Source organism: Perca fluviatilis, chromosome 9 (genome assembly GCF_010015445.1).
Source record: "Perca fluviatilis chromosome 9, GENO_Pfluv_1.0, whole genome shotgun sequence".
In the NCBI taxonomy this organism is placed as follows: domain Eukaryota; kingdom Metazoa; phylum Chordata; class Actinopteri; order Perciformes; family Percidae; genus Perca; species Perca fluviatilis.
In genome coordinates this window covers 21342308-21579807 of record NC_053120.1, presented here as the reverse complement: position 1 = coordinate 21579807, position 237500 = coordinate 21342308, and the positions used below count along the sequence as shown (strand labels likewise).

General features: G+C 41.8%; 12 protein-coding genes across 21 annotated transcripts in view; 5 read left to right on the top strand and 7 right to left on the bottom strand.

Moving 5' to 3' along the window:
• Positions 1–2414, bottom strand: part of enc3 (ectodermal-neural cortex 3) — a 14757-nt gene extending 12343 nt beyond the window's left edge. The window contains exons 1-2 of one of the 2 annotated variants that reach the window (XM_039811756.1): positions 2083–2414; positions 1–835 (exon numbers count right to left, since the gene is read on the bottom strand). The exon at positions 1–835 is cut by the window's left edge and continues 200 nt beyond it. In XM_039811756.1, the coding sequence (XP_039667690.1) occupies positions 1–823 (823 nt within the window). In that variant the 5' untranslated portion in view covers positions 824–835; positions 2083–2414. Of the gene's footprint in view, positions 836–2082 lie in introns of those variants that run through there. The other variant, XM_039811757.1, reaches the window with a different exon arrangement.
• A 4138-nt stretch (positions 2415–6552) lies between these two features.
• Positions 6553–8339, top strand: timm13 (translocase of inner mitochondrial membrane 13 homolog (yeast)). Its single transcript, XM_039810657.1, has 3 exons — positions 6553–6807; positions 7180–7248; positions 7678–8339. The coding sequence occupies exons 1-3, from the start codon at positions 6688–6690 to the stop codon at positions 7774–7776; spliced, it is 288 nt and encodes a 95-aa protein (XP_039666591.1). The 5' UTR covers positions 6553–6687; the 3' UTR covers positions 7777–8339.
• tmprss9 (transmembrane serine protease 9) lies at positions 8009–20605 on the bottom strand. The gene is made up of 16 exons (XM_039810656.1): positions 20206–20605; positions 16005–16234; positions 15715–15842; positions 15567–15634; positions 15259–15434; positions 15063–15107; positions 14224–14337; positions 13866–14031; positions 13432–13706; positions 13024–13166; positions 12011–12296; positions 11749–11862; positions 11506–11674; positions 11145–11410; positions 10409–10545; positions 8009–9775 (listed from the first exon to the last, which is right to left on the bottom strand). Exons 2-16 carry the CDS (start codon positions 16147–16149, stop codon positions 9614–9616), a joined length of 2394 nt encoding a protein of 797 aa, XP_039666590.1. The 5' UTR covers positions 16150–16234; positions 20206–20605; the 3' UTR covers positions 8009–9613.
• A 1476-nt stretch (positions 20606–22081) lies between these two features.
• On the bottom strand, positions 22082–24914 carry lsm7 (LSM7 homolog, U6 small nuclear RNA and mRNA degradation associated). Its single transcript, XM_039810655.1, has 4 exons — positions 24826–24914; positions 24477–24567; positions 24258–24329; positions 22082–22247 (listed from the first exon to the last, which is right to left on the bottom strand). The coding sequence occupies exons 1-4, from the start codon at positions 24829–24831 to the stop codon at positions 22105–22107; spliced, it is 312 nt and encodes a 103-aa protein (XP_039666589.1). The 5' UTR covers positions 24832–24914; the 3' UTR covers positions 22082–22104.
• Positions 24915–25048: 134 nt separating this feature from the next.
• Positions 25049–27538, top strand: LOC120565174 (kelch-like protein 23). Its single transcript, XM_039810650.1, has 3 exons — positions 25049–26173; positions 26387–26798; positions 27023–27538. Exons 1-3 carry the CDS (start codon positions 25195–25197, stop codon positions 27324–27326), a joined length of 1695 nt encoding a protein of 564 aa, XP_039666584.1. The 5' UTR covers positions 25049–25194; the 3' UTR covers positions 27327–27538.
• A 15-nt stretch (positions 27539–27553) lies between these two features.
• Positions 27554–40581, bottom strand: LOC120565175 (ceramide synthase 2-like). 3 transcript variants are annotated; one of them, XM_039810654.1, is made up of 11 exons: positions 40498–40581; positions 38967–39143; positions 36538–36655; positions 34929–35047; positions 34673–34730; positions 34392–34442; positions 31928–32020; positions 31345–31473; positions 30186–30292; positions 29680–29836; positions 27554–29584 (listed from the first exon to the last, which is right to left on the bottom strand). In XM_039810654.1, the coding sequence occupies exons 2-11, from the start codon at positions 39140–39142 to the stop codon at positions 29384–29386; spliced, it is 1209 nt and encodes a 402-aa protein (XP_039666588.1). In that variant the 5' UTR covers position 39143; positions 40498–40581; the 3' UTR covers positions 27554–29383. The 3 variants fall into 3 exon arrangements, with proteins under 3 accessions (XP_039666588.1, XP_039666587.1, XP_039666586.1); XM_039810653.1 differs by lacking the exon at positions 40498–40581 and adding an exon at positions 40338–40477; XM_039810652.1 differs by lacking the exon at positions 40498–40581 and having other exon boundaries at positions 38967–39609.
• A 27223-nt stretch (positions 40582–67804) lies between these two features.
• fbn2b (fibrillin 2b) lies at positions 67805–138173 on the top strand. The gene is made up of 65 exons (XM_039810910.1): positions 67805–67945; positions 71130–71455; positions 79194–79276; positions 79425–79526; positions 88530–88625; positions 89247–89342; positions 100994–101191; positions 104205–104330; positions 108647–108772; positions 111788–111940; positions 112983–113216; positions 113361–113504; positions 113788–113907; positions 114101–114226; positions 114317–114439; positions 115282–115557; positions 115651–115704; positions 115802–115927; positions 117021–117146; positions 117391–117510; positions 118547–118684; positions 120054–120104; positions 120294–120419; positions 120564–120791; positions 120988–121113; positions 121216–121344; positions 121586–121711; positions 121940–122065; positions 122201–122323; positions 122539–122664; positions 122817–122942; positions 123305–123427; positions 123563–123685; positions 123798–123923; positions 124013–124135; positions 124535–124657; positions 124961–125122; positions 125268–125336; positions 125519–125644; positions 125801–125926; positions 126071–126220; positions 126331–126402; positions 126509–126634; positions 127345–127470; positions 127916–128041; positions 128186–128302; positions 129087–129215; positions 129336–129455; positions 129640–129765; positions 129912–130064; positions 130178–130243; positions 130352–130477; positions 130828–130947; positions 131048–131170; positions 131438–131569; positions 131700–131825; positions 131969–132175; positions 132366–132491; positions 132637–132759; positions 133048–133164; positions 133292–133420; positions 133617–133736; positions 134413–134644; positions 134859–135021; positions 135198–138173. Exons 2-65 carry the CDS (start codon positions 71277–71279, stop codon positions 135573–135575), a joined length of 8667 nt encoding a protein of 2888 aa, XP_039666844.1. The 5' UTR covers positions 67805–67945; positions 71130–71276; the 3' UTR covers positions 135576–138173.
• A 76-nt stretch (positions 138174–138249) lies between these two features.
• Positions 138250–168472, bottom strand: LOC120565275 (cortexin-1-like). 2 transcript variants are annotated; one of them, XM_039810912.1, is made up of 3 exons: positions 168356–168472; positions 144111–144171; positions 138250–140861 (listed from the first exon to the last, which is right to left on the bottom strand). In XM_039810912.1, exon 3 carries the CDS (start codon positions 139778–139780, stop codon positions 139400–139402), a length of 381 nt encoding a protein of 126 aa, XP_039666846.1. In that variant the 5' UTR covers positions 139781–140861; positions 144111–144171; positions 168356–168472; the 3' UTR covers positions 138250–139399. The 2 variants fall into 2 exon arrangements, with proteins under 2 accessions (XP_039666846.1, XP_039666845.1); XM_039810911.1 differs by lacking the exon at positions 144111–144171.
• Positions 168473–187293: 18821 nt separating this feature from the next.
• On the bottom strand, positions 187294–195286 carry timm44 (translocase of inner mitochondrial membrane 44 homolog (yeast)). 2 transcript variants are annotated; one of them, XM_039810556.1, is made up of 13 exons: positions 195166–195286; positions 194582–194686; positions 193840–194043; positions 193664–193744; positions 193397–193546; positions 193049–193185; positions 192473–192558; positions 190960–191052; positions 189517–189641; positions 189199–189249; positions 188906–188995; positions 188185–188295; positions 187294–187477 (listed from the first exon to the last, which is right to left on the bottom strand). In XM_039810556.1, exons 1-13 carry the CDS (start codon positions 195193–195195, stop codon positions 187358–187360), a joined length of 1383 nt encoding a protein of 460 aa, XP_039666490.1. In that variant the 5' UTR covers positions 195196–195286; the 3' UTR covers positions 187294–187357. The 2 variants fall into 2 exon arrangements, with proteins under 2 accessions (XP_039666490.1, XP_039666489.1); XM_039810555.1 differs by having other exon boundaries at positions 193840–194019; positions 195166–195269.
• Positions 195287–195603: 317 nt separating this feature from the next.
• hnrnpm (heterogeneous nuclear ribonucleoprotein M) lies at positions 195604–203376 on the bottom strand. Of its 3 annotated transcripts, XM_039810552.1 has the most exons (16): positions 203131–203374; positions 202216–202397; positions 200577–200629; positions 199859–199866; positions 199593–199686; positions 199242–199505; positions 198782–198935; positions 198616–198665; positions 198459–198528; positions 197757–197873; positions 197615–197671; positions 197197–197265; positions 197000–197101; positions 196306–196889; positions 196163–196214; positions 195604–196067 (listed from the first exon to the last, which is right to left on the bottom strand). In XM_039810552.1, exons 1-16 carry the CDS (start codon positions 203193–203195, stop codon positions 195904–195906), a joined length of 2085 nt encoding a protein of 694 aa, XP_039666486.1. In that variant the 5' UTR covers positions 203196–203374; the 3' UTR covers positions 195604–195903. The 3 variants fall into 3 exon arrangements, with proteins under 3 accessions (XP_039666486.1, XP_039666487.1, XP_039666488.1); XM_039810553.1 differs by lacking the exon at positions 197000–197101 and having other exon boundaries at positions 203131–203376; XM_039810554.1 differs by lacking the exons at positions 200577–200629; positions 203131–203374 and having other exon boundaries at positions 202216–202342.
• Positions 203377–204202: 826 nt separating this feature from the next.
• Positions 204203–211563, top strand: dmap1 (DNA methyltransferase 1 associated protein 1). Its single transcript, XM_039810551.1, has 10 exons — positions 204203–204632; positions 204831–204922; positions 205497–205692; positions 205937–206095; positions 206220–206387; positions 206586–206771; positions 207181–207252; positions 207852–207924; positions 208945–209297; positions 210832–211563. The coding sequence occupies exons 1-10, from the start codon at positions 204537–204539 to the stop codon at positions 210889–210891; spliced, it is 1455 nt and encodes a 484-aa protein (XP_039666485.1). The 5' UTR covers positions 204203–204536; the 3' UTR covers positions 210892–211563.
• Positions 211564–231064: 19501 nt separating this feature from the next.
• Positions 231065–237500, top strand: part of rnf220b (ring finger protein 220b) — a 33387-nt gene continuing 26951 nt past the window's right edge. For 2 of the 3 annotated variants that reach the window (XM_039810263.1, XM_039810261.1), the window contains exons 1-2: positions 231065–231381; positions 232665–233276. In XM_039810263.1, coding sequence (XP_039666197.1) covers positions 232685–233276 — 592 coding nt within the window. In that variant the 5' untranslated portion in view covers positions 231065–231381; positions 232665–232684. The remainder of the gene's footprint in view (positions 231382–232664; positions 233277–237500) is intronic. The other variant, XM_039810260.1, reaches the window with a different exon arrangement.

Here is a 237500-nt window from a genome sequence, read left to right as displayed (position 1 = left end):
TCATTTTGCACCGTACGGCATCTTCGACGATCTCTCGGCCCACCTTATGGCACATCACCAGCTCCTCTGAAGCAACGTTCTTCAGCAGGTACGTTTCAGGGAGCAGCGCCAGGCGGACACAACGCAGCAGCTCCGGCAGCTCGCTGTGCCTGTGCTCCATGTCGGCCTTGACCCAGTCGATAACAGCCTCGTACACCAGGCTCTCATCCTCCACCTCCAGTTCCTCGCTGAGGATCAGTTCCTGGAATTTGTCTCTGGGTAGGCTGAGGAAGTCCTCAGTCCTGAAGAGAGTAGCAAAGTTCGCCAGGCACATCCTCCACGACAACTCGTACAGTCTCTGGCACTGGTGGGCGTCTGACAGCAGCATCATCCCCAGACAGTTTGAGTGGTGGAGGTTCTTTTCTAGAAACTCTGCTGCTGCGTCCCTGATGTCGTGAAACTGAAGCATGTCGCCGGCTTCCAGGAGCGACTCCGCATTTTCCTCGTTAATGAGGATTCGGGCTGAATAGGCGTAGTCGAGCAAGAGCTCCAGCACCTCTGGATGGAGAGAGTCTTTGAAGTTGACTTCGGCGTCACGACTCTCCCTGAGCCCGCCACTAAACATGGCTTCAAAGTATCGGCTACAGGAGGCCAGGACGGCCCGGTGGCAGGGGAAGGATCTATTTCCGGCCTTCAGGATGACATCTGTGAAGATTTTTCGTTTGCGTAACAGGTTGAGCTGAGTCAACAGGCTGTCTGCATGGGACGTCTTATGGAAGAGTTGGATATTCATTGAGCCAGAACTAGAGCGAGACTTTCTGTTTTCGTGGTTACTGACAGACATCTTGACTTGGACCTGGAGGAGGAAATAGAGCATACAAAAATATAAGCACAAGTAAAAAGAGCCACTCCTTTACATTTGTTTAGTTCAACCATTTATAACACTTGGACAGGAAGAAGAGATTCTATCAGGTCATGCACCCGCCTTTTGATGTGAACGCTACCATAAACACTCCTCCCATTTTATGATTAAACAAAACTCACTATGCCAACAGCTGCTGAACGGGTTGTTCGGAAATAAAATACTGCTATCAGTACGCTGGGTTACAATGGATATAAACTTCAGCCTTCAGTGATGAAAGGAGATCAGATAAGGAGCACTCCCACACAAAACTGCAGTGTGTGTACACAGAGATTTACACCATGAAACAGACATCAGTGTCAAGACTTAATTCCCAAAACCTGTGAAAACAAATGAGCTACATTAACTGGCCTTTAAATCAACCTTCCTTCTGTAATTAAAGAGAAAACAACACCTGGGTGTGTTGCACTATATCACATCTTTCCACCCCTATAAACATTTCAGGGCTGTGAGTCACCTCCAACCACAGGGAGAGCCAATCAATTCCTTTCAGCTTGTTCCTCTGCTGGTTCACATACAAGATGGTGCCAAAGCTTTCAAGCCCACAAGATGTAACACTTCAGTCCAGCTCCTTCAGGATGAAATTATATAACCACAGTGCAACAGATGAAAACCTTTGAAAATCTCTCTTTTGATCATCTGCAGTGGATTTAGACAGGCATGCAGCCACTGCATTAAGTGGGAGAATGTTTATGCTTAATTTAAAAGAAGATTAACTTCAGAAATTTCTAATTTTTCTAATAAATATAATAATGTAAAATAACCAGTTAGTAATGACCATGGCATGGCACCGTAGGTTAATAAAGACTGTCCACAACTTGAAAACGACCAAATTTATATCTTCCGCTTTAAAAGCCTCTATTGTTTCATAGCAGATAAATTTAAGTCGGCTATTCAATCTCACTGAAAGGGGGCTGTGGACTTCCGTGGAGGCACTCAGCGTGAAATCCAATTCGTTGTGTGCAGTAAATGTGAAACTACGGTCAGCACTTCAGCATGCGCTCAACTTTCCTCCCAAGTTAGCCTGCAAACATCCAGGCAGCTACAATCAGCCAACATCAAAGGATCCGCCGTTACTCCATGCGACTAAACTCCTCACGTTTCGGAAGTTGGAGAAATGTCAAACAGGCACGTATCTCTGGGATCGATAATGTAAGAGGATTAGCCGTCTAAATGCTTACCTTGATAGGCGCAAAGCAGATCCGGATTCCTTTATCTCGGTTCCAACTTGTTCCGTCGTGGATTTGTTTGAAGTTGTGACACAATTTAGACAAATCCGCTTTCCGAGTTTAAAACTGTACCACAACCTAAAGTGTTGGGAAACGGTTGAGCCATTTGTCTGCGTCGCGAGCTTCGAGTTTAATAAACGCGTAAAAAAGCCCAAACAATGTTAAAAAGTTAGTAGCTCGGTGTGTTCTCGGGAAGCCACGCAGCCTGCAGCAGAGAGAGCGACGAGCTGAGCGGAGAGAAAGAGCAGAGGCAGCCGTGGCGTTCCCACTGGCTCCTCCTACTCCTCCTGGCATTGTCCAATGGGCTGAAACACTGCAGCAAAGGCTTTCTTTATTCTCTGGCCAATTTAAGGGTCAATGCACAGTATTATTGTAGAATAGCATTGCCATAAAGAATACAGAAACACCTGTCTCTGTGTGTTTCTTACTTTTACTCAGAAGTAGGCCTACTACTCTAGTTTGCCTCTAGTATTAAAAGCAAAGCAAGTTTATTTGTACAGCACCACCTTTCAACAACATTAAGACATTATATAAATATGCTAGGTAATACAACAAGACATATAGGATTTTAAAAGAATGAAATACCACATAAGTACAGTATGGTGAGAGATAATTAAGTAGTGGCCAAAATAAATATTTTTTCTTATATATTTGTGAATTTTGTTCCAAATATGCGGTTTTGGCCAGAAACCAGGAAAGGATTTACATTAATTTTATTTATTCAGTTGACAGTTTAATAATGCTTTCTGTGAAATGCTATTGCCAGACATAAAGGTCTAAATATCACCTCCACACTGCCAGGAATTACATTTTGGGGGAGAATATACTGAAGCCTTAATTTATTTATCATTTTCTTGGCCTAAAATTCTTTAAATTTAAATATGTTAAGTCTAAAAAGGCTGGAAACTGCTTACAAACTATCCACCAGCACCATAAGGGTCCAAGTTTTTAATTAATGAAACGTTGGTTGCTAAAAAGTAAGAATATGAGATAACCCTCTTTAACATGGCCTAATGCCCTCATTTGTAGCTACCTCTTAAACTGAGCAAGCAAAAAAGAGATATTAAGATAGTAATACTATCATCAGGGATATTGATCAGCATCTCTGATCAATAGCACCAGGCACAGCACATTCCCTGCTCTGTTTGCCAGCTCCACATAACCAACAGTCTTAATGATCATATGATGGCAGGTTAAAGTCCTTCTGAGGACCATGAGATCGTTTATCCAGCTAAATTCCTGGCATTTTCTGAAGGATTTAAGGACTTGTGAGCTATAGTAAAGAATCAGCCTAGTCAGCCTGCACATACAAGGAAATTTCATGGGCTGCTTAAGAAACATGGTATACAACACAGAAGCTATGAAACGTGGTGTGTCTCGCTCTCTCTCTCTTTGTGCATTTTATATGCATGTATGTCATAGAAACAAGTGAGAAGTATCCAAGAATTGTAGAATTTTTAAAGAAATACAGAACAGATTCAAGAATGAAGTGTCTTTTCTGTGCAAGACTCTTTGTTGGGATATGTCCCGGCATGTCTGCAGGTGTAATTAATGGCATTAATAATGGCTTCATTCCATTTAGGTGTGCCAGATCCAGAGCCCTGCCATTGTGCATGCTGGCTCTTTGCCTGGGACACTTAAATGGAACAGAGTTATTAGCTGCACCTGTGTGTTTCATGCTTTAACAAACCATTATGTCTGCTGGGAAAAAGGCCACAGGGAAGTCAGCAAAGAAGGAACATTGAATACCACAAACATACTTGAAACAGTTAATGGATCAGTGGTAGTTCTAATATTTGAGTTCTCATTTTTATTCAAACAATAAAGGTGATAGTTACTTCCTTTTCAAATTGAATGACCGACCGGGCTGACTGATCTCCAGCACCATGGCCAGAGTCATTGCCACACTGCTCAGGTTTCCCCTCCCTCTCTATCTGTCTCTCACTCCCTCTGACTGTCACTCAGCAGCTGCTTTTAAAGATTAAAAGCTGCTGCTTTTTCTCAACAGCCTGAGTTTGTGTGTATGTGAGCATGTGTGTGTGTGTTTTTCAGTCAGCTTTCCTTCCATCCACTATTTACCATTGTTTCCTCACAAGGGATTCAAACTTGACTGCTATTCATATCTCAAGTCACTAACATCTTTTTTTACACTTGAAAGCCTAGCCACCTAGAGTCTTGTGTAACCTTAAGTTTGACACCATAAACACGCTCGAGGGTAATTCACATTCTCGTAACAATTGTTGCCGGTGCTCATTGAAGCCTCCCAACTGGGCCAAATGCTTTCGTACACACAAGTGTGCCTAAAGGAGATTAAGAATTTAAGAAGATTAGATTAATGAACTCATGATTGTAATCTAGGGTTAATTCATTTTGCTGCACTTTAACCCAACCCTCCCTTCCCCGCGTTCAGCCCAGTGGCTTGAAGCCAAACTGGTCTGAGGACTTATGTGTATGTGTGTGTTTGCATGTGCTTGGGTGCTAGCATTGTGTAACTGGTCATTAATTAATCTTAGGCAGGCACGCCACTAATCAGACCCCTCGCAATTATTCCTTAATGCCCCAAGCATTGCAACAAGCCACTCACACAGTGTCTGTTGACAGTGACAGTAACCGTCGCTCCATTGTTGCCTGCAGACTCATTGTGCCACATATTTGTTCACTCAAGGCAGGTGGTCTTCTTAGTGAGGTCATCTCGTCTGAAACATAAGGAGAGGGGTCCTCAGAGGGGTCATCCTCACGCCCAGGTCTCAACACCAAAGAATGCAGAGGTTTTTATGATGTTCTATTTATGTTGTTGGTTCCTGCTTTCCACATAGTTAGTTTGAAGTAAACGCTTTATTGATTTACCAAGGCAAGTTGTCACATAAATCTTACAATAACTTTCTTGGAATGACAGACTGAGCATGAATGCAATCCAATTATGCAATGGATAAAGGGATTATGGAATATTCTGATTGAAATTACACACTGTGGATGCATATTATTCATCTTTTTAATTGATTTTTCTCCCAACACAGCCTGCTGTGGAGGATCAGGAGGATGAGATAAATGGTTGTTGCTCCTTCAGCAGCAGACTGCTGCACGCTCAGTGCAAGAAGGAGCGCTACCGCAGGTCCTTCATTCCAGCAGCAGTCAGACTCTTTAATGCAACATCATAATGTAGCACTGCTAGCTGTTTCTGCAATATGAGCCATCACTGGACAATATTCTTCATTATGCATATTTATTTATTTATCACTCTTTGTTACCTCCAACTGTGCAATATGTCATTCCTATTCATCCACACCTTACTCATCTCTATACCTGTGTTTATATACTGTCTGTTTATATAAGGGTGTTTATTGTGTAAATGTTTGTTTTATTACTATTATTATAACTAATTATATTTTTTTCTATTTCTTATACTTTATGCATATTGTTTCTCCTATGTCTACTTAATGTGTATTTGTGGTATTCTGATGTGTGTACATTTTTTTTCTTTTGAGCTGCTGAAGCACAGGAATTTCCCCAGTGTGGGATTAATAAAGTCTATCTTATCTTATCTTATCTTATCTTATCTTATGTAATACATGAACATTTCCCCTTTCCTTTTTTTTACTTCTGCACTATTTTACGTCTTGGATTCTAATTTTTACTCACATGCATTTCTTTTTATACATTTTGTAGTAGCATTGTTGGTGGGAGCCTGAGATCTAATTGCATTGCCAACGACTTCTTCTCTATTTTTTTGTGCATATGACAATAAATAACTTGAAAACAAAACAAAACCGTATCATATCTTGTCATTATATATTTTTCTCTAAATAAGTATACGTTAATGTATTTTTTGATTAAGTTAAAGCAGGCATAACAGTCCTAAACTGGCCCCCATTACCTGTACAACCAACTCTTGATCTACAACAATGCAATGACTGCATGTGCTAGGCTATATAAGCCTTGTGGCAATCAAGAATCTATCTATCGATCTATTGTCTGTCTGTCGACTTTGATTTTGTAGTGCTATTAAATCTCAAAACTCAAAATCCAACAATGTGTGCATTAAACTATTTAATTATATGTTAAAAAAAACTAATAACACCATTATATCATATTATTAACTATTATCAATAGTTATTGGTATAGGTATCTGTTGGTACAAAAGAGTCTAATTCACTTCATTTAAATGTGTGATTCAGTGGAGTAGCCTAGGCTATATCGCCACCGTGCGGCAAACATGCGTGATTGCGTGCACGTGTGTTAGGAGGGTTGGGGTGCTGGTGTATATGTGCTGACAAGACGTCTGTGTCTCCTAACTATTATAAACATGCGTTTAAATATATGAAGGATGTTTTTGGCAGCGGTTTATTTATTGCACTGTAACTCGATCGTGTCCGCTCACCAAAAACTACATTTCCCATGTTGGAATACCTTCTACGGAAGTGACGTACGCAGTGTTCCGCCGCTGTCAAGGGCACTGAAAACTAACGTTAGCCAAACCTAGCAGTAGCTATCTGTCCGCACGTGCATTTAAATAAGATCAATAAAGATACAGTTGTTGGTAACGACTCAGATAAAAAAATGGACGGGTTCAGTTCAGACTTCTCAGCAGGTGGATCCGGTGGTAAAGTGGACACCGGAACGATCATGGAGCAGGTCAAGGTCCAGATCGCGGTGGCCAACGCTCAGGAGCTTCTGCAGGTAAATCAATGGACACAGCTGCTTAGCTAGCTAGCTAGCTAGTAAGACTAACCTAAAACTTAACTTAGTACGTGTAGTTAGCTTAGACTAAATTAAATATAGTAAAGATTATTGGGGATAGTGTGAGCACCATTACGAATCCTGTCACAACGTTACATAGCTAAAGATATTGTCGTTAATATTCAATAACGTTAATGAAATAAGACTTATAGAAACAACAGTAGCTAGCTAGCTAGTCATTGAAATGCTGTTGACATAGCTAGCTAATGTAACGTTAGCGTCCTCTTCAACCAAATGTACCTTTTTAACCACCTTAATTCTAGACGTCTCGGGAGTGTTTTCACCTACAAAACAGAAGTCTTTGTGTTTCAGAGAATGACAGACAAATGCTTCAAGAAGTGCATAGGTAAACCTGGGAGCACGCTGGACAACTCTGAGCAGGTATGCGCTGGGCAGTATTAAGCAGTTTGCTTTAAAATCATTAATCAATTGACAGAAAATCAATAGTACATTTGGTCATCTGTGGTATTCTCGTGAAGATTTGCTACCTATTTTCCCAAAATGAGCAGTTTGCTTTCTGATGTAAAAAGATTAGAGCTGAAACGACTAGTCTAGTCAGATCTGTAATAACTAACCATTAATAATGTGTATTATTTCAAATAAAAATCCACTGCTTCTAGCCTCTCTTTGAAACCTTTGATTTGAATGATAGTATAGGTATTGTCTGTTGGACAAAACAAGCTATTTGAATATGTCAATTGAAGTCTCTGTTAAATTGACATGGTCATTTTTCACAATTTATGTTAAATTGTTACACAATTTCAGTGTTCTTTCTTAAGTGTGTTAATGTCACTGATTTTGTCCTCACAGAAATGTATTGCCATGTGTATGGACCGGTATATGGATGCCTGGAACACTGTGTCCAGAACATACAACTCCAGATTACAGAGGGAAAGAGCTCGCATGTGAACATCCTGCTCTTCACCCTTCCCTATCCTCGGGCTGCTGCTCACAGTGAAGAAGAGCAGTGTTTCCACTGAAGGCAGGAGCTGGGCAAAGTTGTGTCGTGGTAGCAGCACACCATCATCATCACAATACCTCACAGACAGGCAAGCTGAGCCTGTGGACTCTAGCCATAACAATGTCTCTTTGGACATTTTTATTTTGCTCCGAGGAACAGTTCAGTAACAAAGTTTGATTATTTGTGTTTCTCAGAATTGACTTTATTGTAATTGTACATACAACGAAATTAATTATGAATAATTAAGCTTCTGGTTAACAAGTAAACATGCATTTTAAAAAGCTGCAGTTTACACCTGCATGTAGGTGAGGAGAATCGGAAACTCTAAATTGCCCGTTGGAGGGAACATAAGTGTGAATGTGTCTGTAAGTTCGTGCTAGCCCTGTGATTGACTGGCAACCTGTCTAAGGCGTACCCCATGTGCAGTGTGCGTGCTGGAATATGTTTCAACCCAGTGTGACTAGGATAATCAGTTAGAAAATTAAAATGTATGTTTGCAATGTGTCTTTAATTCAGTCAACTGCAACAATATGGCTTTTGTTTGGAGTCATTTTAACAGAATGTGTTTACTACAGCGTGGCTTCCAATAGAAACACTGACACCTTCCTGCCATCAAATTAAGGTTGAATGTTTCTTGTGTTTAAGAGCTGGTATAATTGGGACATGATACCTGTAATAACTGTAAACACGACTTAAGTCTCTCACTCACAACAACTGCTCCATAAAACACTGTCAGCATGTATGTTGCAAATTCTTTTCATTGTTTATGCTCTGAGAGAGACTAAACATTTGTGCCAAAAAAAACAAAAAGCAGCAAAACTGGAGCCCTTTGGGGACAACACAGGCTTTCCTTAACATGATTTTACTCTAAAAGACCTACTTAAAATCAAAAGGAAGACTTGAGGAGCAACTTGGTGTTTTCACAACCGTGAACCTGACATTCACAAGCCTCTAAACAGTTCGATATCAAAGTACGCCTGGAGAACAAAACTGTTTTGTCTGATCTGTTTTCTAGTTGTCACCCTATCTGCCGCCCTCCACAGTAGTGGTCTTGTTTCAGCAGGGTCTGCCTTGCTGTACATGGGGTACTGAACCTTTCTCAGCTTTATGAGCATAGCTTGTCTAGGAACCACAATCCTCCCCCCCCCCCCCATCCGGCTGAGTTCACGTAGGGACAAATTATTTGCAGTGAGATTGAGAGCAAATGGAATGATTTTCATGTCTTCTCTTGTCTCTCTCATCACAAAGAGTGTATATCTATCAATGAAACCTCACCATGAGTTTAAGCTTAAGTCAAAATTCCTTTAAAGCTGATTCCACTTTTTCATATAGAACTATATTTTTTTCCCAGAAAACCCACCTTTCAGTAACAATTTATACTTTGTCTTTTTTAAGATTAGATACAAAAAAGACAAGGAAATGTACCCATAAATGAATCGCATATATTCTGAACCCTATACAAAATGGAAAAAAAACACCAGGTACAGTAAGTTAACCAGTAATGTAAATAAATAATGTAAATAAATACTTTCAATCATGCATGTGCTAGCAGAATGTCCATAGGCCACAGTTCAGTATTCTCCTTATTTCTTCAGTACGTTATGAAAGAGGATGCTCCCAGTTTAGATGATTGCACAGTATTATGAAACAGCACCAGTAGGTCACACAGGTAAATACTGTGGAAACTACAGTATGTGTGGCTTTTAGCATGACTTTGGTCCTTGTACAGTACAGTTTTTTGAAGATGTATCAGGAAAATCCACTGTGTGTAGTTTGTCATCTTCTTCAGAAAGGCAGGTATGTAGATATCCATTTCCTGACAGACGTAACACGAGTGTAAACCCCTGGAAAACCAATTCGCCCACATCCATGTCCCCAGCTGGTCACTCCAGCAATAAACCACTGGCCAGAGAGCTCGCGACAAGTCAGCGGCCCTCCAGAGTCTCCCTGGATGATGGGAGGAGAGAGGGCAGAAATAACCAAAATTAAAATAACCTAAATACACTTAGGTCTCCAGCATGTACAGGAGAATAAAACAATTGCTTAAGGATGAGTGAGGAAGCAGAAGAGTAAGGTACAAAGAGAATGTCACTTGGATCGCTGCTGAGATGCCAGGTGCTTTGACCGAGACAGGAATGCATGTGGGTTTTCTTACATAAGAAGATTACAGAGAGGAAGTGGGTGAAAAGGGGGGCTCTGTATTTTTAGGAAAGTAAAGTCTACTCCCTCCCATCAGATAAGCGTCTCTCACATAAGTGCTACAATGTTCCTTAACAAGCAACACTTGGTATTTCCAAATCATTAATTTATTTATATGCTTTTACTTTTTCCAAAGACAAGTCTTAGAAACTTTTAAAGAACAAAGGCCAAGATTTACTTTGCTCTGACCTAGTTAACCATCCACTGTAAAAAAAGATTTATCGGAGCCATGGCCCTATTTCTTCTGAGCCTCTGAGCACTTAGTCCACAATCTTAATGCTCAGATGCTGCCAAGACTGTACCACCCAGATGTCTGGCCCATTTCCAGGCTGTGGAAAAGGTATTTGTGTCACATACATAGCAGAATGTCTTGCATCTTACCAAACAGGTGTCCCTGCCTCCCTCCATGAAACCGGCACACATCATGTTGGGAGTCAGCACGTTTCCATACGACTGCTGGCAGTCTGCCTGGTCAATGATGCTCACTGCAGCTTTCTGCAGCAGGTTGGTCAACGAACCTGTGCCAAAAAATTATAATTTTTTTATAGTGGGAATTTTAGTGCATTTTCACCAAAACTAAGTCTTATTACAACATTGTTTCTGGAAAGGCAAGTCACTGTTGCATTTTAAATGTCATTTTTTCTAGCTGTGAGCAAAACCAAATTCCATTCACCTCCATTGTTCTGGTTTAGCAGCAGGAGTTTCAGTGGTAGATGAGTCAGAACATAAGCAGATAAAAGTGAAACTATCTGCATGGCTACACACCAAAAGGGTAAGTGAGAAATATTGTGGGAACAGACCATCTGATAGTGTTTCATATCATATCATATTGTAAGGTTCATGGGATAATTGAGCTGTAAGGGCTTACCTCAGTCCAAAAACCCTTATGATTATTGAAAAAAAGAGTTTAGACTCAAGTCTGTTTTCTTGAGTCTTTAGGATCATAATAATGTGGAAGCTTCTGCTCCTCCAATGTTTCCTTGCTTTCAACAAATTATCTGTGGACAGTAACGTCCAATTGTCCAGTTTGTTGTAACAGCATGTAACATCATTATGAAATTGTTTGATACTTTTTGGAGAACTGCGCCTAATGTCAGTGGGATTTTAAATCTCTCACCTCCTTCCCTCATGGATCCCCAGCCTGTGATGTAGCACTCTGCATTCTTGAGGAAGCGGTGCACCGGTGAGGGGAGACAGACAGACTGGATGGTGTAAGACATGGGGGCCGGTACTGCCAGCTCCAACAGAGCCACGTCATAGTCCATGTTGGTGCTGTTGAAGGCCGGGTGGATGACGACCCTCTGGATGGGGATGACCAGGGCTCCTACCCCCGAGCGCAGCACAGATCCCAGGCTCACAGCCCAGTTAGTCGGGCCAGGGTCACTGGGCGTTAGAAATGAAGACTGGCTCAGTACACTTCTGAACGTAATGGGAATATAAACAAATATTAATGTGGTAAAGTTTATGTTCAGCAGTACCTTTTCAAGCAGTGTGCCGCTGTGAGTAACCATTTGCTGTGAATGAGTGTGGCGCCACAGCGGTGAAGTCTCTGGTACTGGAGACTACCAATCCAAGGCCACTCCCCCCTTCGAGCTGTTACTCCACCCACAATCCTGTGGGAGCCCAATGCAGGACGTACGCCACAGTCTGAAACAAAAACACCCATCAGAAGCATGTCCTTTAAGTCCTGTATGTGCACTTATTCACACATATAAACTTACCACAGTTTCTTTCGTCGTCCTGGTTGGGGCAGTCTGGGACGCCGTCACACTCTGGGTTGGCCTTGCTGATGCAAGAGGTAGAGCTACACTGGAAGTTTCCACTGCAGTTGAAGACTGGAAGACATGTTGGACAGATCATGTAGCATGAGACTATACACACTATACTATACACACTACACTACATGACTGACTTAATTGTGTTTCTCTTGGTAAGTGATGAACGAGTGACCAATAAATCAAGCTGCTTTCAGTATGACATTACCAGGTAGTGTTGGTGCAGATAACACATCTGTAGCTATGGGCCTGGATACTGGCTGGTTTTTAGAGCTTCCTCCTGTCACGGTAACTGGCACAGTGGGAACATGCTGGGAGTAATCATGGACCAAGCTGGGATCTGCATAGCTTAGAATCCAGTTGCGGAGCCTGGTGACGCGGGAATAAACCCCAGGCCGGTTGATCTGGGCACAGCCCACACCCCAACTCACCACCCCAGCCAGGAAGAACCTCCCTGGGGCACCCTCACACACCAGAGGCCCTCCAGAGTCTCCCTGCAGGGAAAACACAAGGCCTCTAATTAAATCTAACTGCTGTTGCCCTGTGAAAAACGTGTTAGTGATTTTGGTGACTTTCCTGTTTCAGGTTACTGTCAGGTAATCAATGTTGGTTATAATTAGGATGGGAGCACAGTAACTTCCATGGTTTTATGGATGAATAAATTGAACCTTGTTTAGAGATTCAAATGACCCTATGAAGGACAGAGTTTCAAGTCTTCATGTAAGTGCATATGGCATTTTTATAAGCAGGGTACCAAATCAATACCAGCTTTGGGAGTTGCTGAACAAGGAAAATGGAAATTTCTGTATTTAGACAAATTAATTGTCAGAATGCATTCTTTCAATTCTGTATACTTTGACTTGTTTTCGCCATATAATGTGTTGAATAAATTAGTGTAATCTGAATTGTGTCCAGGTGATTTAAAACAATTGAGCTGTAATGGGAGCTGGACTGAGCCTTGACTGGGGGCTGTATTCCTCTGTAATATTAACAGCACATATCATGTTAAGCGGAGATGAAAATAACAGCAACAGCCCACAGGCCTCTATTTTTAGGGTGGAACCACTGTTAACATACAGTTTTGACCCTGCTTATAGTTTCAAGATCATCAGTGTGTATACAAACTTTGCCCCGAGACAAGAAAGTATTGTAAGAAAATGTAAGCTGATAACTCATGCTAATTGTAGCCGCATCATGTGCACCAAGTGAAACAGCGCTGACCTGACATGAGTCCACCTTGCCCTCCAGGAATCCGGCACACATCATGTTGTCAGAAACAGCTCCTCTGTACACAGATGAATGATTGCACACTTCGGAGTCGATGATTTTCACCACCGCCTTCTGCAGTTTGGTTGGCAAGTCAACTGAATGACAGAAGAGCACAAGATAACTGAATTACTCATTCCTCAATTGCCCGGTTTAGTTATCGTATCCACATTATAAATGATTTGTTTTCTTTATAATCTTATAGGACAATATCACCTGAGAGCTAAACACAGTCATTCCCAAAATTTTAAAAAACTATTGGCATCATAGTATACAGTATTGGGTAGCAAAAAAGGAGCTCCTTTTCACTTTAAATCTTTCATCTGTTGATGTTTTGAGGTGAACTCCTGCAGGCTGACTCACTCCTTAACTGGTCTAGTGCGCCCCACCCTGACACCATGCAGCTCTGTCCGGGGGCAAACACATGAGACAGGGAGGGCAGGCAGACAGGCTGGATGTAAGAGCTGAAGGTGAGAGGGGTCTCCAGCTCCAGCACTGTAACATCGCTGTCAGTAGTCGTAGGATTGTAGTCTGGAGACACAACCAGCGACTTGATCTTAATCGTTGTGGACTCGGACTCTTCACCGCTCATAAGTCTGGCCCCTACGAGGGCCGTCCACTCTCTGGGGTCGTTGTTCCTAGAAACAGAAATCAAAGAAATGACAAAATACTTAATTTAGCAATTTTCGCAAATTGTTTTTTTCTTGATTTTAAAAAGCTGTTGTGGCAAGTGCAGGCAATGTCCCTGCTTGGCAGATTTATAAATAACTCCTCAGTGACTTGGAAATAATGCCTACCTCTCAAAGCAATGTGCCGCACTGACCAGCCACCGTTCGTTGATGATAGAGGCTCCACATGAGTGTTGTCCATTGAGCCTCAGGCTGACCTGCCATGGCAGCTCCCCTTGCCGAGCATCCGCGCCACCCACCACGCGATTCCCCATAGCGGGGCGTGTACCACAGGCTGAGAGGAAAAGTTGGATGATGCGGTCAAGATGGAGATGAAGCAGTGATGTTTTTTTCTTACACGTCAGTAACGTCATATTTACAATATGACCTGTCAGTGCAAAGTATATTCTTATTTACCAACAACAACAACTGAAAAACAAAATCGCAAGGCTTAAAAGGATTAAAGTAGTAGTTTTAAGTCATTCACCACAATGAGCTTCATCAGATCCATCTGCACAGTTGGGGATGAAGTCACACTCTGGATTCAATTTGGTGACACATTCTCCATTGTCACAAGTGAAGGTGTTGTCAGGACACCTGGCTGGAGAGAACAGATGAGAGAAAAAGGTCAGGATGAGAGTTACAGAAAAAGGTACAATTTGAAAATGTCTTTATAGTGTAATTGGTTTTCACATATTTAGGTGCAAGAAGGAAGTCAGTGCTATTGTGCAATTCAATGAATATTACAGAGCTCTTCCCTTATTTATTTTTTTACACGTGTAAACAACAATACTCACATGCCCATATGTACATTGCAAGAGTTATTGGTCACTGTTATTATTCCTCCTTTTCATACTGCATAAAGAAATCCATTCCTAATGTGATTCTAACGTGAGAGATGGGGAATAAAATTCACAGTGCTCCCTAATATATACAAAAATATACTTTAAATTTCAGCCAAAGCTCCTAAGAGGCTTTTTGAGTTTAGTTAGCTTAATATTAGCTTCACATCAACTTTAGAATGCATTTTTGCACAGAACAAGGACTGTGGATTTTGTTCACCCTCTCATACCTTGGAATTGAGTAATGAAGAGATCTCTTCACGGCCAGTATGGGCAGCATGTGAGTGTTTTTTAAGGTCTGAATAAATTATCAAAGTCACAGAAAAGAGCGAAACCAGCTCTTTAAACTATAAACTTAAAAAAAAAGAAAAAGAATCCCAGACAAGCACATTTGTCTGTGATTAACAAGTTCAAAGATGCTGTAAACATATTCTGGAGGGTCATTTCCAGGCCCACTTTAACATGGGTCTACATATTTACTCACCTGTCAACTCATCTCCAATAGCATAAAATGACTTCCCACTGGCTCCTAGGAATGATACAAACATTAGATACTGTGAGGACTGTGGAAGCCCTGACACAATGCATCACACAGCTGTGGCCTGTTTGTGTCACTCCCACTACACACATCCACTTGTAGGGCCACAGACAGTCAACTGATGACAGTGTAGTTTTACTACCCAGTAAGATGATAGCGTTGATCTCTCCAAATTCTGGCACCTTCAGTGGTTTCCCATGCATTACTGAGCTGAGTCCTGCTCTCAGCAGGTCCTGAACAGAGTTGTCTGAATACTGCTGGATCCTGGACACACTGAAGACCAGTGTGAATGTTGCCATCACATCACCACTAACGTTACTGGGAAGAAACAGACAATGTTGTTTGTTGGATGCTGTTTACCTAATCAATCTATCTATCTATCTATCTATCTATCTATCTATCTATCTATCTATCTATCTATCTATCTATCTATGTTCAGCTTTCACTCACCCATAGGCAACAAAATTCCAATCAACGTAGTGATGTGATATTGACGAGGCAGTTAAGACATTTTTAATCTGTAAGAAAGGGAAAATGTACAATTTAACACTTATAAAAAAAATATTGGACTCTCAACATGGCGACAGTCTGCTCTTACCTTGGACTTTAAAACTGAGGTCAGTACTATGAAGAAACCAGAGTTCTCATTCTGCAGAACTGGATCATACTTCAGACCTTTCAGCTCCACCGTCTCCATAAAATAATGCTGCTCCTGCACCAGGTAGGCTGGCACCGACAGAGTAGAAATGGTTCATTCTTACAGATGGCTTCACAAAATAATAAAGTTTAGAAATTGTGCTTGACAGAGTAGTCTAAATAGCTCATGAAGTGTTACAGCTGTATAATATATGTTTAAGAATGAAATTGTGTGGTGAATGTGACACTCACCAATAACCAGGCCTACAAAGATCCCGATAACGAGGAAAAGGAGGAGGAAGGCTGTGAGGGTGCTCCTGTAGCAGACACGGTTGGAGGGAGCAGAGGAGGCTCCTGGAGACGACCATGGCCCTCCTCCATCCTTCTTCACCTCCATGTTGGATTCACAGCAACAACAACCTCACAACTCACATGCCAATGTACCCAGTATCATAATGCCCGACAGACAAAATGATCCAGTCCTGGTAAAAAATACAGTGACAATATTTGAGACTCTGTAAAATAACAGTAGACTGAGTTGTTATAGAAGCATTACAGACTAATGTACGGTGGCGCTGAGAGGCCACTGCACTGCAATTTAAGAAAAATAGATCACGACAACATTAATAAAACGCACGCAAATAAACCACAACATGCAACATTAAGAAAACACACACATATAAACCACAACATGCAACAATAAGAAAATGCACGCATATAAACCACAACATGCAACATTAAGAAAATGCACGCATATAAACCACAACACTCAACATTAATAAAATGCACGCAAATAAACCACAACAATAAGAAAAACACACGCAAAAAGATCACAACATGCAACAATAAGAAAACGCAAGCAAATGGACCAGAACACACAACAATAAGAAAATGCACGCAAATAGACCACAACCACCTCTGTGTATTTATAACCTTAAATATTTTTTACGTGCAATAAAGTCATTTATTTATTTGTTGCTCTAGGTCAGCTGATTTCTCTTTTGGTACATATGTTTAAAGTCATTATGTACAATAATCAAATCATAGGAATACTATAATGGTATTTTTGTTTGTCAGAATGTAAATTATTCAAGAAAAGGCCATACTCAATGTCATCTTATACTTCTTGCATGCAAAATAACTTCTACACAAATTTAGAACATGTCCCTCAACATTAACGACCGAGGATTAGAAGAGAGATGACTTGTGACAAATGTACGTATCAAATGTGCTAAACCACAAAACAATTCACTGCAGTGTTGTATTTTACAAGGCATGTGGCAAATCTACAAAATCAGGAGTAGTCAGTTGACAAAAACATTTCCAATGGCTCATATTTATTGCATTCTTTAAATATAATTATTTCGCAGCTAATAATACAACTTTTTAAACTCAGCTTTAATATACCAACAAGATATTGTCATTTAAGAGTAAAGATTTAGATGATGTATATTGCAGGAGATTTGCTCTCAGATAAACATCCAGCTAGCAGTTCCAGATGTTTTCTAATCTAGATCCTGTTAATCTAAAACTTTTCACTTGTGTAAGCTAGTGCACTGGGTTTGTTTCATCCTTGAACTCAAGCCTGTAAGTTCTTTAAACTGTATTCTTAAAAATATGCAATGACTATCTTGCATCAGTTATAACAATAGAAGACCCCATACAGAAAAGAAGTTGAACCTATAACTATGTAAGAGTGATCCTTCAGTGATCCATATATACTGCTAATGAAAAATGGGTCTGTCTACATCAGAAAAGCTGAACTGTATTTTGATGGTAGTATCATCTTCTTAAGTCTTTTGAGAACAGAGGATGATGTCCATGTTGTCTTCCTTCTCCACACCCAGAAAGATGGCAACAAACATGCTGCAATCTTCAGGTTTTCCTTATGCGGTCATTCAGTTTTCAATGTGTGGATAGCTTTCCTGTTAAAGCGAGACAATTTAATGAAGACTTGAAAGATGGCAATGCATCACATAAATACCAGCTTGTCAGACCAGGTGTATGGAGGTTTGCTTCAGTGCAGGACCATTGTGTATTCACTTATTATATACACATTATAATACACAGACATTTCCTCTGAACATTGTGGCTGAGTGTATGACACAGTTCTCACATTTTACTTTTATTATGAAATAATTAATTACACTAAATAAAAAGCATTTCTTAATAGTGATTCTTATCCGTTTTATGAATTGAAAGAAAAGTAAGTCTCTCTTCTTATTGAATCTTATTGATCTGATTTATGTTACCTGTGATGAGCTGATCTTCAAAGTGCTGGCTGCAGAATGAAATGAGAGGAGAAAGTGACAGATGTAGTCCACTTCGGTCTTTTCTATGTTCAACAACATCCACTGATTCAGCCTGTTTTTTTCACCTAAATCACAGATCTTCAACAGGGGGTCGAGGACCCCTAGGGGGTCCTCAGAGTTACTGGAGGGGGGCCACCAAATTATTGTTAAATTATTGTATATTTTTAAAAAGTAAAAAAAAAAAATCAAAATGGCTTAACATAAGCCCAACATATTATTATTAATATAAATCATCCTATTTGTGAAAAAAAACAAAAAAACATTGATGATAGGCCAAATACAGTTAAAGCACTTTCAGCTGCAGCTGTAGTTCCAATGAGACAAGCTGTAGGGGGACCGAAGCGGTGGGTAGCGCGAGCTGTAGTTCCAATGAGACGACCTGTATGGGGGCCGAAGTGGGAAAAGTTACATAGTGTTGCTTTAAGGATTCACTCTGCCACAGGTTTAATATTAAAACATGTTTTTTCAAATCTTGCCAACAATAATTATTTAATAGCTTAGTATTATGCACTAAAAAGGTATGTATAAAGGCTTTAGGCCACCCACGTTATTGTAGGCCCAGTTTAGCTTAATTTTATACAATATATGTAGTAGGGGGTCCCTGCTCCGTCTCACTTTCAGTTAAGGGGTCCTCGGCTTAAAAAACATTGAAGACCCCTGACCTAAAGAACATGTATTGTTTTATTTATTGTAATAAGTCTTTAGACTCTAGTGTGTTGTAGCTAATCATTTCAAGAAACAAATCAGCACATCTTCTAGGTGTAAAAAAAAAAGTATCCTGACTGATATAGCAGCCCCTGAGTGACTGAACTTACAACGTTGAAATGGGTATTTTAAATGTTACTGTGATTGGGACATTTAAAAGAAAAAAAAAATTATATTTCAAATTCACTCTCTCATTCCCATTAAAATATGAATATTAAATAAAGGTTTTAATGTGTAATGACTTAATATTTGAATTGAATCAGCAGACAAAGCACAAGCTTAAGAAATTATCTTAATCAATTTGACAACATCAAAACGTTAGTTAGCAAAAGGCTAATTACAATAAGCACAAGGCTATCGCTAGTTTAACAGCAGATATCTGCAATAGTTAATATCAGAATCATACAATGTCAATGAAATGAGAAAGCCAAAAAAAACAACTTACATTTTAGCTTATTTCCCAACACCACTGACGGATAGCCGAGTTAAGACGTCAAACTGCAGCAAGCAAGCCAGATGTGTGCATCACTTACAAGTGTTCCCTGGAAACACTTCTGCTGTGTTGTGGCCTATTTGCGAGCGTTTTCTTAATGTTGCGTGTTGTGGTTTATTTGTGTCCATTTTGTTATTGTTGCATGTTGTGAGTTTTTTGCGTGCGTTCTCATTGTTTCGTGTTGTGATCTATTTGCGTGCGTTCTTATTGTTGCGTGCTGTGATCTTTTTGCATGTGTTCTCTAAATGTTGCGTGTTGTGATCTGTTTGCATGCATTTTCTTAAGTTGCAGTGCAGTGGCCTCTCAGGGCCACCATACTAATGCAATGGGTAGGGCTGTACAACAGGATGGATATCAATATTAACATATTTATAATTTTGACCTTATATCACAATATGAATATGTAGGTGTTCCACAGCTTTGCATTATAACAGATAAAACAAAAAAAAATCTAAATAAAGTTTATTCATATCCTCTGATAGTTAATAAATACTAAATATTTATTGCAATTCACACAAACCAAACCAAATTCTACAATGATGAAAAGGGTGTTCCAAAAACATTAAGGAATAAGGTCCCACTAATGAAATTACCAAAACAATGGAAACGTATGAAACACAAATAGTTTAATTTAAAACCCAGATACCCAAGAAAATGTCGATTATAAGATACACAGAAACATCAAGCAGTGATTCTGTTCCGGAGAGCTGGCTGAGATGTACAGTCTCTACGTAAAAGAGACCAGGGAGGCCATGTTGCCTGGCGATCACAGATCAGATGTGGGAAAAGGCCACACTAAAAAAACAAGTCAACTTCTCTGAAATTCTGCAGACAACAGGATTTCAATGAACAAATGGACTCGGTGAGAATATTTACTGCACCAGCAAATTACGCACGGAGACTCCAGGTGCACCAGAGCGTGAAGCATTGTAAACTCACTCACCTCTTTCTTCTCTCTTCCCTCTCAACACTGACATTCACGACGTCCCGCAGTTCTCAGTGCATGACTTGGCGCAAACAAGAATAGACTCATGGATGGAGGAAGACAAGGGAGAGGTCCGCTATTTGTTCCACCTGCCAAGGGGCGTGGCGCGTCCGTCCCGTAGGTAGCTCACCTTTTCACTTTACTTTACAAAGTCGGCTCGGCTTTAGAAATCCCCGGCCGACCCTCCTCCCATCGGTCTTGATCCCTTTGGTTACACCCCGATGTGCAGAGGCATTTTACTGTCACCTCCAATAATCTCCGGGTAAATAATAAACACCGGCTACTCCTTTACGCACATTAGGCCTACAATAAGTTGGAGGAAAGAAATGCAAAAAGGGCATTACAAATGTCCTCAGTAGAGCTCATTACTCGCTCTAGTTGCTGGCTGCCCGTGCTCCGTGAGCAGCAGAGGAGGGGCGAAGTCTCCTGGAATTCTGGCTGCATGCCCCGGGGCTCACAACACCTGGCAAACCATTATACCGTTTCTAGCTTTAATGTATTAACCTACTGCACTTAGTTTGACAGTGAGAGAGGAAGTGAAGTTAGTTTAATTTGCAATTCCATGATGATTTAAACACATTTTACTCAAAAATCTAAATAAAAATGTGAAATTCGGAGCGCCAATTCAGAATGTAGCCCAGTTCTGTTCACAAGAAAATGCTTTAGATTAGAAATGGCACAATTCAATTGTAATTATGTCTTTTAATAACTCATTTAAAATGACTTGGATCCTTTTCTAACAAAACACATTTGCTATTTTTCTGACGCAACAATGAACATATAATCCCTCCTGTCATCCCCTCCCAAAGGATCAATCCTAACAAAGGTAGCCTTAATCCCTTCACTTACAATATTTCCCCCACCCTGCTTAAAGCACTTCAGTGAGAGCAGTTATGACAAGTGTCTCTTTGTCAGTGGATGGACACACACACACACACACACACACACACACACACACACACACACACTTCTGTTACTGCGTGAAAAGAGAACAGAGTTGTAGTCAATCCAGCAGTTTGTCCACAGACTACCATTTAATGGTTAAGAAGTCTCTCAACTGGTCTGAAGTAGTAAGCCAGTGTTATGAAATGTATAGGACAACCTCTTAGCATGTGTGCTTATTAAAGATCTGCAGGTGTAAATTAGCAGCAGCTAACTTATGATTTTTTATCCATAGCAAGTGCACAAGTTTATGCATGAAAAGTATAAAACATTGTACCTTCAAAACGTATGCTACTAGTGATGTAGGAGTCATATCTTACTGGAAACAAATCTAAAATGTCAAAAGAAATATTTCAAACGACATAACAGAGTGAGGTTCAGAAGGAAGAACACAGACGTCCGTATCAGTCCTTCATCTTGTCCTCCCTGCTGAGGGGATTTAATTGGAAGCTCCTATAACGTAGGCTATTTGTTAAGTACGATCCAGAAACGTCTGACTTTGGTATTAGGAGCCAAGCATGCAGGCTTTTGTATGTTGCAGTAAAACTAAACGATTTACCAAAAAAAAAAAAAAAAAAAAAAAAAAATTTTTTTTTTTTATAAAAAAAAAAAAAAAAAAAAAAAATTTTTTTTTTTTAAAAAAAAAAAAAAAAAATTTTCCCCTCAACCAAATAAACTTTTTTCAAAAAAAAAAAAAAAAAAAAAACAAAAAAAAAAAAAAAAAAAAAAAAAATTTTTTTTTTTTTTTTTTTTTTTTTTTTTAAAAAAAATTTTTTTTTTGGGGTTTTTATTTTTTTTTAAAAAAAAAAAAAATTTTGAAAGGAAAAATATAAAAGCAATAACTTTATCAATATTGTCATGGTTGTATTTTGGTGATTATTGTGACATTGTTCTCAGCGAGTGACAGGCTGTGTGTTAGCCATCCTGTTGCTGTATGAACGGGTTTGGTATAGCCTCCATGCCGTCCTGGGGACAGATTAGCACTACGGAGGTTCCTCTACAGACCACCAGCCCCAGCTGCCTGGTGTCTTCTGTCAGCTTCAGCTGGTCATCTGGATCTGGATAGACAAAGGTTACAGACAAGAATTCAACTTTACATGTCACATAAGTGAAGATTAATGTGAATGAACGTGTTCTTATTTATTAAAAAAAATAAAAATAGTAACCTGGGGGAGTTTTTGACTACTAGTAGCTCTACTGGGGCCCGGGTGAAACGCTAGGGAGCAAGGCTTAGACGTATGGGTTTCAGTTCAGTCTCATGCACATGTGCAGATGGATGACACAATGCAGTCTTGCCAAGGTTTTCACACTATTCCACTTATCTACAGGTGGCAGTAACGTGCCAACAAACACAGCAATGCATCAGAAAAGGTATTGCAGAAGACTGCTAGCACTTAAATAATGTCAACAATGCTGGTTTCAAAATATCATCTTTGCAAACGTTTTATGAGGAAGATTCCCAGATGAATCAGACTTATATACTGACCACAAACTATAAAGTTATAAAATATCAGGTTTACTTGTTCAAATTGCTACTGCTTGTCATAAATTAAATTAAAATGTAGGCATAAACCCACTGTAAAGGATGAATCAGCAAGGTGTTAGTAGTGCTTCGGTTCCTCCAGTCTTGAGGGCTGCCTGCTAAAAGATCTGTGAACCACCAGAACAGGGAGCCTCCATAACGCTTCAACCGTCCATAACTAATAAATACACTTTGAAATGAAACCCTGTAAATAGGGCAGTGGATGATAACAGTTAAAAGGTTTCATGGTCCATAACCAGGCGTCATGTTGAGTTGAAAGTGACATACTGCTAAATCGACAGGGAAAAACACATCATGTAACCACTTCTTCTACTTTTGTTTGGTAGACTGGACACTAGGGCTGCACAGTCTTTTTTTTTTTTAAATCGTCATCCCAATATCAACTGTTACAAGATACATATTGTGAAATAAACTCAGGTTTTTAGTTGAAAGAAAATCAGTAGAAAACTGCACTTTAAAATGTAACTGTCACTCTTTTTTTGGTGCCTTTTATATTGAAATTAATGTTTGATAAAAGAATGTTGGAAACTTTCACTTTAATATCTGTTGATTTATCGCAAGTAATATCGTTATCGTGATATTCAACGTAATCGCATATTTTCCTCATATCGTGCAGCCCTACTGGACACAGCAATGACATATTGCCACTCTCGATAATCCATACTACTATTCCAGAGTTTAGATATTACAGTTGGTGTCATCTGTCCGTTTACCCTTTCAAATAGTGTTTTCTGTCAGGCAGCCCTCATTGGATGAGATTAGTGCATCATGTAGGTCAATGACCGGGCACTGATGACTAGTTTGGTTTCAGGTTGAGGGAAATTGAAACATAAATCAAAGGGGACACAAGGTGCTTCTCATGTCTCTTAAATTGCCTCCTCCACTTGCCTCCCTTCCTCACCTCTTCGTCCCTCACACAGAGGAGGCACGGGAGAGGCGCGAAGAAATCATGGGAGGAGAGAGGCAACGAGTAAATGTGTTTTTAGAGGGATGAGACGTCCTTTCGTCTGAAGCGTCACATAGATTTGTCATCTGTATTGGCAGAGTTAGCAACTCCTTCAGCTAAACGGCTTCCAGGAAGGCAGCTCTTGTGTATCCTCGCCTGTAGCTCCTAGATGATCCCTCCTTGATGCTCGCACCTCGGTCCTCAGGGTAGAAATAAGAACTTTGAGACAGCCTTTACTGAGGAGGGGCAGAACAACTTCTGGGTCAGCTGAGGACCAAGGAGTCGAAGAGCTATCAAATAAGAGCCATGAGACGCAGCCACAGACTTTGGCAAAACACCAGGTTATACAGTCTAGTACTATGTATGAATATTGTTTTTTTTCCCAGTCCGACACATCTGTCCATACAGTTTCCTTTTGCAGTATATTTTGCCCGTTGGAGAAGAACAAATCTACAGTGTCATGTTGCACATAATGACACTTCCCATGACAATGATTCTTTGTCCCATTCAGCTCACTCATGAGCCCAAACTGACCCAGTTTGACACTTGTTTTGATTTCCTGCCGAGTTTGTGACTTACCACGCATGTACTCGATTGTGCCATCCAGCACCAGGTTCAACAGAGGATCAAAACCCTTCAGGACACCGCTGGCTGAGAGGGAAATACACCGAGTAAAGTTTGCATTAGGCCGTATCAATTCAATGACTTCGAGGGAAAGATGCACAAATATGTAGCTACCAACAGGCTAAATATGCTAGCCTTAAGTTAGCTTATTATCTTCAGGATTAAGCCACCTACCTTCTCGTCCTCCTTGAAACTTCACACGAATCGGCTTGTCGATGTATTTTGACAAGTCGAAGATGCTCTCCTTTTTCTTCTTTTCTTTATCCTACACAGAACAAAGGCATTTGTTTGTAAGTCACATGTAAACTAGCCTCACACAAACACTGACTTAGCCTGAGGTTAGCTTTGGTGGCTAGCCAAGTTAGCAAATGTAAGAAAAACTCCACGGTACTTTCGAATAGCTCTTCTACGTCTCAGGTCGTGTTGGGAATAAACAATTAGTGGCTAAAGATGCCCATGAGAATGTTAGTGGGCACAAAGGTAAAAAGATGTTTGAATGAAAGCGCAAACCAAACGAACTCACCGCCATGTTTTAGCTGTGTGACACGGAAGTTAAACTGTGATCTCAGAAGGGATCTCAACCAATCAAATCGTTGAGCGCCTGTAGCTGACGTCATTGGTTTATTGTTTATTGGTTTGTTGTCTCTATTATTAATTTAATAACAGGAGAAAATGATCAGAGTTTAATAATCAAACAACTAGTGTTTAATTATAAGTCACTAACCTATCTGTTGCATAAATAGCATCTGTTTTTCAAACTGACCTCCTTTTCCTTGTTGTGTTTAGCCAGCAGTCAGTCAGGGGAGAAAGTCTATTAATAACACCAGTTGGTGTGTTGTAAACTAGAACGAGGACGAGGCACTGTGCAGAAGACGGTTGGTGTGGCTGTGACATGGCCGGCAGAGCCGACACTGAGCTAAAACCTCAGAGCTTTAAATTCACAGTTCTCTCTGAACAGATAAACAAACTAGAGGAGGAAGAATCTGCTTTACATGTCTCTGCGCCTGATGTAATCTCTGATGCTATTCTTTGTGTAGAAGGAGAGAGTTTTTATGTCAACCGTAAACGACTGGCCGTCCAGAGTCCCTACTTCAGGGCTCTGTTTTTTGGCTGTGGCCTAGAGAGCACCAAAAGGAAAGTTGAGCTCAAAGGTGTGAGTCTTAAGGATTTCAGGGTTTTGATGGAATACAGCAAGACATCCAACCTAACTCTGGACAGAACAAACGTTCTGGGGATCCTTGAGACCGCAGACTTTTTACAACTGGAGCGAGCCAGGCTGCTGTGCTGCAAGTTCTTGGAGCGTGAGCTACACCTCAGTAACTGTCTGGGAATGATGGCCTACGCCTGGCGGCTGGGCTGCACTCATCTCTACACCACAGCACGACAGGTGGTGCTCACACACTTCTCTGCTGTTGTCGCTGAAGAGGACTTCCTGTCCCTGTCTAAGGAGACCGTAGCAGACCTTCTTGCCTGTGATGACCTGGCCATCCATAAAGATGATGTGGCCCTGGACGCCACCCTGCGCTGGGTGTCATTTGACCCTAAACGAGAGGAACATTTTCTGGAGCTCATTCAGCTGGTGAGGCCTGAGTCGCTCTCTTTACCATTTATCACTGATCTTTTAACCAAAATGAAAAGCTGTGACCCTAGAGCCAAGCTCATCTGCATGCTGAATGAACATTTCCCGGCATCTTGGTCAATGGGGAGGTCAATGACAAGGACCAGGGCCAGAGACACCCTCTTTGTCCTAGGTGGACCTCACGATCAGGAGCAGCAGTCACTTTACCAGTTTCACCCACTCAGTGGTAGATGGCAGCGCTGTCCACCTTTGCAGAGGAAGAACCTCACACAGTACTCGGTAGCTGCAGTAGGTAATGGTTTGATGTGAATGACAGTGATTAAGATGAGGGTAGTAATGAAACTGGTAAGTTAGGGACTGAATGTGCATTATTCCTCATGTGGAGTGTGTAAATGCATCTCAATCTATCTTTGTTCTTACATTAAATGCCAAATAACACAACATATGTATGTTGAATACCTTAGAATTACATTTTATTTTATTTTATGATTGACTCGTTATGCAGGAGACAATGTGGTTGTGACCGGCGGCTACTTCCGGGATGTGCTGTGGTTTAGTGTGGACTGGGTCAGGATATACGAATGTGGGAACCAGCGCTGGGTGGATGGGCCGGCCCTGCAGAAGTCCAGGCACAGCCACTGCTCCATAGGGCTGGACTCTGTACTGTATGTCCTAGGGGGCAGCATGGATGAAGGGCTTGTGGACGATGTGGAAAGGCTGGTCCTGGGGTCGGAGGAGGGTTGGGAGGGGGTCAGCCCAATGGTTAGGGCTGTGGAGAGGGCAGCCATTGCTGCTCTGGGGTCGTGTATCTACGTGGCGTGTGGCCTGGATGAAAACGGGGAAGTGTACGGTGGAATTCAGAGGTACACAGTGAAGGAGGATCAGTGGGATGTGGTCTCCTATTCTCCATTTCCACGGTGAGTGACTTTTCAATAGTGCACCAACTCTTCATCTTTGCTTTCTCAACACCAACTGATATTTCTTTATTAAGATATTGTTTTTTAAAATAGTTACCGGTAATCCTTTTTGTTTATTTTGTTTTATTTATTTTATTTTTAAATAGCTTCTCTTTTCCACCTTAGTTAGCAGGGTTATTACCTGAAAATGAACCTCTTTTTTTTTTTCTCCAACCCTTTCACAGATATGACCTGGTTGCCACGGAGCTCAACGGCGCCCTCTACCTGTTTGGAGGTCAAGCTTTGCGTTTTGACGTAGAGACAGACGAGTGGACTGTGCTGGAGGAGGAATGTCTGGACAGGAAGTTCTTCTGTGGCTGCACAACAGTGAACGGCCAAATTTATTTGGTCAGCGAGAGGAAGAGTAACAAAGCATTCCCAAACATGGTGCTGATGGATCCTTACATAGACACTTACATTGAGGTTGATGATGCCATACCCTGCCCTGTGCCCCTCAGAGGGTGTGTCACCATGAGAATGGTCGTGTGATGTGACTGAATGAAAATGCATTAATCTATTCCACATATAACACTATTTGTGGTTATGTGTATGCGTGTAGTGTCTTGCACTTTACAAGTAGATTTCTATGTAAGAGGTCATGATTTGGGTGAAGAAAAAATAAATAAAATAAAAAGCTGTTTCATTAAAAGAAAATCCGAAAAATTGATTGAATTAACACATACTCACATACTTCAACTTAAAATAAGACAGCATTGTTAATTTATTCAATAGAAGTAATTTATTAAAACTTTCCAACTGGCCACTCAATCAATAATGCATCCGTGTGCAGTCATAAGAGAACAGTCAAGTGTTACTTTTGTGGAAACGTGACATTGCTCCTGGTTTTATATCTATTTTCTTTTATTTATAAAACAATATTCTAGTGGAGGTCATGGCGCGTTATATAGTGGATCAGCACTTTTAGTGCTCTATAACTTGATCATGTGTGGGCCCCAGTGCTGTTAAGTCCCCGTTCAGAGACAGACACATTTCTACTCTAACCACTTATCTTGAAGAGTTGCTCTCACTAACCTAACACCAGTTTTGGGTAGTGAATACTGTGTATGAGTGTACTGTAGTTTGATGGTTTCTGAACAAGATCTCTGTGCTGTACTGTTGACAATAATGATGCACTATCTAGAGCCTAGCCTGGAAACACTTTACAGACACTGAGCCACATCTTTCGCTGTGTTAAAATACATGTTAAAATCCAAGTGACCTCTTGTTCCTAGCAGTCTGGTCTAGTGATATCAAAATATGCCATCTTTTATAAAAATCATCAAATCCTTACATTTCATCTGCTTACATTTCATCTGAGCTATAAAGCATTTGACCTTTGTAGATTGTTCTGCTATCTAAAATATCTCACATTTCTCTAATGCCCATCTGTGTGCACTAGGTACTATGTACCAGCCGCTGCCTCACCAACATTTCAAGCTAAACATTAAAATTCGTCACAGTAAAACCTGTCCAGTGATGGCAATCCTACTTACACACAGAGCTTAATATTAAGTGTTTATCACAGAATAGTGTAAAAACATCAGCCAAAGCACAAAAATAAAGTCCAGTTCAGCAAACCTTAACCAAAAGACCTCATTGAGAAATCATGCTGCCTACATGGTAACATGTTATTCAAAGTAGAAAAACAAACACAACACACACTCACATAAATGTGGTTTAGGTCCTTATTTTTAGGAGCAGTCATTTTTTTTTGTAAAGGCATCATTTTTATCAGACACGGAGAGTGCTTTCTCTACAACGATACATTCTTATTTTTGCACCAGGGGGCACCATATCTCTGCTAAGACGTGAGCTTAGACCTAAATCAAATCCTATCACAGAAAAATACAACTTTATGGGACTTCTGCAGTAGCCATTTAGATTCTGTCACAAGTTGCAACAACATAAAATTGACCTGTTAGATATATGAAGTGGTTTATCAACAGATTTACTACGATCAATATTCTTTGATAGTCTATGTTCAATCAACCATACTGTATTGTGTATGTGGATGCAAAGCTGGGAGAGTGAATTACTATTAGATTCTAGCTTCGCTCTGTTTAAAACATATTATTTTAGATAGAACAGTTTGATTTTGTGTAAAACACATTTAGTTTTCCTTGTTGACCAAAGAAAGGATAAATGCATTATAGCACAGGTCAGGAAATTGTATCCTTATGTATTTACAAACTAGTTATTATAATACAATGAAAAGAAACAGCATTAATACAAAATATGCAAAAACATATGATTTGTTGTTCAGGAAATTTCACTCCTTGTTTTGCCATATATATTTTATCAGTATGCAGTGGTATGGGTGACAGTAATGATGGCGTTTCTTCATCTGTGCTTCTTCACCTTCTTTTTTTGAAGATAAGCAGGATGCAGACCAACCCTTGTCTGAAATCATCAGTGGACTCCGTGGGATGTACACAAGCCATGTGGATGTATCATATGTCAGAAATGAGTTAATCACCAATAGGCGGAAAGGGTAAATAATACAATCTTCTGGAAAGGCTCGGTCGACGCATAACGAGGTTGCTCCACTATCTGGCTTTGGGCAGTCTGCTGTTTATATTCCTCTGGTTGGTCAGGTTGTTCAGGACACAGTTGTTAGCCAGCGATGCCAGTTTGGAGTTGATTGCAACCTTTCTTTGCTCCCAGCTGCACTCATCCTCTTCTTCCTCAGGCTCCTCCTCTTCATCATCCACCTCACTTTCCTCATCGCTGCGTTCATCACGCTCCACCTATGAAGAAAACAATATATTAAAAAACAAACAATATTTGGTCCAAAATTGACTGTACTCATTTGCCGTTCCCTTTTCATTCGCACTCTTCTCACCTTGCCCAGGAACACAAATTTGTAGACCATGCGCAGGATGAGATTAGCCCAGAAGATGTGCAATGCTTGCAGCACTAACAGAAGGGCGTTGAAGAAATAATAACCAAAGAAGGGCTGGAAGAATTCTACAGACACCACCAAGGTTGTGTGGACCACTCTGCAAAACAAACACAGTTTTAGTATCGCAAATCTTGAAAGGTTCAGAGCATTTTGACCACTCAGGTTTCTCAACTCTTTGCCTGGGACTGTAGACCTGCTGCTCCTAGGTAAGAAACCAGTGATGTCAGGTTGATGGGAGAGAGAGAACAGGGCAAAGATGCATAAGGAAAAACAAGATAACATGGAGTTGCTTGCTGCTGAACAGAGCAGATCCTTAACAGGTTAACATTAGTACACACATACAGGAACTACAAAAACAAGTGCAGTGTATGATGCAGTATATACATATCATATATATTATATATAACATGTGTTAAAGTTGGGAGAAAACAGGAAACCTGTTTTACCTGCAAGGAAACACCACCAGCCTCGTCACCAGGAAGACCAGAGAGAAGATGACAAACAGTGAGTCGCACGTCTTCGTCCAGCCAGCATAGTGAAGCATCTTGGCAGACTTTCAGATGAAAAAGTCCCTCTTAGTTATCCAAACCAAACACTCTTACAGCTTACATCTATGATTAATTTCTACATACAATCCAAGGCTTTTTTCTGATATTGTATCCAGAGCAACTTACAGTGAGCAGCCAACAAGACTGAAGACTTTTAGCTGCAGGATATTCTCCCTAACCACGTACTGTACCTTGCCTGAGCTTATTTTATCAACTATGGTTTGCTTTATCAGAAAATATCCCTACCATTCTCTCAAATGAAATATTCCAATGACAAAAATTATGACAAAAGAAGATTTTTTAAAATGTAAAACAAAAATAAATACTCCAAAATGAGATCTCCAGCAGTGGCAGGACAGAGATGAATTAATTCAGGCAATACAGTTCACAATAGACTTTCACAGGCCAAAAATATAATTGATTCATAATCTGTAATTATGAATTGTAATAGTTGTCAATTCCTATTATATACTACTCAGAAACATGTTTGGCTGTGCAAGAGTTAGTGGCTGAATATAATTATATGTCGCCCGTCTGACTTTTATCAGAGGCCAGACGCCTGAGGTCACATATAGCTCCACATATTTACTCAGCTCTGAGTTGACAGTGGCAATTGTTATTTTCAGATACAATCAGTGAAATGTTACACCCAGGAAAATCAGCCTCATAAAGCCACAATGGAACAATGGAGCTATTGTTTTGCTGAGGGACTTGCAGGTAAGACTTTTACAGCCAGAAAGGGTATTTTTTACCATAGACCATTGACCATAATGTTTTTTTATGTGCAGATCAGGTCATACTGGACGTAGGTTTATAATGTGCCAGGGTGTAAAGAAAACTTCCGCAATAAATACACACAATGGGTGTATTCAAGGCAAGTTCTCTGTGACCTTTGTACAATGTTTTTTGGCATTTCAAAGCATGTGAGTTAACAGAGTTGTTTCAACTTTCAGAACATTTTAGTGATGCATTTCCTCATTCCCTCTTCTCCAACTTAAAGTACACCATTGAATGAACAAATAACTTCAAGCAGATTGAAATTCATGTGAGGTTTTACCTCGAGAAGGAAGTCAGAAGAATCGTGCACCAGCATCACCAGAGTGCCAACCCTCACATAGTTGGCACAGTAGGAGAAACCGATGAGGAATATGGTGGCGATGTGATGAATGACCTGCTCCTTGAAGTCCTGGAACGCACACATGAACACACAGAGACCACACAGTAGGAAGATGTATAGTAGCATAACTAAGTCTTCAGCAGCTCTCCATCTGCAGTCTTGTTCATCAGTGTCCAAGTATTGGAAAGGCAGATTTTCATGTTGTCTGGAGTGATTTGTGGTTGTGTTTGAAGCTCAGATATCTTTGATCAGCAGTTTGGAGCTGTTGGTATAACCATCTTAGTTTTTTTCCTACACTGAATTTAGGAAGTTTCCTAACAAGGCTGCAGGAGCAACAGCAGCAGCAGCAGCAGCAGCAGCAAGCATCTGAAACTGTTTCCTTAAAACACAGAAGCATGAAAAATAGAAGAATTACATTAATTATTTAGTGTAATTTCTGTATGTAGATCAACTCAGCAATACAGAAAGTCTTACTGAGTAGTTCAGAGCACAAGATCCCTGAAAATCAATCAATCGAACTCACTTTTCGCTTGATGTCCACAGAGACGCACAGAAGCAGCGACAAATAGAAGCCCATTTCCAAGATGTAATACCAGTAATGAGCCTCGGCCACGGGCTGAGGAATGAGAGGAAGAGAGAAACAATAAGTCCAAATTAACATTTAGTGGTATGTGGCAGAACAGAACCATCATCCATCATCCTGCTTATCTGTGAAGCCTCATGAAAACATAATGTAGATAGCTGTATGTTGAAGCGTGTTCAGGCAGCAAAACAATCTAAACACATTTTGTGAAACTCTTGCCAGTTTTGCAAAAACTTATGTTGTTCAAGTAGATGTTTAAAAAGCTAAAAGAGGAGAATGAACTGATATTGCGAAGTGACTTGGCCCCTCGAGCATGTGTGTGCTGAGAAAGATCTGAAGATAATTTTTTAGGGAGTTGGAGGTAATCGGACCCCCAAAGGCACCCTTTGTCCTAAAACTACCCAGGATTCCACAGGGCTGAGCATTAACAGCTTCCCCCTGTGTAGTTGGTTTGTGTGTGTGCGTGTTTTTCTTTTTATTTTAATTTTTTTTTTTTTATTTAAATAGGGACAGATACAAAAAAGCATAGATTATTACAGAAATAACAATCCGATGCCTGTATCACAGTGTTTGTAGCCAAGGCTAATTCGCAACACCAGTCCCTAGGAGGGCTTTGTGTGTGTCTGTGTGTTTGTGTGTGTGTGTGTGTGTGTGTGTGTGTGTGTGTGTGTGTGTGTGTGTGAAAAAGTACATTGGTGAAGTCGAGCAAGTGTTTCCAAAGCTCTTAATGGTCCCATAATACCTCCCTCACATTACCATCTAGAACAGGGATCTTCAACAGGGTGTCCGGGACCTCTAGGGGGTCATCAGAGTTACTCCAGATAATTGTAAATTTTTTTTCAAAAAATTTAAAAATCTTAACATGATTCCAACATATTATTGTTGTTATACCCCACTGATGATAATCTTACTGGCCAACAGGTAATGTAGTCACTAAGGTAGCCATCCACAGATACAGTTCATCCCAAAGGATTGACTGTTCCACATGTGTGTTAAACATTAAAACATGAGTTATAAAATCATGCCAACAATTATTAGGCTATTTGAATAGCTTAGTATTCTATGCAAAAAAAAGGTATCTAAAAATGCTTTAGGTTGCCCTCAAAAGTTACTGTAGGACCAGATTAATATGCAACTTAATTTTATACAATATATGTGGTAGGGGGTCCCTGATCGGTCTCTTTCATTTAAGGGGTCCTTGGCTTAAAAAAAGACCCCTGATCTAGAACATACTGTAGGCTATATTTAAAGTGTTTTCTATTCAAAGAGAGTGGTGGTATACTATCTCAAATCAAAACATATCATGCATTCACAGTCTGCAGCAACACAATGGTAGGAAGTGGACTGAAGCATTTAAAAACATCCTTTCTCTCTGTCAGAAGCCACAAGACCTTAGAAATGGAAAAAAAAGGTCGGCGGCAGTGTTGCCTGGAGGAGCTGTAATCAGTCAAACTGCAGATACAGAGACATGCGGCTTTGCATTTTTTCTAGTGTTTTCTGTTCGAGGCCCTGACCCTGCAGTCAGGGGGGCTGGCTTCCCCAAGGAATGCCGACCTGCAGGCATACCTAAGTGTCATCAACGCAGAAGAGACATTAGCTTTTCAAACTCAGGGCAAAAACATTAATGGGTGGGTGGAGTGTACTGACCAAACTGTGTTATGATATGAATTCAAAGTCATCTGTCTTCTACACAGGCTAAATACCTTATTTTGTTGAGTTCCTTTTAGCTGTTGTTTTTTCTACTCACCTTTATTTTAAAGGTGTTAGCGTACATCCCAGTTGTGCTTGAGACAAGGTTGATAATGGTACTAGGGCTGTGTATAGACAACATTTACTGTCGCTACCAATAAATCTGTAATTTATTGTCAGATAATTGATTATTTACTCTATAAATTGTTGGGAAATAGTAAACAATTCCCATTACAAGCTCAATGAGCATAGAATAATGTTTTCAAATTGCATGTTTTGTCCAACCAACAGTCCAAAGCCAAAGATATTCCATTTAGTTATGCATTCGTTATTCCATTCCAGTGGAGCTGCTCAGTGGCCAGCAGATCAGACTGTGGTTGTACTGGGCAGCTTCCAGGTATGAATGTGTAACTGTGTGAATGTGATCAGGGCGTTCCTGCAAAAGAGAGGTTGCCTCTCAGTAAACCTTCCCTTAATAAATAAAGGTTAAAAAAATTATTATTACCCTTTTCTGATGTATCTAAATGAAAAGACAACAAAATAATCAAGAGTAAAATAACTGAGTTCTTACTGGCATTTCTGGAATGAAAGAAAATCACATAAATTTTCCTTTAAAAAACCTAGATTGTCTTATGAAATCCTGCCTGATAACGATCAACAGTTCACATCAACGACATTAAAACTTTCATTTCAAATCATGCTATGTCCTGCTCACCTGCTTGGGATAACCCCTCCAACACTCTCTGTGATCCCAGAACCACGGAGTCTGGAAGATCAAACAATCATCTCTTCTTCACATGATACAAACTTCAGCCTCGAAAGCAAATAAAGTTATACAGTGTGTGACTATGACACCACATGGGAGTATTAAAATGTGTATATATCACTTCTCACATCCAATAACAAGTCCCATTGTTATTCGTTCACATTGTATAAATAACTGTAATCAATAAGGAAGGCTGATCTTTCTAAAAAAAAAGGGACTAACAGACTTACATTAATTAAAGAGCCGAGCCCCGCAGTGAACGATACGAGGTAAAAGACAAAACGCCAGCTGCACAGATAAAAATAAACACCAAACATTTTTTGAGACCATTGTATGAATTCAGTTACTGAATTTGTTTTATTAGGAACAAATAGAAGAAATGTCATGAGAGGCATGCTGTACAGCAGTACTGTAACGTTTCATTCGAACATGCTGAATTATTACTGATGCATTGTGTGTACTGTGTTTAGGAAAACAAAAACTCACGAGGCCTCGCAGAACTTTTTGGTGTTGCTGGGTCGGTCCTGGTGCCTTCTGCGTCTGAACCAGGTCTGGATCTTTCTCTGGGAAAGTCCACATTGCTTACACAAGCTCACCACCTCACTCTTAATGCACAGAAACACAAATACATATTTACACATACAGTATAGGTGCACGCATACAGGGTTAGACTTCATTTTTGCACTTGAGACAATGGCAACTCTCTCTTTCTGCATCCTGATCCTTTACACAGGGTTGTGGCTCTGCAAAATATGTCCTTGTGCTAGAGGAAACCTAATTACTTACATACAATACATGCACATGAACATACACACATCTATGCACATGCATAGACACACAACACAGCTCACTGAGCGGTGCATTTTAATATGTCAAGTCATGTGCAGAGCAGTGCATGGACATCAGTGTCGCAGTGCGAAATCAAACCAAGAGGAGGGTGGAGATTTCCATGTGAACCTAATCTTCTGTCTTCTCCTCTCTGCCTACACCTGTTCACTGATTAAGGGGAAATAGTAAAACTTTCTCTGCACAGTGAAACAGATATATATGAATGTCATCATAAAGTTATTGTGTTTCATGCAGAGGTTATCTAACACTTCTGATTAGCAGTTTCACAGAAGCAAATGATGGCAATAAAATGTGATAGTGATTAGTGAGGAGAACAGAGAGCACACTGATAGCTGTTTACAGTTTTTTTCGATTGCTAAAGTTTTACTATTGTAAAAATATAGTATTTTTCACTTTTTTTTTATAGCTGTGTATATAACCTCAGACATCTTACCTGGACATATTGGTCTCTCTTACCTCTTTTACCTGTTTCTCTAAAACGGTACAGTGTATAATTGTTTCATTCCTATTTGGTATTTGTATACAAAAAAAGGCTTTCTGAGCTTCCTCTGTATAAATACCATATATGTTCACTAACTAGTCTAAAACAAGACACCTGCTTAGGCTTTCAGCTAAAATTGCAATCAGCAGTGTTTGATAGGCACCAGACTGAAATCTATTCTGTTTTGAATGTGTGGTTAACAGTTTTGACAGCAGTGTGTTAGCATTGGAACAAAGTGCTGTAAATCTACAGTGTTGTGCACGTTGTTGTTAAAGCCATGGGATTAGTGTGTAGAGTTTTGAAAACTGTGTTCAAGCAATGAAAAACGAACTTAAGTTTGGTCCACATGAACTGCTGCTGTGCAGACTGTTTTGCACATGTGACTCCAGTTGTGCCCACTGTCGTTTAGCAATCGAAAAAAACTGTAAAGGCTCTTTATACGACATTCAGAACCAGTAGATGATACAATAGAGCAACAGCCTGTCTTCACTCTCTGAATTTTGGTTTGCAAATGTATGTAAACCTCCATATGTTTGCATTAGTCAATCATGCCTTTACCTTCACTGTTCCTGACTATTAGAAACACACTAAGCATTATTAGAGTGAGTCTTGTGGTGCACAGTCCTGTTAAGATTTTCATCTACTCTGCAGGTTATACAGCATCTCTGTGGGATACTAGTTTGACATAAAGAACTGCTTTCAGACCCTCAGACACAGTTTTATCTCCTCCCGCTGTAGTGTGTGTGTGTGGGGGGTAATACGAACTTGCGATGGTTGCGCACTGTTCTGTTTGTAGAAGGTCTCCAGCTTTGGGATGGAAGCGGCTTGAATCCTAATCCGGTCCTTCACATCAAAATGTTTGCTTAATGGGACGGCGATGAGCCTGAGAGGACAGAGAACATGAGCGAAAAAATTAATGTTTTTTCCATAACAACTTCAATCTTGATAGTCCAACCAACTGGATTATAATTCCAGAGGGATTAATGTGAGATGACATTAACAGCTGTCCAATGTGATCCTACCAAAGTTCAGTACAGAGTAATGGCAACAAGCTTGCTCATTATGATGCTCCTGACAGCCTGTAGAGCCGCTCTCATGGCTGTATTGTGACATTTGGCCAGACGGCCTTTGCCATTAGCAAAGAGATGGCATCAAGAGACACTTGATCTGCATGTGTGAGTGTGTGTGTTACAGAGGGAGGGAGACAGAGGGAAAAAGAGAGGACAATGTGAGTGTAAAAGCCCTCGGAAAGATGTTTTCATTAACGTGTGTGTGCATAATCACATGTGTGTAACTCTACCTCAGAGATAATGATCCTGAAGTGGGCAGGGAAGGAAAGATGAGAAGGAATGAGATGGTCTGGAAAGCTTTACACAGAGACAAACATTGTCTCTGGTTACAGGAACCCCAACACACAGACACACACACACACACACACACACACACACACACACACACACACACACACACACACACACACACACACACACACAAACACACACACACACACACACACACACACACACACACACACACACACACACACACACACACACACACCCTACCTCAACACAGGAAACAGCTGCGGCCCAGGATGATCGAAATAAGACATACATTTTCACCTTCCAGCTGACTGGACACCACAACAACTAACAAACATTTGGACCTCAAACTACACATACCCACCACTAACACACACAGGTACATGCTGGTATTCAGCATATGCTGACCCCTCCTCTGCTAGTAATACATCTGATGTTACTACTCTAACAAATATCTGATGAAGGTACAAATTAGGCTTTAAGCCAAAGTAATGGTACTAATTGTACACAGCTCATGCCAAGCAAGCTCACAAGTTTAAGTTTAACGTTAGGACAGATAATATATGAGCTGATAAGGGAAAGTATGCAAACAAGTCTCCTATCTGTTTATCCATCACATCACATTCTCCATTCTTCTCCTGCTACCAGCAAAACAAGTTAAGTTAACTTTCCTGCCAATTTACAATTTTCACAATACAAGCGTTCCTGAGCCACTTGGTCTTTGATTCACACAATTGATGCAACCTGTGAAAAAAAAACAGAATGCTCTCGAAGACAAAATAAATGTTGCATTACTCCTTTGCCACATATCATATGGCTGAGTGATACAATCTAAAATATATAACACAATAAACTGACCTTGATAATGATGCATGTAATGATGACATGTTTTTAACACATCGTGCATGATATTTCCATCCCAGTTTCACCTTCAAAGTTCACCAGATTCTGGATTTCCAGACTGTACTGTGTGCTGATTGGTTAAAACTTCTAATATGTGTAAATTTAAGGTTAGTAAGAGATTCATGATGGTGATCCATGGTGTAATAGTTTATACACATATAGACAGGCCCCCAGTCCTATAATATCATATTGTCTTTTATTGGTGCAGAAAAGTGGCAAAGTGTGCACAGAAAATGTTCTGTAAAAAAGAAAATATCATACTTGTATGCCATTATGTTTAGTTTGTGTGTCCATCTGTCTTTTTGATGCCATTCTAGCAATGAGTACTGCGAATCATCACAGCATCAGTAGCCATTCAACATCAGAAACTTGAGTAAAGCCCACCAGCTGAAGTTTGCTTTAAACCTACATCAACTGTAAAGACACCACCATCATCATAATAGTTATTATCCTCCCTTTCCTCCAACATACACAGCACATTTTATAAGGCAGAGCCTAGTCCCTCTGAGAGGATGAAGGGCTTTCACACAGCTAAAAACTGTCCACTCGTGAGGCCTGCCTCCCACTGCATGTCTGATCTATACCCTCCATCTACTGGGAGCACTAATGAAGGGTAAAGGAGCCATTATGCTGAGCTACACAGGCAGTTTAGCAGGCTGAAAACCATCCAGTCAGCCAGCCAGCCAGCCAGCATGACCAGTGCCAAGAGGAAAGACACACACAATGTGTTTAAACATTTGCTACACCTGGTGACAGACTCAAGTCCCCATCTCTGTTAAAGTTTCCTTGATACTTGACATCAATGATACACCATTTAAGATCACCACAAATTTCCACCATATATCTTGAAAACGTACTGCTCCAGCGAGTCAAGCACAGCAGACGTCAAAGTTAAAGAAAACAACGAAAAAGTAGATCTTGCATCTGTGATTTCATGGTCCAGCTCTGATGGAGGCAGGTGTGTCTTACCTCTCAAAGACAATTCTGAAGGCTATAAAGGCGAAGGCCAGTGGCAAGGTGTAGATGAGATCCCTGGGTAGAGGGAAGCGACCCTCGTCTTCCTTCATCTCAATGTCCTGCCAGCGGATGCCAGGAGGAAGCCAGTACTCCTCCCGCCAAAGCCACTCATTTAACAGGGCCTCCATCCTGAGGAGAGGAGAACAGTTCATGTGAGAGTTTTTCGAGCTCCAGAGCAGACCTAACTGTTAAAACATTGATGTCTTATTCATATTTCATATTCATATAACAGCAGAGACCCTCAAGATCCGACCTTAAAAGATGCAGGGAGCAAAGCAGCCTCTTGCATGTTCACACACACACACACACACACACACACACACACACACACACACACACACACACACACACACACACACACACACACACACACACACACGTGAACCACTTAATCTGCAGTTTGTTTTCTTGATTTCTTGATCTTAATTAGTTCTGTTGGTCTATAAACAGAAGGGCTGAAAAAGGTGACACATCATCATCCCCGTTTTCGGAGCATCAGAGAGAAGCGGAGGCAAAATAAGGCAACGAAATCCGAGTTGCTATTCGGTCCGGTAGATAACGGTTGTTAAGGCACCGGTGACGTATTAACACCGGGTCCCCCCCCCCCCAAAAAAATAAAAACTCTTCGGATCTACACGATTCGCGTACATTTTCCCATTCAAAACGGCGATTTTCGCCGAAAAGCGACTAGTTTGCAGGTATGTATAAAAATATCAGAAAATAGGGGGGAAATGTAGTCCAAACCCCTCAGCTTACACTATGGCTAAGAAAAGCAGCCAATCATCACATTTGAGGAGCGGAAACACAAGATAGGCTATTCGACATTTTCGCCTGAAAAATGAAGTGATCATATTCATTGGTTTAGCAAGGAGACAACAACAAGAAAAAACAACAGTACATTACAGCTTAATACATAACAAAATACAAATCCAACACACACACACACACACACACACACACACACACACACACACACACACACACACACACACACACACACACACACACACACACACACATTCATAAACACACAAACAGACATACACACGATTGTGCGATTATGAAACCACATGCTCACAGCTGATCGATATGAGTTTAAAAGCTGCTTCTCATCGCGTGATATTATGCGGCATATTGATCATAGCGGTTAAGCATGACAGCGTGTGTTAAAGCCTCCATGCAGCCTGCCTACAAAACAAACCAAAAACATCCAACGACACACAACCAGAGACACACAAATCAAGTTATATATCAAAAACACGACACATAGCCTATTATTAATAATAATCCCATAAAGTCTGGTCGCCACAGGAAGCCTCTCACATCCCGCTATCGCCGAACAGCCTGGAACCGAACAGCCATATAGCCTATCATCAAACAACCTGCCTTTTTAATCACATGTATCTACTTCACATGTCAGAAACACCGTCAAACCGCCCCCTTGTTGTTCCATGACAGAATATAAATGCGACATTGCGGTTACCTGTCCGCGCTCCTTTGATGGAGATTAGAAATGCACAGCAGCAAATGGGAGAGTTACGCAACCTGCTTCTTCTGTGTGGGCGGGGAGAGGCACGCGCTGTTTTCATCGTCATCTCGGTGGGTTTTGTGTCACCCACCTGCATGAGATAAGGTTAGGTAGCCATTTCTTACCAGCCAAGACTGCAGGAGCTAAGCATCTATATGCTCTTTTTTTCAAATGTATTTTTATTTCGTTATTAATGAGCCATTAATTAACATTTCTGGAGAAGATCACAGCAGCCTGAATGATGTCCTATTTTCCTCTTGTTCCACTCCCTAAGGCGAGCAGAGGGAAATAAATCCAAGACAGTGCTTTCATCAATGATTTCTTTGTAGAAGAACTATGCTTATTCAAAACATCTCTTTAGTGCACCAAAAAAGTAACAATACACTTAGCAACAGAGAGGAGTGGAGGTGTCATACAATTGTATCAGGATTTTGCAGAATACACACAACAGAGAAGAACATAATGGGAAGTAATTAGAGTAAATTCAATATTATGTTATAGATTTTATTAGGTACATCATGCAGTACATTTACAACAGAGGTAATAGGGGATATTACCTGGTTACTATTAGTATTTACCAGAATACTTTCAACAGTCATGTTTTTTCACCAGCTTATCAAGTTTGTTTTTTGTTTGGTTATCATCAGGGAGGAAACGACACGTTTTCACTGTACTGGGTGGATACAGGAAATTACTACATATTTCCTGTCTCTCATAGGCCTATCATTCATCATTTAAATGCCAGGTTAAGAATGCTGATAAGGTTCAGAGTGGTGCTCACATGGCGCTGCTTTTCATACCAATCACAGTACGTACAGAGAAGAGAAAATGCCACCTAGCAGTTGTCTATGTTGATAATATAGGCTACACACTTTCCTTTCTCTTTGTATAACAAAAAACCTTAAGTGATGAATCCTGATGTAAAGTGTGGAGGCACATAGTGATGGGATTTACAGTAATGCTGTATGTAACTGACATTCATGTAATGAAATCAATGCATTTTACTTGTTATACAGACAAAGTAACCACCTTATACAGGTATTGCTGTGTGTGTCATATATAGTTCAAACCATTTACTTAAGCGTGTAGATGTAGGTGTAGTAATAAAGAAAATATTGGCCTATGCCATGTAATGTTTAACCTCTTTAGGAAATAAAGTAAGAGGTGTTATTCCAGGTATTTACCTTTACAATGCCAATGACTGGCAGTTTTATCTCTGCCCATTTTGCTTCTATATATAAATCCTAGAGGGCTCTATAGAACAGCCTGAAGGACAATAAACCACCATTTCCCAAGTTGTTCACTTTGTGTGTGTGTGTGTGTGTGTGTGCAATAAAGTTGTTCTCTATACTACAGGTGTTGCTGGAGTTTCAACTTAGACTGCTTTATCTAAACTAACTGTCTTTAGTTGGCAGGGCTTGCTCAGGTCTAAGTGACCATGAGCTGGAGTTGAGTGTGATTCAGACAGAACATGTCACTGATGATGCAGCTATGATGGAGAGATGAAGAGATTTTTCTGTCAGTTCCTGAAAATATGCGTGACAGGTTCTACAAGAGGTTAATTACATACTATAGTGTTGCGGGAAGTCGATACACTCACATGCGGTCATGCACAAATATGCAAATGGCCAGTCCCTTTTTACTGCCTTGTCATACACTCAGGGTTTAGTGAATTTCCTTAAAGTAAGCCTTAGCAAATCTATGACATGTAATTATGTTATTGATGTGGAATGTACGCTGTCTGGACTATTAGCAGGTTACCTCATTTAGTGGATCAGGGTGGTAGACCCTTAATACACAAATACAGATGTCTGCAACATTTTAAAACAGCAGTGATGCAAAAAGTGAAGTCAAAGTTAGTTTTGAAATGAATACATATGGTTTATAGAGTGGGTTTTGACAACCACTGAGTTCATTTCCTGTTTTATGGCCAATCACAACAACAGATGCACAAACATGGCACAGCGGGTAAGGTGGTAAATATTAATTAAATGCTGAACATACAGAGCAACAGTTTGAATTTTTTAAACTTCAAACCATGTGTAAAAGTGTTTGTAGTCTGTATAAATATTGCATTAATATACATGTTCATAAATAATTTAATGCCTCCTGCCTTTTCTTGTGTCCTAATGACATTCACAGCTTTTTTTGCTACCTTTTTATTCGTCCTCTCCTCTGTGACAAAAGCTTTTTCTGCTGGCTGATTGCAGTTTGTTATTTGGCCTGACCTGCAGCCCCAGGGGAGCTACACCATGCAAAAACAATTTGGATAGAAATACAGCAAGTAAGAATATATACAGTGTGAAAATGGTAAGCAAAGTGAAACAAGGCTAAATCATCACAGTGGTGGTTCAGCTAAATGCTAACATCAGCAAGCTAACATGCTCACAATGACATTGCTAACATGCTGGTGTTTAGCAGGTATAATGTTTACTGTGTGCACCATTTTAATTCTGCATGTTAGCATGCTAAAATATGCTAATCAGAACCAAACTCAAAGGTTGGAATGTCTATAGTTTAGCAGGTATTTGGTCATACTGTAAACCAAAGTATTGGACCTGATGAAAACTAAACTGATCATCAAGGTTATTATAATTCATCCTGATGGAAAAATGAATGTGTGTACCAAATTCCACTGCAATTCATCCAATAGTTGAGGTTTCAGTTGAAAACACAAATGTGAATCTAATAGTGACACTACTAAAAGTCAGGGGGTGTTGTCAATAGGATTCATCCTCTGGGAACCAGGAATGTCTGCACAAAAAAGCACGGCAAGCCATTAAATAGTTGAGATATTTCCGTCTGCACCAAAGTGTTGGACTGACCGACTGACAACCAACAGTGGTGGAATGTAACAAAGTACATTTACTCAAGTACTGTACATAAGTATACATTTGAAGTACTTGTATTTTACTTGAGTCTTTTCTTTTCATGCTACTTTCTACTTCTACTCCATTACATTTCAGAGAGAAATATTGTGATTTGTAATCCACTACCTTATTAAGATTTTTGACACAAAACAAATGTAGGCTAGTTTATAAAATACAATGTTTTATTATACATTAAACAACCCAACAATATATAGGCATACAAGTACAGCTGAAATGATTAGCCAATTAAACACTTAGTTTCTAAAATGTGAGGATTTTTCTGCATTGAGTACTTTTACTTTCAATACTTTGGTAAGATTTTTCTGATGATACTTACATACTTTTACTTAAGTAACATTTTCAATGCAGGACTTTTACTTGTAACAGAGTATTTTTACAGTGTGGTATTAGTACTTTTACTTAAGTAAAGAATCTGAATACTTTTTCCACTACTGCAGCCCTATGTCCACAAGGTCCACCATCATGTACATCCAGCCGCCTTTTTCTGGGCTCTGCAGGCCTTGAGGAGTAGGGCCCGTGGAAGCCTCTGCAAGACCCCTGGTTCTTAGCTGTGTACCCCTCTGTCTGGGCCAACAATAACACAGCGGGGGAGGTGGGGAATGTGCACAGGAAACCAATGCTTCCCAACAGCGGCAGTGGCGGCTCTGAGCCTGGCTAAGATGAGCTGAGCTGCTGAGGACCTAGCTGGAGCACAGTCATGTTTCAGCTGGGGCCAGGGGGGCTCCTCCAGGAAACAGACGCACACACACACACACACACACACACACACACACACACACACACACACACACACACACACACACACACACACACACACACACACACACACACACACACACACACACACACACACTCCTTTCCCATGGGACCCTGACTGGGATTACAGTGTGCACAAAAACACACATGCACATGTACCCATTAGTTGTTTGTCTAGATCCAGACACACAAGAGCATACACAGGCACATTGTACACACAATGAAGTTCCTGTAGTTCATCTAATTTTCTCCTTCTCTTTATTTCTCTTTATTTCTCTTTCATTATACACATGCATAGACACACAGTATCCTCAGCACAGGTTCCCCTGATCTTTTTGTCCAATATGCCCCTGGTCTCTCTGAGCTTTGACACTCCCTGTAATCCCCTTCTCCTGCTCTCTGCCAGGTGTTTTGTTGGCAACACAACAGGGCTTCTGTTCTCATCTCATTGTGGAAGAAGCCCTCGCATGCATGCTCTCTTTCTGTTTCCCCTCTTTCCCCATTTCTCTCTATTCCTTCCTAATAATTTCTTTCCTGGAGCATTCCTCAAGCTGTCCACTGTTGTTTCTCTTTTTTTTTTCCTGTTGATTTTGGCGTCAGTTCACCCTCGGACCCCCAGAGTGAAGCCAGTTAACTCTCAAGCTCTAAGCTCTAAAGACAACAGTGCAAGGCCTCCTATTCAACACACGCTCTTTCTGAGACCAGGCTAACACAACAACTGGGGACATCCAGTAAGGATGGTGGGCCTGGGATAATTGGAAGTGTAACTCATGGACAAGGTGTGACCTCATTCCTACCCTGGACTAAAAAGTGATACCACTTTATTCCAGCAGAGGCCACCAGACATTACAGGATTTGCAGAAAACTGTGTATAAAGTATACAGTATATTGATGCATCAGTATAAATAATAATTTATTTTTCTACAAAACAAGTACTTTTACATTTAACACGTTAGACTACTAACACAAGTAGTATTCACCCTTCAGATGCAAATTGTAGATACAAAATGTTCCCCAAAGCACCCTTTCTCTCACAATGTAAATATCTAACCCACAGGAGTTACAGTCTGGGAGCTCTTACCTTTAATTGATACGTGATGCAGACATCATTGTCAAACTGAAGGCTTTTTTCCCTTTCCCTTTTTTGACTTTAAACTGACTACACACATTTTATATCAACATGGGAATTGAAGCACCATCTTTCAGCACACATATTTACTTCACAAAATATAGCCTTTTCCGTTTTCTTTTTCTGACATGCTTTGATTCAATAAATATTGATTGTACTGCACATACATCCCACATGCAACTGCATTGTAAGATTACTTGGTAAAAAAAAAAGCCCTGAAAGAAAGAAATGTATGCTTTTAGAATCTGTAATTTATTGTAATTAATCTGTAAATCTTAATATCTCTATCCTCTGACAAGGGGTTTACAGGTAAAACCCAGATTAGGTGCTGTAATTTTAGTAGTATAACATAGTATATAGTATATAGTATATAGCTATGGCTATGGCTTTTTTTCTTTTGCTGCTGACAGAACACACCACATCCTTAATTAATGAAAAATTTATGAAAAAAGCACTCCAAGTGGTCGCCTAGTAAGTATACAATACTCAATATTTTTTTCAGGTGCATTATGCGTGCCAAGTGAATATAGGCAGCTCTTTTGTTAATGAGTTTCTGCTGTGGAAGCAAGAACACTTGACCTAATACAAAAAGCATGTATGGGTATTCCTCACATTGCGTGTTTTTGTGTGTGCGTACAGATGTGTGTTTGTGTGTTTGTGTGCTTAGCGAAAGGTACATTTCCATCCTTCAAGGGGACCTGAGGAGGTAAACATCATTAAAATTCAAGTGAGGAAGTTTGATTGTCAAGTATAAAGTCAGCTACAAAGCCTCTCTCACCCACCTGTTTACAGCCTTAATTAACAGGCAAACTTCAAGTCAGATGGAAACTATGTCATCAGTTGTGTTGAGCTGTGGGTCAGTCTCTCATAGCTTCACTCTGGAAGTATTTAAGAGACCCTGAGGTCATAAGACATAACCTCCTAGAGAACAAACCAACGCTGAGTATTGGCATCATTGTTTGACAATAATAGGACACAGTTTTAGAGGTTATTATTCCTATAAACAGAAAACTAGAGGAGGTAAAAAAGCAACAACAAAGAAACAGCATACAAGTTTAATTTAGTGTAATTTAATTAGAATTTTTATAAAGGTGAAATTGCAAATTTTTTGTGCAGGTGTGTTCTTAATGCCAGAGTAAATAGAAACAGTGTCTAGCACTGAAACAATGAACAATAGAAAAATAAGTGGTTGAGAAAAACAAGCCACAAAACAAAACCGTCACACAACAAAATGTCACGCACATCAGGAAATGGACCCACAAAGGCTTGACTCAGGTAAGTAGAAGTTCAATGGTTTTATTAGAGCACTAATACAACTTACAGGCAACAGTGTCCAAGAAACGACAGGCAAAGGCAAATCCGAAAAACAAGCTAATCAGTAGTCAAAAATCCAAGTGAATCAGGAACTCAGGAATACAGGAAACAGGGAAAAACGCTTGAAGTCTGCACACAAGGAAAACAGACAATCTCGCACAGGAGTAAGGGGAAGACTGAACTTAAATACACAAGACAGGGGGGACAATGAGACGCAGGTGCAACACATAGGGGCGGGGACAGGTAATCACACAGGTGGGAAGGAGGACAAAGAACCAGGAAGTTGGATGAACCCTCATGGTCCTAGGTAACTTCAGTCTCACAGCAACAGGGTTAATGACCAATGAACCGGGGTGCCAACTTGCGGCTCTCAACGCGAAGAGGAAGATCCCGGGTAGCCAGCAATACTCTTCGACCCTCAGAATAGGTTAGAGCCTTGGACCTCCGGTGATCTGTAGACTTCTTGTACAATGAAGACTTGTGTAGAAGGACTTGACGCGCCCTAGTCCACGTCCGCCGACACCAGCAAACCAATGCTTGGGCTGAGGGAACTCCCACCTCCTGTTCCAGAGCCGCGAAGAGGGGGGGTTGGTATCCGTACACACACTGGAAGGGAGAGAGGCCGGTGGAGGAGCAGGGCAGAGTGTTATGGGAGTATTCCACCCAAATTAGCTGTTTGCTCCAACTGGCAGGATTCCTGGAAGATAGGCAGCGAAGACCCACCTCCAACTCCTGGTTGAGCCGCTCAGTCTGGCCATTTGATTGGGGGTGGTAACCAGAAGACAAACTCCCTTTGGCTCTGAGAAGATTGCAGAATGCCTTCCAGAAACAAGAGATGAATTGGGGGCCCCAGTCAGACACCACATCTCTAGGAAGTCCATGCAACCTACCAATACATGCTGAAGCATAACCTCCGCCATCTCCTTGGCGGAAGGGAGTTTAGATAGGGGAACAAAGTGAACCATCTTGGAAAATCTATCAACAATAGTCAGAATGGTTGTGTTCCCCTCAGAAGGGGGCAAACATGTGACGAAGTCCAGAGATATATCTGACCAGGGTCGAGAGGAACCAGGACGATATGACAGTAAAATTGAACCGGTTGAAAAAGAGGGTCCACCTGGCTTGACAAGAGTTCAGTCGTTTGGCAGATCGTAGATACTCCAGATTCGTGTGCTCCAAGAATGGGTGCTCCGCCCCCCTCCAACCAGTGTCTCCACTCTTCCAACGCCACCTTGACTGTCAGCAGCTCCCGGTTACCCACATCGTAATTTCTTTCCGCAGGGGACAGTTTACGGGAGAGAAAAGCACAAGGATGTAGCTTATCATCTGTGGGAAGGCGTTGAGAGAGGACCGCACCCAGGTTGACATTGGAGGCATCTACCTCCACCACGAACTGTCAACCGGGGTCAGGTAAAACCACAACTGGAACCAGCACAAAACGCTCCTTGAGAGCCTGGAAGGCTGAGTCTGCCCGAGGATTCCACTCGAACCTAATCTTGGAACAGGTGAGTTCATGCAATGGAGCAGCAACAGAACTGAAGCTTCTGACAAACTTTCTATAGAAATTCCCAAACCCCAGAAAACATTGAACCTCTTTGCGGTTGGTGGGAACACCTCCTTTAAATCCAGATAGCAGGAAGGAACAGAAGAGAGATCGGGAAAATCCTTCTCAGAAGAAGCCTCAGGGTCAGCAGAAGGGGAAGCAGGAACAACAGTCACATTCGCAGGAGTAGACACAGGAATAATCCTCCCAGAACCCCTTCCAGGACCGGACCAAAAACAGGTCTTGGCACAGGTTTTCCCCACCCCTTAACAACCCCTGAAGTCCAGTCAATATGAGGGTTATGTTTAAAAGGCCAGGGAAATCTGAGGATAATCGGGTGTTGGGAGGAGTCAACCAGGTAAAAATCCATAGTCTCAGTGTGTTGGGCAGGAAAAACAAGGGTCACAGGAGTGGTGTGGTGAGTCACCTGCCAGAGCAGCCGGCCATCCAGGGCTGTGGCCCTCAAAGGCGCAGCAAGAGGAACAGAGTTCAGGCTCACACCTCTGGCAAGGGAAAAGTCCATGCACTAGCATCAGCCCCAGAATCCACCATCACCGCCTGAGTACTGGAAACATCAGAGGAGGACAGAGTTACAGTGGACATGGAGCGAGAGGGAACGTTAGAAACTGTAGTACAGCTCACCAGGACCCTCTCCTTTACTGGCGCCTCCCTTTTTACCGGACGCTGACTGATGAAGTGACCCAGCTGGGTGCAGTAGATACATGTTCCTTCCCAGATTCTCCTCCTTCTCTCTTTAGGGGTTAACTGGGTTCTACCCAGTTGGATAGGCTCCTCACCCGTGGAAGCCGGAAGTGGCTGTCACTCGTCATCTGCCCTGGCGAAGGCTCACCAAGGCTCGGGCCGCTTCTCTGCCCGGCGTGACATGTTGAAAAATCTGGGTAAATGCTTGGGTGAAGTGAGCAAACGAGTCACACTGAGGCGAGTCTCTTCCCCAGTCCGTTGTTACCCATGACTCAGCTCGACCAGACAGGTGTGAAAACAGGTAAGCAATCTTGGCCCGATCTGTGGGGTAGTGGACTCACTGGAGCTCAAAATGTAATCCACGCTGAGTTAAAAAGGCTTGACAGTCACCCGAATCACTGGCGAAGCGTTCAGGCCGAGACAGATTAGGTTTTGATTGTTTTGCCAAAGCTTTTAATAAGGAGTTTCCCCTGTCCTCTTACAACACTTTTTCGGGGTGGTTGAGCCAGGTAGAGTGAATGAAAGGTATGAAATTCAGACCATCTCTCTATCCACACTGCTAGCCAGAAAACTGCTGCTACAATTCTGGAAATCTGAGAAGTTCCCAACGTTTGATATGTGGCTGAAGAAATTAGGAAGTGTATTAGATCTAGAGAAAATTAGATGTAAAACAATGAGGGACTCTTTCAGAAAATCTGGCAACCTGTCTTAATTTATTAATTAGTCTTAAATGTGTCATATGTCAATACCTTGTAAGTTAGGTGATAAATAATGTGTAACTTTTTAAAAAACTGTTTAGGTTCGGAGAATAATGTTTTTTTTTTTGTTGTTGTTTTCTGTGCATGTATTGTTTGTTTGTTCTGCTGGATTTCTATTCAAAATCTTTCAAAATGAATAAACAAAAGGACAGAAAAGAACATGAAGTGAAATGGAAACATCTTGAAAACATAACTATAGTAGAATAATGGCAACAGAAATAAACAGACCTGAGTCATGTATTGCATTTGCAAATACTTAGTACTGTTTATTTTAAGAAACATGAAACACAGATGGGTGATGTTTTAGAACACCAGTATAAGACAAGTTGAACAAAGCCAGAAGACAGGAGCTTCACAACCTGAATTTTAAATATTTTTATGATTCTATAAACATGTTGTTTTATATAATTTTCTCCAATGTATGCTCAAACAAATATTACTTGACCCAGGTTTGTATACTGGATAATGACTCTGAGGAGACTCTCACCTTCATGCTTAACTTGTAACGTCTGGAAAGAGAAACCAGGTGAAGCTGAGCAGTAAAATCATTGTTATTGGCGATCGCCTGCTTTCCCAGCTAACTGTACACCTCACTAATGACCTGCTATTATGTCTAGCAGGTGTTTGGCCACTTTTGTTCGGGGTAAATGTCTGTTTCGTGGCATTCCTCAGGAATGAATGTCATCCTTTTTCTTCAGCTACTCAGTTCTGTCCTAGTTTTTGTGTGAAATTCTCAAATTCAGTTTATTTCAACATCAAATTATTAATGCAATTTGTATCATCTCATCTTTCAGTGAAAGATTAATTTACAAAAACATCAAGAAACCATTTTCAATCAAAATCATAATGTATTCCATAACAGATTGGGTCATCCACCTTCATTTCGACATCTTCACAGACTATATTAGATAGTAGGGATGATTAATGGAGTCAAGACCTGAGACCTACGACTCAAGGTAATACGTGGTGTACAGCTGCAGGCAGAAAAGGAATGTTTCTGACTGGAAATAATTTAACCAGATTGTCCAATTATTCAAAAATAGTTTGAACCACTTAATTCAATGGATAAGGTTGGTTTTCTTCTATAATTTTCTTATTGTCAACAAATCCCATGAAACCAAAAATGTATATCTTGGTCTCTTATTTCTTTCTGACTGCCCTACCCTCTCTGTGGCACACAAACCTAATTTGTCCCTACTAAAGACATTTTTAAAAAGTGATCACAGATTTTGGCAAACTCAAACAGGAATAAATGATTTTATTGAGAACTATTTTCAGGCATAGATTAATACACGCTCACACATTTGTAAGTATTTTTTGTGCCACTGACTCAAAATAATCCACAGCGCCCATGTTCATTGTGAAGAAGGAACATGTGTCACCCAGTGCCAAGTTGTGACTCATTAATGTTTTTTGAATAGTTTTTGGACAACAATGGTATGGCACAGTGGAAATAAGCTCTCTGAGGCTTTTGGCTACACATACATGTATATAGCCAGCCTTATCCCTTAGCAATTTTTGTGTTCTCATGTCTTCATATTCTTCAGGACAAATTTATATTTGGAAACAAGAAAAACTCTCTGGAATCCAGAGAACTAAGACTCACGATTCAAATGGAAACCATCACTGCTTGCCATGTTGCAATTGCACACATTGTTCCCTTTATTTCTAATTCCCATATGAGCTTCATTTTGTTGTAGTTTAAAATAAAAATGTGCCCTCATCCAGAGAAAATCCCCCCTGCTCTCCTGGCAGCCTTTACCTTTTTTTTACCCAACCATTCCCAAACATGTCCTTCAATAGCAAGGTTCCAGACCTCGTACTAACATTAGCGTCTGGACAAATATTTAAAAACGTCATAGACACCCCCTTTAATAAACTCCTCTGTAGTCCTTGTCGCTCTGTCTCGTGAGTCCACCTTCATCCCAGCTGCCCTCAGCCTTGTCCCTTCGCTTTACAGGTCCGGACACGCACAGCTGCCTCTCCCCACCCCAGCTTCTCATTGCCTTCCAGTGACATCATTGAATTACTCACAGCAACACATCTTTCATCATCATTTCAGTAATGATTATCATTATCAAACCACTATTAGGGTCTCTCCGACTGCATCATATTTGGCTAACTTCCTTCCCGGTCAGGAGAATAAAACTTCTATGGGGATGACAGGATAGACTGGGTTTGGGTGGTGATGAAGCATGTGGAGGAAGATGGAAGGGTGGTGGCGTTGGGGGAGCATACATTGGAGGCCAATGGAAAAACCTTGTGCCAACCGCTGCTGTTCCTCGACTCTAATCATCTAAAGAAAGAGTGTGACAGAATCTGCCACCTGAAGATCATCTTAATACCATTATCTGTTGTCATTATCTTCACAACAGACACATAACTATTGCTTATCACCAGCTGCTGCTTTGATTCCTCCATCCACCACCCACTCTTTGTCCTTTTGGTTTTGAAGTGGTTTGAGGCAATTACATACAACGTCTTTCACATTATCTCACATGTTACGAGCTCAGCCCTTGTTCAAGTAGGTAAAGATTGTGTTGTTTTCACAATAGGCTGCGCTGACCACTTACACATAATGATAGGAATGGTCACTCTACAGCAACACTCTTATCTAGCATCAGCAATGACAGCTGGGAATGTGTTGTAGCATTTACAAACATATTACATTGTTTTCATAGCCCTGCTATATCTTAGTAAGACGGATGGACTGCTATGGCTTTCTGTTAGCTATAGTCATAGAAGTATTCATTGTTTTTCTGCCCATGCTAAAGAATGGTGTTAATCTATTAGTATGATTACCCATCTGTTTGGTATAAAAACTAGCTACAGGTGTTATCTGTAAAACTCTGTAAATCTGTGTAGTGAATGAGGTTTAACTTTGACATTGCTTCCCATGGTGAAAATGTACTGTAAGACATCTAGGAGCCAAACTGCATACATGAATGGCATATGTTACATTTCAATCTGATCACCGCCACAACAGCAGGGGTGCTCACTTTCTATGAACTGGCCTGCGATCTCTGCTGAGGTCTTATGTCAACAAGACTTTGGAGATTTTAAACACTGTAAAACCTCACACCTCTCAGAGAAAACCCTGGATTGGAAATTACTCTTGCTCTGTGTTTTTTTTCCTTGTTCTGTCTCATCCTGTTAGCCTCCTCTCAGTTTTTACTCTTTCATTCCCCATAACGTCTTTGATTGTTGTCGTAAATGTATACTGTACATATCCCCTACTTTAGTTCCTCATTAACATAAACCCTCCTAACACCTAACGCCAAATCCAAAGATGCATTAGGTCTTCATATTACCTTTCCTTTTCTTTTGTTTTAACCAATTCCAGCTTCTTATCTCCTCAGCTCCTCTCCCCTTTCCTTGCTCCATCCCTCCTCTCTTCTTTGCTCATGACCCCTGCTGTGTGTATGAAACCTGACTGATCCCGGTCAGGAATTTGCCCTATATCTCCAGAGTTGGGGCCCATAGCTGTAAATCACATGACCGGTATGTGGGAACGGTCATAATGAAGATAGACGGGCTGGAGAGAGAGCTGACAGAGCTGACTGCATTTCTTAGCTTAGTCCTCGGATAAGGGCGATCACAAACAGACATCCACAAACTCTTATATTGCTATACCATGGCATTTCAAACCGTGACCTTACCAAGGGTGTCACAGTGCCTCAGTTGTTAGCAGTGTCACCTCACAGCAAGAAGGTCCTGGCTCCTGGGTTCGATCCTCGGTCGGGGCAGGGCCTTTCTGGTGGGAGTTTGCATTTTCTCCATGTATTTGCTTGGGTTTCCTCTAGGTACTACACCACCAAAGACATGGACATTAGGTTAAATTTCCCCCCGGCCGCCTTAACAGTGGCTGCCACCCGCTCCTGATAGGATGGGTTTACATGACATAAAATAAGAAACTTAAATGTAAGCTAATAAAGCCTTATTCCTAATTCAAATTTAAAATATTTCGAGCCCTAAATTGAAGTCACAAACCTCTTCCAATCTTATCCATATAATTTCCTCCTCTACACATACAAAACGACACACAAACCCACTTGAGTATGCTGGGTGTTTGCTCATCATGAACACATGCAGGGCTAGGAACCTTTTTGCACTCATACCCTTCCCACCAAAATATGAGCGTATATGTAGGTTTTTTTAAACATGGGAAAACAAGCAAAAAATTGGTGATAGTCTCCTTTCCCATTGCCAGTATACGTGTATGCCTTTCTGTTTTTTTTTTCTGGTGTGTCACAGTAAACAGTAGAAAGCAGCATGAAGGTCAGAGAAAATGTTATGGTGGTTACTTCTTGTTTTATTTACCTTTATCAGTCTCTCTTTAAATCTCAGTGCTGACTAATTTGGAACGATGACCAGCGCTGCTTGTACAGAGACGGACGGAATTTGTGGATGAGATGACAAAGAGTTGCAGAAGTTGCCACACCATCCTGGCGGAAAAGGGGTGAAAATTTGCATATTCTCCCAGATGTAATGTCACTACCGATCAGAGCTGTAGCCGATAAATACCCGTGACTACCGCAGAGTCATTTGTCCGGGGAATTAATGCCAATTGTAACCTTTCCAAATAAAGACAAAAGCCAGATGTTAGTGTTTTTATAGCTGATGGAGTTGTTTCCCTCTGAATTGACTAATCTTAAAGGTGACTGCTATTGACAAATGTACACTGACGTTCATCATCTGCTACATAACTCTCCTATATCTGTGCCCACATGTGGAGTCTTTATTTTATTTGGAGACGCAAATAGAGTAAAGTATGCTAATCAAGTCAAACAGTGCACTGATGCAGAGGAGACTTTTAAACTGCGCAGAGCACATTCAAACCACCAGCCTTCAACTAGTACCAGATGCGGGAGACCATGTTATAGAAAGGCTTACACACACTTCCTCTGCGAGACCACACACCTCCACAGTCACATATTGGCTCTTTTCACTTCCAAGTAACATTACAGGAAGTCTCGGGAAATTGATGGCCAAGTTTACTCTGTATTAAGGATCCATTTTAGAAGTTTTTTTTCACCGCTTTGGAAAGGCAAGAATTCAAAGAACCACAAATATGATGAACTGGCAGCTCAGCGGCCTCACAGGCTCTCTCAAGAGTTCACTGAGTCTATCAGCGACTCAACCAGACACTCAAAGCAGACAATATTGACTCTTCCAAATCCTGTCTTTCCTTGGTGTTGGGCTGTCAGAGCAAACAGCTGGACTGGTACAGCAGCGTCTTTCATCCTGACCTCCCACCCCAAGGCCTCTGTCTGCTCGTACACTTACAGTACTGCTTTCTCCATGTGGGGGGCCCTCAACACTTCAAAGCGCCCTGTTTGGGAGCTCCAGTGGGGTGACAAGCAGCCACAGCCTAGCTGAGCAGAATCGCATTAGTCTGTGCCAAGCAAACACATGTTGGAGACTGGGTGTGAGCAACGTCTAAATAAAAAAATATAGATGACTGTGAGTAATCAGGTTGAGGCAGGAACTGCATCTATGTGTTGTGTTTGTTATCCTCCTTTGTGTTGTTTAATTGATTATTGCCAAAAGGAAATGATATAATGCATTCCTTTAGTGTAACGTTACTTCCAAATTCTTCAGGCGCACGTGCACACTTAATAAACCTATACCATACCTGGCCGAATAATCAGGTTTTGCCAGTGGAAATCCAGCTGTTAACAGAATTATTCTAAATCCCATTGTGTGAAAAAGAAAAGCAGGTTTTAGATTTTTCAGATTTATAGACTTTGGCATTGGAAGCTTTATCTTAATATCTGAATAAAATAGAAAGAAATGTTCAAATTATTTGGTTGCTGTTTGACGAAACTACTGAATGTATTCTTAAAGGAATAGTTCTACATTTTAGGAAATGTACTTCACTTTCTTCCACTGTCTTTTAAAATATGAATCTACAGCCAGGAGACAGTTAGCTGTTAGCATAAAAACTGGAAGCAGGCCAAGAAATATTGTAACACGGCACCTGTAGTTTTTACACTTGTTGTATGTACTTGCTGTTTTTGTACGGATTCAACAAAGTAGATACATATTCATTAATTACATGACTATCCATTTCCACCTGTTTGGCTTTATGCTAAGCTAAGCTAATTGGCTCCTGGCTGTCATATTGAGAGTGGTCTTGATCTTCTCTTCAATATGTGCAAAATGCCAAGCTATTCCTTTAAACATAGCATGTAATCACCGTAATTAACAAAGCCTACTCTGTCTTTTTCCAGCATGCCTGACTATTGAGTCTGAAAGTAGTATGGAAACCGGGTAAACATGACAGTAGATAAGTGCATTTGTCCTTCAGAGCAACAATATCGCTGTCTCCGAGATGGACTACATTAAACAAATGAGCTCAAAAATAATGTGTGTATGAGCAAAAGAGGGAGAGAAAAACAGAAACGGGAGAAACAGAAACGGGTGGTAGTATCATGCAAACTCAGCTGGCCACCTGATGCTTTTAACCCAAAACTGACCCTCAGAAAAAACACTATGGTAGTGACCAAGCAGCGTGTTGTGTTGGACCATTTGTATATGTTAGCAGTTCAGAGTGTGAAAATTGACTCATCATCCCTTTAGATCTTCCTACTTGTCACAACGTATGCTCTACTCTGTGTTTCTACACTAACCCCCCCCCCATCTATTCCCCTTTTTTTGGTTTGTGTAAAACTCTTGGGTGGTCCATTGATACGCGGCTTTAATAGGCCTCAGAGCATATGCGTGTCTTCCAGCAATAGAGGTTTGACCCTAAACAAATGTGTCACAGACAGTTGTGGGGAACAACAGGATTTGCTTGTGTTGATAGAGGGACATGACTTCAGTTTCCCATAAAGAGGATACGAGAGGAATTTTCTTGATTTGTTTTATTGGAACATACATGGAGTATGTTTTGTTTTTGTTTTATTGCAGCATAAATTGACGATTTCTTCGAAGAATCCACCTCTTGACATATTTTTATACGTCTATCCCCTCTCTCCCCCTCTTTCTCCAAACACACTTACATTACAGATCTGCCCCTCCTTTGCAATCGTCGTCACCACCTCTGTGATTCCCTGTGAAAAACAGCTGCAGCCGAACAAGAAGCGAGCGTGAGACAACGGCAGGAAGGAGGGATGGATGAAAGGTGGAAGGAATGCTGATAGGCAGGTAGGTTAAGAGGATGTTCCAAGTATCTTAGCATCTGTTGCCCAAACCTCTAATGATCACAGTGCAGCAGAGCACGCTGGCTGCTAGCTGGACGTCCTGTTCTCCCATTTGTCGAAAGTACACCTGCTTTACTAGAGCTTCACACTCATAAAAAGGCTTTTCGTGGCTTTTTCAACCCAATACATTGACAACACAAGGACACACACTTTACATGTACGTGCACATACACAAGCTAACATACAAACACACAAAAGTGGATGTGCAGATGCCCGGCAGTGTGTTATTGTGCTCAGGCAAAGTGAGGTGAAGCGGGACTTTCATGCTATTGGCTTAGTGGGTTGGAATTATACTAAAATGAGAACATGGTTAAAACAGCTTGAAGGAAATCTTATTATGTCCTATTTGCTTTGATGATTAGATTCCCCGCCGCTATCTTCACCTGTCCTGCAGACGGCGAGCGAACATTTATGGATAAACATTTATTCTTAGGTGACAGAGATGGAGACGTCTTTGTAATGGGAGACGTCCAGTATCCAGATGGAAATAATTGGTCAATCTCGCCTGCACTTATTGTAAGGGTGATGTGTTTAGACTGAAATTTTACTTTGATTGAGTATTTTAAATTTTTTTGGGTTGCAAACCTCTGTAGACGTCCAAGAGCTGAAAGTTCCAGCTTTGATAGTGCTGAAGAGCCAATTCCACTGCTGTGATTTAGTTTCGGGATTCTCTTAGGTTGCATTACTACAGTATGTAGCTTATTCTGCTTCTTCTAATTACTCATATTTGAGTTGTTCCTGGGTATTTACTGTAAAGGTAAGTAAATACTACTTAAGTACAATTTTGAGTTATTTGTGCTTTACTTGAGTATTTCCAGTTTATGCTACTTCACACTCCACTACATTTCAGATGAAAATTTGTACTTTTTACTCCAGTACATGTATTCAAGGCCCTGCACAACACAAGTTATGCAAAGTTGTTTTAAATTGGAATTTTTCATCTACTTGCACATGAAAATAATTTGCTCACAACTTGTTGTAAAGTGTTGCCAAATAATTTATTATCATTTGGGACCTCCGTATTAAACACGCCATTCTATGTAATGAGTGCTTTCACTTTAGATGCTTTTAAGGACATATAGCTGTCAATACTTATTCACTTATACTCTACAAATATTAAGTAATTTGAATGCAGGATTTTTACCTGTAACAGGACAGTTTTTACATTATTGATACAGTACTTTAATTAAGTAAAGTATCTGAATATTTCTTCTACTGCTGAAGAGACAACAATTTGCATGGATACATTAAATTGGAAATTAAATATTGAATGCTGACTGTTTAATGAAAACAAATGTAGTTACAATGATAAATACTAAATTCACATTCAAATGAAAGTTCAGTGGGTGCACCCAGGTGCAGGTCAGATGTGTTTATGTAAGAAATCGAGGAACAACTTGAAAACATATGTCTGTGTTGTTTATGTTAACAATTTGGACACCACTATCCACCAAATTTGCACTGGGGTCCTTTGCCACAGGACCAATGTTGAAATCATCACACAGATTCAAGGAACGGCAAGAGAACCAGTTGTTTCTGAGTAAAATAGGAACCGGCTATGCCCACAGTGTAATCCGCGTCATGTCTCCTGCACGCCAACCCTTGCCTAAACCAAACGGAGTATTTCCAATCAGATTTTGTCCGGAGTTCGTATGTTAAAAAATGACATGTGTCAGTAGCAATAATTTGCAGTTGAATGGAACATGAATAAACCATTCATGTTCCATTCAACTGCAAATTATTGCTACTGACACATGTCATTTAGCCATGGTCTCTGGGGCGTTCTGAAAAATGTAGGAAATCAGTACTTAACAGAGTACACAAGTTACGTAGAGGTGAAGTTCACAACACAAAAAAGGTAAGTTACAACATTTCATCAGGCAGTTACATCATGGGTTGAGGATATTTATTGGTAATAGTGTATAAGGGTTATATCCAATCCTTTTGGATACAGAATCCTCCATAAAAAAACCTTGACTTTTTAAATGTTAAAAATGTAAGCCTTTTAAAACATGAGACCACAGTAAATTTCAATCCATACAGGTATATACAGTAGTTCGGCATTGGGCAAATTACGGCTCCACTAAAATGGAGATGACAAGTTTATGGCACACTAAAGTGCAAACATATTAAGAAGAGGGGAGGAAGGAGATATCAAAGTTGTTATACTGTTTCAAAATCCAGACGCCATTTCCTATGCTGCTCAAAGATTCAACGAGGGTAGGAGAAGGAGGAGGCTTCATTTTTCATCCTTTTCCTTTTTAACTCAGTGGCTTTAGTCATTTTAAGAGGACCACACCTCAGTATGGACTGCCTCATAGTTACCACAGAAGCTGAACTTGGGAAATATTCTTGGAGGGGTTTTATTGGAAATGAGTTTAGTTACTGAATTTACAGTAAAGTAGGTTACTCACTGTTTAAATTTCATTTTGTAACCATAAGTGATGATGAATTATTTTTGGGATTTGACTCATTGAACATGCTTGATTGGTCGTGAGGGGAAAGTGGTTGCATGTTAAGGAAATAGGAAGGTATTTTATGCTGAAAACAACTGGGTCTGTCAGCGAATATGTCTACATTTCAGGATAAAAAGAAACCATGTACATAAGTGTTCGGAGATGACTGATTTCACCTAATAATACCACAACAGAAAGTTGAATGACTCTCCATCCATCTGTCCTACTGTCAGTTTCTATCTGTTTATAGAAATGGCTCCACCTTTTGAGAAATGTGCTTATTCACTTTCTGGCTGGCGGAAAACATACACTGGTACTTTATTGTTGGTGAGAACCGCAGTTGTAGTGGGTGTTTGTCCCCCAACAGCCTCAAGGGGCAACAATGAACTCATTCCACACTCAAAAACAGACTTTGAGACTTAAAGTATGAAGACTAACTAGCTGGTTTGGCAAATGTACGTCTGGTTAACCGCCCCAACTGCGTTATAGAACAACGCACAGCCGCTTCCTAGCGCTTTGCTATGGGAGCTTCTGGGACTGTCTCCCAGACACAGTGTAGGAGAGACAGTCCCGAATGGGGCTAAGGGGGAGCTGGGACGAGGTGAGGTCATTTCTCAGTGGTCAGTTGCTCGTCACCTGGCAATTAGCAGAGATTCCAGGACACTACTGGTCCCAGCCAAGAAATAGTCCAGCTCATACTGTGAAATGGCAAATTGTCTCTAGTTGGATTTTGCCACCTTTGGACAGAGCAAGGCCAGCTGTTTTCCCCTGTTTCCAGTTGTACTAAGCTAAGCTAACAGGCAGCTGACTGCAGCTGTTTGCTTTTATGGACAAATACGAGAGTGGTATCGACCTTCTCATTTTTTACTCTACATGTTAATGACTGAAATGACAATATAATAGTGTTATAAACTGTCTGATAAATGGAGCCCCTGGTATGTCACAGAGCAGCCATAACATACATGTGAGAGGACGGGGAAACTAACCCCCCCCTGCAGTCAACTTTACAGTTGGAGCTAGAAATGACCTCATCTCGTCAAAGTCCTAGCTCCCCCAAGGTTTGAACAGGAAATAGGGAAAACACCACCCCTGCCCAGCCCCTGCACCCATTACTCCACTCCCAAAGAAAAAAACATCAGCATTATAGAAAAAGTAAAGAACCCAAAAATGAAAGTTGATAAAAAAAAATACAGTCCTCTCTGTGGATGTTAAACACTTGTAACATGGGCGAACAAACATTTGGTCCTAACCGCTGTTGTGAATTTTCAGTCTGTGAATTCCAGCCGTTGTTTGGATTCCTCTGAGAGGGGATGTTTTATGCTCCTTTGAAAATACAAAAGACGACGTGCACATCTGAAAGCCATTAGCCCCTCAAACTGTTAGCAAGCAGTCTGAGGATTCTTTCCGCTCTCTTGGAATCTTGCTACATTTCTCTTTTTGTCTCTTTCTTTTCTCAGGGGCCCCAACCTCTGTCTTTTGCAGTTACAGGGGTTATGGAATTTCAAAACTTTTCTCCAGAAAGTTCATGGCCCACTAAAACCAAAGTCTTGCAAACATCAGCCATATCAAACACATCAACCTCTCTCCATCCCTCTCCCCACTGTATGTTTTAACAGTCATTAACCCGTGGCTGAAGGAGCTGTGTAGTTACAATGTGCTCTATCTCAGGGGAACAACATCACGTGTATACCCGCCTCTTCCTCTTCTGGTTCCCACAAAGCAAGCAGCAGACATGTGAGGCAGGTCTTCCCTCCTCCTCATCATCCTCTGCAGCCTAACCTCGCATAAATGGACCAATGTGTTTGTGTGCTGTTTTATGAGATCACATATTCTCATCCTTCCTTGAACACTGCCATTCTTTGTCTCCACTCGTGTTATACTTTGAAGTTCTACATTCCTCTCCCACTGCATCACCAGGGCAGCACAGCTGCACAAGGCCAGGTCTTTACAGAGCCAAGCAGAGCAGCGCTCTGGGTAAGGTGAGACAAGAAATGCCTGCCTGGTAAGCAAATGATGGAAAGAAAAATGGAAGAAGAGGTAAAAATGGGGAACGAGCATTAGATATGGAAAGGAGAAGGGGTTCAACAGAGGAGAAATTAAGGAGAAGGTTATGGGTTGTTCCTGTGTCCCGCTTGTGAGGACATCTATCTATCTATCTATGGTTTTGCATGTGTCTGTTTGTGTATGTGTGTGTTTTCATGTGTGTGGAGCAGGGATCATATTTTCTTCCACCCAGGGAAAAACCACCAGCAGACCACAGGATTCCCAGCTGGGATCATCTCTAGACTGAGTCACACTCCACCCTGACCCCACAGGCTTCAGCCACAAACCCCAAGACCATGATGCCACTACGAAACCAACCTCTAATCCCTCCGCCCCACCTTACCACACACACACACACACACACACACACACACACACACACACACACACACACACACACACACACACACACACACACACCTCCACGCTCCCATGGCCTTAAGGTTACCCTCTGCCAAAACATACTACGAGAGAGTGAATACATTCAGTGTGGAAAATGGAAACTGGGACAGTCAGTGATGTACACAAACAAGAGGATTTCGGGTTTTTCATCTTACAATGTCTTTTTCTTTAACCCTACAGATTCAAACTAACCTACACCTAAACTTTGGACCATTTTATATCCTACAGTATCATGCCTCACTTTTTTTGTAACACATCATTATATCTCCACTGCAAATCTCAAAGATACACAAGGCCCATTGACAGCTGAATCAAGTAAAACCAAGAGCTAACACTACAGCCAAGATGAAGCATCCAGCTTCACCGCTTGTGTAAGATGTGTGATTTCCAAAAAGTCTATATGGAATATTTTGCATCAGACCTGATGCAAGCTAGTTTAGAGCTACTCAACACCTCATAAAAGCACTAGTATTGTAGTATGCACTCAACATTTGACATCTTTTTTAGAGTTGTCATCTTTTTATGTGTTTGTCAAAACCCTTTCTAAAAAAAAACACCTTTTTTTGTTTGTGAGCAGTTAAAAAAGAGTAGTACTTTTTTGAAAAAAAGAAAGAAAGAGATGGGAGACAAGTGAGTGAGGAGATAGAGGGTAAGGGAAACATTTTAAGTAAAAGTATTTCCCCAGGCTCTGAAAGTACAATGCACACAGACAGTGGTGTGTTTTCACTGTAGCCAGATCACTTTCTTGGCAAAATGTGGTTCTATTTAGAGGGGAGAGGGAAGGACTGCTGGGAGAGAATGAAAAAAGGGAGACATACACACACACACGCGCGCGCACATGCACGCACGCACGCCCACATGCACACGCGCACACACACGCGCGCACGCACGCGCGCACACACACACACACACACACACACACACACACACACACACACACACACACACACACACAAATGAGCTTGAAACTCCTTAAGGGTCTAATTCTTTGTTCCTATCTATCCCAGTTTTTCATGATGTCAGTGTGAGACTGTGAGACTCCCTAAGAGCTTCTGCAGCACACCCTGTTTACAGTTTTTTCCAACTGCTTACACACAAAATCTTTTCATGTCACACGATTTTTGAAACTTCTCACTCAAAGTGCAAAATTACACAGCAAATCTCCAAAACCTTAAGATATTTCTCAGCCTTTCACTCGCATTCGTTTTCAATTGCATAAAACACTTTTTTCAAAACATTACACACAATTCTCTACCTAAGACACAAAAATCTAACAGGAAGTGACTTGCTTTCCTTTTCTAAACACAACCAATCAAAATGCTACACTTTTACAGAATTTACCAGGGCACACACACACACACACACACACACACACACACACACACTGCTCACATTTACCAAGCGCTGCTTTAGTACAGGCCTATACATAGGTCAAAGGTCAGATTACCTGTTTTGAACAATGGATGCCAACAATAGACAGAGAGCAAGGGGAGTAGGAGGGAGAGACAGAGGACAACAACGAGGAGGAGGAGGAGGGAAGAAGAAGAAGGAGAGCAATCTCTGATGAGATCAGGGCCACACTTATTCATCATGTGATCAACCACGGATTGACCATGAGAGAAGCCCATCTTGCGTAGCTTTACAGTGGCGTACTGGCCATACTGCGTGTAACTATCTAATGACATTGTAATGGCATTACAAATCAATCAGACTAACACCGTGCTACCCTTACAAACGTAATGTTTTGCCCAAACAATATTTTCTGTTTTACTGTAACATTACATTGTTTTTTACAGTGTACTTTTCAACAACTTTCAGCAGATTATTTTCTCTCTAGAACATTGTAAATGTAAATATAAGCCTATGAAAGACAAAAGAGCTTTAGATTTAGAACAACAGTGTGTACATGGTATATCCAAAAATTTACTATTATGAAAAAAGTCTTTGCCATTTGATGCAAATGCTTCATTTTGAGATGTGTTTATGGTATTTTGAATGCAGTGTTTCATTTTGAAGGAGATATGAGGCATTTAGCATTTTGTGTGTGCAGTTTTGGGAATTGTGTGTAGAGTTTTGAAAAAAGGAGACAGTTTTGAAAACGTGTGTAAGCAGTAGGGTGCGAACGGGCAGTTGGTTGTGTTTTGACGTGTGTGTTCGCGTTCATGTTTGTGTCTATCCGTAAGAGGAGAATGTAGCAATGCTAAAGTCTGATTTAATGGGAATTTCCCAGGGCCTGTTTCACAAAAGCAGAATATATAAATCCAGGATAATTAAAGCCAGGCTTGACCTAGTTAATTGTGCATCCTGTGGGGTCGAGTGAGGAGGAGGACTAGGTCGGCCAGGCTGGTATCAGTGTGTACTTTCAAAAACCGCGAGGTGTCACAGTTACAGGTATTTGATGTGTATTGAATTATTTTTCTCGAATTTTTTCCTTTTTGGGCTAAAATATAAGTTTCTGTTTCTCCACTCTCGGCTTTATGCAGTGTACAACTGTTCGTTTTTGCAAATGACAGTGACTCATTGATGGTTTCAGTTAAGAGCAGTATTTCATAAATTATATTTTAGACTATCATTCAGTCGGTCCGCTATTATCTGCCACGCTTTTTCTCACGTTTCATTTTTTTTTATAGAGGCAGAGTTTCCTTCTCTACATATTATATGCCTTGCTCCCTGTATATATGGACATAGAAAATAAAGACACTGAAGAAATTGGACTCTAAAATCTAGAAGCTATGAAGATAATTAGTGATAAATTCCATGCACACTGTAAACATGTGGACAGAGTATATTCATCAGTTATTTCCCAAATATAAGGACAAAACCATTGGGTGTCCTCTCCCTGTTGTTACATGAATGTACAGTAGCCTACATCACCAGATAGGTACTGGTCCAGTGACTAAGACTATAATTTAGAGGATTGTACAATTAGATATGTCTTAAATTGTACAATCCTCCCAAATATATTCCCAGTTTACTGGACAACATAAATTGTGTGCTAAGAATGCCAAATACAATGCACATGAAAGTGGACAAACATGATGCTTATAGGTTAAAGAATTTAAAAAAATGAATCAACGAAAATGATTCAAGGTGCATTGGTCAACTATAGAAATGTACAGCATTGTATGTATTGCCCTTAGTAACAGACTTCATTTAAAACACATTTGAATGTTATCAGCCTTTTCTAATTATCTCAACAACTGCCATAACATATTCATCAAACTTCTATATGACAGCAGTCTTCATAACAGTAACAATGACTGTCACATGAATAATTATAAATAAAAAAAATGGTCACAACTTTAAATAATAACAGTACTTATAAACAGCAAAATGCACCTGCTGTATTTTAATCCAGGCTGTAATAACAATAGGGTCCAGTGCTGGGTGATCAGAAAGGCTCCAGGATTAAATAAATCCTGCTGTTAGCCTGGTCAGGAGCAGGCTAGCTGTACAGAATAAATCTCCATGGTGATTTATGTGCCTCCGCGGGAACCGAATCAACTTAATTTCCAGGATAACTGGGACCCGCTTAATCCCTATCTTGTTTTGACAGGCCCCTGGTTAGTTTCACTATTGTTTATAATGTGGTGACAACACAGTTGAACACTCATTTATCAATGAACACAATGTGGAAAAGTTTTCAAGTAAAATTTAAATGCATCTAATGATGATTAAAAGCGGTTTTACATCATCTCTTCTCTGGAAATCCTAGTCACCCACACTCACTTTGGTAAATTAGCATGCCAAGGTAGAGACAAAAAGTATTTTGCACATGGTTTTAATTACCCAACTTTTGTTAATCTTTTTTTTGGGGGGGTGGGGTGGGAGGGAGGGGCATTTTCAGCCTTTATTGTTGACAGGACAGCTGAAGACATGAAAGGGGAGAGAGAGGGGGAATGACATGCAGCAAAGGGCCGCAGGTCGGAGTCCTGCATGCTCTTCCTCATTCTCTGGTCTGGAGCCTTGTGGTAGGGCCTCATCTTAAATAGAATGATTAGAATCAGAATTACGTAACTTATACAGTATACAGTATTTTACGCTGCTAAAAAATACAACTGAACATTAGTGCAGTCAGTTTGTCCATACAAACGTAAATATAGGTCGTTATTGCAAAAACGACCTCTGGGAAAGGACAGTCTCTTTAATATTAATCATCTCTCTTTCTGTGTTTAAGGTCACCTGACACAAAGTGTAGATACATGTGATGTTATTTTGTATATGTTAAGGGGTTTACCATTTTTAATTACTTTAATAATTTAATAATTTCCGCTGAACAGCCTGCAGACTACAACTAATTTAAAGTGATAACAACTAATTACTTTTTAAAAAAAGAAATTGTGAAAGTCGCAAGTTGAAATCGATGTTGGAAATTGCTTCGTTGTGTGTGTGTGTGTGTGTGTGTGTGTGTGTGTGTGTGTGTGTGTGTGTGTGTGTGTGTGTGTGTGTGTGTGTGTGTGTGTGTGTGTGTGTATTGGAAGAATTCAGAGGCCTAGCAGAGACGGCAGAATTAAGCCTGGAGGCTGAAATGAGTGTGATTTGGCCTACTGATGTCAAATAGCAGACATATGTCTTTTGTCTGTCAGATGTTTCTCTTTACAACCGCTCATCAAATCCCACTAAAGTGGAAATTCTTTTGGGAAAGTAACTCAAATTTGCCTATAGATGTCACACTGAATTTGCTACATCAACAGTTTGGTAGTCTATATCCTCGACCTTCCACTTCTGGGATTGCCCTGTTAGCGCCAGAAAATGTGTATGTCTTTATTTTTGGCTGCATTTCCGTTACCTAAGACTTCCTTTGTGTTGGAATTCTAAACTCCGGTGGATTTATGATGACTATGGTTAACTGCTCCTGAGATCTCTGCAGGGTAAATCCAGACAGCTAGCTAGACTATCTGTCCAACCTGAGTTTTCTGTTTGTTTTCACAACTTTTGAACGTACACACGTTCCACCAAAACAAGTTCCTTCCCGAGGCTATTTTGCAGCCGCACCGGTGCTCTGTGCAGCACTCATAGACAGTATAGTGCCGCCCATGAAGATTGTGATTGGTTTCAATAAATGCCAATAAACCAGAGCACGTCTTTCTCCTGTCCAGGATTGCTGTGTGGATTAGCCAGACCCTCCGCCGCAGCGCTGTGGAGGAAGGTCTGGCAAAGCGCGACTAACAGTTTGATGATGGTTATGGTCAGATTAAAACTATTTTCAGATGAAATTAAAGTATGTTTGAGTACCTATGGTCTCCGATTGATGCATTAAATTGCATTATCTGTAACAATGCACATGCACCTTTACTCAACCTTTGCTGTCTCACTTTATTCAAGCTTAAAGAGTCTCCTTACTTGAGTGGTGAAATTAGCGCAGTGGGCAGAAACATTTGAGATGTGCTCAGCTGTCCTCACCAATATACCACCCAGGTGGTCACTCTCTCTATGTGAACTTCCTATCAGCAGTACTTATGGCAACAAAGCACGAGGATGTGTCAATCACAAGCACCAGTGGGCTGAGGCAGTAAATAGCAGGTCTATTTGAATAGCAAGTGTAAATTTGACACACTGTGACAGAGTAACATGCTCTTTGTGCTTTGCTGTTGACTTCATTTATACATGGACTGCGATAGAAGTGTGTCGAGCTAAATTAGACTTCACATTTATTTCTGCTGAATGACCATAAAATATGACAACTAAGCACAGTCTACTAATAGTTTTTCTTCACAACCCATTAAGACCTCTCAACCATTCAATGGATAATTTAGTCATCCTATTGATTTGTCATTATTAGCTCATTTTCCCCAGCCTGATGTTATTGCAAATGCTGCTCAGCAATCATCAAAGACCCTCTACTCTGGTGAGACTCTTATCTCATCATTGAGGTAGCCTGAAGGAGTGTTTTTTTTGTTTTTCAGAGTGATGATAGTGAAGCCCTGTTAGCCACAGTGTGAAGGTTTAGCCGCTTGGCCCCTGTTATAACAACTCTAGGAGTCTTGAGGAATGTGGGTTTGTCCTGCAGTCCGTTACTACCCCCTCTCTCCCTCTGTCTCTGCCTCACTCTTGTGTCCCCTCCCCTCTCCCAAACAGGGCATTTCCCTAACTGTTCTCTTTTTCTCACAAGGCTATAGTTCAATATTCCATTGTGGGGCACATATCCCGTCTCAAATTCCGACTCTGGGCTCCTCGACGCCAAGGCACTCCAATTGTTGCAAGGTATTGTGCTCATTACTGATCTGTTGACTGCAGTTCAATGAAGTTATCAATAGCTTTGATTTTGACTATTGTTTCAGAAGCCCGTTGTTTCACGGGGATTATCTCTTTGTGCATGTCTGTTAGATAGATGGGGCTCAAATGATAAGATTTAGATGCAGAAAGTTGATACAAAGTTTGTTTCTAAGCGGGTGAAGTTGCACTTTTTTTTACCGGCTTTTTGCGAAACTGCATGAAAAAAAAACAAAAAAAACGACAGGCTAGTCACGTTTTATAGTTTGATTGCTCGCCTTATTTGAGTTTTCATACTTTGGGATAAACTTTCCTGGCAGGTAAAGTGGAATAAAATATGTGTTTCAGCGAGTAGGAGCTGATTTTGTGTTTTTCTCCATTCATAAAGTTGCGGTGACCTGCAGAGCTCGTTTCAGTGCTGCAATAACCAGATTTGTCTTTCTGTCAACTTGCAACTGCGCCGATGGCTGTTTTATAGCTACTTCGCAAGACTAGGCTAGTGATGGAACCTGACATTTTTTGTAGGTCTATAGGCTACTTTATGGACTTTAAATGCGCTTCTCATTAGTGAATTTTCAGTAAACATAGCCTATTTAACGGTAACTGGTTTTGCATTTCTTAATATTCCCTTAGGAATGTAAAGTTATGCTGTGATTTTGCTTCTCAAATCACTCTGCGATTCAAATAAATGTCAAATGACATGTTGCGCACCAATGCTAATTGATTAATTGATAATGCAGACTGCTTTACCTGCGTTATTCTGACAGCAGGGTTGGAGAAGTGCTCAGCAGAGCTCCCACTCGGTAATTGATCAGGCATTTCTTTTGTTCGGCATTGATCCCGCCTCCATTCACGTCTCTTACTGCAAGCAGCTGAAGCCAACTTTTTTTGTATGTCGTTTTTGAGTGGAAAATTCTTTTGTTTTTTAATAACTCGGGCCATAAGAAGCTTAATACGCCCTTCTAAGAGTTTACCACTGCATTTAGGCTAATGCACCACCACAAAGTATTATAGTCTATACACATTTAAGTAGCATACTTTTATTTGTCTCTGCCCCTAAAAAATAAAAATGAAATATAATTACATGCAATTATGTTAACATTAGTATCTCTTAATTTCTATGTCTTCCTGTCTAGACCCTGTCTGCCATCATTTTTCTTTTTCTCTGCATGCTTATGTGAGTTCACTGCATCTATTTCTCATCTTCTTTTAAAATTAATCAGTGGGTCAGTGGGATGCAGGGCCATATATATTTTCTTTTCTTTGTCCAGCCCATAAATATAATGTGGCTGTGTCTGCTGCGGTCATATATCACCAGGGGCCCACAGTTGGCTCTTAAACCTGTGGTCCATGAGGTGGAGAAGAGAAAATAAACCTCAGGGCTGTCCAAATCAGCCTGGCTCTGGATGTTTTTCAGTTTAATGTAATTAAGTTATGACTGGGTTGTAAGACTATATAAGCTATGCATAGGGTAAGCAAATCCAAAATAGAGTGATGTTCCACTTTTTTATCTATGTCAAAAGTTTTTCAGAGGCCTAAAGGGGGCAATACAATCTCACTATTCAGAGAGTATTCAATTTATAACAACTTCTTTGGTTTTATTATAATCCTTATTAACATCCCTTTAACTGACAATAAACATTTAATATTCAACACACTGTGCATGTCTCTCTAATCAGTTTATGACTTCTCTCTCTGTAGTGTGTAGTCACTACATACAGTATTTGGTGTCTGTGGAGTGATAAACCACTTATGAGAGTGCTTTGAAGTGCATTATAGTGAAAACAGATTGCTGGAAGTCAGGATTTAAGTGTCTCTTCTATTTCCTTGCATGCTCTTCTTTATTCACCCCCCAACTCATATGTTTTCTCTTTTCTCAATATAACCACCAAGCATGTCACAAACACAAAAATCAAATCAGTGAATAATTCCATTGCAAACCATTTCACAAGAGAATTGTACGGTGTCTTGTTGTTCACACATTTTTAGGGAAAATGTATGAGAATGATTTTAACTTTTTACAAGGGTAAAATTGTTTTGGTCTGTTAGTTAGATCAATGATTCCTAACTAGGGGTACTTGTATCCAGGGGGGTTGTTCAGGATGTATGTGGAAAGCACAACTAATTAACTAGTTTTGTTACAATAACCAGTAAGCTGCAGATCAACTTGAGTCAGTTGTAACACAATAAAATGACATGTAGCAAATTGAGAGTCCGTGGAAACTAGTTACCAAGTTAGCAGAGAAGTTGAAATAGCTAGCTAAAAGTAATGAATAAACAGCTGAAGTTAGCTAGCCAGGCCTTTGCTCAAGGTAACGGATAAACAGCTGAAACAATTAGCTTAAGTTAGCTAGCCAAGCCTTGGCTAAAAGTAAAAGATAAATGGATGAAACGTCTAGCCTCTACAAATCCAATTAGTAGGCTAACTCACAAATGCAGACCAAAACAACCTGATAATTCAACTGTATGAAATGTTTAAAAAAAAACTTTTACATCATTACTGTGCTAAATAACATCCAGTTAATAATTTAGTCAAACTAGTGCAGTGCCTGTTCAAAACGTGCCTGTTCGGAACAGGTCGATTGCTTGGCCTCCGGCTGCTTGCAGCTGTTTCGAAAACAATATCACACTCGACACTAAGCAATACACTTGCCATGACAAAGTTGCGTCCGCTAGGAATGCTAGAGTACACGCTTCATTTGCTAACAGCTAACTATTTGGGACCAGGCTATTCCCTGAAACAAAAGCATTAATTCCGAAAGTTACACATCTAATGCTGAAAATGTTTGAGTTTGCTACAATGTAATATTTCCTGTTTCTCTTTCTTCATCTATTCTTGAATGTACTGTACTGTAGCGAGTGACGGAAAGCGAGCTGTATATAATAATATATATAATAATAATAAATAATATATATGTATAATAGGGGTTCCCTCTCAGTAAGTGGTGTGAGAAACATACAGACAGAGACTCCATTTTAGATGGATTAGATGAACACATTTGAAACATGGTGCTGATGAAGGAGTACATGAGCTCATCTGACAGGGCTGTGGGGGTACGTCAGACAAAAAAAAGGTTGGGAACCAAATGAGCTGAACCACTTTCACCCTCAGTGTAAGCTTGATAAGTATTTCTTAGTGTTTCTTAGCTTTTATCTTATTTCTTCCTCTGTCTAGCCCCTACTCTGGAGTGCACACCAGGACTTTTGATCTGGATCCAGGATTAGATCCCTCTGCTCAGCCTGGGTCCATACGGTGAACAGAGAGTCAGAGAGAGTAAGCGGTAACACAGAGATACGATTGGAGGGATAGCCAGACCGACCAATGGGATCAGGGAAGCTGGCCCAGGTGCTGCTGGGATGGGCAGCAATGTGTCTTACAGCGTTCCATGTGGCTAGCGGTGAAACCGGGAATGGACCATACCAAGCCAGTCGCTTCACTGGCACTGTGGACCAGAAAGAGGTGCAGCGGGTTCGACGCCGTGGCCAGGAGACGCTGAGAGGGTCAGTGACTTTGGCAAATCCCAAATGAGCAGCAATGCATAATACATTTTGGTATCGATTTTATTCATATTCTACTGTAGAAGCTTTCATAACAACAATGCTGAAAAGTAGAAAAGTGCATTAAGTTTGGTTTTGTACACACAACTCAGAGCATTTGTAGATGTATCTGGAGAAACTTTAACATATAAATGTCTTTCCCCTTTCTGCTTTCCTGGCAGCTCTCTTTCAACAGCTGGGGCCAAGCTCGCCTTATACCAAATTATGCTGCTGAATACTACCATATTGTTTTCTTAAAAACAGCAAATGTTCGACCTTAACAGGCTGCTTGCCACACCGAAATTGTATTTACAGCAAATTGACATTTTCATGGGAAAGGAAGTAAAAAGCCGCTTTCTATACATCTCATGAGGGGATGATGAGTGAAAAGCATGACCCAAATTCCACTGTATTAGTGTATTAGTTAAGCTGGAGAAAGTAGTTTAGGGCGGAGATTGCTGGCCCCGGTGTTTTGAGTGGAGGCAGGAAAATAGTGTGTGAGTGTGGGTACATGTGAACATACATGTGTATGTTTTTAAATGCGTTGTTCATTTGAGTATCTGTATGTGAGGAGTATCCAGTGAAATTAACTACAGGGATCACCTCTTACCCCCCTGTCCCTTCTCTCTCCTGCAGTTCAACTCTTTGACTTTGTTACCTAAACCATGAATCTGGGTGTGGGATGTATGTCAGTGCAGCAAAGAGTTTTCACTGTATATTTCGCCACTTCTTGAAAAACAAAGGATGTTTTGTTGGGCCCCGTTTTCAGTGTCTGCATCAGTTATTCCAATCAGACTTCCATCTGTCCTAGCTTATGGTTCCCCCGGTGCCAAGCCACAGGAAATGAGGTATTCGTATCACCCAAGGGGGGTATGAAAAGGGGCATTTGTTTCACTGCTGTAGGTGACAAAGCAGCAGAGAGAATAACAGAGGGCAGGAAAAGTATGAAAGAAATAGAGCACATGAGGAAATGAGACATGAGATGAAGAAGAAATTTGTAGCGATAACGAGAAAGATGGAGAGACATAACTAAACTCAGTGAAGAGTATTCAGTTGTTGCTTATTAATAGTGCAGGGTCAAGCTCACAGAGTCCTAGAACTGGTGTTTTCTCTAAAAACATATTCAGTGATGATCCCCACTGCGTAATAGAAATAGATTTGATTGCCTTGAGACTCATTTCAGTTTAAATGTAAGGCATTTTTCCATGTTAAATAAAGAAAACCGTCCCTCTGCATTTAGACATATTTCAAAGGAGCCGTTTGTGCCAAACTTTGAGTGAGCAAAGTCCTTTAGCATTTTCATGAGAACATGTTACAAAAGACTGCAAACTTTTTCCATTACATTGTTAAGTCTTGGAAACACTGCTATGTTAGGAACGTAATGTAGTGATAGCTTTGTGTACCGAAGTAAATAGGTGATGAGATTACACAGCATCTCTGAAATTTAGGGCATATTAAGGCTAAAAAGCTCTGTATGAGTACCATAAACTAAAGTTATTTGACAAAATGTTTGAGATCTTTTTAATTATTTTCATTGGATTCTAGGTGTTGCCTGGTAACTGTCACTTGAATTATTCCGAAACTTAAAAGCACCTCCCATGTGCTGCCGCAGGCTGGCCAAAGCAAATAGGTCTAATGTGTTGACATTATTTTCAGTTACTGTTTGAGTGTCGGCTGAAAAAGATCACAGTTAATCTGGAATCGGGGAAAATTAGTCATCTACACATGAGAATGTTTCATCTCTGGACAGAAGCCCTAGGGTGAAGAAATCAAACGATGAGTGAGTAGTACGTGTTTTGGCTTTGTGTTGTGAAAGTGAATTTTACAACAACTCATTGACCCCATGCAAACCCAGGTTTGTGTCTTACTGTAATGCTTTCATCTAAGCATTACAGAAATCACAGTGGACTGTCAGTAACTCAGTATAGGCTTTACAGATTCTCTGTGTGGGAGATGGAGGGAGGTTAGGTTAATGATGGTCATTACGCTGGCCTTGGGCTGGGGTGTAGTGTTTATTTGCTGGCTAGAACTCCATATCCCCTGGTCTGTCTCTGGTAGCGCTGGGTCTGATGCTGACTGACTCTGATTTATTGGCTCCCACCGCACTGCTGCCTGGCATCGGTCCACTCAAGAGCAAACTGATCAGACCTTAGGTTGGCTGGCTGGCTGGCCAGTGTTACTCGATGGGTAATTGACCGTCTGGTTGGTAGAATGAGAGAAGGAAGGTGTGAGGCAGAGACTGATATTGCTTTTTTATTTTTCTCTCTTTCTGTCAAATGCCCTACCAACTAAAATAGTTGAATATTTATTGTTTAATAAGATCTGTTGTATGCTAGAGTTAAAGAATCCAGCCACCCACCTTCTTAACTTAGCCCAGCTTGGCCCAGCTTTACCAAGCTCTGCTGAGGAGAGACGCCTTGGATGCTGGCTAACTTGGCAGACAGTCAGCCCCAAAGCAGAGAATAGCTTTCAGCCACTCAATTCCCTTCCAGGGTGATGTCAATACCACCCCAATGGCTTGGATGGGGTCCTCTATTTAAAGTCTGCCATGGCGTATGCCTAATTTGAAACAGAATGAATGCCACAGGACAAACGTCTTTATCGCAGACCTGCAGTATCTGAGTGTTTTGAGGATAGAGGAAGGTGAAAAAACACCCACAAAAAAGCTTAAGAAGAATTTACATTAGAATGAGTGAACAATTGCCAGTTTCTTATTCTGTTTTTTTGTGCATTAGGTTCCATTTTAGGTTTTTATGTGTCTGCATTTTATGCTTACTGTGTGTGCAGGCTAAAACCGAGCTGTAATGACAGGATTATCTGGGACAGCTGATTGGCATGTGGTCTGTTAATAAAGTGGTTTAATGTCAGACTGTATGAGAAGATTTAGCCATCAGTTTACTTCCCACATTTGACGTCTCTTTCCACACTGACATACACATCATAAAACATTTTGCAATCGCGCACATAAAGGCATTGCATGAGCTTATTTGTGTACATCGCTGTATTTCATTTACAATTACTTCTGCTAAACATCACATCGTTAAAACAAACAGAACAATAAACGTGAATCCTGTCTGGGGTTTGTGTGGTTAACCACAGTTAAAGTTATGCTATACAACTGTATCTCCTGTTGTCTGTCACCCAGGAATGTCATCACAACACACACCACCATAGTGATTTACTGTAAGTTTTGTATCTGTCCATGTCTGTTACACTGCCAACAATCTCTCACTTATTCCCTATTTATCTGTGTTTCTCAGTTGAATTCAATTTTAATTATTTTAGCAAGACAATACTGCCAAGATTATCCATCTATCGATCTTGTCGCTCTCCCAATACATTTACTGGAGTACTAAAATGAAAGTACAGTTTTGATCTACTCACATTTTCCTTCATTCATGTTTACTTCACTATATTTCATACTAACATATTACACTCAAGAGTGTGAATGAAACTGAAATGAAATAATGAAAATGAAAATTAAGTTATTACATTTGACTAATGTAATGAGGCTGGCCAGTGTGCTTGCTAGGGGGCTAATTGTTTAGCGGTGCAGAGGGTGCAGAAAGAGGAGGTCTATTACGGTCTTTATATTAAATTTCACGGTATAGGATATTAGTTTATTAACGTTAGTTTATTTTGTAAAATACCAGGCAGATGACCTACGGCCAGTACGCTGACACACACATGGATATACAGACACCTGACCTGGAGCCTGAGCAACTGTGAACTTTTGGTCTGTGTCTTTATGGAAACAGATCGTCTGTAGTCATTTTCCATGCCTGCACCGTGCTACCCTTCCTTGTAGGTCAGTGCAGGCCAGCTGCTCTGAACTGCCTTGACCTTTGACCGCTGTGGATTCCTACATGGCAAGAGGACACAGGCTACAGCTGCATGACTTGTAGATTTTGCTGTCTTTGCAGAAGCAACAACAAAGACACCACAAAAACTCAATTCTTTCCAATTAACTATTATTTTCATAATTGATGCAGTTTATTTTCACAATCACTTGATTAATTGCTAAGTCTATCAAATGACAGAAAATGGTCAAAAAATGCCTATTCGAATTTTCCATTTTATCTCACCAAAACCCAAAGATATTCACGTTACAAAGTTATATGACAAAGAACAGCAGCAAATTCTCACATTTGAAAAGCTGAAATCATTGAATATTTGGCATATTTACTTACTGAAAAAATTCATTATTAAAATAGTTTCTTGTAGATCCATTTTCTGTTGATGGATTAATCGACTAATTGATTGCATTATTTACAAGAGATGCACATTGTAATACCTACTTCATTTTTGAAAATCTGCCTCCCACTTTGACTTTGAAGTCTGACTACAGTATCCTTTTTTTTCCTTTATTCTTCATATTTCCCCTTGGATGAGGTGGCAGCCATTTTCCTTTTATTACTATTAATGGCAGTTAATGAGCGATGCACGGGCCGGGAGGCAACTTTAAAGGCGGCGACATGGCCACAGAAGAGTTAATTTCCTTTAGATTAAGCCCTGAAAACAGTAGGACATTTCAATATTGAGGAAAACCCCTGGGGCTTAACCTCCCTTTTTATGGCTGTCTTTCATTCAGTTTAACTTCAGTTCATCCTCTAAAGCCTCCTCTCTGTGATAGGAGACCACGCATTAACCTGGAGGAAAGAAGAGAGAGAGGAAGAAAAACAAACCAGAGCACCTCAGGGTCAAACCTCTATAATCCTTCATATATTGACATCCCCTAGGTCTGTAACAGTGGAACATCTTCGACGCTTTGTGGAGAAATAGATCAGGGAAGATGTTGAGTTCACTGCTCATTAAGTGCTGGAATGCCGATGTCTCCCTCCATGCATTTCTAAAGTTTTTTTTTCGGAGCTCAGTTTGGTTTGTGTGTTTGCCCCAGAAATTCAACCCCCACCAAGGGTCTGGCCTCTTCTTGCTTACGCTGCTCTCTCCTTCGTTTCCATATCTCTGTTTTCCGCTCCCCACTCCTCCTCCTGCTTCCTCCTCTTCTCAACATAAATTTGTTTTGCTTTCCCTCCCACTGATCCCCTGTTCTTTTCCCATTGTCCTGTCTTCCCTTCTCCTAACCACCATTCCTTTCACTCTCTATACACTTTCTCTCTAAAACCTTACGTTTCAGTTTCTGTGAATCTCCCAAAGAAGCCACATCTCATATCTTTTCTCCCCTTCCTGATCCTGTTTTATTTTTATCTTCCATCTTTGTCTGACCATTAACCCTAACCTATGTAAATACCCCTTGTCTGTTTGCCCACCTGTTTGTCTGTCCCATACACATTGGTGACTGTACTGACCTGGACACATTCAAATCATATATCCAAACCTACCTCTTCGGATTAGCCTTTACCCTCTAATATTATTACATTTGACCCGCTGTTATTTGTTGGTTTTATTGTATCACTTGCTTATAAAATGCTTGTTTCTTATGTGTCGGTTTTATTGCTTCACTAGTTTTTAATGTGCTTAATGTACTGGTTTTATTGTAAAGTGTCTTTAAGTACTTTGAAAAGTGCTATACAGTATATAAATTAAATGTATTATTATTGTCATTATTATTATACAACTAAAACCCGTACATTTCTGTTGCAGTGTGTGGGCTATTTATACATAAAGGTCAGTTTACTTGTCATGGGGCGTTCCACTCAGCCTGTGAAAACTGGTCAAATGTCTTCTGTGGCTCTGGAGTCAGCTTTGCAAAGTCTGAAAAAATAACTCTGATGATGTCATCAGAGTTATCTTGAGTTAGGCTTGTGACTTCTAATGTTTTGCCGCTTTTCCACAGCATGGTACCGCACGGCTCTACTCTACTCAACTCCACTCGCTCTTTTTGGTTTTCCATTAGCAAAAGTTGTGGATAGTACCCAGTACTTGTTTTAGTACCACCTCAGTTGAGGTTCCAAGCGAGCTAAGGCGATACAAGAAGGTGAAGTTAAAACACTGCAGATTACTGATTGGTCAGAGAGAACCGCCACTAACGTGAAACAGGAATTTCTGCACAAACCCGCCATTTTTAAATAGCTAAACTACCGTCAATAGCAATCACAATGTTTCTAATTCACTCACCCCAGATAGGAAAAAATGTCAGCCTGCGAAACTACGGCATACACTACGGCATACAATTGACAAAGTGCAGACATCATTGCTGTTGAAAGGATCTAGCGGCTGTATCGTTGAAGATTATGTCACTGCAGTTTTGCGCGATGTTGCTGCAGAGATCAGCTGATAATCCTGCCTAAACTGAGGAGTTACTATCTGCTGTAGAAAAAAAATAGAGAAAAGTATTGGTACTGCTACCAAAAGTGAGTTGAGTCTCATTTCCACTATGCTGTGGAAATAAGGCAAATGACAGACAACCTGTTATAAATGGGAAAATAAAGTTTGAAAGATGATTTAACAGACTGTTGAGTTGCATTATAGGATGCATACTAAAAGTCTGAATATCTCTTTAAGAATGTCTTCTTTAAATCTGTCACTCAACTATATGGAAGTACAACACAAAATCCCTGGTGCATCCTTTTAAAGGCTCGATAAGTTGTTGTCCCACTTTACTAGTCCTTGGTCGTCTTAAAAACACACTGGCTAATCTAGCGTTACTTTAAACAGTCATAAATTATGCCCTGGGTTCAGAAATTGTTTAGACTAAAGACGTGATTCTTATGGCAAATTACTTTACCATGAGCATCTGGATCAGGCTTTATCCCAATTTACCAAGTTGTGGTCCCTCAATTCTCAGTCATGCCATCGGCAAATGAAAACAACTAACCACCAACACAGATGACCTCAGATATACCCATTATTATATGCTTTGAAAGGTCACTAAGGATATCATTAGTACCACCACATAGTTGGAATCCCTTCAGCTTGTTAAACAGCTTTATGCAGCTTCTTGGGGTATTTCACTTGAGTGCACACACACTGACTCACGCACACTTCCTTATAGTATATCTGGATTTTGGTTTTGGGATTTATGCAAGTTGGGACTTTTAAATAAACTGAGTTAAAAGTAGGTGTGTAATTATTCACGGAAGATAAAACCTGAAGTGTTCTTCGCATTAGTTTGTAAGTCAGCTGCAGACCTCAGTCCTGCTGCATGTTTTGTGTGTGTATGTGTGTGTGTGCGTGTGTGTGTGTGCGTGCGTGTGTGTGTGTGTGTGTGTGTGAGGCCAGTCATCTCTAGATGTGGTTTAGCCATCTCCTCAGAGGAAATATTTGTGGCTAACCTGTCAGGCTAATCAAGTGCTCCATAAGCTGTGATGACTCTTACATCTGTCAGACAGGGTCAAAGTTCACTGCAGGCTCTCCACCAGTAAGAATCCAAACTGAGTGAGAGGGGCGGGCAGCAATGGGGAGCAGCAGGATATTTGCCAGAGGGAACAGGACAGCCAGGCATGGAATTTGGCAGATAGGATGTCTTTATACATCCTGTCCTTGCAAGTTTAAATTCAGCCTTGAATAAAAACAAAATGCTGCTCCTCCTTGTAGGTCCCTCGCATTTCCTTCCCTTCCTCCCGTCTCTGAAAATATGTCCATCCATCACTCGAGGAGGCTTTGTATCAAAGTTTGTTTTGTTTACTTTAAAATCCTAGATCTAACTGTGTGTATTTGTTTAGGGGTTTCACTAAAATATGTTTGGGAGGTATGGGTGAGTAGTGAGTTTGTTTGTTCTTTTTTTTTTTGTCTCTGTCAGGCCTAATGTGTGTGGCTCTCGCTTCCATTCATACTGCTGTCCGGGCTGGAAGACTCTGCCGGGAGGGAACCAGTGTATTGTTCGTAAGTTCCTCTACCCTTAAATCCTCTTTAATATGATCCCACAAAGCCGAGTGGAGAATATAACAAAACTCCTCTCCTCTCCTCTCCTCTCCTCTCCTCTCCTCTCCTCTCCTCTCCTCTTCCTCTCCCTTTCCCTCTTCCTATCCAGCAATTTGCAGGAATTCATGTGGCGATGGCTTCTGTTCCAGACCCAACATGTGTACCTGTTCAAGTGGCCAGCTCTCTCCTAGCTGTGGGGCAGGAGGAGGAGGTCAGTAACAGTGCCACTCATCACACACTCATACAGTAACTGAAGCTTCATCAAACAAACCCCATCATAAGGAGATAACATCAATATAACATTACATTAATCTGACAGTTTTATCTAAAGCAACTTACATCTCTTTCCCTACCACATACACATATAAAAAAAAAAACCCTACAGGAGCTGAAACTTGAAACTGAAAGTTGATCGACAGCAGCTATTTAGATTATTGATTTTTTGTTCAATTAATTTTTTAAGCAAAACGGGTTCCAGCTTCTAAAATTGTATTTGCTGCTTTTCTGTATTTTCTGTGATTGTAAACTTCTTATTCTCTAGTTTGTGAGTCTTAGTTGGATAAAACAAGACACATGATGATAATAGGGATGCTTGGGAAATATACTTACTGGCCGAGCATTAAATGAGAAGATCAATACCAATATTGTATCTTTTAAGTTACAGTTTTTCTTGATTGCTTTGATGCAGCAGTCAACTCAAACTCCACATTTTCAAAACAATTAACACACAGCCCGAAACAGTGGCACTCATGGTCAAAATGACACATTTTGTTTGCAAAAGGTTCTAACCGTGCCAAAACATTTAAAATATGCAACAAAAGCAAATTTTGCCTTCAAACAACACAACTTGCAAATAAGTGTATGACCATTACACAGTGGACAGCAAAATACAAAATACAGCACTCAATGCGAATCAGTGAACCATTGCTTGTCATTGTAGCCTATTACTGTATGTAGCTTTCATGCCAGTGCCATTTGTTGTCAAATTTGCCTTTTTGCAAAGAATTGGATCCAGAATCAGAAATGCTTTGATGCAAATTGTATTGATTCCATTGATTCTTATTTAGAAACTGTGGCTGGAAACTGAAATACTGTAAATATTACACAAAATACATGTAAACCAACATAAAATCTATTAGAGTATAAGAAATTAAGAAAATAAAAATAAAATCTATTACAGTAAAGTATAAACATCTATTACTGTAGAGTATAAGAAATAGCCACTATTGATACTCAGTCTCTTCTGTCTTGACGATGGGGCCACATGGACTAACCCTGCAGACTGATCTATGGGGCCACATGGTCTAACCCTGCAGACTGATCTATGGGGCCATATGGTCTAACCCTGCAGAATGATCTATGGGACCACATGGTCTAACCCTGCAGACTGATCTATGGGGCCACATGGGCTAACCCTGCACTCTGATCTATGGGGCCACATGGTCTAACCCTGCAGACTGATCTATGGGGCCACATGGTCTAACCCTGCAGACTGATCTATGGGCCACATGGCCTAACCCTGCAGACTGATCTATGGGGCCACATGGCCTAACCCTGCACACTGATCTATGGGCCACATGGTCTAACCCTGCAGACTGATCTATGGGGCCACATGGCCTAACCCTGCACACTGATCTATGGGCCACATGGCCTAACCCTGCAGACTGATCTATGGGGCCACATGGTCTAACCTTGCAGACTGATTGCTAATTGAAGATTTGTGTGAAGGAGTGTCAAAAAGGTGCATCAGTGATTTCATACTGATGTAGGTAGTTTCTAATAGTTAGGAACAGATGCTTTCTGTTTGGTTACCATAGCTAAAACAATGGAGTTTGGACTGCTTGAATGACATCCGTGTTAACTGTTCTGCAAAAGGATGGGGAAAATGTGTCAATCCAATGAGAAAGGGTTAACAGATTTGCAAGAGGTGTCTTCTGCTCTGCTGAGACAGTGATGATGAAAAACTGAGTGGATCCCAGTTTCTTTAATTAGGTCAAAGCAATCAAGAAAAACTGTAAATATTGGGCTACAGCCAGCAGCCTGTTAGCTTAGGTTAGCATAAAGACTGAAAACAGCAAGCCTTGTTCGGTACAGAGATAACAAAGGTACCTACCCTACCACCACCTCAAAATACCTGGGAGCAGTAACTTCCTGGAGTCTCCACTTGTTGCCTGGCAACTGCTCCCTGCCAAGAAATAGTCCAGCAGATAACCCCTTCGGTCAAAATGACACATTTTGTTTGCAAAAGGTTCTAACCGTGCCAAAACATTTAAAATTGTTAACTGTTCTGCAAAAGGATGGGGAAAATGTGTCAATCCAGTGAGAAAGGGTTAACAGATTTGCAAGAGGTGTCTTCTGCTCTGCTGAGACAGTGATGATGAAAAACTGAGTGGATCCCAGTTTCTTTAATTAGGTCAAAGCAATCAAGAAAAACTGTAAATATTGGGCTACAGCCAGCAGCCTGTTAGCTTAGGTTAGCATAAAGACTGAAAACAGCAAGCCTTGTTCGGTACAGAGATAACAAAGGTACCTACCCTACCACCACCTCAAAATACCTGGGAGCAGTAACTTCCTGGAGTCTCCACTTGTTGCCTGGCAACTGCTCCCTGCCAAGAAATAGTCCAGCAGATAACCCCTTCGGTCAAAATGACACATTTTGTTTGCAAAAGGTTCTAACCGTGCCAAAACATTTAAAATATGCAACAAAAGCAAATTTTGCCTTCAAACAACACAACTTGCAAATAAGTGTATGACCATTACACAGTGGACAGCAAAATACAAAATACAGCACTCAATGCGAATCAGTGAACCATTGCTTGTCATTGTAGCTATTACTGTATGTAGCTTTCATGCCAGTCCATTTGTTGTCAAATTTGCCTTTTGCAAAGAATTGATCCAAATCAATGTTTGATGCAAATTGTATTGATTCCATTGATTCTTATTTAGAAACTGTGGCTGGAAACTGAAATACTGTAAATATTACACAAAATACATGTAAATAGTCCAGCAGATAACCCCTTCGATCAAAATGACACATTTTGTTTGCAAAAGGTTCTAACCGTGCCAAAACATTTAAAATATGCAACAAAAGCAAATTTTGCCTTCAAACAACACAACTTGCAAATAAGTGTATGACCATTACACAGTGGACAGCAAATTTGGAATTATGGTTTTTGCACTTGTACAGATTACTGTATTTGTGAACAGCTGTTCACTTTCACTTTAGCCTATTAGTTAGGCCATGATGTTATCTGTTCTGACTTAAAGTGTGAACGCATTTGGGAATTTGGCATTACATATCCATTGTTTTGGTCTTGGTTGAGCTTGTTTGTAAAAGATGTTCAAGCATTTTAAATTTGTGTTAACTGTATGCAATTTGTGTCAAAGCAACAATAAATGTGTTAATTGTATAGGCTACACAGACAGATGTTGTGCTAACTGTGTTAAGAGTTTAGGAAAGTTTAGGAAAGTTAGGAAAAAAATTGTCATAGCAATTGTAAAAAACTGTAAATAAACGGGATGTAGTGTGTTAGTTGGTGAGTTTTAGAGGGGGTGATAGGAAGATTTAGTTACCAGAGCCAAGTTAGCTGTTTCAACCTGTTTCCAGTCTTTGTGCTAAGCTAAGCTAACCAGCTGCTGGCTGTAGCTTTATTTTAAACAGACAGATATGAGAGTGGTATTGATCTAAATCCCCCACCCCCAAAAGAAGAAAAATAGCACTTTAAAAGAGTGCATCAGGTGCTTTTAAAGTGCTATTTTTAGTGTTATTTGTTAAGTTCAGACGAATAATACAAAACACTAGACTCCTTTTTCCATCAATGTAAGCCCACTTTTTCTGACTGAAAACCCAACTGAAGCAGCAGAATTGCATAGTGGTTAAAGAGGCCTTCCTTCAACTGCATTCCCAGATTGGTCTATTGGTATATAATTGGCATATAAGGTTATATTGGCATATAACCTTATCCGATTTCTTACTGTACACAAGAATTTGTCAGAATAATCCAGTAGATCATTATTGTAATGGTAAGTGTAACAATAGTAGATTCCCATTATTCTTCTAAATGACCTTAAGCCTGACTTCACTTTACTGTGTGATCCTGCTCAGTGGAACTACTGATGAAATGATATTGCATGTTATACTGAGCAGTTTTAGTTCCTACTCATCCAATTGCTCGGCTATTTTCCAAATGTGATGGTTCCACCCTGCTCTCATGGGAGCCAGAATAGTACTGTAGCCAGTGTAATATTAGTGTATAGAGTCCCAGGCCTGCTACACAGCCTGCAGGTCACAGGGTTTGTCAGGATTAAAGTAGTCTGGCCGCCCCAGCTCAGTCTGCTGGGCTTCGTTACAGACCACTCAGGATGTGTGTGTGTTTGTGTGTGTGTGTGTGTATTTGGAGTGGATTGGAGCGAGGTGTTTTACTGCACATGCAGAGTGTGTGAAATCACGTTTGTCGTAGTGAGATTAGTGCACTGTGTGCAGGGTTTAAATATGAAGTTAATATGTGCCGAAAATGCAGAAAACATTGTTGTTAAGCACCAGTTTGGGAGCATGCAAAGTATGTGTCGATGTGTGTATTAAGTAGCGTGCAGTGTGTTCAGCTTCACTGCTTTAGTCTGCCAAAGTCGGCTTGTCAGTCACGCCTGGTCCCTGCCAGCCCCTTTACACATGCTCACATTCCATTAAGCCCGCTAACACACACATTTTCACTCGCACAACTGCACACACTGACAGATATACAGATACTTGTACTCTTATACTAACAGACAGACAGAAAAACTCACTCACACACACAAACTAACACAGTGAGCATCAGTTGGCTGTGACCCAGAGGTGTAAAACAGGATCTGTTCCAGCCATAATCAAGGACGACGACCCTTACATAGGAAGGGCATGGAGGGTGGGGTGGAGGAAAAACAGCCCCTGACCTATATGGCAGGAAAGATACAGATCTCCTGCAGAGTCAGTGCTTTGGCAAGAGCTATGAAGTCATGCTCCTTAAGGGCAGGAATGGCGCTAGAAAGTGAAGTGATAAATTAGAGTGAGAGCTTAGGAGAGCTGGACCGAACTGATCGTCACACTCTGTGATTCTCAGCTTTCCTCAGCGGGGATTTATGGGGGCTTTTCTACAGGTTTACAGGCAGTGGAGGGGCAGGAAAGGAAGCTACCGAGATACTGTATGATCTAAATAATCAGAGACAGCTTTATTGTTCTATGATTAGTATATGAGAAATGTGTTTAAGTGCACTGTTAAGAGTGTGTGTCACTGCGAAAGCTCTTCCTCTGGCTTCTTTGGCAGCTTTGATGAGGGTCAGAGGTCAAACAACTTTATGGCCTGAGATAAACACACACCCATCAGTGATTGCTGAATGCTGTGGAATGACCCGAGGAGATCACCTTATTTTGGTAAAAGTTAGGTGTCTCTTCTAAAAATGATTGGTCTCAAGCAGAAGATTTAATCCTATGAAAAGTTCATTTCCTCTCTGTCCTGCATGTAACTACTCCCAAATTCTACTGTGTCTAAATCTTTGTCACATTTGGGTGAGGTGTTTCCAAATGTCTTTGCTCCATTGATTTTTAGTAATAAAGCTTTGTTTTGATTTGAATTCCCACAGAGCAAAACTCACTGTTTTTAATAAATTATTAAGTTGAGGCTTTAGGCTCCTCATCATAGATCTTGTCTTACCAAACGTGCTGACTCCCAAATTTAGCTTTTGGAGAGAGTCCACCATTTAACAGGATAATTCAGTGCAGTTGGAAACAGATTGCAGTGCTATGGAGATCTGTTTGGAAACACCAATTTCCTCTGCCTAATTATACAGCCTGATTCTAGCACCCTGGTCCGCTGGGTTATAGATAGCATCTTTATGTCTTGCATCTTGCCTGTGGAATGCAGAGGTTTAAATAAATCAGCAACACATTTGTGATTTCATACATGTAATCCACGTGTCTGTGATTATTGTTGTGTCTACACAGATGGTTGTCTATGAGTTCTTTTATGGCTCTTCCTGGAATATTTGCTGTTTGCCAATGAACAATACAGGCATGTGTTTCTGTGGATAGCCAGGCAGACCTTTACAAACTTTACACATTTCTCAGTAAAAACGCGAAGCCAAAGGCGGCTTTGTAACTGCAAAAATCATATTTACTGATTACCTGGAGTTACATGTCAGTTCCCAGACAACAAGGGTTCACGCTGTAAGTCACCCTTGTTATAGTAATAAACACATTGACAGATTAGGGCAGAGCAGCTGTGCTGAGGATCGTACAGGGTCATCTTTATAACCTTGTCCTCCTATAACCATAATTACGAAATCATTACCACGGACGTTCTTGCCCTAATGCTGAGAAACAGCTGTCTTTAGACTGACAGGCTTCCATCAGCTATTAACTAGGAGCACCAGTGAGTCCTGGGAATGCAGAGAGAGGTCTTTTGAACTTTACTTCAATGTAGTCCGTCTTGACCGCAAGAGTCTAATTTAAGTTTAAGTTGGAGGGCTGTGAGTTTCCTGGAATGGAAAGAAATCTTTGTATTTGACTCTCAACCTGCTTCAACGGCATCCCATGCAACTTTCTGTTTCACTACATCGCCCATCCATGCCGAAACTAAGGCTGACTTGTCACTGGTCCCCGGGGTGTCTGTAAACCAGGACAAAACACAGCTATAAAGCTCCTCAGTTTTCCATCAGACACACATGCACCCGTAGCACACACTGGCACACTCAACACACAAGCCTGGACTTCCTGTGTTTCGCAGCCTCTCGTAAAAAACACCCAGATGTGAGCAGCTCAACGACGACACTACCAGAGTACAGAGGTGCATTGTGGTGCTGCAAAGCTACACCCAACTCCTGTCTGGAAGACACACACAAAACGCACGCACACACACACACACACACACACACACACACACACACACACACACACACACACACACACACACACACACACACACACACACACACATACATATCCCCCTACCCTGTTGCTCTACATGTGCAGCTTTCCATGCACGGGTCATTGGAGCAATCTCCACCTGCGGGGATGAAGTGCCATGAGGAGGGGGAGCAAGAGGCGAGGTTAACCAGTGAGATCATCTCCTTCTGTCTCCAAACATGCTTGTTTGCTTGCTCCTCCTCCTCCTCCTCCTCCTCCCATCTACTTCCCATTGCAGAAAAAACACATGACACCTGGCACACATGGTACCTCCGATGTCTTTCCAGCACCTGTCCCATCATCCCTTGTTCCTGAGGGCAGAGAGTTCAGTGGCTATAAGACTCTTACTGCAACGTCACCCACCCCACCAGCCCCCAGCCAAAATGTGCTTGACCTATTTAGAAACACTGTTTTGGGGTTAGAAAAATGGAAGGGTTTACTCAAGTTGCCCCCGGCGCTGGAACTGGTCTTCTCCATAGTGTGCCCTCCATCGCCGGGTAAGAGGAATGAGAAGAAGAGAGAGAAAGAGAGACAGTACACTAGTACTCTGACCTATAAACCCATCCTGCCCCACAGTCCCAAACTATTTGCTTTCATTTATCACCATATGTTGCCATGAGACAATCCAGACAAAAAGTTGTTTCTGCCAAATCTGTACGTAGAGTCTGCCAAGTGTTGCACATGAGAAAGTTAACTGGAATTTCTTCTAGACTTCAGATGCATTAAATATATTGAGGGAATGAAAGCTCTCTTTCAGTGAATTACACCTCTGCCTTGCATTCACTGAAAATACACAGATCCACATCCAAGATTTGTGCTATTGTGCTTTGACTCATGTAACTGAAGTCTGCCCTGTGTAATATGCCAGTAAGACAGGCGTGGGTGATCACAATGAAAAGCTACATAAGAGAATATTCACTCATCATGACTCACACAAGTCAGTTTTAGTTTGTTTGGGTACAGTCAGAATAAGTGGGTGGATTACAGTGGCTGAAATGCCTCCTGTTGGCAAGTTTGCAAACTCAGAAAGTCTCATTAGACAACCTCAGCTACGAGGAAGCTCAGTCATTTCCCCTGCTGCACAGCGCTGCATGCCAGAAATGTTAAAGAGAGAAAGAGACATAAACAGACAGATGGAAGAGAGAGAGAGAGAGAGAGAGAGAGAGAGAGAGAGAGAGAGGAAATTAATGTTGAACTTGCGATTAGGATATAGACAGAAAAGTATGAACGGCCCTAAGGGAATAGTTGAGGAAGGAAGAAAAATGAAGGCACAGGGATACTAAAAGACAATAAAATATCCTCTTGAGCCAGGATGAAAGATAAAGGACAATGTGAGGAAACATTAAGAGAATACAGTTCTCTAGCATGCAGCACTGTAGGTGTCCTCTCTCCTCTTGTTTTCGGTAAATGGCTGGCTCAGCAGAAAGCTGCCTGTCTGCCAGGAAGACCAATTAGTTTCCCTTATGAAAGCCGCTGCTACGTGTTTGAGACTGTCAGATTGGCCCTCTCACAGTCTGGTGTAGCAGTCTGCCAGCCAGGAGGCTCCTGCTTCACATCATAATACCTGTACTGGTTGGTTTTACCCACTATTCAAAGTTTCTCCCTTTCTTTCTCTTACATTCACTCCTCTGTGCATCCTGTTTTTTTTTTTTTTTTGCCATTGCGCCGTACTTCTCTTCCCCCCTCATCCAGTTTCCCTCTCCTCTCAGCAAATTCCTGACTGACTGACTGAATGACTGACTGACTGTAGCATACAGCTGGCTCGACTTATTGCCTAACCCCAATCTGCTTGATTGAACTTTGGTTTTGTAGCCTGGGGGCCTTTGAGCCTTGTCTGTTCATCTAAAGCTGCCAAAGAAACATCGGTGTTGGGCAAACCCAGCTGAAGTACAATACAACCTCTTAATGTGTCAAAGTGACCATTGGTTATTCAACTCACTTTAGAAAGAACACCTAATGCAGTTTTTAATTGGGTATTAATATATTGAATCAAGCCACTCGATTGATTAATTCTCCCATTGCATTTCTGTCGAGGTTTGGTTGATAATACCAGTAAAAGCTTTTAAATAAAACTTTTTTAATGAAGTCACTGACTCAAATCACATGTTCAAAGTTCCTGTTCTTGTTTATTTTGCGGTAATGTTGCAGCTTGTGTTATTGGATGTGAAGGCCTGCTCAGTTTTGAAGTGTATCTGTTCACACTTGTCTTTCTTTGTGCCCTTCCCACTCATCATCCCACCCCATCGCCCCCCTCTCTCTCTTTCCTCTCTCCTACAGTTCAGTCCTGTAACGTCAGGTGTATGAATGGCGGCAGCTGTGCAGAGGACTCGTGCTCCTGCACGAAGGGCTACACAGGCAACCACTGTGGACAGCGTGAGTGAAATTTGCGACACACCTGGGTGTCAATGTGTGGGTCACCTGCTAGAGTATATAGTTAAAAGGACCAAATGTCTTCCGAAAGATACACAAGGTGATGGAAATTATGCGACTTGTCCTCTCTTTGAAGAACTTACTATTCAGACATATACATATTTCACTCTTTATATTTGGAACTCATAAGTATGCAGCAGCTGCACAAACATTTTGGTTTAGGACTTTTTAAGACCATTGGTCCAGCCTTTACTTGCAGCATGACCAATCAGAAACCCAGTACACTGTATACTTAGGACTTTGAGTTAAATTGCCAAATGCATGGTCAAACAAATAAGTTGTACTGTAGTTGTTTACAGTAATGCTTGCATTAAAGTTTATTTTTTGGGTTAGGGAAAAGTTTAAAGTAAGGAATGAAGTGAAGAGAGTCAGTGTTACTGGATCAAGAATTGAGGTCATCAATAAAAATCCTCCCATATATTTGTTATACAAATATACAATATAGTATGTGTTTATGTGTAACAGTTAAGGGTGATGTCATATAAAGAAAAAAACTGTGTTTGTGTGTCTGTGAGAGAGAGAGTGTGCTATATATGTAATTCTGTTTTCCTCTGTCTCCTGTAGCTGTGTGTGAGAATGGCTGCCAGAATGGGGGGCGCTGCATTGGGCCCAACAGATGTGCCTGTGTCTACGGTTTCACTGGCCCGCAGTGCGAGAGAGGTGAGTGCTCATCCTCATTTTTATGTTGATACAGTTACGATTCTCCTCTGTCAGCTCAGTTTGTATAGATAAGACAGAGGCCTGCTGGTACTAGTCCTTGCTTGGTATTTTAGTGGGAAAACCAAAGGGTGCTAGCCTGGGAAAGCCCTGATGAACTTCCGGCAAATTTGAGATTTGCTCTGCAAGTCAGTCTGACCAAATCGAGGCACCAATCACAACCATTGAGGCGGGCTTTACACAATGACGATAGAGCAGCGACGGCAAGCAGCTTTTTGTTTACATTCAACATGACGGCCACTGAAGTGCAGCAACCCGTTGATGCCGCTGTCGCTGCTATGTCACCCGGATCGTTGGTCTGATTGGTTGAAGGACTGTCCAATTGCGCCAAGAGGCATTTGAGCGGCGTCCGTTGGAGACGCCCCTTTGGAAATGAGCTGTGAATGACGCTTGCCAAGAACCACTCTCAGTTACAACTGAGAAGGGTGCTGGAACAGTGTACAGGGAAAGTGAATTTAGTTTGTTTACAACCTGGGTCTTGTTTTACTAGTTTTGGTATTACTGTAATTCCTCATATGAGTTAAAACAATGTTATACTCACCATCTTCATTGCTGAGATCTGATAATGTGGTGACAACTGAAAGGGCAACCTAGCTTCAATAATCCCTACACACACACACACACACACACACACACACACACACACACACACACACACACACACACACACACACACACACACACACACACACACACACACATACACACACTCTAATGATAAGGAAGATATCGGACCAGGAAGGCTTTGATGTGGCCATGCAGTCATGAGTGTTGCTCCTATCAGTCCAGACATACTCTGTTCGTTCATTACTTCCTTACTCCAGCTCCTCTAACGTGGATGACTTCATACAGTTAGCTCAGACAGACAGTGGGTGTTGGTCTCCTGAGCTTTGAACAGAAGCCTGAGGTATGTGTGTGGTGGGAAGTGATGGCGGGGTGTTGGAAAGAGGTGTTACAGTGCCATGGCAGATGGAAAAAATACCTGAATTGATGGCTGCGCTTAATTTCTGTTCACCTCAGTTCACCTTTTCAGTGAAGGAGAGAAACCTTTAGATATTTAGATACACACCTTCAGATATTCTCTGTCACCAAATTCACCTTTCTGTGACCCTCACCTTCTACCTCCTCTGTCTTCCCCCTGCTGTTACTGACACTAAGAGAAGTTCTTGGCCAGTAATTTCACTTACCTCATTCATCTCAGCCTTTCGTCTGCATTTCTTTTTCCTACTTATAGATATCATTATTGATCCCAAAAATGGGAAATTACAGTGTTACAGCAGCAAAATATCAGTCACACAGCACAGAATATACATGAAATACTAGGATACAATATACATGAAATAACAGGTTATAATATACATACATACAATATACCGGTACTTATATGTATGTGTGTAGAATGCTTGTGTAAAAAACTGCCATAAGCACTCATCTTCTGAACTCTTCTATCCTCCCCACTTCTAATCCTAATCTTATTTTATTACTTTGTGTTCACTTGTTTCCATCCCTTTGTTTTTAACTGAGATCACCACATCAAATTCTATAACTATTCTAGCCTTCATCTTACTCTTCATCCCTTAACTTATTTCTCCATGGAACTCTGGGGTCTTGTTTTGAGCAAAAATACAACATTTTGGGGGTTGAGTTTGTTAGAGGGGAGCCTTAAAGACATCTGGCAATAGCCCCCCCCTTCCCCCGTCATCCCCACAGGACTGACAGAATAGACTTTCTTTGTAGAGCGATCGTGGACATTTCCTGATGAGGAGTGGAGCAAGGTAGTGAAGCAGAGACAGAGAGAGGGAGAGAGAGGGAGGGATGGGGGGGAGGAAGAAGGGAGGGACAGGGTGAAAATGGACTCCCCAGCTGTGTACACAAAGACTGGTGGAGGAGAGTACAAGCACTCTCCATGTTGCAGAGATGGGATACTGCTGGACCTGCAGGTAGTTACAGGGGAAACACTTCTAAATCTTTGTTTGTGTGTTTTTGCTGCCAAATTTCTGTCAGCAAGAGAGGAGTTGGGCTACATTTGTCAAATTAACAGCATTATTCATAAGAAATCATATTACTGACAGCAGACATAAAAATTATCCAAGTCACCGTGTGTTAGATATGAAAATTCAAAGTTGGACCTCAATAATTGAAAGTGCTCATATTATGCTTTTTGGCTTTTTCCCTTTCCTTTATTGTGTTATATATCTTTTTTGTGCACATTAGAGGTTTAGTGAAAAAGCCACCCCAAAGTCCACCCCAAAGGGACTTACCATCTCCAACAGAAAACACTATTCACAAACTGCTCCAAACAGCTCTATTGTAGTCCAGCCTTTACTTCCGTGACGAACGTGCGTCACTTTGTAACACACGTTCTAATGCTCGCCTAGCTGCTAGCGTGGCACGCCCTCATACTCTGCTTCTGACTGGCTAGTAGTCCTTACCTAGGTACTGTTTATGTGCGACTCCCAACAAAGATGGAATAGAAGTGAGATGCCTCACTCTGTAGCTAAAACAGAGAGCTCAACACACAGGGTGAAAAGAAGATCTGCAGCAATGTGCAATGCAAACCTATTCTGATATAACCTCTAAATACAATTATGAACCTGAAAATGAGCATAATATGAGCACTTAATAATTAATTTTAACTTAACATGTCACTGCATCTTTAGCAAATACAATAAATAGGACATTTAAACATTTGTCCTTCAGCTTGCCAGTAAACAGCTTAGCAGAATTTTTGCACACTGACCAATAAAAGATCATTCTCAAATTCAGACTAAATGTCCTCTGAGATATTCAGTTATTTTGATAAAAGTCCAGTATATGTCTTTAATATTGGGTTTGGCATAAAATGGATGGAGTGTCCCTGGTGTAACCATCAGTGTTCTTTGTTCTCTGTTGTGGTTTGAGAGTTTGTGCAACTGAGTCCATTTACTGTGTGATGTAGTGACATACTGCTGATGAACTGTGATTATGAAGGCAGTGAAAGTCAAGCAGTATAGGTGAACTTGGTGTGCGGAATGGAGTCATGGGAAACTCCTCTGTGTATGCGTGTCTGGAGTGTGTGTGCACGTGCGGATGTGTGTGTGCAGCTTGTGTGTGTGCCTGAGGCTCGCTGAATCTTGTGAGATAGAGTTAGAATTACCCATTCCTCCTTTAAACGAAAAAAGCAATTACCACCATCTCCACCATGAGTACCCTGTCAATATTCAGCATCTGTATGTGTGCGTGCAAGGTTACTTATTATAGCCATACCTGTATGTGAGTGTCAGTATCACAGAGCTGCTAGCATGGCTGTAGACTCTTAGTCTTGTATTACAGTATATGGAACATTAAGTGTGTGCATCACATACCAATATGAGCCCCATTGCATTTGTGTTAATGTATGTTTTCACATCATTTCATCTGCATGTACACTAAGAGGGAGTGGTGCTGATCTGTGTACTCAGAGCTTTGGCTCATTCAGCTATCTCTGATCCAGCACTGCTCAGTCGGACTTAGACAGGCTCTGTGGTCAGTCCCAATGATCCAGGGCTGCGGCCCAGTCCAGAGTAAATAAACCGATAATCGCAGAGGAGCAATTTTGCCCCCCAGCAGGCAGTTACGTCAAGGGCATTTTGAGGGTGCTGGAAGAGAAGGAACCTGTGCTATTTCTGCTCTAATGACTCTGAGTAAGAGTGGACAGAACATGGCTGGACAGGATGGCTGCAATGGTGGAAGGGTGGGACTCAGGGGCAGGCACAGGTCACAAAGTATTCCCAATGACAATTTAGTTTTAGTCAGCCAGTTTGGAGCCATGCTAAATGTGATTTACAGCAAGTCTATAAATTACTACACTAATACAGCATGACGTTGCCTCTTAATGTCAACCCCATATGTGTGTTTTCCATATGCAGGAATTTCTGCTGCAAGACACACAATGAACCCTATCAAGCCACAATGGAGCAAATATCAACTTAAAAACTGGCTGACAGTGTATTCAAATTCTGCAACACTAAAGTATGTTTTAATCAATGTCTGGAAATGTGTCTCACTGGGCTAACATAATGAGCCCTGTGCTTCATCCAAATACTATGTGTTATTAAATTCTCCAAATTAAATCATCATGTTATGCATTTAGTGTAATTAGGAACGTCACATTTCACAAGCAGTTTTTAGTGTCTGCTTTTCATGGGTGCACAACATTTTGATGATCCATCTCATAAACAAAAAGTGGAGGAAATTATTCACCAGTGCCCAGGCCAAACTTAGAGGTTAGAGGTTTGTTCAAATGAATACTTGAGTAGCCCCACGGGATAGCGATGAAGGTCGTCTTTGATCTGGCCTGATGAAAAATGGGCTGCTTTACTCTCTCTGCAGTTGAGAAAGCACTACAAAGAATCCCCCCCACCCTCACTGAATAAGTAACGTGTTCCATTAATGGTAGTTGTTGATGGAGCCTGGAGCCCACTTGCCCGACTGGCGGTGTCTGCATTCAATAGTGCCTGCATTATTGTTCCACTGCTGGACAGTATTGTGATGGGAAGTTTCCCAAAGCAGACAAAAATAGCTGTAGAAGTCAAAGCTGATTTTTACAATACAATGGGTAAGATATAGAAACAATGACAGAGGAACAACAATATATGCCGTCACCGTTCCAACAAGTATATGCATGAATTACAGTGAGTTACAAATGCCAGATAATTACCATTTTGTGTGGATTTTTCCATGTAGTGATGTGTGTTCTGTATAGTTACCGTCACACACAGCAGTTAGCTACAAGCTTTACTTTCAGATCTCTGTAGATTGCTGAGGGCTTATCTCTCCCATTTCCATTCTCCCACAGTTGTGTGTGTGTGTGTGTGTGTGTGTGTGTGGTGCGTGTGTGCGTGCGTGTGTGTTAAATATTTAGTCACGTTTGAGTGACTGCTTTTGGTTTGGAAGAAATTAAACGAGCAGACTCCTTGACAAATGATAAGGGATAAAGGAAAAGAGTGATTTCAAGCTTGTTGATTATGCTGCTGATAAGACCAACAGAGGCCGCTATGGTTGGCTATAATGAGCCTAAACCTCCCAAACACACAGACACACAAATGCACACACAAATAAACAAGCCCACACATCTGAATCATTTATTTATATCCACCGTACCAGCCGTGGTCACATGGACACAAACAATGTGATGTGATCAGAAATTCCACAAGACCCGCCAGACATGTGCTCAGTCTGCACGCAAACACACACACGCACATACACACACACACACACACACACACACACACACACACACACACACACACACACACACACACACACACACACACACACACACACACACACACACATAGAGGATAATTAGAAAATGGCTGTTTATCAACAGGTGAGTAACTGCATTACGTTTAGGCTCAGAGTAAATCTTCCAGCTGTATAAAGTCTAGAGAGAACATCCGGTTTGAAAACACATGCTCACACACACACACACACACACACACAAGCATGCACGCATGCATATATACTGTATACATATATCAAGATATATTTCTTCTCTTAATTCATTTGACCTCTTGTCATAGGAAAGTATGTATGAATCATAACAGCTTCATTTCCATGCGATCAACTCATATTTCAACTTTCTTATCTTCCCAGACCTCTTCTCCTGGGAGTTTTATAAATACCTCAGCAGTTATTGATGAATCTGAAATGGGATTTTTCCTCTTCTCTCGTGCCATTTCTCTTCCCCTTTCTTTTCCTTCTAGTGCTCAGGTCAATGCACCCGTCCCATCTCCCCAATCCCACAGCTGGACAGGATTGATGGGGAAATGTTTTCCCTGAAGGGTATGCGTTCCAGGCAGGATTAAATATTTTCTCACCACAGCCTTTACAGTATTTTATCTTCCTTTAACCCAACATTCATCAGAGCAAAGAGAAATAGGCTTTGATGTGTGATCACAAATATTTAACAATATTAGATTCTTATGTTGTTGGCTTCACTAAAAAAACATCATCATATGTGAAGGGTCAGAACATTGTTTGATATGACTGTCTGGGTAATCTATGTGGACTGATCTAGGTGAAAGGTTACCAGTGCTTTAAGCAACTCAGGGCGGAGTTACAACTGGCAGCGATTCCTGGAAACTTTTATTAGAAGTTCTGATGTTTATAAAGAAAAAAGAATTATACCCTTTTAAGAATGAGAAGGCTCCATTAAGTCCAACGCAAAGTGGACAAGTTCTCATTATCGGAGGAAAAAGACTTAATTCATAGTGATGTATGCTAGTTATGAATGAAACCAGAGACGTCTGGATGAGATAGAGGTTGCTGACTGATTTAGGAGTAAGGAGAGGATAGAGGATAGAAGACAGGATCTGGTGAATGTTTTTGATCTATTGAGCAATTTGAACAGTAATTAGGCAAAATTACTTCCGAATGTTGTCAGCAGGACAGAGTCAGGATGTTGGATTGCTCCCTTGTCCCAACCTGCCCGAGCCCATACTTGCACGTGTCCACTGACTTTACATTCATAACATACAGATGTGCATACCACGCATCAACATATGCGCAAGGCAAAAAACAAAAGTCTGAACACATGGAGTACACACGCTGATTGGGACAGTGTGAGATAAGCAGTATTTCTTCACAGCTTGTTATTTTGTGCTTTCAAAGAAAGCTGTGTTGCTGCTCCAGTCTTTTGTTTGGCTCGACGCTGCAGCTCAGACAGATGCTGTGTTTTTTTTCAGGCATGTGTATTGACACAGACGTGTGTGTATGAGAGAGAGAGAGAAGAGTGGAGCTGTGTTTGAGAAAGCATGTGTATGCATATAGATTTAGTGCACATGCATACGCTGCTGAACTTGGCTGCTGTGTGCGACTGTCTAGTGTTGAGACTGAAGGGTTGGAAGCGCAATTCATCTTTTGTCATTTGGTTTTCCTTCTTTACTGTCCATTTAAGGAAAAACTGTCCGTTTTTAGTTTTAGTCCCAAAACAAGACGAACTGTTGAATATGTGATTGCAGATGTGTAATAAACAGTATTAGCAGTTGCTCTCAGAATATTTAAGAGCTTTGCTTTTCAAGGGTAAGGCTAGCAATATATAAAAATGTTCTTACTGTCAACAAATCCCAAGAAAATACCAAAACCAGCATAATGAATTACCCAACCAGTGTGTAAGCCAAGCTTTATGTAGCTGGTTCCTTTTAATCAATTGCACATACACCGTCCTGCTATCGTAAGTGCGCACTCAAGCACAGAGGTATTGATTTGCTGCTGAAAATAGTCCCCATCAATGCACTATTTACCTCTGTTAGAGTCATGTTTGCTGAAAACTATGGCACCAGCTGTTTTAGGGAAAATAACTTGAAACTATGTATAGGTGAGTATTGTTTTCAGGTTTATGTCTTTACTAGGAACCAATCGGTTTGGGGAGCATCACAGACAGGGTAGTGAAGTTGAAAAGTATTAAGAGATGGACATCTAGGGTCCGTGTACTTGACGGCCAACGGATTTTCGTTTTGAAAGGAAAAAAACAAAAACGAAAAACGGCCAGTTTTCCAATTACCATTAGTAAATAGAAAAACAAAAACCGGAAAACAACCCATTATTCGTTTTTTGTTTTGATATTAAAAAACGGAAAACGAAAAACTATCTTTTTTGTAGATGTAACTCGGAAATTAAAATGTGTGTATAAATCTTATTCCTCATTCATTTTTTTCGTTACCCGGAAGCGATCGTAAGTAGTAAGCGGCTGCATACCCGGAAATCATTTGGACATCAATGAGACCATAGACAGTTAGAATGATAGATATATCATGCCCCATGTTCTTTTGTTCGTTTATGTATATATCTTCTAAGATATGCTCAGTAAGTTTGTAGTAAGATTTTATACTGTACCTGATTGGGTTGTACTTCTGTTAATAAATATAAATAAAATAAATAAAAAAGAGACAGTTAGAATATGCTAGTTTTATATTAGAAAACCGAAAGAATGGGATGTCTTGTGGGGATATAGCAGCTGCGTTGGGTTCACAGTTTGGAACAATACGGGGGTTTTCTGAGAGGAGTGTGCGGAGGTGGTGTGCTCAGCAGGGACTTGTGGCGAAACACAAGTTGACTTTTATTATTAAGTGGTCACAGGAGATTAGCGCTGACCGCTCTCATTCATCAAAAATGAGTCTACACAACAAGACAACCATCATAGTCTAATAATAATAATAATAATAATGTGCGGAGGTGGTGTGCTCAGCAGGGACTTGTCAGGGACTTCTGTCCTGACGGCCAACTTGAAGTTGAAATCGCTGAAGGTATTGCTGAGGTAATTTTTTTTTTTTTTTTTTATCAATCGCCGTTTACCGCTTTTGTTAAAATGAATGCTACTCTTAAAGTAAATAAAAAGCTGACCACAGCTAGGCCGATATGCAGACTAGGGCTAGGTCTATGCAATTTTTAGATTTAAATAAATCAGAAGTGAAAAGAGTAAAAAAATGTTCCACTTAAGTAAAAGTACTGTTACTTTGTAGTTTACTCAAGTACAAGTAAAATTAATAGTAAAAGTAGCTAATTTAAAATGTACTGAGTAAGTTACTTAGTTAATTTTTTAACCTCCAAAAACATTTATATTGATTTTATATCTTATTTATACTTATTATAGCCCTGTTTGTTTCGATTTTAGTTTGTTTAACAGATACTTTGCCAAAGCAATGGCGCAAAACAACGTTAGAGACCTTTTATGTGAAAATGAGAAGTTTTGAAAATGTTTTCGCTTCATTATTATTATTATTATTGTTATTAGACTATGATTGTTGTCTTGTTGTGTAGACTCATTTTTGATGAATGAGAGCGGTCAGCGCTAATCTCCTGTGACCACTTAATAATAAAAGTCAACTTGTGTTTCGCCACAAGTCCCTGCTGAGCACACCACCTCCGCACACTCCTCTCAGAAAACCCCCTATCGTTCCAAACTGTGAACCCAACGCAGCTGCTATATCCCCACAAGACATCCCATTCTTTTGGTTTTCTAATATAAAACTAGCATATTCGTCTAAAAACATTTTAACGTCCGTATCATTCTAACTGTCTATGGTCTCATTGATGTCCAAATGATTTCCAGGTATGCAGCCGCTTACTACTTACAATCGCTTCCGGGTAACGAAAAAAATGAATGAGGAATAAGATTTATACACACATTTTAATTCTGAGTTCCATCTACAAACACATCAAAGACAATCGGATAACAAGATAGTTTTTCGTTTTCCGTTTTTTAATATCAAAACAAAAAACGAATAATGGGTTGTTTTCCGTTTTTTGTTTTCCTATTTACTAATGGTAATTGGGAATCTGGCCGTTTTTCGTTTTTGTTTTTTTCCTTTCAAAACGAAAATCCGTTGGCCGCCAAGTACACGGACCATCTAGCATTGTTGGTTTGGGTCTTTTTATGTAATTTGCTGACTGAATAAGAACGATATAAAATAACGGCAGCCCTACTATTAAAGATAAATTTGTAGCAGAGTATGCAGGAAGTATTTTGCTTCTGTGTGTACACTGTTTTTTATTTAGTTGACTTTGCTAGAAATTTGCGTGGAAACCCGTTGCCTTAAACGGGTTTAAGTTTTTACACAAGGTGAAACTAAACAGGTTAAGTTGTATTAACACAGAGCGGTAAGTTTATGCAGTAGACAAATCAAGTTTACGTCAGTCATTACCAAAAATATTAGTAAACTTATATTATTTTTTTCTGGAGTCATGTTGTCTAAAATAAGCATTTTATGTTAAACATGCCAAGAAACATAACAAATATATAAACACACTTTAAATAGAACAGAACCCGTTCAGAACATGTTTTTTGTCTTCCCATCAGCCTTTATGTACATGGCTTTAGCTCAGAACAGTTCAAATGACCCGCCCCTCCCATACAGAAACTTAAGATCCTTAGTTATCTCTGCTTAATATGATCTGTGCTCTGCATACTTAAGCTGATTATTACATAAATAATGTGGTTTAATAATGAATATGGTTTACAGTGTATTTGTGTAAAGGTTTGTAAACAGATCATTTGTTTGTTACTTAAGAACATGAGTAAATGCATGCAGTGTATGAGTTGCCACTTCACTGTGCCAACCAGGCCGCGTGATGATGGATATCGAATTGCGGCTCATTGGCCGGCTAGGAGAAAGTAGAAGACAGACAGACAGGAAGACGTAAAGCGGGCAAAGAGAAATAAAGACAGATGGAATAGAGGGAGGACTGGCGTGAGCCCCAACCTGCACTCTTCATGCTCAGTTTGACCTACTTTACTTTCCTCTCTCTTTCTCTTTTTCTTCTTTCTTTCTGCGTCTCCCACTCTTTGCCCCCATTCTCTGCGATCCCCTTTCATGTAGCACAAGGAACCAATAAGTCTGAAGGACTCCTACCAGACACCACCACTGATTCCTATCTTTTCATGCCATTCTGTCCTTCAGAGCTGAGCAGGCCGCTCTCTTTCTCCACATCTCACTGTCCCAGCCTTGGCTAGCCAACCGTGCAGTTTGTCTTTCATCTGCTCTGTGACAATCTAACAAGCTACTTTTTTAATGAAGGCTATATTAAGTTTGGCGCCACTGCAGAGAACTTATTAAGGGTTTCTCCCACAAAGGAAGCCATCGTATTGCTGAAATGGTTTCAGCCTGAGGTCATTGTGCCTGATTTGTGAAGTGCATTTAACGAGATTATGCCATGGTTTCACTGGCAAACAGCAGTGCAGTGAGGAGGCAAGGTGATCACTGAAGACAGGGACATTTTGTTCTCATGTTTACTTGCAGCATGTTTGAATGACTTTGTGTATTTACTTATCTTGAATTTTGTTACCATCCTTTCCCAAAAGATAGGCTCTGCAATTTCAAAACATATTTCTGACTTCCATGAGATATTTGTGTTACTTTTCTTTAATTGACAACATGTGAACGATTGTCACGGGGAGATTGTTTCTGACGACCACACTGCCATTCCTTGTACTGTCTTATGGATGGAAAGAGAAACCACCACTGTTCAGAATACTGGAATGTGCTTGAGTACGTCAATCCAATGGGTTAACTTGTTATCACAGAGACGAAATACATAGCAGTCATTCAAATCGTATTGCTAAATTCCTGCAGAAAGAAACAATTTGGATGTGTTTTGCAGTTTAACTTGAGCAGGTTAAATAAGAAAATGCCTGAAATCACGTGCTCTGATGTGAGCTGCTATGTTGCTACCAACTCTCATATTGTTCTGCTTAAGTCCTAACCTGCTACTTGTTAATGCTCCTCTTTGTGAGACGTTTCAAAAACAAAACACTTGAAACAATTAAACTGCGAGGACGTGTTTAAAGTGAGTCATCTCTCGAAAATCCTCCTCTAATGCTGTGCCAGTTTTTTTCCACATCATCCCTCCACTTGTTGTTTGACTGAAATTAAGAAAGAAAGAAAGAAAGAAGTGACTCAGTTCGATGTTACAGGGAATATGCCTTCCCCATGAAGAACATTCTCAACTATGTAGTAAATCTGGTTTTAGTTAATGGTGCACCAGATGTGTTCGAGGAAATGAATCATTGTTTTATCATTTAATCAATCAAATGTTAAATCACTATGTACCTTCTTGCCTCTTTCCCTCCACAGACTACAGGACTGGGCCATGTTTCACCCAGGTGAACAACCAGATGTGCCAGGGCCAGCTCAGTGGAATTGTCTGCACCAAAACCCTCTGCTGCGCTACCATTGGTCGGGCATGGGGCCACCCCTGTGAGCAGTGCCCCGCCCAGCCACACCCCTGCAGGCGAGGCTTCATCCCCAACATCCGCACTGGAGCCTGCCAAGGTCAGATTCTCTCATTCTTGTACACAGAGGTGGCAGATCTTCTTTTTAATAATGATGGAAGACACACATATACACACACACACACACACACACACACACACACACACACACACACACACACACACACACACACACACACACACACACACACACACACACACACACACACACACACACACACATCTCTTAGCTGTCCATCGTGTTCGATGATGACACTTGCTCCAGGGGTGGGGGTGGTGGGGTGGGTTCAGCGACATTGCCGCTGGTGCCACTTCACACACACACACACACACACACACACACACACACACACACACACACACACACACACACACACACACACTCAAGTGCACATGCTCAGCCACACACAACCACCACAATGTGCAGCCATTACTTCATCCGTCATCATCTCAGCTGCAATTCCTGCCCACAACATCCTCGAGGTAGTGTTAACAAAACTGAGGGTGTTTACATGTACCCAGCTACATGTAGGTCCGGATACTAGCATGTCTTTTCCTGTTAAGGTCTTATTTAGCAGAATATGTGTACATGCATCTCAATATCCCTGTACACAGACACCAGCTTTAGGTTTTATTTATTTATGCGTCAGTATCTCAGTGTTTATGAGCAGATCCTAGATGAAAATGTGAGCTTGTCCTCACCACTGGTGTGGTGCATACACAGTGCATCATGTCACCCAATGATATAAGAGTAATAGCAGAATACCGATGTGCATGTGCTGGCAAACCAAAGATACTAAAAGTGTTAATTTATAAACTTATTCACTTGCAAAAAATAACACTTAACCATAACAGAGATAGTGCAGACATAACAGAATCAAGCAGCTCTGAGTACATGAATCCAAAAGAGTGAGATATGGAGATTATAAGAGAGAAACTGAGGGAAATATGAACTGAGATTCACCTTCTTTCATCAACATTCCTGACGCTGGTGTCCCAGAGCCCCCTCAGACCAGACCAGACTCTCTCTGCATGCCTCTCTAATAACCTATGGCCCTGGCCAGACTAGGCATTAAGACTGCATCAATATATGACACATGTGGAGGTCGTGTCCCTTGTTAAATGAGCCCAGCCAGGCTCTTTGTTGTCTCAATCCAGCTCCTCTCAGATGGACACACCCAGCACCACCCTGGGCAGATTGTGATGGTTGACGTCTTGCTTGAGCCATCACAGAGGGAGACTGTGTTTTTGTACTGATGCTCATAGCACCTGGCCACACTTCAACAGTATCAGAGCTAAAGACATTAAGTTCATGTATTTATGCAGGGAAGTTGGGGATTATAGAAAATTGTTGTTTACATTTACAATAGAAAGTTACACATGGTGGGCTTATACTCATACTTGTTAGACTTCATTGGCAGATATGTTGAGTGTGTGTTCCAGGCATCTGAATCTCTGCCCACATCTCTAAGTCGTCCAGTGATTCAAATAATAAAAACGCATGACGTGAAACAAAAAGGCCACTTAGTCTGTTTATCAGGCTAGTGTGCTCAGGAGCAAGTCCATCTTTGTGTGCCTGTTTGGTAGTTTCATTGCACTAAAACAACTCTACCCAGTGCTGGGTAGAGTTTTCCAGTTGTGTTTATGAAAAATAAAGTGGCACAGTACAAGGACAGTCATTTCCATGACTCTAGTTCTAGCAAAGACACAGACATATCCAAAATCACATTAACCTTTTCATCATATGCTCCTTGATGCATATTTTGGGCCCTATATATAGTATATTTGTGCTTTTATGCTGGGAAAGTATCTAAATTGAGTTAGATGGCCATAATATTAGAAATATGTCAATGTAATGGATATGATCTACATGTAAAGGGTTTTTAGTAGCTTTTTCAAAGGTTTTCTTTCAGGGTCATAAATAAAGTACAGTAGTTAGGTGTAATAGCTGTTGGCTGGAAAATATACTGTATGTACCAATAATTATTGATGTACACCTGGCAGATATTTGGACACGTGTTAAAACATATCAAAGGGATGTAACACAGCCTTCCATAAGATGTAGTAATACAACGATCCACCCAACTATATAACTATATGTAAAAGTCTGTGTATGTTATTTATGAGGCAAATTCAAAAAGGTAACACACACACACACACACACACACACACACACACACACACACACACACACACAAAAAATAAAGACAACTAAACCCCAGAGAGCCTACAGCAACATCTCTCTGGCAGAAGTACAAAGCACACCTGACCATGAATCCAAATAGGATTGCACTAGGCTCCACATCAACATGCTGGCTGGTAGATGCTTTCTTTCTTTGGCAGAGAGAGTTTCTCAACACTAGACGGAATTTTAGCCTTTCTTAAAAAAGAAGCAGAGATTAAATGTATTCAAATTAATAGAAACAGGCTGCCTGGGTTCTGCTTATTGACTGGCAATGTGACTGGTGTGTGTGTGTGTGTGTGTGTGTGTGTGTGCATTGTGGTGTGTGTGGTGTGTGTGTTGTGTTGTGTGTGTGTGTGTCAGGGTAGACAGGATCAGAGGTATCCACAGTTTCTTACAGGAACCCACCCTCTGACATACTGTATATGGGTAAAGTGACTCACACTGAATGCTGGGAAAAACTTACATTTAAAAAGCCATTTCCTGTTCAAACAAGAGCTGGACTGGGTCTTTCTGGAAGTGGTCTTAGACACCAAGGAGCCAAGTTACTTCTCGCTTTTACCTCATTCCCTTTACAAAGATCTAGAACAGAAGAAAGAAGAAATGTGTTTTAGCGACAGAAAGTGTGCCAGAAACATGCTCTAAAATGTGCTTTGAACCAAGTTAACTGATATAAACTTATACTTTTATAGAATACACATTGTTTGAAGCAAGTCTGAGTCCTTTTTGTAGTTTTTTGGTATATTACAAACATACTGTAGGATGCAGCATCTCTTAAACCAATGCTCTGCATATGGCAGTAGTTAGTAGAACCTTTGTTCTTTTCTGCTTTTGCCTCTTCTCAATGTCTGTCTTTCCTTCCTTCTCTTAGATGTGGACGAGTGCCAGGCAGTGCCAGGCCTTTGTGCCGGAGGTAACTGCATCAACACTGTGGGATCCTACGAGTGCAAATGTCCTGCCGGCCACCGTCAGAGTGAAACCAGCCACAAATGTGAAGGTGAGTCTGATCTAAACAAAAAAAGTGTGGATTTAACTAAATTGTTCAACAATAAAGTAAGAAACCTACATAACCAGGACCTAATGTTTAAAATAGGTATTACAGTAAAAAATGGATGACCATCAGATCTGCGCAACCCTGGTCAATGAAGAAACCATAAAGACTGGCGGCCATCTCTGACGTGCTGCCATTACATTATTGTCTAAATTGCCAGATGATTAGTAACAGGGGAAATATTATTAAGGTATGAGCTGGATCTCAAACACAGTTCTTACAAAAAGAGGCAGTAGGCCATTGAGTTCCTTTAACTAGACATTCGTTTCCAGATGGCTTCATGGATTCTAGCTGATAACTCTCAACGTCTTTATCGAGGACTAAAAACAGAAATGCGAACTTCACTCTGTAGGAAGTGTGATAATACTATAGGTTGTAGCAGTGAGTGCAGCAGTCTCACCTATTCCTCATGCATACTGCAATTTGGGTTAAGGCTTCAACAAATTATTGTCGCTAACGATCTTACTAACTAATTCAGCATTTAGTCTGTAAAACATAATGCCAAATGCCCATAATACTTTTTTCAAAGTCAAATATTTTATTTCTGATCCAAAAATGCAACTGATTTCACTATGAAGCAAAGAAAACCAAGCTAGCATTTTTAAGCTAGAGACTTTATTATTAACAGAAATATACTACTAATATCTACTTGAATGCTGAGTATTTAAGGATTTAAAGTTATCACCAATCCAAAAGAAGAATCCATTGGAACTTAAATTATATTTTGTTGAGTTACTGGTGAGACACTCATGACAACTGTGGGTTTGCTGGCATCAGTTTACAAATCTCTACGGGCGTTTAAAAAGTGACGACATTTCAGAGTTAAAGAAGTCTGGACGTGTGCACATTAACACACACACAGACACATGGAAACACAGACACACAGAGTGGATTCACATTACAATGTGTTGATTGGATGGAATTTAAACAATGCCCAGGCTAAACAGTCTGATAGTTAGCCAGGCAGGGCTTGTGTCTGTTGGACTGAAGCCGATGTGTTCTTAGTCTTTAGGGAGGATTAAAGAAAGCTCTTAAACTGTTTCAGCCAGATGACATCTATTCTACTGAACAAGGCCAAGTTCTTAGTGTATCAGTGTATGAATTATTATCTAAATTCTCCTTTTATTAACTTGTAGCATTGATGAGTGCTGCACCAGATACAGAAAGAAAACTACCATCTCCACTTCAGATTCATGGGAAGCAATTACAATGACACACACCAAAAAGTGATTTATGTCACATTTAAGAAAGGAGGAAACAGGGAGGATGACTTCACTAAATTCATCAGAGTCCCAGTTTCAGTTGTGGTTTTGGGTGAACGCCACCAACGGTTCAGGACTTACAGTAAGGAGAGAATGAGCACTGCTGAGCACTGCTCAAAGACGTTTGGGCGTGGATGCTGTAGACACATTCCAGCCCAGAGAGGGCTGAGCAGTTATACTACAAGGGCACTCTTAGACAAGGTAGAAATAAAGCAGGAGTTTAGGATTAGAAAGTCCTGAAACCGTCTACCTTCTACCCCCGCCATGGTCATTTTTACCTTAAAATACACACATCCTGCCTCTTTCCACCACTTTACTTACAGCGTGTGCTTTATATAGATATATAGCAAAGGGGATCATGGTCACAACAAGACTAGAGCTGCAACTAATGATTATTTTCATGTTTAATCTAAAATCAATATGATGATCAACGATAAGACTCAAAATTCTCAATTTGTCTGAAAAACAATGATATAAACCAGCCAAAAGCAATGAATCCTCATATTGTAGATGCTGGAACCATCAAAAGTTTGAAGTTTGTGCTTGCTAAACTAATTGAACAATTACTTGAGTATCAAAATATATAGTTATTGATTAACTAACAAACTGATCTTGTCAGCATTAAACAGTACAGTATGACTCTGAAGCCGCAAATTGGCATACCACTTTTAAATTGCACAATTCAGCAAATGGATCTTCAAAACTGTGTGAATCTTTTGCATCAATGTGTTAGTTATATCACAAAGCCAGCATACTCAGTTTTTCACTTGAAAAAGATGTCAGCTCTGTTGTTTATTTATTTATTTTAAGATTTATCGGGCAACTTCATCATTTGACCCATGCAGAGTGAGGAGAGAAAGAGTTCAGTGTTCGCAAAGCTTGTAAAAACAAAAGAACAGTCGTGACGTGTATCTGAGGTCATGGATCAGCAGGAAACCCATGTTTAGTGAAATCTCGAAAGCAATCAGACCTTGGAGAAGTTTTATTGAAATGCCCTTCTAGCTAATGCACAAACAAGCCTCACTGAGAGCTTTCACAGTGAAATTACTGAGGTTTCGGAGCATTTAAGATAAAGTGCAGTTAAGATGTCACGGGTCTCTGATCGTTTTGGGCACAACAAGGCACCTGGTTTTATGGCCTGCTTTTAGTTCAGACTGTGCTTAACATTCTCTCCGTTTTCCCCTCCTCCTCTTTCTGCTTTTTTCTGCTTCTCCTTCCATTTTCCTTCCATAAATACAGTCCTTTGGCTCAAAACCAGCTGTTAGTGCTGAACAAAGAAACACTTACGGCATCTGGGAGACTTTCTCATTACACACACGGACCTCCCCGTTGCTCTGACACTCGCGGATTCTCACGCACTCACACTGTTCAAACACACACACACACACACACACACACACACACACACACACAGTTTCACACACCACAGTTTAGATTAAATGACACAATGGAAACTTTATCCTAGTTTTCACCTATATTATACTGTAGATATGTACACAGTTACACAGGCAGACCTGACGGCTCAGACATTTATCCAGGTGACACATTTCCCTCCACACGCACGGTCAGTCCCACAGTGCTACGTCTGTGCGGAGCGTAATGTCTGGCATGTTGTTGTTGCTTCTGACACAAGGTTTATTTGGCTGGGCTTTTACAGCCTCACCTAGGCCTTCTGCCACTGCTGTCAGACAGGAGTCAGCAGGGGAAGAACAGCCTCTTAGCTTCCCACGGCAGGCGGTACTACACACATCCACGAAAAACCCACAGGGATATAAGTTACACACTCTTTACTCCTAGAAAGACAAACACTAACACACCCTTCACTTTTTCAACTCGGCACACACACGCACCACGTCTGCGCTATTGCTGTAATTATGCCCCGCAGTGGTGCTGTAATTACGTATATGTATGAATAAGCGTGACACATCATAAAAACCCAATACCTTCTGGAACTTCACTTTGGGTTCCCCCCTCATGGAGCAATGAGGCCCCCTCATTCTGACTATTACAAGTTAATGCCATCATAAAGCGTACCACACCAAGGTGGGCCCTTCCAACACCGTGCCCAGGTATTCTCAGACACGTCTACATTTCTGTGGCATGTTTAAATAAGGTCAGGGAATTCACTGTAACCTTGGGAATTTTGTTTCTTTTAGTACAGCCATTTATTTCAATTTAGTTGCCATTTGTAGATTGGAAGCAATTGTAGATACCGCAATTGCACATATAATTAAGCCAAACGCTGAGCGGTATACATACATATGTTTTGAATTATAACATTGCAGGGTTCCTTGTGAATGGAGTAATTTCCCTGCAATATATTTGGTGTCTGTCCACATTTGGCGTTTTTTCATGTAATCACTGATTATTGTCTTTATAGCCTGATCATTGTTTTCTCTTTTGCCTGTTGACATGGCTGGGTATCATTCAATTCATTTATTTTTATTATACTTTTTTTGATATCTTACTTTATAGGTATGTAAACAAAAAAAGCCAAACTTTTCTCAAAGTTGTTGCCTACTCATAAGCAGCAGACCAAATTGTCTGAATAAAATACAGTCCATAATTGACCAAATAATATTATAAATCAGGAGCTTTTTGATCAAAGACCAAGTAAAGAAGACTATAAATCTGAAAAGACATTCAATGTTAGATTTAGGTACCTAATAGTTTATGCTTTCAGTAAATAACACTGAAACGCGACCATGTAGTTGTAATTGCGTAGTAGTTTGATTTACATTGGTTCTTCTCTCACTGAGCTTTCATACTGACTCACAAGCTTGAGTTTTTTCAGCCTGAACTGAACTAACCAAAAGTTAATTAATTCCGCTTTTAGTTGACTGCAGATCCATTTGATTTGCTTCATTTTATTCTCAGAGAGAAACTGTTGCCCCAGTGCAATAAACTTTTATTGCAGCATGCTACTGCTGTGATGTGTCCTGTGATGTGATGAAGTATTTATGATGTAACTGTATATGTGTGTGTGTGTGTGTGTTTCAGACATTGATGAATGCAGCACTATCCCCGGTGTATGTGATGGAGGAGAATGCACCAACACTGCTGGCAGCTACGTCTGCACCTGTCCACGAGGCTACGTCTCCAGCACAGATGGCTCCAGATGTGTGGGTGAGTCTCTTTCATACACACACACGCGTGCGCACACGCACGCAAACACACACAAATTTCCAACATTTCTCGAACCCCCGCTAGCTAAAAGCTTCACATCTGGCCGCTAACTTCCGTCCCTCCATCACTGCTTCTTGTGAGTGGAGTTCTGATGAGTCAAGCTGGCCTATGGTCACCATGTGCAGACAAACACACTTGCACGCACTATTTGGCCTTGACAGCATTAATCTACTCTCATGTTAGTTCCCCTCTGACTCAATCACACACACGCTGACACACATGCAGTGCATACTTTCCTGACATGTCCCATGAAACACTACCAGGTGTTAATGTATTCCTGCAATCCTCACCAGTCGTGGCAGCCACAGTGAAATACAACCAGGTGTTAATAGATTATTTCAAGATTTAGCCCCAAAACGGACAGCTCAGGGTCTGTCTGTTTAAGCCTATCAGCATCACATGCCCAATAAAAGCTCCTGAACCTCTGGATTGCTGTAATTGGAAATACTTGTTTCCTCACAGTTATTTTGTAGTTGTCATGCAATCCATCCTCCATCATCCGTGGAGTTTTTTATAAAGCAATGATGCTGTAAAAAGCCTTTTCTGTTCTGTGAATTTATATAAATAAAATGTGCGCGTGCGTGCGTGTGTGTGAGAAAGTGGATCCCACATTGACACAGCGCTCCAATCACCCAAATCCAAAAGTCGTTATGTGTGTCCATATTCTTCTTTTTTTTCTATCTCCACTTTCCTACTTTGTCCTGAAGAGACATATTACTCTCTCTATATGTATATCTCTTTTTTTATGAGCGTGTGGATCACACCAAAGCTCATTCTTCCATAACAGGCCATTGATTTACAGGAGAAAGTCTCTGGAACTATAGACATTTCCATCTTTTTTTTTTCTTCTTCTTCTTCTTCTTTTTTAACTCTTTATCTCCAAAAGTGAAGCATTCTCACACTCTCGTCCTCCTTATCTATCTTACCTTTTCCTCTTGGACCTTTCTTTCCCCTCCCACCCTCTGACATCTGGATCCTGCATCTTGTTTCCTTCAGTTGTAGTTTCCAATTGCTCTTCTGCAGCCTGCTGAAGGGAGGAAAAAAAAAGAGAGAGCAAATAACACAGGTGCCAGACACAACCCCCATATATCCTTCCTCTGTCTCTGTACCACTTCCAAAATGGACAAGACTAGATTAGGAGGAGACAGAGATAAGTAAACCCATACAAAACCTAACTAGACTCGGTCAGGCCCAAACCAGTGATCTAAAGTCACACTTTGACACAAACCTGGGCTTTGAAACACATCTCATAAACTCAGCTGGTTTTCTCTTCACGTGACAGACACACTTTGACGCAATTTCCCATACTTTGTGGTCAGAACATAAAGTGAATTAAAGAAAGTAAATTGTTTTTATATCTCTCGCTGGCTTGCTTGCCCTCATGTTTTAGAAGCAGCAGGATGTATAGCTCTGGCCCTGGAGGCTATACTGTGTGGCTATTGGCCTGTGTTTTGTGGGATGTACTGTACCGTGGTAAAGTAGGCCAGTGGGAGCTGTTGGGGGCCTGACGGTAATCAGAGCCTAATGCCCTGTCACACTGTGGAAGCTCGAAAAAAAAAAAAAAAAGACCTGTCCAGTCAGTCAGTCTGTAAAAACACCTCAACAAATGAAAGCATATGCTTGTGTAGTGGAGCAACACTAGCGAGCAAACCACGGTCTGGATCCAATTTAAGTCATCATCATCCTCATCAGCAAACCCCTCCCTCTACGTTCCCCCTCTCCTCCACCCGGCCTCCAGCTCGCTCATTCCTATGGGATGTTTTTTTAATTGTGTGTATTATGTACATTGGTGCGTGTATGTATGTATGTGTACAAACATATGTGTGTGTATTTATGCACGTTTTGTGTATGTGCTTGTTTATATGCATGGGAATGCATATTTGTGTGTGTAATTGCATGTACATTTGTGTGTACTGTACAATATGTGCTCCCATACACAGCGCAGCCCCTCATGTTCTATCTAATTGGCAAGAATTGCTCCACATGGAACTGATTAATTCCAGACGGCTGGCTCATTAGTGAGTTAATCGACTTGTGCTCCTCCCTCAACTCCCCCCTTCATTCTGCTTTCCCCTTTTTCTCCCCCTTTTTTCTGTAGCTGCACTTAAAATTCTCTTTCACATATGTTTTCCTCTTAGTAAAATAATACACATGCATTATCTCCCTCTCACTACTCTCCCTTTTTACCTTTCTTGGTATTTTCCTTAAAAGAAACCCTTGTCTCTCCATTTAGTCCCTACACACGCTCTTTGAACCCTAGCCCCTTCTCCTGCCTCAATGACTCTGACCTGGAAAACTGTAACAAATAAGACCCCTTTTGGAGGCCCTTCAGATGCCTGCTGTTAGTCGAGACCCCAAGCAACCTTTCCCACTGCCAGCCCATAAAGAAGCTTCCTCCCCAGCCACCATGGAAAGGCCATGCCAGCCCTCCAGACTTACAGAACTGCTGTTTTTGAGAGCAGCAATTACCTGTACCCTTTTTCCTGTATATAAGGCAGCGTTAGTGGTGGTTATATTACTTAATTTGTTACATGAAGTCCTTCATTTAAAGAAAATTTTTACACCAGGCTGAAAAACAGTCTTTCACTCTCTGGATAAAAGTTTTAAGTCTGTTGTACCTCTGACCATACCCAGAAACACTGATGAGAGTTGTTTGGTGTTGCACCTGTAACTACACTTGATGTCACAGGGTACTGGCACACACTGGAGTACACTGCTACATCAAGATAAGAGTTAAAAACACTAGAGGCCAGCAAAAATAAGAAATTTCAGATTCTGTTAAATTAAATTTGTCTTTCTCATCCAGGGGAGATACATAGAACATAATAAACACATTAAAAACACATCAGCCATGTGTATCTTTTTTATTTGACTTCTAATGACTATTGAGCTTAAACATAATGTTGCTGCCCGCTCAGTCGTCTAATTCTGTTAATGCTTCTCCTTTTACTTCAGATCAGCGTGTGGGCACCTGCTTCTCCGCTCTGGCTAGCGGCCGCTGTGCTGCGGAGCTGAGCGGTCAGTACACCAAGATGCAGTGTTGCTGTGACTCAGGACGCTGCTGGGCTTTGGGACAGATCCCCGAGATGTGCCCTGTCAGGGGTTCCGGTGAGTATACATTACGTGAAACAAGATACGCGTTTCATATGCAAGCTGATCCCCAAACAAAGTGATAGATATGAGCTTGAAATCAGGACAGAACATCCGTCACCTTCTTCCTCTGCTGAATAAAAACTAGCAGTCTACACAATAGATTGTCTATGACTTGGCATGGGCACAGGCAGTAAATAAAACCATGACAGCGTTTCACAAGCCAAATTACTTTAACACAGTAATGTTAAACTAGACAAGAGTATGTGTGTGTGACAGAGGGGGAGGAGCCTCCACTCAAATTGATGAGCATGATGTCATGAGCTCAAACTAAACAGAGAAAGATGGAAAAGATTTGTTTCAAGATAATGACCAATCATCTCTGGAAATTCAGAAAGCTCGTCCTCTGCGTGATACTGTGTGATCCAAAACTGATCTGTTACAGAATGTTCTGCTGCTTTCACTCACACCGCCAAAATTTGATGTGTGTGTTTTTGATTTATTCAGACTAAGTCAAACTAAGTGAAGAACATACACACATACAGTACTTCACACACATAGACATATAAATACTGTACATACATTTATTCATACATACAAACATACATACACTTTAACAATACACTAGCCTTACTGTAACTACATGCAAAAGCAGAGTAGAGTAGATCATTATGCATGCACATTTTCCACTAATTACTTGGTCAGGCTTTGCTCCAGTCAAAGCATATCTGAAACCAGTACAACAGTTAGATGCTAAACTTTATAACAGACTTCAACAAAAGAACAACACATGTATTGGGAAGTGCAATAGCCTTTGTGAGTTACGCAATTCCAGGAAACAGTGAGTACATTACTGTAGGACTTTGAGTGATCCAAAGTGCTTTTGAGTCTGAATTACTATAATAATCCACATAAACTGTTTAAAAACAAAATCTTTGTTCGCAAAACTTGAGAGCTTATGAACATGTTGTTCCACAGCTACATCTGGATGGAAAGTAATGAAACATACAGTTGAATGTATCCACTGACTTGTTCCCTGTGATCTTTGTCTCTTTTGTAGACGAGTTCAGGCGTCTGTGTATTGTGGGAGTTCCCCAAGGACACGGCTTCCCTAATGGCTACCCCAACGGACACTACCCCAACAACAACGGCAACGGGTTCAACTATGGATTCAAGTTCCCCAGCGTACCCAATGGTAACGGCAACGGAGGAATCGGTGGCAATGGCGGAGGAAGCTTTGGAGGTAACGGAGGAAGCTTTGGAGGCAATGGAGGAGGACACCCACGCAATATAGGTAAGTCGCTTTGTGGATTTGAATAATCCTGTTAAATGGTACTAGATAAAAGAGGTAATTTCTCAGTTGGAAAACATATTTGTATATTATGGCATATTTTTGTTTGTCTGCTGTGTTTTGTTAATGTGTGTTGTGTATTCTCAGGCACTGTTTCTATGAACGACACCATTGATGTGTGCAAACATTTTACCAACCTGTGTCTGAATGGACGCTGCATTCCAACACCCACAAGCTACCGCTGTGAGTGCAACATGGGCTACAGACAGGATGTTCGCGGGGAGTGTATCGGTAAGAAACATGCTCTCACACACTGTATAATGCATAAGTGCACATCAGGTCACTACAGTTCTCTATAACCTCCCTGAGCCATATAGGGAGACACAGTGATGTGACAGTGCCACAGTAAATTGCATGCCCTGTACTGCCATCTTCTGCCGATTTAAGGAACTTAATACAAGTGTACTGTATGTCAAAATGTTAATTGTTTTTTTTGTTTGTAAAATATTTAAATCCATTCACTCTGTCGGGATAGGTCATAGTTTTTTTATGCACTTTATTCTGTTCTCCACAGATGTAGATGAGTGTGTGAGTAATCCATGTATCAATGGAGACTGTGTCAACACACCTGGAGGGTACCACTGCAAGTGTCATGAGGGCTACCAGGGAACCCCTACCAAACAAGCCTGCATTGGTATGTCTATCTGTGCTGTCAAATTATATTACTGTAACAATTCCCCAAGATGTTTCATACACATGCAGATGTTTAACATACATTTTTTTGCATATGTTTCACTGAAGTTGTTTGTTGCACAATTTAGTATGACTGGTGGTTAAAATACAACAAACTAATCCACGCGCATCTTCCCTCTTCCTCCTCTCTTTAGATATTGATGAGTGTATTGTGAATGGGGTGATGTGTCGCAACGGCCGCTGTGTCAACACAGAGGGAAGCTTCCAGTGTATCTGCAATGCTGGCTTCGAGCTCACTCCTGATGGAAAGAACTGCATCGGTGAGAAGCTAACCCGGGAACCGGTCGAACTTCACGTGAACTTTTTACCTTTATAAACGTGAACTTAATTCTCCTCTCATTTCCTTCCAGATCACGACGAATGCGCCACCACCAACATGTGTCTTAATGGCATGTGCATCAATGAAGACGGCAGCTTCAAGTGTATCTGCAAGCCTGGCTTTGCTTTAGCACCTAACGGACGCTACTGCACCGGTATAATAATAATAATAATAATAATACATTTTATTTGTAAAGCACTTTTCATAAAAGAATCTCAAAGTGCTACAGAAACCACATTAAAACGCATGGTATGAATGATTTATGAAGTACAAACACAAACCTCAAGTCTTGGGCCTAACAGGACTCTGTGTTGATAGATTTGGTGTTTGTTGAAGTCCTGCAGATCCCATTTGTGTTTTGTCTGACTTTTTGAAACAAGATGGATAGATGTATGAATTTATGAGTCTCTGTTGAGTAGTAAGCTTCAAGAGTAGCTGCCATTTTATTGCAGTCACACCATAACACCGACAACACAGATGCATATCCTAAATCAAACACACATCAATCTAGATAACTCCCCATGATCTGATTCCTTATCAAGCTCTCTGTGATTTATTTTTATTATTGTATGCCATTCATTTACATATTTTAAATTGAGCATTAAGAATTGTGTAAGCAGAAGAAAAGTTGCAGATGGACTTAACCTAGGGGACTCATTTTATTTTTACCGAAAAATGTTTTGTTTTTTTTACTTTCATTTTGCCATGTTGCTCATGAGTTAGCTATGAGATCAGTGAAAATTGAATCCTATGAAAACAGTGACTTGCATAATCCAAGATGGTTGAAATTTCTTGTACCCACTATATGTTCTATCTGGAATGATAACATAAATAATCACCTTTAGATGTATAGGAAACTCATAACCCTTTGAATATGTACTGTCTAGAGGAAATCCCCTTTAGTTCACTAATTGAAATAGCCCATTCTGTACACACCTTAGCTCATAAACTGAAGCCAACACATGCCGCATACATTATGTGCCCTCTCTTCATCAGACATCGATGAGTGTCAGACTCCTGGCATTTGTATGAACGGCCGCTGCATCAACTCCGAGGGCTCCTTCCGCTGTGAGTGCCCTCCAGGCCTGGCTATTGATGTAGATGGGAGAGTGTGTGTGGACACACACATGAGGACCACTTGCTACGGTGCCATAAAGATGGGCACATGCTCACGGCCGTTCCCTGGTGCAGTGACCAAGTCTGAGTGCTGCTGTGCCAATGCTGAACATGGTTTTGGAGAGCCCTGCCAACCCTGCCCCTCCAGAAACTCAGGTAACATCTTTCATTTGCTTTACACTGTTTTTTTTTTCAATTCTCGGAAATCTTGGTTGATTTAGTTTTTTCATCTTCTCCTGTATCTTTCAGCTGAGTTCCAGGCTGTATGCAGCAGTGGTATTGGCATTACAGCTGATGGCAGAGGTGAGTAGGCCTATGTTGTTCATGAATGTGGATGTTCCCACATTGCTGTTTATCAGTATTTATCTACGTGCATAGCCTAATACCTATTTTATCCTAGACATCAATGAGTGTGCCCTTGACCCGGACATTTGTCAGAACGGCATATGTGAGAACCTGAGAGGAAGTTATCGCTGCATCTGTAACATCGGTTACGAGTCTGACACCAGCGGCAAAAACTGTGTTGGTGAGTCAGAGTGTCTCCATGTTTTTATTGAGAAGAAACAGCACACCCCTAGCTAGCAACGTTAGCCATATTTCTGTCTTAAAGTAAAACTGTGTACCATCCTGTGGCCACAACTTGTAATAACAGGATAAAATGCTAAGACAGTGCAACAGCAGCACAAGTAGAGAAGAGTCATCAAATTGCACAGCAGTATCTTTCCAAAGTTTGCTAACATTAACCACCACAAGCTACTGGTTAGCAGGCAGCTTATGCAGCAGCAGCAAGGAGTGTATTGAATTAAAGTGCCCATAATATGAAAAAAATACTTTTTCTGGGATTTGGGGTGTTATTTTGTGTCTCTGGTGCTTCCACACGCATACAAACTTGAAAAAAAAACAAATATCCATGCTGTTTTCAGTGAGATACGGGTTTCTGAATGTGTCCTTCAGTCTCCGGGTGAGCTGTTCAAAATCGGCAGGTCTTTTTACGTCACTAGCCGAAATGAGGTGGCTAGCTCGTTCTGAATGGCACTGCTACAACACACACTAGTTCACCATAATCTACAAAAGAACTACTTACATGTCCCTGTTCTGCAGGTATTCCAGGCAAAGTTGGAAGTGCGCCCTCGTTTAGAAGAAGTCTCCCAGCTAATCCTGCCTTGTACTACTGAAGTTGTAGAAACAAACAGCTAGCTGATGTGATCCTTACCTAGCTACTGCGCATGTGTACCTCCCAACAAAGATGGGATAGAAGTGCGATGCTTCACTCTGTAGCTAAAACAGAGACCTGAACACACAGGGTGAAAAGAGGAGCTGCAGCTTTGTGCAGTACAACAAAAATATGGTGTTTTTTGAAAATTAAACCATGTAAACCTATTCTGGTACAACCTCAAAATACAATTATGAACCTGAAAATGAGCATAATATGGCCACTTTAAGGAAGTGTGTGTTAAATTGCTTATTAATTAAACTTTTCTTACGTGAGAGAATGTGTTTTTTTCTTTTGTCAAAAGTTAGTTTCGCTTTAAAGGCCAATACTCCTGGTTTGCATGATAGCCCTCTAATGTCATAAACCTCTTTTTTCTAACCATTGCCTTCTGTCGCCTCCATTGCAGACATCAATGAGTGTCTGGTGAACCGTCTGCTTTGTGACAACGGTCTGTGCAGAAACACTCCCGGCTCCTACACCTGCTCCTGTCCTAAAGGGTTTGTCTTTAAACCCGACTCAGAGACCTGCGAAGGTGAGCACTTTCACACGCACATTCTCACTTTGTGCTGTCTCACATCCAGATGTATTTTGTCGTTTTTACCAACAATCAAGGTCAATATGAGGTGACATTATTACCAGATGCGTTGCATTTAGTTTCCAGTAAACATGTGGCTCATGGAAAAAAGGCACACACATTGCATTTGCCAAATGCTGATGATGATCCATTTCAATCAGCCTCTCAGCCTTGACCTCAGGTGTGTGTTTGCACGTTTCAGATATCAACGAATGCGATTCTAGCCCGTGCATCAATGGAGCGTGTCGCAACGTGGCCGGGTCCTTCAACTGCGAGTGCACCCACGGCAGCAAGCTGGATTCCACCAACACCATCTGTGTGGGTAAGACATCCGTCCTCCCAAATGCCTGACGCAAATTAGCGAAGCACCGCCGGGTCCTAGAAACTGCTTGTGTGAGATTATGATTACACACTTGAGACCCGAGTGTCAACGGGAAATAATTGGTGCAAGGGTCTTTTTGTCTAATCATTCTAATCAAGGTTTACTCTTTTTTGTAAACGAACACTGAAGTTGTTCAGGCTTCCAGGAGCCATCCAGAAACATTATCATCCTCAGATGTTGGGCAAAATAACACGCTCAGATGATTTATTAGATGAATACTTGCTTGCACGGCCTTGGTTCACATGGAGATTGCTTTACTTCATAGAGATCCGCTTTAGATTCGAAATGACATGTGGTATGTAAGACTCTGCTGAGGTTAAATATTCCACTTGTTTGGGGATTTCTTACTTTTGGGAAATCATTGTGAGAAAGCTACATGCTAATACAGAATACAGATGTTATTGTAAGTGGATGGAGAATGAGTCATTAAATAAATACTCATACATATTCCATGAGCTGGCTCTTTCAGTGGTCTCCAAATTCTTCTCGTTTGGTTCATTTCTGTTTTGTTTTCGAGCCCATCACTCAGCGGGGGGAAGAAAGGGAAAGTAAATTGTGGTTTTGTGTTTGGGTGGCCTTGTGGTTTTGTAAAGAACCTGTCACTGATATGACTGTACACTCTTTTAGTTCATTAGGAATGGAGTAGCATAAGATTAAATGTAATGATGCATGGGCTTTACTTAGCTCAGCGTGTAGCCAAAGACACAAGTTTTATGGCAGTGAGGAAAGTTGAAGGTGACATTTTGATTGTGTTTGTGGTGTATTTTGTTGCCATAGTTAAAGGTACCCTGTGGAGATTTTGACCACTAGTGGTGCTGTGGAGTAATTTTGTGCTCTAATAGCACACACAAGGAAAATATTTAAATAAATTGTCTTTGCAAATGTTTTATGAAGAACAAACTGTTAGGCCTGAAGGATAAACCCAAAACACCCACTAGGTAAGCAAGTCTTCTCTGTTGTAACTTCGGCTCCACAGACAGTATGAAGAGTACATGCTGGCTGACGATACAAGACAACCGCTGCGAGGTCAACATCAACGGAGCCACACTGAAGTCTGAGTGCTGCTCCACACTGGGAGCCGCCTGGGGCAGCCCCTGTGAACCCTGCGAGATCGGTCAGTTCTCACACACAGATGCTGCAAATTTTTCATGCCAGTGTTTAATGTTTGTAATGCTGTCAATTTTTATGCTAAGGAGTTAAAGAGTTATGGTCTTGTTGAAAAGCCTCTGAAACAACATTTAGATCAGTGTTTACCGAACAAAGTCACAATTGAAGGGTGGTTTTACATTAAAGGTATAGTGGAGGATTTTCCCGAATTTTAGAAAAGATCCGCCCTCTCCACTTTTTGAAAAAATGCACATGCGCAACACTCTGCCTGCTCCCGAGACGTAACGCCTATTAAACGTGTGCACGAGAGTGCACTGTTTACAAGTTGCTGTCGGCATGGTTCATACAAGCCTACTTTCCAAAAGAAGATTTGCACTTTTTCACAAATTGAGATGTTTACCGTGTCTGTGCGGTGCGTGACTTGTGCCAGGGCTAGCATCGCTAATCATAGCTTACATCAACTTTCACTAGCAGTGATTTTAAATGGATTTTTCCAAATAGCATGCCAAACTTTACCTTTCGAGTAGAAACTTCGCGACTGAGGCATCAGTGGAGAGCCCAACCTGTGCTTTTAGCGCAAGCCAGCGTGTGAAACATTCTCCCAAAAACACTCCGGTCTTGTTTCTTTCTTCAGAGGCCTTTCTTTCTTGTCATATTAGACACGTACCACACATATACACCTGAAAGTATTCATGCGCAGAAAGCGAAAACTACCCTAGGGACGAGCACGTACGACGGCCTTACGTAAACATAGCGCCAGAATGATTGACAACTAGGAGGACCAATAGTCTTGATGATCCACCCGGAAAAAGAAAATCCTCCACAATACCTTTAAGAACTGCTTTACAGTTGCACATATTATTATAAATACATTAATAACACATAATCATCAAACAAATCAAAAGAAAAAAGGAACAAATGAAATGCAGGTGGGTTGTTACTTAGCTCTATTTTAACATATTTAACAATTTCAAGATAATAACAATAGCCATCTAAATAAAGGCTTTTTGACTTTTGCCAGAAGAGAGCCTTTGACCTTTCTTCTTCCTTTTTGAACATTTGTGTTCCCTTCCAAAGAGCACATTCATTATTTGTTTGAACTTCTGAGCACTCTGGGCCTGTTCTCTTCTGAATAAAATGCAGGTTTTAAACGTTTTTGGCTGCTTTCAATCATATTGTGGAAATCATGACTTGACCAATATATTGGTCATATATAATAATAATAATAATAATAATAATAATAACAATAATATATTTAATAATATATATTTAAATTAAAGGCTAATATTTTTTGACATTTTGGCAAACCAATGTATGTATACATACTCTACAAACAGTACTCATGCATAAAATATCTTCATTACATTTCCCCTCAGACACCGCCTGCTCTCGAGGGTTTGCTCGTATGAAGGGCCTCGTCTGTGAAGGTAAGAACATTTGATAACTTAATGACCAGTGACAAACCTGCAGCCTCCCTTCATCCAACATCGATGCCATGAAATCATCTTTTTGTCCTTGTAATGTGCCTTAATGTTCTCCCTGTAGATTTCTTTTGAGAAAAAGTGTGTTTCACCTTGTAATTCTTTACGGTTCTTAAAATGTCCTTCTCCCTGTAGACATTAATGAGTGTGAGGTGTTCCCTGGGGTGTGCACAAATGGCCGGTGTGTGAACACCCAGGGCTCGTTCCGCTGTGAGTGTGCTGAGGGTCTCACCTTGGACAGTACTGGACGCACATGTGTGGGTAAGAGGACTGCACAACAAAGAAATCAGACATCACATCCAATGAAACTGTTATTTCCAGAGGTTATCAATGTCACTGCTCCTTTAGGACAACACTTGGAAACAGAGGTGACTTTGTTTTTGATTTTATAAACCACTTTTCTAGATACGCGTAGTGAGCAGTGCTACATGAAGTGGCACGAGGATGAGTGTGGTGAGCCGCTGCCAGGGAGATACCGTGTGGACATGTGCTGCTGTTTAGTGGGCTCTGCCTGGGGCATCGACTGCGAGGAGTGTCCTAAACCAGACACACCTGAGTACAGAGCCATCTGTCCCAGAGGGCCCGGCTTCGCCAACAGAGGAGAAATTCTGACCGGCAGGCCGTTCTACAAAGGTACCAAATTGTTTCCACTCACTGCAAGTGGACGCTTTCATGAAAGTGCTTTGTGGCACAATGAGTGTGTACATTTCTTGGTAGAACCCTGTATTACCAAAGTGACAGAGAATAAAGTTTAATCTGTAACAGCCATATAGCCAATATTCATCCAGGAAATTGTATTATTTTGACCAAATTATGTCTTCCTCTCCAGATGTAAATGAGTGTAAGGTGTTCCAGGGTCTGTGTACTCATGGAACTTGCCGGAACACCATCGGCAGTTTCAAGTGTCGCTGCAACAACGGCTTCGCTCTGACCGCAGAGGAGAGGAACTGCACAGGTACGAGAGAGGGAGTCAAATTTATTTCAGCGAAATGAAACATTTATGTCACAATTAGTAAGGAGTTAGTCAGGGTATGTTTTTAATGTCTTTGTGTTTCAGACATCGACGAGTGCCGCATTTCCCCGGACTTGTGTGGTCACGGTGCCTGTGTCAACACACCTGGCAGCTTTGAGTGTGAATGTTTCGAGGGCTACGAGAGCGGCTTCATGATGATGAAGAACTGCATGGGTAGGTTGGAAACAAATCCACACACACACACACACACACACACACACACACACACACACACACACACAATTACACAATTTCAAATGATACACCCTGTTTGAAGTCATGTCCACAGTGTGAAACCACAGATCACCTAATCTGTCCATTACTTCCATTGTTTTTTTTATATCTCTTTTTATTCATCTTTTCCTCCTTTCTTCCCTCTTTATCCCTGCTTCCCTGTCTTCCTCTCTCCTGACAGACATTGATGAGTGTGAGAGAAACCCCCTGTTGTGTCGTGGAGGAACCTGCCTGAACACAGAAGGGAGTTATGAGTGTGAATGTCCCACCGGACACTCGCTCAGCAACGATGGATCTGCCTGTGAAGGTGGATCATAAATATCCATTCCCACACTTGGTGTTATTATGTCATTCTCAGCACATCACATTTTATTTTAAAAGCTAGTGCACTTGACACCTATGTCAAGTCCTGACAAAGTACCTTTCTCTTCTGGATCTTTTAGTTTCTATAAACTAGTGTTGTAATTATTATTCATGATTAGGTACAATACACTACATGGATTATAATGCATAACTTGTTTGCTTGTCCTGTCAGATGTGAATGAGTGCCAGCTAAGTGACAACCTGTGCAAGCATGGCCAGTGCGTCAACATGCCGGGAACCTACCAGTGCTCCTGTGACACCGGTTACCAGGCCACACCAGACCGACAGGGCTGCGTTGGTGAGTGGAACCAACTTTATCAAAAAATGTACATCAATGTTGGATAATTGGGAAATTATCTTTTTGTGTACTGCCCGTCATTCTAATATAATTAGACCTAGATACATTAACTGTAATTGTGTCCTTTCTTTGCAGATATTGATGAATGCACCATTATGAACGGAGGCTGTGAAACCCACTGCACCAACTCAGAGGGCAGCTATGAGTGCAGCTGTAGTGAGGGCTATGCTCTTATGCCTGACCTCAGGACATGCTCAGGTAATAAAACACAGGATGTGTTCAGTTTATCTGGATTTCAATTAAATATTTTTAAAGAAACTGAAGCTATAAAGAAATGCAACAATGTCATAATGTGATATTTTCGTAGTTCTCCCATGAAAAAAAAAAAAATAATAATGTTTTTCTGTCTGGTCTTCTTAATGGCGTTTCCACATACGTATAGCACATTGACATTATTCTGCTGTTTCGTTTAGATATTGATGAGTGTGAGGAGACTCCAGACATCTGTGACGGAGGCCAGTGCACCAACATTCCCGGGGAATACCGGTGTCTGTGTTACGATGGCTTCATGGCCTCTATGGACATGAGGACGTGTATCGGTGAGAGGAAACACAATACTTAGAATATGAATGTAACTTGGGAAATCTTCACATCTGCGGGACTTCCTCTGAATCTCATTATCTCTCACTCTAATCTCTAAAGGCCAGAACATTTACATATAATGCGTGTCTGTCCATCCTTGTCTGCCCAGATGTGAACGAGTGCGACTTGAACCCGAACATCTGTCTCCACGGCGACTGTGAGAACACCAAAGGCTCCTTCATCTGCCACTGTCAGCTGGGATACTTTGTCAAGAAGGGATCCACGGGCTGCACAGGTACACACACACGCACACACACACACACACACACACACACACACACACACACACACACACACACACACACACACACACAGGCTGAGAGGTCAGGGCCTTTGTGTGTCCATATCTGAGACGAGTGTTGATACAGTTCACCCATGCATACAGTAGTTCCAGGTCTGCATTTGTTAAAATGATAATTTATGAATGACTCACTACTTATAGAATTAAAAACTATCTGCTAAGGAAAAAGCTTATTTTTCAAATATCCTTGCTGTTTATATTCTTTTTTTTTTTGTTTAATGTTCAAATGGAAATATCGGTTCACAAATGTGTGTTACTGCCTGTTTATTGGCTAATTGATCTCTATATCTCTCCAGATGTTGATGAGTGTGAGATCGGGGCTCATAACTGTGACATGCACGCTGCCTGCATCAACGTGCCTGGAAGCTTTAAATGTCGATGTCGAGACGGCTGGTTGGGAGACGGCATCAAGTGTGTGGGTGAGTACATATTCGGACCAGACACGTTTTTAAGACAAAATAAAGGAACAAAAGTCTCCTTTACATATCTGTTTTGATTGGGTTCTGCTATCAAGTTTTTTTTTTCTCATGCTTTTTTTCTCTCTCTTTCTGCAGATCAGGATGAGTGCTCTGTAGAGGACCATAACTGCAACCTCAATGCAGACTGTGTCAACACACCGGGATCCTACAGGTGTACATGCAAGGAGGGCTTCAATGGAGATGGATTTTCCTGCTCTGGTAAGACTGCTGAAACTATCTTAATGAATCCTAATTGAATACTAGCTACTGTGTCTGTGCAGTGAGCTCCATGCACAGTAAGTTTATAATGCACTGCTCTGTTCTGATTCAGACATGGATGAGTGTGCAGACAATGTGAACCTGTGTGAGAATGGCCAGTGTCTGAATGCTCCAGGTGGCTACCGCTGCGAGTGCGAGATGGGGTTTACTCCTACAGAAGACAGCAAGGCGTGTCAAGGTGCTGGACTCATTCTGTAGCATTTTATTCTTTATACTTTTCTTTTTTTTATTCAACTAAAATTTTTTTCTCTGTCTGCTTTGCTACAGACATCGATGAGTGTAATTTCCAGAACATCTGTGTATTTGGAACGTGCCAGAACCTTCCAGGGATGTTCCGCTGTGTGTGTGATGATGGTTACGAACTGGACCGCAGTGGAGGAAACTGCACTGGTCAGTGTTGCCCTTCTGTAACTTTAGTTTTAAGTTCACTTAGTTCAGACACAGAACAGACTCAAATAGCTTGGCTGAGTTTCCTCAACAAAAACAGCCTTTAGTCATGCATTGTATTACTATTTAAAATTCTTTGAAAACATATCCAACATATACAAAGACCAAAGATGCCTCTACTACCATCTGTTTATTCCCTTCATTTCTCAGTCTTTTTACAGCTTACCTTCAAATCACCCATCTGTTAGTTTGTGACATACACAGGATTTGAAATAATTAAAAGTGGTATTTTTGGTTCCCGTACCTACAGCAGCATTTAAACTGATAGGCTCATACATTTCAGAAAGGTGTCTGTTGTCTGGTATGTGTTGCTGAGCTTGTGTTTGCCGCTGTGTAATGCAGACATCAACGAGTGTGCGGACCCTGTGAACTGCATCAACGGGCTGTGTGTGAACACTCCAGGGAGCTACCTGTGTAACTGCCCAGCTGACTTTGAGCTAAACCCCACCGGAGTGGGCTGTGTGGGTGAGTCACACTTAAAGTTGGCAGATTGAAATAAGACAATCTCTTTTAAAATTAGCAGGTTTTAATGAAGGAGATTGAGCTTGATTTTTTTTTAAATATGAGAACAAAGTGACAAGATCCTGCATCCTATCCCAAAATTTAACCAGTGAGGACAGATGACAAATCAAATTTGAGTTAAAAAGATTTAATAAAAATGTAATTAAACCACACTTTATTTCATTTGTACACTCACACATTGTAACGTGCTGTTACATGGAAGTGAAGACTCCCATGAATTGATAAGCAAAAATGTGTCTTTCTTAGATACACGTGTTGGCAACTGCTTCCTGGACATCCTTGCACGTGGTGATGGAGGAATCTCCTGTAGTGCGGAGATCGGCGTGGGTGTGACCCGGGCTTCCTGTTGCTGCTCTGAGGGAGGAGCCTGGGGAAACCCCTGTGAACTGTGCCCTGCCCCCAACTCCAGTATGTATTACAGGACTGATCGATTACCAATAATATTTACTGCAAAATGCATGTCATAGTTACTCAGATTTGTTGGTCAATTTTTGTCTTAGCAAAAGTTATTTATTTGACACTAACTTGCTGTGTGTCTCTGTCTTGTCTGTAGCGGAATATAAGACTCTTTGTCCGGGAGGAGAGGGATTCAGACCTAACCCCATCACTGTTATCCTGGAAGGTAAACCATCCAGCTTTCTCTGTTTTCCAGTCTATTGAATTAACAACAGAAACCACAGCTAGCACCGGTGTAGCAGAAAAACTCTAAACTTTGGCTTCTATTTCAGAATTAAAATGCAATTTAACATCAAATCAATACATGGGTGACATCTATGGGATGTAACAGTTTTAATTATTTTCTAGATATTGATGAGTGCCAGGAGCTGCCAGGTCTCTGCCAGGGTGGAAACTGTGTTAACACCTTTGGTAGTTTCCAGTGTGAGTGTCCAGGAGGCTACTATCTCAATGAGGAGACTCGCATCTGTGAGGGTAAGAACTGAAAGAGAAATCACACTGAATGAGGTAATTGACTGGAAAATATGTTTAGCCCTCTATTTATATTATGTAGATCACCTATGAAGGGAAAATGAACACCCTGCTCTCACCTCATATTTTGATTATCTGTCATTACATCTTTGCGTGCAGATATCGATGAGTGCACAACCCACATCGGGATCTGTGGACCTGGTACCTGCTACAACACTTTGGGCAACTACACCTGTGTGTGTCCACCTGAGTACATGCAGGTTAATGGAGGAAACAACTGCATGGGTGAGTGGGAGAGACCTCTCTTTGACCTACAAGAAAATATTTATTCTCTCGTGCAAATAAACGTATTCAAAGTTTGAAAAGTTGCAAACATTTCCTAATGCCGGCTTTTGGAATTAAAGGACTGTCTTCCTCTTTGTAATGCAGACATGAGGAAGAGTGTGTGTTATCGTAACTTTAACGACACGTGTGAGAACGAGCTGTCCTTCAACATGACCAAGAAGATGTGCTGCTGTGCCTACAATGTGGGAAAAGCCTGGAACAAGCCGTGTGAGGCCTGTCCAACTCCTGCTACCAGTGAGTGACAATAAATACACTAAAACATACTCTGAAACAGCTGTTGAAACATCGCTATATGAGTACATGTTATCACTGCCGCTGAGTGTCTCCTGTCCTGTCTGTTCCAGCTGAGTACCAGTTACTGTGTGGTAACCAGGCTCCTGGCTTCATCATTGACATCCACACTGGCAAGCCAATCGGTAAGGTCATAACAAGGTCAAAGCCGGCACAGTGCAGTTGGTAGTAAGTGGTGCTGTTACAAATTACAGTTTATATAATAACATTCTGTGGTATTGTTTTGTACAGATATTGACGAGTGCAGGGAGATCCCTGGTATCTGTGCCAATGGAGTGTGTATCAATCAGATCGGGAGCTTCCGCTGTGAATGTCCAATGGGCTTCAGCTACAACAACATACTGCTCATTTGTGAAGGTAAAACTCACTTGATGTTTACTTCTGTTTTTCTAACTGTGTCTGTTGCAAGAGAAGATAATGGTAATCACATCTACATATTATAAGACAATGCGCACAGGGTGGTGTTACATAGATTTCTTGCTCTGTTGCTATTTTTGTTTCCTTTTTTGTCTCTCACCCTAGACACACACACACACACACACACACGTATACCTCCCCATACTGTACCTACTCTCCTCTTTCACAGTGCTGCTGAATCATTGCATGCTTATGCATTATACAGTAATAAAAATCTACTGTACCTAAAAAAAAAGGCACAAAACATACCTCCACTTACACCAACCCCACACACACACACACACACACACACACACACACACACACACACACACACACACACACACACACACACACACACACACACACACACCCACACACACACACACACACACACACAGGATGAGAGGCAGTCCACTCAGCGCAGTTAATGCTGCCTTTTCCCACATGAGTTATGCCCTTGTAAAGACAAGTATAGTGGCTCTGAATGAGAGCACCTGGCTGGACCTTCAATCATCCAGAACCTGCCAGCGACTGAACCATACCAGAGCCAAACTGGATCCGCTGTGTTTTCTCTCCTGCTGTCCAAAAGCCGACTGCCTGCTTCAACGAGACAGTTATGGAGCCTGTGATTGATGTCTACTGTTTCTTTTTTTCTTCCCCCTGCATAGATATTGATGAGTGTAACAGCGGGGACAACCTGTGCCAACGCAACGCCAACTGTATCAACATTCCAGGCAGCTACCGCTGCGAGTGCTCGCCAGGCTTCAAACTGTCCCCCAGCGGGGCCTGTGTGGGTGAGTCCAGCCTGTCTGACAGGCCTTATTGGGGTTTCCCATCTTAAAATAGCAGGAAGGTGGAATGATTGTGTTGGTTATGTGAGGAGAATGTTAAACATGGACATTTCTTGTTAAGGGGAGGTTATTGTAATTTGCATTTACGGGACAGTGGAGAATCTGCTGAGGTATGTTAATTTACGCCAGCCTTTGACCAAACACAACGCCAGTTTTTCCCAGTGGGGTTTTATTCTGTCATAAACAAATACACATAAAACACGTGTCCAAATATTCAGAAAACCAAAATAGGAGAAAACCAAAACAATGCAACACAAACAATGCATACAATTTAAGCATGACACATGGCATGGTCTGTATATAAAATGGGATTCGTACATATAAAGTGCTTGTTAGTTGCGGCCCTTGATAATGCGTTAATATTTTTCATTTCTGTTTTGTTTTTCAGACCGTAATGAGTGCCAGGAGATTCCTAATGTGTGCAGCCATGGAGAGTGTATTGACACACAGGGAAGCTATCGCTGTCTCTGCCACAACGGCTTCAAGGCTACAGCTGACCAGACCATGTGCATGGGTAAGAAGCACAATCTTAAACTATAATATACACTATATAATTTATGAACACTGTGTTGCACGTAATCCTGCAGAGTAATTGAATACCGTATACCGAATACTGTCTAACCCACTTTAAATGTTGTTCCTTCTGTGTGTATTTTAGACATCGATGAGTGTGACAGACAGCCATGTGGTAACGGTACCTGTAAAAACACAGTGGGATCCTACAACTGCCTCTGCTTCCCTGGCTTCGAGCTAACACACAACAACGACTGCATGGGTACTGATCACTTACTATTCTGCTTATTTCATAAATTTTTTCATTTTCTGATCATTTACTGTTATACGATGGTCAGCAGCAGTTAGTGGTTTCTCTTAAAGGTCAAAGTCTTGACACAGGTTTAGATTAGGGCTGGGCAATATATCGATATTATATCGATATTGATATATGAGGCTATATATCGTCTTAAATTTCGGATATCGTAATATAGTAATATGACACGTGTTGTCTTTTCCTGGTTTTAAAGGCTGCATTGTAATTCATCATTACTGTAGTAAAGTGGTGTAGTTTTCTGAACTTACCAGACTGTTCTAGCTGTTCTATTACTTGCCTTTACCCATTGAGTTATTATATCCCCATTACTGATGATTATTTATCAAAAATCTCATTGTGTAAATATTTTTGAAAGCACCAACGGTCAACCCTACAATACCACCACAATATCGATATCGAGGTATTTAGTCAAAAATATTCTGATATTTGATTTTCTCCATATCTCCCAGCTCTAGTTTAGATATCATATTGTTGAAGATTACATCGATAAAGTCCAATAAAAACATGCTGCCCTTTTCTGTAGCGGTATTACATAACATCATCTGATGTTGCTGTGTTTTGACTTTTCTTGCGCAACAAAGAAAATTATACACTCTCTACAGCTCTTGGTGCCAGGAAAAACATACATTTCTTTTTTTTTCTGCCTGTTTCCGGTTGTGTTTGTCGATGGATATCCAAAATCACAGGGATGTTTATAAGAGTCCTAATCCTCTCAATGTTGACCTTACAGACATAGACGAGTGCAGTGCCCTCCAGGGCCAAGTGTGCAGGAACGGACAGTGTATCAATGGACTCGGTTCCTTCCAATGTCTCTGCCATGAGGGTTATGAGAATACTCCGGATGGGAAAAACTGTGTCGGTAAGTCGGTGATTAAATATACAAGAAAAGTAAGAACATGGTGGCATTTAAAGATTCCGTACAGTACAGTTTACACAGACATAAACACACATCTGATTTGTACATTGTCGCATTTTTCAGATATCAATGAGTGTGTGAGTCTGCCCGGCACTTGCTCTCCGGGAACTTGTCAGAATCTGGACGGATCGTTCAGATGTATCTGCCCGCCTGGCTATGAGGTGCAGAATGACCAGTGCATAGGTAAGGCACAAACTTACACACATACAGTACATACAGGGATAGACACACTTCACTACAGACTAAATGCTCCACACATACTGAGAGCAACCGAGCCATCTGCTCTTCACACACATTCACAAATGCACCCCCACCGTCTTCTCACCTGCCTCCCTCCTCCCTGTTCTCTTTTACGCTTCTTTTTCAGATATCAACGAGTGTGAGGTGGAGCCCAACATCTGCCAGTTTGGCACCTGCACCAACACCCCCGGCAGCTTCCAGTGCACCTGCCAGCCGGGCTTCGTACTCTCTGACAACAAACGCCGCTGCTACGGTGAGAGAAGCTGTTAGTTAACAACTTGAATGAATGTGGTAATCTGATATATTTTATCTCGCTTTACAAATGTGGTGGAGGAGGTTTTTGTGTTTGTGTCCCATGAATAACAGACCAATTACTGTACATCTTTTTTCTTATGGCAGATACCAGAGAAAGCTTCTGTTTCACCAAATTTGAGGCAGGCAAATGCTCCATCCCCAAAGCTTTGAACACCACTAAGGCCAAGTGCTGCTGCAGCAAGATGCCTGGAGAGGGCTGGGGACTTCCCTGTGAGCTGTGCCCACGAGAGAGCGAGGGTGTGTAACACAGACACACACGCATACACCACAGAACTTTTAGGAAGACATCACATGGCCACAGACAATTGTAAAATAATGAAGCTGACCTTTTTCTTTTGGTGCGTCTCCAGCTGCTTTCGACAGTCTGTGTCCCTTTGGGCACGGAGCACTACCTGGGCCAGGCGATGCTCGTGAAGGTCAGTGCTACAACGTAGATAGATTTCTTTCTTTTTTTATTTAGTGGCCAAGTGTGGAGGTCTTGCATATGTTTAAAAAACATGCTAATTTCCTTGTGCTCACTTTAGATATGAATGAGTGTCTGGATAACCCAGGCATCTGCCAGAACGGTATCTGCATCAACACAGATGGTTCATTCCGCTGTGAATGCCCCTTCGGATACAACCTGGATTACACAGGAGTCAACTGTATTGGTGAGATGGTTTCTGAAATAAAAATTAACACTCTACAACGTTGGAATCATAAAAGAAGTATTTAGAAGAGTATTTTGAGTATTTATACTGAAACAGCCGCAATTAAGCAGACAAAGAAAAATCAATCGGCAGGACTTCTTTTAAGGAACTTTAATGCCATGTCTCAGAATATATCACCAGTATTATCACCCAGGTGTGATGTGAGGCTTTTTCCTGCATTACAGCCTGATCTATTTTTGGACTAACATTTTATCTGCTAATGAGGGCTTTTAAAGTCTCAGGTACAGTATAAAATCTTCATTGGTTTTAATTGCCACATCTATCTATACCCCGCTCTCTGTCTTCTCCAGACACCGACGAGTGCTCTATAGGAAACCCATGTGGAAATGGAACATGCACCAATGTGGTGGGAGGTTTTGAGTGTTCGTGCCAGGAGGGCTTCGAACCCGGACCCATGATGACCTGTGAAGGTCAGTCACTTATACAGTAACACTCACAATTGACAAAGGTACTTTTTTTTTTTTAAATTGATGGTAAATTAAACAAACCCGTCTCTCTTCTTGATTCCAGACATCAACGAGTGCTCCCAGAATCCTCTGCTGTGTGCCTTCCGGTGTGTAAACACCTTTGGTTCCTATGAGTGTATGTGTCCTGCTGGCTACGTGCTGCGAGATGACCAACGCATGTGCAGAGGTGAGAGGGCGCAGCAGATTTCCTTTTTGTAAAGTGTCACTTTTATCTGCTTGATTCCTGTCATCTCTGATTTCACTCCTTTTCTGTGTGCTGGTAGCCTCACAAGCCAGACCCACATCTGCAAATTACATTTGCTGCCGCTAGGGTGCATCTAGATTTCTAGGCTAGTGTGCTGTAGTACACCACTGAAAACAGGAAATTACAGTTCTCATTTTAGCTGTCTGTTGTAGTTTTACCTGTTGGCCATCTCTCATTGTCCCTCACCAGACCAGGACGAGTGCTCTGAGGGTCTGGATGACTGTGACTCCAAGGGTATGACCTGTAAGAACCTGATTGGCACCTTCATGTGTATCTGCCCTCCTGGCATGCAGCACAGACCCGATGGAGAGGGATGTATGGGTGAGTACAAATGTTTTAGTCAATGTGAGAGGTTCTCCTCAGTCCTCACCCAATATCTGCTGTTTTTACTGGATTCATCCGCCTCTTCGCTCTCTTCATCCTCCTGTCCTTTTGCTCTGTACGCTGGCAGACCTGAACGAGTGCCGCAGCAAACCTGGCATCTGTAAGAACGGACGCTGCGTCAACAAAGTAGGAAGCTACCGCTGCGAGTGCAATGACGGCTTTGAGTCAAGCTCCACTGGAACTGAATGTATTGGTAAGATCACTACTGCTGAATAATATGTAGTCACACGCTGGGGGGGTGATAACTGGCAGTGTGCGTATACTCTTGTTTTATACTCAATTGAAGTTTAGCAACCAAAATATATTTTTTTCTTCGATCCCTTATCCCAAACACAGACAACCGAAAGGGCTACTGTTACACAGAGGTTCTGCAGACGATGTGCCAGCAGTCATCCACCAACAGGAACAGTGTGACAAAGTCTGAGTGCTGCTGCAACATAGGCCGAGGCTGGGGCTCACAGTGTGAGCTCTGCCCGCTGCCTGGCACCGTACAGTACAAGAAGATGTGCCCACTTGGACCTGGCTACACCACAGACGGAAGAGGTGAGTCGCGCAGTAACACTACCGATTGATTTTATGAAGTAAAACAAACAAAACCTTCAATGCAGCTTCAAGGAAGAAAGCTCACGCTGTCATAAATGAGTTTAAAGAGACTCTGTGTTGAATTATGTGTTTGGCAGAGTGCGAACCGGTCTAATTCAGGTCACTTTCTAAAATGTCTCCGTACTTTCAGACATCAATGAGTGCCAGGTGATGCCAGATCTGTGTCGGAACGGTCAGTGCATCAACACCATCGGATCCTTCCGCTGCCACTGTAATGTGGGCTACAAAACCGACTTCACTGCAACCTCCTGTGTTGGTATGGCTGATTTCTGTCAGGCTAATACTCCCTCTCTCTCTCTCTCTTGTTATTAGTCAGTTTGGTTTCAAAGGCATTTTTTTTTTATAGATACTGAATATTGCTGCCGAATTTAAGCAATTTTTTCCCTCTCTGCATATTCCAGATATGGATGAGTGCGCTCTGTCTCCGAAGCCCTGTAACTTCCTGTGTAAAAACACAGAGGGCAGCTACCTCTGCTCCTGCCCCAGAGGATACAGCCTGCAGCCAGATGGAAAGACTTGCAAAGGTAGGTGGACTCTTGATTTGTGTTTGTTGGTTATTTCCACAGCTTCATAAAAGCCATTAGATGCTATTTAATGATCTTTTCGATAGTTAACCATATTAGTTGTATTGTCGCTCTCAACATATCGGCAGTCTGGGGGCTGTTTTTTATTATTATTATGATTATTATTATTGTGTGTTACAAATGAAAAATTGCTCTCATATAATTTTCATGAACAAGCTTTATAGCTTTGAGACTTCTATGTAATTTGGTTTTGATGGACGTTAAGTGCTTTTTTTCTTTCCCTCTAAGATCTGGATGAATGTTCGACCAAGCAGCATAACTGCCAGTTCCTTTGTGTCAACACCATCGGAGGCTTCACCTGCAAGTGTCCTCCTGGCTTCACACAGCACCAGACAGCCTGCATCGGTGAGTACAAGACAGAAAGAGATCAGTGTTACCCTGCACCGAAAAAAAGTTTTGTCTTTAGAAAGAACATAAAAAACAAAACGTGCATGATTACTTCAAATGAAATTGGTTTCTTCTCTCTTTGCAGACAACAATGAGTGTTCCGCTCAGAACAGTGCGTGCGGTTCCCGGGCCTCATGTGTCAACACGCCTGGTAGTTTCAACTGTGAATGCTCTAAAGGTTTCTCTTTGGACAGCACAGGCATCGAGTGTGACGGTGAGCAGACACAGAAACCTTTACATTTAGTTTCATATAGTTTGGAGAGGAAGGTCTCTCGCGCAGGGTCCTTTTCAGTCCCAAAATCATGGGAACATTGGGTTCTGCTGACGTGTTTGTGATCAAAGGTGGCAGAAAATAGTGGTTGCACTGCTGAAAACGAGAAATGTAAAGCCTTTATTTTCATTTTCCTCAGATGTGGATGAGTGTGGCAGTAACCACCGCTGTCAGCACGGCTGTCAGAACATGATGGGAGGTTTCCGCTGCGGCTGTCCTCAGGGCTACGTGCAGCACTACCAGTGGAACCAGTGTGTGGGTGAGTTACACTGACTCAGTCTGTGAGTCTGTTAACAACAAAGGCACCAGAACACATTAGTGTAGAGGATTACTTAGGAATTCATTATGGTTAAAGTATTTTAAGGCTTAATATAAGATTGCAAAAATATGTTCATCTATGGTTTAATTTCATATAAAAATCCCTGATTCACGTAAGGACAAAATTCAAAACAACCTTTGCGATCACGTTTCTCCTTAAAATATTAGTGTTAAGATATTGAGGAAAATTCCTTGTCATTGTGAAATAATGTAATAACAACGATGAAAATTACAATGATCATAATCATTAGAATAATACACATTTTATTGATTGATCTGATTTTATTTTGTACTAAAATAGCTCTCTATGCTGGTTCTTGATCATATTGTGTTGGTATGTAGCAATTTGCAATAATTTCTCAAAAATAAATTGATACTCCTCTGAAGTGATGTGCATAACGACATGGAACAGGACAGAATTATACTAAAGCATTTGTTTGAAAGCACTCTTTAAATTTTGATGTAAGAATTGTCTATAAAGGTGACGATATAGGCACATCATTATCACATCATCATCAACGTGCAAAAGAAATGTTACTTGGCATGTACTGCATCATGTCCTAACACACTCGCCTCCTCATTTTCGGTCTCTGCACTTTTGTCTCTTTCCTCCGCAGATGAAAACGAGTGTCAGGCAGCAACAGTGTGTGGCTCTGCCTCCTGCTACAACACACTGGGCAGCTTCAAGTGTGTGTGTCCCTCCGGCTTTGACTTTGAGCAGGGCGCTGGTGGCTGCCAAGATGTGAATGAATGTAGCACGGGCAGCAACCCCTGTATCTACGGCTGCTCCAATACCGACGGAGGTTACCTGTGTGGCTGTCCTGGAGGTTTCTACAGAGCCGGACAGGGGTGAGGGGACACAAATTAAAAATATTAATTTAAGCAACTGGTATTAGAAAAATGGTGTCACTAGACATTTTTTTGAGTAATTCCTGGTGGCAACATCTCACCATAGGAAAACATTCAACCATGTTTCATGTGCTGGGAGTTTTGCCCATGAATTTGAAACGAATTTCCTTCCCTCTTACTCAACATACTAACCTCTCTTGTTGTTTCCATCCAGTCACTGTATGACAGGCTCAGGTTTCCCAGGCCAGTTTGTGGAGGGTGATGATGACGATGACAGTCTGTCTCCTGAGGCCTGCTACGAGTGTAAGATCAACGGAGGAGGAGGAGGAAAGAAGGGACGACACAAACGCAATGCTGATGAAAATGGGCTCAACCAGGTACGTGTGTTGACAAACTGCTTCTCAGTGCTCGTCTCATTGGGTCACTTTTGAGAATTCAAAATAAGCGTGTTCTGATGTATGAAGATGAGTCTGTTGGTGTCTTTATCTGATTGTGTGATGTTTCTGCTTCCTCATGTTTCATCTCTTTCCTTCTGTCCTTGTCCACGCCATAGGAACCGGCAGTGAGTATGGCCAGCATAGACACCCAGTCCTCCATCCCCATGAACCTTTCTCTGTCCTCGTTGGTCAACAAGGAGCCTCTACTAGAGCTTCTGCCTGCCCTGCAGCCCCTGGAGCACCATGTACGCTATGTCATCACCCATGGCAATGCTAATGAACACTTCCGCCTTCTGGAACGACGCGATGGAAAGAGTGTGCTCCGGCTTGGCAAGAGGCCGCCTCCAGCGGGATCCTACCGACTAGAGATCGCCAGCCTGCGGCTGTTTGGGCCCCGAAGACTCCACCAGCTGGAGGAGCAGCACGACACTGACTACCTACAAGGGGAAATAGGAGACGCTCTGCGCATCAAGCTCCTCATCCACCTGCACTGAGCTCTGAGTGCGCTTACAATCCGGTCCTGGACTGATTCCTAAAGCCTTTGAGTTCTAACCTTCCCTTTTATCAAATAACTCCTCCCTTCCAGCTCCCCCTGCAGGACCACCCCCACCCCAACAGGGGTAATCAAGGGCTATGAAAGACTGAGTCAATCAGCCCAACTCTACCACCACTTTGTTACTGTTTATGTTATTATATGTTCATCTTTGTGTGTTTTTTTTTACCCTGACTACACTTCCTCTTGCACCCCCCCACTTGTACCCGACCCAGCACTCCTCCACTGAGAGGGCCAGTGGAGGAGATGGCAGAGAGGTGCCCTGGTGCTTGGACCATAGGCCCCTAATAAAGACAAAATGGCAGACAGATGGTTCACAAGTCCATGAAGCACTTTTGTCGATAAGCAAAACAAGAAACTAACCACAAACAGAAATTAAGTGCTGAGAGTAGCCAAAACTGTCTTAATGTAACATGTGTGGTAGTATTAAAACCAATCAATTAAAAGGATCTAAAGTGATGTCTTTTTGCTTAGTATTACCAAGAAGTGATATTACGGCTAAATATTAGGGGTTGGGTGCCGTCATGTTGGTCCAAGGACTCTCTCACCTCTCTGTGATCTTGGTAAAAATCACAACACTGGGGAACAAGGTTTGTCACGTCTGCCCCTCTCAGTATTGTAGCGTGTCATTTAATGTATTTGTGCTGTTAAAAAAATGTTAACACGAAGGACTGCAACATTTACACAGCATTTCAGGTTCTTTAGTCCACAGCGGTCTGTTTAATAGCTGGATGACAACCAATTTTCAGACGAGAAAAAACAGCAAGCTGTGTTCTTCTCTGATGTAACTGACTTATTTCCTACCTGTGGGCAGCGGCAAGCAGGGATTAGCGTGTTAGCGTGTGTGTGCTGTCATGTTTGGTTACCTCAGTACTTTATGGACACCATGCTGTGATGCTGACTTTGAAACAAAAGAGGGTGCTAGTGTCGCTCAGCATCCATCACAAGCAGGGATCGCAAACAGCTAGTAGCTGGTAGACTTAAAAGAAGATAGATCAGGTCACATTTTTATTTATCCTTGTGGGGATCAAGACTTCGGGTGCACCGATTCTGGACCTGAGAGCCATCTTTTTTTAAAAAGTCTTTTACCCTTGACGGCTGTCAGAGGCTTGTAGCTTCTCCTGGTTCTGCATTTTTCAAACAAACCCCGAAACATAAATGCTTCAGGAGAACAGAGCTGTAGCTGACAGCCGGTGTTGGGAGGCTGAACTTGACTATAAGCTGGCTTTATCTAACTTCTTTGACTTTACCGTGAGCTTGATGTCTGAGGTCTGAGCCTCATTTACAACACAAAGAGACACACAGCTGACTACAGTCTCAATGGTACATGACATGTTAACCTAAGCTGTAACTAAAGGTAGTGCTTTACAGCGTAAGGGCACGCACAGGTGAACACGAAACCTCACAAAAAAAACAAATATCCATCAGGTCATCTTTCATTTCTCATGATTAATTTTTCTCTCAAAGAGAAAAAAGGTGCTAGATAAAACCATCTTGTACGCTGTACAAAGAAAGTGCAGTCTTGAATCTGGATTGCAAAAATTTACTTTTCTTTTGCTAGGATTTTATTGTGTCTGTGTTTGTCTGTCTTTTGTATAGTCTCAGTGCTGAAAAACCAATTATTATCAAACTTGCTTTTTGAAAATTAAATTGTATATTTTTAAGTGGAATGTAGATGGGTTCTTTTTAAATGTCAGGGCTGCCGAATCAAATACTCACAGTAAACCCAAAATTGAATGCCTTTAAGTGCTCTTCACGTTGTCTTGTTGAGGAAAAAAAAGAAGCAAAACCAACAAAAATGTATTTGCTGATCAGTGACTTTTGACGTTTTGTTCACCAGTCAAACCAGACATCGTCAAAAATAAATCAAAACATATCAGACTTAGAGATAATTAACATTCCCATCAACTTGTATCTCATACAAGCTTACACTGTCTGTACAATGCCATATGGATCAATGACCATCTCCAGCTAGGATCTATGGTGCTTATCTTTTTCTCTTAACAGTCAAGGTTGCTGCACTCTCCCATAGCCTACGCAATGTTTATAATACATAACCATTTTTCTAACCTGGGAACCTTTGTATACTTTGTATCTTTATTGTCAGTTTGTAATTTTTCCTTTATTTGCCACTATGTTTAAAAAAGGCAGTGTTGTGTGTGCTTACTGTATCTCAGCTTCAGTGTCAAACTTGAAACAATACTTTCATCATCATCGGCTTACATTAAAATATGTGCTTTATACTTTATATGAAATATTCACCATAAACCTGACACTTGTTGATGCCCGAGACCAGCCGAAAGCTGAAATGACAATCATCTAGTCACACCACATTTACTAGGCTGGCGATCAATAAATCAATCAGCCTTCATGAAACATCTTTTATTATCCTGAATGATCATCATTTTTGTGCAAAGACAAAAACCAAAGATTTATAACATCAAATGGCAGTCTGTAAAATTAGAGTGATTCACATAATATTGTAAACTTTTGTCCAGTGACATTAACAGCAATAAAGTATTGTGGGTTATATTTTTAAGTCCTGTGTCCTGAGTTATTATTTTCTCTTGTGTGTTAATATCCATAGCTAACAAAAGTGACACAATATGACAAAATGAGTAGCAGTTATTTTATTTCTTTCCAACATGAACAATGTGGAGCTTCCACACAGTCCAGCCATCAGTGGAAATCAGGAAGAAGAAGAAAATCCTTGTTTTATTTACACTGATTCAACCCAGTGTATCAAAAACAAAGCCCATAGTCTATGTATGTCATTACAAAAACACAAGAAAAGCAAAGCTACCTGCTTTGCCTCATTCTAAGACGTGGCTGCATGACTACCTCAAAAACCCACAGTCTGAAGATCGATACAGTAAGAGGAAGAGAACAGAAAGGTAGCAAAAAGGAGACTCCCAAACTTGAGTCAAGAATAGAAAAATAAAGCTTTCTCTTGCCTAAAGGTTGCTGTTTGCTTCACCACCACACTTGGCAGGCGGACTAAGCAAAGGACAGAACCAGTGAACATAAACACTACTTGCAGTAATAACAGATTATAGTTTCAATATGGCTTCTCAGTTATAGACACAGTAACACACAAAACATACACAGACAAAATCTTATGGAGACACAAACTACCTGCTTAAAAAGCATCTGAGACTGCAGTGCTGTTCCAGGCTCAGTGTCCAAAAAAAGTGAGGATTTGTGCTCCTTGATCAGCACTTAACACTTGAATGCTTTACAATGGACATTGGTTCATTAAAGGGGCATCTGCTTAAGTGTAAACTCCTTGATTTAAGTTCTGCTTGTGTTCTGCATGTCGAGTGTTCTCTCCATAAATGTAGCTTTGAGGTTATAAACTTTGTTGTGAGTGAAGGTGATCTTCCCAAAATCTTATTGTGTTTTAATACCGGCAAGCTCTGGAGTTTGGAAAACCTAGCCCTAAGGTGTTGTTGTAGCATGTTTGATGGGTAGAGTAGGTTGGGTTAAGGCAGCTGTGCAGCTCATTATTTCTGTCCTTCATGGTCCAACATCTGGATGTTTGGCTCACAGGGATTCCAGTGATCTGTTGTTGAACCAGACTTGTTATGCTTACATAGCATCCTGCAGCCTCATATTTACACCAGTACAAAGGCTGCAAAACAGTGATATAAACCAGGCATACACCAACATTAGGTAAACCCTCTTATTACAGTCCATTTCCACATCTAAAATTGCTCTTAAAGACTGTAAAGTCTATGAGCAATGAAATTTCCCCCTTACAGCACCTTACACCAATGCATAATCAAACTGGCCCCTCTCCAGCCCCTCCTTGTGGTCAGTCCAGGATGATGCAGGCATGCGGCTGTAGGGGTCCAGCAAGATCCTGAAGCACCTGACCAGCAGGAAGACCAGGAAAAGCATGAGGAGGCCTACGAAGGCAAAGGCGGTACGCTGCTCAGAATCCCCCCCAACCAATGCCAGAGAGGGGCTGCTGCTGCCGCCGACAGGACTGCCGGGGAGGGAGGTGCTGGCCGGGGACAGCAGCAACTCGTAGTCAAGTGTGGGCACATTGTTCATCCTCCAAGGGGCCCGAAGGCAGGGCTTACACACTGACTGGATGGTTGGTGTATTGGGAGGAGGTGCGGAGAAGAAAGGGAAGTTGTTCATGAGGGGTGGTGTAGAAATGGCCGACTGAGATTGGGAGTTTTATCACAATGTTTACAATTTTATATTGTATTCCCTGTTTGTTGGGTGAAGGGCATGTGGGCTGAATAAGAAGTTAGGTAGCCACAGCCAGCAGGTAGTTAACAAGTAAGAAGACTGCAGAGCAATCCTCAAGGTCAGAGAGTGTGGTGTATTTGTCTAAAATGTGTGTATTCTGATCACGGCAGGACTTGCACACACATTTTTTTCTGCTTGCCAGATTATTTAGTCAAATCTACGTCAGTCAAAGTGACATGACCCAGAAAGGCCTGGCCCTAATCTGCTCTGACAATGTGACAGGCACACATGCATACGCACACGCACACTTTTCAATTAAAGCGGACTACTTTTTAGCATCACGCATTTTGAGGAACTGACCAAACAGTGTAATGAAGCTCTATGGCTTTTTTATTCAAGTGTCCAACCCTCAGGATGTAATGTTTTTAAAGTATTTATCAGGGCCAGTCTGCCACATCAGCTCTCATTCTCGCTCTCAATCAGAGCAGCAACGACATGACACCTGCTAATGCAAACACACCAACACGTGTCCGATCACTGTCAAGGTGAGTGCTCTCTTTGAGAGTTAATAGTGTGCAGATGGACTTCTAATACCCAACTGGGTGTCACTGAACTGAGAGTCAGACACAATCTGCAGAGGCCAGCAACACCAGGTGTGTGTTAGCATACACGTGTGGGCCTAATTAGATCAGGAGTTCAATGGATCAATGGCCCTGAATATAAAACAGTACATCACCTTTGTATATGTTGCCCGCTAAATGCAACGTTTTCCCTTGTTGCGTGATAAGTGGGTCGGAGCTGTCAAGTGTTCAAACTGCCTCGCTTGACAACAAGAGGTAGAAAATGAAGGTTCTGAAAAGTTAAATTGTCAGTCATAAATGAAAAGTGGCTTCATCCACTTTGATCTTCAGTCTATTGAATGCAGAGTGTATTTATGGGGCTCTTTAGCGGACATGACAGACGGTCGTTACCAGGCATAGTGTCATCAGATGTTTCTGGTTAAGTCCTGGTTCTTTTGACTCACCACCTGAAAGAATAAGAGACCAGTGGTTAGAAAATAATTGAGGTAATTGTCCAAAAATTCACTAATAAAGCTCTAATGATAACGTTTAATTTGCACAATATTACATCAGTACACAGTAAAATCCCTTCAGATAAAACTGCTTGCATTGCACAACTTTTCCATGAGGACTGTTTCTAGTGCGGACCATAAGGAGAAGATTAAGTCATTCCTTCCTCATTTCATCATACGATCTGATTATTACCACCCTTTGCTCAATAAGTAACAATGACAGTGACATTAGCCATGTGTGGGGAGAACACAGCACCAGCATCCCCTGTAATGACACTCAATTAGTAAGCTGATTATGGTGCCATTACAGCCACATTAGCAGTAATGAATGCATGATTATAAACATTGATAGTGCATGACATCACCCTCATTTGTCAGTGCACTGTGACAGTGGACCATTTGTTCACTTGTTGACCCCCTTCAGTCATTCACTCACGTGATGGAGGGAAAGACAAAGTGTTGTGGAGCCTCATCAATAATCTAAAATCGCATCTCCCCTGGCGTACCAGATTTCAAATCACTGAAGAAACGCGATACAAAACCATTTTTACCTGCTCACCCATCTGAATATAGCGGTGACTGGGCTATTTGCTTAGACAAACGTGATACTGAGAGATATGCAGAGCACTGAGTGTGTGTGAGGGGGGGAGATATGCTTAAGAGAGACAAAGGCGAGAGGATGCAGAGGGAGAGAGATAGATGGTTGGAACCAGAAAGACACATTCATTGAAAGTGAATTTAATTTTGAAGTGGATGTATTACAGGAGGGAGGGAAATGGTCAAAGGTGCAGAGAGAATTGAATTTGTAACACATTTAAAGGGAATCCGTTATTGTATGGAGAGGTTATAAGCTATAGGGCAGCTAGAGATGACAAGACGAGTGACTCAAGGTTTACAGTAAATAGGAAATGTAGGATGGACAGAAAACAGAGGAAGAAGAAAAGCAAATTATGGAGATTGATAGAGGAGGTAAAGATGAATGACGAGAGCAGAAGTTCCTTTGGTGAAAGGGCAGCAGTACAGAGGAGCTGGCACAAACTGGACTGACTCTCCTCTGCATGACCATGGCAAAATGCCTTTTCATATACTCTCTCTCTCTCTCTCTCTCTCTCTCTCTCTCTCTCTCTCTCTCTCTCTCTCTCTCTCTCTCTTTGGCTTTCAGTTCAAAGGTTTTCTATCTGCTACTTCATCAGCCTGTGTGTCCAGGGTGGTTGGGGCACCAGACTCCAGACCTGGGAGCAGGATGACACACCTGGGAGGTGGCACTCGCAATGTGAATGAATGTGCACTTTTGTGTGTGTGTGTGTGTGTGTGTGTGTGTGTGTGTGTGTGTGTGTGTGTGTGTGTGTGTGTGTGTGTGTGTGTGTGTGTGTGTGTGTGTGTGTGTGTGTGTGTGTGTGTGTGTGTGTGTGTGTGTGTGTGTGTGTGTGTGTGTGTGTGTGTGTGTGTGTGTGTGTGTGTGTGTGTGTGTGTGAGTGTTTCTGGCTTGTCGCTGGCTCTGACTGATGGGAGTTGCAGAGTCCAAAAATAGGTCAGGAGGAAACTTTGAAACTGTTTTCAATGTTATGACACATCTGCAGCTACAGATCAGAAAAGCTTTTCTGTTATTGACAGAAAAGATATTGATAGCTTTGAAACCACACTTAATGGCTTATGCCAAACCTCTTGGCTTATTAGGGAAAATGTTGTTCAGCAGTTTCTCTTCACACTATTCTTTTAGGTTCTTTTGTATTCTATTATATAAAGTTCTTAGTGCATCTGTGTTAAATGTAGCTATTAATATAAGCTGTCATACAAAACCTTTGTTTAAATAAAACAGTTCAAGACCCTAAACCACCATACTTCATGAACAAATAAGAATGATCAAGGTGTAACTTCTATTACTAACAGGTGCTAAACTAAAAGGAAGCACAGAGAACTGCCAATCAAAAGCAGTCTGTACAAAGACACAGCCCTCAGAAGAGGTCTAAACAGGCAAAAGAGGTGTGGGTGAATCATGGACATGCAGGACCTTCAAAATGAGCAAAGGTATGATTTGGATCAGAGGGTATCTGATCACAGAATATGTAACAAGACTAAGAATCTGACTAAAAATGTAAATGATTTTGATGCTCAGTGCCACAGGTGAATCTTACAGTAATCTGTACTCAAAAGGTGTTGAGGTACAGGACAGATGGCTGCTGCACATGAAAAACTCTCTATACATATATAGTGATGCAGACAGACCAGTCTAACCCAGTCTTGAAACTGTCAACTACCCACTCATGCACACACGTACACACATACACACACATACACCCACACACACACACAGCATTACTGTAAACACACACTCTTGAAATACAAGTGGGCAAAAAAGAACATTGCTGACGAAACCCGACACAACTGGAATCATTTCCATTTTGAATGTGGGAGGAGCGGCAAATAGGTACACACACATAACCTCCTCATCTGATCCTATCCACCCTGTAATTATTTAGTGGCAGCGTTTCTCCATTATCTCTCACTAACTCGTCACAGAGAGAGAGAGGATGATAAATAGACTGAGGGAGAGGGGGAAAGGACTTAAAGAGGAGACAGAGAAAGCATTACCTTTGAAATAGTGAAATCTATCATATTATAGAATACAGTAATAGCTACACCATTACTTCTACATATTGTATATTGATTTATTTACTGTAAGCAATGGAATTTAATCATGAGTGTAAAACCCTTCCTTTTATAAAAAGGAAGTCAAAATGGCAAACGTATTGTATTTCCTGCCTTTGTTGGTCAGATAGTTCAGGGCTACCAACGTGTGTGTGTGTGTGTGTGTGTGTGTGTGTGTGTGTGTGTGTGTGTGTGTGTGTGTGTGTGTGTGTGTGTGTGTGTGTGTGTGTGCGTGCGTGCATGGGTGTGTGCGTGTGTGCATGTGGGCGGGCGTGTGTGTTTGTGTGTGTGTGTGTGTGTGTGTGTGTGTGTGTGTGTGCGTGCGGCTTTGCGTGTGTGTGTGTGTGTGTGTGTGTGTGAATAAGTCATTGGGATGTAGAGGGTGGACAGAAAGAGATTGCTCAGCTTATTTTCCTCCTCGTTAAGTCTCTCTCCCACCATCACCCTCCATCAGCCTCACACATACACACTCATACACATCTCTGCACACGCACACATGCACACACGCACACGCACACAATGTCGTCCATCAGCCATTCTTCTCGCTCGACTCACATTAGTTCTCGCCCACTCCATTTCTCCTTCCGGACACTTCCTCAAAGCACTGATGAGACCCCTGAGATGAAGGGAAACGAAGCGGACACTCGTCAGTCTTCATCGAAAAGCCCATAAATCGACACCTCTCTCTCACACACACGCAAGTGAGCCAAACTCATTCATATTCAAAAACACACAAGCAAACACAATGGAATGGACACACACACTTAAAAGTTCCCATACTTCAGCTCACTTACATACATAGAGTTTATAGATGAACACGCGCACACACACACACACACACACACACACACACACACACACACACACACACACACACACACACACACACACACACACACACACACACACACACAAATGGGTTACCACTGTCATCACTTCCTCACAGTACCATTGATCAAGGTAATGTTGACAGAACTCATCTGGGTAAATGAAATGAAGAGAGCTGAGAATATAGTTACCACTCAGGTGACCAGGGTGTCACCTTTTCCCTTCTTTATCCACATACCACTATCTCACACACACACACACACACACACACACACACACACACACACACACACACACACACACACACACACACACACACACACACACACACACACATACACACAATTATGACATTTTAAGTGGTTATTAATGTTCAATATTTGTCAACAATTTCATCTCCTATGAAGACATATTTGCTTCAATGCTGAATTTTGAGGTAAAGTTTATGTATTTATGCTCATAGAAGTTGAAATTCATTAGAATTTTCCAGTGCTGATCATATTTTGACATCTGAGCTGCATTTGGGTAAAAAGTGCAAATCTATGTCATCCATGACATTAGTCATGAACTATTAAAGGATGGAAGGATTTTTGTTTTCTGTTGCAGTCACAAGTTATGATTTTGAGGAAGAAAAAAAATAATTGGGAACATTTCAACTAAAATCAGACACTGTCTTTGCCCTCACTACTTGTTTTACTCGCTGTTTGGCCCTTTTTGGACGTCTGCTCACTGTCTGTCTCTCATACACCTACACAGATCCCCAGAGTCAGACAAACTTCATATGAAAACAGAGACAAGCAAGATCTTTTCACAGGGAAACCACAGACCACAGCTGTCCTCCCCCTCCAAGCACACAGATAGCCAACCAAGCCAGCCTCCACAGGGTTCAGTGCAGACAGCCTTGATTTGTCATTATTTATAGCCTGAGTAAAGCCACTCTCTAAAAGTAATTAGGCTTTAAAAAAACAAAGAGAATAAGAGAAGAGAGAGAGAGAGCCAGTGGCAAGAGCAAAAGAGAGAGAGAGAGAGAGAGAGAGAGAGAGAGAGAGAGAGAGAGAGAGAGAGAGAGAGAGAGATAGTATATATTCACAGTTTCAGCCACAGCCTGCTGGGAATTGAATTAACCCTTTCCAATTTGCTGCTTATAAAGATAAAGTGGACCTGAAGAAAAGGCAATGGGGAGCTGCATATAAGCTCAGGTGGGTATCCCCATTCACATCACTATAGAAGTAATGCTGTTCACAAAACAAACAGGAACACATAAACTGCACATATTGTCAAATGATGGGGGCCACAGTGAGAATGTATTGATACCATCCATCATTAAGCCTTTTTGATATGTTTGATTCCCTGTCTGCTGTGATTGGTGTATGTTTGTCTGGGTTCATCCGTCACCTCAGGGAGCTGACGACTGCTGTGTGTCTGTGGCTAATGAGGACGATGGGGACCGGGTCACCTTGAGGGGTGTACAACAACAAACGCTCTCCAGATACAGACTTTATCAAACTTTATTGAGAGATTTCTCTCTCTACACTTGGCAAGCAGCTCCTCAGATAGCCCCCATCATAATTAGGCTGGCAGACATTCAGTAGCCATAATGGTGATAAAGTTGGGCAATTAAATATTCTGCTGTTCCAACACAGCAAGCCAGTCAGCTCTGCACACACACTTGCTTACGTACAAAAAGGTGTGTATTTGTGCGTGAGAGACAGATATAAAGACACATTGCGAGAGAGAGAGAGAGCGCGAGCGCCCTGTACATGCAAATGAAAGGCAGTGCTGTGAGAGTGGAAAGCGCTCAAGACTGCTGACCTTTTAAAACAAAAGAGGGTGCAGCGACACAACAGAGAGGGCAATACACTTGATGTTGATTATGCATTCTTCAAGAACCTGTCCATTGTCATAAACACATGTACTTTCTCACTGCTCACTCCTCATCAGCTTGAAGTATGGATTTCACTGCCGGGAGTTTCTGAAGAGAAAAAGTGGCCTGCCACGACTGCAAGAAACTGTTCACATCAGCTCACAGAGAAACTGAGATTGTAGTGAACCAGGAGAAATGAACAGGGGACCGAGATATAGAGTGAAAGACAAATGCAGTTGTACACAGATGAAGGAGCAAAGGGAAAAAAAAACAAGCCCTTTGTGATTTCCTGATGCAGCAGTGCAATTCCATTTTCAAAGCTGCCTATAATCTATCATTTTATCACCAGCCCAGATGAACACGTAGTCTATTTTCTCTATCAGCATACTTAGGGTTTTCAAGGTCACTTCTGCATCAGTGTTCAATTCTTGATCAGTATTCATTTTGTTCAAGATGGCAAGCTTTCTGTTTTACCTAAATACAATGAGGTCTGATTTAGGTACAGCTGCTGAGCAGAAAGTCTCCCCTGAAAGGGTCACCTGCTGCGTGGCGTGTGCGAGTGCACGTCTCTCCCCAAAACGCCAAGCGGGATCACATCTCCAGACATCAGGGAGGAGGAGGGGGAAGCTCCACTCTATTTAGTCTCCAATCTGGTTCATCCTCTCTCCTGGTTGTTTGTGTCACTCTCTCTGATAGCCTGAAGCACCGGTGTGTCTGATGCTCTGAGGGAGTCAATTCGGTATCTCTGTGGATGAACTGAATGGACGTTCTGCTGACGATCAGGACTATTAAAACTTGCAAAGCATTTTTTCTAAATAGTCAGGAATACTGGGGGAACTGCGGGATGCAATATATGGACACAAAAGGAAAAAACATGAAAACAAATATGCTGGCGTGCAAAACGCCCACAGAGAAACATACTGTACATACAAAGATGTGCAGATGCAAACCCAACTCGCATCCTGTGACTGGTCATACAGTCATCAGTGTATTTGTATGAGCATCCTGCAGACTGCTGACTAATGTGGTGAGTCCTTATTTGGCTCACAGAATTTGCCCCGCAGCATCCTGTCCTTCACTCCGACCTTTGTTGTGTTTCTCACCAATGAGCCAGTATACATTTCACTCTACTATTTAATTTTCATTTATGCTTCAGAATTAGCTTTAACAACAATGGACAACAATTTATAATGTCTAAATACAGAAACTCAAACTGCAACACAGATTCAAATAGTGCAAGGGTGTGTGGGAGTGCAGAATGCTGGAATAAATGAAAAAAAGTTGCTTTACATACATACAGCAGGTGGTTCATGTACAGATTACACACAGTATGTACACTACATACAGCCTGCTTAGTTTTATATTCAACAATGATGAATAACACATGGACACGTGTGTGTGAACGTTTTGTAAATGCCAGTGTCTTAGGTTCTTAAACTACATTCTCTGAAGTCTGACAGATATAAGATACAGAACGTTCTGCATATTTGGGATACGTAAAGCTAATTGTGCATTCCATAAACTGTGTAATTTTCATGAAAGACCAAAGGTCGTTCAAAATACCAAAAAAAGAACCAAAGCAAAGGCGTAGTATTAGAATCTATTAGCTCAAATATTAGACCTGAGAGTCATTTTCCTGCTTTAAATTTGTAACAAGATACTAAAAACACTTTGATTGCTCAATTTATTTTGTGCTATCTAAATGCTGAAATAATTTCTGCTCAAATTCTATTTTTTCTCAAAATGTTTCTATGATTCACATGCTCACACAAAAGTGACATGAAACCACAGAAATTATTTAGACCTTTATTTGAGATCTAAGAATATCACATCTAGTATTCACTGGGTCTGCTGCGCCCAGTGCAATAAAGCGGGCATGTCACGGAAAATAATAATGGTAATAAAAAATACAATAAAAAAGACTAAATGCACACACTCACAGAGCGAACCTATTTGTGAATTTTATTCCACCCAGTCATGACTCTCTAAGCTCTAAATGTGATTTTCTTTCTTCCTGTTATGAAGCACCTCAGGGAATGACTCAAAGGGAAAGAAAGTCCTGAAACACATTTGTCACCTCCAGCCATCTAACTCACTGATGCTGGCATGCTGACAGGCAGCAAAATAAACCATTCTCCTTCACCACCACCACCACCACCATCTTAATAAACTCTGACCATCATTTTCCTCTATCCCTCACAACACTCCTCGTGCCGTCATCCCAATCATATCCATCTACATCTTACGTTCAACTCACAAATCACAGGTATGAAATATTCCCACAATGATGAGGACAACATGGTGGCAGGTCAGGAGTGAATGGATGAGTGCTTAAGAAAGTGTTAAAAAAAAGGGAAGGAAAGGTTTTATACAAAGGACCATTTTGTGTTACTGTAACAGAGGACCGGGAAAGGTTGTCAGTGGGCATGAGAGCAGCTGACATGGCAGAATTCAACCCTATAATTCACCTTGAAAGACCCTGTGCTGCTATCACGATGGCTAACAGCGTAACACCGGGAAAAGTCGTGGTGGTGAGGTGAGAGGATGTCAGATGAAAGATGAGGTAAGAGAAGAGAGTGAACAGGCAGTGAAAGGGAAGCTGAGACCGAGCCAGAGAAAGGATAGTAGCAGGGAGGAAAGGTGGAGAGCAGAATGGTAATCCCTATGATTCACGTCTGCATGCAGACAGAGCAGAGGTCTGTGGCTACTGAGGGAGCACAGGGAATCAATCAGATATATCTGGAGGTAAGAGGAAGAGAAAAAAAGGACGGGGGATGGCACTTGCACTGTGACTGAATGGGCACTTGTGTGTGTGTGTGTGGGGGTGGGGGGGGTGGGTGGGGGTATGGAAATGTCAGCACTCTTAAGTCAGAAGACAGCACTTTCCTTGCATCAAGCAGCCGTTCTGTCAAGTCCACTGAGATGAGCAGAGCCTGTGTCAGCCAGTCAACCAACCCACGATGAAGGCCATTTATATTACATGCCCTGCCCTCACAACACTTGCCCAGAACCAAGGTGAAGTCAGCATTAAAAAAAAAGACTGAAACTTTGAGGTAGACGGTAAAAGGAAATGAGCTGAGACGTCAGAGCGAACATGAGCAGGATGTAAAACAATGCCTTTCAGTCAATGATGCAAAAACACTTATAACACACACCCATGAATGTGAAAATATCAGGTCCACCTTTAAAAAAAAAAAGGGAAGAGCTTTACATACTCAACAATGGCAAAGTGCTGATTCAAACAGTGAAGCTAAAATAACTTTGCTCAGCAGGGTGCTGCTGCTCTGATCCCCAGTGACAATTGAAGCCACCAGTTGGACTCCTAAGCGCGGATTAAACACAGAAGAAAAGTCATCGCAAAGACACAGACATATCACCTTGCTGAAGTGAAGGTAGACTGTTCAGCTGATTTGATTACTGAGCTTATAGTGAGGTGGTTAAGAGAGAGAGAGAGAGAGAGAGAGAGAGAGATAGCCTAAAGCCTCACAGACCAGAAAAGGGAAGGCCAAACACATCTAGGGCAGAAGAAAGAAGAGCTTATCTGCCCATTTCACTTCACAGTCCATCAGCAGATTTCATTCCAATAAGTGAATTGGCCCTCTTCTAGTATTTCCAGGCGAGTTAATAGACTCGTGCTGGGAGCTGTCCTGGGTTCCAGGGGGCTATCTGGAGCAGAGACAATAAATCCTGGGCCCTGTGTCAGTTATCAAAGGGCTATAGATTATGGGGTTGATGAATATTTGATGGCTGATCTCCACCAGGAAATCAAAACCACTACATCCTGGAGGATCGCCTCACGCTTAGTTGTCAAGCTTGTCAAGAACCATGATGCCTCCGCTGCTCTGTCTCCTCTGTGCTGAGACCTATGGCTGAGACAAAAGTCATTTTCCACAGAAGCCGCTCCACCTTCCTGCTGTTTTGTGTTCAAGTGAGCAGGAGGTGGCTCTTTAAGGGAGAGCAAATAGTAGGTTTATGAGCCCATGTGCTATGTTGCCACATTATATACAGCCAAATTGAATCACGCTCAGTGTGACTATTATTTCAGGGGTAATACACTGAAGTGTCACAGAATGTTCAGGTGATTTCTTGTTCTATTCTTCAGCGTGAAAAAGTAATTTAAGAACTGAACCATACAACAGCATGAAGTTTAAACTATGGCACTCAGAGTGATGCCGCAAAGACACTTTAGTTTGTCACTCAACAGCTTTCAAACGGGGCATTGAGAATTTAATAAAACAACCACATTTGGTGAGCAATAAAGAGAAAATTATATAACATATTGAACCTAATAATGGAGAGACACGTGAGACAGCTGTGTGGTGGAGAACCTGATTCACTAATGTGCTCCATGTAATACTGTATATCCTGACAGGAGGGCTTTGTGGGTAAACCCTCCGGGGTTTTCTCTTTCCTCTCCATCTCTCCTCTCATTACAGGTCATTACACGATGACACTGATGATGAGCTTCCTGCCGATCAGTGTTGCCATAGCAAGCTGTTTATTTATTAGAAGTGGTAAACTGACAATGGTCAATAAAGTTAAATAATACAGGATGCTCTCATTTGCATGAATATCTATCAACCCCTTAACGTACAGATTTCCCCTTTTGTTTTACTTTGTGTGACACATACACATTGTGTTCTGTATCATCTTGTTTCACCTCTTCATTCAAGCTTTTGATGTTTACATTAAGTTAAGATTAAAACCCAAGATCATTCCCTTGACGGGAAATATACTAAGATGTCTGATTTTGTCTCATTTCATGCATATTTCCCCAAAGTTCTGTGGGTTTGAACAATGTTACAATGCACAGCATGTATTTGTAATGAGTGGCCCACCAGAGGGCTGCTTCTTCTATTACAGTAAGACACCAACATTTCAGCAAACAGCCTTGATCAGGCCAAACTAATGGCTAATGACGTTTGTCGTTTGCAGTGCTGTATTAATAAAAACTCATGAAAATGAGAACATAGTGTCCAGTTGACCTCATTGAAATGTAGCCTTCAGCAGCATACTGTACTTTCTCCAAAGGTTCTCATTTACATTTTAATCCTAAAAGCTCAAACTGGTCTAAGAACAGCACCAGACCTCTGCCCACTGCTCAACGACCTCAATCCAGATTGTAGATACCATTAACTCAAATTACTCATTACTGTTTACAAGAAGTGCTTAATTATTCAGCAGTTGTCCCTGTAGCTTGAGACCATATATGGATGGGAGAAGCCAGGAAGGCTGTGGTGCATCCAACGCCTGGCACAGATTTTTAGAGTGCTGGTCGGTAAATGATAAGGTGCATGATGGGCCAAAGCCCACACCTCTGTGGCTAGGAGCTGGATCAGATAACACAATAACTGATAGGAGTCGATCACGGGTGGGGGGGGTTGAGGGGGGTGTTCCTATCAGCATCAATTGCAAACCCGAAATAGTCAATGAAATTCAAAATACACCGTGTGGGAAAATTAGATTTGTACTCTAAATGACAGTTTTAATATTATATTCACGTGTGTACTGCTAGCTGTTTATGATGTGCATCTGTGCTATCCTAATGACCTACAGTACAGGGAGTTCAAACACCTTATCTCAGCAGTAGCCTAAAGCCTAATTCAATCCACATGCAGGCTAAAATGTGGAATGGAAGGAATTCTATCTTGCCACACAAGCATTGTCATTCATTTTATGGCACATTGGTTATGTAGTAACCCGGTGCTTCAAATCAATCAAAGTCAGCAGGTTTTGGTAAAAGGACTAATAGCAGGTAGGGTGCAGGTAGTTGATAGGTTTGGTATTTGTGCATGCAGATGTTTGAATGTATCTCATCTATTCTAAGGAGTTTCTAGGGACAAGTAAGTTTTAAGGTGACATGGTCTCACAGCAAAACCTAGCTTAGAATGTGTAAATCTATTATGGGTTTGGGCACAACTGTCACACAGAGGAATTGGAGCCTGGAATGTGGGAATCTATTAGGAGCATGTGCCATAAAAGGTACAGGTTAAGAGTAAACTGTTCCACTGAAATAGATATCTTGGGCTGTGTGAGCACAAAAAGAGTTTAAAAGGGATCCATTTTGATGTACATTTTGTATGCTCACGGTTGTCTCATTGTCATGAAAGTTTGTTCACTGTTTGAATAATGCTGTATTTGATTTGAATTCATCGGACTGGTCGTCATCTTTGAAGTCTCCCAACATCATTTCTGAGTCATCACCCGATAACAGTAGTGTTATTCTCTATTTCTGACTTGATATTGTAACAGTGATATTTTGAACACATTGAATGGAAATACATCCAGAGGTTAAAAGATACTTAAAAATGTGCATAAAAGTATAAGCTAAAAGCTGCTAAGTTAAGATACTGTAATTAATTGCACTGCTTGGTTGAAAAGATGGTCAGTCATAAGCTAAAACTGCTAAGTTAAAATGCTGTAATTCATTGCACTGCTTGGGTAAAAAGATGGTCATTCATTTCTTTGAGTTGAAATGCACTATGATCTGTAGATCAGTAATCCATTGCTCTGACCTTGTCAGGTAAAAGAGGCTTAAAAGATAAATAGGATAAAAAGGTGATTTGTGTTTAAAATGCTGTCTAAGATACCTATGAGATTATGGGAAAAAATGCATTTGAAAGGACATTTTGCAGTATTTCTTTGTTTCCTTAAGTTTTTATTTGTTTCCGGTTTTAAGCACTAGCTGAGTTGTTAATCTGTGTTCGATTACTAATGCCTTGTCCGAACTGTAGGGGAATGTGTGGCTTCCGCTCGTCCATTACAACATTGGACTTGAGTGAAGCAACATTGTGTCCGTGTAGTTCATTCTATTTTCCCCTTTTACAGGGGCACAACATTTGGAGGCACCGCTGGGATTGTGTGCAGCTTGGACCAGCATCTACAAGAGATGTCCCCAGCCGTCGCACATCTCTGTTAAACAACCCAGATAATTCGGAGCAGGAGGTGGATCAGCGGCAGTGGGATTCCGATCGTCTTAGGGGCAGCTTGTATGTGATCTGAGGTATTTCTACATACCAGGAGAGCTACTATTACTACCCAAAGAGTGAAAGATACCACGTCACTGCTAGCAACCACGCTCTGCTGGAAAGATGGAGTCGACAGAGTTAGAGAAGTTACAGCTTGAAGTAATAAGAGAGTTGTGTCTGCTCGCCCGGAAAGTTTAGTGGAGATATGTGACTATCTAATCATTGCCGGAGCAGAGTTTGAGCATGTTTCTGACAAGGGCCGAACTGCTCTCATCACACTAATTTCGAGCCACATCCAGAGAACAGAGCTAGAAAAGCTTGAGGATAAAGGCATGGCTGAACTACTCCATCTTCAAGACAAACTTTCTGAGCTCCAGGTAGCTTGTAAAGCGGGCACACTAAAACAAGTAGACGAAGCAACAGAAAAAAACAGAACGAGGAGGAGGACAGACTATTGAAGGAAATTGAGGCCTTGCAGCTCGTTTGGCAAGCACACAGAAACGGAATGTGAATGAAAAGCAGGAGAAAAGAGAAATGAAAAGCATGGCCCCCACTAGTCAGCCACCACCGGAGATCAGTTAACAGTCCTGCCCCTCACCCATGGCACAAAGACTTTAAGATCGCAGGCCAAATTGTGAGCCCGGTCAGAAAGACAAGCTGACTTTTCGCCTCAGCACCACACAAATTGAACATGGCTTAAGCAAGGGGTTCCCTGAACTTGAGATTGTAGATGCAGTGATCAGAGCGATATCCCCTGGCATGCAACTCGGTTTTTTTAGAGGGCAAAGCCAGCTTACCCTTACCCACATTGAGGCGTATACTACGTTGTCATTATCAAGAAAAAAGTGCGACTGAACTTTATAAGCAGCTGACCTCAGAGGTGCAGGGCATCAAAGAAACCCCACAGAGTTTCCTTATTCGCACCTTTGACCTGAGACAAAAGATCTTGTTCGCTTCGCAGGAAGATGAGTCAGGTCTCCAATATGACCCTGGATTAGTGCAAAAAATGTTTCTTCACACTGTGTTAACTGGCCTCCAGAATGACAACATCAGGCGGGATCTTCAGCCTTATTTGGAACAAGTGGACATCTCTGATGAACTGTTGCTTGAGAGAATGAATACAGCATGTGCCTATGAGACCGAGAGACAGAACAAGAAAAGAATGTCAGGACAACAGAAGCCTGTTACGACCACTTCAGTCCAGTCGAGCGATGCTCCTCGAAAGGAATGAAAAACCTCCAACCCAACAACATTCTAAAGTTTCCCCAGTTGTTCTTTCCCAGCTTGAGGAAATTAAATTTGAGATGGCTCTGTTGAAAGATCTCAAAGCTGAAGTGTCTCAAATTAGGGAGTCCATGCAACAGCCCCAGCACACCCCTAGACAGCCACTGCCAGCAGGGGGGGCCGATGGTGCATCAGGACTGCAATTCTCGGGTCAGCGGGTGCAAGATCTGCCACAGGGGTACTGGTTCACTCCGGACCACAGACACCAAGGAGGAACTGCCCAGTATCAGCAAAGGTTTGCCCCCCAGCGCAGCTTTGCCCCAGCAAATCGTGGACGAAGGAGAAGATGTTTTGGCTGTCAACAGAGTGGAGCTGGAGATTATTGCACACACTGTTACAGGTGTGGCAGCAGCGAGCACTTCCTGGCCGGCTGTCGAGCAAGGGAACAGAGACAGCTTGGAGGTGAGCCTTTAAATGGGGGAAGGTCACTCGCACGGGACGGGGAGTGACTGATAATGACGGAAGGTCCCAGGAATGTGCACATTGTGGACAAAAGGGTGAGGGAGCAATCCTAAAGCAATGTGCATCTTGTAAGAAAGTGCTTTACTGTTCTAGGCCATGTCAAGTTGATAATTGGGATACACACAAAGAGTATGTGGACCTCCCTCATGTCTGACAAACACTACCCCAACAAAAAAAACAAAAGCTAAGAGAGCACCATTGGTAAGGGAGAAGCACATTGTTGATTGTTTCACCAAGATCAAAGGGTTCAGGCGTTGTGGGACTCAGGCTCCCAAGTGACCATAATTGATGAGATATGGAAAGAAGCACACCTGCCAGACCTAAGATTAAGAGACATTTTAGAAATTTTAGATATTCCCCGAGATTTTGACATAAAAGCCGCAAATGGGGAGAGTATGCCATACACGGGTTGGGTTGAGGCAACTTTCAGATTGGTTTCAGGGGCTGCATCCGATACAGAAATTATTGTCCCCATACTAGTAATGAAGGGTGGTCTGCTTACTCAACCAATTATTGGGTCTAATGTAATTAAGATTATTATAGACAGCGAACTGAGACAGTCCAACATTACTGATCAAGAACAGCTGAGTAGAACAGTAAGGGCAGCTTTCCCAGGCCAAGCAAAGGCTTTTGTAAAACAAGTAACTGCTGTTGTAGGACAAGTCACTAACCAGCAAGTGGATGAGTATGTCGTCAAGACAAAAAAAGAGAGGATTAACATACCTAAACGCACGTCAGTCAGAGTTGAGTGCTATGTACAAATGGACTCCCCACATGAAGATAAAACATTTTTCTTTGAGCCTGATGTGAACCCCCGCTGGGCTGAGGGACTCGAACTATGTGACATGCTCGTGAAAGTGAGTAAGGGCAGAAAAAAACCCTCTATTATTGTAAGTGTACAGAATCCTACGGATCATGAGATAGTGTTAGCAGGGAGGACTGTAATCGGGACTGTCCAGCAGGTCCAGGCAATTTACCCTACCGCTACCCTCGAGGGGTTCTGCCCTACACCTCCTGCTACAACAAATCACATCAGGGCTGAAAAGGATCAAACTACTGGTGAGTTTTGGGATCCACAAGTGGACCTGACTCATCTCAGTGAGCCAGAACGGGAGATAGTTCACAAGATGTTAAGAGAGGAGTGTGCCTCATTTTCAAGAACAGATGATGATATTGGCTGCATAGAAAAACTACAACTTAGCATCTCCCTGAAAGACACAAAGCCTGTAGCGAAATCATATCTCTCAGTGCCTAGGCCTCTTTATCAGGAAATGAAGGACTACTTGAATGACCTCATCGCCCAGGGTTGGGTGGAGAAGTCTAACTCGTCATATGCATCACCAGTCGTGTGTGTCCGAAAAAAAGATGGGAGTCTGCGACTGTGTATCGACTTCCGTGAAGTGAACAAAAAGACTATTCCCGACCGCCAGCCTATCCCCAGAGTGCAAGAGATAATGGATGGCCTAGGAGGAAACTCGTGGTTCTCTCTGTTGGATCAAGGAAAGGCGTACCATCAGGGATTCATGGCAAAGGAGAGCAGACTCATAACAGCTTTTGTGACACCATGGGGTCTCTATGAGTGGATAAGAATTCCTTTCGGCCTGATGCAACTCCAGCTGCCTTTCAGCTGCATGGAAGAATGCTTGGGGAGCTTAAGGGATGAAATCTGTATTCCATACTTAGATGACACCCTGGTCTTCAGTAGAACATTTGATGATCATGTGGAGCATGTGAGGATAGTGCTACAGCGACTACGACAGCACGGGATAAAGTTAAAACCAAGTAAGTGTGGAGTGTTCCCGCGCGAGGTCCGCTACTTCCAGAGCGGCATCGTGTCGGCAGGGCAGTAAAATGTCGGCTGGTACGGCAGGCGGGAGGCTTTAAAGGAGAAAAGGCCACAGACTGTAGGGAGAACTGAGGACAGTCATGGGACTACTGAGCTACTACCGACAGTACATCAGGGACTTCTCCGGTATCGCCGCTCTTTATGCCCTCATGGAGTTGGACCCTGGAGCAGTTAAACAGAAGGATCGTAGCTCAAGGGCAAGGAAAGTGAAAGGGAAGTACAAGGGGACCCCTTCACATAAGTCGATCACATGGACGGACAAACATCAACACATACTGGAGCGATTGGTTGACTGTCTGGTTGAGCCTCCTATACTTGGATTCCCAGACTTCAATAAATCATTCATTTTACACACAGACGCTTCACAGCAAGGTCTAGGTGCAGTGCTGTATCAAGAGCAGGAGGGTAAGCTTCGTGTAATAGCTTATGCATCTCGTACCCTGACCAAGACAGAAAAAAACTACCATCTTCATTCAGGAAAACTTGAATTTCTGGCCTTGAAGTGGTCTGTTACCGAGCGATTCAGAGATTACCTTATCAGCTCATCTTGCACTGTATATACGGACAACAACCCACTTACCTATGTGTTATCAACAGCCGCTTTATGCAACAGGACATAGGTGGGTGCTGAGTTGGCCAACTCCTCGATCTTACAATCAAATATCGCCCAGGCAGAGAGAATTGTGATGCTGATGGCCTCTCGAGAATACCCTGTGACATAGAAACAATGATGGAAGAATGCTCAGAGGAAATGTCCTCCCCTTCTGTGCAAACTACAGTACAAGCTGTGGAGATGAATGTCTCACACACGGTGTGGTCCATGCTGGATACTGGGTGTGCAGAAACGGATGAGAGCGCGTCCTATACCCCTTCGAGGGCCAGCGCGTCGGAGCCCAGAGATGATATAAAGATATTGGCCCTGTTATGGCCTGTAAACAGTCAAACGAGAGGCCTGTGGGACAGCAGTTTAGATCCTTTGGTCCACGGAGTAGGTGTCTCCTCCGCGACTGGGAGAAGCTCTGCTTTGACGGGGATGGAATACTTCACCGGAAGACTATAACCAGGACACAACTTGTTCTTCCCGAAATATACAAATCAACAGTTTTGAAACAGCTACACAACGAAATGGGACATCAAGGTGTGGACCGCACAACATCCCTTTTGTTCGGTTTTTCGCGCCACACATGCAAAAAGAGATAATCCACTATGTCACCCAAAGCTGTACCTGTCTTAAACAGAAAAAGCCATGTCGAGAAACAACAGCTCCACTCACACCAGTTGTCACCACGCAGCCATTTGAGCTGGTATCCATAGACTTCTTGCATCTAGATAAGTGTAAAGGTGGATATGAGTACATATTGGTGATTGTAGATCATTACACACGTTTTGCACAAGCCTATCCCACCACATCTAAATCTGCCAAAACTGTTGCTGATAAGATATTTAATGATTACGCATTGAAGTTTGGGTTCCCCCTGAGAATTCATCATGACCAGGGAGGGGAATTTGAAAACCAGTTGTTTGCGCGAAGAAAAACTGTGGGGTGATGGGGTCGAGAACAACACCTTACCATCCCCAAGGCAACGGGCAGGTGGAGGGCTAAAACAGAACAATACTGCAAATGCTGAGAACACTTACTGAGAGGCAAAGCAATAGTCAGATTCGCGCGGCGCCCAAACTCATCTATGCATACAACAGCACTCGATGTGAAGTCACCGGTTTTTCACCCTTCTATCTCCTCTTTGGAAGATCACCTAGGTTACCTGTGGACTTGCTGTTTGGTTTGACCCCGGAGACTGGAACTACTGATCATAAGGAGTATATGAGAAAGTGGAAAGAACAGATGCAAGAGGCATATGAGATCACAACAGCGAATGCAAGAAAATGTGCGGAGAGGAGCAAGAGAAATCATGACTGCAAGGTGCGGAGTTCAGTATTGCACGAGGGTGACCGTGTTCTTGTCAGGAATATGACACCCAGAGGTGGAACGGGGAAGCTCAGAAACCACTGGGAAGAGTCCATCCACAAAGTTATCCGTCAGGTGGGAAAAGACATGCCCATATATGAAGTAATACCAGAGCAAGGCAAGGCAAGAGGACGTAGGATCCTGCATCGTAACCTCCTGTTGCCATGTGACCACCTGCCTCTAGAAATTCAAATGAAGCCATCTCAAGCAAAGAGACAAATCACAGCTTGGACTCACAAGGGCAGGGGGCAACCGAACCCAGAAACAGATGAGGATGATAGTGATGATGGCTATGGATACTATCCGCTCAGAGCTCAGCCTCTCCCCGAGATAAAGCCGCATGTGAACACCGATAGAGAGGATGCTGACAGGGAAGTCACCCAACTCTCACAGGATGCTGAGCCTCAGCAACAGAACATTCCCCAGCTGGAGCAGGACAGTGGAGAGACATTGACAGAGGGGGACACAGCAGAACAACAGCAGACGATCGTTCAGGAGGAAACTCTTCTGGAGAGGACACCAGTAGCAGAGTCCCGGTGTCCTGTTCGAGAACAACAGTGAAAGTGGACGATGCCAGCGACCCATAAGAGAGAGACGACCTCCAAGAGTCTTCACATATAACGAGCTGGGCAATCCTGGTTGTTACAATACTGGATTCTCGAACAACACCATGCACACTGGTGCCCACCAGCACCCTATGGAGCCATGGATGACTCGTACAGCGTGTTGACTACCAGCCTGTGGTTGTACCAGGGTACTGACTGAGGAACTCATTTGCATGAACGCACATATTTCATACATTCACAAATGGACTGTTGGACTGAGTGCTCACACACATATACACACATGAATGGACTGTTGGACATGTTGAGTGTGGATATACTCCCTTACATTCATGATACAGTCATTGATGGACAGAGTCCTAACATACATGCTACACAACATCTTGGACTTTTAAAGAAACTGTGTGTTTGTATACAGATTGTGGCGAAGAGGCTGTGATGACATCGTTTACACTGTTTGACTGCTTTGGATGTTACCTACCGTTAGTCGGGATGTCGGGGACGACATCTGTGTTGAGGGGAGTGTAACAGTGATATTTTGAACACATTGAATGGAAATACATCCAGAGGTTAAAAGATACTTCAAAATGTGCATAAAAGTATAAGCTAAAAGCTGCTAAGTTAAGATACTGTAATTAATTGCACTGCTTGGTTGAAAAGATGGTCAGTCATAAGCTAAAACTGCTAAGTTAAAATGCTGTAATTCATTGCACTGCTTGGGTAAAAAGATGGTCATTCATTTCTTTGAGTTGAAATGCACTATGATCTGTAGATCAGTAATCCATTGCTTCGGACCTTGTCAGGTAAAAGAGGCTTAAAAGATAAATAGGATAAAAAGGTGATTTGTGTTTAAAATGCTGTCTAAGATACCTATGAGATTATGAAAAAAAGGCATTTGAAAGGACATTTTGCAGTATTTCTCTTTGTTTCCTTAAGTTTTTATTTGTTTCCGGTTTTAAGCACTAGCTGAGTTGTTAATCTGTGTTCGATTACTAATGCCTTGTCCGAACTGGGGGAATGTGTGGCTTCCGTTCGCCCATTACAACATTGGACTTGAGTGAAGCAACATTGTGTCCGGTAGTTCATTCTATTTTCCCCTTTACAGGGCACAACATTTGGAGGCACCGCTGGGATTGTGTGCAGCTTGGACCAGCATCTACAAGAGATGTCCCCAGTCGCGACATCTTGCTGTTAAACAACCCGGATACGGAGCAGGAGGTGGATCAGCGGCAGTGGGATTCCGATCGTCTTAGGGGCAGCTTGTATGTGATCTGAGGTATTTCTACATACCAGGAGAGCTACTATTACTACCCAAAGAGTGAAAGATACCACGTCACTGCTAGCAACCACGCTCTGCTGGAAAGATGGAGTCGACAGAGTTAGAGAAGTTACAGCTTGAAGTAATAAGAGAGTTGTGTCTGCTGCCCCGAGAAAGTTTAGTGGAGATATGTGACTATCTAATCATTGTGCCGGAGCAGAGTTTGAGCATGTTTCTGACAGACAAGGGGCGAACTGCTCTCATCACACTAATTTCGAGCCACATCCAGAGAACAGAGCTAGAAAAGCTTGAGGATAAAGGCATGGCTGAACTACTCCATCTTCAAGACAAACTTTCTGAGCTCCAGGTAGCTTGTAAAGCGGGCACACTAAAACAAGTAGACGAGCAACAGAAAAAACAGAACGAGGAGGAGGACAGACTATTGAAGGAAATTGAGGCCTTGCAGCTCGGGTTGGCAAGCACACAGAAACGGAATGTGAATGAAAAGCAGGAGAAAAGAGAAATGAAAAGCATGGCCCCCACTAGTCAGCCACCACCGGGATCAGTTAACAGTCCTGCCCCTCACCCATGGCACAAAGACTTTAAGACCCGGAGGCCAAATTGGTGAGCCCGGTCAGAAAGACAAGCTGACTTTTTCAAGCCTAGCGACGCACAAATTGAACATGGCTTAAGCAAGGGGTTCCCTGAACTTGAGATTGTAGATGCAGTGATCAGAGCGATATCCCCTGGCATGCAACCCGAAGTTATTTAGAGGGCAAAGCCAGCTTACCCCCTACCCATTGAGGCGTATACTACGTTGTCATTATCAAGAAAAAGTGCGCGACTGAACTTTATAAGCAGCTGACCTCAGAGGTGCAGGGCATCAAAGAAACCCCACAGAGTTTCCTTACTCCGCACCTTTGACCTGAGACAAAAGATCTTGTTCGCGCTCGCGGGGAAGATGAGCCAGGTCTCCAATATGACCCTGGATTAGTGCAAAAATGTTTCTTCACACTGTGTTAACTGGCCTCCAGAATGACAACATCAGGCGGGATCTTCAGCCTTATTTGGAACAAGTGGACATCTCTGATGAACTGTTGCTTGAGAGAATGAATACAGCATGTGCCTATGAGACCGAGAGACAGAACAAGAAAAGAAAATGTCAGGACAACAGAAGCCTGTTACCGCCACTCTCAGTCCAGTCGAAGATGCTCCTGCTGAAAGGAATGAAAAACCTCCAACCCAACAACATTCTAAAAGTTTCCCCAGTTGTTCTTTCCCAGCTTGAGGAAATTAAATTTGAGATGGCTCTGTTGAAAGATCTCAAAGCTGAAGTGTCTCAAATTAGGGAGTCCATGCAACAGCCCCAGCACACCCCTAGACAGCCACTGCCAGCAGGGGGGGCCGATGGTGCATCAGGACTGCAATTCTCGGGTCAGCGGGTGCAAGATCTGCCACAGGGGTACTGGTTCACTCCGGACCACAGACACCAAGGAGGAACTGCCCAGTATCAGCAAAGGTTTGCCCCCAGCGCGAGCTTGCCCCCAGCAAATCGTGGACGAAGGAGAAGATGTTTTGGCTGTCAACAGAGTGGAGCTGGAGATTATTGCACACACTGTTACAGGTGTGGCAGCAGCGAAGCACTTCCTGGCGGGCTGTCGAAGCAAGGGAACAGAGACAGCTTGGAGGTGAGCCTTTTAATGGGGGAAGGTCACTCGCACGGGACGGGGAGTGACTGATAATGACGGAAGGTCCCAGGAATGTGCACATTGTGGACAAAAGGGTGAGGGAGCAATCCTAAAGCAATGTGCATCTTGTAAGAAAGTGCTTTACTGTTCTAGGCCATGTCAAGTTGATAATTGGGATGAACACAAAAGAGTATGTGGACCTCCCTCATGTCTGACAACGAACACTACCCCAACAAGAAAAACAAAAGCTAAGAGAGCACCATTGGTAGGGGAGAAGCACATTGTTGATTGTTTCATCCAAGATCAAAGGGTTCAGGCGTTGTGGGACTCAGGCTCCCAAGTGACCATAATTGATGAGATATGGAAAGAAGCACACCTGCCAGACCTAAGATTAAGAGACATTTTAGAAATTTTAGATATTACCCCAGATTTTGACATAAAAGCCGCAAATGGGGAGAGTATGCCATACACGGGTTGGGTTGAGGCAACTTTCAGATTGGTTTCAGGGGCTGCATCCGATACAGAAATTATTGTCCCCATACTAGTAATGAAGGGTGGTCTGCTTACTCAACCAATTATTGGGTCTAATGTAATTAAGATTATTATAGACAGCGAACTGAGACAGTCCAACATTACTGATCAAGAACAGCTGAGTAGAACAGTAAGGGCAGTTTCCCCCAGGCCAAGCAAAGGCTTTTGTAAAACAAGTAACTGCTGTTGTAGGACAAGTCACTAACCAGCAAGTGGATGAGTATGTCGTCAAGACAAAAAAGAGAGGATTAACATACCTAAACGCACGTCAGTCAGAGTTGAGTGCTATGTACAAATGGACTCCCCACAGAAGATAAAACATTTTTCTTTGAGCCTGATGTGAACCCCCGCTGGGTAGGGACTCGAACTATGTGACATGCTCGTGAAAGTGAGTAAGGGCAGAAAAAAACCCTCTATTATTGTAAGTGTACAGAATCCTACACGGATCATGAGATAGTGTTAGCAGGGGGGACTGTAATCGGGACTGTCCAGCAGGTCCAGGCAATTTACCCTACCGCTACCACGGGGTTCTGCCCTACACCTCCTGCTACAACAAATCACATCAGGGCTGAAAAGGATCAAACTACTGGTGAGTTTTGGGATCCACAAGTGGACCTGACTCATCTCAGTGAGCCAGAACGGGAGATAGTTCACAAGATGTTAAGAGAGGAGTGTGCCTCATTTTCAAGAACAGATGATGATATTGGCTGCATAGAAAAACTACAACTTAGCATCTCCCTGAAAGACACAAAGCCTGTAGCGAAATCATATCTCTCAGTGCCTAGGCCTCTTTATCAGGAAATGAAGGACTACTTGAATGACCTCATCGCCCAGGGTTGGGTGGAGAAGTCTAACTCGTCATATGCATCACCAGTCGTGTGTGTCCGAAAAAAAGATGGGAGTCTGCGACTGTGTATTGACTTCCGTGAAGTGAACAAAAAGACTATTCCCGACCGCCAGCCTATCCCCAGAGTGCAAGAGATAATGGATGGCCTAGGAGGAAACTCGTGGTTCTCTCTGTTGGATCAAGGAAAGGCGTACCATCAGGGATTCATGGCAAAGGAGAGCAGACCCATAACAGCTTTTGTGACACCATGGGGTCTCTATGAGTGGATAAGAATTCCTTTCGGCCTGATGAACGCTCCAGCTGCCTTTCAGCGCTGCATGGAAGAATGCTTGGGGGAGCTAAGGGATGAAATCTGTATTCCATACTTAGATGACACCCTGGTCTTCAGTAGAACATTTGATGATCATGTGGAGCATGTGAGGATAGTGCTACAGCGCCTATCACGCAACGCCACGTAAGTAAAGTTAAAACCAAGTAAGTGTGGAGTGTTCAAGCGCGAGGTCCGCTACTTAGGGCGCATCGTGTCGGCTGAGGGCAGTAAAATGGATCCGGCTGATACTGCAGCTGTGAGGGCTTTAAAGGAGAAAAGGCCACAGACTGTAGGAGAACTGAGGACAGTCATGGGACTACTGAGCTACTACCGACAGTACATCAGGGACTTCTCCCGTATCGCCGGCCCTCTTTATGCCCTCATGGAGTTGGACCCTGGAGCAGTTAAACAGAAGGATCGTAGCTCAAGGGCAAGGAAAGTGAAAGGGAAGTACAAGGGGACCCCTTCACATAAGTCGATCACATGGACTGACAAACATCAACACATACTGGAGCGATTGGTTGACTGTCTGGTTGAGCCTCCTATACTTGGATTCCCAGACTTCAATAAATCATTCATTTTACACACAGACGCTTCACAGCAAGGTCTAGGTGCAGTGCTGTATCAAGAGCAGGAGGGTAAGCTTCGTGTAATAGCTTATGCATCTCGTACCCTGACCAAGACAGAAAAAAACTACCATCTTCATTCAGGAAAACTTGAATTTCTGGCCTTGAAGTGGTCTGTTACCGAGCGATTCAGAGATTACCTTATCAGCTCATCTTGCACTGTATATACGGACAACAACCCACTTACCTATGTGTTATCAACAGCCAAGCTTAATGCAACAGGACATAGGTGGGTTGCTGAGTTGGCCGACTTCGATCTTACAATCAAATATCGCCCAGGCAGAGAGAATTGTGATGCTGATGGCCTCTCGAGAATACCCTGTGACATAGAAACAATGATGGAAGAATGCTCAGAGGAAATGTCCTCCCCTTCTGTGCAAACTACAGTACAAGCTGTGGAGATGAATGTCTCACACACGGTGTGGTCCATGCTGGATACTGGGTGTGCAGAAACGGATGAGAGCGTGCCTATACCCCTTTCGAGGGCAGCCATTCGTCGAGCCCAGAGAGATGATAAAGATATTGGCCCTGTTATGGCCTGTAAACAGTCAAACGAGAGGCCTGTGGGACAGCAGTTTAGATCCTTTGGTCCACGGAGTAGGTGTCTCCTCCGCGACTGGGAGAAGCTCTGCTTTGACGGGGATGGAATACTTCACCGGAAGACTATAACCAGGACACAACTTGTTCTTCCCGAAATATACAAATCAACAGTTTTGAAACAGCTACACAACGAAATGGGACATCAAGGTGTGGACCGCACAACATCCCTTGTTCGGGATCGCTTTTTCTGGCCACACATGCAAAGAGAGATAATCCACTATGTCACCCAAAGCTGTACCTGTCTTAAACAGAAAAAGCCATGTCGAGAAACAACAGCTCCACTCACACCAGTTGTCACCACGCAGCCATTTGAGCTGGTATCCATAGACTTCTTGCATCTAGATAAGTGTAAAGGTGGATATGAGTACATATTGGTGATTGTAGATCATTACACACGTTTTGCACAAGCCTATCCCACCACATCTAAATCTGCCAAAACTGTTGCTGATAAGATATTTAATGATTACGCATTGAAGTTTGGGTTCCCCCTGAGAATTCATCATGACCAGGGAGGGGAATTTGAAAACCAGTTGTTTGCGCAGCTGAAGAAAAACTGTGGGGTGATGGGGTCGAGAACAACACCTTACCATCCCCAAGGCAACGGGCAGGTGGAGCGGCTAAACAGAACAATACTGCAAATGCTGAGAACACTTACTGAGAGGCAGAAGTCAGATTGGCGAGAGTCGCTGCCCAAACTCATCTATGCATACAACAGCACTCGATGTGAAGTCACCGGTTTTTCACCCTTCTATCTCCTCTTTGGAAGATCACCTAGGTTACCTGTGGACTTGCTGTTTGGTTTGACCCCGGAGACTGGAACTACTGATCATAAGGAGTATATGAGAAAGTGGAAAGAACAGATGCAAGAGGCATATGAGATCACAACAGCGAATGCAAGAAAATGTGCTGAGAGGAGCAAGAGAAATCATGACTGCAAGGTGCGGAGTTCAGTATTGCACGAGGGTGACCGTGTTCTTGTCAGGAATATGACACCCAGAGGTGGAACGGGGAAGCTCAGAAACCACTGGGAAGAGTCCATCCACAAAGTTATCCGTCAGGTGGGAAAAGACATGCCCATATATGAAGTAATACCAGAGCAAGGCAAGGCAAGAGGACGTAGGATCCTGCATCGTAACCTCCTGTTGCCATGTGACCACCTGCCTCTAGAAATTCAAATGAAGCCATCTCAAGCAAAGAGACAAATCACAGCTTGGACTCACAAGGGCAGGGGGCAACCGAACCCAGAAACAGATGAGGATGATAGTGATGATGGCTATGGATACTATCCGCTCAGAGCTCAGCCTCCCCCCCAGATAAAGCCGCATGTGAACACCGATAGAGAGGATGCTGACAGGGAAGTCACCCAACTCTCACAGGATGCTGAGCCTCAGCAACAGAACATTCCCCAGCTGGAGCAGGACAGTGGAGAGACATTGACAGAGGGGGACACAGCAGAACAACAGCAGACGATCGTTCAGGAGGAAACTCTTCTGGAGAGGACACCAGTAGCAGAGTCCCCTGTTCCGAGTGAGAACAACAGTGAAAGTGGACGATGCCAGCGACCCATAAGAGAGAGACGACCTCCAAGAGTCTTCACATATAACGAGCTGGGCAATCCTGGTTGTTACAATACTGGATTCTCGAATAACACCATGCACACTGGTGCCCACCAGCACCCTATGGAGCCATGGATGACTCCGGTACAGCGTGTTGACTACCAGCCTGTGGTTGTACCAGGGTACTGACTGAGGAACTCATTTGCATGAACGCACATATTTCATACATTCACAAATGGACTGTTGGACTGAGTGCTCACACACATATACACACATGAATGGACTGTTGGACATGTTGAGTGTGGATATACTCCCTTACATTCATGATACAGTCATTGATGGACAGAGTCCTAACATACATGCTACACAACATCTTGGACTTTTAAAGAAACTGTGTGTTTGTATACAGATTGTGGCGAAGAGGCTGTGATGACATCGTTTACACTGTTTGACTGCTTTGGATGTTACCTACCTGTTAGTCGGGATGTCGGGGACGACATCTGTGTTGAGGGGGAGTGTGTAACAGTGATATTTTGAACACATTGAATGGAAATACATCCAGAGGTTAAAAGATACTTAAAAATGTGCATAAAAGTATAAGCTAAAAGCTGCTAAGTTAAGATACTGTAATTAATTGCACTGCTTGGTTGAAAAGATGGTCAGTCATAAGCTAAAACTGCTAAGTTAAAATGCTGTAATTCATTGCACTGCTTGGGTAAAAAGATGGTCATTCATTTCTTTGAGTTGAAATGCACTATGATCTGTAGATCAGTAATCCATTGCTCTGACCTTGTCAGGTAAAAGAGGCTTAAAAGATAAATAGGATAAAAAGGTGATTTGTGTTTAAAATGCTGTCTAAGATACCTATGAGATTATGGGAAAAAATGCATTTGAAAGGACATTTTGCAGTATTTCTTTGTTTCCTTAAGTTTTTATTTGTTTCCGGTTTTAAGCACTAGCTGAGTTGTTAATCTGTGTTCGATTACTAATGCCTTGTCCGAACTGTAGGGGAATGTGTGGCTTCCGCTCGTCCATTACAACATTGGACTTGAGTGAAGCAACATTGTGTCCGTGTAGTTCATTCTATTTTCCCCTTTTACAGGGGCACAACAATATTACCTCCCCAAATCAAGACAAAAAATAACTAGGCTATATTAGGTTTATATAGGCTACGACATTAGTCGCTAGCACTCCTGTTTATGTCCAAATCAACAGAAACATTTACTGCTGCTCTTTGGCAATGGGACTCTTGTGATCAGCTACTGTAACAGGGGTTTGCCATTAAGTTAAAAACTGACACGGTAGACTGGACTACAAGAGAATACAGCATCTGTAGCGAATAGATAACTTCCAAAGTTTGACACAAATAGGCTACATAATACCGGAATCGACGATGAAGCTTTTAAACTTACAATACACAGCGGTATATTACACACAAAAAGCAGTAAAAGGCATGCAAGTCATTCTTTCGCATCGCAATCGGTATGCCACCGATACTGATTTATCTTGCTTTAATTGTGCTATGTATTTATTTTTATATATATATTTTTAAGTGCAGCCATTATAAGCAGTGTGATTTCAAACAGCAGAATATTGCACAAACCTGATCAGGTGTCCCGTACGTGTTTCCGCGGTGTCCGAACATTTGCAGCCTCAAACTTTGTGATGCGCTCTTCTCTTCTCAGCCGCTCCTGACTGCTGCTGCTGCTGCTGCTGAGCGTCGATTTGCGAGGAGACACGACTGGAAGCAGGCAGAGGCTCTTAAAGCTCCCCACCCACTCCAGCCTCCCCCAGGGCGCACAGCCAATCACAGATGAATTATACACAAAGTAGGCTATATGTTTTGATGAGAAACTACAGAAATACCTGTGGTAAATGTTTCAGGATATTAAACAAATATGTGTTACTGCACAATTAACTTCCCATAGGAATAGTACTGCCTGGGAACATAGATAAACTCAATATTGTGCTTCACATAGCCTACACACAATTAGTAGGTTCTCCTCGGGGTACCATGAACTGACAATGAATTGCCCTATTCTCCTCAACTCATTCTCATCCTCACTCCCTTCCTCCATCCATTCCTTAAACTGCCTAATCCACCCGGCATGCTCTGTACTCTTCCAGTTCATGTGGTGTGCATGTAGGGTAACCAGCGGCATCTGTGCAGTCTGTTGCCACGTCCTGCTGCCATCTCTCCATCCCACTGCCAGCTGCTACCGGTGCCAGTCGCCTCACCCGTGTCCCCAGTAGAGCGTGTGGGACAGGAGCAAGACAGTAGTGGCAGACGGCTCGTACGTGTGGAGAGGCTTTAATTAGATTCATTGCTGTCATTCTTTTGGTCCTCACAGACTCACCTCCACAGTAGTTATGTAATTAATAAAGGAATATTGCAAAACAGCTTCCTGAAAAAAAAATTGCCAAGAAATATAAGAGCTTATTCGAAGCTCCATTTGGAAATATTACCTAACTATCCCCAAACCACTGCACCTACTGTATGACTCTAATGTGATTTCCACTTCTGTGGTTCATCAGCAACTGTATGGCAGAAGAGCAGAATCTGAAAATGTGTAAAGTGTTCAGTTGAAAACAATGGAAGTAAATCAACCCAAGCTGAGGTTTGATGATTTTTTGTATCCTCCAATATAGATTTCCACTGCTGATCTCACCACTTTCTGAGCGGAGGCTAACAAAGTGCAGGAAGGAAATGTTACTGAACAATGTCAGATATCCCCTGCTGGTTCATTGCACAATAGCAAGAGTGTGGGCAGACAAAGCTGAGTGTTCAAACCTTTGACAACCCAGCTGGACGTACATCTATTATCACTGTGCTAATTCTAATTAAAGCAATTTTTTTCTTGGAACAAAATGGCAGCTTTACATAAGGGGCTGAAAATGTCCACATTTTAAAGTGTGCGTGTGTGTGTGTGTGTGTGTGTGTGTGTGTGTGTGTGTGTGTGTTTGTCCCCTGTGGCTGTGTGGGTGTGTGCAAGTACATTATGGATGTGAAGTGTGTCACTTTCCTAGGAGTGTTTGTCAATGTGTGTGTTTGTCCGTGTGTCCGTGTGTGTGTGTGTGTGTGTGTGTGTGTGTGTGTGTGTGTGTGTGTGTGTGCGTGTGTTTGTGTGTGTGTGTGTGTGTGTGTGTGGGAGGATGGGAATGGAGCTAGAGAGCCAATATCTGGCATGTTGGCTAAAATCTCCTACTCTGCTAACCTGAAAGGGGTATGTGTATAATATATCTCTGTGATTGTGTGTGTGTGTGTGTGTGTGTGTGTGTGTGTGTGTGTGTGTGTGTGTGTGTGTGTGTGTGTGTGTGTGTGTGTGGAGAGGCAGGTGGCCATGGCCAATCAATAAGGCTGATAATGAGATCTGAGGGGTGTCATTATGGGGGCCCCTCGAGCGTAAAACGCCTCCTCTTCCGCAAAGTGCATCGTTGTCTTCTCTCCTCCGAGCGAACACGCACCTCATTAACCTTTTGAGTCAACGCCATTTACTTTTTCCCGACGGTAGTTGTAAGCAAATAAACCTTTTTTTTCTCTCTTTGTAACTTTAGCAGTTTGGAGGTTTTTAATTAAGTTGAAGGTTTATTTTTTTCAACTTATAAAATGTTGAAGAATCAACCAAAGTCTGTAAATAGATTTCAGCAGCATCATTTACTTATTCATGAGTTTGGAGTGTAAAATCCTCTCTAATACACTATCTGTTAACCTTACCAAATAAAGTGTTTATGTCATGCTGACAGACAAACCCTGGAGCACTGTGTGACATTTTGTGATTGACAGCAGAGGAAATTACTTTCGGAAAATATCCACAATAATTCAAAAACTGTGCAGCTGTGATGACAAAGTACGTTTGAGGGTTAGGGTTTTCAATGCAAAGTGTAATAATTTTCTCCCCCTCCCTGAAGTCAGCTTTCCCTCGTGGCAGTAATCTCTCCCATGTTAAACACCAGTACATGGATTATCACAATACTGTAATATGCATAAAAACCAGTGGCCATTTTCAAAGTGAAAGTGGTAAAGTCTGAAAGTCATTAAAACCTCTGGGCACCAGAGCTGCTTTGCAACCAGTGACCTTCAGAGCCATGTCACTTCCCTGGTGGTGGTGGTAGTGTGTGTGTGTGTGTGTGTGTGTGTGTGTGTGTGTGTGTGTGTGTGTGTGTGTGTGTGTGTGTGTGTGTGTGTGTGTGTGTGTGTGTGTGTGTGTGTGTGTGTGTGTGTGTGTGTGTGTGCGTGTGTGTGCGTGTGTTACTGTAGGGGTTTGGCTGATTGAGTAGTACAGAGGAACCTTGCTAAATTGAGTGTAGAGAGACTGTCCTGAAACCAGAATGACACCAGTTTGGTCACCCTGCTGTGGGTGCACTCAGTCTCTGTGGTATTGAAGTACCATTGAGCAAGATATTTAGCAGCTTTGTACTCATCCATCGTGAGCTGTTGAAAGAGAACGTCAACTACGTGCACAAATATAAATGAAATTCAGCAAAAATGCTTCACTGGCTAAAACACAGTGCTGGATAAGCACATTTTCCCAGCATGCATGGACACATATTCTAAACGAGCAAAGGATTAGACATCTATTTACATGTACAGAATTTCAAACACTTTTACGCAACAATTTACAGTATGATTTTATTTCCCATGCTCATTTGGTTTGCTTATATTTGTAAAATATGTAATGTTTAAACCAACAAGGATCAGCAGTTGGAAAAATAACTGCTTGAATGTGTGTGTGTATACGTGTGTCTTTGTGTGTCCTCCGCTGTCAGGGATGCTGAGAGCAGAGGCTCTGTCTCCCCAGTGGTTTCCTACAGGCTGCAGGGAGGTGATCGGTGAAAAGGGTTTAATCGTTTCCACTCAGTCCTGGCTATGGACCAACATTCTTCATAAAGGTTCACAGCTTCACCCTGGGTTGTCCCAGTGCCATCACTGTGCAAGCTCACACACCCTCCCAGTCCCTGACACACACACACACACACACCTTAACCTATCAGCCCCCAAACACCTCCACTTCATGGTCCATTTGAAATTCTATTTTTGTTTTATTACTCTAAAGCATCTGGCCACGTAGATCCAAGGTCTTAGTATGCTGTGTGTGTGTGTGTGTGTGTGTGTGTGTGTGTGTGTGTGTGTGTGTGTGTGTGTGTGTGTGTGTGTGTGTGTGTGTTATTCCACTACAATAACTAAGCGACACAGGTGTAAACACGACAGTTTCCTTGTACGGTTATTAAAGGAGGTGTGGCAGAAATAAACACCATTATGTAATGTAGTAAAACAAAGTGTTTGTTTGATTTTGTGCGCCACATTAAGTCCACTTATGTCCATTTTCTCTATCGTTATTAAAAGAGTACTCCACCAATTTAGCAATGCAGTCCTATAACACTGTCGCAATCGCAATGAACTGTTTTTTATTCAACACATTATTCCTCCTTGTCAAAATCTGGTGCCTACATCACCCACAATGCAACTTCACTGCCAAGAGTTTGCGCTTGGATTCAGGTGTGTCATGCTAGTAGCTGCTAATGTAGCCTCCAGCCGCTAGCCTTAAGCTGAGATGAGGATCAAGCTGCAAATGTCTGGTAAGATTTATTTCATTTTCAAACTTGTCGTCTTGAGACCCAACTGATGATGACTCAAGTGACATCACTCAAGGCAATTTATCAGATTTCACGCTGCTTCCTCTGGAGCCACAACAGGCTTTATACAACTTGTTTCACATGTGCAGATGTACTCTCTAAGACCTGTAAACAGACTGCAGTGTATAAGCCTCAATACCTTGAGGCTGTCCACCACTCCCATGATGGGAAAATTAGCTTTCAATGGACATTAGCTCAACCCCTAACCTTGGTAAGAGCATTCTGAGGATTTATTTTCTGTCCCCAGCTGGAGCGTGGTGTGGTTAAATGCATGGTCTTAGTTATTCATAAGAGCTTTAATTATGCATAGATGTTCAACAGTAGTAAACAGTCCTTGAGTAGAGGGAGAAAACAAGTGATTCTGAGCCGGGGACATTTATTCCTCCAAAACTTACAGCGAAATGATTGATGGCCGTCTGATATCAGCTTTGGAAATGAAGTGTAAAGCTGTAAAGGTCTGATCATGATGAAGAAGTAGACAGTGATTGGAGGAGTTTGTCAGACCAGGCTGCCAAAATCACTTTGTACTGCTACTCGGGGTGTAATTTCCCTACTCTGAGAACAAGAGAGAGAGCAAGTGCGAGAGAGGGAGGGACGGAGAGAGAGGAAGAGATTGGGAGCAGGGGGGGCTGAATTAAATTAAAATGAGAGGACACTTGGTTCAGATAACAGAGTCTGATGGCGCCAGTTGACTGATGATGCACCGTTTCAAATTTTCTCCACACGATTAGCATCACCAGTGGATTAATTCTGGCTACATTTAAAGTGATTAATCATTCCTATAAATTAATGAAACAAATAGTAAATATATTAATAACGAATGAGGGATAAGCCTTGCCAGAAAGGCAACCATCCATGGCGCTGCAATGCATCACTTTCAGATTTGTCAATTGCATTTTGCTGGTCCATGATATTACACCACACACGCACGCACACACAAACACACACACACACACACACACACACACACACACACACACACACACACGACTCTTCTCAACACTTACTGTATATTGTCATGGGGACATACTCAATACTCCAGTCGATGTGACCTGTTTAACCCTTCGCTTCCCCTTCACTTCAAAGCCAATAAGTCATTACCATCCCTCTACCTGTGATTAAATAGACAAGGCCAAGGATCAATCTCTTCTGATCCATGTGACACCTTGAGATATTGAAGTGTAAATGCCACACAGAGTAACTCCTATACCAATGAAGATATCAGGGTTTGATCAGCTGAGTGACCCATGAAGCCTTGGTCGATGGATGCCCACTGACACTGGAGTGGAGTGCAGTATTCCCCAGCCACACAGAGAGCAACTACCCAAGAAATTACATGTGCAGGTCAGCATCACATCACACCGAGCTTGTGATGACAGCTAACTAATGAAAATGAAAATTTTGCATACATTTATGACCATTTTCAAAAATGAAGAAATGGTGGAATGGAGAACATGCATAATGACATAATTTCTTGTCCTACAGCGAATATGGAATTACCAAATTCCTTCATTCATGGCTCTTTAATATCATTATAAATTAATAATCTTATTTTGCAAATAATTTTAAACTTACTTCAATTTTATTTTGCACCATGTCACAGTATTGGCGTTTGAAAGAACCTCCCAAAAGACTGTTCAAGTGTTTACCTCTGTGTCTGTTGTCTGACTCATCTGTACCTGTAACTCTACTATTCACACAGAATGAGGAAAGCCCATACTGAGTAGTGAAAAGGTCTGGTCGGTTTTAGAAACATTCCGGTTGCACCTGAAGTTTAGTTAATTAATTATTATTAATTAAAGAGCGTGGTTGGTGCATGGTTACCTGAGGAAAGCTGTGAATGAAAGGCAGTGATTCAGAGATTCATGGGTCATGGGTAAAAATCTTAAATTGCCTTTGGGAGCACACCTGAACTGTATGAAGTGAAGCAAGTGCACAAGCACCTTTCCACTGAGACTAAGGGACATACAAGGACCAGACATTGTGCTGGGGCCTAAAGAGGACTCATTAAAAATTCAAAATTACCTCTGCTCCCTTCATCAGTCACTAGAAATGAAAGGTAGAGGAGGGGGTGTGGGGCAGTTTTGATATTTTTGCCTGGGATTTAATTTCCTCCCTTTACATTTATCAAAAACCCTCTCCCCCAGTTCCCTAATCCTTCCCCTTGTACCTTCCTCTCCACCTTTCTTACTGTCTTTTGTCTGCTATCCATCATGAGATCTGACTTTAATATGCTTTACTGGGGAATATAAGACATTCATCAGTGTGGTGAGGCCCAGGACATTGCCATGCTACACTTTTTACAGGCCAGTAAGCCTCAACAGTAGCATGGGCCAGCTGTCGAGCTGCTAATGCCTCTATTTATTCCGCCAGGCAGGCCTGATACAATCCGTCACTCCAGGCCCGACTACCCTGCCTCTGTGTCACACCTGTTATGCTGCTCCATAGTAAACATTTCTCTATGGATGGGTAGATGGATGCATAGGCAGCATTACAAGACAGATAAGGAAAATTAGGAAAAAGAAAGAAATTAGGAACAGCACAAATGCAACAAATGAAACTAGTATAGTCCCTAACTTTCAGGAGTTCACTAACATGTTAAAACTTTAGCCACACTAGCAGCCTGGCTCTAGGGATGGCAATGTCAGTTGGCCCAGCACTTTGGTCCAGAATGAAATACCTCAACAACTACTGAATGGAATGCCATGACATTTGGTAAAGATATTTATGGTCCCCACAGGATGAATCCTAATGACTTGATCCACTGACTTTTCATCAACAGTAGTGGCACCATGAGGTTAACATTTGTAGTTTTAAGTGAAATGTCTCGACAACAATTTGGTTCACACATTCATGTCCCCCTCAGGATTTTCATCTAGCACCACCATCTATCCAATACTTTGGTTTATGACAAAACACACGCAAAAATAATGACATTTTCATCAGCCTCAGCTTGTTTACTGCTAATTAGCTAATATTAGCATGCTAACCCACCAAACTAAGATTGGTGAATAATGTAAGCATTAAACTTGCAAACATTGGCATGTTAGCATTGTTAGTGTGAGAATGTTAGCATGGCTGTAAATTCTTGTTGAACATCGCATATCTTTTCCAACCCAAAATTCAACATAGAAAGCTACAGCTAGAGTTAAAAAACTATATTGAGAGTAAAGTATATATATATATATATATATATAATAAGTAAAAACAGGTGTCTCCATATAGGTGTGACACTAAGGGACATGACCCTATTCTCGTAGTAGTATAAATATTCACAAGCAATCAGCAGACCCCACTGAAGAGTCCTTGCCACTGGCAGCAAGTAGGGTGTGGAGAATCACAAGGAAATAGGAGTCTGGGGGGGAAATTAAATCATATTATCAAATACCATTCATGCATTGCTCTTAAATGATGGCAATTATTCTTTGAAGCACGATTAGCCTGTGAAGGATTCTCTTGAGAACAGTGTGGTGGATTAACTATGTCAGCCTGACACTTGTGTAATTTGACAGGGGATTGCGATGAAACACTGCGAGCTGAGGAACACATAAGTTACATAATATTAATGTGACTTATGTTGCGAGGGTCCTGCATTATAAATCTTCAACTAATAAATTGAGTAATTGAAGTTAATCACACAAACAATTATGCAATAAAGAATGCTATATGAAAAAGAACAATGGGTTAATTAGCAGTTCTAATCCATGATTTATCACAGGTCATCCAAGTCCCAAATACTCACATTATCTTACATCACTAATCCTTAATGAGGATCTTGTGCTGTTTAAGGATTGCTGATCATTTGCGCAAGGTGGACATGTTGAATATGATTCATTAATGGACTCAAAATCATCCAAACAAGTGACCTCTCTCTCTCTCTCTCTCTCACTGCGTGTGAACATCTGACTTACATCTTAAGTGAATTGCATGAAGGAACATCAAACTGGCCTAAACCTTAGCATTTAAGTGCTATAATATTTCCCAGTGCACTGCATCATGTGTAGGTGTCTCTGCATTTTTGTCCTCGGATCAGTCACATCGTTTTGTCTCTAATGTTCATCTTCAGGCTTTTCATTCTTCCTTGTTGTATGCCCTCACCTTTCCTCACTTTCCTCCAGTAATAAATCACCTTACCTGTCTCTCTGACCTTGACATTGATAACTATTGATGACACTAGAACTCTTTATTTACAGTCTTATCCCCGTCATGCTGATGGAGGGAGAAAAGCAAACTAACCACAGTGCGGAGTGAAGAAAGAGACATAGATGCTGACGCTACCTATAACTTCTATCTTCACTCCTATGGGTTAAAGAGGCTCGGTGTGCTGGACTGACCTTTGATTTCTTTGAGGACAGCCAGAAGAGCCTCACTCTGTAAGTTCTCCTATGCAAATGCAAACCTTCGACAAGTTGACATTTGTTTCCCCAGCCCACTGGCCTCCATGACTGATAGGACATGGCAACAGTTTGGAAAGTTGATCTAACCGGTCTTCCATCATTATTATAATTATTGATAGGCTGTAAGGAGCACCGGGGGCTAGCAGACCAGAACCTGTAGCCCACTCCAGCTGTCCTTTGGCCTCAGCCCCAGTCTGATTTACTCCTATAGATTAGCTGTCACTGAAGGTGAGGCAATCTGTCACAGCATCTGCCCACAGGGCCCATGAAAAAGAGTGGGTATAAAGGAAAACATATATGAGTCATGGTATACTCACTGAAAATTAGTCATGAACTATGGCTGACATACCACTTCTCTTCTACTTGTTGATCTGTTCTTTCTCACCACAAACTTTAATTTAAGTTCTGTAATATGATATGCTGTTGTATTTCCCTTAGAGGTCTAGTACACAAGCTGCTCATTCTCTATGTGTAATGAAGAGTGATAAATCTCTTCAGACTCCGAGTTGTCTGCACTGTTATCTGTGGGCCAGGAGTTAAATGGCCATGTTTGACGCTCCTCCAGACAACTTATGAAGCTGTGTGTGCGTCTGGTAAGGAGAGCGGCCTGTATTTACAGCCATGCTTTCCTCTGCTTATCTACTGAAATGTCTTCCTGCAGAGGCTAATATGGGCATCCAGGCCACTAAATCTTATGACATATCAGACCTCTGAACAGGAACAGTAACACAGCCGGCTGGAGGGAGGACAGAGACACTGGCTGATCAATAGAAACAGCATTTGCTTCCATTGTTTTTCCTCCTCTCAGCAGAATCGCCACTCTCATGAAGAATCTGCTGCCTGCAATTAGGGTGGGCTTGCTGATGGTGTCTTGGGTTGACAGGGGATTAGATTTGGGAAAAGAGGGTGAGGGGGAGGGAGAAAGAAGTGATAATGAAATTTAAATGGTTAGAAAATGGCTAATGCATCAGATTTAAAAGGATGGGAAAGCATGACAAATGATCAGAAAGTAAAGATTTAGGTATTAGTGGGTGGGGAAAATGTACACTGTGAAAGAAGCAGCGATCTTTGAATTGCAACTTACTTTAGATGGAGGAAATGTAAAGACTGACATTGATATTTATGCATTTATTTTGTATTATGCACATGTAGCCTACACATTTGTACTCCCACATACAGGTATGACATCAAATTAAACAAAAGAAACAGTTGAATCAAATCTTTTCTTAATGTTAATATACTGTACACACACACTATATATATATATATATATATATATATATATAGATATATACTTCATCAGCAAATAGAAGATAATGTTTCCTTCTGAGGTTAATGCTTCATTATGGGGATAAATCCCTAATCTGTAAGAAGTATAATCTCCTATTTTGGTCATCATTACTCTTAGGGCCCTATCTTGCACTCGGCGCAATTGCCTTTGTACACCGACGCATGTATCATTCCTATTTTGCACCCGACACACAGCGGACTTTTCTCTCCACAGACGCACGTCGGTAAATTAGGGAATGTATTTGCGCTCCCGGGGGCGGTTCAGCGAAAAGAGGAGGCGTGTTCCGGCGCAAACGTTACCTAGTGCTATTTTGCAGTTTCAGAAAACAATTCCGCCATTGACCAGGAAAAACCTGGTCTAAAGTCAGTGGCGCTAGTCTAAAGTCAGTAGGCGTTATTCAGATGCTATTTTAGGGGCGCATGCTGGCCTATAATGTAGCGTGTGCACAACGCATACACTTCTCCATCTAAATGGATGCAGCAGTTCCATTTTGCAAACCATACATAATTACAAAGGAAAATATTACTGAAAATGCGCTTCAGGTGTTTGGATAGGTCAGGAGGCACTTACAGTACAGTCCTCAAAAGTCGCAGCATTCTTTGTGGCTTGTTGTGTCTTATACAACATTTCCATGAATATGGATGTGTTGATGACATAAATGAGGAAATTTAGAGGACTTAAGGAACGTGATGTTGACTCGGCGGGATCTGGTCGAGTAATGCGGATGCGCTCTGATGGAGCGGTGGAGAGATGGAGTGGGGGAGGAAGAGGCAACAGGAGCAGGTGGTGCGTTTGGAGGCCCAGCTCCATGGCTGAGCAATCTCTCAGACTTGAGGGCCGAGGCGCAGCAAATCCGCCAAGGGTACTTTCGCTCTGCTGGAGCTCGGGACCAAACCAATGCTCCTGCAATTAAGGATGGGTGTGGTTTCGTAAACCCTTACCTTTTTCGTGCGGTATATGGGCCGGTCCGTTGTTTGTGTTGTGTGTGGGGAGGCGGCATGCAGTGCACTACACATGCAGTTAATTGGGTTAATAAAGAACATGCTGATTAGTGATTGGCAGGGAATGGTAGTTTTAGGTTTACTTGATTTGAGTTTACTTGAATTTTAAAAGGATGTGCATTTACATTACATTGTTTATATTGTTGATATTTGTAGCTCAGATGCTGATTTGCTTATCTGAATAATTTAAAATACTACTGCAACATACTGTATATTTGTATCTGCTGTACCAATAAAGCAGATTTGAATTTAAAAAAGCAATCCACCTACAACATCGTCAGACTCACAATTTTTTTTTTTAAAGAATAAAAAAGGAATGTAGATATCATCTTTTTTTTAATCCAGGCATTTATTTTTCCTTCAAGTTAACTGCTGAAAGTTCGGTTGGAGATTGGTTATGCTAGTAGCAGCTAATGTAGCCTCGAGCCACTAGCCTCAAGCAGAGATGACGAGCCGGCTACAGAGGTCTGGTGAGCTCACTTCTTTCGAACTCCACATCTCAACATGTTTTTTAATTCTTAAACTTGTCTCCAGCCCCAACCGACGCTGCTTCAAGGGATGTCACTTGAGGACATTTATCAGATTTTGTGCAGCTCCCTCTGGAGTCACAAAAGGCTTTATATCTTTTTTTCACATACTGTCTGCAGTACTCCCCAATACCTGTAAACAGGCTTTGATGTGTACAACCTGTGCAGCGCCCTTTTAATTGAAGATTGAATTAAAAGTGAAAGAGAGACAGATAGACAGAAAAGCAGAAAGGAAGAAGCATTGAGGGATCTGAAGTGAATATGTGAGAAAGAGGAGTCTGTTTCCTGACCTGGAGGAAATTGTTATCCCATATTAGTTGACTTTACTAGAGATTTGCGTTGAAAACCGTTGCCTTAAACGTCTAAGTTTTACACAAAGTGAAAATTAGCAGAACATTATTAAAACACAATTTACTAGGACAGAAACCGTTGAGACATTTTTTTCCCCCAGGAGCCTTTGCATCGCTACAGTGCAGAACAGTTCATATGACCCCGCCCCTCCCATACAGAAACTTAAAGGTTCAATATGTAATATATTTACTGTAATAAATCAAAAAAATTACCCCAGTGCGTCATCAGATATTAAGGAAACAAACTAAGTTGAAATACTAAGTTTTCTGACAACAATGCTAATACCAGTATTTACTCCTTTTGAAATTTCCGTTCCGTGACGGAATTTCTGTTTGTGTTTTGGCCTGTGTTGTTATCAACTGCCCAGTTTGACAGCCAGGCCGGGTTGCCAGATGAACCTGTAAAAACATAAACCCAGCACGCTACAGCTGTAACGTTAGTACAGCCATGAAAGCAGCAAACAAATGGGATCAAAGGAGATAAATTCTAACCAACCTAAAAAAAACCTGGCATGTTTCTAACAGTTGTGTGACCAGAGATGTTACAAACCCCGGGTAAATATTGGAGATTTATTTGAAAGATAGAGACATCTTAGAGCCCAAATGGATGCCAAGTTGGCTAATTTCCTCCTGAACAGGTAGCTAAGCATTAGCTTCAGGCTAATTTATCAACATTTGTGTATTCACATTGATTTATATAGCTAGAGTACCCGAGTTGGTTACTCGCAAAAACAAATTGAGACACAGCCAGTAAAGTGATCCCAACTGGTCCTGGCTAACGCCACCATGCTAACCCTGCTAACGTTACCGGAGGACCAGGTAAGCGGGCCACGGCTGTTGTGTTCAGTGGCCGTAGCCGACAATGGTGAGTTATTTTAAGCCAAGAGAGGGGGGCTGTAAATTGGGAAGAGAGGACCGTGAGTTTGCAGTGTGTTTAGCGATTGTTGCCGTAATTCGAAGCCAATAAAGTGTGTTTAGTCGGGTGGAGAGGATGGCCAGGTAGTGTTATTTTTAGCGGTTCCTACCGTAATTCTAATCCTAGAAAGTGTGTCTGTCCGTCGGGTGGAGAGGACGGCGAGGTTGTTGTGTTTTTAGCGGTTCCTACCGTAATTCTAAGACGAAAAATTGTCAGTTGGGTAAAGAGCTCCGCATGAGCACGGGCATTTATGACTGTCAATATAGCCAGCATCTAATGTTAACTACTCCGCTGTGCTGTGAAGTAACGTCTGGCTATGTGAGACAAGCGTACAGCTACATTGTTGTGGATGCTCCTTCAGCGCGCTCTGGAAGAGGGTCTAGCAAAGCGAGACTATGGATGCTGCGGTCTCAGCCTGGTAACTTCCGTAAACTTCGAGTCTGGGGAGGAGGGTGTGGGGGGAGACGACTCTCTCCAGTATTTTGAATTTGTACTGCAGTAACTGTTTTAAACACTAGCCCTCAGTATTACATATTGCACCTTTAACTTCCTTAGTTATCTGTGCTTAATATGATCTGTGTACTGCATACTTTAGCAGATTATTACAAACAACTAGTGTGATTTAGTAATGAATATGTTTTTTTAACAAAACATGAAAGAATAAATAGTGACCACTAAAAAGTTAAATTACAACTAAATCTGGGTTTACAGTGTAACCCGCCTGCGAGTGTGATCCAGCCAGAGTGAGTATTTATCAGCACCAACGCATGCAGACTCACAGAGCTGTGTCTGAGACAGCTATACTCTAAGAGCCATAGTCCCACGTTTCTGCTGTAATGTTGGGCCTGGGAGTTCCAGCACGTCAGCCACGTCCTGCTGGCCTCAGACATGCATGGTTGAGGGAGACAGGGCACTGGTTAGAGCACTCTCAAAGCCTATTACTGCTGAACAGGCACACCTGACCCTCCATAAATTTGACCCGCTACTCATTTCCAATGCTAAACAAGTACTGTTTGTCTGCCCTACAGTCCTTCTACCTCATCTCCCTTTCTGTCGCTCTCTTTCTGACTGACCACACTTCTCAATCTCCTTCCCTCTCATTTTAATTTTTTCATAACACAACTTTTGCTCCCACTCTCTGTTTGATATATCGCTGTCTTATCTTAAGGAACTGAAGCGATATATGAAAATGAGATAAGGATATATTGACCAAGGACTTTCACAGGAAGACAAAAGCTCCTCAATATTACATCCCGAACACTGTTAGAGTTGCAATAAAAGGGTAGCTTTATGAAAAGATGAAGAGGATAACCTTGAAAAGAAAAATGTAATTTTAATGTGGGGCAATATCCCCTAACAAAAGATTAAAGATCTATTATTGAACTGTCCTCGGCCACAGGTACATAATCTACTCCACCTTTTTTTTCTCATATTATGCTTGAGAAAAACCAAGAAGTTGCAATGTTCAAAAAAACAAAAACATTTGTGGTTGTATCTAGCCATCCAGATAGCTTTAGCTATCTGATGTTGGCCTCCACCCAAATACTGTTTAATGGAGGTAAAGATAAAAATACAACAAAACATTTAAAACATTAACCTGTGAAGCAGGTCAACATGTAAACATGCTTCATTTTAAAAAGGTTGTGTAACACTGCAATAGAATTAAGTGAAAACATAAATTTTTGTAATTTGGGTTGGCACAGTGCCCCACTGCACTGGTGAATCTGGGTCAGCATGATCACCCATACATGCAGACACACACAGAACGACTTCGGTAATCCTTCATTTAAGCACTTTCTAAAATACTTACTGTGCATCTGAAGACATCTGATGCATAAGATATTTTTTTCTTTGCCGCTCAGAGGCGTAAGATGGTTATTGTTGCCTGCCACCATATTGCTTCTGATATAATCAGATGCAGGAAAGGATGTGGTTACCTGTATAGTTTTTAATTAGATGGAAGGAGGACTAGAGAAAAGGACAATGCTGGTTTAAAGGCCCTTAAGGATACTCAAGGACAGCATAGTTAATGGGGCATCAGATAGATGACAGAGAAGAAAGGAAATGGGGCGGATGTTACAAGGACGGTTGACAGGCGAGAGTTACATGACATGCATCGGAAAATTTCCATGTGATGTAAAGATGAATAGTAACCATAAGTAGTGGGGAACGGAAGACCACAGTCAGTTACTTTAATGGCATCACTCTGAAAGCTTTGACAGTCAATATTTGCCCTCATGCTGATTCATTCTTTCGTTTTTACTTAACTGTTGTTTAGTTTCTGAATTCATCAAAAAGGCACCTGGGGAAGCTTTTAACTTAACACCATTTAACAGACTTCAAGGTGTTTGCTAAATTATTTTATGACGTGGGATGTTTTTGTTCAAGTTCATCCTTCTTGAGCTGCTGTCACTCAACTTGCTGGTCCTGCTGCAGCTGCCAACCTGGATCCCAGGCCACGACAGGATGTCAACACTCACCAGTCAAGTGGGAGAATCTAAGTGACACGTCTGCCCTACTTCCTTGGGACTTGACCTAGCACTACTTTTGTGTGTGTGTCTGGGGAAAGACACATACATGTGAGAATAGCCTTCGGTTAGCCAGCTACATGGCTGTAACCTTTTTTTCCACCTTGAGTACCAGTTCCCAACGACATATATACAACAAATATTTACTGTACTTGGAGAAACAAATCTCACAAGTGCCGTCCCAATGAAAAAAAATGCCTCTTAATAAGGCAATGTGTCTAAAAAATGACATTCAATGAAAAAAAACCTAAAAATAAAGCCTGAAGGTCTTAGTTTGTCGTTAGACAAGCAAAAACTCAAAGCATGAATAGCAATAAGATCTACCCTGATGCAGGTGGAAAGGTGTTCTATAATATTCCCTCAAGCAAGCAAAGAACAGAGGTTCCATATGACAATATCTAAAGCTAAGTAGCTAAAATGGGTTCTGCATTAAATTAAGGAATAATCAGAATGAACCCTGAAGACATGGTGTCGCCATACCATGATTGGCCAAGAGTGGAAATGCACCAAGCTGCTCTCAATTCCTATTTAGGAGCCAGTCCCCACACCGTGCGCAACAGGTGATCTGAATAACACTCCAATAAACTCAGGATAATTGGCAGCTAAAACAAATTGGGAAAACAGAAATACAGACAGTAAATAATTCCATACAACAGGCAGTAGAATTAGTTTGAAGGTTTAAATCCTGGGATTATTTGGGAGGGTGCATATGCATATTTTCTCTCATTAAGATATACTTTACATTACTACCAACAATTTTCCGATCCCTATTGTTACAGTATAGATTGAATCCCTACATTCGAGGCAGCCAGACTTTTTTGTCTAATGACATTTTAATTATGTTGTAACACTGATCAACTTTCTTGTTAAGGCATATTTGCCTCAGGTTCACCAAAATCTATTTGCCATTAAAGCAACAAAATTTTAAAGGCAAGATAATACCAATTAATTTTTTTATACAGTATCCAGGTTTAGTTACATGTTTGCTTTCCAGGTTAAATGTTGAACATTTCCATATGCAACACCCAGCATGTTATTACCCAGCTTCTTATGCCTCAGGTGTAAAGATTTTGAATGCAACAGTTAATAAATTAAAATAGCCCCTTCTGGAAACTGCACCAACTGGAAATAATACACTTTAACTAAAGGTGACAAAATATTTAGCGCAAGCTGATCATCACACTGCTAGGGAGGTACAGTATGTAATCAATCTAAAGTTAACTCAATGTAAAAGACAGGAGACAAATTTGTGCAAATTTATGAGTTTGCACTCCTGTCAGGAGTGCAAACTCATAAATGTATGAGTCACATCTTCTCTTGGTCCACGTGTCAAACTCAAGGCCCGCGGGCCAAATCCAGCCCCTTGCAGATTTAGATCCGGTCCATATATCAATTTGGGTTCACAATCAATTTCGGACCGCCTAGTTGTGTGCCAAACCAAAAATACAGTAAAGTTCTTTTTTAAACTGCAATTACCTGACATTCAAAGCAGAATATGGCAGATATGCCGACTCTGAGACTCAGAAATTCCCCCAGAAGCAGAGTTTTTATATTCGGGCTGTGAAACAGGTTGTTGTTAAAAAAAATATCTATGATTGCTAAGGAACTCTTTTGATGACTTTTGTAGGGCAAACAACAAAAATGTGACAAAGAGCGTATAAAAATGTCGGAAATAGCAACTAGTTTACAAAAAGGTGACAAATGTCTGAGAAAGCCACAAAAAAGTCGTAACAAAAACAACAAAAATGAGGAAAAAAGCTACCAAAATGTAAAAAAAAAGAAGAAGTGACATGCAGTAACAAAAGCACGTCACTAAACTCTTGGTATGATTCTCTTTTTCCAGTGTGGCCCTTAGTTAAAATGAGTTTGACACCCCTGTCTTGGTCAGTAGGTGTCTGATAGAATCCAGCTGACCACATTCCCCTGTAGTGAATTCTCCAGGGTGGCTCCTCTGGATACCTGCGTTGTGAGCTGTGTGTGTGTGTGTGTGAGAGAGTTGCGGGGGTGCATCCTGAGCGATGAACGCTACATTGGGGAGCTGCAACCTCAGCGCAACTCAGTAACAGAGGATCCATCATCCAGGACAGCCTTGGAACAGTGGAGCTGCTGGTCTACATGTACAGACAGATGTACAGTACACATGCAGGCATACATAACATGCAAGTTTATATGCCACCCCCACTTTCACACCCAAGGCTGCTGTAATCAATCCTGCTGCATGCTACTCTGCATCCCACCATCTGTACTGAGCTGTCCAACTGGACGATGGACAGCTACTGTATCTGTGATCGCATCCTCTCATCTGCACCCTCTGACAAGGCTGAGGGATTATTAGCGAGATTGGGTAAATGGGTGCCATTTAGCCTTTGCAACCTCCATTATTTTATTTGTCCAAGAGAGGCTTGGGTTGTTGATTGTAGGCCATATGGCTCTGAAGTGTAGGGCAGCGACACAGCACATTGAACATGTGGCAGGGATTTATAACCCTCCACAACACTAAAGGTCAAAGCATGCCATCTGAACAGAACTGTATGATGGCACATAGTGTTAATGTCAGGACTGAAAGATGAAGGTACTGTCCCCCAGGCCAAGGAGGAATTATGTGAAACTTGCTACAATCCAGTTTACAAAGGAAGCTACATTTCACTCAAAGCAGTGTAGTGCTTTAGCTCTGCTCTGGAAATACAACTGTTAAAAAAAAAAAAAAAAAAAAAATATTCACTCAGAAACAGTATTTCTCCCAAAGGAAATATAGCTAACACTGAAATCCCACATGAGGATTTATTTAAGAAATAATAATTAGATACTGCCCTAGAATGAATCATGTGATATCCTCCAGATCTGAAGAGAAGCTTAACCATTTGCAGGTATATGGTTAAAAATACTTTTTTTTTTTAAATGTCTGCTAGTGTGAAAAATGGGTCAACTTTATTTTTCATCATAAATATAGACTCTCACATATTAACAATTACAGTGGACGATTATAATACAAACAAGGACCTAGGAGAGCACTGATTGGCCACAACACCACCAAGATAACATCGCCTCAGAGAGGAGAGAGTTTTTTTTTTTGTGTGTGTGTGTGTGTGTGTGTGTGTGTGTGTGTGTGTGTGTGTGTGTGTGTGTGTGTGTGTGTGAGAGAGACGGATGGACAGAGGAAGTGTGGCATCTACCTGAAGTTCAGGGGCTCGTTCCAAAATCAGTTTCCACATTTCCTTTTCTCGTATTCATAATAAATGTTAAATAACTTAATTTATCCCTTAAATGCTAACGGTTGCCCTTACACCATACAGTTTCAATAAATGGACAGCCATACAGGCATTGCAGAAAGTACGATGAATGAGAGTTGTTGGTAATCTACCGCCCCCTAGTGTGAGCCAAAGGAACAGTTGGAAATAACTCTGGCATTTAACCCTTGTGTTGTCCTTCGGGTCCCAGTGACCCGAAGGACAATACAAGGATTATGTACTTCCGTTTACTTTGTTGAGAATTGCTCTCTAAACAAGGGTTAATACAGCACCTTAGTTCTTGTTTGTACAGCATTTTGGTCAGCTTAAACTGTGTTTAAATGTGTTCTAGAAATAAACTTTACTTACTTACTTTACAAAAAACAGGGTTTAGAGAGCAATTCTCAACAAAGTAAACGGAAGTACATCATCCTTGTGTTGTCCTTCGGGTCACTGGGACCCGAAGGACAACACAAGGGTTAAAGAAACCCAGTGACTGAACCTTAAGACAGTGAAGTAAAAACAAGAAAGTGAAACTCCTAGCGTTTAGCAACACTACTCCACAATATTTCTGTTGTGAAGTGGGCCCATGTCCCACATGTCTGTCCCTCATCTCCATGCCCCCCCCCTTCTTCTTCCCAGCCAGCTCCAGGGCCTGTTCAGGTACAGAATGTTCTCTCTCTGAGTGCTTGTTTTTTTTGTTTGTTTGTTGCTTTTGTGCGGATCAAAGAGTCTTAGAGGATCTGCTCGGTGCTAGAGGCGGAGATGTCAAGTAGTCTCCAGGCAGCATATGGGTTGAGCTCCTCCTGGTCTCGACACAGAGCCCACACGTACATCATCCGGAGCACTTTTTGCTGAAGGGAGAAAAGCAGATGGGTACACTTATTCTGTTCAATTCTTCTTAATCACTGTACAACAGAGAAGACAGACACACACACACTTTAAATATGATTTAGACAAATCAAATATAAACACATCTTGTGGTCATGATAGCCTTATGTAAGCCATGTCTGAGACCATTAACAGACAATAAAGTAGTAAGAAAGATTCAGCTACCCAGAGTGAAGAACAGCGAGAGTGGGTGTAGGAGACACTTAATACTGTAGTCCATAAGGGCAGAGTCTCTCAGTTAATGTCCAGACATTTGGATCCAGCTAATAAAACAATTCCCCCACCATTAATCCTCTTGCAGTAGTATTTTAATCTGAACACTGGGCAGACGCCAGCTGCATGGTAGTGAGTGGATACCTTGACTTCTTTACCAATTACAGGTGTCCCTGAAGGGCCTTGAGTGGACAGTACGGCTGATTTATAACCAATAAAGCTTTATTCTGGGTTGTGGGGCTAAATGAAATAAAAGCCATGCCCAAATAAAAAGTGGCTTAATTGTCTTATAACATTCTCTCGGTGCATCATTTATAAGAAGTTCTTACACTTGTGTGATTAAAGTTTTGTATTATTTCTAGAACATTACACACAACAAATGCAAGTGGTGTTTGTGTATTTAGCCAAGTGAGTGAGTGTGTGTGAATGTGCGTGTGAGTGTGTGTGTGTAACTTACAGGGTCTCCCTCCACCAGGTCTCCTTTGGTGTTTCGGATCACCATGACCAACTGAGCCTGGAAAGTTATAATCAGCACGGGACCCTGGTCCATCATCTTCCCCATGGCCAACTGGAGTAGAGGATACATTCATACTTTACTAAACCAACAAACTTGATTTTTAGATAGCATTCAAGTATTAAAAGGAGTTAATCATGGCTCAAGAGATATCTAAAAATATAGAAGTTATGGTTGATGGAGACAAAATTTCTGCAAGAACTTAAACACAGTCTGAGAACTATATGTTATTCTAAAGATAGAAGAGTAAGACAAGTAGTATCTTTTATTTAATGTGTATTTGTATAGGAACAAGTATGTAGCATAAACCTATGCCACACACCACAGCATTTATAGCCTATGTTAATTTGCAATGCAATGCAATCAATCCTTAATTTCTTTTTTTTCTTCTTTTTTTTTTAATACAATTTAAAACCTGCTCACCTGCTTAACTTGTTTATGACAAATTATGTGAATTTGTTTGTAAAAATATTACAACCAGTAACCATCATCTAGATTACCAGCTATTGGCCTGAGGCCAAATGTTAATATTAGGAATTTTGAATACTCCCCAAAACACCTGTATTAATTGCAAACTAATGAATTACTGGGATTTAGTAAAACCTGGGAGTGTCGTGGCATGCTTTATTATTAATCTTGTGTGGTGTAGCCTGGAGAAACTTACATCAATATTGTCAATGTCCAGGATCTTAGAGTGGAACTGAAGTCCCATGGCCTTGCCTTGCTGAATTGGGTGTGCCAGCTGGCTGTATGTCTACACACCCAATATGGAGAAAAAGAAGATAAGACATTATGACTAATATTTCATAAAAAGCTGCCCACCCAATGTGTACCAGTGCCGCCAATGTGCTTCTGTGAGCACGGTGGTCATTGCATTTCAGTAACAAGACAAGCCTATGGTCTCTGTGTTTCAGCATTTCAAGCTGTCAGTGTGTCAGTGTGTGAGAAAGGTCGTACCGCTTCATAACACCAGTCCTTCAGTATCTCCAGCTCCCCTCTGATCATCGCCTGAATGAAGACAGAGCACACATCAGAAACATCTGAAAGGGTAAATCAAGACCCGATGACAGCTTATGTTTTATACATCTATATGGACATCCTGATCAGTATCACAAATTCCTAATTACATGTACTTTAATTCAATGTTGCATGAAAATAAAACCTTTCTTGAGATCAGGCGTTTGTCTCAACTTCTCTCTATTTATACAAAACATTTCTCAAATGAACTAAAAGGAAACAGACACTGGTAGCAGCGTTGTTTGCAGTACAACTTACCTCCAGTATATTGGGGATGATATCTCGTTCACACTGCTTGAGGAAAGAATCTTTGTCAAAGGATGGGTCCGCCTTCAAAATCTCAGTGAGTACTTCAGACATCTCGGTCTTAGAAAACAGCCCACCTAAATACACATGAACAGGGACAGGAAACGCATGGAATTTAGCAAACAGATAATGAGCAGTAGAACAGACTGTGGCCAAGTAGTGACATGTATTTTGTGACCAAAAAAAAAAGTTTGCTTCTTGTATGGTGTATTTTTCCGAGGTAAACATGCTGATATCAACATACTGCTGGATTCATAACATGTCTTATTGAAACTACACAATCTGGGACATTTACTTACCTTGCTTCTCAATCTCTCATCTCATTTTGTAATCTAGTTATGTGATGCCTAAATCTGCCTCTATATAAAAATGAAAACAAAAAACTAGAAATTTCTTAAAGCTGTAGAATATATACAGTACTGTGCAAACGTTTTAGGCAGGTATGAAAAAATGCTGTAAACTAACAATGCTTTCAAAAATGGAAGTGTTAATAGTTTATTTTCATCAATTAATAAAATGCAGTGAATGAACAGAAGAGGAATCTAAATCTATTTAATATTTGGTGTGACCACCCTTTGCCTTCAAGACAGCATCAATTCTTCTAGGTACACTTGCACAAGGAACCTCCACCCTGCTTCACTGTTGCCTGCAGACACTCATTATTGTACCGCTCTCCAGCCCTTCGGCAAACAACCTGCCTCATGCTACAGCCAAATATTTCAAATTTTGACTCATCAGTCCAGAGCACCTGCTGCCATTTTTCTGCTTCCCGGTTCCTATGTTTTCGTGCATAGTTGAGTCGCTTGACTTTGTTTCCATGTCGGAGGTATGGCTTTTTGGCTGAAGACCGCGTCTGGCCAGACTTCTCCGGGCAGTAGATGGGTGTACCTGGGTCCCACTGGTTTCTGCCAGCTCTGAGCTGATGGCACTGCTGGACATCTTCCGATTTCAAAGGGAAATAAGCTTGATGTGTTTTTCATCTACTGCACTAAGTTTCCTTGGCCGACCACTACGTCTACGATCCTTAACGTTCCCTGACTTTTTTCAAGTACCTATAAGAATAGATGCTAGTTTGAAGGCAAAGGGTAGTAACACCAAATATTGATGTGATTTAGAGGTTTTTTTGGTCGCGCAATTTTGCAAATTGATAAAAAAATAAACAATCATTATTTATATTTTTGAAAGCATTCTTAGTTTACAGCATTTTTTCCACACCTGCCTAAGACTTTTGCACAGTACTGTATATAAACACGTGTTTATAGGATACAAATCTTTACAGAATATATAGGTACCTGTAGATACCGTGAAGTACACACAAACATTGTATCTTCTGTTATCGCTTGATTCGACCTCTCAGTGTGATTAATGCAGACTATTAAACCAGAAGTCTCTCACCTATGATGTCAGTCATCTTGTCGGTGACAGCACGAGTTGCTCTGATGAGGGCGTTGTCACTCTCATCATACTTCATCTTCATCTCAAAGAACCCTGCAGTGAACGTACAAATGAGAGCATGTTAGATTTTAAGTTGAAACCTCTGCCTTACATCCCACACACACCCACACACACACACACACACACACACACACACACACACACACACACACACACACACACACACACACACACACACACACACACACACACACACACACACACACACACACACACACACACACACACACACACACACACACACACACACACACACACACAGTTTAGACATAAGTCTTCCTGTCAAAAATAGGAGATCCCACAGGGCTTGCTGGTTGGACAATGTGAGGAATGTAAAGGCTTAAAACTGAGGCTCAGCAAAATACTGCGGTGTGTCGCTGCTGGGTGATTGATGAAGCATTGTATGATTCCAATTCATGGCCTGACAAATAAACTGTCTTTTTTATTTTATTAGTACAGATAAAGAGGAAAGGGGAGATAGAGAGAGGGGATGACACGCAGCAAAGGGCACCAGGTCAGATTCAAAACCGGGCCACTGCCAAGGACTCAGCCAACTTGGGGCACACACTCTACCAGTTGAGCTAGAGGTCACTCCACAAACACATTTTTTCAGTCCACTCACACAGAATTACCATGTGTTGCTGTGTAAGATATATTGTGCAGAAACAGGTTATCAGTAAATTAAGTCCCATATTACCAATTCCATAATTGGAGCTACAGGAGGGCAATTATTTTTCTGACTTAAATCAGCCAAAAAAAAAGTATCTATTTATCAAACTACTGAAAACAAATGTATTTAGTATGGAGTAAGTATTGATGCTTTGCGCACTATGTCCCAACTGGAATCCAGGTGATCTTTTTCACCTGCCCAAACTACTACTACTTATTAATCACCATCGTTACTTCATCAAACTAAGGTGCATAATGTTGACTAAATCAGTAGTGATGTACCTTCATTTTACACACTCTCCAACTAATCCCATAGCAGCACCTTCTATTAACTGACTCTTTCAGCAAATGCATATTGGTGGAGCCTCATAAACTTGAAGGTTAGTAAAGTGTTCCAAGCCATCCAGGCTTACAAGTTTTAGCACTTGGACAATTTTGCCATTGATTTATTCATCTCACCAGAGCTGTACAAAACCCACAACAGCACCATCACATGCAGAACAACCTGGATGATGTGCATTTTCTCCAAACTCTTGCAAACTTTTCCAACTATGCCCAGCATGTTGTTGCTCTAATTACAACTTGGCAATTAAATGGGGGGGGTTCTCCATTTATGACTCATTTCCCACATAAAATTGCATATTTAAAGCCTCTTTATGCTAGTTGCCTTGGACTCCATATCACTTACTGCTCATCCAAGAGAACATTTCTGGTGCACTCATTAAAGGCTGATTTTAAATAAACAGCCATGGATGCAGACATAAAGAGATCACTTAGTACTTACTGTTAAAGACCATATTGTTGTCTTTGAAGTCCTTCCACTGCTGGTACCATTTTGAGTCTTTGTGGAGCACCACACCCATTGCTTCCCTAAAGAACACATAACGTAACGCTTCAAATAGCGGGAGAGAAACAGGTGTTCCTGTTGACTCATGCTCATGCTGACCATCACATTTGACCCAGAAAGGAAAACACTATTTACAGCTAGAACAATTAACTAAATGTTAAACAAACGATTGGGAATACTATCAAGGTTCAGCTTTGAGAATTGTACCACCCATTTTAAAACACAGTATGACCACAGAGCACTCACCACTTTCTCTTCTGGAAAACTTAGACAACAGTTTGCTTATCTCAGCAAACTGTAATGTTTCCCTAATAGTAGTTCAGATAAAGTTGCTGAGTCTCTTGGTACCTGACAAGATGAGATTCTCAGCTCTCACAGTTTTTCAGCTTTGAGTTGGTGTCACATCCTGTATTTTTAATACGGATTAGACTGTATGAGGCCATATCAGCCATCTTTGAACATAAGGGGCGTTCCCCTCTCAGTATCAGGGCAAAGCAGAGGGCACTCACGTACTCGTTGGCTTCGAAGACCTTGCTGCCATCCCCTGCCCCCTTGGAGGAGAACTCACTCCTCTTCCTGAGTCTGGCAGGAGGCCGGTAAGGGCCAGTGTGACCCAGTTCACCAATGTCTTTCTTTACACTCTCCATGCCCTGAAAACAGATTAACAGGTAGCAGCCAAGAGAACTAATAAGTACCAGTATTCAGGTATATCCTTTTCAGGATTTTGTGTTCCTTTCAGTTTCTATGAATGTAATATGACACATTATTCCCCTAACAGTGCAACAGAGAGAAACAAAAACCAATGAATGCAGTTTAACTTTTGGCGAACAGGGAAATATATCTGCACCAGTGACTCCATACCTTTGATATTGCTCTGAACGCACCAGTCTTCCCCAACATCTCTCCACTTTTAGAGACGGACTCTGCTGAGGTCTTCGCTGTTTTGGCTGCTTCCTCCATTCCATCCTTGATTTTCTTCCCAATATCTGTACGGCTGACCTCCTCTAGCCCCTGTCCACGCACACAGACACACACACACCTTGTAAGGGTGGATGGATCAACATGAATAGCATATCTATCATATGGCATCAAAAGAAAGGCCTGCATCTGATTGAGATACTCATTTACCTCTTTAACTGTCTCAGAGATGGTTCCCAACTTCTTCCTCAGAACATCGGAGGTCTTCACTGTTTCAGACTCTATAGTTTTCTGAGAAAAAGACAGGAGGGGCATTCACAAATCTAACACTAGCTTTTCAAAATAAAATAAATAGAAATGCTGCGTTTGTGTGGCCAAATACTAACAAATTTCCTTCGAGCTTGTTTCAATGCATCGGACTCCTCCAGTTTCTTAGCTTCTTCCCGGAACTTCTTGATGTTGTCTTTCATTTCTTTGTTCTTGTTAAGCTCCTGCTTAATGTTTTCCAGAAGCTCCCCCAGGAAACCTTTTCTGCCACCACCTCTCTCCCCTGACAAATGCCTTACCTGCAGAAGAGGTGACCGAGGCACCTTGTTGGTATGAATAAGAAACAACACATACGATTAATTTACTCCAAGCATGTCTGGAGCAGTTCAATTAAACTTAAACTTATGACCTGCAGTGGACATGTTCCCTACTGCTCCAAATGCCTTGGTAAACCTTACATAGAAAACAAGTATGATAACTTGCAAAGACAGCAGGAGCACATTAGAATGATAGATATGCACCGTAGCAGACTTCATGCCAAGAGCTGTTTCAGCAAACGTGTGCTTTCTTGAGAGCTCTTAAAAAGAGAAGGACTTTTGTATTAGACTGTATTGGTTTTAGCCAGGTATTAACTGGCAACGGAGTGCGTGTTCATTTTGCTAGGTTACAACAATACTATCTAACAACTAAAACAGCAACAAATATAAGTCTGTCTTTTTTTTTTTTTTTTTTTAAATGAAACTGCAGGGAGATTGGTTTGGTTTGACAGCATAATCAAACCTAAATCCATTAAACAGCTCCACAGAACAAAAAACAAAGAAACAGAATATTAAAGTAATAGTTTATGTCAGGTGTTCCTACCGGTGAAGAGCATGTCAGGACCCCACGTATCCTGTAAACATTGAGTCTGTTGTGAAGTAGCAGGTAAGAGGAAGGGAATGCCACCAAGCCTCTTCTTACACATATCTGGAGACAGACACATGAAGTCACCCTCAAACTTTAGTAGACTTCTCGATAACCGCTCAACTACTGACTATCAATCAGGTCATTGATAAATCACTACTGCATGAGACGTAATATTTAGCTGAAACGTCGTTTAGTGTTGGAAGAAAAGGAGAAAATAAGTGATTGCGTTTATAATCAAAATATAGTCAATTACAATGCATGGTGGGGAGTCAGAACATGCAGCTAGATGCACCAAGTTGACATTTTACTTGACTTCGTCCTGCGCCTCAGAGTTCAAACGCGAGCTGGACAGCTTACTATTCAAAGAGCTAACTTAGCTAGCACACGGTACGTTAGCTAGCAGCTTAGTCAGGAAAAAAAAAAAACTCACTTCCAGTCTCTGGTGAACATGGTAGTTTAAATATACCGTTGAAGTTCTCCCCTTAACATTTCGTGGGGTTTAAATGCTGACATTTAACCCAGAAGTCCAAAGCACTCACCTGGTAACACTGACACAAGGGGGTCGCCATCTTGAACGTAATGACTGACCTTCCATTTCCACTAGGGGGGGGTCTGGAGCGCTCATTTGACACCAGAGAATATCTCTCCGTGCGATTTACCCATTTTACGACAGCTAATTTTTTTTATCCATTTAATGTCCAAAATGTATGTATTTATCCATTGTCAATGGATTTACACCCCCCCCCCCCACAATTTAATTGGTTCAACTGGCATCATTTGACTACATGCATTTCTCCACACCATTACACTAGCGTTGTCCTTATCGTTAACAAGTAAAACTGTCCAACCAAGTGTTAATACGTGACTAAATAGCGTTAAGTACTTCAATCACAAGAAAGCTATAAATTGACAATCTCATCTGTTTGACTGGCAAGTCCACAATTGACAGGCAATGCAATAACACACACACAATCCAAAGCATTTCATATATTGAGGTTTATTTATCAAAACACCTTATAGAACAAAAGGCAATGACAGCTGAAGCATGACGAAAAAAAAAAAAAAAATTAAAAATTTGGTCTCTAAAAAAAAAAAAAAAAAAAAGTAAAATTTAAGCAAAAACTAAAACACTCCCGACAATGACAAATTACTAACAACTTTCACTGTTACAAATACCTAACAAACCAAGTGAATCTAATATGAATGTGCTGAAGGGCAATTCAGATGATAGAGCATTTGGACTAAATGAAATGTCAGATGTAGCACAGACAAATAACTTATGCATTCCTATCAATCCTAACATCAATTTCTCTTCCATTCAGCCGATAGCCATTCATGGTCCGGCAGACGCGCTCAGCAGTTTCAGGGGTGTCGAAGCGAACCACACCACAGCCCTTGGACTTGCCGTTCTCCATCTTAATATCAGCATACTGAACCATGCCTGCAGAGGGAAGAGCACCAATGTTAGAAGTCATCTTAAATGTAAAATAGCAAGCAGTAATTAATTTGATATTTATAAACTAAAACTACTCTTACCGCATGTGTTGAAGGTATCCTTCAGCATCTTCCAGTTGAAGTCAAATGGCAGCTGAAAAACAAAATGAATTCCAAGTTAATCATACATGAGAAGATACCGATCAAATTATTAAAGCCCAACTACCCTGCAAATAAATACTTACATTTCTGACAAAGATCTGGCATCCCTTCCTGACATTGCTTCCCCCAGTTCCAGGCCCTCCAGCTCCACCAAAGGAATTCCCACCAAATCCACGATCCATGTCAGCAGAGCGCTCAAACTGACCACCAACACCTCCAGATCCCATCCGATCCATGCTAGAGCTCATGCGGTCGATGCCACCGGAGGGGAAGCGGTCAATTCCTCCAGCTGAGCCAATGCGGTCAAAGCTGCTGGCCATTCTGTCAAGCCCGGTGTTGCCCATGCGATCCATACCCATTGGGGAGCCAAAGTCCAGGCCAGAACCCATGCGATCCAAACCAGACGGGCCCAAGCGTTCAAACCCAGCTGGGCCGAGGCGGTCCATGCTGGAGCTCATACGGTCCAGGCCAGGTCCAAGCCTGTCCATACTGGGCCCCAGCCGGTCCATCCCCGAACCCATCCGGTCGAACCCAGAACCTATTCTGTCCAGGTCAGACCCACGGTCCATCCTGTCCATGCCCATCCGGTCCATCCCTGCCATGCGATCCATGCTGGTTCCCAGGCGGTCCATCCCAGAGTTCATGCGGTCCATACCCAGAGAGTTTCCTTAAAAAATAAAAAAAATAAAGTTATATCAACTGTCTGAAGTGATCGTTACATCTGATGAGGCTTAACATAGTTAGAGGAATTTCAAACAAAATCCTGAAAATACTAACCCATTCCTCTTTCAAAGGAGTCTCCAAAATTATTGCGAGACATTCCCATTTCATTCCGCCCAAACTCCCTGTCAAAAGCACCACCAATCCCACGGTCCATCTCTGACAATGCAAGAGATGAAACCATTAGAAACATCCAGCAAAACGTGAAAGTCTTCCACGCTTGCTTTGGAGTGCTTAACAAAAGGTCTTCTTACCGTTCATCCTGCCCATTCCTGAAGAACCAAAACGATCCATGTTGTTCATTCCTCCAAAGTTGTCCATTCCTATAAAAGTGGAGGAGAGTCTTAATGTCAGAGGGCACAACCAGAGACCGGTGGACAGGCTAGGTATAGAAATCTGGTGCCTGATAACCATGTCTGGGTACATGAAACATAAAACTGACAATTTATATAACATATTCCATTTTGCTGTGCTCCACTGTTAGGCCGTTTGTTACAGAACTATAAACTATTGCAAATGTTTCCCAGTAACAATTCTTTTAAAGACTTGAATTATACCATGAATTGTTGGAAAGAGTTTCATGTGATACAGTTGATAAAGTGTGGATTTTGCAGTAAATTCAATAGTTGAGGTAAATACAGTAAGGGCCACTTTAAAAACTTCAGTACATACCGCCTCCGCCTCCTCCCATACGTCCACCCATGTTGCCAAAGCCCATTCCATCCATTCCTACAAGTGAGAAGAGTAATCGTAAGCAACGGATTCACTGGCATCTTTTATTCAAGGGTTTAACAAAAACACTGGAGCTAGTTACCTCCAGGGCCCATGTTGCCCATTCCTCCACCTCCACCTCCTCCTCCTCTATTGAGCTGGTTAGCATCAATGGGCTGGCCACCAGGTCCCAGGCCCAAACCAATACCACTCAGGCCACCTGGGCAGAGAAAATGGCTACAGTCATACATTGCCTACACAGGAAATGATGTGCATGTAGAAATAAATGCATTTACATATACACAGTATTATTATTCTTTGGTATTCATTTTGGTATTAAAACTGCTGAGGAAATACTCAAGGCGTGCAAACCACTGTGAAATGTTTAATATCAAAATCTTCCGTACGTCATAGTTTAGCTTGGGCGATTTGTAAGTGGCCAAAGAAAGATCACAGATGCCGTTCTGCACCAAACTGAAGTAACCAGCTTTAACTGGCAAGGATAATGTGGTTATAATACTGAACTCTTTTTTTGGGGTGTCAGAGATTTTAGGCCTTTATTTTCACAGGACAGATGAAGACATGAAAGGGGAGAGAGAGGGGGAGGGAATGACATGCAGCAAAAGGCCGCAGGTTGGACTCAAACCTGCGGCTGCTGCGTCGAGGAGTAAACCTCTACATATGTGCGCCCGCTCTACCAAGTGAGCTAACCCGGCCACAATACTGAACTATCCTGAGTCATTCAAAGTATTCTATTTACAAGTTTTTTTTAATCCCAGTGTAGAAAAGCTACGTGTATACTTACGGGGAAGAGCGGCAGCAGCAGCAGCAGCTCTGTCCGGTGGTCCAAAATCTTTGGGCAGGGACTTCTCATCCTGACAAAAGCAAATAAATGCATTTAGACTATGCGCTCCAATCATAATGTAATCCAATGTACAGTGAGTGAGCTTTAGGCAACATACCAGTTTGACGTGCATGACTCTGTTAAATAGCAGCTGCCCATTAAACATAGCTGTGAAACCATTAAGGAAAACGTACCGTAGACATTATGAAACAATGTGATTCTACTGAATTAACAGTTACGCATACACAAAGGGATCCCAATTCAACATGTTTCAAAAAGGATACAGACAGCTTGGACTGCTTCAATGGGCATATCAAATGTTACTGTGCCCATGCCTCTGCTTTTCCCATCCTTGTCTTCAAGAATGTCAGCCCTTACCACCATGCCCGCCATGCTGAATACCTCTTTCAGCTTCTTCCAGCCCACTTTGTAGTCAAGCTGTAGGGAAGGAACAATATTAAGAGATAGTTCATTGTTTATCCACAGGTAAGGCAAAAAGACTGTTCTCACCATGTTCCTACCAACTATAATACGGTTTGATTAAATTACCAGCTGTACACTAATGCTGAAACTATTAGTCAGTAAAGTCATTTATCAAATAAAAATACTAAATTATGTTTGGGCTACAATTTTGAAAATTTGCTGCTTTGCTTTTTTCACATCACTAATGTCATGTATTTGGTTTTTGTTGGATAGTAAAACAATGGGAAAAAATAAAAATAAAAAAAACTCTGGAAGCCTCACATTAGCCACAAAGACAGTGCTGCCAATCCTTCCAGCCTGGAGACCGTGGATGATCTCATTGGGGATGTTGGGGTTGTTCATCAGGCTAGGAGGAATGTTGACCATGGAGCCATTTGGTCCAGGGCCCATTCGATCCATGTTCATGCGATCCATTCCTCCCATTCCTCCCATTGCTCCCATTCCTCCCATTCCACCATGGCCTCCTGGAGGGCCTCCACCTTGAGCCTTGTTGATTTCTCTCTGAGCAATCACACCATCAGGGTCCTAATAAAAACAAACTATGACTCAGGAAAAGCCACACCTGACATTGATCTCATTTGGTTCTCTCTGGTCAGTCTAGCTGTGGCATACCTCTTTCACTTTTAGGGGTCGTCCATTGAGGTTGTGCTTGTTGACCTTCTCCACTGCTTTCTTCATTAGCTCCTCAGTCCTAAACTCAACAACACTGACAAAAATATACAGTATATCATGTGAGAAGAATCAAACAAATTGCTAGATCTTTAACATAGATCTAGGAAGCACACATTGGTTAACTTAAGCGGGATTGCAGCATTCAGTTGTCAATCTGAAGAAGCACTGATGCAAACAATTGAAAATGATAAATGGAGACTACTTACGCACAACCCTTTGTTGATTGAAGACATCAGAACAGGCCGCACCAAAAAAGGAGTAAAGAATAATTTAAATTAGTAAAAGCAATGGTTAAAATACACGTTTTAATAGATAAAATGTAAGCAAAAATAGAGAATGTCATGCACAATCACAAGTTCAACACCACACAAGCCTATCGCCTTGACCACAACTCTGTGCTTTCAAATAAAATTACAATTTTAATATCTCATTTTATCCCAGTCTCTAACACAATGCAGGCAAGTCTGGTGAATATTAAAATGTATTTTTCCCAACATCCAAAAAGGGCAGGTAATCCACAGTGAGATAGGATTACTAAGGTATTGGACGTTTCCAGTAAAGCAGTTCTGCGGAATGAGTTATATTTAACAACCATCTAACAGCCTTGTAACAACCGCTTGCAGAGACCCCTTTAGTTCATGAGGAACAAATCCAGCAACCAAAAGGGAGATACTGCAATCCCACAGGATTGGCTACAAAGAAAGCTGAAGTCCTTTTATAAGAGCATCAACCCTCGAGATGACCTCAAGTCAGTGCCACTGACGACACCAAATAAAACACGCCTCCGGCATGTCACCATCTCACACACTCCGCCAGATTTCTGAAGCTGAACAATTCCCAAAAATGAAAATAAAGACACCAAAGCTGACAAACACAGGTTTGTCTAGGATTATTCATGTTTTATTTGTATGTATTTGCACTTACCCTCGATTTGCCTTCCGCGTCCATTAAGTGTTCCACGTACGTTACCTCACCCACTACAAATCAGATTCCAGAGACGACACACACCAAGGGGAGAGAAGCCGAGAGAACAATGGGGGTTTAGAGCAGACACACAAGTAGGGCGGCCGGTGACAGTGAGCTCAGACTGCCAGTCCTGCGCCTTCCCCCAGCACCTCAGCAGCAGCACAATATGGTACAGGTCTACAAAAAGCAAGCTTGGGTCTTTTTAAATAAAATAAGACTTCTTGGCCTGTCCTTGTTGGAATTCCGAAGCACCAAAAGCAATAGACTGAGGACAACAACAACTGTTGAAATGGCCATCAGCCTGCCTATTTGGATATAATTCCGTGAACACCACCTTTACACCATTTCATTGCAAACCTGTGAATACTTTGTCAAATATCTCCATTTTAAACATCAGGCCAATGCATCAATACATTCGCCCATCAACTGAGACTAAGAGGAAACCTACAGCTATACAAATTTACCATAATCTTAATGAAGGCAAGCTCTTAGTGGAAATAAACTTCTAACTGCAAACATGTTCTTAAAAGTGGACCGGTTCCTTAAACGCACAATATCCAAATTTTGATTCAGCGTCGACCACAGCCACGCCTTCGTTCCAGATCACGTTGTCTGTTCAACGAATGGACATCAGTGACCAAACCTCTAGAGACAAGGACAGTGCATAAGAAGTTGCTTCATTTTGTAGACCTGTACCCCAAAGAAATCCCCAACGCATAGCCGTGTTTGGCACAACATGGAGATCTGCTGAGAAAACATTTGCTTGTCAAGGTCACACCTAAAAGAGAAAATGCAATTTAACTCCACAGTCAGTTGTCATAAAACGAATACGAGGCACTCCTTCTGAATAAAGATTGTGCCTTTAACACATGCTTTAACTTCAAGTTAATGCCAATTTAGTGCATTACTTATAATACATCTAACGCTTTCCAATACCCCATAACTGCAAGTACTATCACATGAATAACAGCACATGTAAATCCATATTGTACATTTAAGAGACCACTTATGCCTAATCCCTGCTGAAAGTTGCTGCATCACAAATTATTTCATTTGACAGGTCTCCAAATGTTTTACTTATTTAGAAATCATGAGAGCTCGTGTTTACTGTTAATTACATGTTGCAGCTGAGAGCAACTTGTCCCTTGTTTCTGGGCAATCTCATTACGTTACAGCAATGTACTGTATGTTTTTTCATGGGAAAAAAGCATCTCAATATGCCGCACATGATCCTAAACCATTGGATTTTTCACAATAGTGGACCGGATTTACACATGTACAACCCCCACTTCACAAAAACCACAATAGGTTTTAGTTATCTCGATGAAGAATAAATGTTCAGTCTAACATCCAGGTTCACAGCACTTGTGCAAGTCTGCAGCAACTCCTTAGTTGACGGACAAATGAGAGGGACCTCGTCCAAAACCTTTGTTCCAGATAACTCTCACGAGATCTCGAGCAACATTGTACAACTTAAGTTTCTGCACAAATTCCCAAAAGCCCTCCAAAGCTTCAGTGGTCAAACAAAATGACCCTGGATGCTGCTTTTTTTCATGTCCAAAACTGACTGAGTCGATCCCTTTTCCAAACACCTTACCTTTTTCTTTCATCAGGTCTTTGAGAGCTTGCCATTTGACATCATATGGAATGTTGCTGACAAAAACGCGGTATCTTTTGTTCACGTTTCCATAGGGTTCGTAGCGCCCGCCTCCACCTCTTTTCTGGGGCCTCTCCTTCCTGCTTGAATTGGAGTCATGCTTGGCTTTCCCATTCACTTCTCTGTAGAAGAGATCAATTAATAGTGAGTAAAATGCTTTTATAAGTGAGCCCAGAAAAGTACAGAATTAAGCACGATTTTGAGAAGTGAATTCAAAAGCTAAAACGGCAGCTACTGCTGAGGACGCATTATATTTACTGTATTCGGACAACGAAAAACAAAAGATTTATTTTTATTAACAAAGTACGGTTAGTGATATTACTTTTTTTTTTGAATCGCTAAAAGGGTATTATTTAGATGCATTTACAATGGTCTGAACTATCAAGAGAATTGCACTTCCGCCGCATGGCAAGGCCGCTCTTAGGACACAACGTTAGTAGGCCTGTATTACGTTATTACTGAATTAACGTACATTATTTTAACGTGTATGATTAAATTGCAAACGCATAGAAAAGGAAATCAGAGTTAATTGATAAAGTAGTGTTAGCTAAGTAAACTGTTAACGTTACTTTAAGTTACGTAAAATTGATGGATTCTCCCTGTAACGTTAAATAGACGGGTCCCAAACACGCCTCCTAACAGCAAATAAACGCATAACGTTGGTTATAACGACGAACTTTATGGGCCTTATGTAATTGCCTCATAACAAGGATTCAACCAAGGGACATTAACATTTTTATTAAAGACTGGTCGACATTCCCTTGGATCTGAATCATTACGACTAAATATGTAATGAACTGTTAGCTAACGTTAGCTGGTGAGCACCAACAAAGAAACCTTGATGAATGGACTTACCCCGGCTGCTGCTGCTGGCCTGCTTTCTCGGTCACGTTAGTATTTTCGGCCTGCTCGGTGGACATCTTCTTTTGCAGTTTATTGCCTTGCTAAATTAAACTGTGTTATCGAAGACTATATTATTTGATAATAACAAGTCAATCGCTTTCAAAACGGACCTTAGCGAAACAAAAAAACTACGCCGATCTCCACTGCGACACCAGCTACGAAAATGGCGGAGAGAGCAGTGTATGTGAGCAGAAATAGCGACCGCTGGGATTAAACCAGGGATAGAATGATCTACATCCGGTGTAAAAGTAAAGTTCATCACGGCACAAAAGGGATTTTCATAATAACAGTGCCCGGAATGCTACGACTACGCTTCCATAGAATCACAATGCAGACAAATATACTAACGTAAACATTAAAACTTGTGTCAAATAAAAATGTATTTTGTTTGAGTGTTTTATTTATTAAGAAAACACCGTTCTAAATGTCATAATTTACGGATTGTTAATGATATGTGTCTCTTTTTTACTGTTTTGAATGTGCACATTGTTGTGTAGACCATAGCTACAACTAACAATACAATTGAGACAGTTTCAAGGAAAACCTAAGCTTGTTGTGTTAAACCATATGTTATTTTGAATAAGCCAACCCAATTTGGGTCCATTTTGACCCAGTGATTTTTAGAATGTATGGGGCTGAAGAGATGAGGAGGAGCTGAGGACTTACACATACATGACTCACATTACATGTACATTACATATACATACATACATACATATATATATGTCTCACAAATAATTAGGCAATTAATTAATTAAGGCAACTCAGTTTGTGTTTTCATATATTTCTCATGTACCGATGATACTTTGATTTGAATTTGTATCACATTTTTTACATACATCTTTCTTTTGTAAATGCACCTCTGGTATTGACATGTTTTGTACATACTGCTGATGTACATATTTTCTTTAAAAACAAAAAACCTTCAGTTGTTTTGATTTATTGGAAAAAAGAAGAAGCTGCAGTGCAGCGCCAGGCCTCACGGGGGCAACAAACAATTCTAGAGTAGATCAGTAGGCCAGCGACCCGGAAGTAGCAGTGTCGGTTCAGTTGCTAGCTACTCACCTAGCCTCAACAATAGCTCGTGAATATTCTTAATAACTGTCTCTATAGCTTTCACGTATAGCTAGTATAATCGTTTACCGTAATAATACGAAAACAAATCTCACAAAATTGTTACTTGGCTGTATGCGGCTCTATGTAAAGTTAACGTAGCTTACAAATGATAACGTTAGCCTTTAGCTAGTAGCGTAACATTCGTTGGACAGTAACGTTACCGCACTGAAAATGCGCATGTGAATGAAAGATATTTATGTTTCACAGGTAGTGAGAAGGGTTAATTAACAACATATTAAGTCATGTCTACCGGTGCTGATGTCAGGGATATTCTGGAGTTGGCTGGAGGAGAAAATGACGGTCCCATCAGCAAGAAAGATCTCATCAACTCAGACAAGGTGAGAGATAATCATAAGATAACCATAATTATTCATGTCCCATGTTAATTCCCTAAATTTGAACAGGCTGTGGGATTAAGAAACACAAAGCATGCCTTTCTCACAGCAACACATTAATAAGATTATGTTGTTATTATATACTTATAGTATTGCCAGTTTTCTTGAGACAAATAACCCATTTTTCATCACCTGTCTTAGAAAAAAACCAAGAAGACAACAGAAACGCTGACCTTCAAGAGACCCGAGGGAATGCACCGAGAGGTCTATGCTCTGCTCTATTCAGATAAAAAGTATGGGCTCGTTTTGATTTTGTCTTAGATATATGTACTGAGTTACCCTTAATGTTTTGATTCAAGTCCTGTGTGTCATAACTGCTTTACTTATTCTTAAAGCTATGAAGTTGCATGAGGAAGGGATCGGAATGAAAATGAGAAGTGGGATTGTTTTCTCTTCATCATACATTCAGAAAAGGAAGGGAAAAAACAAACAATAGTTGCATTTATTTTTTAGTGTGTGAATCAGAAATTAAGACCAATGAGTGAGTGTCATGTTCATCCATTCAATCAGTGTAAGGGTTCATGTTAAAGCCTCACTAAAAGGGAGAGCTTGTTCATTTTCTATGATTTTCTATGATGCCTGTGCTTCATAGTCAAGGCTAACAATTTATATTGTATATTCCTGCCCTTGGGCTCTCTGATCTTGCAAACTGCAACAGTGTCTGTTTTTGTTTGTTTGTTCTTTTGTCATTTATATATGCTGAATATCCTAATTGAGCTGGTTCGATTACAAAATAAATAAAGCAGATTTTCAACATATTTTGCACCCTTGCTTTAACTAAAACTTTCTTTACCTGTTAATCCCCAGAGATGCACCCCCTTTGCTGCCTAGTGATACTACTCAGGGCTACAGGACAGTTAAAGCCAAGCTGGGCTGTAAAAAGGTGCGTCCCTGGAAGTGGATGCCCTTCACCAATCCAGCTCGCAGGGATGGGGCTATATTCCACCACTGGAGACGTGTGGCAGAAGAGGGCAAGGACTACCCTTTTGCCCGCTTCAACAAGGTAGGAATGACTACAGTCTCCTCTTTAGTCTAACCACTTATTCCATAGAAACACAAAGGATTTTTACATCTACCCATCCTCTGTTATCTCCTCCTTTTCAGATGTATACATTTATAATAATAATAATGCATTTTATTTAAATAGTGCTTTTTAGAACACTCAAAGACACTTTTAAAGAGTTTTTTTTTCAGTTATTCATCCTGATTCACTGGATTCTCTCTGTTCTCTTTGTCTGCCTTCAAAGACAGTGCAGGTACCAGTTTACTCTGAGCAGGAGTATCAGATGCATCTCCATGACGATGGCTGGACTAAAGCAGAGACAGACCACCTGTTTGACCTGTGCAAGCGCTTTGACCTGCGCTTTGTAGTTGTCCATGACCGTTATGACCACCAGCAATACAGAGTAATTACTCGGTCACTTATATGCAGCACTCCCGTTCTCTTTCATCTAAGGATATAATGCAAAAACCATAATGCTGTAAGTTAAAACCCATATTTGTAGTGACATTTCCATGTATTTTTCTCAGAAACGTTCTGTGGAGGACCTGAAAGAACGATATTATACCATTTGTGGTAAGCTGACAAAGGTGCGTGCAGCTACAGGGACGGAGCCCAAGATCTACATCTTTGATGCCGGCCATGAAAGGCGCCGTAAAGAGCAACTGGACAAGCTCTTTAATCGCACACCTGAACAAGTTTGTACCTTTTATAGTTTGATTTGGATTCTTGTGTTATGTTGTAGCCTTCATAACTTAAATATTGCCCAGCCAAGAAATACCAATTATAACTGCAGTTATTAATGCAGTAATGCATTTTGTGGAAAAAAAGAAGCTTGTAAGATATTTGCCAGCCTTTTGAATATTAAGATCACACTTCTCTTGTTTTTCCTGCAGGTGGCAGAAGAGGAATATCTTATTCAGGAGCTAAGGAAGATTGAGACAAGAAAGAGAGAGCGTGAGAAGAAGGCCCAGGATCTGCAGAAACTCATTAAAGCAGCTGACACAACCACAGAGTTAAGGCGAGCCGAAAAGAGAGTTTCCAAGAAGAAACTACCACAAAAAAGAGAAACAGAAAAACCGGTATGATATGCACTTATACAGAAGGAGCGAAGTAAAGCACAAGCCAACCATCCATACCTGAGAAATGTTTACCAGCAAACTAAAGCATCATTAGAGGGGGAAAAAAATACCCTTACGTAGTTTTAATTATTGAGATGGCACATCTGTCAACCTTATGCTAGTGCTTATTCAAAGCAGCAGTATACTGAAATAACAGATTAAGATTTTGCTCAGTCTCAATATTTTTTATTCATTATTTTATATCATTTCAAAGGAGCAGCTGTGTCTTAAAGAAACTCAAGGGGCTCTTGTGTCTCAGTTTGTGAAATTAAGGCCTGATCTATCCCATAATAATTATTTAAATATTTTCTGTCCAATGTTCGGAGGGGTGTCATATCTCGGTTTATACCAGTTATTTCTTTTTCTTTAGGCTGTTCCAGAAACGGCAGGCATCAAGTTCCCTGACTTCAAATCAGCGGGAGTCACACTGCGCAGTCAGAGGGTGAGTATAGCTGGATCAACGCATCTGCAACGTAAAACTTCCCTTTGGCTCTCAAACACCAGTGAAGAACTTAAAAGACCAAGAACAAACCTGCATTAGTTATAAATAATCCCACATTTTAAGAACTTATATTTTTTTCTACTGTGCTGACATTATCCATCAATTAAGTTTTGTTGATACCACCATTAATATCAAAACAATTTTAGCGAAGCTTGACCCTGCTGTTGATGTATGTGAGAAACCAGAATGTCTGACTTGAGCTAGCTATCTCTCATTAGCACTGTGATGATTAATTCAGTTAGTGACTTGCTAATATCTTTAAGACCTAGCAAGGGGACTCTTATTCATCTTCAAGACTGATGAGGAGCTGCCGCTCTCTATGGGAAATACATTAGCATGGCTAAAGGAGTGGAGTACCCCTCTAGCTAATCAGTCAGACAGAGTTCAGTGGATAAAGACATTTTGATCTGGCCTGCTGAAGTGCATTTCATACGAATTAAAAGCACTGAGATGGAGCTGTTTATCCTAATATCCCCGGCACCTTAAATCACACCCTTGTGTGTGTTGGCGTGTGTGTCTCTCTGTGTGTTGTGATTCAGATGAAACTGCCAAGCTCTGTAGGCCAGAAGAAGATTAAGGCCATTGAGCAGATCCTGCTAGACCAAGGAGTGGGTAAGTGTGAATAAACATTAGCAATCTGCTAACATTTCTAAGTTTTAAATTTTGAGCTCTCCTCTGCAACAGATTTACGCCAGAAACACACTGCACGCGGAAGTGCTGTGAAGCGGAGCTATTTTCATTTTGGCGCCCCTTGTTATCCAATCTGTCCGGCTGCGATCAGGCGCAGAGTGGCTGCGCCGGCCCGCGTGCTACGGCGAACATTTTGACGTCTCCTCTATTTCTTCCGCGAGCCGCGTATGTGTCAAGCCAGGCAGGTAATACAGGAAGGCCATAGTGCAGCTGGATACTTTCAATATAAAACACCCAGGTTTATGGAGATTATTGCTGTGTTAACTTAGCTGTGCCTACAGCAAGATACGCAATCAGGCACACAGAGAGATGGGCACACACACACACACACACACAGAGAGATAGAGAGCTATCCCTTCGTGCCAGGCGCGCAATTAGGCACGAATCTGCGCCTATTGGCGCTTCCACATGCGTGTTTTTTCCTGCGTTACAATACAAGGATCCTACATTAGGTATTTGGTGGTCTTGGTTTGAATAACAACCGTTTAAATTAATATTCTGACATTTTTTAAATGTGTACAAATAGAAAACAGAGCAGTGTGGTTTAACAGCAGTGAGCTTACACATAGGAGCTATTTCTTGGCTAACACTACCTGGTCACAATCTAAGCTGTCCTCTCCTCATTTTGAAGTTGTCAGTTGTCTGATGACATTGGAGGGTTTTAAAGATATGGCTTCTCATTTGGTAGTACCATACTAAGGATACTAACTACATCTGCTGGGCTAGACTGACTATCAAGGCTTTTGGAAACACAACAATCTACACTATCTAAGCTGCATACTGAATCAAAATCCCTGTACCGAACAGTTTGGGACGAATACATGCATCGGTTACACCATCGTCTTCTACTCACAATTGTAAACTAGTTTTTTGGTGTTTTCATCAAAGTGCTTTAACCTTATTTCCATTCATCTTTGCCTTTGTGTCTGTCTGTGGATCCAGATCTTAACCCCATGCCCACAGAGGAGATTGTTCAGATGTTCAATGAGCTGCGTAGCGACTTAGTGCTGCTGTATGAGCTGAAGCAGGCCCACAGCAATTGTGAATACGAACAACAGATGTTGCGTCATCGCTATGAGGCCCTACTGAAGGCTGGCAGCGGAGGCGGATTTGGTGGAACTATAGGGGCTGGACCCCCAGCCGCAACACAGGTTGGAGAACTCAATGCCACCAACAGCACTACAGCATCCACCCCAGGGGGTGAAGCTCCGTCCTGGCCCAGTGCAGACGACATCAAGGTGGAAGCCAAGGAACAAATCATTGATGTTGTAGGAGCACCACTTACCCCCAACTCAGTAAGTCTGTTTAGCATTGACCCAAACTCCTGAACCTTTACCAAAAATGGACTGAAGATATCTTTTCTCTTTGTATTTTGGACCAAGTCCTAGAAGTTTTTAGAGGTCAAGTCTCACCTCTATGAGACGTGACTGTCAAGTCAAAAAGCAAGTTTTTCCTGTCTGTCAATGCTTAGTATGAAAATCACAACTGCACAGTGGCCAAAATCACACCAAATATTTATTTGTTAATGGAAAACTAGACATTTAATGTCCAGTTGCCAGTAATAAATCAAAGCATCTATGTGTCAAATAGTTCAATGAGAACACTCAAAACGAAGTATTTAAGAGTATAACTTAACAGATGTTGACTAAACTTAAGTTTGTTTTTGTAACATAACTAATGGCCAGATTTAACAAATTCTGTACTAATTCAGTTTACTCAAAATTTAAAGGCAGTTAAGGCAATGGCCACTCATATTATACATATGTGTATGTTACATTTCTTACAGTGAATGTCGAGTGCTGTCTAGGATGATGGCATGTCTTTCATTTTGAATGTCAGAAGAATAAAGATTTATAGGATAGAAAGTAACATCAGACTCTTAAATCGGTATTGCAAAGATTAGTTTAGATTAGAGCCAGACCGATATATTGGCAGGCTGATATTATCGGCAGGCTGATATTATCGGCTAATATTAGGCGTTTTCCAAACTATCGGTATCAGTATATTTATAAAGGCTGATAAATGAATATTTAAAAAATAAAATAAAACGGACAAAACACCCTTCAACCATGTTATGAGTGTTGGCGTTGTATAGTCTGTCCACCAGAGGGCGCTCTACAACGTCCCTGTTGGCAACACTCATGTTTAACCTGAGTTAAGTTTCATATCTTAAGTTTTGTATTTTTATACATTTTATTTATCAGAACTTTAATATATTTTGATGTTCCTCTGTTCTGTTGTGACAATAAAACAAACAGGTTTATTTTTAAACTGCATTATCATATTATTTTAGGACTCATAAATAACTAATGTTCTGATATATTGGAATATCGGATTTTTAAATCACCAAATATTTGTATAGATATAATCCTTTATCGGTCTGGCTCTAGTTTAGATTGAGGAGCATGCAGGCTTGTGACATGATAGACAAAAAACTTTAACTAAATGAAAGGCAGTTGAATGCACACGCACAACTTAAATAATTAGGTTCAACTTCATTTTTAATAGTAGCACTCAGTGCATGAACCGTTACATACGGATGACAAGTATGTTTTCAGTCATGTCAAACGGTTAAGCAGTTAAGATCATTTAGATACATTTAATGGTAACGTTTCGGTACTAGACCTTCATCAGGCAAAATTTTGTGTTTGTATGTATTTGTAAGTTAGACATTGTGCGGGACTTTGTTTGCAAATATGATAATCCTGTCATTAATTATGGCCAGCTTGCTCTAGAAATGGCCGTTGATTGTCTGCCTGTTAGGAATGCAGAATGAGGAGGAAATCCCTGCTAGACCGTGACGTGATTGTTTTGTGTGTCACATTGCAGCGCAAACGGAGAGAGTCGGCATCCAGCTCGTCTTCAGTGAAAAAGGTGAAGAAACCTTGATGAGCACGAGAGTACCAGCTGGTAGCGGAGACGGCCACAAGTTATATGGTTGGACAAGAGGGACACAGGGGAGCAGGACACAACTTACATAGGACCACTGACGACACACACACACACACACACACACACACACCTTTTCACCTACCAACAAGACCTCTCCAACCCCTCCCCATCTGGCCTGCCCAGCATCTTTGTGACAAAGGCAACAACTGAGTGACATTTCATTCCATTACTGCTCGTCTCCCTTCCTCCACCATTGCTCGGCCTTAGATGAGGCAAGATCAACTGTAAATTGCCAGGCCGAGCTAATCGGGACATGGGGAAGAAGGTGGGAATGAATGGGTAATTGAAATGAATTGGAATGAAGGAAGAGACTCTGGGAGTGGGAGGACCTCGAGCTGCAATGCTCATTTGACCCATCTGAGGTTTTTTCGTAGGCTAATCATGCCATAGTGTTTACTGGAAATGTGTTTTTGTGTTAGCCTGTAGTACCCCCTGTAGCAACCCAGAGTGTGTCTCTCTCTCTCTCTCTCTCTGATGGACGGTGGTTCCATCTGCTGTCCAAGCTCATTCTTGACCTAATGGGACTGACTTGTGTTGTTTGTCCTCGGGTGACCTTGAAGATGCTTCAGTCAATGATTCAATAAACCTCATTGTTTTTTTATTTGCTTACTGCGTGTTATGCATGTTTATGCTATAGTAGTCCCTCTCACCTTTCAAGCGTTCTTTCTCAGATGAGATCTTAACTTGGAGGTAATTAGTGTTGAATACACATTTGCCAGGGAAATTGTAGGATCAAGACATTCTTACCTTACCTGTCATTTAAGTTAAGTGACAACTAATGACTTCATTAATATGATAATTAAGCCATGATCATTCTTAGGTTGGCACAGCCACTGCAACTTCATTAGGTTCCCTCCCCATAATATTGCTAATTGCATGTCAATTATGTCGTTTAGTCTACTTAGACATTCATTTCTATGCAAATTTGGTCCAGAAGAGGGGAGTCATGTGGTCTAGACTGTGTATTTATGTATCTGTAAAGATGGATGCTTTGCTAAAATGCAAGTATTTCAGGTACTGCAGTGTGCCATTTCCTGGGGTCTTTTTATGGTCATCATCACATCTCTTGGTCTATAACCAAAAAGCATTCATTAGGGCACTTCTGATGGTTTTTGGTTTACAAATGAAGGTGTTGAACGTATGATCTTAACTTAATATCCAAGTGCAATTTTGTCGAAAATAATTTATTCGACAGCAAGAAAATAGTACAACTTTTTATTAAAACTACCGGTGTCTTTGGTAAAGTCTTGATCCTCTTCAGAAACCTTTCTTCCTAACTGTCATAGGTGGAATCACTCTACAACATCCAGTGGAGGCTGCGTCATCACTACAATCAAAACATCTTCATTTACTTCTCTAATAAGCTCTCTGAAGTTACAGGGATAAACCCATCTACACACTGTAGGCCGTTTGATTGAGAGAGAGAGGAGAAGAGTGAGAGAAGGCAAGTAAACATGGGTAAAATGGATTCTCCGTGTCTATATTTCATGTTGAAAATTGGCTCATAAATCCAGTGGTTTGATCTATGGAACCCGTCGTTGCTTGAAAAAAACCTCCGTAAATGTGTAATTTCTCCCTTGACAGAACACAGCCGAAAGGCTATCTTTCTTTTGCTTCCTCCTCCCCTCCCTCTCCCCTTTCTCTCTGTCTTTCATTCTCCCTCCCTCTCTCTACTGGCCTGGTGTTGGATTAATGCTCTGCTCTCTTCCCCTCTCTCCTTTCACGCTCCTCTGATATCTTCTTTTCATCACCGCTCATCCATTTATCAGAACTTGGGCTTCTCTCTCCCTCTCTATCTCTCAATATCTAAACCCATCTTAAGTTATATGGCAAGTATCTTGTAAGATAGGCTTCAAGAAAGTGGAGGTTATTAATAAATACTAGTCTAAATTGAAAATAGGTGGGCAGGGATGCATCACCTGCCACATGTGAATGATAAAGACCCCCAGCAGGTCCGATCTAGCTCCATCTGCCATGAGCTCCATCCTGGCTACAGTGTACGTTCTGCAACACTGATGTGAAAAGCATGAGGCAGAACACCACGGCGGAGTGTCTTATAATGTGGTTGTGATGGCATTGAGATGGGATCTCTTTATCAAGGCCAGGCTCAGGCTTTAATCACGGCCTAAGAGGTGCACTGGCTGTTTATCATAATTGAACTGTATCCAGGCTAATCGCTGGCATACGTCACTGTCGAGGGGTTGCTCGGCCGCACCAGCGGCGATGCTGGTGGTGGTGATTGAACACACAGTTAAGAGAAAAGATGTGTACCGAGGCACATAAGGCAGGAAGAGGCAGGTAATAGCAGATGTGATAGAACCCTGTTCAAATACATCACACCTTGAGGTAATCGCTGATGTGACAATGATTAGATTGTCAATGCCTCCGTGCTGTGTGGCACACTGCTTTATACCCATCATGTCGCATACAATCACTGATTACTATAAGGGGAAGAGGCAGGAATGGTGTAAAACGAGTGTAAGGACTGGGTCTGGATAATTTCTTTCCTAAGCTTGGGATTGAGCACTTACTACCGTATATGGGCCATAGCAAATGTCCAAAACAGACTTTCACCTCCGTGCCCCTCTCTCATCTCCATGTTTCTCACTTTGACTTTCACCTCCTCCTATTGAGGTCACCTTGAGGGAAAAAACTTTTAATCATTGTTCCACATCAAATTCACCTGTGTCCTCTGGGACACTGAGCTGCAACAAAGGGGAGGGGAGATAAAACCGCAGGTTGGAAAATCACAATTGGCCACAGGGCTGGACAGTGGAAGACATTTCCACTGGATTTTTTTTTCCTGGTGGGGGAAGGCCTGCTACAACACAAACCCAATCACTGGCACTAAGCAGTGCTTACAGCTAGGCATTAACCCCACTGTCCACTCTCCACATTAAAGCCCCGGGGAGGCAGAAGAGAGTGGAGTAGAGTAGAGCGGACTAAATCTAGACTTCCTATTCCACAGTACTGTGCTGCTCTTGGGAACTTCTCCGGTCAGGTGGTGGTGTCTTTCAAGGTGTCCTACCTTGAAAAGAAGGAGCTGCATAGGATGGTGATTGTATAGTTTTCAAAAGACAAACCAGGTGGATTTAAGTGAAATATGTGTTACTTGTTTTCACATCCCGCAGATACAGAGCAACATTAGCATTCGTTTGGATTATTCTCCTTTTAGCTGTGTTTTTAGTCTCTCTACCAACTCCTTAGAAAATGTTCAGGCTCTTTAGCTGCTAAATTCTCACTCTCAATGTTCACCAGCTAGTCGCTAACGGCGTCTGCTGTTTGGTGCTGAGCCGGTCTTGTGCAGTGTGTTTGAGTGAGAACCAAAAGAAGGAAACTGTAGATTTGGGTGATAATTCTCTTGTGGGTTTATCACATGTGGTTTTACCCCTTTCACATAAGCCATTGTCATTTGATTCATTGTAGATGTAAAAAAACCCAATCTTGATTAGTGCAGCTTTAAGGATGTCCGAAATATTTCTAAATCAGGTGACAACACACAAAAGAGAAGGTTAACCATACAATTGTACACTATAAATCACATGTATGCATGTCCAAGTTTGGACTTTTATTTTATTGTCTATCTGAGCTAACATGATGAAGAAAGGGAGTCATATAGGGGTGAGCAGAGTGTGTCTGTTCAGGTCAGAGCTGTGATTGTATGCGGACTATAAATGAGACCAGGTTGGACAGATCAGCTCCGCTCTGTTCTACCATCAGCCCTCAGAAGCAAACCGGTTTGATTTGATTTGTCAGTGAGAGATAGAGAGGCCTCTGAACAGTATGTGACAGAGTTACCTCGGCAAACCAATGCAGCGGCGAATGTCCATCTCTTTACCTGCACAAGCACAATTCTAACAAAGAAAAAAAAAATCCAATTTACCATGTGGATCCACAGCTGTCACGGCAGGGGAATTAAACATTACCCATAACTCACTGGGGGTGCTGAGCAGGTCAGCAGACCACAGGGATGGTAACATCACTCTGGGGTGCAATAAGAAAAGATTTTAACCTCTGACTCCTTTACTGGGGCTGCTGGCAGAACAGCCTCCCCTCTAACAGCAGCTTTCAAGCATGCTGGTTTACAATCTTTGGTTAAGTTGACGACTCAACTTACCAGTACACACCTTACCGCTCATCGCTCAAATTTCTCCCTAACACAAACAGGAAGACATGGGGAAATGTCAGCATAAATGCAATGTTTTCCACTCCGCTAGGTCCTGGAGCAGTTCCTAGGGGGTTGCTGAGATCCTGTAGCTGCTAGCGTCCCGGTGTTGTCACCCATACAGGCTGACTGCTTGCCTGGCTGGCCCGCCACCACCAGTGCCTCAATTACTTGACTGACGTTTCATTAGCGCTTGCAGCTGATCCCGTGGCTGAGAGGCAGTGGGGCGCAGAGGAACATGGAGCTAGAGAGAGAGAGAGAAGGGGGGGAAGAGAAAGAGGCTTCAACACATTACATTCTCATGCGCTGTCGGAGTCACAGCTCTGAGTACAGCCACACAGCCAATCATTACATTGCAGTCATTTAGTACATGCTCTTATTGAGCGGGACTGTGTATACTAAAATAGAGCTGGCTGGGTTTTTATCAGGTAACACCAGTTCTGAGCTGACATTCACATACCTGCCCTGTGTGTTTGTGTGTGTGTGTGTGTGCGCGCTCGCGTGTGTGTATGTGCGTGTGTGTGTGTGTGTGTGTGATATAAGGTAGCAGCTAGAAGTTTCTATGAGACAAATCAATCTGATGCAGTGTACTGATGTTTCTCTTCTTGTGTTTCTCTGTGAGTATGCTTACATGTGTGGAACCATATATATATATTGTGTCCTTTATGAATACCTGGGTTTATGTGTGTGGCCTTTCCATCCTTGGGGTTAGTGCAGACCATGTCAGAGATGATCCAGGGCGGAGCTGAGGGGACTTAGTGAGACCCCTGGCCTGAGCCTCTCCACAGAGCCCACGCTTGGCTGGCCTCTCCTTCCCATTTGTCATCCTGGGCTAGTAAGACCCCCGGAGAGATTAGGGCAGAGCAGAGAGACTGGAGGAGTAGCAGGAATAAGAGGATCAGTTAAGCTGTAAACACAGACAAGTTTGTGTCTCTCACCCACTCTGGCGCTGTGACAGTTTGTAATGGCTGTCAAAAGTTGGTTCTGTGCCGTACATCTTCCTTTACAGGACACAACAGTGCCTGAATGTGCCACAACCAAATGTGTGGGTAAACACAACAGGTATAAGAACTTCTATCAGTTTGATCAGATGCTGTGTGCCGTGTAAAAAGCAAGCTCCAGTCGGATATTAAACAGAAGAGTTAACTGTATCGACCCACATTGACCTGAGCTAATGAACCATGGCCCAATGCAGAACAGAAAATGCAAAGGTTTGCCTATAATTAGAGTTCTGTGGCACAAAGACCATCAGTCAAATCCTGAGAGCTGCTTCATTTCCATATTTTTGAATATTCTACTTAATTATGCAAAGGGAATAGTGAGGTAGGCGAGAAGTTTTAAGAAAGCCTCATAAAGTCCTTATTAAGAGCAGAGGGGATTAATGACAGTTAATATGAGGGCAATCAAACATTTAATGCAAAGGCCCTCCTGCAGGCAAACAGTATTTAAATGAGTCAATTAGACATTCATTATCTACAAGCCTATAAGTGGAGTCAGATCTGCATAAGTGTTGGTGCAGAGAATCACTCCCCTCTAAATAGGAACTAATGAAATATTTAAAAAGTTAACAACTTAGACATGGAAAATGTACAAATATTGATTGCTAGAGGGCTGGTTACATGTCATCAAATCAGGGGAGAATGCGCGATATCCACTAGAGATTGTCTCATAAATCATAATTATTGAGTTAGCATGATCTCTCCTCCCAATTAGCTATGTAGCATTGTTGAAGTAGAATGAGAGCGGGGAAAGGGGGAAGCCCTCCCAATTGTCCATTATAAAAGAAATCACATCAAATCCTATACGTGAATATCTCCAGTCTTACTGTAAGCACCTTTAAATTATTCCCATGCTAACAAACCAGCCTAAAATTAGTAGATATACACAAAAACATACATATTCTGCAGAGGATGACTTGAATAATGTACCAAACTATGCAGATATATCATTGTCAGGACCTCCTCCCTCCTCCTCCTATCCTTCTTTCTTTCCCTATCTCTATGTCTGAGCCTCCACTCTTGTCAGTTGCCCCAGCACACAATTACTGTATGTGATTGCTATCAGGCGGGACGGTCGGGAGGCTCCCAAATTAGGGCCTAAATAGGATTTCCTACATGGCGTAGGGCACAGGCCTGGACATGGTAATGAAAGCCTATACATCACAATCAGGCCGACAATCCTATTCATACTGCAACACATTACTCTCACTCCTCATAATTATAGAGGGGTGACAGACGGGCCTGTGAGGCAGGGTGGAGGAGGCGCAAACTGAGGAGAAGGAGGAGGCGAAGGTTGGCATGGGGGTTGGGGAGGGGGTGTTACTGGAAAGGTGGCTGTGCAGTGTCACAGTTAGTTTCGAGTGGCCTCTTCTCCCCATTTTTGGGATCTCTTGATATCTGGAGTGACTGGGTTAGGTGGGAGTCCACTGGGTTCAATTCTGCATAGTTCCAGCGTGCGGTCCAGCCACCTACAGATCTGTAAAATTACAGAACAGAGTTCTAATTTCGGCAGTTTCTCCCAATAAAATATATTCTTCCAATTGGACCACATCTTCCATCAGACTGACTGACAAAGCCACACATGCACACACACACACACACACACACACACACACGCACACATACACAGGTTTGTGGCACTATCTTTGTGGGGACCCGTCATTGCCATAATGCATTCCCTAGCCCCTTACCCTAACCTTAACCATCACAACTAAATGCCTAACCTTAACCCTTACCCTAACTGTAATCTAATTATATCCCTAATCCTAAAACTAAGTCTTCACCCTCAAATAGCCCTTTAAAGTTGTGGTGTCCAGCATTTTGGCCCCACAAAGCTGTCAGGACCCCACAAGTATACTGGACTCCCAGTTTTTGGACCCCACGAATATAGTTAAACAAGAACACACATACTCACACACACATACACACAGAGCAATGTGATGAGATGTGAGGCAGACAGATTTGCGATCAATACCATGAGCAGGAATCAGCGATGGGGAGAATAAGACAATGGCCTATCAGATTGAGGTTGACTTCTCCTTGTATGTGTGGCAGGCCTGTGACAATAGATTGGCCCAGAAATCCGATGGCACTCGCCGACAGAGGGTAAAAAAAGAGGAGACAGATGAAAAGAAAGATTGCTAATGCTCTCCAAGCAGGCATTTTAATCTGTGACAGAGGAGAGATTTGGTGAAAGCCATTATCACACAGCCACCCCCTTTTTCCTCCCTCCCCTTTCTTTTCTGATAAGACAACCTTATCAGACTGCTTGGGGGAGAATATGCATGTGTGTGTATGTGGCCACACCTTTGCATGTGTTTGTGTTTCAAAATGGGATATTCCAAATGCGGTTTACTGGACCCCAGAAAGCCCTTCTCTATCGATGTAAATCACCTTAAGAACTCAGTCAAACGGTAAGCGTCGTGAAGTGGATTCAAATCACAATAACGCACTTCGCCAGGCAAAGAAGCACCCATGACAACGAGACAACAAGAGGAGCATTGTTACATGTGTTCCCTGCTGAGGCCTGAGGGAAGAAGCCACCTTAATTTTCTGTTTGTGTGTGTGTGTGTGTGTGTGTGTGTTTTCGCCTGTGTCTTACCTGCAGCTGCCGAAACACCTCTCATCTCATGACGACATCACAAGCTTCAAGAGAGAGATGAGATGATGATGGTGTCTGCCCACTTGGGTCACATATTCACCTCTGGAAAATCTTCACTCTGTCAGCCGGACCAGGTGCAAGAGGTTGAGTTGGTGTGTGTGTGTGTGTGTGTGTGTGTGTGTGTGTGTGTGTGTGTGTGTGTGTGTGTGCGTGCTCACGCGTGTGTGTGTGCGGTATGTGTGTGTGTGTGTGTGTGTGTGTGTGTGTGTGTGTGTGTGTGTGTGTGTGTGTGTGTGTGTGTGCATGTACTGCAGGTGCATGAGGCAGCAGATAGAAAGATGTGCTTGAGATGACTCTTCCTAATGTAATGGACTGATAGAGGTTAACTGTGTATGTGTGTGTAGCAGGGTTGACAATGTGTTTGGGTGCATGTACTGTATGTGCTTACATGTCCAAAACAATTTATGGTTTTGTGTGTATGCATATATTTGTGTGTGTGTGTGTGTGTGTTGGTACAGCAGCCTATATCCCCACTTAGTGTGTGTGTGTCTCCTCAACATGGTGTCCCTTCTGTGATCAGGACAATCCATCAGGCCCTGCTGCTCATTAATCACCTGAGACACACACACACACACACACACACACACACACACACACCTTTAGGATCAGGGCAGGCAGTGATGAACAGAAGGGTTAGTTTAGTGGAGCACTCACACCTGCACCACAAAGACTACAACAGCACCAGGCGACAAAACACATCCCTAGAAATGACTGTGGCCTCAGAGGGCTTCTTGAGGACAACCTGCAGAGACAAAATGCTGCACCGCAAAGATTTTACTCAGATTTTTCTGTTTTAATGTCAACATTTATACATATTTTCCATCACATTTGTTTCTCCACTGATTTGATACATTAACTTAAATTTATAAGTCATTAGGAGTAGCCTGTGATACAAACTGGGAAACCAGACCGTGAAAGAGCAGGCAGGGATGTTTTAACAAAAGATGTTATATTATGGGAAGTGTAGGATCCAGCATAATTGGAGCTTGACCCATACCAGGGACTAAAAGGAAGAATATTTTACACTCTGCTTCTTTGATTTTGATTGTCCTTTTTTAATGTCTGTCACAAATGCCCCTACATTATAGAAGTTCAATGCTAAATTACTGTAGTACTCTTATCATTTCTTGTCAGACTTTAACCGTGGTAACGTGCTGCAAAAAAATGCTCTTTTCTTACTGCCTAAACATACTTCTTACATCAAGCAGATTCCAACAAGTCCTCCAAATAAAATGGCAAAATCCTCTGTCCATCCCCTCCACCCCCAACCTCCTCCCTACATGGACTTTGTGGCTCTATAATTACTTCCTTCTTTGCTTCCAATAGACTATAGTCATACTTCCTGTGACGATCAGAGGTCTTTGTCACTTGAATGTAAATACATACTTTTGGGGATTTGCTGGAACGACTGCAGCTGTCGTTGCTCTTGGGAGGACAGACAACATACATAAGTTTCTTGAAGAGACACTTCAATTTGAGTAGGTCGCCACTGGCCACCGTTACAACCCTGACGTCGTCTTTGCCTCTGTGCTCATCTCAAGTCTCCACTCGCGGCCTTTTACTATGGATCATCAGATCAGAGCTGAGCAGCCCTCCATAGAACTAGCGTACTGGCTAATTCACTATTGATCCTGGCCCATAGACCAATTTCCACTTGTGTTTGGTTTGGGACTACAGTTTCGGTCACGCTCCGTTTCTCCCTCAGGGGCCAGGGAGGAGCCCCTGCCACTCTCTTATCAGGCAGAGAGCACACACACAAAGAGTGTGTGGGATGGGGAGAGATGGGGGTGAAAAGCGGGAGGCGAGCGTTACTAGCTTGCAGAGAAAGGGAGAGAGGTCATTAGTGGATGGTGATGAGTTCCAGAGTTTGAGAGAAAGCAGAGTGGTGCTGGCTTTGTGCAGGTTGCAGTGTGTTATACAGCCACGTGTCTCCAGAGGACTGGCCACCATTGGTTCCTTTGGTGCAAATGTTTTCCCGGGAAAATGCAGATGTGTTAAAATTCAAGCGACAGATAGACAAGACATACAGAGCTGTCCATGGTGCTGAAAGGTGGTTATATATTAGTTATTCTAGGAAGTTATTGGCGAATGTGTGTGTGTGTGTGTGTGTGTGCGCGCGCGTGCGTGCGTGCATGAATGTGTGTGATGCGTTGATATGACTGGGGCGATTCATTAGAATTGTGTCACTAAGTAAATGTATGTTGACCCGGGCCACTGACAGGCAGACACACTCCCCTGATACAATGCTATGGGCCAGGCCAATCTTACACACACACACACACACACACACACACACACACACACACACACACACACACACACACACACACACACACACACACACACACACACACACACACACACACACACACACACACACACACACAGAGGTCCTTCAGATATCAAATCCACAATCTCACAATCCTCTTCTACCTTTCTCTATCTACTCACCTCTCACTCTCCATTGCTGCTGTCTCCACATCTCTTCCCCTCCACCCCCAAACACACCTTCTGTCCTCTTTATCTACCCACCTCTCATTCTCCATCTATCTGCCCCTTCCCCTCCCTCTCTTCTATACCTGTCCCTCCTGCCTTCCCCCCTCTCCAACTCCCCCCTGTCTCTCTTTTTCTTTCTCCCAGTAACAACATTCCCTGGACTAATTGCAATTCTGTCAGCAGGTAAATGCTTTGTGACCAGTCGCTGACAGTCACGCCAGCCAGCCTCCAGGTTGCCACTGACAGTCATTGCGGGGCAGACAGGACAGCCTCGGCAGCGTTGGCAGTCAGTTAACAGGCAGTGTATATGGATGTGGCCTCTCAGCTGAATAGTGAGACTCCAACTGTCTGCTAGTGTGTGACACTCCCATTACCCCGCCACAGAAAAAGGTAGACAGCCACAGAACAGCTGGATAATGCACTGTCTGACTGACGATACACTCTACCTCTCACACACTCTGCTTCTCACCTCGTCTCCGGGCCTATGACAACGCCATCTTGATACTGTCAGGTTAAGAGCCAGCCATTGTGACATGTCAGCATTCACACACTTGACTCCTGATGTACAATATTAAAGCAAAAGGAGGCTGGGTTGGGGAGGTATGGGGATTGATGATGACTGATGGATTAGAGGAGATACAGGGGGAACACTCATATTTTTATACACAACTGCAACACCTGTCATGCTTAAATCCTTTCAGTTGCCACCAATCAAAAGCGAATGTGATACTTTTCTAACTTTGCATAATATGTTCTTAGTAGACAGGACTTTGAATATAGAGTCAATCATAGCATAGCTCCTTGATGACCAGGCTCAGCTAATTAAAGCAGGCTGTTGACAGTTGTCAGATTGACCCATGGCATAGTGCTCCCCCCAGGGTCCGGTTAGCATGCTAATGCTAATCCCCAGTGACGGGGGACAGGGCAGGGCTGTCCCCTGCAGCCCCTGCTGTTGTAACCACAAGATGTGTCAGGACAGGCACAGTGATGTGCTAACATGGAGACGTCCCCATGTGCATGTCACACATCTGCAATTAGAAAAGAGGCGGGCAGCGGGAGAGCTGGAGGGGACGGTTGTTGTGGGACCACTTGATCTCTGTTCTTCACACGGCTCAGAAAAGAGCAGCCTGCGCCTAAAACAAGTTTATAAAAGAGCAACTGGTTTCACAGGCTTTAATGCGACGATTCGCCTCATGTAGGCTTGCCAGGCATGTCAAAGATTTGATGCGAGTGGATTCACAGAGAAAAGAGCAATACAGGCTACACAAAACACAATCACAAAGCAGTTAATATTACAACTGAAAGGGAAAAAGAGAGCGCTCCTACACCTGTCTGTCAGTCTATCTGTCTCTCTCTCTTCTCCTCTCCAAGGGAAGGTCAAGGACACATGCATATTCATGGAGGAGCCTGGCACAGGATCGATGACTTTTAATTGTTTTCTCTTGGTTGGTGAAGGGACGTGCCAGTGTCTATTGATCTGTTTGAGCAGAGGCCACTCACAGAGCACGACTGAAAGACCTTTACCTGACTGAACACACTGTGTGTGTGTGTGTGTGTGTGTGTGTGTGTGTGTGTGTGTGTGTGTGTGTGTGTGTGTGTGTGTGTGTGTGTGTGTGTGTGTGTGTGTGTGTGTGTGTGTGTTCGTGTGTGTGTGCGTGCGTGCGTGCGTGCGTGCATGCGTGTGTGTGTGGAAGGGGCTGGGGAGTGTGTGGTGATTAGGATTTTGACACACAAAACCACAGGCTGCATGAAAGGGCCTCATGGGACTCATGGTTGATAGACATAGACAAAGGTGACACACCACAGCACAGACAAAGGAAACATAGTACAAGGTTTGCTAGGTGGAGATTTAAATAATGCTGTGGCAAAATTCCATTTAGAGGGAATGAGTAAATGCATACTTTTATTTGAGTGTCATATATCAAAAACACATGCGTTTACAAGACACAACTTACATTATGCAAGTAACTAAGTACATATAGTATACTCAAGTACATTTTTAAGTGTACATGTATTTTACTAGTATTTACATTTTACTACTCCACTACCTTTATTTTTAGAGCTAAAGTGACTTTTTAGATTAATATTTTACATGACAAAATGGTGACCTTATGAAATTAAATGCAAGATTAATTTGTTTAGAAAGTAGTTCAAATTAGCTCCACCGCAACCAGCTTTAACATTAAAATGATGTAATATATAGTAGCAATATATCACTCACAGGGGCGTTTTTTCTGCGTACTTTTGTACATGTGTGTTTTGCGGATAATACTTTTACTTTAATGGGACTTTGAATGAAATAGACTAATAGTTGAGTTTCACATTGTTGTATTGGTACTTCTACTGAAAGGTGACAAACTAAAGTTAGGTGGAAATTCAGTATATCTCACCAAACGCGTTCCTTCCTCATAAAACGTTTTCAAAGCTGATTTTTTTAAATTTGTTTTATTTACTAGCTAGTACTCTTCCTCTTCACTGACCTGTTGGCACATTGCTACACTTCTTTGCAGGTTACTGCCACCATATGTAGTTCATCAAAAAAAAAAAAAATGCAGAGTGTAATCGCTACGCCTGCTAGCTTGTGTGTGTGTGGGAGGAACCACCCATAATAACATTTCTCCATAGCGCTACTAGAGATTAAAAACTCCAAAGGGGACCTTTAAGCAAATAATCTGAATAGACACTTCAATACATTGATAGCCTTCAATGCATGCGCCAAACACACACATACAACCCCACTGTCCTCTGGTCACGTTAAGCGTGACAAATGTTCCTAATCACATAATGTGCTCTTGTGACACTTTTCTGTAAAATTCAAATAACAATTTCTATTAAATGATTTCTCAAAGCTTTAACTTTGACACAGTGTTTATAGTAAGAAACATTTACATCTGAATGTTTGCATTGTGAATAACAGATTAATGTGTTCACCTTCCTGTCTCCCAGTCAACCTGATCTTTGCCTCTGCAAAGATTATCCCCTTCCGAGGCCTCTTCTCTCTCTTTCATTTATCCCTTTGTAGCTGGTTGAATTTGTCAATTTGAACAGGCAAAGTTGGGAGATTGGCGGCAAGTGGGGAGCAAAAGGAGGGTGCACAGAGTGGAATAGAGAGGAAAAAGAGAGAGAGAGAGAGAGAGAGAGAGAGAGAGAGAGAGAGAGAGAGAGAGAGAAAAAGGAGCGAGAGAGAAAGATGAAAAGATTGTGACAGTCATCCATTTGACCCAGGCTGTTGAGTGAGAGCAGTCTGGCTTGTCAAATCTCTGTGCTAACAGTGAATAGCCATATCTGTGCAGAGCATAGAAGGGTGTCATGCACTATGGTTTCATGGTTCAGGATAAGGCTGGATAAAGCCATTGGCTGGATGACACACCAGACAGACACACTTTCACTTTCTCTCAAACTCCCTGTCTCTCGGTCTTGGTTACTGCCTTGACTTCAGAATGAGAAGTGTGAACACGTATTTCAATCAAGTCTGCCTGTTTATGTGGAAACTGACTATGAATGAAAGCCCCTGCTGTTTTTTAAAGAGAGGAAACAGTTTCTTGCTCAGAAATTAAACCTCAGATTATGAAACAATGAGAGTCCTCCACCCCTGCCCTCCTCGCTACTGTAATATCCTTCTCATTCACACACACACACACACACACACACACACACACACACACACACACACACACACACACACACACACACACACACACACACACACACACACACAGGACCTATTACCGGCTCATTAGCCTGAATCATACAGGAATTAGACTCCAGCCTGCTGACAATAGCTTAGAGAACGGGCCTTTTTTCACTCAGGAGTCAAGGGTTAAGTTACCAATCAAAATAGCCAGGCAGATGTATTGAGACATTTTAATATTGGCCATTCTGGGAGCTCTAACATTTTTTAATCTCTCTCTGGCACGGCTGCTCCCCAAGGCAACTCAAATAATGGTCTTCAGGGGAGGGTGGGTCAGTGTTCAAAGAATTGATGTACCCTGTGGCATTTGGATAATTGTGTTGGAATTGCTGCCACCTTGAACAGCTTTCAGACTGAGCGCCCTTTCTTCATTTTACTTCTTTGCTTTACCTGAAACAAAGATCTTTTCTGCTTTCTCAACCCTTAAATGTTGGATTTCACTGTCTCTTCAGGTCCCACTCCGGTGTCCCTTTCTCTTTAAATCCCTCGAACTAAGCTGTTTCAGAGGTAAATCAGAGGGACACTGCCCACAATAGGAACCAATATACTGAGCGTGCTAACACAGTCTGTGCTAACACAGTCTGTTACTCTCCTGGACAAGGTGGGCCAGGTGTTGCTGTCATCCCACAGTTAATATAATGTAAACCACCAGAGGGGGCCAATGATGAAGACTGGGCCCGAAGATCCGGCTGCAATTCCACCAGACATGTAAGTTTACAACATTGTTTTACATGTTTTACAACTGGAAAGCAGATTATTTCTATCTCACCTGTCAGATCTCCCTTCCTCCTCTTTAATTCCTCCTTCCTCACATGGTATGGCCCTCCCCATCATCGTCCAGACCCCTCCACCCCCCTCGGTGGTCTTGTCCTCTCCCAGGGTTCAGACTAATGACTAGTGACAGTCCACTGAGGGGAGCGAGCTGTTTGCAGTCAGCAGTGCGTTTGTTGGTAATTATTTTCCAGAGTGTCACATTAGTGTCAGCCTTGTGGCGGTGAGAGAGGAGAGAGGGCGGGGGCCCGGGCTGGCTGGCTGGATGGGTGAGGCGGAGAGGGAGGGGAGGGGAAAGGGTGTGATGTTTGGTGGTGGGCAGTGTTGTGTTTATGTGTGTAGATTGAAGTGGTGGTGATGGTGGGTTGAGGACACATGCTGTCACTGCACTTTACTCTTCACCTCATGGCTACATAAGACTAAAGATGAAGGTGAGTGGAAGAAAAGGAACTGGTGCACAGGCTTTCTACTGCTTTATAACACAAATAAGCCACGATGTTGCGCTGGGTAACCCGCTCCATTAGGCAGACATGAACACTGCAGTTAATTTTGAGTCAGTCCCCCATCCATTGTCTGTAAATATTCACATGCACATCAAATGTATCATAATCCACAGCTGAATTGTCCCCATCAAATGCATTATTTTCTGCTGTTTAGTGAAGACACAGTGGACGATTGCCTCTGTTACTTGTTACTTTTTTGCTCGTCGCTGAGCGCATGTCAACGCTCGCACGTTAGCAATTGGCCTAACAAACATTGTGTAAACAAACAATGAATCACTTTCTCCAACAATTCACGTGACGTGCCAAGCTGCATTTTTTTAAAAGTTTTTTTTTAAGTTTGTGTCTGTAATCTTCGATCTTGATGATCTTCAGACATTCATCCACTGGAGTTGAAGACTAAACTTTTTGGTGCCTCCATGCAAATGTCCTCATTTTCACCCCCAAATCGTTTGACCCCTCTTTGTTCATACCACTGGTTAGTCCTGGGTCACCTGGAATCCCACAATGCCTTCTGAATTATTCACTTGCATCACATAGAAAATGAATAGGGGTAAATTTTGCATCGCACCACGTTCAGTGGGACTTTACATTTGTGACCCACTTTCAAAGCTTGGCTCGGTGGTTAGCACTTCTGCCTCACACCAAGAAGGTTCTGGGTTTGAACCCAGGTCGCCCCAGCCCTTTCTGTGTGGAGTTTGCATGTTCTTCTTGTGCTTGCGTGTGTTTCTTCCCACCATACAGAACTAGGACTCCAACACTGGTGCATTTACAGAAATGTTGATTAATGTGCATTGTCCTAATCAAATAAATAAAGATGTAAGGCTTCAGTATTAAGCATTATACAGGAAGCCCAACATTCTGGTATTCTGGTCTTTTAATGGGATTTGTTGAAAGTAAGAAAAATATATGCTTTAATTTACAATGTAATGGACAGTGTGTTCTCTGAAGTCACCCAGCATTGATTTATCCTATCCTAATTGAATATTTTGCCTCTTTTACAACCACTTAAACAGTGTTCTGTTGATGAAACAATTCAGTTCAGGAATTTAACTGCAGCAATATTTTTTTTTTGTACAGGACATCTGAAGACATTAAGGGGGAGAGAGAGAGAGGTGGAACAACATTCTGCCCAGGTCGGAGTCGAACCCGCGGCGCCAAGGAGTACACCTCTATATATGGGCGCGCAATCTACAAGGTGAGCTACCCTATAGAGACAAAGTTGAGTCCATGCAAACAGTATTGGCCCGCCAACACGGGTGTGCTTTGAATGTGGAAACATACAGGATACTTGTGTGTGTGTGTGTGTGTGTGTGGTGAGGGGCAGTCACTAGCCCCCTTGGGAGGAAGCGATCAATGATTGAGACCATAATGCACCTCTCTGTATTCCTCCTCACATTCACACTCACTGGCTGCTTTGGGGAGCTGTCACACACACACACACACTTCCACTTTCCCTCATACGCACATGCACATTGTCACATGTTCGACAGCTCATCTCTCACACGTTCCCTTCCACTCCATCTTGTAGCTGTCTGGTCGATGGCCTCTCTCTCTGTCTCACTTCCACTGCTCAGTATTTGGCAGACTGCTCTGCTCTGGCGCTGTCTCTCCCTATGTTAATATAGTAGCTAACCTCTCTCCATAGCACTGCTACCAGACAGTCTCTATGTTGATATACTGAGGAGAGTGTTGAACTCCGCTGCACAACTACTACCCAACTGACTCCAGAGAACTGAGCACTCTTTATCTCCACAACTGCTGCTGCCACTGCGAGGCTGCTGCTGGGGCACTCTGTTGTCCTGTACAATTGTTTTGAGTCTGGCACATCTCTCTTCAGCTTTTCCAGCAGGCACAATCACTTTAAAAAACAAATAATTCTTTCTTTTTTCATTTCCCTGCTCTTCTGCTTTTGATTAGGGGATATCGTATGAATTTTGAAGGCAATGTGCTGTAATTGGAGATTGTGAGTCTCACAGCAAAAGGTAATTATCACTAATTGGTGTGTGGAAATGATTACAGCAGTAACTTAGTTTACTCCATGCCCCAAAAACAAGAACCGGGAATGAAAGGAGGAGAGTAAAAAAAATAAAGACATGACTATTTACTGTTCACCTCTCCAATTACACATTGTGAAAGTTAAAAGACTCCGCTGATGACCCCTGGCATCGTAATAAAAGAAGTGGAGAACTCTCATCACGTTGATTTAATTAGCCTCAACTCATCTCTTACTTTTTGGGAATTACACCGAAGACCACAGAAACTAAGCTGTAAAAGTTAAATGACATTAAAAAGCTTGAAAATGATTCAAAACTCAAATCTGTGAGATAGAAGAGAAGAATGTGACCACGCAGATAAACAGAACAAAGACACAAAAAAGAGACTGAATCAAAGCACAAACAGCATACATTATGATGTTACGCACTGTGTGCATGTGCGTGTGCGTATGGCAGTCAAAAAGACAAGCCAAGTGACTCACCTCCTGCCAGAAAATGAAGACATACAATTAACATCGTATCCCATCATCCTCAGCTGAGCGGGCAGGCCTGTAATTGGCTGGCTGACCAGCCTGCGTGGCTCCGGGTGGCAATTTATTCTGGGAGCCATGCAGTTTACCCAGGGCGGCTAACGGCCCCTGTGCCATAACCTGGCTGAGGCAGCGGGGACATCATTAACACTTCACTGAGCCTGCAGGACACACACCCATCATCATCCACTATACACCACCCACAGCCACTAGCACACAAATTGGAGGAACAGGGTAGAAATAATAATCAGAATGTCAATGAGCCACTTGTAAAGAGTGTGTTTACTGATCAGCTGGCAATTAGGATTTCTTTTTTGGCATTTCCTGGTAGAGGAGTAGAATCCCAGTTTCCTTGTTTGATTATTATTATTGTTATTATTATTATTAATAATAATAATAATAATAATAATAATAATAATAAAACAAAGATTATCCTTGCCCTGAGCAGATTGGATTTGAGAATTCAGTCTTATCTAACCCTGGACTATGAGTTTGTGTGTGTGGTGGCATGTGGTGGCATGTGGTAGTCTAACCCCAAAACAATGTGTGAGGGAGAGGGTCCCCCCTAAGCGGATTAATGACCTTGCCTTGTCACAAGGAAGACATGTGTTACACTCTCCCATATTGGTCCGAGGGCAAGACTGTTACAGAGTCAGTCTGGACTCTGGTTTATGTGTCCATTTAAAGGTCTGCATCTGCTGTCTGGCCCTCCACCTCCTCACCAACCGGCTGTCTTTAGGTGTGAGAGGAAGCGGCTCACACGGAAAGCTCCATCTCAGGGATCATTTTAAGGGCCAGATGAAGTGTCCAGGCTAAATCATGGTTCTCCTCAGTCTTGTAATGTAGGCAAGAGAGTCCATATTTATTTTTATATCCCAATTATCCAGTTTGTTGTCAGGTTGAGTTGGCACGCTGAACCCCACTGATTCCGAGCTATGTCTCCCCACAAGCCTCCTCCTTGTATCTTCTTCTTGGCTGTGATATTCCCAATTCACTCATTTCCTATCTCTCACACACACACACACACACACACACACACACACACACACACACACACACACACACACACACACACACACACACACACACACACACACACACACACACACAGGCTCACAGCCAAATGGCTGTTCATTAAAGACAGGGACCTGAGGGGAAGCAATCGTCTGAGAGACGGAAATTGCGTGTCACATTAGATTAGCAGTGTAAAGCCTCTGGATTGGCTCGGGGGAATAAGGAATTATTTCAATTACATTATTTCAAAAAGTCTTTAAGCAATACCAATACCGATAAAAACAAATTAAGAGTGATTTGGGCTGATTTGTGGCGCTCTGAGATGTGTTTTCTGACAATGTGCTGGAAATCAGATATGAATAATGCAGATATTACGCTGTGTGTAATGTGTTGGAGTTGAAAGCAGATTATCTGTGACAAATAATACCATTGGTTTGCATTGTGTCTCATCAAAAGGGAATGTTCCCAAGTGTCAATCAGACATGCTGGAGACATTACAGGCTCAGCGAGCCACCGAGGAAAGGGTAACTCCAGTAACACACGCACGCACGCACGCACACACACACACACACACACACACACACACACACACACACACACACACACACACACACACACATTGAAAGTGATGACTTCAGTGGGTTAACTTGTACAGCCTACCTAATGCACTGAATTTAAACATTTTATGGTGAAAAGTCTTCTTAACTCCAGTAACACACGCACGCACGCACACACACACACACACACACACACACACACACACACACACACACACACACACACAACACACACACACACACACACACACACACACATTGAAAGTGATGACTTCAGTGGGTTAACTTGTACAGCCTACCTAATGCACTGAATTTAAACATTTTATGGTGAAAAGTCTTCATATAATATAGATATGTATGGTGGATGTTGTCCTCCAAATTTCAAGGTATTTACAGGTGTAATTCTTATATAATGTAGGCTATCATTATAAGAAAGGTTAGACTATGTTTTATTAAGAATCCAGATTTTTGTTTTACTCTATTATGGTATGGCATATCTATGGAAGAAAGTTATCTTGTTCTTTTTTTGTCTTTGGCAAACTGAATACTGTGTTCATCTTTTGATTCAATTTTACTCTAACACATCCAGCGAGGGCAAGAAATTGAATGTGTCCATCGCAGGCAGCGCGTCTCATGGGGAGAGAGCAGTGGAGAAAGGGGGAAGAGGCTACAGAGAAAGAGGGCAGGGAAAGAAGGAGAGGGAGAGAGGGGGTTGTCACATGGAGCGCATGAAGGAGAGACCAACAGAGTCAGACCGACCTGCAGCCAGTCCACTCACTGATGCCCTGATCCAGCCCAGAAACGCAGCGACTACACTTCTCTGAACTCCACACGTCTCAGCGGTAACTCCCTGTTAACACTCGGAACATCTGGAGGAGGACTGGGAAAGCCGACGCTGCCCGCAGCTGCACGTTTTTTTCCTTCTTTTTCTTCTTCTTCTTCTTTGCTCTCTTTCCTGCGCGACCGGGAGAAAGTGCCTTGAAATTAGAAGTTGAAAGAGAGGGAGAGAGTTGCTTGACGGCGAAATAAATCTCGCTTCCTACACGGTAAGTGCCGGCTGGTGCCGCGTAATAACACAAATTATTACAGATTCATTTGTTTTAATTGTTTTTTTTTTGATTGTCATGTGTTCTGTCGGATGAGAAGCTTATTTTTTTCTGAAGTGAGGGAACTTTTGTTCTCGGGTTTGAAACGATGTAAAGACTTCGAAAATTGGAATACTTATAGGCTATAACTGGTTTGTGTAAAAAGTTGCTGAATTTGATATATATATATATATATATATATATATATATATATATATATATATATATATATATATATATATATTTAATTCTTTAGGTGAAGTGTCTTAAGTCGATTGTGCAAACTTTAATTCTCCTCCTTAATTTAGCATGTTAAGGTTCAGTAACTGGAAAACACTGACGCAGTTCACAAAGGTGAATCAGTGGGCGGCCTAAACTTTACTTTCTTATTTCGGCCTTTTCCAAGAAATGCCAATCATTTACAACTCAGTTTAAGTAACAGGGAACCAGCTAACGCTGTTTCCCCCCCCCCCGATTCTAATATATTATTGGTAAACCGTTTCGTATTATTTTAAATAAGCTATAAACTCACTTAATCATTAGGTGGTGATGTGCAGATTGGTGCTTCACATGTTAGAACAGACATGTTGAAAATCTTTTATTCCTGGATGCTTATTTTACTTAAAAAGGCCCACCTCACATTTGATTTTATTGGACACAATTAACATTATTTGCAATTGATTTATTTACTGAAACAATTCATTCTATACAGAGAGAAAAAAACAGGGATCGTTCTTTTATTCTGAACGTGTTTGAAGGATTTTCCAAAATCTGATTGCTATACCTCACTATCAAATGTATCTTTTGCAGGCTTCGACTACGTGTGTGTTTTATTGGCAATTTATTCCGTCGTAATTATTAACAGGCACAGTAGGCCTCCTCCAACTCTTTTTCATTGAAATTAGTCCAAAACTGTAATTGTAAAAATGCCTCTGGAGTTGCAACTGGATGTGTTTTTTGGCGTTGGGGATCATAAAAAAATTCCCTCTAAACTTGACAAAATGAAGAAAAAAATTGTTAGCCTAGATCAAACTTTCTATTTATTCATATGATAAGTCAAATTAAATATTACAATCCAGTAATGGTACAAAGAAAATAACTACTTTTTGTATGCCACATTTGACAGAAAAAAGAACCTAAAATAGATTATCTTTTGAAACTATTTGTATTTTCTTGTCATGTCCTGTTCTGGCTCAGCCTTCTCCACCTGCCTGACCTGTGTGTCTTGCTCTCCCTTTCCTCAGGACCACCAACAGGGAGGTGAATGGACCTCCACCGCCCCTTCAAGATGGACAGCCCCTCCTACCTGCCAACTCCACTGGCCTCCCCCGCCCTGATGGTTCTCGCCTCCACTGCCGAGGCCGGCCGAGACGCCTCCGTCCCCTGCCAAGCGCCGAGGCCCTTCGGTGTCCCCACTTCCGTGGAGAAGGACCTCCACCTCCCCTTCCCCTCAGCCTCTTACACCTTCACCTCCATGTATCAGCGCCAGGGCCCCATGTCAGGCACCTTTCCCTCCCGAGACTTCCCAGCTTCCCTGCTTCACCTGCACCACCAGTTCACTCCACCGAACCTGGACTGCTCCACCCTGAGCATGCTCAACCACAGCGGGGTGGGCGCCTTCCGACCTTTCTCTTCCCCGCAAGAGGAGAGGGAGTCGGGGGTTTACCAGTCGGCTTTCACCCCTGCCAAGAGGCTGAAAAGCTGCTTTCCGGAGGTGGAGGGGAAAGAGTTTGACTTTGGCTCCCCGGGAGGCTCCCTCAAAGCTGTGGAGGACTCAGGGAGGAAGCTGTTCTCCATGTCTGGCCTGCTGTCTGATGGAGAGGCTTCATCGAGCCCGGAGGAGCGCAAAGAGCACAGTGAGTACACGCTCGGCTCACAGAAACACACATCTGATGCACGTTTTGGTATGTAGACATGCATGGCACATGTAAAGCTCACACACAGTCACTCATCTCACATCTCGTATCCATTGAACTGTACATTTTAATTGGCACTTCAAAGACCTTGCTCAGCCTGACATGGCACGGCAGATGAGATTCACATATCCTCTACAGCTGCAGCGACTAATGGTGACAAATTGAAAGGAGCCTTTGTGAGTAAAGACGTATGTGAAAATATTTTCCCTTTTGCACTGTGGTCTTCATCGCAGTTGTACAAAGTGTTTACAGCGGCTGGCTGTGATCGACTTTGACACAAATAAGTTGAATAGTGTCACTTATTCTGCTTAGTGATCATTAGCCACATATGACCATTAGGCCTATTGGAAGTCAGACTTTTCTTGGCGGCTGAGAAACACAAATACATCGGAGCGTGTGGCGGGTTGACATAGGAGGAGTGAGAGTTGGAACGAATGACACCCTGTCAGAGATAACGAGGTGGCAGAGATAGAGAGGAAGGGATGGAGGAGGATAGAGAAAAAGAGAGAGGGAGAGAGAGAGAGAGAGAGAGCGAGAGACGCGCTGATGCACCTCAGCCTGAGCTTCCCGACGACAACCCTCAGCTCAATATGGCCGCCCACACCAGCCGTCTGATTTGTTGACAAATGAGTGGGAGAGGTGTCAGTCAGTGCGCCGCAGAGGGAGAGCCGCTCCTCATTACTCCTGGGGATAATTGCCCAACGACGCGGGGGCACAACACTCGCCTCAGAGGGAGAGGGGTGGGGAGAGAGGGAGCTAGAGTCAGGGAGGCAATGCTAGGCATGATGGGAAATCAAACCCCCTCAGTGGCGGTCGCCAAGGGGAGCGCCTGACAGATGAAAGGGACCAGAGAGAGACAGAGAGAGGAGAGAGAGCACCCAAAGGCTCAGCAGATCAGAGGGGGACACCATAAAAAATAATGACAATGAGAAGGGGGGGTAAGAGAGGGAGCAGGCAGGAGAGGGAGACGCTGATACACGCTCTCATACATATCACCTAAAGGAAACTTTCATCCCACACATAAAGGGCGGGAGCAGGGACGAGTTGTCTTAAGAAAAGTTTGGATTGTGTGCCGTGTGTGTCTCTATGCATATGTGTGTGCCTTTGTTAAAACTTGCTGGTTTTGTCGTTGGTTGGTGGCTGAGTGACAGGGCCAGGGAGGCGGAGTGGCAGGAAGGAATCTCAATATGGAATTTTAATAAGGACAGGAAAGGAAAGAGATGCCAGCCAGCATGCTGGTGTGAGAGGTGTGTCTGTCTGACAATGTTTGCTCTGTGCACTCGTGCATGCATGCTCCCCTCACCTCCTGATTTTGGGAATCTCATTTGGGGAATGTTGACAAGGACAAAAGATGGGGAGGGATGGAACATGGGGAGCAACTCTCCTCCAAAAAAATGAGTTTGAGAAAAAAAAAAAAATTGATTCACGCACATTGGAAGCTGCTTTTCCAGCTTTATCCAATTAGATTGGAGCTCAGGCAAACTAAGAGCTTTAATGCAATTGAGCTCCCAGCACTTTTCTAAGTCTGACATACACTTGTTCCTCTTGACTGGGTAACAGACAGTCACTTCAGGACCAGAAGTCTTAACTGTTAAGCTTGAAATCTTCTTGGGTTGTGAGAGTGTGTCTACTGTATGCATACTACTGCAGCAATGTCAATGCAAATACAAACTAAAGTACAAACTAAACCTTAAAAACCTACTTTTATACTTTTTAAGTTTACTTCATAATTGAAATGACCTTCTTTGTTGGGCTACATGTTCTCCCTGTGTCTGTATGGGCTTACTCCAAGTGCTTCGGCCTCCATAGTCAGATATTAGGAATAATCTTGACACTTCCGTTAAGCAAAGCACTGGCCTCAAAGCTGGAGTTCCCTGGGCACTGTGGCCGCCAATGCTCAACTAAATATAGCTGCACTTTGTTGAAGTAATTTTGAACCTGGAGTGAAATGACGTTGCTTATGTCAGCTGTCATCTAAACGAATCAAAACTTTTCTAAAAAAAAACCCAAAAATTGCATTTGACTTTTTGAGGCCATGTCACATGGTCTCCAGTTCTTAGCACAGGTGATTAGGTGCTGTAGTTCCTGTCGCTGTTCCTTGTCAGTCTACACAACATGCAGGGAGGGCACCTCTTCCCATCATTGCCAGCGGACGTCGCCTTTTGTCCATTTAGTGTCTGTCTTCTGTCGATTCTCCCTCCCAGACTCGTCTCTGTTTTATCAGGGAACGTCTGAGACGCACGGTGTGCTCTGACATCTGTTCAAACAGCCATGCTCGCTTTCAAAGGGCAGATGTCTTCACTGGAGCGAGTCATGCTTATTTTCCTCAGGGAGATGCTTTCCGCCGCAGGCCTGAGCTGGAACTAAAATGGCCCTTTACCAGAAACACGAGTTGGGAAACCGGAGGAGTGGAGTGGCAAAACACACCGTGGCCAGACGATGACGGAGTGGTGTGTGTGTGCGTATGTGTGTGAAAGTCTGTATCGTACTGTGGTGGCAAAGCTGAGTGAGAGCTGTGATAACTGGAGCCAGATGTTTGAGAGCCCCTGTGTTGTGATACTTGTTACACGCCAAACTCCTGGTTATGGCTGTCAGAAAAGTGAAAAACTTTCACCTGCAGAGTAGACAAACAGATCCACGAAGGCCACCAAACAAAAAAGATGGTCAACCGTTGTCCAATTGGCAGTAGCCTTTTGTATCAGTGAGTTCACCTATTTAACACAGCTTTCTCACCTCCTTCTTTTCTTTTCTTTTCTTTCTAAAACAAATAATGGGCTTACATGGAGCCAGTTTCACAAAAACGATCTGTGAGCAGTGCTCACGCGTATATGGTGGCAGCGCCCTGTTTCACAAATGTTTGTCGCCAACATTAACAGTTAAGCATGCACGCATACTGTACATGTTAGTGGCCAGCTGGCGTTCAGTTGTAGTTTTTGCAGTTTGTGACTTTTAACTAAAGATAGCATAGGTGAAGTATCAGTCTGCCTTTTCTCAGCGCTAATTATTCTAATTCAACTAGGTGTGATAGAGCCATTACATTTCCAAATATTGCTTTTCCAAACATCATGCTCATCAACTGTACAACAGGCCGTACATGCACAATGTATGTGAGAAGTATTATTTACTTGTGTATCACCTGTGTAAGTCTGTGTGTGTCCACTTTGGTAAGGTAACACATGATAGCTTCAATAGACTAGCATTTAACATGGACAAAACTCTTCACCACAACAAAACCTGTGCATCAAAGGCCGGGGCCGTTGAAGACTTCTCTCACCGGGATAAGGAGGGGCAGAGAGACTTGCCAAATCTTCACCTGCGCGAAAAAAGAAATCTTGCAGGAAGTTAATAGAGGGAAAACGTGTAAGCGTAACACACATTGAGGATTCTCCACCTGATGTGCTCAGAGTGTAAGTGTGCTCCTCGGTCGGTTATTCATAGGTTGCGGACTAGTGCTTGTCCGAAAAGAATCAATATTACATAGATTCATCTTAGATTTGGCACATGGATTATCTCTGTGGTGAGGTTTGATGGGTTTGAGCTTGATCCAGACACAGCTTATATGCTCTGTGTGTGTGAGTGTTTGAAGGAGGGTGTATGCTTGCGTGCACACGTTTAGATGGATGTGACTTAGATCTTAGTACATTACTGCTGTCAGGAGCTTGAGGTCATTTGGTCATTAAATCAGTAAAATAATCAAAATTATGCCGTTGCATGTGTGTGCGTGTTTTTCATACACTTATTTGTGCATAAAAGTGTGTATGTTATATTGACATCTCACTCCCTTACACACACACAAACACACACACACACACACACACACACACACACACACACACACACACACACACACACACACACACACACACACACACACACACACACACACTGTGCTGATTTGATAAGGGCGTCTGTGCGCTGTGTTTTCTGTGTAGCAGTCGTTGACGGCTGCTCGTATTGAGTGGAGCTTCCTGTTGAAAGACACAGTGTTTACATCCCACTGGCGGGCCACAGGAGATCAATAGCAACCACTCAATGCTCATGCATACACATATAGTATCCCCTGCCCGCTATTATTCCCAGGGTGTATATTCCTTCTTATCAGGCGGACTTGCATGTGCACTCCATGCATCAACAGTCACACTCACCATATGCTTATGCCTCTTT

Bases quoted from the DNA above. Each gene is read 5' to 3' on its own strand.
- timm13 (XM_039810657.1), top strand. From the start codon at position 6,688: ATGGACGGGTTCAGTTCAGACTTCTCAGCAGGTGGATCCGGTGGTAAA. The intron at 6,808-7,179 runs GTAAATCAATGG...TTTGTGTTTCAG, and splicing joins ACGCTCAGGAGCTTCTGCAG to AGAATGACAGACAAATGCTT. The intron at 7,249-7,677 runs GTATGCGCTGGG...TTGTCCTCACAG, and splicing joins CGCTGGACAACTCTGAGCAG to AAATGTATTGCCATGTGTAT.
- lsm7 (XM_039810655.1), bottom strand. The intron at 24,330-24,476 runs GTAGGTGGCTTA...TTTCCCTCTCAG, and splicing joins GTTTCAAGGAGGACGAGAAG to CCAGCGGTGTCCTGAAGGGT. The intron at 22,248-24,257 runs GTAAGTCACAAA...TTGTCTATCCAG, and splicing joins CACAATCGAGTACATGCGTG to ATCCAGATGACCAGCTGAAG.
- fbn2b (XM_039810910.1), top strand. From the start codon at position 71,277: ATGGGATCAGGGAAGCTGGCCCAGGTGCTGCTGGGATGGGCAGCAATG. The intron at 126,221-126,330 runs GTGAGTGACAAT...TGTCTGTTCCAG, and splicing joins CTGTCCAACTCCTGCTACCA to CTGAGTACCAGTTACTGTGT. The intron at 132,492-132,636 runs GTATGGCTGATT...TGCATATTCCAG, and splicing joins CACTGCAACCTCCTGTGTTG to ATATGGATGAGTGCGCTCTG.
- tmprss9 (XM_039810656.1), bottom strand. From the start codon at position 16,149: ATGGAGGTGAAGAAGGATGGAGGAGGGCCATGGTCGTCTCCAGGAGCC. The intron at 15,635-15,714 runs GTAAGAGCAGAC...CCTTTCTTACAG, and splicing joins CCTCAGTTTTAAAGTCCAAG to ATTAAAAATGTCTTAACTGC. The intron at 15,108-15,258 runs GTAGTAAAACTA...TATCATTCCTAG, and splicing joins CAACGCTATCATCTTACTGG to GAGCCAGTGGGAAGTCATTT.
- dmap1 (XM_039810551.1), top strand. From the start codon at position 204,537: ATGTCTACCGGTGCTGATGTCAGGGATATTCTGGAGTTGGCTGGAGGA. The intron at 204,633-204,830 runs GTGAGAGATAAT...CACCTGTCTTAG, and splicing joins ATCTCATCAACTCAGACAAG to AAAAAAACCAAGAAGACAAC. The intron at 206,096-206,219 runs GTAATTACTCGG...TATTTTTCTCAG, and splicing joins ATGACCACCAGCAATACAGA to AAACGTTCTGTGGAGGACCT.
- hnrnpm (XM_039810552.1), bottom strand. From the start codon at position 203,195: ATGTCCACCGAGCAGGCCGAAAATACTAACGTGACCGAGAAAGCAGGC. The intron at 198,529-198,615 runs GTATGTTGCCTA...TGCTTTTGTCAG, and splicing joins GAGTCATGCACGTCAAACTG to GATGAGAAGTCCCTGCCCAA. The intron at 197,672-197,756 runs GTAACTAGCTCC...TCTCACTTGTAG, and splicing joins GGGCAACATGGGCCCTGGAG to GAATGGATGGAATGGGCTTT.
- LOC120565275 (XM_039810912.1), bottom strand. From the start codon at position 139,780: ATGAACAACTTCCCTTTCTTCTCCGCACCTCCTCCCAATACACCAACC.
- LOC120565175 (XM_039810652.1), bottom strand. From the start codon at position 39,166: ATGAACTGTTCTCCTCTCCTCAGGATGGAGGCCCTGTTAAATGAGTGG. The intron at 32,021-34,391 runs GTGAGCAGGACA...CTCATTCCTCAG, and splicing joins GGAGGGGTTATCCCAAGCAG to CCCGTGGCCGAGGCTCATTA. The intron at 29,837-30,185 runs GTAAAACAGGTT...TTTGTTTTGCAG, and splicing joins CTGGTGGTGTTTCCTTGCAG to AGTGGTCCACACAACCTTGG.
- timm44 (XM_039810556.1), bottom strand. From the start codon at position 195,195: ATGGCGACCCCCTTGTGTCAGTGTTACCAG. The intron at 194,687-195,165 runs GTGAGTGCTTTG...GTCTGTCTCCAG, and splicing joins CCTTGTGTCAGTGTTACCAG to ATATGTGTAAGAAGAGGCTT. The intron at 193,745-193,839 runs GTTAGTATTTGG...TCTTTTTCTCAG, and splicing joins AACAAGCTCGAAGGAAATTT to AAAACTATAGAGTCTGAAAC.
- LOC120565174 (XM_039810650.1), top strand. From the start codon at position 25,195: ATGGCCGGCAGAGCCGACACTGAGCTAAAACCTCAGAGCTTTAAATTC. The intron at 26,174-26,386 runs GTAATGGTTTGA...CTCGTTATGCAG, and splicing joins GTACTCGGTAGCTGCAGTAG to GAGACAATGTGGTTGTGACC. The intron at 26,799-27,022 runs GTGAGTGACTTT...ACCCTTTCACAG, and splicing joins TCCTATTCTCCATTTCCACG to ATATGACCTGGTTGCCACGG.